This window comes from Nymphaea colorata, chromosome 9 (assembly GCF_008831285.2).
Source record: "Nymphaea colorata isolate Beijing-Zhang1983 chromosome 9, ASM883128v2, whole genome shotgun sequence".
Lineage (NCBI taxonomy): Eukaryota > Viridiplantae > Streptophyta > Magnoliopsida > Nymphaeales > Nymphaeaceae > Nymphaea > Nymphaea colorata.
The window spans coordinates 19,819,770-20,062,025 of record NC_045146.1 but is presented as its reverse complement, the minus strand read 5'-3'; the positions used below and the strand labels follow the sequence as shown (position 1 = coordinate 20,062,025).

The window sequence follows — 242,256 nt, the reverse complement described above, 5'->3', positions numbered from 1 at the left end:
GATCATAAATTTCTCTTTTTTCCATATAATCACACGATATGTTGAGCAACCGTGAGCTTTGCAGGAGACTTGGTCGTCCGTTAAGAAATTGGTTAATTGTTTTACGTTTACTATGCACGCAAAGAAATTGATCGTGCTTGCAGCGGGTGTCTTTAGGACCTTTGGACAGTCCCATCTGCAGAATGATGGCCTTACAACTTACAAGGATCTACGTCTTGAAGTTCCCTTAGCAAGCGGTTGATGGGCTGAAACCAAAAAGAAGCTGCTTCTGCAGTCACTGTATAGCAGGTAAAATTTTTGAACTAAAATAATTATAGTTTTTCTGGGAAGAAAACGGTGGAAATCGTACATTTTTTTATTAAACCAAAAAAAAAATCTTGAGATCCTTTTCCAGTATTGTTATGGTGTATGGTGAAGAACCTGAATGAAAAAGCTTTCACGCCCATCAAACGCCAACTTATGAAAAACTTGACATTTAGATTTGCCCGATAGACGCTTAATTTCTTTCACGTTTTAAGGGCCGGACAATGGAGTCCAACACCTTCCACTCTCTGTGCCGTAGATATGTAGGAAAACATAAAGCAATAATAAAAAAGAGCTCAAAGAATTAAGGTGGAGCACATTTTCTTTACCCAGGAAAGGCCGTTGGCCTTGAAATCCATAAAACAGGTCCCTCACATTTATGAGGGTTCTCTACAATGATTTCTAAACATTGCTCCTAAATAATAAGAGATGTTACATTTGAGATTTTTCTTTTTTTGTTTATTTGATGACTATGGCATCTCTTCTTTTGAAAACTGTCTTAATCTTCGTCGGTAGGAATGTCTCTACCTTGATCAAGGCTGCTGCATGGAAGTCATCTTTATCCATAATGCATGACCGTCTTTCAAAGTACTCATCTTTGTGTACAGGGTTATTTGTAAGGAAGGAGCCATCCTAAAAAAACCAAGAAAGGCACCTGGTCTTTGAACACAGAAGAGAGCGGTATGTGGTTAGATGTAAGGCGATCTTACATGTAAACGCGGGATCTGTTGTCGGTCCCTCGTCCGTGGGGTAGATTTACGTTTCGTTAGACAGTGGATCGTTCTAAGATGGAGGCTATAAAAAAAATAGTTGAACTTTAAACTGTATTTCCTTCCTGCAGCTTGGCGGGGTTTTTCCCCTTCTACGGAAGTGGCCTAGTTGGTCTGGTGCTGCTTCTTTACATTCGGTGTCATTCGTCTCCTCTGCGCATACAAGTAGGAGTGCTTGCTTGAAGAGGTCGACCAAATAAAAGAGGGCATTTTCTTTTCGGAGGCTGCGAGCAGGGGGGGGACGATTGTGTGCTTCTCTCTCCCAAAAGATCGATCAATTTTGTTTAAAGCTCCAGATGTTTGTTTGAAATGAGAAGATAATGCACTTTGGGTTCATTTGAAATCTGCACCACAACAATGTCTTGTATGTGCATCGACCGTGGAGAAAACATAAAAAATAAATACGAGAGAACGTGAATAGCGAAGTTTGTAACAATGAACGCCGGATGAAGTGCCGTGGCTTCTCCCCATGTTTTTATTTGAGTTGCCGTCTGAGGGAACGGCATCTAAACTCAGCGCAAGTGGGATTCTCATGGTTCGTCTGGTCCCCATCCTATCGGACTCATTTTCCTCGAATTCTTTTTCCTTTCTCTTTTGTGATTTTAATTACAGACTCACGTTTCCCCAAGCGAATGGTCCCCATCCCACTTGAATGTATTTTACCGTTTCCTCTTCCCCTAAAGAACGAAAGGGATAACCGGTTTCTGAGGGCCGCAGAACAAAAGAATGCCACAAGGCTCTTTGGGGTGTCTCGGTCTGATTAGAAGAAAGAATAGTAATATATTTATCTAGATAGATTCATAGAATACTGCATTCTAGTCATGTAGTAATATTACCAAACACCCACAATTAAGATGGCTTGAAGTAATAACCAGGGATCAAACATTGTCTGATGCCTTCTTTCTGTCGCCTGGCACAGCGTCTACTATATACGTATACGGACAAGATGATGAAGGACCACCTGGCTCACACGCTTTATGAACGCCGACAAATTTGTTGAAACCAATGGACATCAGTCATTCGATTGTGGATCGATCTGGTGATTCACTCTCCCTCTCTCTTCTTTTCCTTTTTTTATTTTTAATTTTTAAGAAGAGAAGGAGAGAAGTTTCTTTTCATTTACTTGGTTGGTAACGACGCACCTCATTCACATAGCCCATTACTTGCGGTTTAGTATCGGATCGGTAAAAGTACTGCACGCCTTCGTGAGGTTCAGCGACTGATCATCTGGTTATCACAAAGTTGCAGCTGCAGGAAATCAATCGCGTGCTTTGAGAATATGGCATTATATATTGTGGTTTTTCGTTTTCAGTCTCTTCGACGGTCATCCATGGCTGGGCCAGACAAACGCTCACCAGCAATAGCAGACAGTATTCTCACGATATTGGAATTTTGTACAACAACTAGTCAAATGCTCAGAATAATGAAATTTTGTTTTACATGCATATGTATTTTTCTTTAGCACATTCCTATGTTTAACCGCTTTCAAAACCTGAATATGTACAGATATTCTTCCATGCAACCTTTTCCGCAGAAGATATTTTCTTAAAAATCAAATATGTGGCTACATGCACGATAACGAGCTGTCGAAGAAATCTCTAAATCACAATAGCTTTTAGTTGTATACTCATTAATGGCGTCCTTGCAGTTCAGCTGCAAAGATCAACAAAACTTGGAAAAAAAATTGACGGTTGAATTTAATGAATACATATAAGTTGAACTCATAATTTTCTCAGCATTCCATCGATCAAACCAAGTTACATTAAACGCAAACTGTGAGCGGATTCTGACAAAGCGCTTTGAGTCGAGATCCATGCCTTTGAATTCTATTATCGTTAAAATCATTCGTTCTTGGATCGACTTAACGTGGGGGCCAGGGCTGTGTCGGTTCGTCTTCTATTTTTAAGATAAAGAAGCATCTGGTGCGAGTCACATGCCATGTCCCAGTCCCACCCCAACTATATATCGAGCTTTTACAGAACTCGAAAGTTTGTGGTGCTGAATCTGAGGTGCCGTCCAGTAGAGACATGTGTGGCCATTTTGTTCAAGCACCCACAAGGGAATATCCCGTCTTTAGGCTCTGGTTGCCGTCTCTATTTTACTGCGTTAATTGGTTTTCTCCCTCGGCCGCCAGCGTAGTGCTCACCTTCCCTGCTGCCTCTTGCATTTTGTCGCCAACTTCATGTAAACAAGAACAACAACCGGTTCAACACAGCATCTACAACTCTCTGACATCTGATCCAAAAACAACGTGGGCTCGACAATCGGTATACAGGCGGTACCTCGACTATCCACGACTCTTGTGGTAATTTTATTTTCTGCTCTTCCTATTTTAACAACTTGCCCTCAATAGATGAAGTTCGCCTTCCTTAATTTTTTTTTGAAACTTGTCCTCCCTACATGTGCAAATGATGGTCGCTTCTTTTAGTTAGTTAAATAATGATATGCATGTATTTGTTAGCTTGTGAGTTTTCATCAGATTTTTGGCCCACCTTCGGTTTTGCATTTTTAAATGGGTGATATATATCGATCTGGTGAGCGGGAACGGAAGACCAAACTAAATCTGTATTTGTGCCCTGAGATGCTCGGGCGTTACTGCAATTAGCTGCACCTCCGACCAACATAATTGATTTACTCAGGATTCTTCTTTACAGGATTATACCCACCCGCGCTTCTACTGCAATTCTGTTTTATCAGTTTACTAGCGGTTTTCTTTCCCCTTTCTCGCGTTAGAACTCTTACCAATCTCCTCAGTTACATTTACGTACCAAAGGCTTCCGAACAATTCTTTCAATAACCCCTTTCGTTCCTTCGGCCAACACTTTGAACCGTACAGGGTGGCTGCTATGTGTGCATATGAGTGAGTATTCATTTGTGCAATCGTTGTGTACTGCATTAAAGTGGAAGGCAGGAATAAGAACAGTGTTTCGTAACTAGCTAAATATAAACCGACTGAAAAATGACGTTCTTTTTCTTCCTTTTATTCCCATTTCCATCTATTTGTTTCTTATAGCAATGTGTTGGAAGATTCAAGTGCGGGAAAAAAAAAAAGGCTGCGCGTAGTGCGTGCGTATAGCCATTAATTTGGAAGTCTCTGACACGTGGTCCGTTAAGCACTCCATTCCAAATAGCCGGAGTTTGACCGATTGTAGTGATCCAAAAATTTCTTTGAGAATGAACGAAACGGCCGACTGCAGTCCTAGAGATTTCCTCCCCAAAACAAGAAGAAGAAGAAGAAGACCATCTGTTCAAGAACTCGTTCCAAATGGGATCTTGATGCAGACAATTGTAAATTAGGTCTTTCACATCTGTACCCTCGGCAGCATGGAATGCTTGTAGAGTTGAGTGAGGGGAAGAGACAAGATAAGAAATTTGAGTTGCTCGAGTTCTTCCCCAGTAGAAATTCGGAGTAGTGAGGTGAGACAGACAGAAGAAAGATCCCACCATCTGCTAAATCGCCACAATTCTCTGTGCTTTAGAGATGGCCACTGACCATTCATACAGCCACACAAAACACCACCATATTTTCCTGAAGCAATGTAAACTAAGAAAATTCTACTGTAATCTCAAAGAAAACAACATACAGTACTCCAGATGAAGATTCAATCTTGTGAAGTGGACACGATAATCAGATATATGCAATTTAAGCAATAATTATTTAGTTATTGCTATATATACCCTACAAGGAGAACAAGCACATGCAAAGTAGCAAATTTAAAAGTAACTGTACTAAAATAGTAAGAAGTCCCTCGAGACAACATTTGAATGAAAATAAATAATGCCTCTATGAACTGAACAGTCAACAGGTAACATCATTTATTCCTTTACTTCAAAGCAGTAGTGAGATTGCCTAATCTTTACCTCCACTTTCTCAAATAAAGTGGCTAAAGTAGTTTGCACTAGTCCTCCTTGTTTACTCTTGGAACTTCCTCTTGATCTCTCAGCAGTCAAAGGCGACTGCTTAGCTTTAACTGAAGGAACACCCTTTCAATATGTAAGTGCGTGCATGGGCTGTAGTAAACATTTTAAACAAGCTAACCCCTTTATATATAGCACACTCAGATATTGAGGTTGTTAGGGCTATCTCACAAGATGAAGCGAGCTGTCAGTGAGCACACTTCAAACTCAGCCACTCGAAAACATAAAAGACGATGGAGAGGAATTGCAAAACAAAGAGAGAGAGGGTAGAGGAGGAGGGGATGCTCATTCCCTTGCCCTGCCTTTCTCTTTAATTTTTTGGCAGACGTGAAGGGTGACAAGGATTCCACGAGTACTCCGCTTACCGTGCGCATGCGGTCCATCACGGGAACTCAACTAATTGCTTCATTCTGTACTGATATCTACTGCGCCCTCTCGTTTGAATCAAATTGATTACCAAATTTGCCTTCCCTTCCCTTGCAAATTGAAGCCCAATTGCTATCTACATACAATTGGGGGATCCTTTAGTTTTTGGTTACCAATAACACATGGATTGCATCTCATCGTCCTCCAACCAACTAGTGTTTTTTGGACTAATATCCACATGCTACAGAATGACAACCTGAAACATTATAAATGAAGTTTTCGTGATATACTAATATTTCTTCTTCCATTCTACATGCATGACCTGCTGGCCAGGCCTGCTATGTCCAAGCCTTTTCTTTAGCTAACAAGTTTATTTTGAAATCACAAAAAGGAGATAACAACTTGTCTGGCAACAGTTTTTTTTGCGCCAGAATAAGGATGAAATTCCTATCACTTCCCTATGAGGTCAATTTGTTTGTTGGAAATTTTTTTCCAGCTACCCACCTAACTTCATCTTTCCTCCTCATACTATATCGAATAGTTCAGAAGGCCCAACTCGGTGGCATTTGTTTCAGTAAAAGTACATCTACGTTTTCTTCTTAATACCTGTTACTTGTAATAGGCAAAAAAAAAATTATCCTCTAGACACAAAGGTACGACTGCCCGTGCCGTTTACCTGGCAGCTTTTACTGTTTGGAGATTAAGAAACTCCAGGAATAGGATTGCACGGGGCTCCTTCCTTTGGCATCCGTTTTGTATGGCCGGAAAATTCGATGCCACTTTTTTTTTTTTTAATTGTTTTGTAAGTTCTTTACTGGAGAGGTTTTGCCAGAGAGATGCAGCCGTACGTGAGCGATGAGGAAAGAACGGCTCCGGTGCTGCCGGACGGCAAAGCAGCAGCTTCCAACACTGCAGAAGGCGGTTGCAGTTGTTTATCGAAACATGCATGCAGCTTTGTCCTTCCCCTTCTCCTTCTTTTTGCCTTTTGTCTTTCATCCCTGTTGCTGTGCTCTCCTGTTACGCAACTACTGGCACTCACATCACATGTCTACCCCGACTTGTCCCCTCGCCTTAACCGCGGCGTCCTTCAATAGTCTCTATCATCTACCGCTAGCTACGGCCCCCCAGCGTCCCCTTCTTCACCGCATCCCCCTCCCCTGGGTAATTACTCTTCATATACGTACATATAACGTGAAAGGCTGCATACTCTTTGTAAAATCTTCATTTAAGCTAACGTTTTACGACAGAACTTGCAAATTATGTAACCTAGCTATTCAACCATTTCAATTCCGTCATGTATTCTTGAATTCTTAGTCAAAAAACCGATTCATAGGTGATCATCATGTGGCATTGATGAACAAATTTACCAAAGGTTTTTATGACTGAGCGGTTTAAAGTTGGCAATCTAAAAAGGCGACTGCAGATTTATATACATATGCACTCGCAGAGCCAACCAATTATGGGGAACCTGGTTCGCGTGGTTAACCCTTGCACATAGCAAGGATGAGAGGATGCGAAGTGAAGTTTCGGAATGGAAAGCTGCACTCCTTTTTCACACGTTCGCTGAAGTGCGAGACAGAGTCAACGGAGAGTCCGCCTTGACGGTCCATGGGGTCGCGGACGCAGGAGAGGCCCCAGAGCTAAGCGCCTAACTCCAGGGGGCAGGACGGTCTGCAACTCTGCCTTCATCATCACTTCAACTCGTGATACCATTACAGCTTCGAATTTCAAAAAATAAACTAATAAAATAAGCGATCTATGGACAGCTCCTCCGCTTTAATAATTCAAAGCCCGCCACACTTTTCGGGTTTAGCACATAAGCAGTCTCAGACCGGTACTAGGGAGCAGAAGCGGCTGCCTCTCTCTCTCTCTCTCTCTCTCGCCGGGCCGCCCTCTGTTCAGTTCGTCTGTGCGCTCAGAAGAAAAATCAGGAAACAGAGGGAGCAGATGTTAAATGGAGGCTCCTCACACCCATCGTGAGCAGCAACACCACCACCACCAGCCATGGAAATCCGACGCCCACGGCGAAGACCAGACCTTTCTGCTCGCCACCAAAGTTCCTCGTCTCGCTTCGCCGCGAGATGCGGTTCGTCCCTCTCCAGGTACTAATCACTTGCGCCTTTCTCTTTCTTCTTCCTCTACCTACCATCACCATCCGAGAGCCGGGTTTATTGAGCAAGCGATAGCTATGCCAGTCCCTCAGCCGATAATTTCGCGTTGTTGTCTCTCTTTCTGTGTTTCTCTACCGATCGACATTCTTCTTTCGTTGCCGGCCATTGAAACCCGCTGCATTGCTTCTTACTCCGTCTGTCTCTCCAGGGATGGCTTCTCCAGTTGGACTCGGGCTCGGGCTCGGGCTCGGGCTGGGGTCCGCGCAGTCTTCCTTCACTTTCATGCAACTGCAGGAGCTAGAGCACCAGGCTCTCATCTTCAAGTACATGGCGGCCGGTGTTCCCGTGCCGCTTCATCTCGTGCTTCCCATTTGGAAGAGCGTGGTCAGCTCGCCGATGGGCATGGTTCAGCCCTCAAGCAGTAAGTCCCTCCCTCTCTCTCTCTCTCTCTTATTTTTTGACGAAAACTATGTCTTCTCAGGATTTACTTGTAATGAAAGTATTTTTACACACCCGTTTGTCATGATAACTAAGCAAGAGTAAGGAAATTCGATTTGAACGAACATGTGCAGATTAACCCTTTCACAAAATTTAAGCCTTCGCTTTATTAATTTCAATATGATGTTTGTGTTGGTGTCCAGTTCATGGTTTATTAATCAAGTAACTCGGTCACCGTCTATCATAGGCTAGTCAAACGACTAAATCACGTTGCGTGTAGGAAGCAGTCGTATGAATGGCAGCAGGTTTTCTTGGCCATCTGTGGTTTAGGTTAGGTTGCCCAGAAACCGGTGATAGGTCAAATGGGCGTGGGGGAGGGTATGCCTGGTTTCTTGTATTCGGTGCAGACGACTCAGATTCCGATTGGTGAGTTAGCTGACCAGCTGATGAAAGATTTCGGGGTTTTTGTTTCCGCTTCCAGTGTCAGGTGGTGGTCTGTGTTTCGACTTCCGGAACGGTATGGAGCCAGAGCCGGGAAGGTGCAGGAGGACGGATGGCAAGAAATGGAGGTGCTCGAAAGAGGTTGTTCCGGACCACAAGTACTGTGAGAAGCACATGCACAGAGGGAGAAACCGTTCAAGAAAGCCTGTGGAAAGGCAGACAGTACCGGAGCCGTCCAAATCGACGACGACGACGACGACGGCCACCACCACCACCGTAGCGGCTGCCGCTGTCGCTAACCCCACCACCACCAACAGCAGCACCATCACCACCGTCGCCTCCGGCATCCCCGATTCGAGCACGCAGCTCTCCATTTCCATCTCTGATGGTCTTAGTTTGGTGAGCAATCATAAGCAGGTGGCCGGCAACACCAGCGCCTCCGTGTCCAGCTCTCCGAGGTTGGAGTTCTCACCAACGAGCGTGCTTCACAAGGTGTATTACGGGGGTTGCATCTCCGAGACTAGCAGCGGTAGCACCTCCAGAACCGAGTCTAATTTCGGTGAGTTAGTTTAGTGGAATGCTTAACTGAGAGGTGGGCGCGTTTCATTAGGTCTTGCATGCTTTCATACCGTGTTAAGGTACATGATGGATGGGGGAACTATGGTATGGTGCCTCCACTGGGGCCTATTAATACGCCATGATATGCATGCATGCCCTTACTAATTGAGCTAAGCATCATGTATGAGTATGAACCCCACCTTTCTCTTGCTTTCTATGTTGTTCTATCATGTCTTTGATATGTGTCCCGCTCTTCTGACCGTCCACTTGTTTGCGACTCAGCAAAGACTGGGACAACTTGGAGTGTTGTTAATTTTTTCCAGCTATATATTTAGTTTCCTCAACCCCTCCAAGGAGATGCGTCTCCGACATTGATGCGCACTTAAAACCCGCCCACCATCGGATCTGTCATGGACATCATGGTGGGCTGTGCTGTAGTTAAGATTCAAATTCAAACGGAAAAGTGATGTGTTAGGCGAGTTTCGTGTATGATACATGTGAGGAAGTTTTGCACTTACTTGAAGCGGGCTAGCCCAAGACTGACCGGTCAACTGTCTCGTCGGTCATCAAAGCAAAGCTGGTCCGAGATTCGGCATTACTTGGTTAATTTCAATGGATCTTATATGCATTGGTTCCTTTTCAAGATTCTAGAACGTCCAACACCCCAAGGGCATGCATGTGAACCGCGTCCCTGCCTGCGGGATGCCGCTCCTCAGCTGGTTTGACTTGGAGAGTCAACCGCCTCTCTAGATGTCGACGCAGACGTAGACGTAGAAGCTAAGCGGCGACCGGGGCGGCGCATCACCGTCCAGCTGCCGGACGCAGTCCTCCGATATGCTTGGTAGCTGCTGGAACGCCGGTTCTCCGTTCTTTTCCTTCCCCTCCTTGTCAAAGAACCGGGGGGGGGGGTCCCATGGTCAGGTCAGCTGCCTGGTTGGACATATCCTTGTTATTGGATACCAGAGAGAAGAGCGGGGCACGTGATTTTGGCAGCCTTTGTCGGTCCCAGTTTTCACCTAAAACCGTGGCATGTTTTATAGCTGGTAGTGCTAGTACGCTAGGTGAAAGAAGAAGTATACAACCCAACCCGGCCCTTTAATTTGGCCCTCCCCCGACCTTTAACTTGGATTGGAGCTTTTATATTTTTATGCGACTGACTTAACTGTAAAGTGTGCGGGGGCGTCAAGGCTATGTAATGTATAATGTATGTATGTATGGTTTGATGGTGGAAAAGGGGTTGGCGTGGGCGACGGTGGGGGCTCTTCTTCTTCACTCACAGAGCTCAATAGGTTAATCACTGGGGCGAGGAGATGAAAAGACGAGAAAGTAAATGGAAGGATGGTACAACCGAGAAATGGGCTTGTCGTATCCGCCCGTTGATGTCACTCCCTACGTTTTACTCCTCGGTTTCTCAACTTTTTGTATTCTTTTTGGTGGCTTCGAGTTTGCAAAATGGTTGTTTTTTTCCTTCTGCAGGGGTTTCTTTTCTCTACTCTTTTCGTTGTTTTTGCTTTACTGTCTACTGGGGGCGCGGTTACTTTTTTGTCCTGTGAGGAGAAAAGGGTAGTCTTCGGTGCGAGCTAAAGCCAAAACTGGTCTTACACTTTCTTTCGCGAGGAGGCCCTTAATAATTGCTCATCCCGGACGCTACGTTAAAATAAAAAGAATGGTCGGGCAGAGCTAGTGCGTCCGGGTTGCAAGGAGACACCCATGAATGCCGTAGGCCAACGTGATCCCTGCGATCGAACGCATTCGCCTGCCATCATCTCTGAACACCTTTTCGTGAAAGATTCGGGATCTCCTTGAGTTTCTCACAAATTAATTAAAATCCAACCATGTGTCTAACTATGTATCCATTGTTTGATTGCTTCGATGATGTGATTTGGAATCTTTTTCTATCTGATTTTGCAAGGAGTTTACTATTATTCGCACAGAGCAAAAAGAATTAGTTTGATGCTTTGGTTTGCCATTTATGCTGGCCACCAATGTCGGTCAACACACAAATAAAACAAATGGCTTCATTACCACCACGAAAGTCGTAATGCAGAATTCCATCTCAAGTTGTCATTTGGACAATTTCAATCATAAACTATCCAAATTCCAAAATCTTGCGTGAAACAATTGCTTCTGTAATTCTCATGCAAAAGGATTAATATTGAACTCCAATGAAAACAGCGCTGGGAGGTAAAAAGTATTGTGGATCTTTTGACTTGGCAAAATGGAAAATATGGTTCAAATACATCCTGCAATTTAAGCTCCTTTCTGCTTTGGCACACCCTTCCTGCAAATACATCCTGCAATTCGAGCTCTTCCAGGGCCATGACCTTTTAGGACTTTAGATGGTAAGATGGGCGTGGCCTCTTCTCTTGTATCCATCCGCCTTCACACTGGCAATCACTCCTAGCTAGTCCATCAACGTCCACAAGCTTGCAGTCGGCCATCGATCCACCTCTGCCTCCACGCATGACCCTCTCGACTCTACCCTTCTTCTTTTCCTGCAATCTAATATCACCACCATTTGATCTCCCTTGCATGCAACTATTCAAAGGTCGCACCTCTTTCAAGTTGATGTCAATAATGTCTTTCTTCCGTTCGACTTAAAAGTAAATCTTGATATGGTCTCAAACAATCTTTTCGCAACTGGTTCACAAACTCGCTGAAAAATTGAACCAACTAGGATTCAATCAGTTTGTGGCAGCATATTTAAGTCTGTGGAAGACTATGAGAGATCGACAAATACGGTTCCATATATTCATCATTAATGTGTACATAGATGACATTATCATTGCTGGATATAATCGAGGCGCCATCGACAAATTGAAAGGCATCATCAATGGAAAGTTTCGCTTGAAGGACTTGAGAGACTTGATCCGAAAGGAGAATTTTTCTATCCCCAAACAGAAATACATGGTGGACATTCTAACATATAATCTGGATATAATTAGTCACAAGGCTAGTATATTTAACAATTACACGGTCCAACTTCTTTCATGATACACATGCATGGGAGGAGCTGGAACTTTTTGGCTAAAATTTTTTAAAGGGTACTAGTCTTTTTTTTTTTTTAAGTGGCCAAAAATATCAATATAAAAAACAAGAAAGATGCATGTGGACAATCGCCCACATGCTGGCCACACTTCAGACTGTTCATGGCTATATCAAAGCTATGCGAAGCAAATAGAGTCATACTACCATAAAATAATTGTAAAAGGCTTTTGTGATTCAGACTGGGCATAGTAACCAATAAAAAGAAGGTCAATTTTTGGTTTTTGCATTTTTATCGGCGACAACCCAATATCGTGGAAAGCTAAGAAGGACCGTATCTAAGTTACAGCAGAAGCTGAATATAAATTAATCGCCTTTGTGACACGCATTAGAAAAGGTACTTTCTTAATGCTCTTGCCATTATTCATAGTCAAACCATGGAGCTGTATTGTGACAATCATTCGGCCATCCACATACCTGCAAATCCTGTTTTCTGTGAGAGATCCAAACAGACAGAGATTGCCATGTTGTTGGCTAGAAGATCCAAACAAGGAAAGGTGTAGTAGGTGTGTGGACACAAAGGGTCGAGGTGCTAATATTTTCAACAAAGGCATGTGGAAACGATTCCTTCTTACACCCGAGAAACAAGTTAGGCCTGATCGATCCAGGAGTTTGAACTTGAGGGAGACTGTAGAACCTTAGAGATCTTCACAACATTGCACCAGAGATGTGATGCAGCAAATATTCCTTCATTTACCTTTTCTGTTTGATAAAGTTTTTGTTGTATTTGGTTTATTATAGATATCAACGTTGCAGTCGTATCCATCTCTTTGGTTGTACGTATCCCATCGCTTGTACAGTATTCGGTAATACACGCGAATTCCTTTTGCTCCTTTATTCTCTGCTCATTTTTTCATGCTCTGACTGCCATGCAACTGAATTTTATGTTTTCATTTAAATAGCCGCAAGCAATGGGAAAATTGCTCACCTTTCAAGCATGTCTGACTAGTAATAAAATTAGGATACAGAAATGGCGCGCCATCAGATGTGCAAGATCCAACGATGAAAAAGATAAAGATGAAAGAAACTCCTATAAAATTTTGATGGTAACTGGTCTTTTACAAAGACGGGGGCAAATATTTTGATGGGAATTAGAGACGTGATTATCAGACATATATGGAGCAAATAAATTGCTCGGAGATATTGAGTGGACTTACTGATCCAGAACCGAGCTTGATTGTGGCGGCAATATTGCATGCAGATCTGAATGTGGGCCAGAATATTCAGGTTCGGAGCCCAAGCAGATTCATCATCTGTAGGCAAGATGAGGTTACTGGGGCTATTTCCTGCATTCAGATCACACGCACACACACTCATGTATGTATATGAAAGACATAACCGGATTCAACCACTCTTTATTTTCAATAGTTATCACTCTGTTTTCTAGAACCTATATTACAAAAATGTAGCCTTTGTGGATCATGATTCTATGAGAAAATATTCCTTTACATGATGTGTCACTAACGAACGTGTAGATAAGTTTATATATGACAGTATGATTATTTTGTTTCTTACGTATCCTAATTCAAATTGATTTTTCTGTCGACAAGTACGCTTTAAAGCATGCAAATCACATTTGTGTAAAAAATTAGTATATTAATTTAAAAAGGTAACAACTGCAATATATATATATATATATATATATATCTCTATATATATATATATCTCTCTATACATATATATATATATAGAGAGAGAGAGAGAGAGTGATTGGTAGAAACTAGACCAATAGGTCAGAGACAAAATCCAAACCTTTCAAACGTGATATTTAAAGTGTTTTTTCTTCCTGAAATCTAAGATTGCTAATACATGTGAAGGATAGGTTGATGCAATATATATATGTTAAGTTTATCATTTTTTGAGTTTTAATAATAAGCAAAAAAGGATGGCTCACATAGCATCAACATTTTGATAATAGAAAAAGCAACATTTTTTATATAAAAAAAAACAACTTGGTGCAAAGCATGTCTTATATCAAAATAGTTTATGTAAATATATTAGGATGTTTATATTTTATTAAAAATAATTTTTAGCAAAAAATTAAAGGGCCTATTTTTGGTTTTTACCTCTCTCTCTCTCTCTCTCTCTTTCTATATATATATATATATAGAAATACACACACATGCCACACAAAGCTAAATGGTTTAGATTTGTTGACTCATAACTCATAAATTTTGACTTATACGTTGTGTTTTTCTTTTTTCAGTTCTATGGCATGGGGAATTCGAATCATCCTTCGTCTGATTGGAATTACCGAAGACAACCTTTGCTGGAGAAATCAGACGACTCCCACAGGACATTCTAACACTTTTGAAGTTATTCCGTCTATATGATAAACCTTTAAAATTGAGCTTACATCCTTCCCCGGGAAATCAAGCATAGCTATAACAGGTTAAGCCAGCTTCGGTTCGTCTACCAATTCAGGATGGATTGTTTGTTGTGAGGGACTAATTTAATTTGTCATGCTGGTTATTACAGTGATTGTAAATCACGTTGTCTCTTGTACTACTGTTAACTATGTTAGCCTCTAATCATTGATCTTATTCTCGTATTAAAGTAGGATTTGTTAACCTTGTCACAAAAAAAATTGTTCTTTAGCTTAAACATTCCTTGCTGATCCAAAAATCTAGTCAAGTACGTTCTATCAGAAGATGCGCCCTCTGATGCTTCTGAATGTCAATTAGTGCACATCAACCTCTAACAAACCCGTGCTTTAATTGCACATCAATTGTTTTGTTTTTTAATGTCAAACTGCTTTTTTTCATTTTGTAACTTTTGCTTGTTGCTTATTTTTATGTTGTCTTATTAGTTTCTCTTCCATTCAAATTTTCTCCAATTTTTAGATTTTTAAATTTGTAAAATATTTGCCAAAATTTTCTCCTTTTTTCAAGTTCACGCCCTAAAAAAATCTGAAATGGGACGGTTTTCCTCTTTGTCAGGGTCGTCCTTCCCTCGCAGTTATGTTCTTGGAAAGTGATGCCCTTTTGAAAGCTGACAACACCCTTATGGATGCTTACTTGCTACTTATATCATATGAACGAGTGCGGGACAGGACTCCGCGCCCACTCACCCTTTCTTTTCTTTCCAAGCTGCGTACTAACGTCAGAAAGCTCCGCCCCAAGTCGCCGGCCAAGGGCGAGTGAGCTACGTTGGTCGCACCAAGTCCAGCGGCAGCGTGAGGTCTAAGCCTCGGACCTAACCGGCCTGTTTATGATTATTGCGCCTCATCCGGAGGGAGATGAATGAAACCGAACCATGGTTGTTTTCTCACTTTGTGGGGTGATTCTGAGATTGAAAAGCTGAGGCAGGTGGTGTGGACTCGAAGAGTTTGATATTCAAGTAATAAGGGGTTGGACTGTGAGGGTTGATGGAAGGCAGGCCCAACCGTAAGCAGCAGCTTACCCCGAAAAGTGATGATCAAACCACAAAAGTAGCCAATATGGGGATTCCTACACGCTTATGATTAAATCCTATAGGGACGCATGCAGATTACAGACGTGAATTATTTGGTTAGTGGAAGGCTTTTGTCCTGCCCTCGTGTTTTTCGGGATTCCTTTTGCTGCGAGAATGGAATGGCTGTGTTCTGCCATTGGTTTTGCTCCTGCGTCTGACGCAAGGCATCCCCTTCCTTACTATGTATAGTGTTTTCTTTTTCTTTTTTCTTGTACATAATATTATTTGTTGTTTCTCAATAAAAGGCAGGCGGGGAGCCCAACTCGCAGCACCTCTCTTCACTGGAATGAAACTTATTCGCATAAGGCGCTGACAGTTGAAGATGACATCCCAGTTAGTCGGTCATGATCGACCAACTGATCATATTAGGGAAGAAATACGAATTGCCATCTCAAATTACCATCTCCCGGCAATAGTTTCCAACGAAAAGCTGCGGTGCGATCTCCTGGTAATAGTTTTTGTCTTTTGAGTGCAAATACTGCTAAAAAAAAACAAACGAACAAACAAACCAAGAAGAAAAGAGTTAACCTACCTCGCATAATGTCCTGCCAACCGGACGAAAATGGAAGCTAGCCTCTGTAGCTTCTTCACGGTTGAAAGAGCGATAGGAGTATGGAAGGAGCCAGCAATTAATGACGGAGGGCCACCTTCAACCAATTTTCTATATTTTCGCAGACGGGGAGATGGGAGTCATCTCACTTTCAGGCGTTCGATGACAACATTTGTGCCCAAGCCGCAAATGGTTCACGCAAAGGAAGAGAGGGGCTCGGCGTCACGGGAACTATTAGTGGTGGCTGGACACCTTAATTTATTGCAGGCAACGACGCCCAACAAATCTTTCGGCCCCATGCGAACAAATTTAAGGAGGACATGTGGGTGAAAATTTTAATGAATTAGAAGAGTGAAATGCAGCTGCGCTCTCGAGGGTCGTCTCGTCCCCTTCACCACGAGACGCAAAAAAATTCATGGACCAAGCATGGACTGAAATTGGACCCCGCCTTCTCCTGTCCTAACCACACGATCTACACAAATTTGATCAGAAAGGGGACTGCATGAGCAATGGTGGACCATCTGCTCTTCGGCATCAGCCGTCTCCTTCTACCCATAAAATTTTTCATGTCTTTGACTCAGGAAAAGAATTTTGGGGCTCTCAGTCACACTAGATAATTTAAAATTAAGTGCGTGATTGCCCCGAAAGAGAGGGAGGTTTACGGCATCGAAGAGGTCACGGAAAACAGTACTCCCTGCTAGCTCAGTTCCTCATTGTCTTTGCCTTGGCCACCGACAAGAACGTGCTGCACTCCTGATGAATTCGCAGCTCTTTGTCCTTTCCTCTTTGTTGGGCAAATCTTGAATCTTCCACGTTGCACAGAGAAAACACATTCAATGCGGATTCCGATCGAGCGGTGATTCTGTCCCCATTGATGGTGGCCTCCCCGACCCACCACTCACCTGAAGGAAGATAAATGCCCCGACCCCTATTCCGAAGCCCTTTCTGCAACACCCCCTCCTCTCTCTCTCTCTCCCTTTGAGTTGCCCGCCGGCCTTCTCAGCAGCTTTCCTCGGCGACAGTCTGTAAAGAAAAGAATGGTGAGTGAATGCCGGTAACTTTTCCTTGAGCCTCAAACAGCTTTAGTATGTTTTGTGCGCGTCGAATAGTTGAGTACTTAAATCTCAGGTCGGTTTATCCAATTTTCCCAATCGTTAAATCTTATGCGCGAGCTTACTTCTCCCGGTCGGAGGAGCATATCTTTTGCATGTCCACAGTCTGGACGACTCGGGCCTCTAACTACATTAGTTTGGGAAGGCGCATTGGGTTCTCTCCGTTGCTTACGTTTCTTCATATGTATATACCAAGTATATGCGAACCAGAAATTTCTGGTCCTGGGGTGTTTTCTAAGAAGCTTTGCCTTGCGAGGAGACTGGAGAGGCATTTAGCTTCCTGGTAGAACTCCATAATGTTCACCAGCACATCTTGATCTACATGCGGTTGAGATAGACCGTCATCCTGCTTGCGTCTAATTTCATGGCGGCACATCGATGGAGGTGACACCACCCATGTTTCTTTGACACAAGCTTCAAACCGTTACACGGTTGCACTGTTTCGATTTTCAGGCAACGGAGAGTCAGCGGTGGTGGAGTGAGGAGACTGTGGCAGTGGTGACAGGGGCAAACCGGGGGATTGGACTGGAGATCACCAGGCAGCTCGCAGATAAGGGTATCACCGTGATCATGACTGCTCGTAAGCCGCAGGAAGAGTTGTCAAGCGCTGCTGGAACGTTCCTGCAAGAGGGGAGGAGAAACGTCGTCTTCCACACCCTTGATATTGATCAGCCACAAAGCGTGTTAGAGTTCGTCCAGTGGTTGAAGACGAAGGCGGGATTTGTGGATATTCTGGTAATAATGTCCTTTGCTTGCGATGCATTCATATTTATTTTCTTCGTTTAGATGAAATTTGTCATGTACAGTCGACGACTGAAGTATACAAAGAGATCCATGTATATCCATTATTACTTATAGAAGAAATGTAGTAGCAAAGTTGGATGGTAGGTGCATGATGAGTTGGGGCTTCCTGTTGGTTGGTCCTCAGCATAAAGTGGAGTTTGCTAGCTTGTTCACGAGCTCCTTAATTTTGCAACCCACGCACATGACAGGGCGTTAATGCAAACATGTGCAGACTGACCCTATAATAAAAGAAAGGACATGAAAAGGGTTGCAAAAAAAAGAATTAAATGGAGCCTTCTTGTTATGAAGCAAGGTTACTTCAGCTATGGTGGGAAGCTCCCCCGCTAGCGTACGTTAGGCCTCCAGAGGTTATAATTAAAGAGAGCCTTCTTGTTTTAGCGTAGCCTAATTAATTTATTGCTTACTTTGGATATGTTATGTACACACATGCTTCTCAGAATGCCAATCGATTAGTTTGCTTTCCAATGCATAGTTTCATACGCCTGCCAAATTTTAAAGCATGTATGATGGAACTAACATAGGTAAATAATGCCGGAGTTGCCAAGTCAGAGGTCGATTGGGAGTTCGTGCAAAAGAACAACGTGGACAGTGCAACCATCATAGTGCGCGTTCTCTGTTCTCTCTCCTTGTCAGTTTTTTGTTTTGTTTCTAAAGTTAATTATTTACGATGATGGCGATGGGGATGAAGGGGGACATTAGGTGGATGGATGGAATCTCGGAGAAATACGAATCAGCAAAAGAGTGCATCGGGACCAACTACTACGGGACGAAGAGGGTGACGGAAGCATTGGTGCCGCTGCTTCGACCTTCTTCCTACCAGCCCAGAATTGTGAACATCTCGTCCCTCCTGGGACTGCTCTCCGTGAGTCTCTCTCTGCTAATGTATAGACCCTGACTTCCCCTCCCCCCCACATTCTCATATATGATGTCATGTGCAGTTTCTAAGGGACGAGGAGGTGAGGAAGGAGTTGGGAGATGTGGAGACGTTGTCGGAGGAGAAGATCGAGCGTGTGTTGGAGGCGTTCCTGGAGGATGTGAAGCGGGAGAGGAAGCTGAGCAGGTGGCCGCACAAGTTCCCCTCTTACGCGCTCTCCAAGGTGGCGTTGAATGCCTACACCAGGGTGTTGGCGCGACGATTGGAGGGCAAGGCGTGCGTCAACAGCGTGCACCCTGGGTACGTGAAGACGGACATGACGCTGGGCACCGGCGACCTCTCTCCCTCCCAAGGCGCCCACCATGTAGTGAGCCTTGCTCTTTCCCCTCCCCCTTCCCCTTCAGCCCACAACTTCCTTCAACACCACCAATCCTCCTTCTGATCCATAACTCCAACAAATAAATTAGACGCGTCTCCTGCAGCGTAGCTCTCCTATCATCCTCTATCCATCTATTTGGCCCCGCTTCCTTTTAATTTCATTCTCAACTCTTAGCTGGTGTGTGCGCACGTCTCCTTGTGTTTGTGTAAAATTACATCTGATCTTGCATATCACCATGTTTGTGTTGCCTTGATTTCCTTTCTCGCCTTACATAGTATACGTGTTAAGATCGATGCACCCTTTCCCTCTATATTTTTCATTTTTCGGGGGCTACTCCTCTTGCCCCACTTTTTCCTTTTCAATGGTGTTCTTATGATACAAAAATGGAAAGCGGCCACAACATGATAAAGAAAAAATCATCATTTTCTATTCAAACGGCTATACTCTTTATAAATAATGAAGATGCTTATATTGTATGTAAAATAGCTTTTGACAAAAAATAATGGGTCTGGTTATCCGTTCTCCTTATGTTTCAATATCATATTTATGCAGTTTATATCTATATATATACGGGTGTGTTTGATAGCCTCCAAAGATCTGAAGCTGAATTTTATCTTGAAATCAGTAAACTTCAGATTTGAGATCTGTGGTTTTGAGATCACATATTCTCATGAGAAGCACGATCACCTCACCTCCCCTGCGCAGAGAAAAGAGAGAAAGAAGAACAGAGGCCCGACCGCCATGGCAGTCGAGGGCACGGAGAGAGAAACAAACTTGGAAGGGAGAAAACCCTTCACCATCGGCTTAGGGTTACACACAAACACCGATAACCCTCCACCACCAGGCACCAGCTGAGGCCTGAGGGTTATAAAAAAAAAAAAAACAAAAACAAAACCTTTCACCAATCACCATCGGCTGAGGGTTATAAAAAAACCAAAACCCTCCACCGTTGGCTGAGGGCTTGATACACAGAGTGAGAGAGATGGAGAGTGAGTGAAAGGGAAACTCACCATGAGAATCTACCATGGCCTTGTTATTGGGTGGTAGAGAAGAGAGAAAAAGAAAAAAAAAAAAAAAAAAACCGTCTATCATCAGCGGAGGGCTGAACAAAATAGACAAACCCTCCACCACCGGATGACGGCTTGATACAAAGAGAGAGAGTGTGTGTGAGAAAGACTCATCGTGAGATGATCTTCCATCACCTCACCTTGTTCTTCGGTGGTAGAGAAGAGGACAAAGAAATGAAAACCATCCCCTACCGCTATGGTAGAGAGAAACAGAAAACCTGTGAAAAATATCAAACGACGTTTTTTAACGAACGACGTTTCGTAAAACCTCAGTTCTCAACACCCTTGCTGGGATCTGAAGTCAGCCTCAAGAGCTAAGATCTGGGGCTATCAAACGATGGTAGGTATCAAACCAAGGGATAAGAACCAAACCTGTAAGTTTATGTTAAACAACACTTTAAGCCAAATACGAACATTTTAATATGTTTGGAAACACTAATTGAATATAAATAATGCTTTAGTTGAAGTCATTTTTGTAAAAAAAAAAATTGATCTTTGTACTACTAAATTTTGATGTTATAGTAATAGTTTATCTTTTTTACTATTAAGAAATTATGTTAAGTAAGTAAACAACATGCTTAATATATGTTTATCATCAAATCACTCTTTGCCATCATATCTATAAGGTTAGATTTCAAAAAAATATTTGAATAATTAATTTCAACAGGTTCCCTTTTTGTTTGTTATATATATATATATATATATATATATATATATATATATATATATATATATATATATATATATATATATATATATATATATATATATTCATGGTAAAATTTAATTCATAATTGTCCCGATCTTTTATTTATGACCAAAATAATCTTGAGGTGAGACTGTCTTGCAAGTTGATCGAATTGTACAATTTCGAGTAACGAAGAAGGATTTGAATTGGTTAAAGGCAAAGCGGAGATAAGCAACGATGTGAGGACCTCCTGCAGATTTGCATTGAAAAGATGGGAGGACCATCCCCAAATTAAGGAAGAAAGGTTTCGAGACTACTAGCCAAGCCCAGTTCTCGTTGGCCTTTTTCTGTAGTGATCCTGTGATTGGCATGTCATCCTCAACCAGCTGTAACTCGGACAGCGGACAAAGGTTGGATCGGCTCGTGACAGAAGCACTGCGGTTCATTCTTGGAAACTTGGACGTGCCACCATGCCCCGCCTTGGCCTTGAAACCGTTGTCCTCAAGGTTGACGAGCTCACCTCCCACTTCGGCCCTTGGTGTAAATTGATCGTGTCTTCATTCGTTAAATTTTGGCTTAAAAATTTAAGTAATATCAAGCAACAAAAGTTAGTTAGTTTACATTTTGAGTTAATTTGATTTGGTTTTTAATTAGATCATGAACTTTATATTTGACAAGCAAACATGTTCAGGTACCTAAGTTTTTGAGGTTTGGACAGAAACCTTTAATTTGTGAATTCCCGAGCTTAAACCAGTTCTATTTTGTCTCAAAAATCTAAGTACCAAGCAATTGAGAAGATACTAATTCATAAAACGAGTATAATGTAAATGCCACGTTTGGTGATGTAACATGCAATAAATAATACTCTTAGGTGCCATGATTCGGTCCAACCTAGAACCATGCCTAGGCCAGCCAAGAAGGAGGCCGAGAGCAGCCGAGGACGACAGGGGCAGCCAGCTATGCGGCTGATGCAGGCTGGTCAAGGGCGTGATGACCCAAGTTTAGGTATTGTGGGAGGAGTGGGTGGCGCACACAATGAAGAAATGAGCCTATGTGAGGCTAACGTGGGTGAGTGGGACAATCAAACGGCTAAGCAAGACCAAGGATATAACACCCCATAAGTTTAGTCTCATATCGAAGATTGTGAGTAATCTTCAAGGGTTTATAGAAATCTTCAAAGGTTTATAAGGGGGGGTCGTTGATGAGAAAATTGTCTTGGTTTCTAACCTTTTTAGGTTTGGAGCCAAAACTGCTAAGGGGCGGGTTGGGATCCGTCAAACCAGGGACCCTAGCCCAGGAGTGGGTCGGGTTGTTACAGTGGTATCAGAGTCTGTTCAACACTCGGACCTAAGGTCCCACACGCGCGGACGCGTGTGCCTTAAGGGGGTGGATTGTAACACCCCATAAGTTTAGTCCCGTATCGAAAATTGTGAGAAATATTCAAGGGTTTATAAGGAGGGGGGGGGTCGTTGATGAGAAGATTGTCTTAGTTTCTAACCTTTTTAGGATTGGAGCCAAAACTGCTAGGGGGCGGGTTGGGATCCGTCAAACCAGGGACCCGAGCCCAGGAGTAGGTCAGGTTGTTACAAAGGAGATACATCTAGACCCGGTTTAGGTCAAACCCACCCAAGTGTCGAGTCTAAAACCGAGCACATTGGGCAACCTAGGACGAAGCTAGGTGACTTCCCGACCTAAACCCAGTGCCTACACTCATCTAGGTAGGGGAGGTTGACTCACGCACATGCAAGACCGAGTCTGGGCAGCACCCAAACAAGTTCCCCTCAGGCTCACAAGGCCTGAGACTCTGAAGACTCGAGACAAGACGTCTCATTCTTTTATTTCTACACTTTGCTTTGGTTTTGATGTGTTGCGTTTCGGTTCAGAGTGTTGTGAACAGGGACAAGTTTTTTGAAGACCATATAAGCTTTTGTAATTAGGTTTTTGATTATGCTTTGATTAATGAAGATTTGATTTCTTACCTATCTCTCTCTCTTTTCCTTCTTCTTCCCCTTCGTCTTCCTCCCTCACAGGCGGCACCAGAATCTTTTTCTTCTCGGACCTATCTCTCTTGCAAATCCCGAAGGTTTTCCTCTTCTCTTCCCCGAGTTCTCTTCTTCTCTTCTCATCCAATCGGCCATCAGATTTACGTTTGAAGATGCCAAGGAGGCCACCAGCGACCAGCAGCATCTTCATCCATGTTCTACCCCATCCGCACGTCAAGGAGTCGCACGGTGCATTCCTCCTACACCATGGAGGTTGTAGACCCCGTAGCCGGCAGATCCAAAAGAGTTTGAAGGCCCGACTCCTACCGTTGTCATCATCCAGACCTCAGCAACCTTTGCAGCTCGATCCGACTAAATACGAAAGAGATTCAAAGTGTTGGACGGACACATCTCATGTGCGGCTTGGGGCCAATTGCAACGTTGTGGCCAACCGGTGAAAGCGTCACCCTTTTTCGTCACAAGGTTTTTTAGCAATTCGATAAAGTGACTAGAATACCCCTGCTCGTTTAATTATTTCATTTAATTCGGGTTTAGTTTCATGGCTCTTTTGGTTATTTGGCTAGAGGACGCGCGCGGTAACCATCTCTTCAAACCCCAGTCACGGCCGACGTGCTCGTCTCCTCGTCGATATTTTTGAAAGTTGTTTCGCGCGCCCTAGCCTCATCATCAAGTGCCATCTTAGTCGTCCACGTGTCCGCCATCCGACGAAGAAGAATTGGGCCCAACATGCCAGCACGTCCCTTTCCAATTCGGCCCTACACGTGGAGCTCATCTAGGGTCTGCGCCAACAAGGGGACTTGTTAAGGAAAGTGTTGCCGATCCTCTTGCGTCACCTTCCCAAACCAAAACAGTAAGAACGGATTTGAAGGAAGGACGCGTGGAGCTTCCGCGCCAAACAAGGAAAGTCCGGCCACCGTTTAAGGAGGAGCTCTATTTGGAAGGCACCGCACCTCCCCAACCCTAACCCTAGGGTGCTGACATGGCCATATCTGAGGGCAGCTTGCTGCCGGCCTTCACTCGGATTACCCCTGCTGCCTTAAGGTCGAGCTAGATTGGGCCGGCAAGACACTAACCCCTGTATAGACACATGGACTTTCGTTAGTTTTTGCATGTTTTTGTTTTGACCCTTGCTAAGGCCTTTGCTTTTGTTGCGGTAGCTCTTAGGCTCAAGAGCCGAAAACACGACCGTGCGGGCACTAGACCACCTACTTGGGATTGGGTCTGGTTTGGCCACTTCCTAGGCATAAATTTCAGGATGGTTAGTTATGGTTTGTGAGTGAGATGAGAGTGATTCTATGTATCATTTGCGCTTGTAAGTCATCGCATACCCCATCAACCTTGTAGTAGGCTAAGACCTTCAGGTAACCTTACTTATATTCTTTATCTATTGGGATTTTTGCGTTCTGTGTGTCTGTTCGGCCAGGTAATGTCATGTATTAACTTGTTTTACGATTTATGCTACGGCTGGCCCGAGTGATCTTGAAGATAGAACCGATGGTTGGACAGTGACTTTGGTCGTCACTGGGTTAGGTTCTATCGGACCATTTGGTATGAAAACATTGTGAGTGATTTATGAATTTGTCCTAAACGATGAGGGTAGATTCATTAATCACTTAAATAAGTGTTTCATGAATTTTCCTAACATTTGAAGTAGATTCATGGAACAGCCACAAAAAGGTCATTTGGAAACAGTTTGACATTAGAAACAAAATGTAAATGTTTTAGGAACATAACTATAAATTAAAATAAATTGATGAAACACTTGAATAAGTGTACCTAAATTTTATAGTAGATTCATGAATTGGTCATATGCTATTCTTAATGCCAAAACGGCTCCTTAGGTATAATTGATTGAAAATTTTGAGTTTGTTTTTAATAAGGATGAGAAATAGTTTGCTTGAGAGATGCACGGATTGCATCAGAGGGTTCATAACGCTTGCCTCTAAAAATTCATGCATTTCAAAGCAGTCCCCGTCTGCTCTTAAGTGAAAGTCATAAATAAATTTGAAGGAGGAACAGTTGTCAAATTATCAGAACCTCAAATCTAATATCCGCGGTAATAAGTAGTCGGTCCGGCCCCTCATTGCCCTGGAGCAAGCCAGCGTTCTTTTTTTCTTTTAAGTTAGACTTCCCGACCGTGTCTTCGTATTATGAGCAGACGTAGAAAAATGAAGATGTTCGCCTCTCTGTCCCGTTTGTCGTTAGGAAAGTAAAATTAGCAGAAAGTATTGCATTTCCCAAAGAGTCACTGCCAGTCGGTCTTCCGCCCCTTAAGTAAGTGGGATGGTTGGATGTGATTAACTAGGAGGGAGAAATCAAAGGGGTTATTAGTTTACATGGCCCGTGCGGCGCGGCAAGAACCTGATTGCCGCAAGCCTTCAAACCACCGAACAGGGCGCAAAAGTAGTTTGAGGAAAACAAGTGTATAAAGAATGTTTGTGAATAAAGAAATCTCGCAATGTATTCGCTTGAAGAATTAGTACATCACGAGAAAGATAAGTAAGGAGAATGATCTCGACTTTACTTATGTAGGATGGCTGAGGCCGCTTACAGGATTCCCATGCCGACCATCCAAAACAAGAAATCTCAATACTTGACACTTAGACCGGTGGGAGGGTACTCCCTTACAAGTAAACATGCATAAGCAAATGACTCAACATAAGCAAAGGAAGTACAATGCAAAACAAAGCAAAGGACTGTACAGACTCCCAGACACAGGGGAACAGGCTCCCCCCTTCAAGTTATGCGCCGTCCTTGGCGCCAGCAGTTTCATGATAGGCCTTGACTTCCAGCGGGTAGCGCTGCTTCATACGGAATGCATACTCCCAGGTGGGGTTGTGTTCGCCTATCCACTTCACTTGGTACTTCTTCGGCTCCCCCAAATAGTTTGTCTTGTGCCGAAGAATTTCTTCCATCCGACGGTCCGCCGCTCGCTTGGTCGGCGGGGCTCGCTGCAGGATCGGGTCTCGTTCTGGAACGCTTCGCTCAGGGTTTTCCTCATCGACATAGAAGGGCTTCAGGTTACAAACATGGAACACTGAATGCACCTTAAAGTCTGGCGGCAAGTCTAGCTTGTAGGCTAGCTTTCCGATTCTCTTCAGCACTGTGAAGGGTCCCTCATACTTGCGGATCAAGGACCGGTGTCGACCACGGAAAATGCCCGTGCGATCAGGGTAGAGCTTTACGAGGACTTGATCACCCACCCGGAATTCCATTGGCCTTCGATTCCGATCTGCAAACTTTTTCATCTTTTTGGCGGCCTTGTGTAAGAACGCCTTAGCCATTTTCGTCTGGTCCTGCCAATCACGAACGAACTGGTAGGTAAAAGTGGGTCTTCCCTTTTCTTGGGCTGCAAGGGTATGTGGCATCAACGGTTGTTGTCCAGTGGCTATTTCGAATGGACTATGTCCAGAAGACTCGCTCTTCTGCAAATTGTAGCAAAATTGAGCTACATCCAACAATTTCACCCAATCTTTTTGATTCGCACTGACATAGTGTCGAAGGTATTGTTCCAACAATCCGTTAATTCGTTCAGTTTGGCCGTCCGTTTGAGGGTGGAAACTTGTTGAGAATAATAAATCCGAACCCAACAAACGAAATACTTCGCGCCAAAATTTCCCTGTGAAGCGAGCATCCCGATCACTAACAATGCTTTTCGGCACGCCCCAATGCTTGACAATATGCTTCACGAACAACTCGGCCGTCTTTTCCGCGGGACATTCTTTAGAGGCTGGGATAAATGTGGCATACTTTGAAAATCTATCCACAACCACAAGGATGGAGCTGAAGCCGTCAACTTTGGGCAAGTTGACGATGAAGTCCATGGAGAGGCATTCCCATGGACGTTCTGGAATAGGAAGAGGTTCCAGGAGACCGGCAGGCTTCTGGTTTGTTCCCTTGTCCTGCTGACAGATCAAGCATGTTTTCACATATGCTTCAGCGTCGTCGCGCATCTGTGGCCAGTAGTAGCCACGTTCGAGTAGTGCCAGTGTCCGCTCCTGGCCAGGATGGCCAGCCCACAATGAGTCATGACACTCCTTTAGCAACTCTCGTCGGAGATTGCCCCATCTGGGCACGAACACTCGTCCGCCCTTTGCCATCAAAAGTCCATCTTGTAGCCAAAATCGTCGCGTCTTTCCCGCCTCCGTTGTTTCGACCAAGTGCTTGGCCACTGGGTCCTGCTTCATGCCTTCTCGAATCCGCCCAAGAAGAGCACCCTCGAGTTGCGCTTCGGATGATGCTATCCAGGTAGCTGCCAACTCTGCCTTCCGACTCAGTGCATCGGCTACGACGTTTGCCTTCCCTGCCTTGTACTCCAAGGCGAAATTGAATTCCGCAAGGAATTCCTGCCATCGAGCTTGCTTCGGACTCAACTTCTTTTGAGTCTGGAAGTAGCTTGTGGCTACGTTATCAGTCTTTACCACGAATTGGGACCCCAATAAGTAATGCCTCCATGTGCGAAGACAATGAATAACGGCTGTCATTTCCCTTTCATGCACGGAGTACCGTCGCTCCGCGTCTTTCAGCTTCCGACTCTCATAGGCGACTGGATGACCTTCCTGCATCAAAACTCCGCCAATGGCAAAGTCTGATGCGTCTGTGTGGACTTCGAATTTCCTGGTGTGGTCGGGCAACCTGAGCACAGGCTCCTGCGTCAGGGCCCTTTTCAACTTCTCAAAGGCATCTTCTTCGAGCTCTTCCCAAGCCCAAGTTCGGTTTTTCTTTAACAAATCAGTGAGAGGCGCAGTTATCAAAGAATACCCCTCAATGAATCGTCGATAGTAATTTGCCAAACCAAGAAAAGAACGTAGTTCTGGTACATTAGTTGGCGGTTTCCAGTCTTGAATTGCCCTCACCTTTTCGGTGTCCATTCGCAGCTGACTTTTTCCCACAATGTGACCGAGAAAACTGATTTCCGGTTGGCCGAATAGGCACTTCTCGCGCTTCACATAGAGTTCGTTTTCCTCCAATACCTTGAACACTGTCCGCAAGTGTTCCACATGTTCCCTCATGGATTTGCTATACACTACAATGTCATCAAGATAGACTACCACGAACTTATCTAAGTACGGATAGAATATCTTATTCATTAGAGTCGAAAAAGTGGCTGGGGCATTCGTCAACCCGAACGGCATTACCAAGAATTCAAAGGCACCGTAACGAGTGACGCAAGTGGTCTTTGGCTCGTCGCCATCAACAATCCGAACTTGCCAATATCCTGATCTGAGGTCTAACTTGGAAAACACTTGAGCTTTGCCCAGTTGATCAAACAGATCTGCAATCAAAGGTAAAGGGTACTTGTTCTTCACCGTTACCTTGTTCAACGCTCGATAATCCACACATAGCCTTTTGGAGCCATCATGCTTCGCTTGGAATAACACTGGTGCACCGAAAGGAGCTTTGGAGGGTCTGATTATACCTCCAGCTAGCATCTCATCCAACTGTCGCCAGAGTTCTCTTAATTCTGCAGGGGCCATTCGATATGGTGCCATTGTCGGGGGTTTGGCACCAGGGATGAGTTCGATGGCATGATCCACCTCGCGTCGAGGTGGCAGCTGTCTAGGGAGCTCCACAGGCATTGTTCCTGCGAATTCCGCTAAGACAGGCGCAAGCGCCTCTGGGACCAAACCAGGGGAGTCATTAGTTACTTCCCTGATTGCCACCAAGTACGTGTCTTCGCCGTGCTTGAGGCCTTTCTTCAACTGAAGGGCAGATATCATTGCGGCTTTGCCCTTATCCCTCTTTATCGATGTTACTGGAACCATACAAGGGGACTTTTCATCCATGATACTGATACTGCGTAGGTGCGGCATTGGTACCATTTTCGTTGTACTGAGGAGCTCCATGCCTAAGATCATCCGGAAATCATCCATCGGGACCACCGAGAAGTTGGCCCTTCCTAACCAACTCTCAATCTTCACAACCGCATCCCGGGCCACTCCGTGGATGGGTTTGGCCTCTGAGTTCACCGCCTTCATGCGTAACTCTCCCCTCTCAAGGGTTAGGCCCAGTCTCCTCGCCTCCTCAACTGAGACGAAGTTATGCGTGGCTCCCGTGTCTACCATAGCCAAGGTAGGCCTTCCATTTACCAGGATTTCCAAGTACATGAGCTCGTTAGAAGGTGTCGCTGTCACCTTCACTTTTTCCTCCCTTTTTATGGTGTTCAGAAGTTGAAGTGCACCCATCTTTGGTCCTTCCCCTTCTTCACCTTGTGCCGCATTAGCAGATTGCCTTGAAGAGCTTGCCTGATTGTCCCTATTTACACGCTTTGGACATTGCCTTCCTAAGTGATTACCATCGCAAAACCAACATTTCAACACTCTATTCTGAGAGTTGTCGTTTCTGTGAAAGAAAGTTCTTCTTTCGACTTGGCGCTGAGTTGATGGTTCATCTTTCCGTTCCCTTCGATCATCTTTCTTTCCTCCATGGTCAGGCTTCCTCGACGGCTTGAAGGCGTTAGTGTAGCTCTTGCGCTGAGTATCAGCCAAACGTTCTGCTACTACATAAGCGTCCTCCAAGGTCTCTGGATTACTCCTTTCCACTTCGGATTGCGCCCATGACTGCAGTCCCAAAATAAACCAGTTCAATTTATCTTGTTCTTGCATATCTGGCACATCTAACATCAGCCTTTGATAAGCCCTCACGTAATCTCGCAAGGATCCGGTATGTTTTAATTCACCAACCATCCGATAGGCATGGCGTGTCGCATTCGGGGGCATGAAGTAAGTTCTTAACTCTCGTTGAAAATCATCGAAAGTGTCTATTGTGCAGATCCCCTTTTGAATGTCGAGCTTTTTCCTTCTCCACCATGCCACAGCATCGCCCTCTAGCAACATAGCCGCAGTCTTGACTTGAAGGTCGTCCCCCATAATGCCTTGCAAGTCCAGGTAATATTCCACTTGGAATAAAAAGTTGTCGATAACTCGACTATCCCGAGTTCCATTGTATTTAGCTGGTCTCTGAACGTCGACCTTCGCTGGCCGATCGTTACCTCCACCTACAGAGATTTGTCGCTGTAGTGTGCGGTTCTTGACCTGAAGTTCCTTGACTTCAGCCTGTAACGTGGTCACTGTGTCTGTCAGTGCCCGATTCATGGCCAGTAGGTCGGCCATTTGTTCCCGCAGTACCTTCATCTCGTCCTTCATTTCCCCGAAGGACTCAGCTGCATTACCCAACGCTTCTTCATGAGCAGTTACGTCGGTAGCCAGCTGCATTACCCAACGCTTCTTCATGAGCAGTTACGTCGGTAGCCAGCTTGTTCACCATCTCGGTCAGGTCTTCCTGACCCTGGGATGTACCCATCTCGTCAGAATGGGCTACTCCCTTGCCCTTGGCACTTCGCAGATTGTATTGAGTCGCCAGGGCTTCCTCCTCTTCGATCAACGATCGTCGGAGGTCTCTTTCGATCAACGATCGTCGGCGTGTAGTTCTACACCGACTATCCAACCGCTTCCCCAAATTGCTGAACCTGGGCTCTGATACCAGTTGTCACGGGCTGACAACTTCGGCCCGTGCGGCGCGGCAAGAACCTGATTGCCGCAAGCCTTCAAACCACCGAACAGGGCGCAAAAGTAGTTTGAGGAAAATAAGTGTATAAAGAATGTTTGTGAATAAAGAAATCTCGCAATGTATTCGCTTGAAGAATTAGTACATCACGAGAAAGATAAGTAAGGAGAATGATCTCGACTTTACTTATGTAGGATGGCCGAGGCCGCTTACAGGATTCCCATGCCGACCATCCAAAACAAGAAATCCCAATACTTGACACTTAGACCGGTGGGAGGGTACTCCCTTACAAGTAAACATGCATAAGCAAATGACTCAACATAAGCAAAGGAAGTACAATGCAAAACAAAGCAAAGGACTGTACAGACTCCCAGACACAGGGGAACAGCCCGCTTCTTTTGTTTTATTTTATCGCCAATGCAAGGGAAAAAGGGTGTGTATTTCTTTCTTTTGCAGTAGTTGTTGCATGCCCAAGCAACAAGTTTCCAATCGTCTACACCCGACTCCCTCTCCCTCTCCCTCCCTGTTTTGTTCTGCCTTGAAACCCGTGCCTTTCTTGCGTCACTCTCTTTCTTTGTTGTTGTTGGGGGTCGGCTTTTTGGAGTCATCTGATATTAATTAATCATAGACTGCCATCACCCCTTTCATTCATTAAAAATTAACAATATCGCCTTGCCCTTTTCTTTACATGCAAAAGCATGCAATCATTTCTTTTATACATATATATATATTACAACGAGGTCGTCGATATCCCTACGGTCTAGCTGAATCGGTTTATTACAAAAAAAAATGAAAAATGAAAACAACAAAGTCGTGGAATGGGAGCTGAATCTAGCCAATTTGGGTAGCGCATTGAAATGGGCAAAGGTATGCGATGATGCATTCGACTTTTTTCCATGCCCTATGATACGAAGAAGCCCATTCCCCTTATTCCTTTTCCATCTTTCCCCTTTGCTTCCCTAGGCGGATGATTCGTCCCCGTCTCCAACTTGGCAGTCGTAAGATATGACCAACTCCAACTTTGGTCGTCGATGGGCCGACCAACTTTTTTGTTTTTGAGGGATGTGAAATGTTGGTCACCTCTAATTCAAAAGTGCATGTTAATACAAGGTTCACGTTGAACTTCAAAGTAAAACCAAGCATACGCCATTGGCCTAAACCCTGCTGTGTAATTGATCCAAGCGCTTGTTGTGGATAAGGAATCATGTAAGTTTTATCTACAGTTTAAATATTGATAGGATTCGAAACATATAAATATAATGGGGGGGGGGGCGTAGGGGCCTCGTCCCTTCTCAATTTCTTTTTTAATTTATATCTAAGTTTTAGAAAATTTCACTTATTTTATATAAAAATTTTGAATATTGATATTTCTGCTTTTGTCAACCTTTTAAAACTATAATTCAATCCTTCACATGTAAAGTTTCCTACTTAAATACAGTATCTAAAATTACGTTTCCAAACCGAGTGAATAACATGGTCCCATGTTACTAAAAAATATATAGTTTTTGTCTTGTCGTTCAGATACACACAAACCATGTTTTGATGACACCATCGGAAAAAAAGCTGTTTTAAAACAGTTGGTTTTCGTGAAACATTATTCTTTATTCATTTTGTAAAAATTGTGTTGAGTTTTGGATGACACATCTAAACCTCGTTTTTTGTTTTTTTTGTTTGAATAACCTAAGATGACAAGGTTATAAATGGTTTTAAAAAAATAGGTTTTCTTAAAATATCCTTTTTTTTTTTTTAGAAAACTTGGTTTCCATGTCATCCAAAAAAAAAAAAAAAAACTGTTTTGAGAGAGAAAAAAAGAAGTTGTTTCGCTGTTTTGGAAAGACTTCCCTAAAATTTTTTAAAAAAACATCCTACCTATAAACATACCCCTGAAGCTTTAGAAAGACAAATATGATCCATCTCGTTTGTTAAGTTAAGCGTTAGGTTACAAACATCGATGTGATGTGCTTGGGGAGGAGGCGTGCAGAGGGAGGGAGCGGTAGTGAAGGTGTGGCTAACAGGGTTTTTCCGTTGGAGGACGGAGAGGAAAGGAAGAGATCAAGACAACCCCTTTCCTTCACTTCTTTTGGCATTACAAACTGCCCAATCATAGTTTTCTTTCATTGTCTGGGGCCCTTTCATTATTCCCCTCTACGCTTCTAGCAGAACAGCGGTTGAAAAATACTTCATAAATAATAATAGAGCACTCCATGAATTGAAAGGGTGGCAACGTTGTTTGCGGAAGAGGAGGAGGAAGATGGAGGGAAGCCTCGTAAGTCGTAACCCGTCTCTTCGAGGTTCACATATTTTCCACCAGCTCAGCTAGAGCTAGGGGATGTGAAACTTGAAAGGCAGGATCAAACATTAGTTGGAACGGGCGCTGGGGAGTAGAGCAGGAGAGTTTGTTGTGATTTTGCAAGTAGCCAGACCCTCAAAGTCAAGACCGCTCGCAGTGCCCAGTTCTCTCCTTTTCACCACAGTAATGGCACCACGGCGACGGCCCCCTGCTCCTCCCCCGGGTAGCAGACGGCGCTAGGGCCCACATCCAAAGAGAAGGGGGGCCCACCGTCTCTGCCAACCCGAATCCGGACAAGAACATTCACGCCACCCTCGCGTTGCTTTCCGGGCGGCGCCGGCAGTGACTGACGAGACGCCCGCACCCTCTTTCCTCTGCTCTGCCGGTGGCGGTGATGGTCGGACATCCGACGGAGCGTGCGTGGATGTGGAGGACCTTTCGCTTTTGGTGGCGAGACGAGAGCGGTCATGGGTCTGCCTCAAATGTCACCTCAAAGCAGCCACGCGTCGCTCTCAGGGATACCCTCGGCGACCACGCATCGCTGCTTCCCCTGCCTGAAAAAGGAGAGTTGGGAGCCAGAGGTGGTCAGCTGCGCCGGACCGCCAGCACTCATTGCGAAAATATTTCCTCGGATCCGATGGTCAAGGACCGATACCAACCACCCTCATCTCCCCCGGCCTCTTCCTTGCCGCGACAGAAAATGACCATAACATCTTCGCCTCGAGTCCGAAAGCAAACGAGATTGCGAACCAAGGTTTGGGGGCAGTTTGGTCATACTTGCACTGATTCACGGCAGAGCAGGATCACGACCTTCAAGGAGGAGTGACAGCGCCACCTCATAAAACCATCGTATGGATAGAGGCGGAGAGGGGGGGCATGCAGCCTTTTCCCGTGATGGGCCCACACATAGCCTTTCTTTTTTGATCCTCCATGTAACTTGAATTCTTCCTCCTCCTTTATGTTTTGCTGCTGCTACTGCGGCTTCTCTCTCGAATCTGTGCAATGAATATTTTAATCAATGGCTTCCCGTCTGTTCGTGGCTTTCCGTAGATATCTTATTATATTGAGGGAAGGAGGGGCCGACTGCCGAGGGAGGCGGAGAGGAGAGGAGGGCTCATTCTCATTCATGGTCGTGGAGGCCCTTCCGGTTGCCTGTGGGTGGTGGTCCCTTGTTCCATACCGTACGACGAAGCAGGGCATGGTGGTGGTGACGAGGACGACGTCGGAGTGAGGAACGGGAGGAGGGAGGTGCGTGCTATTGACACCATCTTCGCAGGACCGGGAGGGGGAGAGGGCGAGAGAAAGAGTGAGATAGAGAGATCACGCGCCAAGTGAACAGGTTTGAAGGCAACAGCAGTCAAGCCAACAGTTGGTCCTCTGTTCACTCTTCCCGCTCCCTCATCTCTTCCTTCTCCTCCTTCCCCGTCCCTACGGCTCCTCTGCTAGATTACTTTCTGCTTCTTTTATCATACATTTCCCTGACCTCTTCGTCCCGCATGACACTCGTTTTTCTTCGGTCTTGCACCATCTCTCTCTCTCTACCTTCCCCCGTGATGGTCGTGTCTTAGGCCTCTCTACATTTGTAAATAACTTACCATTTGTAACTCTCTCTCTCTCTCTCGTATTTCTGCTCGTTCGTTGAGTTGATCTCCATTTTCTACTGTGCAGGAGCCGTTAGTGATTCAACTGAAGCACAGCTCACTTCTCTGCTTCGGGTTCCTTTCTCACGTGACGAAATAACTGCTGACGCCTGATGGAGAAGGTTTCTTCAGGATTGGACAAGTTTATGTTGCTAGCTTTGATTCTGGTGCTTTCATCTGCTGTTACCCTCGATGCTTCAGCTAATGCTGAGGAAGGTAAGCCAGTGCTCAAGTTTCATTCTGTGGGCCTCTTTTGTTTTTCTCTTTAACTCTTTTTGGCTTTGATTGTGGTATTCTCTTCCAAGATCGAGCTTTAGCGACCATTGCCAATTTTTTTTCCTCATACTTGAGAGAACCTCCCTTGCGAGTTATCATTGCAGAGCGTGCAACAACTGGACCTAAAATCTGACCTGTAAGTTTGTGGGATGTCGTTTTCAAAATGCTAAGAATTTGCTCTCTGTTAGGTCGATCCTTCTTGCTTGTGTGATTTTCAGTTTTTGGAGCTTGACATTATTTTTGGACGTAGAAGACACGATTCTTGAAAAAACTGAGACACTTAGCTCTGAAAATTGCTGTCGTATCGAGGCCGTCCTTCGCGTGAGTTTACGCAACGGAGACCTTGTCTTGGTTCGACTTTTAGGCGCTCCTCTTTACAAAAGCAGACAAGCTGGAATGGAAAAGAGTGACAAAGTCAGATATTCTTATCTTTCCTTCTCGTCTGCTTTGTGAAGCGCATTAGAAGGGGAGGAGGTTTAGGTTCCAGGTCGTTTCCTCTCTGTCCGTAGTTACGTCATCCCCTTGACTTGAAGCCACAGTTTCCGGAAATAGGCCATGGAACCGCTAGCGGAAAGTCGAGAATGGACTCGCGTTTCTCAGAAAGGAGTTGTGTCCAGTTTATATTTAAACTCGCCGTGAATGTGTAAGATGTGAAACTGTTCATACCTTGTGTGCAGAACACTCTATGGCTCTTTTCGAATATCTTATATAAAAGGAAAGTGGCCGAAACCATAATGTGTCAAACTGACGATTTTGAATCGAGAGGTGGAGTGTAATATAACTTTTCTAGCTGGTGCATTTTAATCTATTTCCTTTTTCTTCTCTTTGTACCGACTGGGTGTTTGACTCGTAAAGGAACTTGGAGGGACTTGCTTTTTCTGGTAGCCCTCTCTCGGTATCTCTGTCATCACTTTCTTTCTTCCTTGAGAAATATTCATGTCTGGCTGTTAAAGGAGCGGAACCTAGTTGCAGTTTTTTTCTGGCACTCAATACATTTGCTTCAAATGGTTAAAATTGTCAAACCATTTTGATCTAATGGTTAATCATTAATGGACGCACTACGTAGCTTATTTTATCACAAAATTCTTGCTAATTTTTAGTGATTCTTTTTCAATTTTTGTGTGAAAAGGAAAGGAAACTTGTCATTTAGGTGAACCTGTTATTTACCATTCACTTTCATGTTTCTTGATTTTAGGCAGTTGGTGTGAGAAAGGCTTGTTTTAGTATTAACTATTTGTTCTGCCTAAATGTAAAGCAGTGAATGCGTTGGAATCTCTCAAGGCATGTTTCAGCAATTCTATTGATGTTCTGCCGGACTGGAATAATGCTAACGGAGATCACTGTTCATGGCATGGAGTCTATTGCAATAATGCGACTTTCAATGTGGTTACCCTGTATGTCTAGCTACCTCTTCTGCTGTTTCAAGTTCATACTTGATTATCTTCCTTTCCTGGGTTTGTTGATGTGGTGTGCATTATGGTGGTTTGCTGCAGGAACCTATCAAATTTGAATATAGTTGGTGAAATTTCCCCTGCCATTGGTGACCTGAAATATTTGGAATACATGTGAATATGGCTACCTTGTTTTTTTCCATGATTCATGTTCACTATTTCTTCCTCTGGTACATAATGCTGATGTTGTGTTGTCTTTGGGGTGCTGCAGAGATTTCAAGGGCAACCACCTTAGTGGGCAGATACCTGATGAGATTGGCAACTGTGTTTCCTTGAAGTACCTGTAAGCTTTTCATGACAATTGCTGGTCAAATTCCTTTGCTGCTGTGGATTTTGTTGCTTCCATCCTTGACCTTTTACTTTGCGGGTTGCTTTCGTTTCTTGTAACTGAACTGCATGTTGTTCATTTGTTAATTCAGGGACCTATCAGCTAATTCTTTGTATGGAGATATTCCCTTCTCCATATCGAAGCTGAAGCAGCTAGAGGAACTGTGAGTTGCTTCTTTTCTTTGTTTTCTTCACATGAGATCTTCCATGGTGGGATTCTTCCTATGCTGTTGTGCTTAAATGTTATCTTTCTTCTGCTGTGAACATCTTATTAGCTGTTGCTTATGTCATCTTCAGAATCTTGAAGTATAACCAACTCAGTGGTCCAATCCCATCAACCTTGTCTCAGATTCCGAATCTTAAAGTCCTGTAAGTTTGTAGAACAGACTTTTCTAGTGATCAAGTTTCCATTGTGTGAGGAATTGTAATTGTTTAGTGGCCCTGCATAACATGGTATTCCTAGATTTCTTTTTCTGGATGCTAGAAAGACAATGCAGTGTTGATGGCCTATTATGATCTTGAGCGGCTTGCATGATTTCTAAAGTGCTGGTGTTCCCTGTTTGAACTGAATGATTTGCAAAAATACTAACTGATACGTTTTGAAGAAATACTTAAGGAATGTTATCAGTTCGATATTGGTGTCCACAATTTGTTGAGTGTTTTCATTCAGTGCTGTGGGAATGCTTCATACAGATTGTTTTAAATCTTCATTCCCACTGAGTGAATTTCGCAGTGTCCTTGCTACTGCCTTTAGATTGTTATCGCTTGTAACTGTTTGAGTCCTAGAGGCTAGATCTTTTTTCATCCTGCAAGTTTTAATAAAAATGCTGCCTATTCTACATTATGCATTTTTCAAAAGGGATCTTGCTCAGAATCAGCTGACTGGTGAAATACCAAGGCTCTTGTATTGGAATGAAGTATTGCAGTACTTGTAAGGACCATCTATAATTTTCTTCTTTTCTTATTTTGCTGTTGATTGATATCTAATTGTGCTTACTTTTCATTGCCCCTTTCTCTTTCCCCAGAGGATTGAGAGGAAATGCTTTGACTGGGACACTTTCTCCTGACATGTGCCAATTAACTGGACTTTGGTACTTGTACGTAGTCATCATTTGGTTTAATAGTAACTCTTTTTGGGTTATTCAAGACTTTTTTTTGGGGTTATTCGAGACCTTCATATTTATTTGGGATGTATTTTTTGTGCTAATGTCTATCATTTAAATGGGTTACCTTACTCCACACAGTGATGTCAGAGGGAATAACTTAACGGGGACCATTCCTGAAAATATTGGAAATTGTACAAGTTTTGAAATTCTGTACGTAGACTTTAGTCGTTTGTCTTTCCTTTACAGTTTACACCAACTTTGTGCTCATTTTAAGTGATTTAATCTTTTAACTGTATGACCAGGGATATTTCTTACAACCAAATTTCGGGAGAAATTCCTTACAATATTGGCTTTCTGCAAGTTGCCACACTGTATGTGTCTTTGGAATTTTACAATTTTTTAAGTGCCAATTTAAGATTAATGTTGATTGGTTGCTTCTTGCTTGTGATTCTTGATTGTTTATGTTTATACTGGAACCTTTCTCTTTTGCAGGTCCCTTCAAGGGAACAAGCTGTCTGGAAAGATTCCAGAAGTAATTGGCTTGATGCAGGCTCTTGCTGTCCTGTAAGAAATTTTACTCATTATAGAAGGGAAATCTTCTAGGACGTGTTATTTTCATAACGATATTTATTCCAATGTTTACTTTGATCCTTATATTTGGGGAAAGAGGAATACTACTTAGACTAGTTTGGCTCCACCCTCTTCATTTGCATCCACATCCAAGGTCATGTAGATGATCAACATCATTATTCATCTGGAATCAATTTGTAATAATTTTGTTTTAAGTCCGACATTTAACATGTTACTGGAATTTGTGTTGTTGTTTGTTTGTATGTTTTGATCATGCTGGATGATATTTATCTGTTTGCAAGGTTTGTATTTCATGTGAGTTAATCTGTTAAAGATTTTTTACTATTCAGGGATCTAAGTGAAAATGAGCTTGTTGGTCCGTTACCCCCCATTCTGGGGAACCTTTCTTATACGGGGAAACTGTAAGCTAGCTTTGACATCTTAGTGGGCATTTCCGTCCATTGCACTTTTTTACATGGTTTTTCCGTTTTGGTCAAGTAATGTCAACAGCTAATGTCCCACAGGTATCTGCATAGTAATAAGCTTACTGGACCCATACCTCCAGAATTTGGTAACATGACGAAGCTCAGCTATCTGTAAGGGCTGTTTGTCTATTGAATAAAATGTTGATTTTAGTGGTTCATACTAGTCAAAATGTCTGTTGATGCCTTTTTCAGGCAACTCAATAATAATCAGCTTGTTGGTAGCATTCCTTCTGAACTTGGAAAGCTGGTAGATCTTTTTGAATTGTAAGTGTGCTTGATCATTAAAAGTGGATGCAGGTAGCTGTTAATTGGTTCCTGATTTCTCTTCTTTGTTGCTTACTGCTCTTAGAAACTTAGCAAACAACAATCTTGAAGGTCCTATTCCTGAGAACATCAGCTCCTGCACTGCTCTTAATCAGTTGTGAGTTTTCTTTTTCTAACCTTCCCATGGTTTTATCTCATTTAAGTTTAAATCATATCAAACTGCTGTTTCAGTAATGTGCACGGCAATTCTTTGAATCAATCCATCCCACTCAAGTTTGAAAAGCTTGGAAGCCTTACTTACTTGTAAGAACCTGCTTATATTCCTAGTTTGTCTGTTTTAATTGAACAATTCTTTGTGCACTGGTTGTTGATGTCAGTCTGGGTCCTGGATTTCGTTCTTATGTGCTCTGTTGCCAGTATTATTTTGACTATTCCCCTTTTACTAGGCTATTGAGATATCCTTTCCTGTAGTTAGCATCTTATATATATTGTTGGTGACATTAAACTTTACCGGTTTATAATTGGCCATATCCTTTGTGGATGTATTTTGTTGTGTCCAGGAATTTATCGTCCAATAAGTTCAGTGGTAGAATTCCAGTCCAATTGGGGCGCATTATCAATCTGGATACGCTGTATGTAATTTTTTTTTTTGGTATTTGTTATCTTTGATTCTATTTATTCCTTAATCTAGCCTATTGAATGTGTTTTGTGCTCAGAGATCTGTCTGATAACGAGTTTTCTGGAAAAATACCAGCTTCAATTGGTGGACTTGAGCATCTCCTGCAACTGTTACGTACATTTTGCTACTGATTTTTCTATTATGGGTTCTTATCTTTTATTGTCCTTCCTCACTTGGTTGATCGTCGTTGTGCTGCAGAAACTTGAGCAAGAACCATCTCCGTGGACCCATCCCACCAGAATTTGGGAATCTTAGAAGTGTTCAAGTTGTGTAAGTTATATATTTGTTCTCACACTGTTTTTCGTTAATTTATTTGTTGTTTTAACATTGAAGGGTGTCTTGGACATTATCTAACTGAAAATTCCAAATTTTATAGTGATCTTTCCAAGAACAATCTGGAAGGTGTAATCCCCTCTGAAATTGGTCAGTTGCAGAATATAGCTTCCTTGTAAGAGCATTTGCACTTCATCTGTTCAATACTCGATTTTCTGTTTCAAAAGATTCTTTTTCTCTATCACTGTCTCTTGCTTTCTCAGGATCTTGAGCAACAACAGTTTTCAAGGAGAAATACCACCACAAATAACAAACTGCTTCAGCCTTGTAAATCTGTGAGTATTTCCATTTGAATTTCTTGCTTTTGTGGCTCTTCTAATGTCATTTGTTGCAAATTTGGTGCAGAAATGTTTCATATAATAACCTCTCTGGAATGGTTCCACTGGCTAAAAATTTTTCAAGATTTCCTCCAGAAAGGTATTCTCATGGTACATGCGCTTTTCTGTTTGTCTGATGCTTTGACCGTATAAACTTAGTAATTAGTATCCTGTACTCTTATTCCAGCTTCCTGGGGAATCCCTTTCTTTGCGGAAGCTGGTTAGGTGCAGGCTGTGGATTTTATGGTCAACCATCGAAAGGTAAAATTTGTAGTCGTACTAGTGTTATTTTTTGTCTGGTTTCATCACAGTTCCTAAGCTAAGCTTGTTTCTATCAGCCATAATTTCAAGAGCTGCTGTCGTTTGTATAACCTTGGGCTGCATCACGTTGCTATCTATGGTTGTCGTAGCCATTTACAGATCCAAGCAGCCACAGCAATTTGCCAAAGGATCTGACACTGCTGTTCAAGGTATCATGCATATTCTATGTTGTCTATGCATTGTTTCGACCTCAATCTCTTTAACTGGCAGTTTGCTTGTAGGTCCTCCCAAGCTGGTCATATTACACATGAACATGGCAATTCATACTTACGAGGATATCATGAGGATCACTGAGAATTTGAATGAGAAGTACATTATTGGGTATGGTGCCACCAGTACTGTATACAAGTGCATCCTTAAGAACTCAAAGCCTATTGCCATCAAGAGACTCTACAGTCGGTATCCACATAATCTTCGAGAGTTTGAAAATGAATTGGCAACTATTGGGAGCATCAAGCACAGGAACCTTGTCTGCTTGCATGGTTATTCACTCACACCTCATGGTAACCTTTTGTTCTACGATTACATGGAAAATGGGTCCTTATGGGATCTTCTCCATGGTAAGGCACAGTTGATACTTTCATGTTTAAGTACCATTCTCAGTCTTATTAAATTCGATTTTGAATCTTGATTGATGGCGAAAGGCATTATGAATTTGTTGACAATTTTCTCTCCCTGTTTGTGGTGATTTAGGGCCATCCAGAAAGGTCAAATTGGATTGGGACACCAGACTGCGAATTGCTGTTGGTGCAGCTCAGGGGCTTGCCTATCTTCACCACGATTGCGACCCAAGAATTATACACCGAGATGTAAAGACGTCCAACATCCTACTAGACGAGAACTTTGAAGCCCATCTTTCTGACTTTGGGATAGCAAAGTGCATTTCGTCGACTAAAACTCATTCTTCGACGTATGTTATGGGAACCATTGGATACATCGACCCAGAATATGCAAGGACTTCTCGGCTTAACGAGAAATCTGATGTCTACAGCTTTGGTATAGTTCTTCTGGAGTTGCTTACAGGAAAGAAGGCTGTCGATGACGAGTCCAATTTGCATCAGCTGGTAGGTTCATCCTATGCCTATTCTCTTTCGTATCAATGTGCTTTTATCCTATTTTTGTTCCTCTAATGGTGGGCTTGCCTTGTCATTTAGTAATAATTTGTATGTTTGCTGTCAATTTTGTCAGATTCTCTCCAAAGCTGATGACAATACCGTCATGGAGGCGGTTGACTCAGAGGTGTCAGTGACCTGTACTGACATGAGGCTGGTTCGGAAGATGTTCCAGCTTGCCCTACTCTGCACGAGGAGGCATCCATGCGAGAGGCCAGCCATGCATGAAGTAGCAAGAGTGTTGGTGTCTCTGTTGCCTGTTAGTTCAACTAAATCAGTTTCGTCAATGAATTATGAACGTTATATGGATGAATATTCCGAGGAAAAGCTTCACGAGACTGTTGCAGCAACCGGCAGTGAAAATTGCTCCGACGCTCAGTGGTTCTTGAGGTTCGGGGAGGTCATTTCGAAGAATGCCTTTTGATGGGATGGATCCCACTGCCTTAAATGCTTCTAGCATACCCTCTTATTTTGTTGCTGCCGAATCCTTGCTTCCCGCTTCTGTTTGTCGGGGTATCGATGTTGATTTGATTGTCGATTTTGCGTCTCCTTCCGATGGTGGTGTAAGATTGTTGGATGGATTGGGCCCGCAAAACGGCTTATCCCAATTTTCCTGATCCAGGAGCAATTAAAGTAACTACCGCCTTTTACAGAATGCTGATTTTATGTATTCAAACAATCAAAGCAAGAAAAGAAATATGTATAAAGTTTGTGGATCCCACTATATACTACTGTAAGCTTTGTTGGCCGAAACATAACCTGGTTTGCAGGTAATAAGACCTTACGTGCCCACGAGCGTGTGCGTCCATGAAACATCACCAAGCTAAGATCGTGATTTTGGCCTTCCGAGCAACACCCAAAAAGTGGTTATAAGGCCAAACTGAGGGGGTTCTCAACCGGTGAAGTCGTTTTCAGGCGAGTTCGGGAGAGTACGTTCGTTGGATGGCTCTCACGAAAAGCCCATCAACAAGTGCATGCGGGCTCTTTCTACTGGCGATCAGGAGTGGAAGAGAGCCTTCTTCCCGTGAGGCTTTTCCTAAAGTCTGCCTGCCAACCACTCGTTCCGAAAGGACGACAAACTGGCATAGCCAACTTTTCTTAAATAAAAGCGTCTGCCCTTTCGGCTTCTCCGCAGTTCGTCGTCCTCAACTCTGGAGAAAAATGAGGAACAAAATTTTGGAGAATTCAGTTCTAGAGGGCTATGAAGAAGATGATGCCGTGGATATTCATCAGGTGTTCCCGCAAGACCTGTCCGACGAGGACAAGCCCATGAATTTCCGCGAGATCCCTGGAAGGGACACTAAGAAGCAGATGGGGAGGAGTTTCAGTCGACAGGTCTCGCTCGAGACGGGGTTCGCAGCTTTGAAGAGGGATAGATCCCGGGCTCGAGATGGAAGAGTTCTGTTGAGGAATGGGAGGAGTTTTGGAGGGTTTGGGGTCAACCACAGCGGGAAGCTAAGCTCCCATGAGCATAGGAAAGGAGACTTCAGCATGTTCAGAACAAAAGGCGGCCTCCATAGGCAGAACACGCTTCTCCCGGTCAAGAGAGAAAATGAGCAGGACTCTAGGAAGCTCTTTTCCGGACAGCAAGAAGAAGGCATGAACATGAACCTGCCCACGGGCAGGTATTTTGCAGCCTTGAGAGGTCCAGAGCTCGACGAAGTCAAGGTAAATGATCCACGCATCTTTCATTTTTCCTAGTTAGTCCGATGCAATATTTCGCTTGGTTGATGGTCATTTCTCAAAGCATAAGCTTTTGGTGCGAGACCCTAAAGTCATGCCACATTATTCAGTGAATTGCGGCATGATTAGATGACCATAACGATGATGGCCATATATGCATGGCTGCGGCATAATCCTTTCGTCTCTACATGCATACATACGCCACGTGCAAGCTTTGGCCGCCTTTCCGCGCACTATTCCTAATGCTCTCTTTCTGTACCCACATCGGCTCACCATTCTGGAGACTTTCAATAAAAGGCGAGTGTTCTAGGAATGGTGATAGCATGGCTGATCTTCTGTTAAGCCGGCCGCTCAAATGCGTTTTCTTCAACAAAAGAACTGGGTTTTATGTTTTAGAATAATTACAGCACTCCATCATTTCACCTGCCAAAAATTTATTCCTTGCTGGTTTAAAACCATGGGTCTTTTGGAACTCGCCTTACACGCCACGTGCAGGGTTCATTAGTTAATGGAAATGGCTGGGACGGTTTGATTTCCATCTTAAAAGAGGGCACGAAGTGTATATGAGAGGAGGAGAATAATAGAATCAGGGGACCATGCAAGCGATGTTAGTTTTTTATTTTCTTATTGCCATCACCAGAAAACAGCCCACGAACTGCTGAACCATCAAATGTACCTCATCAAGTAGATCACGCTCCCCACTTTTGCAGGTAACGTACAGTCACTAGCTTTCAATATCATTAGGCAAAGAAAAGGACTAACAATGGATTTTCGACCATCCATCTCAAGCAAAAGGATTTAAACCAGGCGGAACATACGTGCATGTGTGTGTAGGGGGCGGCTGTAGATCAATTACTTTTAATATGACACAAAATCGACTTCTTTTTATATTTTTTTCATTTTCTCCACATGCCCAGATCTACTTTGATCTGTATGTAGTAACAATAAGATCTTGAATCATTGGAAGCCAGTGCATGTCAAAGTTTATTTGATGCAAAAGAAATCAAGAAAGAGAAAAACACCAATAGAAAATAGTAGATAATCGCTTTGTAGGAATTCAAACATAAGCACATGTATGCCATTGAATTGGGTTAAAGTTAATCACCTTAGGATGGGAAGATAAGTTACTGAAGTCAGGGAGAGTATGCTATCAACAATGGGCGTTCCCGGTGTGTACACACACATACTCGAATCATTACTGTTTCGACGTGGAAAATAAGATATTTAACTTATTGTGGCATGTCAACGTCAACATCGTCTCGCATAAATTACGTAACTACTTGAAATTTCAGTTATCAGCATTTGGAAGGTAATTTGAGATGAACGAATTGGGTTGCACCAAGAACTTCAATGGAAAAGTTGAAATGTCCCTCTGTCACATCATTTCAAATGTTTATAACTAGCTGAGTCGTCCTGAATGATTATGCATTTTCATTCTTGTGGTCGTGAACGGCAATGCAGGATTCCGAAGACATATTGCTGCCGATTGATGAGAAGTGGCCGTTCCTTCTCCGCTTCCCCATCGGCTGCTTTGGCATCTGCCTCGGACTCAGTAGCCAGTCCATCCTGTGGTACGCCATTTCTACCAGTCCCGCCACCCGCTTCCTCCATGCCACCCCTCTCATAAATGTGGCCCTCTGGTTCCTCGCTGCCATTTCCCTCCTTCTCGTCTTCTCTACCTACACACTCAAGTGTATCTTCTACTTCGAGGCCATCAGGAGGGAGTTCAATCACCCCGTGCGGACCAACTTCTTCTTTGCGCCGTGGATTGTATGCATGTTCCTTGCCATCGGGGTGCCTCCGGCGCTTTGTTCCCAAGTCCCGCCCTCGCTCTGGTGCGCCTTCATGGCTCCCATCCTGGCGTTAGAGCTCAAGATCTATGGCCAGTGGCTGTCCGGTGGGAAGCGCCGCCTCTGCAAGGTAGTGAACCCCTCCTCGCACCTCTCCGTTATCGGCAACTTCGTCGGGGCTATTCTGGCAGCCAAGGTTGGGTGGAAGGAGGCAGGCAAGTTCTTCTGGTCGGTGGGGATCAGCCACTACCTCGTAGTGTTTGTGACGCTGTACCAGAGGCTCCCCACCAGCGAGACACTGCCCAAGGAGCTTCATCCTGTCTACTCGATGTTCATCGCCACCCCCTGCGCCGCCAGCATCGCTTGGGAGGCCATTTACGGGGCGTTCGATGGCTTCTCCCGGATCTGCTACTTCCTTGCTCTCTTTCTCTACGCCTCTTTGGTGGTTCGCATCAATTTCTTCAGGGGCTTCAGGTGGGTCCTCTACCACTCTTCTCTTGTCAACCCTGCCCTAAAAACACAAAAATCGGTTCCATTTGAGGCCTCGAATTTTTCACGAATTTAGGCAGCCAAGCAAAATCACGCCCTACTCAATCTGAGCCTTGCACGTGCACGAGCGCACACACACCTACCATCGACACTATCGACAAGTTCACGTGGAGAAACGTGTCAGAATGGCTATAGAGAGAGAATACCTCCGTCTTTCAGAATTGCCCAGAGCTGTCAAGAGGGGACTTGCAATGTATTCGAGTTAGGAACTTGGATTGACATCAGATAGACGCCTAAATGCAAATCAACATGGAACTACTATACTGGAGATGGGACTTTAGTTTAACATCAGGTAAAAAGCCTTTGTAACTATTCAATGGGTACAAAGAATTGAATGGTCTTTGACCTCACATAAGCAACTCGACAATCGAAGTTTACATGGCATGATGACCTCGTTGGACGCAAGATGGAGAAATTCTTTATCTTCCTTACAATGGGCAAGCTGAAGCCACGTTTAAATTTATGGGGGAGAAAATAATAATTGTAATAATAATTTGCTATGCGTCAAATTAAGATGTCAATTGTTCTCCCTCTGTGCAGGTTTTCTGTCGCTTGGTGGTCTTACACGTTTCCCATGACCACAGCGTCTTTGGCCACCATAAAGTATGCAGAGCAGGTACCGAGTCCGATAAGCAAAGGATTAGCAGTGACCCTGTCTCTGCTGTCGTCTGCTATGGTATCAGCGTTGCTTGTCCTGACTCTTCTACATGCTTTCCTCTGGAGATCTTTGTTCCCCAATGATGTTGCGATCGCCATCACCAAGAAGAGGAGCAATGCACTCAAAAGTGGAAAGCTAAAGCGCAGGCCATATGACATCAGACAATGGACGAGGCAAACTCCTTTTGCATTGGTCACTTCGTCAATGAACAGGAACTCTAAACAACAACAAGATCAAGGATCAGTTTTTCCTTACGTGGGAAAGAATGCTCAGCAGCGCGACCAAAAAATCTCAGTTAATTAGCTCATCAAATGTACCAAAAAGTGAATTATGAACCTCATGGAACAAATAACGTGTAGAAGTAATATACCGCACCTACTATGATATCAATGACATTCAAAAGTTTCATGAATTAAAATCATACATGGTTCCACAACTATCAGCAAGTCAGTATGACGTATACATCTCATAGACTGAATTGTGAACCTCATGGAATAAATAACGTGTAGAAGGAATATACCATGCCTACTATGATATCTATGCCCATTCAAAATTTTCGTGAATTAAGAGCATACATTGTTCCACAACTATCAGCAAGTCCGTATGACGCATAATCTCAGACATGCAAACTTCCTGAATATGGAAATTGAGCAGCCCATACATCAGGAGACCACATTCTAGAAAAGAGCGAGGGCTAAACATTCTTCTGCCATAACCAAAGAACCATCTAGTATACTACGGAAGTCGATAGATAATTCCAAGATATGTTTGAAAAACAAATTCCCTGATTCAGTAGAATGGGCTCCAATTCCACCTCTTCAAACATGCTGTGAATTGACATGCACTAAATAAGGCCGCTCATATGCTGCAGGCTAAAAATTGTCGGAATGTAATCTATATAAGCTTACAGCTGAGGAAATACTTATTTAGAACGTCAAGCTACATAACAGCATGCAGTCAGTATGTTCTTTCAGATCAACTAATCTGAAAGAAAGACGGGGAGGGGGTATCTCAAAACGAGCTCAAAAGGAAAGTATTATACGTTTCTCAAGCACATGCGAGCGTCAACATTCATACCTGGAACATATGCAATCTTCCATTTTCAGATACACCAGCCACTAGGAAAGCACGTCTCTTACAGGAAGACCTTTTACCACCAAATAGATCTTCACTGCTTATGGCAATGGCATGAACATACAGCGATAGAAGAAAACAAAATGATTACAGTAATAAACATATCATCACTTGCAAAATGCACATCACAGATGAAGTATGATGTCCATTACCTGTTAGAGGAAGGTATAGCAACTGCATTCAGGCAACCACAAACAAATGACCTTAATTAGCACAGATTTAACGAATATAATATAAATTTTAAAAAATCCATGTGTTATGGAAAATTATTTTCACCAATTTTTTGTAGGAAAATGACCAGTCAACATGTGAAAATGAACATTCACATCCACGCATTAGATGAACAATCAGGGTCTGTCGTTGATTCTACCAGTCAGACATCTATCAACGCACTCATGCCTTGACCATCCAAGAAAAGCTTCTCACCACTTGTTACAACACTAACATTTCACTTTGCCCAACATCACAAGGAATTTGCTTGAAAATAATGGTTAGATAGCTGAGAAACTTTAGCTAGAGAATGAGCTACGAGATCAGACACTCAGGCATGTCTATCTTTGTTTCTCTCCGGTCCAGCATGCTTATGTTGTAACATGAAGGACTTCTGGTGAGGACAAAAAAAATGTTTGCTGGGACCCAACCACAATGATTAGAACATAATAGAACAGTATGGATCAGGTAGTTCTCGGATGGGAACTAAAATGTCCAGTTTTTCATGCTTGTGTGCTATTCAATCAACCTGAAGCAAAAGAATGAAGCTCATAAATGCATGGTAGAACATATTGTAAGTTTCATTGGAGTTCTATGCAATATGCAGGAGTCTTCACAACTACCAGTATCTGTTTCTAAACTAGGTGAACTAGGTAGATACCTAGATGCCCTAGCATATTCACATAATGGATCTAAAATGGAACTCCACTTTTAAGGACGAAGATGCCTAAGGTATTTGAAGAATATAAATGCTGAGATATCAATCAATTTTCTGCCACTTTGTGAAGTTAGATTCCTTTAATGACAATTTCACTTGCTTTGTCAATGTATAACCATCCTATTAAAGAATGGAAGAAACTTAATTTCACAAACTATTTGTAAAGGCTTCAGTGAAACAAAAATAAGATAAAACATGATAGGAAACAGATAAATGTGAAACATGAACTACTAATTGAGAAAAGCAAACTAAGGGTGGGCGCGGGGCAAGGCCGCCGATGGGGGCTCGGGTCCAGGTCGAAAAATCCCGGCCCGATCTGGCCCGTTAACATTTAAAAAATATATTTGATATTAAAAATATTTTATAATTTAAAAAATATTTTTTTATTATAAACGGGCCAGAACGGGTCAAGCCTGGGCCCGTTGGGCAGACCCGGACCCAGTTTTACCGGGCTGACCCAGCCCGGTCCGGCCCAATGCGCACCCATGAAGCAAATTACTGAAACAAAAATTATACTGTTGAGTCATTTGTTAGGGATTTTACGTCCAAAATCACCAAGATGTCATTTTTATGGCTATGTTACCAGGACTCCTAAAGGAGGTTGCCACACCTGCGTTAATGCAGGTCTGAAGCTGCACTAAGAAATTGAATCATCAGCCATATCAACGGCAGACAAGTAGACCTAAAATGATCAGACTTGACCTTCACTCAACCTGGAAGTCTTTAATTGAGCTCACGGATGGAGTAGCTTAGACCCATAAAACACTATTCTATGCTTTTGCTATGAAAGATTTTTAGTTCTTACTTCACTTTTGATATTTTATATACACACTATAGTGCATTAGCTACAGGCATACATACATGTATATATACAAATGCATGAATATAAACACACAAGAACCCTCAATTTCTTGAGAATGGCTTAATCACCAATATCCACAACTTACACCATAAAAAAGTTTGCAAGTTATCTGTTTCAAGAAACAGGTCGTGCTGATTATGCATCCATATAATGCAAGCAAGCACCTAATTTCCTCGTATTACTATAAAATCATCCAAAAACAGGCTTTACTGATAGCACAACAAGATGATATTAATACAATGCCAAACAATAGAAAAGGGCACAGACCTCATTTCAGCTACACCTACATCTCCAGTGGCTTGACTTGGTTCAATTTTCAAGGTTTGTCTTCTCTCTTCACGTGCAGACAAAACCTAGGATAGAAACAAATTTTAAGGAATGAGGGAGTAGGAAAAGTAAGACAAAAATTCTGTAGAATCCCTGACTAAAGGAAACCAAGGAAAAAAAAAACTCAGCCAACTGCTTCTACAGATTGGTGAACGTCCCTAACATTGTTGACTGGCATGCTACCCACCATATGCTCTCGACAGAGTAAAGTTCTCTCATTTTCTTTTGTGTTTTTGCACATCTGCAAATTACTTAACAACAAGACAAAAGACTAAGCACTCTTGCAAACATAAGGGAAAACAAAGATAATAAACTTTTTTTAATTCAAAGTGTGAAGAAGAAACCTTGAAAGACAAATCATTTGAATTGTGCATGATCGTCTGAGATGCATAATGGGCCTGAACTTCAGATTTGAGGGACAGCTTAAATCAACCAAAAGAATAAACAGATTTTAGAAAAATAAGTGAGAAAAGAAAAAGTCAGCCAACAGCAGAAAAAAGATATGGCATGTCAGATGAAGCTGAGAAGTCTACCTTGTTGAACAACTCAGTAGGTGGATTGGTCGGATGAGACCGTTTGTCTGTTGAAAAGTTAAACCCCTAAGACACATACAACTATTAAGACATACATGAAAACTATAGTTCAGATGATAGCAAAAACACACTGATGGACATACCATAGGTTTTGTGGCTTCCCGCTTGGAGCTCTGGTAGATACTGAAATCCCCTTCACTTAGAAGTATCTGCAGTCAAAAAGAGTACAAATAAGTGAGGCTCTTCAATGACGTTAACATGCTGGCAAAAGTATAAAAATACTACCTTCTTATTGAATAGTGTGGCTTTGAACACGTGACCTTGCCCATTGATGACATGCTTGGTAGTACCAAGCACTTTTGACCTGCAAAAGCAGCATACCCAACTGCTTAATATAATGAAATCTACATCCTCATGCGATAAGAGTCAGATAAAAGCATGCCATGAATCTGCTGAGCAAATACATGGAGAGAACAGAATGAAACTTAAGCAGATTGCAGTTAAATCCTAAAGGCATTTAGCATCAAGTATAGACAGAGAAACCGAACTGTCGATGGATAGGAAACAAAGAACTCATAATGAACGGTCTGTACAATCCAGAAATCAAGACCAGTCACAGGTGGAAACACAATTTTTTCCTACAAGTGGCATGGGAGAGGTCAACAAGGACACAATATATAAAGTTAAATCTCAATGTGCTGAACAACTCAAGAAAAATTTATTTTTTCTTTTCCTTTCTTACTTAAAAGTTCTCCCCTCCAATCTAGTCTAACTTTTAAAGCCATTAATCGGCTAACATAAACAACTAGAAGCGGTGACCTGATAGCAAAAGTAACCATCAGTGGCACTTATGATTGCTTCAATCCCTGCTAAGTCACATGGGTATGGGTACAGTTTGGGTATGAGTACAGACACGACAACTTAAAAAAACGTGGGTATGGGGTACGGCAAGATATATGTATGTTATATGCAAAATAATACAAAAAAAAATTAAAATGAAAGCAACATTTTAATAAACAAGTGATATAAATAAAAACATTATATGTTATTAGTAAGGTGGAAAAAATTAAATCAAAGAAAAATTAAGCAGTTTGGATCTAAAGGTACCCAAGTGTGTCCAAGTACTCATTTTGCGCACGGGTACGATGACACGGGTACGTGGACCTTACTGAAGTACCCATGTGACTTAGCTTCCCTGAACACAAGCAACTAGGTATAACAGAATCTAGATGTTCAGATTAAGAGGTGGTAGTAGTATCCATCAAGGTTTGCTTACTTTGGATGAAGATCATTTGAAGGACAGTGTGATGATCTGGTATCAACACAGGCACTTGTGGTGGTTCCAGTAGACATCTTAGAGACCTGAATATATCACAAAATTAACTCATTCTCCAATGCTTGACCAATAAAACAGGCAAACACTGCCACGCATGACTTACATACTATTATGGAGAAAAGAAAAAAATGGTATTTCATCAAAGTTATGAACCAACTGCCAGAAAAAAAAAAAATCTACATTATCTGTACTGAAGCAAGACATTGTTGATGAATCACCCATGGGGTGTTGCAAAGCTCTCTCTGATGTCCTCAGGTGAAATTCCTGAAAAGATAAAAAAGAAAGTCCATGAAGGGTACATGATGAAAGACTCTAAAGTATAAATACCTCACTATATAGTAAAATCATATAAAAAATTTGAGGAAAATTCCATTAAGAAGAGGTTAGTTTACAAAGACATACCTCAAACACGGGTAACCTGGGTTGACTTTTTTTAAGTAAGGGCAAAGAAGGAGCCTCAAGTATCTACATAATATAAGATATCAAGGCAAATTCAGCATTAAAATATAAAACAAAAATTAGTGAACTCAGAAAAGCCAACAAAGTGCAGACCTTTCTGTTCAATGGTCGAGCCTTGAACAAAGGAGCTTTTGCATGCATTTGCTCATCATGCTCTACTGAATTCTTGGCCCTGAAAATTTGAATATTGGACAAGCATCCTCTTAGACAGCATTATGAAGCAAGGAATCATGCAATAGCATTCCTCAACTCATTTTATAAACAGAAAACTCCTTTCAAATACAAGGAAAAGCACCTAATTCTCCTAGCCCTTTGTGCTGTTTCTAATTTAGGCTCTCTGGGCACAGTCAATCTCAACGCCGTTGCTTGATTAGTGTTCTCAGTGCATCCATTCTGCAGATAAGAAGGTGAATATAAAAATTCTACAAATGATAATCACTTGCCACTAGAACCATTGATGTGTGCCCCAAAGCAAGTGGAAAGGTGCTTCCCCACAATACCTTTTTGGAGGACTTGTGAAGTAATGTAGCTTGTTGCTTCCTATCATGCAACTGTTGCACCTGCTTTGCCGAAAGAGTAACAACTTTTCAGCATACAAAATGAGCAAACTGGAGAAGTATTTGCATGTACCAAATAACTTCATGAGCATTTGAAAATGTATGACAACTTTCTTGATACTTAAACAATTTAAGATTGTAAAATAACAAAATCACATATTTGTGCATATCATATGAAGGCAAAAAATAACTCCATATTAAAAACTTTCGAAGTACAAATTCATATGCCATGTAAATAATTAAACTATATTATTTAGCAGTTTCATGCCTTTCGCAAGTGACCGCCTTCTAGCTTTTGTCTTTTTGAAGCTTGAAATTCATTGCAAGATGTTTTCTCCACTCCCGTTTCATGTGTGTTTATATCCCTGATGAGAAAAGGCAAGAAATGAAAGTGGAACACATTGAACAAGTTAAACCTAAGTAGCTAAAAGCATGATAAGCTACTTGGTCAGGATCTGGCAACTGTAAGAGCAGGGTAGGTCAAGTATGTCAGGTAAATCATACAGATACTGCCAGAACACAAACTATAGCTGCAGACCACATGTGACTCCAGCTTCCACGAAAACCTAATTCACATAAAAGATTTCAACATCTCTTGTTCTAAAGAATCATATACATGGATCAAACAGCAAGTGTGAAGCATCAGTTGCTAGTATTAGATTGAGAGACCAGCTTGTGATGCATCTTCATCAGAAAACACCTGAACGCTTCCAAAAATTGAGTTTCCAATTCATGTTAAGAAAGATGGAAAGGTTTCTAAAATTATAAAACACTCACCAGGAAGAATCACAAGTAAGAGCCATGGAATAGATTGTAAATTGCATGATGTACGAACTTAAAAAAAAAAAAAAAAAAAACCTGAAATTCATCCATGAAGGAAATAGCAACTATTGCTTTTCATAAAATACATTTCAAACTTTTCTGCTTGATAACAGCCAGTATACAAGCTAGACGCCAGATCATAAGATAGTAATAGTCTTCACGAGTGATTATCACAACCAAAGGCATTACCAAGTACTAAAACTTAAAAGACAAAATCAAAGAAAAAGAACATATAATAGAAAACAGTTACATCGACATGCCTAAGTTTACACAAAATCCCAGTTTTTCAGTGAAATCTAATGAAAAAAATTTCCAACAGATACGAGATTGGTACCTCCCAGAAATTTTGTTGAAGCATTTCACTTCTCTTGAGAAATTTGAAGCAGGCGCTTTCTGTTTTGCTAATTGGCTTGCAGTAGGTTTCATCAGCGTTGAGATTCTAGAAGGAGCACTTGACAAAGCCTTTTGCCTATTTCCAGGAGGATCTGGTGCATTACCAGTGTCACAAACCATTCCTAGAGCAAAGGATACAAAATAATGAAGATTGCTGAAAATCAAGAAGGTAAGCTATAAGAACATCACTCTCAAGCAGATACAACTTGAGGTATGTAAGCTGGAACTTAATAAGGAAACATAAGCAAAATGAGACTCGGAAACTTAAACATAAAAGCAGAATTCATGAGGATGCGTTCAAGAACCTTATTCAGATTAAGGTAGTTTCAGAATCTCCAAAGAAAAGAAGCCTGCAAGGAAGTACATAATACAAACCTCTAGAGACTGCAGCTGCTTTAGAAGCATCTACACTGTCAGGATCACTGATAAGATTGTTTGGACCAGTTGAACTGCATGATCTTTGCGGAAAACTGAGCATGTAGTCAAATCCAGTAGACTGCTTTCCGTTCCTAATTTCTGATGAATGTTCTGATTAGACAACAGCAAAATGACCATTGAACTTGCAAAAGCAAAAGAATATAAACTATAAGGCTGTGTTTGTTTCATTGTGGATCTAAGACCCGCGGTGATCTAAGATCCTTAGGATCTCAAATCCATGGACTTAAGATCAGACCTCACCCCCATTCTGACCTTAAGTCCACGATTTTTAATATGTAGGATGGATTTAAAATTCATGCTATTGAGATCCTTAGTTTGTTTAAACTAGGATCTCCCAAAATACACCTTTTTATGCATCCTTCGATATAAGACTGAGGCTATCAAATGCAACCTAAGAGAATGAGATGTGAAGCATTAGATGGCATTCTGTGAACCAGTGAAAAGTGAAAAATTATTGACAAAGAACACGCGATTTAGCACATAGACGTAATTAGTTTAACAACCAAATTCTAAACCTATGTGGAATTTAGCAAATAGCTGTTTTTGGGCATTTCACTTGAATGCTTACAGGCATAAGTAGGTAGAAACTCTTTGATTGTAATTGTCAAAAAAAAAAAAAAAAAAAAAAACAGAACAGCATAATTTTTAAGAACATCATCAGATTGCCTTGAGTAACTCATCATCATGTAATGCTAGCAGAAAAAGAAAGGCAAGTTGACTCAAGTACAAAAGGTTAATTGCACGACTTACAATGCATCTATGTCATGTCATCAAAATAAAGCATGAAAATAAGTAATGATGAAATAATATACGAGCAGCTAGCAATTCGTTAGATTCCCTTAGCAGGTTAGAAGAAACATGTCACTTCTTGTAACATCCTACGTGGGGTTACTTGAAAAAGGCTCCTGTATTGAAGATTTTGGAAAACAAAAAAACTTGAGGGGGCTATATGCCTTTTGGATGCAATCCAAACCAAATAGGAGGTCAATTATATTTGTCACATAAGCATATGAACCAGTTGTGAATCCGGTTGTCATGGTTAGTATAAAAGTCCAGTTTAACATACAGACTTGGAATACAATATGCAAGTATGTGGTGTTCCTTAAGGTACTGTTTGTTTGAATGCTTGGACACTTTCACTGTTGACAACGTTTCATTGTTATTAACGGTCAGTTTGGTGGGGGTATCCTTGGTACACCATGGATGAAATGATTTATGTTCGAACAGAGAGGATAAAATATACTAGATAGTTTCTTTTCTCTTTGAAGTCATAAACAGATATGGTAGATGAATGGGTCAATGATGTTTATGTTTATCGTGAAAGGTTCTGTTTTTCACATGCTTATGTTTATAATGAAAACCCTATGAGGCCAATCGTAAAGTTATTCATGACCGCAGTTATTTAATTTGTTTTTTAAACAATCCTTTTAGTTTAGGATAATAATATTTATTGTAATGTTTAAGTTTTTTTCGTTCACAAAGTATTTGTGTCCCTCAGCCAAAACATTCCTGGCTCCATCATGGGACAAGATCGTTACCTTTCCAAAGAGAAGAAAAGTCACAGAACTGCAAAATATTTTAGAAACGTAGTGTTCTCACTTCCCATGCAAACAATAAGTAACGAGAAAGACTGCGAGTTACCATTTGTCTCCTCATCCATTGGGGATAACTCAGTGCGCATGCTTGTCATGGAATGAGCAGCCAAAATGTGAACGGAGTCATTATGTTCAGTACGATTAACTTCTCGAAGGTTTGCTCTCATGTGTAATTTTAACAAGTAAGCTGCAATAAGCAATAGAAAATATTCAGTCGTTAATGTCAACTTTAACTGAACGAATGGCAGACAATTCATAACCACAAATTTTCAAAAATTAGAATAAACATGCATCAAAATTGTACGGGGAATCTTGTTTTATTGTTACGATGAATCTAATCACAAGGAAACAATTACCGCAGTTGCTGCTGCAATAGGATATGTTAAAATATGGATCGCTAGTATAATTCAAAGCTCTCGTTCTTCAGAAATATAAGGTTACCATTTCCTTGACTTACCCATAGAGGAACAAACAAGTAGAGGTTCAGAAACAGTGGATGTTAAGTGGTGAACGTATAGAACAAAGCTAGTGTACTAACATGTGCCAGTAATAAGGACTGGTTGGAATGGTGAAGGAAACTGAGCAAACGGTTTGAGACAGACAATTTGCCTCCTTGGACCAACCCAACCCGAATGCATGACACCCTTCAGGACAAAAAACCATTGAAGTTGTACGGATTCTTCACTTTTTCCGTTGCACCCCTGAGGGTGGAACAGAAAACGAGGGATAGAGGACGTCTTGCAAACGGAGGAGTGAGGGTCGTGAGGCGGGATATCACCGCTCCTCTTCTCACACACACCTTAAAAGAAGAAATTATGGAGAAAGAGCAAATTCCCAATGCATATCGACGAAACGGACCAAACCTCCAACAGTACCCCTCTAAACGAGTAGCACGAACAAGCCTACCTTGCCAAGAGAATGCCTCAGCACCAGAACGGTAAATGTAACTGAAGTACATAACCCAACGAGAATTACGAAAGCAACAAGTGGTGAAGCACCTTCTCCACGATTGAATGGAACAGAAAAAAGAAAAGGGGGAGCTGAGAACTCGTAGTTCAAGTCACGTTTTCAAATCAACCGGTATGAACTAAACGACTAAAAATCCATCAGCCTATGTTCAGGCACGCTTTCTTGTGAAAGAGCAAACAAATTTTATCAACCATACCGTACAAAACAGAATTCTACGCAGAAAAGACACGAAACATGGACGAGAAAAGGGGATACGAGACTTAAAAAAAGAAAAAAGAAAACAATTTCTATGCAGAGACCCTCACTATTAATTGATTAGCACGTTAAGATGAATAAACTGAAAGTCTCCTTAAACACACAAGAGAGAGGGAAAGAGAAGCACCAAAAGGAGAAGGCAAAGGTTGGAAAAGCCCTCCGACCAAAAGAGAGAGGACAAGGGGAGCATGAATCTTACGCGAAGGAGGGTAGCTATCAGCGGTTTCGAACCACGCCTCTGCTTCTCGTGATTCGTCGCGCGTCTCCAACCTCGTGAAATCGTAGAAACGGGGAGCTGAGAACTCGTAGTCCAGGTCGACCTCCCAACACGGAGAGCTAAAGCATTCGTCTCGTTCGTCTATTGTGGTGTCCATCACCCCTTCCTCCTCCTCCTCCTCCTCCTCTTCTTCCATTCCCCTCGCCTTGGGAAGCTAAGACAAGACAGGTCACGAGAACGAGAGAGACTAATAACGAGGCATCTTCCCGACGCTAAATTCTGAACGAGCCCTCTCTTCCTTCATCATCCTCTTCTTGTTCTTGTTATTCTTCTTCTTATTCCTCCTCTGCTGTGAGAAGCACCGAGGAATACGGTCAGGAGCTGTAAACTAAAACAGAGAGAAGAGAAGTAGGTTGAAATGTAGTGCGGAGGAGAGGAAGGGGTGGGAAGGCTGGATGTGAACGCCTCCTCCCCTGTCGTCCGAGAGAGCCTGCACGTATTTCGGCAATAAACGGAGAGAGACGGTTGCCTCGGAGGCGCTGCCTATTTTACTTAAAACAACTCTCCCCCTGTTGTGAAAGTTATCATTTTTTGCCTTTTCTATTCTTTTGGGTGATTGGGACTTTCTGTCTATGGACACCGGAATCCTCCACCGTCCATCTGGAGGGGACCGATGATCAAGCACCGTCAAAGTCGCTCGTTCTTCCTTCCACGTGAAGTGGGGCCTATCCAAATCTATTTGGGTGCGTTGACGGGTCGAAGGAAGGAATTTGGAGTCGTACCAACACCAATCGCCGTCTTTCCTCCACATCGCTACTGCAAGGGTCGGAAGTGGCGGAGCATTCGCTTTGTGTATGGTTCGTGCTTTTCTGAGTTGAGTGCAATTGTGTTGGCGTGAATTGCCTCCGATCTTCTTGCCTTCCTTCCATGGGTGAGTCAAACAGACTCGCTTGATTGGTTTCCGTTTTTAACTTGTGCTTCTCTGTTGTCCGCAAATATCGCCGGCAGCCCCAGCAGAGAGACGACTTTCCCAGCCAGCCGTCCATCAAAATAAGCGCTTGGAGATTACAGAAAAGAAAAGGGGTAGGCGAGGCGAACAGTCTCTGAGCTGGGAATATCGTTTCTTCGAGGCGACATGGCGATTCGAATTGTGGGAAGGAAAGGTAGGGGTATCAAGGTCCTTTGGGAGAAACCACTTTTTTCAAACGTTCAAAAAAGGAAAAGGGCGGGGGAGGGATGAAGCTGCTCCTTTTCCAATTACGAGGCAATGGGTTCATGTGAGGAACAGAGGAAATTCCTTTGTCTTGTGCGCAGAGCCATAAATTCGGCGGCAGCGGCAGCAGCAGCAGCAGCAGCGTCTTCCGTAATAAAGAGGAGGACCGCTGCGACCCAAGGAAGGAAGGGGGAAGAGGGTATCCGATGCGGTAACGCATGTGAGGGAGAGTCGACGTATCTGCTGCGGCTTGGATCCGTCTCGAGCTCATCGTGGTCGTCCCAAGCGGAGAATTGAAAGTGAGGGTGACGTGAGAGGGAGGGGGGACCGCCATGGCCATGGCCATGGCCATGGGAGTTTCCCCCTTTGTCTTGGTCACGTCGGAGAGGCGCAGAGCGGCAGTCACCAGCCGTACCTATTATACTCGCAGACATCGATACCTCAAGGACGGGAAGGGGATTTTCTCATTGTTGACAGATTTGGTGGACGGAGGGGCCGGCCCTAGCTTCGACGGGGAGGGGAAGCCAACTAGCCACGCCCCCAACCAGCTCCTCCCTCTGCTGTGGTCGACGGCCATTTTCATTCTTAATACAACTTTGCGTCGTCTTTGACGTTGACCATACTTGCCCAATGACCAACGCCCTCGGTTGGGTTGGGGATCATTCAACTCGTTTACAGCAACATTATTCCCCGTTTAAAGAAGGAAAATTGAACATGCCCCGTACCTCGCTGCAATCGTTGATGCTACGTTGCACTCGTGCTTTCATCCAAATCTGTCCCATCCGACTGCGGCAAAGGGGACGAAAGTAACTCCATGGGATCGGACCCAATCCATTACCCTAAAACAGTGTGCAAGGCCTTCAATTTTGAAAACCAAATTTTAACAAAATCTCACACTTTTTCTATTTTTGTCATGTCTTCTAAGCCTGATTAAAGTCCTCGGAATGTTTGCAATGAGCAATGTTGTTTGGTTGATCAATTAAACAAGCTAACATGACCAATAATGACATGGAATCTGAATCGAATCCGGACACTGTGAATGGCCTTAAAAATCAGAGGAGGAATTCAGATATTGTTGCTCTTCTTATCAGACACGAATTTGAAATGCATCTCTCTCGTATTGTAAGGGTGACATGTACACGTTTCCGATTGAAATGTCAATGTTAATTTGATTGTCCAAGAGTCTAGTTTTTGCCAAGGATTACCATGTAGAACGTACAAGACTATGCCCAAAATTCGTTTAAAATGATTTGACCATTCAAATTCAGTGGCTTTCCACACAAAACTAGACTGAGATGTACAGTAAACAGCGGTACCATGTATTTTACCCAAATAATTAGTCCAAATTCAACTTCTTTTTTCCAGATCTGAAGAAGTTAAAATGTATCGTTTTGGACCAAAATCAAGATTTCCTTTGGCCTAGATCCGTTTTGGTTGACATTTCGATCTGCATTTTATATTCAAGAATTTGAATTTTGCGGTAAAGTGAAATGCAACCAATCAAATTTTGTTTGCAATTTGGATCCAGAACCTAACCTGAATCTCTAACTTAGATCCAATAAAGTGCTAATGGATCAAATTGGGGTCTATATCCAGAATGTTTGGACTCATACCTCCTTCCATCTAAAGTGGATTCCAGTTCAGATCCAAATAAAGAATTAAGGGTCAAATATGAGTTGGAATCTCTTTCTCTTGCGACTCAAGTCCATTTGGCCTAAAACGGGTCTAGAACAAAGACTTTGGAAGAGGAATAAATTAAGTTAATTTCGACAATGGGTTGTGAGAACCACATCAGGATCAAAATGGTGGCGACCAGATCCAATAAGGCAATAAAGATCGGTTTTCAAGTGCTTCTGGATACCGATCATTGACTTACAATTAGGATCTGTTTAGTTGAAAGTTAATCCTTGATCCATAACTTAGATTTAGATCTATTATTGAGATTTGACATGGAGCATTAAAATTGAATCCGGATTTGAGTCTGGGTTTCACGTTCAGCCCTTGATTAGAGCTTCAACTAAATTGATTCAACAAAGTAAAGTAAATCATGGTTGGGCCATATACGATCTTATTCTACTCCGAATTCATTTAAGGACCAGATCCGCATAAAGGTTCTTCTAGACCCATTCTGCAATCTAAATCCAATGAGAGATAATGGATAAGATTTGGTTCTGAATTCAGTTTTTTGTTCTTGACATCAAGATCCATTTGGTGAAAACTCAAGGATGTTGGATTTTTGCATGTGGATCCATGTTTGTTTTTTATCCAGCTATCCATTTTTTTTTATCCATACTGGAATATGTTTAGGGTCCATTCCGCATAATTGAGTTTGGATCATAAATTTTGGATCTAACATCTTTAGAGTCCATTTAATGCTGATGAACCAATACAGCGAAATCGATCCATTGCATTTTGGAATGGTTCCTGGTTCATCAAAACTGGATTGTTTTAATTCATAAATTGGATCATATAGTCTTTGAACAATTCATAAGGGCTTGGAACTGGTTCAAGATATTTTAGGAGTAGATCACAGTATGCACGACTTGGGTCAGTATTTGCCCATATTCATATATTAATGCATTCAACAAAGTAAAGCGGATCAAGTTTTGACTATTATGGATATGGATCTAGGTTATATGTTTTATGTCTGGATTAAAGTTGGTCTTCCCAATTGGATTTTTGGGTAGAACCGTGCCGGCTTGGCCAAATTGTGTTCATAAAGTTAATAAATTGGATAATTTGACTGATTCTGCTTTTTTTTTTTTAAGGACTGGTTCGTATTGTTGTGAAATTATTTTAGATCATTTGCTTTTCGTTATACGAGGTTTGGAACCGGTGCAGGACGCTTTAGACCAGGTCATCTGAGCACTGGATTTGGTCTTCGCCAATCTAAGGATGATTTATATGGTTTGTTAGAAGTTTTGGTCTATTTCAGACCATTCCGTAAAGGTTTCAGGCCAATTCATCCTACTGGACAAATTATTTCACCAATACATGAGTTTTTGAACTGATTCATCAAGATTGGTTTATGACATGCTTAAGTCAGTTCGTAAGGTTTTGAACTGATTTCTTATCAATTGTGATGTCACCAGATTTAAGACCGGTTCATAAAGTTTTCTACTGATTTATTAATATCTTTGCCAGTTTTGAACCATTTTATCGAGTGGTAAACCAGTTTGAACAGTATTTGAATTAGTTCATAAAGTAAAAGCATTGTTTTTATGCAATGTTGCATTGGTTCATAAGGTACCAAACCATTTTTTTTTATTTTTATTAACCAGTTCATGAAATTTCAAGATTGGCTTCACACCAACTAGTTTATACTTGGAAAACTTGTTTACGTGGTTTTCTAGCTGGTTAATTGTAGAGAATTAGTTGTGATATTTGTATTCATGCCTGTAATGGTCTTTTTCCTCTCATGTACATTCTTGCCTCATCGTTTATGTGGTTCGCCCGCACAAGTCCGCAACGGCTACGGACAGTTAGATACGCCGTATGCGTGCCTGTTTTTGCCTTACGTTGCAGGATGACTTTGTAAGACGTGCATTGACTGCTGCAATTCCAGATATATTCCAAATAAATAGTAAAGTCGGCATAGCAAGAAAAAACATTTGAAACGACATGAAATGGTTAAATGTATTCATATACAATTTTGATAGGAAGGGCGTTCCGCTTGCCTTCTCCGTTCAACCTAAGGATGTTTTGTCTTGTTTCTTTTCCCTGCTTCCAGATCCACCAGTCCTGAACGGGCAGCATACCGCTTTGTGCTTTCTCTGAAATCAAATTAACAAATCAACTTGCCTTTGTCAATAAGAGGAAACGACTGAGGCAACACATTCACCTGCCCACCAGGTTGGAGACTTGATTTGCATTAAAATGCATGCCAAGGTGAATCCTTACATGTAAAATTGGTGTTTGTGTTAGTGCCATCTATATGTACAAGTACCCTTAAAGGTTCGTCTAGCAACGGTAACATATTGTTAATGTTCTATAAATTTAATAGAATACTTGTTACCATGTCCTATAAATTTACTTCATTTTTTTGGGGGCAAGTTCACCAGACGGTAACAGAATGATTACGTGCTTTAAAAAATTATTAAAACTCTGGTTATGATTGCAGGACCACCTACGCCAATAGGCAAACCTTCAGACCATTGGCATTTGCCGCAACTCCTTACAAGAAGGCAATATCAAAATGGGGCTCCATGATTTTTCAAGAAAATACTCCACCTACCAGAAATCAAGACCACCTAACAGCTAACCACGTTTGCTCATTTATAATTGTGATATTGAACGTGCAACTTCGACCAGATGGTCAAAAGGAAGCTGGCCGGAGCCTCCGAAATTCTTTAGAGAGGAAAAAGTCATGTCTTTCACAAGTTTTAAGGGCTCCCTCCATAGTTTCTTCGATTTTAAGCAACGGTCAAGAGGCTTTTTTTTTTTCAGCGGAGCCAAAAATATTAGCTGAAGGGGCGGTGATTTAGAAATAATATATAGGGGGGCATTTATATACGTATAAAGTAAATATTTAGAGATTAAACAACCAAAAGAAAGAGGCTCCGCCCAGGTGCATCAGAGTTGTAGTCCAGGGGCTGATCAATGCCATGGAAGCCAAGGCAAAGAAGGATGAGTTACATGGTGATCAGTCATGACCTGCACCTTCTCGGTGCAATAACCATAACTGAACCGAACTCAATCAACACGGTTATAACTTAAAGGAGAGTAGAAAGAGATCAGACTGTACCGGCGATGGAACGTGGCTGTTTCTGTGATTGGCAGTCGCCTTCCTTTTGGACCTTCCCACCCTCCGACTCACAAACATCAAAACTCGAACGATTGGACGCTTCCTTTTCACCTTCATGCAACAACAAGTCTAAGCAATCTCGTCAAGGGAGACAAGAAATAAAACTACACATCCATGCAGATGTGATTCTGATTTAGTTACGGGACTTTTCCAGAGGTGACAATCTGAGGCCTTAGATTCACAAAGGAGCAGGATGTGTTTGAATTTGTCGACATGCATGGTGACATAGCTAATCACAATACGTTGACAGTATAACTGTCAAACAAGCTGGGCCAGGTTAAAATTTTTCAAAGAAAAAATCATAGGCACTGATACAAACTTTTTCGGGGGTGCATATCTAACAAATTAAACATAACACCAGGAGTGCAAAATGTCGTCAAGTTGTGATGACGAAGCTTCACCTAATTAAGGACGCCAATGCACCAGGGACCTCTCGCTGTCTTAAATTGCGCGTAAGAGGTTGGCTTGCTTCTAAGTGAAGATCTTGCGAAATTATCTAAAGAATAAACCAAAGCACGATTACATATGGGAAGAAGATAGAGTATGAAGGTGTACCAGGGCAGAAGCGTGGTCCCTGCGCTCAACGTTAGTAGACTTTATTTTGGGTTTTCTTCTCCTGCAGCTCGTGAACTTCAAATGCCCAAGAGTGGGGGGCATCCTATTCACGTGTACGCAGGTGACCCTGCAGCAGCTGTGCCTTCGGGATCCATGTCCGGAGACATCAGAGAGGCGATTCTCAGCAGTAAAGGCCTCTTGCAGAAAACCAGGGTGAGGAGAAGCAAGGGGGAAAATGAATTCTATGTAAGAACTATCGCCTTCGCTGCTGCTTGCCTCTTCATCCGTTTCTGATGGCAGAAGGTCTGTGGGGGTCGCGTTAGATATCCCGGACAGGGTTGACATACAGTTAGCCAGGAAGGCCGTAGTGGACCCAGAGAAGGTCCTTAGGGGGAGATCATTCTCGTCGAAAGCGAAAGCCTCCAGATCCAGTTCGAACAGGTCGTCCTCATCATCTCTTTCACCACCATCCTCCTCTTCCCAATCTTCATCACATCTTTCCCCTGATGCTTCTCTTATAGAAGTGATAGGGCTGCAAGACAGAACGGAATCCAGCCTTGGTGGTGAGAAAGATCTCGGTTTTCCTGGTTTTTCTTCCCATTCAAAAGGAATTGATATCTGAAAATTGACTGGAGGTACGGGTGGATCCAAGATAGGTGATGTTTGGATGCTAAAAGCTTCCTCGGGCTGTCTTGCTTTCTCCTTCCATACCAAAGGAACACATAGGTTCTTTGCTACTTGCTCTCTGTGAGGGGTTTTCGAGGACTTCGTGTTTATCGGCATTGACAGCTTGGATCACCATGCTCATTTCCATGGCAGCAGGGCTCAACAAGGTACTGGAAAGCAGGAAAACGAACGGAACATCTGGCGATATGGTAATGGCACATAACTTGTCGTGTTAGCTGATGGATTCTGCAGAAGCATATTCGTACCTCCTGCGGAGATCGTGACCACGACCATCCACCCACACGGGGAGAGAGAGAGAGAGAGAGAGAGAGAGAGAGGATATAACACTGCAGAAAAAAACCCTGGACTAATGACAGTTGGCGGTTGGCAAATACCAAAGCAAAACATCATCGCAATGTCAGCAAACATTTACTAGGTATAAACTTCATAGATGCTCACAACACCTATTTCTGGAGTTCACCTCTAAATTTATTTCTTCTCTCACGACTTAATTCCCATATCAGTGTCATCAGGCGGTTTGACAAATGACTACGTCTACGTTAGTTCTAGGGCCACACCACCACCCTTAATTCCCGAAACGTTTGCAAGAAAGGTGCCTATCTTTTAGTCGAATAACAAAGACGCTCAAATTTTTATGTTTTTCATTTGACCGGCTCAATTTTGCGAGCTTACCAACGTTAAACGAGGGTTGCTCTCTCTCTCTCTCTCTATATATATATATATATATATATATAAATGGTTTGTGGACTCTCACCCACAGTCCCTCTTCGCCAAAGAACCCATTGTCAGAGATAATATCACTAAACCTTTTTGCGTTGCTTAATCCTTTACTCAAAACCAAAACCATCGATATTGCCCTTTCCCGTATAAGCGAGGAAGCAGCAAAAACATTCATTCTATATATTGGGGACAAAACAACTGCCACTAGAAAAATGATGTTGGCGATACCACAAATAACATAAAGAATTGTTTGAATCAATCCTCTGGCATAAAAATTCCATATCTTCATAACTAACTTGCTAATCATTGTCCACATAAATGTTGGCTTACCTAAAGGAAGAAAACCCCAACGAAACAATCCAAATATCAGCTTTTTCCGGAATGGACATGTGTGTGTGTGTGTGAGAGAGAGAGATAGAGAGTTATTAAACACAGAATGAGATCCGAATAAATGGAAGTATTATTTAGAAGTTAGTGGTTCCTTTGGGTACCTTGGGAACAGGTCTTCTGTGATCAACTCCTCAACCCCAATTGATGAATGAAAATAACGAAAAGGTGAGCGCTTAGAATTTGGAAAAAGGGCAATCAGCATGCATGCAGCCGCCTTGCACCGTCTTCATCGCAGTATCGCCTTTCACCGCCTCTATCGCAGTGCCGGTTATTGGAAAATACTAAATACTACTAAGAGAGATAAGGGAGACATCCTTCTATTCTACACCAAAGGAAAGAATAGCGTCCATGAAAATTGAAGGAAACCCATCTCATCTTTTTGGCCCCTTCTGCACCCGCGAAGCTACGCTGCATGGGAGAAGGGAGAGAGCTACTAGATTTATTTCTCCAGAAACAAGCAACTATAACAATCAATAAAGGAATTATATATACAGTCCTTGCAACCCCTCCATGGTTTTCCACACCTGCGGAAGGTTAGTCATTAGCGACATGTCTGACCTGGCCATACATGAGATATCCGGCCACGTCTCTTTCTTGGGGTATTTGATCCATTTTGCTGTATATCTCACTGGAGGACGTCCATGTCTTCTTCAGGCTGAAGTGTTTGAAGTGCCCGCCTCGAGTATATGGTCACGGTAACGGTGGCAGCCATTGCGGCACAGAGCCCAAGACAGTTGTAAATTATCTGCTGCAGGGAGAGGAAATACCGCTCGTTGGACGCATCTGCAACGGTTCTGATCAGAATCCCGCTGCATTTAACACACACTCAAATTAATCAGATGAAAGGCAGCACAACCAATTTGCAACTTTCTAGGCTGCAAACAGTGGGGCCGCTTGTTTCAGCTCAAAGCCATCTCGATCTGTCAAATCCCATTTTATACAAACGAGCCAGTCAGTTCATGATAAAGGTAATGTACTCCCCAGTTCATGATAAAGGTAATGTACTCCTCATTTCATTAGTCACTTCTTATCTTTTTCCGGAAATTCTTCAGGAAGGCATAAGGAAATTTAGCAACAAAAAATAAATACTTTAACTTTTGAATCTTGTGGAAACAAAACTAATTTTTCCTTGGTTAACTAAAAGAAATCCATGTCCTTTTGTGAAGCCAAATGCCAAATTAGTGATTATCTCTTATCTTGCCCTTTAAAAGTGATAGAAATATATTTTTGTAGCATAACTTTCTAGCATTAAAGAAAATAACACATTCACCTTACTAACTTAGATATTCGTCAAAAGAAGCTCTCTCATTTTAGTTAAACATGTACAAACGTTATTGAATCTAGTTAAAGAAGCCGACACAAACTAATGAGCATAAGAATTATTAATGATGAAGGTACTCTAGCCATTTTATTTTATAAAGCCAACTTAAATTAGTGAAAGACAAGTTTAATTGATGGAAATTCGCTTTTATTGATATCGCATAGTATCAGGTGTGCTAAACAACACCAAATTTGTTGTATAAGCCACATTACATCTCACATATTTCATGAATTTTCATGAAACTAACATCGGAGCCTTTTTGTGCTGCTATCTATTACATCTCACATATTTCAATAGTTAAAGGTCCTGAGAACGATAGCACTATAAAATTAGAAAGATCAGAAATCATGTTAACTGGAACACAATTAGGAGCCAGACAATATCTGTCAAAAGAGACTACAACAAAGGGATGTTCTAGTTGACATTTTAATTGACTGAGTGAAGAAGTGAAAGATCTCCGCAACGAGGGCTTAGCAGTGAAGTTACTTGATCTATGGTTTAAATTCAAAAAAAGCTTGTTGAAGGCAATTTTTCCTCAGTGCTTCTCATTTAATGAGTCACAGTAACATTATTACTACCATAACAGATTTTTCACGTATTGTGGTAGCATTGTAGCCTATCTTCACAAACTTTGATATATGCAAGGGAATAGCACATCATTTAAATGCAGATGGATAAAAATGACCTTTGTTGCAAGTAAAAGTAAAGACTAGTTTTCAATTGGCAGGCCTCAAGAATTTTCGTCTAGAATTGCTGTATAAAATAAAGAGTGTAATAAGAGTTGGAAAAGCAGAAAAAGGAAACCACATTTTTTAAGTGCAGGAGATTTTGAGCACAGCAGCAAGTTGTGTTTAATTAAGTGAAGTTAGCCTTCAAACTGACAGACCTAAACAATTTTCTCTATGAAATGCTGCAGAAAATAAAAGAGTGTGATAAGAGATGGAAAGACAGAAAAGGAAGCAACAACACCATTTGAATACAGGAACAATTGAGCTAGTTACAAATTGTGTTTACTTAGACAAGGGTTTGTCTTCAATTGACAGTCCTTAAAATTTTCTTCCATAAAATGTTGCACAAAATAAAAAGCACAATAAGGGACGGCAAAGCAGAAAGAGGAAGAAACGGTTCATTACTTGAGTGAAGGAACACTTGAGCAAGTTGCGAGTTTGTGTTTTGATTAAGGTCAGTATTTGATTGACATGCCTAAAGAATTTTCCTCTATAAATTTCCACAGAAACAAAATAGCGTAATAAGAGATGGAAAAACAGAAACAGGAAACAACACATCATTTGCACACAGGAAAAACTTGAGATATTTGCAAGTTGCATTAAAGTAAATAACAGTTAGTTTTCGATTGACAGACATAAGGACTTCTGTTATCTAAAATGTTGTAGAAACCAAAAGAGCATGATAAGAGATGGAAAAAAACAAACCGGAGCCACTTCCTCAAGATGGCATCAGATAATTGGTTCAGGATGTTGGAGTTGGACAGCTTGTCCATCATCCATAATTTAATATGAAAAATTGCGTTTAAAGGCCAAAATGTACAACATACATATAAATGCTGCTCTCACTTGGGGTCTCATGATGAAGCCTACTCAAGCTGGTACCTGAGCCACTCTCCCTCAAGGCAGTCACTCAGTAATGAAAATTTTGCCCACTCACATAAGGTTATGGTTCAAATTCTCTGATGTATTTCTTTTTTAGAAACTAGCGCATAATAGGGAGGAAGTCCATGTAGCTAAAAGGAAAACTCAAGGCATGAAGGCACCTTATTCACAAGTGTAAAAGCCACATGGAAAGAAAAAACAGAAAAAATAAAAAGTCCGGAGAGCAATCACTAAAATTAAACATATAGTGAGCAGATCTTCGGAAACGCCTGTCAGGCATAAGATGCGTCAAGCTTAAAACATGACTAAATTACATCCCTAAAAGGAAGAAAATTTTCAACAAAGGCATATAATAAACGCTAGCAAGAAAAAATCATTAACTGATTCCCATTTCTGAGGCCTGATTTATCCATAGCACCACTAACCTGTAGATTGTGAGAAAAACTTCTAGGATGATCCCAACCAGAGATCCACATATATATGGACAGTATTTCACATTTGTTGCAACAACGGCATAATTGAAGATGATGTAGGGAAAAGGAGAGATTCTAAGCAAAGTGACAGCTCGAAATTGATCAAACCAGCTTCCTTCACCTGCTAGTCTAACAAGTGCAGCTCTCTTAGGCCATCTCTCAAGCCATCTCTATAGTGATAACAAGCAAAATTTCAGATCAGGTCTTAAAAGTTAATTATGTGAAGGACATTCACTAATTCAATAACTGAAACAGGGAATAAAAACTCACATGTATGTTTTCACGAAACAGAGAACCAATGAAGTATGGCAAAGACATGCCAATGCTCGCCCCTGCCATGATTAGCAAAAATCCATATCCATAACCAAAAGTTATCCCCGCTAGCCACATGCAAGGAGATGATGGCAACAAGAGAGCCGGACATATTGCTATAGAAGCAAAAAGCAGAAGCCCTAGGGTAGGTGCACGAAATGTGGCAGTCTCCCAGTTCAAGATTGGTATAACCACCTACTCATTAGATGGTGAAAAAGAATTTCAGAGAAACAATACGTGAACAAATAAATAACAGCTTTCATATCATAATACTTGTGGATAAAGGAGAAAAAGAAAACAAAATTAGCAAGGATAAGGGATATAGTGGAGCCTATGTGAAAGGAGATGAACTATTATGCTAATTTTGCTTTAGGTATCATTACCTATTCGTGACGGAAAATTCTCACATAACTAAAACGAAACTAGTCTAATCTCCTAGCCTTCTAGGCTTATCTTAAAAGTAGTAAACTGAGTTTCAGTATATAGAGACTAGAGAGTGTTCTAACCGGCGGTTCACTGGTTAATAAACTTTATTTCGAATTGAACTTGGCCCTTTCTAAGTTCTTCTGTCCTTTACTGTCCTACATCATTTACCAAAATTAAAAATACTCCACAGCCACTTCCAATCAAGCCAACTAAACTACCAAATCAACTCTTAAGCCAAGTAGTTCATATTTTACTGAAAAGAAAAAAGAAAAAAAAAAAGACAGCAAAAGAAGGAAAAGAACAGGCGCCAATCATGTTTGACAAAAAATCACACAGCATTCTCAAGAAACTAGGCGCACATTTAAGATTGCCTTTTAGAAGTTGCACAAATTCTTAAAAATACTCCAAACATGGCAACAAAGCAGCGGAAAAAATAAACTATTTTGCAAAAAGGAAGGCGCCAAAGGCAGGTTATGACTTATAAAAGCAACATTCATGCCTCGTAGTCTCAGAGGTCATAACTTATTCTGAAACTGAAGGACAGGAAAACACTTGTATGTGCCCTCGAAATAAATAAGACACAATATACAAGGTCCACAAGAGATCATAAATTCTCAAAATACAGGTGAAACAAAGGGGCAGAAATAAATGAAATTCTAAGGTGAGGTGAGATGCTACATTTCGATAATTCGATCATTCTCCACAAAAATATTGAAAAAAACAAGACTATAGAGCTAATCAATAACGCAGAACAGAGCGTAGGATTTCACATTGCATGATGAAGCTAACGCTAAAGCAACACTTTCCAAATAAGTGAAGAAGGAAAGAATTATTTATTAACAGAAAGCCTGCCGCCAAAGTTATCAGAAATGTTTGTCTTGCTTTTCTGGAAAAGCCAAATGGTAAGTTAAAACTGCAGAAGATCGACAGCGAAATACGAGATAAATCGCAACGAAATTCTGTGCGAGAACCGAAGGCATCGAAACTGATTGCATCTAACTCAATATGCATCCTAGCCACGGAAGGAGGAGGAGAAACCAATGAGAAATGAGAAATAATACTGAAGAGAGGATTACCTTCTGAATGAGTAAAGGCGCAGCCCAAATGATGAAGGCACCAAACAGGAGTAACAGACAAAGGCAAATGGAAACCACCTTAATCCACCAGCACATTGCGCATGCCTTCTTCACAGGAGACGGACTCTGCAGTCTGCCAAATTCTTGCGACTCAGGATCGCTCATGTAACCCAGTCTAATATACGGTCCGTTTCCGTCTTCCATCTGCAACTTGTAAACCAACACCTCTGCGTCTATACTCTCAATGCGACAAGTCATGGCCGATTCACGGAAGAAACCACAGGGCCGTTACGAACGCAAACGGAACGAACGGCAAAAGAAATCGTCCATTAATCCCATGCAGTGGGCGGGAGGAGAAAACCAGCAAATACCTCCGCGCATAACAAAATCAAGCATTCAAGGATCATAAATCTCGTCATTAATGATCAAGGCTTGGACACACATGAAACGCCTGAGATACATTTTTCACAAGGTACAAGGCCTCACAAAAGATGCTAACTTTTTTTGTTGTGCTCCATCCCTCCTGCAGACCAAAGAACTAGTACGCCACAATTCGAGCAACTTGAGAGAGAGAGAGAGAGAGGCCTACTTTCTCGTGTTGGAGTTCAAATGTAGCCAATCAAACAAGAAGGTACGTGAAAAGAGAGACGCAGAAAGTGGGACCGGAACGTCAAAATGGACAGAGAAAAGGGGAAGCCCGTAGCTGAAAGAGTCATAAAATAAACGTCCTTTTCATCGTTTGAGAATAAGATGGATGGAGGAAACGAGGGAAGGAAGAAGAGTCGTCAGGACAGGAGTGGGATTGATGGATTCACGCCTCCTTCAGGCGGAACCGTGTCGTCCTGAACGCCCCTCCTCACTGCCCCTTCAATGCTGAGACCTCCATTTCGATTTCGGAGCAGGGGAAGGGAGGATACTCTTTCTCTCTCGATCGATCGAATGGAGGGCAGCGCAGCGCAGCGCATCGTAAGAAAAGCCAACAAGAGTCGACGGCCCCTGGTTTGGTCCGTCTGCTTTTGGCGCGTTCACGTGGCGCGAACCGGGAGCACATCATGTGGGCTGTTTGCGTGTTCTTAATTTGTTTAGATTGACCGCAAAGCGGCGCCCCAGGTCAGCCCATCGCGGCCAACCATACCATCCAACTCAAGGAAAGGAAGAAGATTTGCCAATGGCCAACCGCCTCCAGCGCCGCAGTATTATAGCATGGCGTCGCCCTTACCTATCTCTGTGGGCTTTAGGTTTTTACAGGCACAACTTTTGTGCTCAAATGGCATCGTGGGCTTTAGGTTTTCACAGGCACAACTTTTGTGCTCATCGTAAATACAAGTGACGATGGATGTGGGTCATTTTCTCGAGACGAACAGCCTCCAGCCCAACCTGCGGCCACCTCGAGATCGTGGGCCTCAACTTTATGATTTTATAAATATATGCCAAGTTAGAATTATTGAACTAAAGTTGAGCTTGCTTATGCAGGCGTTAATAAACTTTTGGAAGAAAGAACATTACTTCAAGTCAAGGAATGTTGTAGCCTTGATATTGTTCTCTCTACATTAATTAAAAGTGAAACAGAACGTAAGTTTGCCCACTAGTCGAACCGACGGGGTACAAACCTAACCCAGCTGACCAGAAGGCCCTATAACATACCTTTTCTCTACTTCGATGGAAATTTCTTTTAGAAATCAAAAATGAAACTATATTGTTGACTTGTGACGCATGGTTTTGCTCTTGCTCTCATATTTCACTGAACTGACATATGGTTCTGTGGGCTACATATGATTCGGTCGGAGGTCTTGCGGAGATGCGCTTTCTCTCCCTCTCTCTTTTTAATTTTTGGTGCGGTTGATAAAGAAGATCCAGGCAAACATGCACAGCAAAAGCGTATTTTCCAGTTATGGGAGGGAGGGAGGGAGCTCGCGGAACGGAACATGTTGGGCCGATCAAATTGCAGTGCTGGCCGCAGTTGTCGTTGTGCCTCCGCACCCTCCACAAGCGGCCCTCATCCACAGCCCACTGGAAAAAAAAAAAAAAGATAAATTTGTACAGCCTTTTCCCGTAGGAAGAGAAAAAGGCTAACGTAATCCAGATATCTATTAGAACCTCATCGCCATCTTTTTTTTTTGGGAGACAAATCAAACTATTGGGTTTCGTTTTTCTTTTTTTCATTATTACTAAGTTTATCACAATTGAGCGTTCCATATAAAAAAGAAAGTGATAAAATCCAACTGCCAAATGGAAGGCTAGCGGCCAATAACTTCTTACTATATTTCAGCTTTTTTTTTCTTTTTCTTTTTTTTTTTAAAAAAAAAGAGGTGGTGGTATTTTGTGAGATTCTAAGTCTTAATGGGCAACTCCATTTATATATCTGTATCGCCTGGTAATCGGTCTGATAGACAGAGGTGTCTGTCGCAATTCTGCTGGCCAAAAACCAACAGCCAACACTTACAAATGTCTTGATAGACAGAAGCGTCTGTCGCAATCCTGCTGCCCAAAAACCAACAGCCAACACTTATAAAGCACATGATTGGGGGCATTGCCATCCACCGATGGAGGCGTCTGCAGAGGGTTAATTTTCACTGACGCATCTCTTTTATATATATATACATATATATTATCATCCTTAATTATTAAGATGTCCGAAAGCACTTGCCATCCACAATAACAAAAGATTAACTGTGTCATTAACTGTAATATCATAATCAACACATGTTGATGCCGTTTTATTGATTGGAGTAGGGGATTGTTTACGACATGTCTTTAGTTTGATTTTTGTGAGTGTCATGTGTATGTGTTTTAAGTGATGAGGCACAATATCCAATTTGTAAGGTATATTGTTGCTATCACATGGTGTAAGACTCCAAAGGTAAGGAAATAAAGGGGGCCTACGAGCCTTTATATCATCTTCATATTTATTCAGTTTAAATGCATTTTTGTCTTTAAACCAAATTTTTGGTTTGTCATCTAAATATCCAAACTAATTTAACAAAGTTTTTACAAAACCAAAATCTTTTGAAAGCCATCCAAATGCTCCCTCACATTTTTTTTTAAATGTTAGACAGCCCTTTTTTAAAAAAAAAATGTTAGACAGCCTTTTTTTAAAAAAAAAAAATGTTAGACAGCTTTTTTTTTAATGTTAGATAACATAGAAAAACCCAATTTTAACAAAACGTGATGATGACAATGAGAAACTATTAAATGGCTAGCTAGGTCGTCATCATTTTTTTTAAAACCGGAATAAAATAACGAGTCACCTTTTCTTTCATGCTTGTTGAGAGAAGACAGTTCGCGGTATACCATGTCACATCTTATTGCAAGTCCAATTACATAAACATGCACTGAAGAACTCTGCTCAAGATGCTTATGAGTTACGACAACAGAGGAGTTGGCCCATCTTAATCAGGCATCTTGCCGTGATGCATATAAAGGAACAGCAGGATGAAAATCACCGCATGCTCGGGAAAGTAACAAGCAGTCTTTCAAATTTCTCTTAATGGTGATCAAGAGTAGAGAGAAAATACTCTTATATATCCGTTTATCTTATCAAGTACTCAGCAATATGATGCACTAGTTTGAAACAAGATTTTATTGTAACATCTCAAAATAATTGGCCTAGTGATCATTATCGTTACGTGAATGACATTCAAAACTCATGAAGGATTCAGAGACCCATGTCTCATACCACCAGTCGTATACATTTGGAGTCCAAACTGAAACTAACTATGAGGTGAGGTGAGCATATAAATTTCTGGTATGTCTAGCTGATTTTCCAATTACTGAGACAAGTTTTCAACAATGTTGTAGGCACTACACACAATTCCCAGTCGGTCCGTTTACGTGAAGCGTATATAGGGTCCGAAAGAGAATACCATGGGCACAAAATTAGACGTTCATGAATACCAACATTAAGATGCCCTAACTTCACCCATGCGGGTCGAATTAGCATGAATCATGCATGGAGCTCTTTCGTAAAATGATTGCAGCCAACTTCAAAAACCAAACTCTCCGACTATTGTGGACATTAGGCGGCGGACGTATCTCTCTCTTTTTCAACGAGTCAAATAAATTCGTTCATGTGATTAACATCTTTATCACAGCAAGAAACTTAAATGTATTTGCTTTGTGTCTGCCAATTGTACTTCCGACGATAAATGTTGCGACCGTCTTATATATATTAACACGATCGCCTCATCTGGGAATACTTTGATTAGCTGCTTATAGTTGATTGGGACCAAAGGTCCAAAAGTTTGAGACCGGTGTACGCTCACTGCGATGAAGGTTGATTTCTCTAGTTGAGGAGATTATCGGAAAATTCCCTATTTTCTAAGTAACCTTAGAAATAAAAAAAAAAAAAAGTTGGTGCAAATTTTACTTGATGTATCTAATTGAACCCGCTACTGGACTATGGGGAACCACAAAGAAAGATGAAGACATGCACGAGCACAATTTTGTGTTGAGATTTGAACTTGGGAAAATTATAAGGTTGTGAGACGTATATATTACTAACGAAAATAAACTGGGTTTCTTTTCTTTTCTTTTTTTTAATAGTAAGCAGCAACCAAAGAAATTTTTTCCAGTTTGATTTAAGATGTACGGGTGGGTGAAGTTTCAGCCGTCCCTTCCACCTGAAAAATTAGGAATTCGCAGCTCCCGCCGTGAATGGTTGTAAAGCAGCAGCAGAAACTGTAACAACAGTGCTAAATGGGTTAGACAGTAATACTATGTGATGCGTAGATAGTGGCCAAACTGAGAAAAAGTGAAAGATTTGTTCAAGTCAGCAACTCCTTGTTCATGTATACATGTCATGTATTTTTAGGGTTGGTGGAGGCCCCAGATCGTAGCACAATGAAATTACAAATCAATCATGTAAGAAGCATATATAATAAGAAAAACAAAAACCAACTTAGAGTAACGTGTATCGTGACGTCTTCTTTTTGTGCGATGGTATTTTCTGGTGCATTGCACGTCCTTTTGCTAGATGGAGCTGGTGAGCAGAAGCTATGTTTGTACAGCTGTTCAGCCCGTTATTAATGAAGGTTGGAAGGCCTAACGTTCAAGCTTGCATCGGAACTTAGAGTCTGATATTTCCCTCGAAGATGGACCTATTATCTAAGCATGCGCGGGTGAAAACAAGGCAACGTAACTGGTGTTGTTAAGTGAACTCCCTGGATTAAGTTCCAACTTGTTCTTGCCATTTTCTTGACCGAGTTTTTCATCTGGCCTGATTTCGGCAAAGACTTATATGTATCTATTAACCTTAATAAGGAAAAACAATTATTTATTTAACTCTATGATCACAGATGGTGTACCACTGCCACATGGAGAGGCTATCCTTGGTACTTTTGCAGCTTGAGCTTTCCTCAACCCTGAGGGGTTTAGTTAACCTCCTAAAGGGGAAGTGTGGAAAGGAGAGAAAATCACACACACAAGCCTGCTTATTCGTTTCATGGAACTACTCCTTGCAGTAACATAAATTGCCACGGAGGTTTGCTTGATTTATAATACGCAGGAGTAACAACTAAGGGTGATTGGTGAAGGCAAATCCTTTCCTTTAAACGAAGCCTTGTCTTCTAAATGAAACGAAAGTAAAGTCAAACCCGAGAAGCAAAACAAGACACCGAGATACCGACGTACGTCCGCCAAAAATGCAGCCCCTCTCCTTCCTCCGCCGGAAAAGGGCAGAAAAGATCCGCCACGTCGGAGGATAGGGCGCCCCTGAATAAACGAGTTATGTTCCCTGCCCGTGGCGCTTTTCTTCTTCTTTCTGCATCTTTCTCAGTTTGGTTGCGGATGGGTATCGCCGCTTGTCTCGGGAATCCGATTTCGCATTGGGCGACGCCGTCGTCTCCAATCCGATCTCCACGACCTACTTCCTTCCTCTCCACTGCCCGCCCATGCCGCAAGCCTTTCCTCTCCTCATTAGGTTGTTAAAATACAACTGCTACTGTTATCATGTTATATGTTAATTGCTCTCTCGCTTTTTCTCTGCATGTTTACTAATACCCTATTTTTCTGTTTCCATTTCTTCTTCTTTCCTGAAGGCGATGCTGCGTCTCCCTTCCTGTCTCAATTTCGTAAGTTGTTCTTCTAAATTCTGTTCCGTTTGCTTTTGCTTCCTCCCTTTTCTCCGTGTAGGGCGAAATGATGATTGGGGATCTACGGATTAAAGGTCGGCTTGGATTGTAGGGAAGGGGGTTGGGCTGTCCATGAGATGTCGACCAGAGAAGGGGTTCGATTTTTCTCCAACGTCGGATGGGATGCCGATGCCGGCGGAACCTTCTCTCCCTTCTCAGGTAAAAACTGCCCACCCCGCCTGTTTCTTTCCGTGACCTTCTTTCTGGCTCCACGAAACAGGTTCTCAAGCCCCCAAAGCCTGTCTCGGCAGCATGCCGCGACCATGCTGGTAAATAGCATATACTGGCAATAATCTACAGAAAGAGCCAGATTTACATACAAACAGCCGTCTGAGTTAGAAAGTCCACTCATCGCCTGCTCCGCTAGGTTAATGAGGTAATTTGCAGACGGCTTCATTGCCAAATGCAAAAAAAAAAAAAAAAAAAGTTTTTAATTTAGATTTCTTCGGAAGCTATCCTAGGTTTTCATGGCAGAAAGGAAAGCCTTTCTGTCAAGAAAGCGGTACGGGAGGGGGCGGACTTTCGTGAGGGGCAATTTCACCATTGTATGGATTATGATCAACAATAAAGCCATTCAAGTTAGGAGATCTGGAGATGCAGTTGCATGTGAATTAGTTATTTACATCAGGCGCCTCCTTGTAAATTTAAACAATAGGAAGTTTTCTGAATTTAAGTCAAAATATTAGCTGTTTTTGTAAATTATGATTACAAAATTTCACGAGATCGTTCTTATTATATAAAAAAGATTTAATTTTTTACTTTTTGTCCATTCTGCTGCACGAGTAGGATTTTGTACTTAATGCCGCTTTTCTCTGACTCCTGCTGGACAAGTTCTGTTTTTTTTTTTTTTTCAATTCCACTGGAAGGTCTATGAATCATTTTCCAAGTCAACGAGTGGGAAATTTCACTCGCAAACGCTTTCTTGTGCGACCAAGCACTTGTCTTTTTACTACGATTTATGCTGTTGCCAGACCAATGAGAGGCTGCAATTTCCTTCTGGTCATGGAACGTTCTGTCAAGAAGATGGCCCCTTGTACTTATATTGGGGCACCCAAGTAGAAAATGATGCACGACAAAGAAATCTCAAGTTTCAGATACATACTTGTTGCCTTTTTGTACTTGTTCCGTCGAGTTATTTTCTCTACACGTACTTTGCGGATTTGTGCAGTGCCTTTCTTCCCCAGTCAAAATGTGGAATTGTCATTAAGTCGGTTACCAGTATAATCTCTGTAAACTTGAATGATAACGTATGAACATTATATACCACTTACTTTTTTGCCGCAGATCGATAAAAGCGAGCTTCATGTTCTAGAAGTCTTAAAAACTGCGAATTCCTATCTGCCTCATGCTGTTGTAGCGAGCACATTTTTGGCACTTGTGTATCCACCTTCTTTCACATGGTTTACCACCAGGTAATGGTCAGTCAGACATCCGTTTGCGGGTTTTCCTCTTATGTTCACGTCCTTATCTTTGGCTTTTTGTCTAACCATCTACAGTCAAATTACAACATTATGTGATCGGTTGGAGTGACATGCTGTAACCGTGTTACGAAGATATCTCTTGTTAGTTGCTTCGTGACCTTGTTGCTAACGATGCTTCTTGCCCTCGAGAGGATCTTATTTTTTATTTGTATGTCAGTCTTGGTCTTCATTATGACTTACGCATAATTGGCTCGCAACTTTCTACTGTTGTTAGAATTCTGTGAAATGGCCATCTAATACCAAATGGTACGTTGTTTGGAAGGATGCACCACTTGTTTTGGTACAATTTATCACATTTGATTATGGCATTTAACATAACACAGGGGTTTGCACTCTGAAAGCATTTGGAGCAAATAGCAAACTTCTCAACATGTAGGATACCAAGTTGTACCCTTTGTGAAAATTATTGTCAACTTTAATGCTGAAATATCATAATTTTAACTCTAGACTTTAGAAACGGTTGACAAAGCATTCTTTACTGATTTACTATATTTAATCATGGGTTGTGAATCATGCATTGCACAGGGCACCGACTTGAAGAATTATTTTCATTATCACCACATAAACTTTCTACTTGGAGTTTTAATAGCACTATCTAAAAGTGAAGATTTTGTACTTTAGGATGAGAATTAAAACATAGATGCATGGTCATGATTAAACTGCTTTTATGTTAAATGGGGTAACAAATCATGATAATGATAAACTATTTCATAGGAGAAGTCTCTCCTTCTATTAGATATATAAAGAATAGAAAGAACATGTCATGTTTACCTAGCTTGAAATTACTTACGTTAAATCTCTCTTAAGTCGTATGTATTTTGTATCTACACAAAGATGTGAACTGTCAATGCTCAATTTGTTGATTAGTCCTGTATACCAACGTTTAGATACTATGCTCCAGCTCTGGGATTTTTGATGTTTGCCGTTGGAGTCAATTCTAGTGCAAAGGATTTCATTGATGCAATTGCAAGGCCAGCTGCTATTGCAGCTGGATATGCTGGACAGTTTATTGTCAAACCTACTCTTGGTTACCTTTTTGGGACCATGGCAGTCGGCATTTTCCATCTCCCAGACCCCATAGGTGATTATACTCAGATTATCATATTTGTTTCCATCTTTGGAATTTGTAGAACCTAAACAGTTGTGTTGATATATTGCAGGTGCAGGAATTATGTTAGTATCTTGTGTTAGTGGTGCACAACTTTCTAATTATGCTACATTTCTTACAGACCCATCTATGGCTCCCTTAAGCATAGTTATGACATCTATCTCAACTGCTACCGCGGTTCTCATCACCCCAATTTTATCCCTGTTACTTATAGGGAAGCGGTTGCCAGTGGATGTAAAAGGAATGATGTCCAGTATTATCCAAATTGTGGTTGCACCTATCGCGGCAGGGCTACTTTTAAATAGGTAATTTCTTCAACCTTACTTCCATGGCCATTGCAATCATCTTTTTCATTGTTTGTGGTGTGAGAGAGAATAGATTGATAGCGTCGCAAAAGTCCAATAGATTGTTGGAACATAAGCCTGACTACAAAAGAACAAAGGAAAAGGGTAAGCAAGCAAAAACCAGCGCTGTTAAGGGGGTTTTGTAGCGGGGTGTGGGGTGGGGTAAGTAAGGAGCTGCCTCAAATCAGTACTCGAGCACAGACCTCAAAAATATTTACAAGAGAAGCATACTTCATTTTGCAAATCATTCATTGTTTGTGGTGTGATTTTGGATCTTTCAATTTTGTCTAGAAAAACTTCCTCATAACAGGAGCGGGGCCGAACATATTTTCTAATGAGATTCCTCTTTCTTCATTTGGTTGCAAGGTTCATTCCGGGGGTCTGTTCTACAATTCGGCCATTTCTGCCTTTTCTTTCCGTCCTTGTAACAGCTCTCTGTGTTGGTTCACCCTTGGCCATAAATATAAAGTCCATTCTTTCTCCTTTCGGGATGGTGGTTTTATTGCTTATAGTTGGATTTCACGCTTCAGCTTTCATTTCTGGGTATGTTCTAACCGATTTAGCATTCCATAAAGCACCAGACGTGGCAGCACTTCGAAGAACCATGTCATTTGAGACAGGTTAGCAAATTCTTGTGTTGCTTATGTGCTAGGTATCTAAGAGTTAAATTTGATTAATCTTTCCTTTACAGGGATGCAGAGCAGCCTACTTGCCCTTGCATTAGCCAACAAATTTTTCCAGGATCCTCTTGTGGGGGTGCCACCAGCAATATCAGTATAAAATCTCTCTCCCTCTCTCTCTTGTCCAATATCGGCATGTCAAAGTAGTGACATAAATCTTTGGTACGCTTGGCAGAAAGGGGCTAGCTTACCTTCGAAGAGGATAACCTTGCTAATTAGAAAGTTATGAAAGAATGATCATGTTCAGAATGCATTGAGGGAAACGTGTAAACCTTGGGGAAATCCTTAAGGTTGCAGCAGACCGTGCCAAGCCCTGGAGATATAAATGGGTTAGGTTTTGGGCCAGTTAAATACACCTGGAAATAGGTCAGTGCTGAAAAAATACCATAACTGAAGAACCACATTTCAACTATATGCATCGCTATGTCAAGAAGGTGTACCCCTGCGTCAAATTTTTGGGCTCCTTCTATTGGACTCAAGTCTGACTCTCTCAGGCTTGGCGGATGCACTTCTTCAGAAACTTAAGTCGAAACGTGATTATGTCGAGTTCCCTCTAACCGAAACTTCAATTATTGGAGTTTGGTCTACATAACTTGCCATACCACAAGAGAGAGAGAGAGAGAGAGAGAGAGAGACTGCTTAGGGTGTGAAAATGAGGACTCTCAACCAAGGCTGCCATCTCATAGGGTTTGCCTTGCTAGGCATGGTGATGAGGGTTCACCTGGTTTCACTCTCGGTCCCGTTTAGTGGTCTGGTTCTTGAAGTCTCTTGTTCATTAAAAAGTTTGACGCAGTGTGTTAATTACAGGTTGTTATCATGTCTTTGATGGGATTTTTGCTGGTCACTGTTTGGGCTAAGAAAAGACAGCGACCTTCTTAGACATATTGCTCCAATGCTTTGGAATCATCGTCTGGGCTTGTGCGGAGATCTACTTGGCTACTGCTGCTTGCTTCCTTGTTGGGTCTTATACATTGATTTTCCTGTCTCTAAGGGTCACCTGCAGTTGCATCGGAGACTAAAGGCATGGTCCCCGCTGTCTTTTCTCCATCTGTATGACATCCTCCTCAATCCTCAGTCTCACATTATATATATATATATATATATATATATATATATATATATGTGCACCTTATGGATATTCTGTCTTTGTAGTTTATTCCACTTCGTTTATCTTGTTTTTACCTAAATAATGTTCGACACTAAGCAGTAACATTGAAGGGCAACCCACAGTGCCCATTTGTTAAATGCTGCTTCAGCCGGTGTAGCATTATTGGGTATTTTTGTCAACAACTTTTCTTTTTCTATTCTTACCATCTTGGTTGCTGGAAGACATTACCATCTAGAACTAACCTTGAAAGGATGTCGTGTGTTTCCGTAAGTGCATTTAGTACAAACGTTTACGTGATTGCCAGAATCTTCAGCTTTGGATCACCACGGTCGGAGGACTATCGTCTGATAATTTTAGGCACCTATCGGCCCTTCAAAGCAATTTAATAAGCGATAAAAGTTGATGGACGTTGTTACTGGCTTCTTGCCTAATCACGAGGGGTATGAAGGATTCGCATTAACGATCTCCATGGTGCTTTATTGTATTAAAGGAATTCTCACTTGCCAATAAACATATTAGGTATTCATCTCATAATAGCTGTGTATGTGACCTAGTTTTTCTACTTCTCTAAGCCACACGAGCATTCAGACCAAAACCTCAGAAGTGGAAAGCTTTATGCATATAGAATGTATTCTTCCTCATCAAGGCCTATGGAATCCCGTCCATTCTTTGTTCCAAGAATTGTGCCCATTATTTGAACCAAGGCAACGGTTGTAGGCCAAGCCAGATGAGTCGTGCATCATGGCAAGAGTAGACATAAGAACCTTCCAAGAGAAGAATACCACTGCTTCTAGTATGGCTCAAAAATACGCTGGGTTGCACGTAGATATATGAAGTGATCAAACAGTCCGATATCTGATTTTAGTATATTATATTCAAGTGAGATCTATATATAATTTCGATATATTATATTCAAGTGAGATCTATATATAAATTTCAATGAGTTTTCTTGCTTGGCTTGGTAGTGTATCCTAGTCAAGGAATGATTCAATTAATTTTTTATCGGAAGTAAAATAGTTGGCTTGAAATTCTTCTTTTCCTGGTACAAATGATGCTACCATGTACATTTCAGGTCCACGTTCAAGTCCAATTTACACATTCTACGACGAGAGGCTAAACGAAAACCCAATTCTGTAGTCTTTCTTGAGTGAAGAAGAGTCTCTCTTTTATAGCGAGCAAAACGCACCATGGTGTTCTACGTGGTAGATCCACCAACCAGGCAAAGCTATAATGAGGTCTATTTGGTGATGCACTTTTATGTAACATTTCTGAAGGAGCAGAAGGATTGATTTGTCCTAAAAGTGTAAATTTAACAAAATCAACGAACATAATAACTGGAGAAGGCGAAACAAATTACGTGGAATGATTTCATGTCTAGTGAGCCACAAGAAAATGCAGCCAATAGTCGAGAAAGTCAGCAGTGCTTACCATCGTCATTTGGAGGCAGCACTCATGTTGATGATGACATTGATTCACAACTAACCCTGCCAAATCAAGCCACCGACATGCTGGTTTAATATTCCCTCTTCCTTTTCATCTCCGAGCTCTGCCGTTACCTTCAATTGATCATTTCTAGTAAAAGCACTGATCATTGTTTCGAAATCTTGCCTCTCTCTCTTCTCTCTCTCTCTCTTTTTGTGTGTGACTGTGTGTGTGTTCAATTCCTTACCCGATCGAGGAAACAATGGCACTGGCCCATTCTCACGTCAATCAATATATGCGCAGAAAAATTTCAGCACAATTTCAAACTGTGGCTGCACAACCTGGTGGGTCGTACATGGATATTGGAAAACTCAAAAGGCGTGTGTTTGGGTGACGAGTATGTAGTTCGTAGAAATGTAGAGTCCATGCGGCTGAGAATTTGCTGATGTGGCTAGAAAATCATGTCAAAAGTCTATGGTTCCCACCACCCATATAGACATAAGGCAACGTGAGATTTCGTGGCTTCTACCCTTCTCCTTATAAGGTCAGACTGTCTGCTTGAGTCCCACGAGAATTGAATTATATTTGCTTATCTTTAATTATTCTTTCTTTTCTCCATTGTTCAAAGGCCTTATTTAATACAATAAGAGAGAGAAGGGTCTGATGTTGCAAGGATAAACATGCCTGCTTGACCACCCACTCCTTCAGATTTTACCTTAGCTTTCCAAGCTTTACATGCAGATCTACCTTCTTTTATGTCAAGTTAAAGCCCCACCAGATACTGTTGGGGCATCAAGATTTAGCAGTAACCGAGGTTCCATATCTTTGGAGTAAATTCATGAAGTACTCATATAAAAAATGGCCATGTTGGAAGATGGCCCCCCACCTTTATTAACCAAAGTTATGTGGCCAGAGCTAGCTTTACAACAACAAGAAAAACAAAAAACAGGTGAGTGAGTTGCGTGCACCATGGTGGTGCACACAAGAAATATGCACAAAAAAAAGGAGGAAGTCGGGGTATTTTGAGGATTTTTTTTCAAATAAAATGTTTTTTTTGGACACTGCCTTTTTGTTGTCCTTCTAGTTGCAGGAAGAGCTTATGTTTTTAATAATTAGGAGTATCTTGGTCAGATTATACCACTCACTTACAATTTTTTTGTACACCATATAACCAGCTTCCAAAAAATAGAGCCATATAAGGGAAAACCAGCTAGAGCAATCTAAAACCTAAAAAAGAAAAGAAAACAACAAGAAAGCTTACACCACTCGATAATTGGCTGGGGATGTCCAGCACAGGGGTTTCTTGTTAACAATAAGGAAGAAATCAAATATGTGGAAAGTATTAATGATAATGAAGTTGCCAAAATCACCACCGAGCATGCTGGCATAGATGAAACGGCTGTTGCTGAAATCACTCATGATACTGTAATCTCCAATGCTAGAATCAAGGAGATTAATGTTGTAACCTCCAAGGCTACTGTAACCTCCAAGGCTGAAATCAAAGAGATAAACGTTAATTGTAAATCTCATTGTCATACAACTTATATTTTACAAGACCACATGCCAGGAAGAAGAAAGAAAAGAGAGAGAGAAAAGAAGAAGACGACAAGGATTTTAACGTGGTTCGACCTTTGGTCTACGTCCACAATGGAAGGTGTCTCTTGCTTGTTGATTTTACAAGACAAGAGACTCTCTTTTATAGTCAATTTACATGTCTATCAATCTCATATTTGTTGGGATTAGATTTGATTACAGAATCACTAATCCCATATTTGTTGGGATTAGATTTGATTATAGAATCGCACTTTTCCTCTTGATCCTCATCTTTTGTAGCATCCTTAACAACCTGGGCGTGATTTGTGGATCTGATATGGGCGAGATCTTCTCCAGCTGTAGACGTGTGATGCAGTGGTTTAATATCCCCCCTCAAGATGAACGCTCGGGAAAGAGCGTTAAGCTTGAATCTAAGATTGTCAAAAGTAGATTGAGCAAGTGGCTTGGTGAGGATGTCCGCGAGCTGATCAGCACTAGGTATATAGTGGACTTGAAGATGATTCTTGGCAATATGATCGCGAACAAAGTGAACATCAATCTCAATATGCTTGCTTCTATTATGAAAAACCGGATTAGCGGAGAGAGAGGCAACACTGATGTTGTCACACCATAGACGAAGAACGTGTGGCATATTAATATGTAATTCCTTGAGTAAAAACGTGAGCCATAAAACCTCAGAAGAACAGGAAGCTAGAGCACGATATTCAGCTTCGGTGCTAGATCGAGCAACAGTAGGCTGTTTGCGGGCAGACCAAGAAACAAGAGATGATCCTATGAAGATAGCAAAACTGCCAGTGGACTTACGATCATCAATGTTGCCAGCCCAGTCTGCATCAGTGTAAGCATCAATGTGAAAAGTGGTGGCCAGCTTTAGCAGAAGACCGCAAGATAGGGTAGCCTTGACATAACGTAAAATGCGCTTGACAGCAGTCATGTGAATAGTAGTCGGCTGTTGCATGTATTGACACACTTTGTTGACAGCAAATGAGAGATCAGGCCGTGTGAGCGTAAGATATTGTAGTGCACCAACAAGTTGCTGATATGGAGTGGGATCGAAAAGAGGCTCCCCAGCGTGTTTTGACAGTTTTAAAGTGGTCGACATAGGCATGCAGTGAGGTTTTGCATCAATCATATTTGCTTTATGCAGAAGATCAAACATATACTTTTCTTGAGAAAGAAATAAACCATTGGAGGAGAAAGTCGCTTGAATGCCCAAAAAATAGTGCAGAGGCCAAGATCTTTAATGCCAAATTCTTGATCTAGAGTATGCATGATGGACTTGATCATAGTATCATTATTTCCTGTAATAATAATGTCATCAACATAGATCAAGATATATAAAGTTGAATCAGATCGCACCCGCAGAAAAAGAGATGAATCCACTTTTGAGCCGACGAACCCCAATGTGACCAAGAAATTAGTAAGTCATTGGAACCAAGCACGGGGAGACTGTTTTAAACCATATATAGCCTTATGCAGTTGACAAACATGATGAGGAAAACGATCATCGATGAAACCCGGTGGTTGAGCCATATATACCTTCTCAGTAAGAACACCATGAAGGAAAGTATTGTGAACATCAAGTTGCCGAACAGTCCAGCCAAAAGTAATGGCAATAGTGAGAAGAACACGTATAGAAGTGTGTTTGACGACGGGACTGAAGGTTTCAAAGTAGTCAATACCATGTTCTTGAGTGTAGCCCTTACCCACTAAGCGAGCCTTGTATCTTTCTAGAGTGCCATCAGCCTTTCTTTTGATACAAAAAACTCATTTCGAGCCAATGATATTAGTAGAGGGAGGCGGTGATACAAGAGTCCATGTGTGATTCTTGTGTAGAGCTGCAAGTTCATCTTTCATGGCTTGAACCCAATAAGTGTGCTTCAAGGCATGAGACGCAGTACGAGGTTCGGTTTCGGAGCTTAGATGGGTGAGATGAACTGCAAGAAGAGGATATTTGGAGATGGTGTAGGTTTTTGGCTTAAGAGAACCAGTTTGAGACTGAGTGAGCATGTGGTGAGAGCGATGTGGTCTAGGGGGTGGTGAAGGGTTTGGCGGTGAAGGATGAGGTAGTGAATGGGTAAGTGAGGGTGTAGGTTCAGATTGTACATCCTGAACGATGTTGGACGGTGAATGAATGGGAGGGAGTGGTGGTGGAGACGATGTAGTATTTGGTGAATGGAGCACGGGTGTGAGAGTGGAACGGTTGAAGAGAGGTAGTACGTTTGGGGAGGGCATAGTAATGACTAGAGGCAGTGGAGGTTTACTTGGTGTAGGTGGTTTTGAAAGGATATACACTTTCATCAAAAACCACATGTCTGCTGATAAGAAGTTTGCTCATATCTCGATCAAAGCAAATGTATCCTTTGTGCATGCTATTATATCCAAAAAAGACATGTTGTTTGCTGCGAAACTGCAGTTTATGAGTATTGAAATCACGTAGACAAAGATAGCAGGCACATCCAAAAACCTTTAGAAACTTATAATCAGGAGATTGTTTGAACAAAACTTGATATGGTGACTTCATTTTGAGAACCCGTGTTGGCATTCTATTGATCAAGAAAACAACAGCTCTAAAAGCAAAGTCCTAATACTTATAAGACAAATTTGCATGTGCAAGTAGAGTTAATCCAATGTCAACAATATGCATGTGTTTGCTTTCTATACTGCCATTTTGCTTGTGAGCATGTGGGCACGCAACTCTGTGAACAATACCAATTTGTTTGAGATAGGTGGAAACTGTGTGATATTCTCCTCCCCAATCGCTTTGAACAGCCTTGATTTTTCGATCAAATTGACGTTCTACCATAACTTGAAACGTTTTGAAGATGGAAAGAACATATGATATACTTTTGATAATATATGTCCAAGAAAAACGAGAGAAGGCATCCATGAAATTAACATAATAGCTATAACCATGCATAGATGTGGTAGCAGCTGGTCCCCAAACATCAGTAAAAATCAAATCAAGTGGAACATTAACCTTATGTAATGTCTGAGTAAAAGGAAGAGCATGACTTTTCCCTCTTTGGCATGCATCGCATATTTGATTATGTGATTTGCCATCAATAGGTAAGTCAAATTTATTTAAAACATGCATCACAATTCTAAAATCAGGATGTCCCAAACGACTATGCCAATCACCAACCGAGACCCGTTCTCCTACAAGTGCTGTTTTCTGGCAGGCTCCATGTTGTTGTAACTTCAGCTGATACAATCCTCCTTTATTTTCTCCCTCCAGAAGTTTCTCCCATGTTGTCTGATTCTTAACATAGCAACGATTTGCATCAAATTCAAAGACAACGTTATTGTCACGGGCAAATTTATGCACAAATAGAAGTTTTTTGGAGATGGTGGGAACATGCAGCACATTGTTTATAAAAATTTTTGAGGCTGGGCTGTAGAGGGAGACATTACCAACATTCTTAATTTGAAGACCAACACCATTTCCAACTCTCAACTGATCTTGCCCACGATATTCTGAGTGAACGGAGAGTTTGTTTAAGTCACCCGTCACATGATGAGTAGCATCGGTGTCGGGATACCAAAATCCATCATCTGTTTGAGGTATGGTTTCCATATGATAAGCTTCTAGGGATGAAGATCCTTTTTGGAACTTGTATAACTTGCAGCTCAATGCACCATGTCCGGATTTCCTGCAAGCTTGACATACGGTTCGACATTGAGAAGCAAAGTGGCCACGATTTTCGCAGGCATGGCAACTGACATTTTTATCCTGAGGACAGATTCCTGAACGCCCTTTTTGCTGCTCATTCCTTCCACGGTAATTGGGATTCTTGAAGCTTTGTCAGTGGGCTACATAGGCTGAAGGATCCTCAACGTTTCCCAACTTTGAAATTTCAGATTCTTGAACAAGAAGCAAAGAATATAATTCTTCCAAGTTTATGGGATCGACGCGAGTGCGCAACGAAACTTTCAGGGTGCCATATTCATCAGTAGGAAGACCAGAAATAATATTCATGACAAGATCCTCCTCAACTACTGGTTTGGAAGCCATGGCTAGCTGATGAGCTACGTCTTTAGCTTTGTGAAAATATGTTGTTATGGATTCATTTCCCTTTTTCAGGTTTTGCAGGGCAGATTTAAGTTGTTGCACCTTTGCTCTAGATTGAGCAGCATAGATGCGTTTTATGGTAGTCCAAACTTTGTATGACGAGTCAAGACCTACAACTTGACTATGGACGACTTCACTAAGCGACGAAATGATCCAACTTAACAATAGTTGGTCACCTCGATGCCATTCCAAGAAGGCTGGATTTAAGATAGTTATTTTGCCATCTTCACTAGGCAAGAACTCATCTGGACATTTGAACGACCCATCAATATATCTCATCATATTATAACTCTTAAGCATAGGAATGAATTGAGATTCCCAAAGCAAGTAGTTGTGAGAAGACAGTTTGATGGATAAAAAATGTTGAAGACTAGTAGGGGCAAGTATGACAGAGGAGATCTGACCTGAAAATGGCAGATTCAAGTTGTCGAAACTAGACTTTGTTGATGCTGTAGTTGTGCTGTAGGAGTCTCCTTCTGGAATTGCTTGTTGATTCGCCATAACCTGTCTCTCATACCATACAAGACCACATGCCAGGAAGAAGAAAGAAAAGAGAGAGAGAAAAGAAGAAGACGACAAGGATTTTAACGTGGTTCGACCTTTGGTCTACATCCACAATGGAAGGTGTCTCTTGCTTGTTGATTTTACAAGACAAGAGACTCTCTTTTATAGTCAATTTACATGTCTATCAATCCCATATTTGTTGGGATTAGATTTGATTACAGAATCACTAATTCCATATTTGTTGGGATTAGATTTGATTTCAGAATCGCTAATCCCATATTTGTTGGGATTAGATTTGATTACAGAATCGCACTTTTCCTCTTGATCCTCATCTTTTGTAGCAGTCTTAACAACCTGGGCGTGATTTGTGGATCTGATATGGGCGAGATCTTCTCCAGTTGTAGACGTGTGATGCAGTGGTTTAATATATTTAAACAATCCACATAGTGTGTCTCTCATACTTTTGAGAGCTACCATGGATGTAGGTACAGAGTACTGAACCACGTTAAAATTGAGTTCCATCTCTTTTGTTTTCATGGTATCAGAGCTTCTTTGAAGTATGCGTGAAACATAAGAAGAAATAGAGCACATTCCATTTGTTCATGGCAATGACTTCCGCTGAAGATTATCAAAGTTGATCTATATAGCTGTCAAGCAAGAGCAAACGACTCCTAAACGTCTGGAGATTTTTCCAGAATCTTTGCAGAAATTTTGAAGTATCAAGGAGGGAACACTTGAATTTTTGAGTGCCCCGGTCAAGAAGAGAAGGAACAGGGAACGTTGTTGTCGCCCTTCACTTCATTGACCAGCGTTTTCAGCACAGACAAACTTTCAAACAGAGCTTTTCCAGGGAGTATGTTCTCTGTGTTACCGATCCAACGGCTCTAAGATCGACCAATTTGGTGATCGAAGTCGTGCAAAATCTAAAATTTTGGAAGCACGTCTGAACCTGTTCTGTTTCTGTCTGTTGTGACAGTCCAGCCAGTTCCGACAACTCGCCGGTCATCTGAGGATGGGACATATTCCGTTTGGTTCATATAGATTTGGGCTTCATTGTATCCAAGTTTCACTTGATTTGGAAGTGATTTGCTTATTCAACAAGCAACAAATGGAAGTTTTGCCTCAACTTCAGCCTTCTCAGTCGACGACAAAACCAGAATCTACCTCAACTTCTGGACGCGGGCATTGATTACTCCGGCCACCATTTTGGTCGAGCAAAGATCCGTCTAAATCGTCTTCTTCTTGGCAATCTTCCTTCCAAATTTCAAAATTTTTGGAGTTGGTACCAGGGCGCTACGATTTTTTGAGTACCAACTATTCTGGGGAGTTTTGTGCAACTGGTCTTCTGATGCAGGGCATTACAGGTTTTTGTCCCTGTGTTCGATCATCTGCCCTGGTCTTCACGATTGTTCTTTTTGTGTGAAAATTTACAAAGAGGATCGTTGATCTGTTACCAATTCAATGACTATAAGCTCGATGACTATAAGCTCGATTGGATTGGTGACTTGAGCCAACCACTATCACCTGATTTTTGTTCGTCTCTTCTGCTGCAAGCTCCACCATCTACAGAAACCAAGTTCTGGTTTTAAGGGCGGACATGTTATCAGTTTGATGGGAAGATTAAAATCTTTCAAACAGATGGAGGGGAATTTAATGGTGCAAACTTAGCATCATACTTGAAGGTCAATGACATTACTCGTTATAAAGCATGCCCAAAAACGCCTGAACAAAATGGGATGGCAGAAAGACGTCATCATTCTATTACTGAACTTGGCCTCACTCTTTTGTTTCATAGTTCTCTTCCTATGCAATTTTGGGTAGAAGCGTTCTCTACCGCAGCTTGGTTAATAAACAGACTTCCCTCGCCTACACTTGACATGGCCTCTCCTTATGAGAAATTATTTCACAAACAGGTTCATTATTCCATATTTCGTAGCTTTGGATGCAAGTGTTTTCCTTTTCTTGGTAGATATGCCAAGAACAAGTTTGAACCAAAAAGCTTACCATGTATTTTTCTTGGTTACTCGGAGCAACACAATGGATATTGGTGCCTATACCCACCAACTCGAAGAATCTTCATCTCACATCATGTTGTATTTGATGAGAAAATTTTTCCATACAAAAGGCCAAGCAAACTTTTTCATCCCATGGATTCGACTCAAGAGGTAACAAGTTTTACTGAAAGTGCAGGTGAACAAACCATGTGCTCAGAGTTCAATAACGATCCATGACGGCTCACATCCTATGCCAATCATAACTCTCATGATTCTTTTTTGCTAAATGCTCCTACTAATGCAACACTACCTTAGCTGGACAGAATGATCATCTCACTCATGTTCACACAGAAGAAAACATGTCAAACAATAATGACACCAATGCTGTAAATATCAATGCAGCTACAACTAGCGCACATACATTACAGGGGCTGAATGATGTTACAACCCATGATCAAGGAGAAGAAAATATGTCAAACAGTGATGACACTTTTGATAGAGCTGAAGATATGAATATGCAAGTTCATCATGATGACATCACCACCAGTGGAGCAACCAACTCTCATTCCATGGTAACTCATTCTAAGGATGTGATCGTGAAACCTAATCCTAAATATCTCCTTGCTTGCTTGATTCCTCAAGAGCCTCGTACAATCAAAGAGGCTCTCAAAGATCCTAACTGGACGACAACTATGCAAGAAGAAATAAAAGTTCTTCATGATAATAACACATGAGATCTAGTTCCATATTCCAAGGACATGCATGTTATAGGCAGCAAGTGGGTCTTCAAAACTAAACTCCGAAGTGATGGAACAGTCGAACGCCTCAAGGCTCGACTTGTTGCTAAAGGATTCTCTCAAATTCCTGGAATAGATTTTCTTGAGACGTTTTCACCAGTGGTAAAACTCGCTACTATCAGAATTGTATTATCTATTGCTCTTCATTATGCTTGGGATATTCGTCAACTTGACGTCAAAAATGCCTTTTTACATGGTCTTTTACAAGAACCAGTTTATATAGACAACCTCCTGGATTCTGAAATTCTCTCAAGCCAGATTATGTATGTAAGCTCAGGCGAGCTCTTTATGGTTTAAAACAAACTCCTCGAGCTTGGTATGATCGACTTGGTACATTTCTTCTCTCATTGGGATTCTTTGCAAGTGTTGCTGATCCATCTCTTTTTGTGTGCCAAAACAAACATGGAATTCTTATTTTACTATTATATGTTGATGACATCATTCTTACCGGGAATAACACAAAGCAGATGCAAGAATTTATTTCACAAGTAAGCTAAGAGTTCGCCATGAAGGATTTAGGATTTCTTCATTATTTCCTTGGAATAGAGGCTCATTTTCATGATCAATATCTTGTTCTCAGTCACAGAAAATATGCCTACGAGCTACTTGATAAGGCCCATTTATTGAATGCCAAAGATGTTCCCACGCCCATGGTCACAAACTTTCGCCCATCTTCAGCTCAAGAATCAACAGAACTTGATGCCACCATATATAGAAGTTTGGTAGAGGGTTTGCAATATCTCACTATAACGAGGCCTCATATGAGGATTTATGAGGATTAATTGGCAATCCATGTCGTAGCATCCACCGGAGCTCAAAAATGATTTATGAGGATTTTCATGCAGGAACATGTGATGGCTGTTGTGATTTAAAAATAGTTCCAATTCCGAGTCCAATTGGATTAAGTTGAGTTTTGATAAGGGTTGGATTGAAATGTATGTAGTTGGAAACATAGTCTCGTAAATTGATTGATAAATATGACGATTTGAGTTCAAAATATAACAATCCAAGCTTATACTTGAAATTGTAAGTGTGGAACGAACAACGAAAAAATCAAATGACGATAATGATTTAACCTTGAAATCTCAGGTTAATGTTTGCTCATAAGTTTATGAAAAAAATCTAAGTAAATTTAGAATTGCAAGTGAGCAAAAAAATGAGTTGACTTTATAATAATGGCCAACATGTCACCGCTGAGTTGCAAACAGACACATGATTTTACATGCATGCATACACACACGAATAGAGCAGTTCTGATATGACGGACTGACTTCACGTGCTTAAAAATTTCAACTCGCGCAACCTTGGCTAATCTTAAGAAGCTGAACATTCATAACCACCCAGGTAGGTCATCCATTGGGAAAGGAGGTGCGATAGAGCTTTTCTTCTGGTTATGGCTGAAAGTTTTGGCACTAAGAAAGAAACCTAATATTTATAGTTTATGGGAAAGCAGCAGCACGTAGCGACCCGTCGGAACTGTCCTTTTCGTCCTGCTAGAAATCAAACGGAATGGATGGGCCACCGATCGAAACCGAACCAACCTGTAAGACGTGGTTACTAGGGAAGTAGTGTCAGTTTCTTTATTTTTTTTATACGCGAAGAGTGTGGACGCACGTAGCTAGGGAGGGGGAACCCCCTTAACATCCGCCGCTGTTAACCCAAAAGTTCTATATTTCTTCCTTCACAGTAATCAGGCCACGATTACATAAACAGTCCATTTAAGATACAAAAGTTTATTTACGTTGAAAATTTTCCCTCGAGTTGGTGGCTTTTCTTTGCATTATTTTCTTTCCATCTGTTGGCTCTATTTTTCTTTTCCATCGGCGCTTATTAGGAAGAAAAGAAAGCCTGCGGAGCAACGGAACTGGTACCGAAATTAGGGCACGTATATAGCGAGGGAGGGGAGAGGGTCTGTGGCTTTGTTTCGAGGGCGTGGTCGGTCCCGCCTGCAGGGCGGGGCTCTCCGTTTGCTTGCTTGTGTTATATGTATGTAAAATAATTTACCGCCATCCATCCTTCCTTCTCCTCTTTCGTCTGTCTCCCTCGTCCCCTGCCCTTTTCTTCTTCTTCTTCTTCTTCTTTTGCTTCTTCCAGGCAAAGACAGGAGTTGCTCCCCCGTAATTCATACCTTCCCCTTCCACCGCTTGAGGTTCGTCACTTTCTTCGTCTCGGCAGAGGATCCGCGTCGGTTTCGACGCTCCCGACGCCATTGTCATTTTCTCTTCTCCATTCTTTCCTTCATTCATTCGTCTTCTCATTCTTCTCCTGCTTGGTGGTGCTCAGTAAGAAAGCGACAGATAGAGAGGCGCAGGCAGCCACAACGGCATGGATGGCCCTTCGAGAAGCGTTGAGGACGTCTTCAAAGATTACAAAAGCAGGAGAGCTGGGCTCATTAAGGCTCTAACAACTGGTTTTTTTCTCTTCTTCTCTCCTTTCCCTATCTCTTCTCGTGCCTTTCGCTTCTACTTCTTCAGCTATTGGACGATTCGTTGTCTCCATCTATTGTTTACTATCGTTAACGTTAACCTTCTTCTTTTTCCTTCTTCGTATTTGACCGTGAGCCCTTTTCAGGAATATCTGAGAACTTCTTAGTTCCCTAATTTATTGAATTCTTTAAAACTTAAACATTGACACCCTTGTCCTTTCTTCTGTTTTTTGCTGTAGACGTTCGAGAATTCTATCGGCAGTGTGATCCAGGTAAGCGCTCTTCATTTCTTCTCAATTTTCCCCAATTCCTCATTCTCTTCCTTTATCTCTTTGTGCAACCCCTCTCTTTCCGTGTTGTGTGGTCCTATGTTTCTCTCTTGCTTTTCGTATTCTGAAGTTTGAGCTGCTCTGTTTGATGTATAATGGCTGGTGGACTGAGGGCTCCGGAACAATGCTGTTTGTGTTTAATTTCTAATCGATACGCTTTTCTTTTCGCATTTTCCAATGTTTTGACTTCGATTTTGTCATTAATCTTCTTTAGATACCTTCGTTTCGTTTTTGTTTTTGGTTTTTCTGGAACAGTTTGCTTACGGTAACCTCATCTGGGTGGCCTCCAACATTGACATGTTTGGGACCAGATAGAGCGTCTTCAATATGTCCATATTTGGGCTAGGTGGACGGCAGTGAATGTGTTCGCTACTTTACGTCACAGCCATCTTGCAGCGCTTGAAACTCCGTGTACTTTAAGCTGCTCTAGGAGCTCCTCTTATGTAATTGACACGTCTTAGACAAGTTTACGCTATTGCTTCGTTTGTCCAGAATAGGCGTTTTTACATTCCTACATGTCTGAGTTACTCTTTTTTGTGTATAATGAATTTTCATTTTTTACGATGACATGGGAGTGATGTCAGGTTTGTATTTCATGTTCATCACTATCTATTTGACTACTGTTATCCAGTGCGCATTATGTACTTCGTTATTTAGAAAAAGGTGGAATTTGCCTCGCAAAGAAAGAAAATAAGAGTGTGTGTATGTGTGTGTGTATATATATATATATATATATTCACTAAGGGCACTTTTTTTTTCCTTTTTTACTTCAGTAAGGGCCGTTTTGTTGGTATCGAATATACTGCAGCAGACAAAATAGCCTATGGGCTTTCGTCGTGCATGCTCAAAGAAGAAGAAATTACTGATGATAGGGTTTTTCTGTATGTGCAAGAGGAAAAAAATAATGCAACAACATGTCTGTACTACCATCGATTGCACTGCATTTTCTCGAGTTTTAAAATGATGAACTTGAACTCGAGTTCATGAATGAGATTGTGATGACCTGCGCCCATGTCCTGTGCCTCAATAACACTGATGATCTGTTCCGATTAGCATCTTGAGCAAATATTTTCACATGTTGCATGCTGTAAGTTTTGAAGTTATTGACATTTGAGCTTGCACATGAACGGTTTTTTATGACACTTTTAGTACAAAATATACATTTTACATGAAACTAAATTAATAAAGTCAGTCATATTTCTTGACGTAGCTTCCAAAAGGAAATTTTTAAGATTGAGATATCACAGCATTTTTTCCCAGTTAACGAATAATATCTTGTTTGCGTCATTTTTTTTCTATTATTATCTTATATGCGAAGTATCTCTTCTTTGTATCAACCATAGAATGGGTATTGGATGGGCTCTACATGAAATTAGAAAGGTGATATAGCTTACTTTGTCATGCCACTAGAACCCAAGAAAGCACAAGCCTCCATTGGAAAAAGGACACCTGATTTCTTCTACGAAACCATGTGGAACATTTCCTAGAAAAAGGGCCATCTGATACAGTAAGTTATTTCCTTTGGTGTTAGTTTTTATCCTGAGAATTGTGGACATGCCCTAGTGTCATATTTTCTTGTGCTTGCATCACCTAGTAATCAAAACTCAAAAATGCACCTAGGCGCCTACCTAGATGCATCTAGGCTCTAGGTGCTCACCTTTTTTACTAGTGTAGGCCATCTAAGCACCTAAGTCAAAAACAGAGTTCTAATTTTTTATCTCCTATTTTCTTCTTCTTCTTTTACTACTACTGCTACTGATGTTGCTTCCCCTTTTTCTCCTTCTTCTTTTTCTTCTTCTCTGCCTTCTTCTTGGCTGTATAAAAGAACAGTATAAACAATGTAAACAGTGTTAACGGGCTGGATTTGTTTGAGCCCATATTAAAGCAAGCATATTTTTTACCCGCTTCACTGTATGACATGGCTCAGGCTTGTACTTGGCCTTGTCAATGGATTTTGTAAACTCATTCAACCCCAAGGGCCTCAACCTATCTCTAATTTATTTATATCTAACTCGGTTAAGTGTTAACTCTTTGCATTAAAGCTACTGTTTGCAGGCATTTCTAGATGCGACTTCCACTTACGATTTCATAATGGGACCTTTAAAGTTTAAATACTAGTAAAGAAGGCACAGACACTCTTGGCCAACAAGCTTTTTATTTAACATTCCTTGCTAAATAAAATTCAGTTGTGGCATTCTAATTTGGCCTTTTCCATTTCTTCATGAAACTTATGTTGCTCGTAATCTCTGTTTCAGTTTTTATTTTCTGCTTTGTCTTGGAGGCTTTTAATTGTTTGTGAAACTCGTTATGAATTTTCTTTGTTTTCTTTGGGATTTTATTCTGGATACTGATGTTTATGTTAACAATATCTTGACAGAGAAGGAGAATTTATGCTTATATGGATATCCAAATGAATCCTGGGAAGTTAATCTCCCTTCAGAAGAAGTGCCGCCTGAACTACCAGAACCAGTTCTGGGAATCAACTTTTCCAGGGATGGCATGTTGGAAGAGGATTGGCTTAAACTTGTGGCTGTTCATAGTGACTCTTGGCTCATAGCTCTTGCCTTTTATTTTGGGCTACGATTTGGGTTTGATAAAAACGATAGGTATCCTTCTCTATTTTTTGCTTTAGGTTTGTTCTCTAATGGAGAAGGATGGAAAATTACTGCTTTCAAATATTCCGTCTAGTGTATCCTACCTTTTCCCAAGTGTATTTTCTGCCTTCACCAATTTTTTGATTCATGTTTTAAGCAATGTAGAGGATAGTTATTGTCATGCTTGCAGCAGAATTTTGACTTCTAGTTTGCTTGTTTGATTACTTGAAATCTTTGAGGCACTATTGCAAATGTGAATGTGACTGGGTTATTCTCTTGAATATTTGTGATGAGATTTACTGTGTTGTCAAAGTCGCCAGGTGCAGCCTAGGTAAGACATTTATGGCTCCCACGTAAATACGTAGCTGCGCAGCAGCTACAAAATAAGAACTGTTTCAAAGACCCAACATGTATTTTTGTGCATTGGGCTCTTTCATCTGAATGTTTTATATAACTTAATATGTATGTTCAATGTGTGGAAAACAACTATTATATATATATATATATATAATTACATATATATATATATTATAAATGTATATATTAATAATTTAATATATATAGTGACTGTAGTCATGTAACAACAGTAAACAAAATCCATGACAGTCAACTTGCAAACAACAAATTGTAAATTAATATCATTGAAGATTCAAAAAATAAGAAACTTAAAGTTAAAATCATTACAATACGTTGCTACCCTCAAATGTCCACTTTAATTCATAAACCTTAATATAAAAAAAAGAGTAGTGATCTGAAGAAGAAGATGCAAATTCATCATCATCTGAATCATCGTCTAAATGAACCAATACGTCATCTTCTTCTGTGTCTTCAAATATTTCCTCCTCTTTCTCTTCTTCTTCTATTTCAATCAACGTCCTCTTCTCTTTGGTTGCACACTTTTGCTTTTCCTTTTGTTTATCTCCATTTTTTACTTGAGAAGCTCCACTTGCCTTGTCAATAAGATTCCATGTGAGGGAAGGATTATCATCATAAATATTCTCATCTTTCGGCATTCGGCATTTTCGTCTACTCCTGCAATACAGGTGGACCAATTTGTGCTCAATTTCTTTCCCTTTCTTTTTATCTTTCTCTTAACTGCTGATTGTAGGCTACATATACTAAGCCATTCACTTTTTGTCTTGCAGCCTATTTCCCTTCTTTGTATGAAGCTACATAAATCAAGTTAAAGTACATATATGAGACATAAGTCATGCATCATGATGATAGTTACTGGTTGCATTTTTTGTTTAAATTTAAATGAATTGAAAATAATGAAACGTATTTAGCTTCGATACCCATTCAAAACTGCTCCAATTATGTTCACAGTTAGAAGCACTGCATGTAATGCCTAGCACTAATGTAGCAAATCTTTGGAGTTCAGGACATCCTATGCCATAAAAAGTTCACTAATCAATTAATGAAATAAAAAAAATTATCCAATGATATGAATTATTAAACAACCAAAAGCTGGGAGCTTACTGACCCACGAGTGAAATTTTAATCGTAAAACAGTTTTAGTTCTACATTCATGTGTCTGTGCTCATCTAAAGGAAGTGAACACTGCTTACTTGAAATGGTTCCTTTTCTGCGTGTGGTGTGACTGCAGGAGGAGACTATTTAATATGATCAATGGTCTTCCATCAATTTATGAGGTTGTCTCTGGCAAAAAGGAGGCTCAGGAAGTATCGAGTGTTACAAATAACGGAAACAGTAAGAACAAGGTAAGCACTGACAAGCTATCTCTGCTGTGTTCAATCCTTCTACCGCTCTTGTGTTCATCATAGATAAATTTCAAGTATCAAATGTGCTGCGTTATCCTTTGTTGGGCTTTGCTGCATACAGAGAGAGAACATCACAAGGGCAACAAGGGAACAGGTAAGCCAGGATGATGTGGACGAAGAAGAGGAAGGCGATGATGTAGATGAGCACAAGGATGCCCTCTGTGGTGCGTGTGGCATGAATAATACGTCAGATCAATTCTGGATCTGTTGTGACATTTGTGAGAGATGGTTCCATGGCAAGTGTGTAAAAATAACTCCTGCGAAAGCCCAGCATATAAAGCAGTATAAGTGTCCTGGTTGCTCGAACAAAAAGGCTCGGGCGCAATTTTAGGCATCGAAGAAGCGCAATAGGTTATAGCTTTTGCTTTCTTACATTTAAAGTAGCCATATTAATTCGAAATTTTCGTGTCCTGAATTTTAATGTTATTTGGACAGTTACCTTCTGAAGCACCTCTCCCTCTACCTGTGTCTCTCTCTTCCATCCATGTGCATGTGCTATCTTCTCCCGTAATTTCGCAGAGCGCTTTTTTTGTGCTTGAAACATTCTCCCCAGCATCTTAACGCGTCCTGTTTCTTGCACATGGTTGTGAAAAAGTGTTAACCTGGGACCATGTGTTTATTTCATGTGCTTGTGAGTTATGCCCGTCTCAGGTGCTGATCGCGTGGGGCCCTGCCTGGATGGTTCCATGGCGGTAGCTGTCCGGGGAGACGGGTGACCGATCCCTTGAGGCGGTCGTCTCACACGCGATGTTGCATCCTACGGTTTCGTGGGGCAACTGGGTCCGCGCATGACGGGGCTCTCACCTTCTCCGGTGTCTCGTCCGTCACCTTTATGCCATGGTTGACAGTCTATAATTCTGGAGGTAGAGCATGGCAGGGTCTCCTAATCCTCTGAAAGAACGAAAATAAAGGTTAAGGTTCACCATCTCCAACACTTTCCACTGTAGCGCAACCGGTTGAAGATTGGATGGACTTTTATGCATAGCTCGGAAACAACAGAAGTCTGTCGTGCGCGCATTCCTCTTAACACAATTTTGCGAAACAAATTCTTGAACAAAATCAGTCTGCAAAAAAGATCAGGGAATATTCTCTGACCGAGTAGAATCACAATCTGTCTGTGAATCAGAACAAAGTTGGAATTTACATCTTTGATTCTCAAAAATTAAAAAGGCAGCTACGAAAAAATAGTCAAGGAATGTAATTCTTTTAAAAGAAAATAATAGAAGACTTGCCACGTGCACCGTTGAACCTGACCGGCAGATCCTGTATCGAACGGGAAAGAGTTGAATGAAATCTGATTTTAACAGCTAAAATCTTATCCAAGTGTGAACGGCGCCTGTTTTCTGTCGGCGGCTAGGCCTGTGTGATGGCAGCTGTCATCCGCACCTGCTACCATAACATTCAAATGCTACATAATCTTGCTATCCTGGAGCATTTTTCTTCCTAAAATTGTTTAGTATGATGTTCCTAGTTCATTATACAAAATCCTTTTCTCCATACCATTCCTTGGCGATTGGGCGTATCCTTGCTTAATTGCTCATGAAAAACCCATTCACCCCTAGGATTTTTATGTCCATATATTTATAATATTTTCACCAGGGGGACCGAATCGTCCTTTGTTAGTTCTTTTCTTCTTTGGTTCCTTTCTGTTTGCCGCTTTTCGTATGTTTTTTGTTAACTCGTGGTGGCCCATTGACACCCATTTTGCTAATGATATTTCCATTTCTTCCTTCTCCAAAGGAAGAGCCGCTTGATATCAATAACGTGGAGCGGGCAGTTCTCTTTGATGTTCCGAACATTTGCTACAATCAAATGGGGCCATAAACGGTGGTGGTTTTTTGCTCAAAACTGATAACGCTTGAAACTCCTGCCACTGGACATGAAGTACCAGTTTATTTTGGAACCTGCCTGGTAGTAGTGTTATTAGGGCCCGGAAGGCGGGGGCTAGCAGATATGAGTAGTGCTCCTTGAGTGTGCAGTAATCGCCATGAAAGCAGGACGAAAGGAGGAGAGAGAGATGTATAATGACACTGTAAAATGATCCAACGAAAAGGAAAGGAGGAAGAGGTGGAGAAGAAATTTTGTGGGAAGAACCATGGCTGCCCAGGCGAATAGTTAGTTGGATTGGGAGAGGAAAGGGAAGTCCATATCTAACCTATAGCAATGCTGTACGTACGTCGTGTTGATGAAAAAGGAAGTACTTATGTTCAAGAGCAATTTGGAATATAGATTTCCACCTGCTTCAAGCTGGTAGGCTGGAGGTCTGAGTTGCACATGAGATTAGCATATTTACCCACGAAGGAAATCCGTCAGTAAAGCTAAAGATGCTTTATTAATTTGGGGAGTTCTTCAGACTAAGACTTGGTGTGTCTGGGATGGTGACAACCAAATATTCAAACAACATTGATTATAAAGCGAAAAAGTTGGGGTCGACGCGCCAGACCGACCAAGAAGGATGTTGACTGGATCGGGGGTGAATTATATCCGGGTGCATGGGGACCATAGTATACAGTGGCCACCAATACCATCTCAGCTTCCCCAGTTGTTCAAAGTGGCCCGGGCCAGGTAGTCCCGATGATCAGCTCAAAGTAGCTTTCATCCTAGTATTATCCTCCCGGGCATAGTTATCAGAAAATATTTATAAAAAAAAAACACGGAAAGTGACACCATGAGGTAGCGGATTCTTTGAATGTCGATATTACGTTAAAAGGTAGGAGATGAGATTCAAGAGAAATAATGTACACCGCAGCAGGTTGAGGTTGAACTTTACGAGCAAAACTGAGAAACTTTTGGTGATCATGATGTGATCTTAGTCCTCCCTAGTCCTCCTTCCACAAGCACACAGACTTAGACGCAGAAGAATAGGGCGGGCTTGGACACCCATCGTCGTCCTTCTTCCGTCACTGGGCCGAGAGAGAGAGAGAGGGCTTCTCGGCCATATACGGAGTCATGAACGGAACGAAAGAAAGGCCCGGCATTAAATTGTAACTTTACGCAAGGTGGCTCTAATAAAAAATATCGGCTTCCGCTCAATGATCGACTACCTTAAGCCCTTGGAGGACGTTCCTCACCAGCAACTCTTTTATTCCCTCGTTCGATTAAGTGGATTATGGGGACCTCAGCGAGGGTTGGAAGGGATGCTTTTCACCAACCGATGCAGCCGACTTAGTTTTGTTTTCGACCGGCATATAGATACCTCGCTCCTCCCATCAAATTAAAAATCCCGCCGCCCCACGTCCTCTCTCAACTTTACTCGATTTCTTGGGGACAACCGAAGACCAGCTAGGTATCTTCTTGATCGCTACGATGTAACTTTTATTAATATTTCTCGACATTCAAATCCATTTTTATCCAAGTTTTTGGAGGATTAATTTTGCATAGTCACCCGCGACTTCGATCAGTCGGTTTCCTCGACCCTCCTTTCCTCTATGTATTTAATTTTCTGGCCACAAAAAATGGTGCGCTCAATTGCCTGCCTGAAGGCGATCTCATTCTTCTAGTGCAAAAAGCTTTTGGAAGGAAATCTTCCAGTGAATTGACTATGATGAAAGGAAACATAAAAATTTTGAAGGAAGAAAAATTATAGTGTTGTTCAAAGAAATTTTAACAATCCCATTCACGAGGGTTGGAAAGGAGAATGCAGAAGAAAGAAGAGCAAGCAGAAGGAAGAATCTTGCTTTCAAACATTCTAAATCTGACAACCAGATCCATGTCAATTACGGATGAGAAGCTTTTCTTTGGGGGGAATGGGACATGGGCTTTGGTTTATTTATTATAACAAGGGATTCGACCGCCCTTAAAAAGGCCATCGTTCCAGTGTGCTTTCTCTTTTGGGTTCACAAAACATGTTGGTCAGTTCCAAACCATTCCTCCACACCTTTTTTTTTTGGTCAGTTCCAAACCATTCCTCCACACCTTTTTTTTTCCAGCAAGGTTTGTGCTAAGCTGAAGAAGCACTAATATTGATACCGCTGGTCCTCAGAATGAGTGTCAATCGTTCCAATCGTGCCGTTGTTTCTTGAATGCTTTCCAGCTAATAAAAGACTGCGGCGCGCCAAGGAAATGGAGATGTAAGCAAGGCGTAGGCGGCCCTACCTCCGCTTCATTCATTTTAAATTCGAGAGGTTGGAGCGAGAAAAACAGCGGGGTGTACAGATGGCTCTCCCTTGAGAAAAATATTGGCTTGAGCTACGCTTGTTCACCACACAAATAATGAAGTTTTGTTGTTGTCATAATAAGCTTTAATATATGCTAGCTCGCAGTGTGATAACAAAAAACAGTGACATCGTACGGCTTTTATTCTTTAATTCTTCCCCTTTTCTTTTTATTTGGTCTTACAATCTTACTTGCAAATGTTCTACAAACAGAGAGAGAGAGAGAGAGAACTTAAATAATAATAGCATAAGAAAGAACATACAGAACCCATGAGAACAAGGCGGAGAACTTCATTCTTTGTTCAAAACCTGGGGAAATCATACGGGCGGGCGTCTCTCAACGGGCAAGAACGTGGATGGAAGAGGCGTTTTATCTATGTACAAAGCTGGTTATATAGGTGGCAAATTTTCATACATTATTTTTAATAACAACAAAAAAATGATTTTAAGATTCCATAAAGATAAAACTTATTAGTTTGCATATACATATGGTTATTACCAATATACTATTTTCAATGATAAACAAATGTCCTTATTTTTTTTGTCCTTGTATCTCTTTTGTTATCTCATACACATTATTTTTACTTATTTTTTATTTTACATTATCTCATATTTTTATCATTATCTTATCTCGTTTGTTATGTCACGTACATTGTCTCGTAATTTTGTTTAGGTTTTATAATTCATTTATTATTAATTCATATTTATAGATAATGACAGATACTACGAGTATTAAAGTAAATATGCATTTCAAAAATATCGTACGCAATACGACTTACTTAACTTCATCTCGTAATGCACCCGTTGTGCGTGGGCTGAACTTACCCCATATTATTATCATAATAGGAACGCTGTGATGCTTGGACGGGACGGGAAATTACGATCATCGTCTTCTTGCGCAAGCAATGTCGGGGCCCATGGCGGCGGCTCTCCTCCTCCTCCAAACGTCGACCATGACGACACGATGGCGGAAAGCATCGTAGGAAGAGAAAGCTACATACATGACATAACGTTGATAATGACATGGGCGGGGACGCAAGCAAGGGCATCATGTTGCGGTTTCCCGGCGAGGAAAGAGATGGGGCGCCTCTTTGGCTGGCTCCGCAACGTCGACAAGCCGACGACGCAATGTTTTTAATTGTGCATGCCTCCTCCTTAGGTAGGCCCCCGCCCCGCTCGTCCACCTCCGGCAAACGATATAAATGATAGCTGCTCCGTGCGGAGATTTGCGGCTGACTGAGATTTTTGCTCGTTGCTCTGCGATCTTCTGTCAGAGTAATCCGAATTGTTTCCCCCGTTCTCTCTAGCAGGCCGAGTAAACCTCGGTTTCCCTTGCTGCCTTTTTTCTTGCTAATCAGAATCGGTGTCTCCTCGGCAGCGGTGCTCCAGGTTTAGATTTTCGCCATTCACGAGAGGAGGAGCAGCAGCTACGAAGCCTCACTCACCACCAAAAGAAAGGTAAATTCATTTTTGTTCCCATTCTTCGTTTGGTTTCTAGTCCATGTATCCGATGGTTTCTTCTTTGCTTTGGACTTCTTGCTCTCCGTTTTAATGCCCTCTCTTTCTCCTGTTCATGAAAAAAAAAAAAGGATTTCTGGTCGGCTTATGTCTTTATTTCTTTCTTTTTTGCCTTTTTGATCTCGAGGCAATGCCAAATTTGACGCTTGAACCTTGGCGATTCAATTCCTTTTTCGCTCTTTTTTTTTTATTTTCATTTTCAACTGGCACTCGGTTTTCTTGAATTGGATTTGTGTATCAATATTCTCTGATTTTACACCTCGGTCTCCCGTTTCCTTGGTAGTCCTTCCTGTGCGTATGTTTTCGTGGGTGTTCTAAAAGATTGGTGACTACCGTAGATAGATCTAAGTTTGAACTTTGGATTGATGCATTCGATCTTGCTCTTGCTCTATCGACAGAAACCAGGTATTCTAATGCCTCAAGAAAGCATAGGACAATCGTAATCTGATATTCAAAGATTCCACTGGTTCTGGCCGCGTTTGTTTAGCAAGAAACTTTGTGAAGTCCGTTATTTCTTGCCATCCCCAGAAATGGTCGAAGAGGGCTGGAACAGAGGAAGGGACGGCACGGGTTGCGAAGCCCCAGGAAATCACCGCCTCTGCGCCAACAATTGTGGGTTCTTCGGCAGACTCGCTACGATGAACCTCTGCTCTAAGTGCTACAGAGGCTTGCAACTGAAGGGAGCCCAGGAGTCATTGCTAAAATCCTCTTTGGAGAAGCCGCTCAGCGTCGTGGGAGAATCCGCTGCAGCTGCCGTCGAATCAAAAGATGCCGCTCCGTCTTTTGAGACTGCTGTCACCTTCGTTTCCTCGTCTTCCTCCTCTCTGACCGTTCACCCCACGTCTGCTTTGCGGGAATCCGGCAAGTCGCACCGCTGCTCGAGCTGCAAGAAGCGGGTGGGACTCATTGAGTTCAAGTGCAGATGCGGAAGCACGTTCTGCGCGTCGCACCGTCTGCCCGAGAAGCACGCCTGCGATTTCAACTACAAGGGCGCCGGTCGAGAAGCCATCGCAAAGGCGAACCCTGTCATCCGAGCGCCGAAGTTGGAGAAGATTTGAACGGTCTGGAAGAGCAGAAAGAAAGCAACAAAAACGAAGAGGTTGCTGGGATTCATCTCGTAATTCCTCATTTTCTTTTTGTTTGTTGTTTTCTTTATCATAGTGGTCTTAGGGATTTTCACCTCTTCCATGGTGCGTTTCTTACTGTGGCCCAAGCTGCCAGTCAGGAAGGGTTTCCTTGTTGCGTTGCCAGTTTCTTTGTGGTACCGGCCTTCTTCCTTTTCGAAGGAACTGAAGAGAGTTTTTGGGAAAAAAAAGCAAAAAAGAACGCCAGAAGACGAATAGAAAGGAACATGGGGTGGTGTGGGGAGAGAATGATACTTGTGAATGATGATGGCATTTTTCAGGAATAAGGTTATCTTGTCTGTTACATGTCGTATCATTCGTTGAGTAGATTGATTTCTGTGCTCCTTACCTGGCGTGTTTAGGAAACCCTGTTTCAACCTGTTTCTTCTCTTTGACAGTGGAGAATAGAAAGCTATAAACTGGCCTGGTACAGATGATCGACGTGAAGGAGACGCTTCTTCTCTTCGCGTAGCTTTGCCACATTCCGACCCCACTTGGATTCATAAAAGATTCAGTGTCATGGCAACCTTTTGACCTTGCAGATTGTGGCATTGCTTGGTTTGGTCTTTTTTTTCCGTTCAATGTACTTGAAGGGAGAACAAAAAAAATACCTCTGCATATTCCAAAGCAGAATTGCTCGTCGCTGCCGAATGCCGATGTTCCCTTTCTCAAGGGCTGGTACAGCAACTCGCAGACTGGGCGAGAAAGAACGATTTGGAAATATTTGTGGACCCTGCAGATTCTGCAAGGTGCAAACTGGAGTTATGACAGGAGGCCATTCTTTTAATTCTTTGGGGGAAATGGTAATCCGGTGGTTGAGGTTTTCTCATTCACGGGTGTTCCGTGCATGCGAGAGGTATTAATAAACGCCCACGGGTGTTGAATAGGAAAGCTTAGAAAAAGGAAGAAATAACTTTTCACTTATGGGACATTTCCTCGAGGCAATGTCGATCGGGTTGGATGGGAATCGGCAAACCGCATTAAAAAATGCTCCTGTGAATGTGATGAATCGACGTGAGACGACTATTAAGTTGGATTGACTGATAATATCCGTTTGGAGGGTTTTGTCAGATTTCAACATTTAATTTGACCCATGATTTGATGTACTGTGGGTTTCGCGTGGTTAAGTTGAGCAATCCACGCCTTCCTACTTTGAAGCCCATAGCCGCCTCATGACGACGACGTCTTGCAACTCGACCAAGGATGTCTCGATTCAATGGTAGCCGGTCTCCCATTTGACCGGACATCTGGAGTTCGTTTTTTAATCCAGTGACAGTCCGGCATACCCATGCACGAAAACAACGTTCATTTTCCATCCTTTTCACATACAGGAAAACGTTACATGTTTCTGTTCCTCTTTCTTCTTTAAACAATTCGGCACCCCATCGGTCGACTGTTTTCTGCGAGGGTAAAGCCAAATGAACAACATTCTAAAGGAACACTCAAAACCAGCAGCCAACATAGAGGCTTTATGCCATAGCAAAAAAACCGGTGCTTCGGGTCCTGGCCCAAGGTCGTAGCTTAAAGCACCTATGACCAAGTCCTGTCTGACGTAGCTGCCAGAATAGCATTTTTTAGCCCTTTTTTCTTTCCCATTCACATCAATTCACATTTACACAACAGATAACAGTCCAAATCCTTTTGATGAATGATACAATACAAAGTGAAATTTTTCTAAAGGTTTTGCCAGATGCCCGTTGCAGGCCCAATGAAGTCAGATGGCCACGCATCTTGTACAGGTTTCAATGAAGATGTGGTTGGGCTCTCTTTGGCACTGAAACTGAGCAGTGTTCGAAAATTGAATTCAACCCTCCCTCAATGACACTGACCACAATAACATTGAACAGTCACAATCATCCACAGAAGTTGTAAAGCTTGCACCTTGAAGATTGGAACAACCTCTCCTGGGACTCATGAGAAATTACTAGATGTGGTATGCCTCAGTCTGCAACGTGGCTGATTTTTTGTCTCGCACAAAAAACTGCTTGAATTCACTTGATGAGATACAATGTCAGCTTGGCAAGAAGACTGACATTTCGCTCGACTAGCTACAGGAGGTTGCCTACCCAGTTCATTCTTGCATGACTGAACCAAAGAAGCTATAAGAAACTCGTACTAAGATTAAGATCATTCAAATTAGTCAGGATCTGAGAACGAGTCGTTCCAACTAATTGTGCAATCTCCAACTGCCGCTCCAAGGGCAGCATCTCATAGCTGGATGGAAAAAGACAAATGTCATACATAATAGTTCCCGCAACATCATTTGTGCACAAAAGACTCAACAAAAATCACACTGTATACCACATATCACCACAGTGCACTTACCCATGTTACAGCTAGTCATCCTACCAAACCAATTATTTAGTCATTAAATAATAGAAATATTTCATCATCATTTGTTCACAAGGACTAAATACTCGACAAAAACTGAAGTGTTGTTTGTACCACATATCAACTAAGTGTTTGTATTATCGTATTTATTTAATCTTCTCAATCAATGAATCAGTCATCTAACAGCATAGAACATTTGTCCAGCGCATTTACTCAGAAGGGAACGAAAGTTCAGACAAGAATGCCAAAACTGTGAAAACCAGTCTTGTTTCTGAGGATATCACTATTGTTTAAGCCACCAATTTGTGTTACAAATAGTTGTGTGCTCTGTACTGTTGTTGCTGCTGTTGTTATTTTTGTTGCTTTGGCATGACTGTATGATGCAATTATACCAATATGATTTTGTCCAAAATGAGTGCTTAGGCTAATAAAAAGGCCGACTCCTATGCTATCTACATCCATCATAATTAGAAGTTGCACGGACTACATGCTTCCTAATAATGGATTCGGCTGATCCTAATTTGTACAGTATCTATAATTAAACAAACTAGAAGAAGAAACAGAAAGCAAACAAAAATTGCCAACAATTGGCACTATTACTTCAAGAGCCTGTCCCACTATTACACAAGACATAAAGTGTCGTTAACAAGAGACCATCCTGGGTACTTGGTCAAACTTAAGACTAAGTAAACAAGTTAAAAATTTTGACACTCAAGAGAAATAGAAATCAAAGAAAACTAATAACAGTAGTGAACACATCAGAAGAAATAATATAAGTTTTCTCTTGTCACAAGCCCACTTCGCCAAGCCAGCAACTAGTCCCTCGCATTCAATGCACCAGGGACTAGTGTCATTGACTAGTGAACTGATTAGCGCAACTAGTCAATTTCGAGCCACTATGCTTCTTAAGTAGCTACTGTAGGAAATTGTTTACATCTGGTGTTACGCGTGTTTTTCAATTAGTTTTTTGTTTTTCTCTCCGTGCATGTGTGTATGTGTGCACTACATATTGTACCTTCTCTTTTGTGTCTCATGCGCATACCCCTTTTAAACCATCTATAGCTCCATAGCAGGCCCACAATCCTACCCAGCTAAACAGAGGCTAGGGCATGTAGAAGGCACAACTTGTGTATATAGTATATGCACACAAACATATATAATGTGTGTGTGTGTGTATATATACATATATATGTCATACTGTTCCTTATTATTTTTATTCGACGTGATTTTATATCTGAACTCCTGAGGAACCTTAGATACCTTACATATGGAATCGGTAAACTACATGGATTACCTTACATACTGTGTCTATGTTCCTCATTAAATTAATTTTGGCCAGCCGACTTGGACTACTCAAACCAACTAATCATTTTTGGCCCTCAACAGACCTGAGTCCAACTTCTGATTTTGAAAACTAAGCTATTCCATCACAAATTTGAAACATCTATATGTTGGAGATGTTCCATAGACATCAACTCATCATAACCCCCACCCCAGTCGCGAAACAAAAGGCCAAACATATTTGGTAAAAAAATTTTGCCAAACACCTGCTTTTTGCCTTAATCAAGGCAAAACTTTTGCCATCAAACAAACAGCCAGTAAAGCAAACAGACTATGTATAAGCAATAAGTGCTTTCTCATCACTATAAATCTTAGAAGCCCCAACATATTGCATTGGATCCCGGAACGAGAAACAAAGCAACAGACATAACCAGCACAAACACTGATTCCACATGGCTACATAAATATAATCAGCTGTGCTTCCTCAGCAACCCCCCAACCAGTAGGACAACACATTATTTTAAAATAATAAAACAAATTAACTTACTGGCAAAGAAGCTCGCAGTCCACAATGTTATCAGGGCCAGGTCGATGAGCCTTTCCATTATGTTGGAATTGCCGGAACGATCTCGGGTTCAACCCACACAAATGAGGAACAGCGTCTACTAGCTTTTTCTGTAGCATATGAAGCCTGCGGAATGTGCTTTCTTCAAGTGGTGCAATACAACCAAGACTGCCATCCAATGTACCAAAAAGCAAAGCAAATCGATTAGGTTTATCAGCACCAGAAACTACAGGTCGGTCCGCAGAGGTCGGTAGCATCTGCAACCGCAGAAACTTTGTCACATGGGCACCAACATGAAACTCAGCTCTTGGGAGAAGCTTCTGCCCTTTCCAACTCTCAACCATTTTTGGAGCGTAGTAGAAGATCTAAATACAAGGAACAACCGTTAAAATAAAAAAAAATAAGACATTTAATGTGCTATTGAGAAAAACAGCAGAAGAAAGAATGAAACAACAGTACAACATAGACTTAAATAGCATAATGTCAACACAAGCACTTGACCGGGGATGGGGGTTTGGTGAGGATGTTGGGGGCCATGACGCCTGCCAGCCCCTATCTCCACCCTTTTCAAACCCCTCAACATCATCAATATTACAAAGAAAAACATAATCTTTTCAAACTTGCAAACAGATGATTCCAAACTTTCAAATTTCTATTCACCCTCAGATACAACAAGAAGTTTTGTTAGTATATACCTACGTTGTCAAGGTGCGGAGCCAGGCAGCACTTAGCGCCTAGGCGCACCTAGCCAAAAAAGGCAACCATTTTTTTTTAATCTTTTTTGCCATGTGAAAGTATAATACCTATTACTCATTGCAGTATATAACAGTATACATATTACATATTACTACAGCAGTATATAACAGTACACATTACCAAAACAGTACATAACAATATAGTACATATCACATAGAACAGTATGTAACCGCATCATAAACAGAAAACATATAACAGTCTAAACAGTAATACTGACTTTATTATACAGTAAAACAGAATACATATAACAGTCTACTAATATACAAATCATAAATAGAATACACAACAGAAAGCAGAAACAGTATATATACTACTAGAAACAGCCATAACATATTACAGTATACATAGTACTAGAAAAAGCTATAACATATAACAGTATACTACAATATACATGTTACTAGAAAACTAGAAATCAGAAAACAGCCACATATACTACTAGTACATAACACAAATCACTTCACAGAGAGTCTTATAACAGAACGAGAAACATAACAAAGTAACAATTCAAATTGAAATCAGAAAACAGAAACAGAAACACATATAGAACAGATAAAACTATTTTACATATAACTGGTATACAGATATACAGGATTTACTTAAAGAAGGTGTAACAGGTATAGCCTATAACGTATATAAGTTATATAATATCCCAAGTATGCAGGCATATTCACTTTCCCATGGACTAGGTGTGCAGGTGCCTAGGTGCCAGCACATAACCCGTCGCCTAAATGGCGGACTTAGGCAACAGGTGCGGACTCATGCTTAGTCCTCACCTAGGCAATGCCTAGGCAAGACCTTGACAACATACCATGCGATACCCTGTATTCCATACTTTTAAAATTTCTGTACTAGCTATAAAGGGAACACATGGACAACAAGTAGTTCAAAAAGAAATTTGTCAACTGTTAAGAGAAAACAAAAAAGAACGGATTACCAAAAGAGAGACAGAGGAACCAGATGTCTCTCTCTCTCTCTCTCTCTCTCTCTCTGTCACACACACTCACTTTTTCATGATCTTTAATATTCCTTTTATTGTGCCACACAACCAGCTCTTGAGAATATGAGAAACAGAGGTTTGTCGCATTTTGAGGTAGGAGAACTTTGACATCTACCTTTGGAACTATAAATACTTCTACAAACACGAGGGTTTCTGTGTCTGGTACTTCTACACTCCCACAACTGAGACTCCATCAACACATCGAGATGTTTTCATGCTTTGGATAGAATAGATTAAAAAAGTAATTTCTTTTCTGACAGCTGACAAGCTTATGACACGATATAAACAAATCAACAATTAATCTTTTCCTTGCTCAAAAATCACATGCAACTATAAAAACAGTATTTTCTCCACTAGATGAATCCAAGGATTGGGTTTAGAACGTGAAATGAATAGAAAAAACATGCAAAGATGATAGAAAATATCTGAAACCTGCCTGATATATTACATATATAGTTATCAGCATTGTATTACACAGAAACATCTTGTATTGCATTGTATAGGTCGAAAAGACCTATACTATATATGCTTGATACACATTTTGGATGTGTCTTACACATGCATCTGCCGTATGGTACAGTTTTTAGAAAAGTGGTCCGACGCCCCTTTTGGTCGACTTCTCTTTTAAAATAGTCTATTCTTCTTCATTTTTAACATTTCTAAGAGCTTTGGGAGGGGGGCATTTCTGCCGGTTTTAGAGAAAAATTGCAAAGAAATTGTCAATTTGAGGGCAGCCGGTTTGAAGGAAACTTTGCTCGCGAGAAACTCATTGATGTTTGGAGACTTCTGTGTTTCGTCATATTGATTGACGATAATCATGATATGATTTAAAAGACTTCAAACTTTATTTTCTTAAATATTTTGGCTTATGAATGATGACTCATGAATATTCATCTTCTCCTTTTTTATGAATTTTCCTATTTTTATGAAGCAAAAAATAATTTTACGTCGCACTATGATACCTTGCAATACAAAATGTAGGTCGACCCAAGGATATACATTACAATATCCTGTTTAAGACATTGAATAATTATTATTATTATACATTTATATATATAAAAGGAAGGGGCCAAGGTGCTACTGTGGAAGTACTTATAGTGAAAAGTGGAACCATGAGGATCAAAATACCCCTGGTTGATTAAAATTTAAAGACAGTACCCACTCAATTCAGTTTCCAATCAAAATACTCACTCCCACAAGAAATTGATGTTGGACTTGGGACTAAATCTTCTTTTTGGACGAAGTCAAGTAGGAGGTCAGGAAAAGTCAAACTGAATTGACTTGCTACAAGGAAACCCCTAAGCTCTGCCTCTGTGTGACAACTTCTCTACTCAGAAGATGGAACAAAAGATCTACTTAGACAACAATACTTCTGTTTGTATTAGAATGCTCTGGGTTTCAAAGATGACGCTGCTACTTATTCCTCTAGGCACTAATTATGAAGTTCAGACAATTTTGTGCGTATGATTCTCTGAGAACCACATTGTAAGCAAGCATCGTCACCTAGTAAACTACGCTTGGAGCTGACAACTTCTGCAGTCATAAGCGAAGAAACTGCTTTAGACAACAACCACGAAGAGCGAGGACTTAGTTTATTCTGACTCCTTGAAAGTTGAAACCTTGAAGTTGTGGACAGCAGTAATCATCTCCACAATATTGACCATTCTGACCTCATAAAAAACAAGAGAACACGGCAATCCTAAATTCATATAATGTCCTCCCATAAATAACATTGTTTTTCTTATGCCATGATGAAAAAATAATATTTTCCTAAAATGCTGTAGAATCCTCTGGCCTCACACACACACATATTTCAGATGTGCACTTAGCATGGTTAAGATGCTATCAAACAATACAAAATGATGAAACAAAATTAATAAATCAGACAAAAGGAAGGAAGTGAACCTTTTACCTGAATATTTTTCTGATCATCCGAAACAACAAGGCTGAGTGTAGTTCCATCTATTAAAAACTCAGTTGCAAAACAATTAAGAGATCCAAAATCCTTTGCAAGCAAGCTAAGCTGAGCTCCCTGTTCCTTCCAACTGAGAAAGTATATGCTTTTGTGGATATCACCCAAAAGGATAAAATTCTTTACCTAACAAATATAAGGAAATGAATACTGATTATTGCAAGGAATCGATTCAGTGGACCAAATTGGGCAAACAAGAATTTGAACCAGAAAAAACATATACTTTTTTGATAAATTTTTAAAAGGAAACAAAAACAACCATCTGAAAAGAAAATGCCATAAGGGAAAAAAAAACATAGTAACAAAATAGTTGGCAGTTGCATATGGATGAAAAGAACATTTCTTGAGTGAGACTCCCCAGAATAGGAAGACAAAAATGATGATTAAAGGATTTACATTCACATGGTCCCTCATGTCAGGAGTTTCCCATTGGAAGACAAATTCACATGCTTGCAAAATCACCCAAATAAAAACAGAAACCTCAAGAATTAGGTGAAAGCTACTGGTGTTTCGTGCAAAGCATGCATATTCAAAGCAAACTGCCAAACAGAACACACAACATTATCTAGTCTAGTACTATATAGTTTATTCTCTCGGCACCAAATTGTGCATTACATATAAGGCCATTGACAAAAGCTTTAGTATTCCCTCATGAAAGGAGGATGAAGACCAAATATCAAAAAGATAATATTTTAAAGTTTAAAAAACAACATACAAGTTGAATTTCCAGGTTATATCATTTCATTTTACTAGTTTCTTTGTATTTTTTATTCTCTTGGGCTCAAACATAAACCACAAAGCAAACCTAGGTAATTACACAAATGATCTACCCGGCCGGACAGGACCCCGGCGCAAAACCCACTAGGTGGTATTTTAGAATATTTAAGAGTTTAGGAACAGCTCTTTATAGATAAGGGTTTTATTTATGGACCTCTTTTGTAATTTGTTACTTTACCCTAATTCTCATTTAACTTGAGATTAGGGCAGCTTTAGTGAATACGATAGAAAGTTCTCTCTCTCTCTCTCTCTCTCTCTCTCTCCTATCCTCTCCCTTGGCTGCACGTAACATGGTATCAGAGCCCAACTTTCCTTGGGACTGAAACCTCTCTCACCGTGCTCATCCCCTGTCTCTTCCCCTTCTTCTATTCTCGTGGATAGGTCTGAGAGCACGACAGGCTGAACATGCATATTAGGCTCGATCTAGGGTTTTCTTAAGCATAAGATTAAAAACCCTAGATCGATGCCCTGTTGAAGTGGACGCGGATGGACGTTGCAGGTGTCTCCCTCACGTGGCAGAAGTTTCCTTTGTGGTCGGTGGTCACTACTTGGTGAATGGAAGTCGCTGCAGCCGTGGATATTACAACCTTTTTTTTATCAGCCGTAGATCTGCCCTAGGGTTCTGTCAGCCGTGGATATGTCCTTCCTCTTGTTGGATGTTGCTGCCGTCGATTTGCTCTAAATTTCAGTCAGCCGTGGATCTGCCCTAGGTGATATATGTCCTTCCTTTTTGTTGGATATTGCATACGTGAATATGAATTCCTTCTATATCGTGGATCTGCCCTAGCTGGTGTTGGATGTTGCAATAGTCGACCTGCTCTAAGTTTCAGTCAGCCGTGGATCTGCCTTACGTGTGATCTGCTCTAAGTTTCAGTCAGCCACGGATTTAAATTCCTTTATCATTTGCATACTTTATCGTCCCTTTCTGCGGTATATATATTAGTGCTATTCTCTTTTTGTGGGAGTTGTGATGGAGCCTGAACAGCCGTCTAATATGGGAGACAATTCTAAGATCGAGTCTCCTTTCTTCTATGGTTCTACCGTGAAATTAGATGGTCACAACTATGAAATCTGGTCACGAATGTTTATGACGTCTGTAGTAGGACATCGGAAAGACCATATCATTGATGAAGATGAACCGAGTGTTAAAACTGGGAAATATGCCACATGGAAAGAAGATAATAGTATTGTTATGTCTTGGATCATGAACAGTGTGCAGACGGATATAGCTCCTACTCTTGCCTACTATATGACTGCCAAACATATATGGACGTTCTTGAGACAAACTTATTCTCATGACAAGAATGTCTCAAAAATTTAACAAGTTGAGGAAGAGTTACTTAAACTGCAGCAAGGTGAATTAGAACTATCTCAATACTTTGCTTTAGTTAAAGCTGCGTATGAACGATTGAAGGCTCTTCGACCTCCATGTCAGGCATGTTACAAGACGCATTTTGAGCAGACTATGGTGGCTAAGTTCTTGGCTGGTTTGTCCCCTAAGTATGAGGTAGCAAAAGTTCAAATGCTTACTGGAGCATAAATTCCAGATCTTGCTGAGGCATGTAATAGACTCAGTAGATTGGTTGTATCTCTCTCTCAGTCCCAGAGTGAGTCTCCTTCTGCAGCCTTAACTGTGTCTGGAGGGCATGGGCAAGCCACTAGGGGAAGAGGCTCAGGTCGTGGTGTAGGGGGCAGAGGAAGATTTCAATGTACATTCTGTGGAAAATTGGGACATTTGGAAGATAGATGTTGGGACAAACATGGTAGACCGACTTCTACTTTCCATGGCAGGGGTGGTAATACTTCAAGGGGCAGAGGGACCTTCTCTTCTCATATTCATGTAGGGTCTGCCCGAGTTGCTACATCACTGGCAGAGACTCCTTCCTCGATGAATTCGGAGAACTCCACAGTGACTATGAGTAAGGCAGAGTATGATCAGCTTATGGCTCAGCGACCTCTTCCTATCATGATGTCTATTGTCTACAGCTGCCTCCTCGGTCATGGTGGATTCTGTTGCTAGTACTTCTTCCCATGAACCAGGTACCATGTGGATTATTGATTCTGGGGCTTCGAAACACTTTCGCAGTCAGCCTCACGTATTTACTTCATTGCATCGGTTTCCACAGCCTCAACATGTTAGGCTTGCCAATGGAAAGCTTTCTCCTATTATGGGAATTGGGGATGTTAAACTTCCTGGTTCTATCCTTCTTTCCCATGTTTTATATGCTCCAGAGTTTCCTGCTAACCTTCTATCTGTTACTCAGTTGACGAAAGATTGCGTTGTAGAGCCATATTTGATCTTGGTTCATGTGTTTTTCAGGACTTGCAAAATGGGAAGACGATTGGTGGCGACCATGAGCACAGGGAAGTTTACCTACTGTCGAAACCAGTGGAGGTGGCATCTATGGCTCTATCTAAGCCAACTTCATATCAGTGGCATCTCCGACTAGGCCATCCTTCATTATCCAAGCTTCGTGGTGTTCTCCCTAATATTTCTGTGTATGAGTCATTCCAGTGTGAGGCCTGTCAATTGGGCAAACACACTAGAAGTAGTTTTCCATCCAGCAGTAGTCTGTCGAGTCATGCAACTTTTGATCTTATTCATGTTGATGTTTGGGGGCCTAGCCGGGTTGTAAGCCGGGCCAAATTTAGGTATTACCTTGTTATTGTTGATGATTTTTCTCGTCTTAGTTGGGTGTTCTTGTTAAAAGAGAGGTCTGAAGTTATTTGTATTCTTCAAAATTTCATTATTGAAATAAAGACTCGGTTTGATTCCATTGTCAAAAACATTCGCACTGATAATGCTTGTGAGTTCAAATCCAATACCTTGCTACAGTTTTACACAAAATATGGAATATGTCCTCAATTCACTTGCCCCCACACTTCTCAACAAAATGGTGTTGTCGAACGTAAACATCGTCAACTACTTAACATGGCTCGCACTCTCATGATACATGGTTGTGTTCTGGCGCAATTTTGGGGCGATGCCATACTCACTGCATATTACCTAATTAACCGCCTTCCATCCTCGTCTATCGGCAATCAAATCCCCATTCAAGTTCTCTATCCAGATAGACCCCTATTTTCCCTTCCACCCAAAGTCTTTGGGTGCACTTGCTTTGTTCAAATCCTTGGTCCTAATAAAAACAAACTTGGTGCACAATCAATTAAATGCATTTTCATTGGTTATCCAAAACACCAAAAGGGTTATATCTGCTTTGACTCCCACACTCTTAGTGCGGATGTTACATTCTTTGAGTCAAGTCCTTATTTTCACTCTACTCCATCAGTATCTGACAGGTCGTCGTCTATGCCTTTACCTATCCCACCGGTTCCCCTGCAGTCTGTTCCGTATGATTCTTTTCCAAATGCTAGCAGATTCCATGATCCTCCACTGGTCTACAACCGCCGACACACTCCTGCTAAGGATTGTCCACCAGTCGCTTCTCAGGATGTAAGTATTTCTGATATTACTACCCCTACCAAGGATGCTCCTGACATGTCTTTGGACTTACCCATTGCTTTACGCAAAGGCAAAAGACAATATACTTTTCATCCTATATCTCAGTTTGTTTCTACTATTGGTTTTGGTGGGCGTCTACAGAAATTTGTGTCAGCATTGTCAGTACATTCTATTCCCTCCAGCCACCAACTTGCGTTACTTGATCCTAAGTGGCGGCAGGCTATGCAGGATGAAATGGAGACTCTAATGCAAAGGGGCACATGGGAATTGGTTGATCCTCCATCTGGTTGTGAAGTTGTGGGCTCCAAATGGGTATTTACCATCAAGTACCTATCTGATGGCTCAGTGGAGCGCTACAAAGCTCGTCTTGTAGCAAAAGGTTATACCCAAACCTATGGGGTGGATTTCTTTGAGACCTTTTCTCCTGTGGCGAGGATGGGCACCATACGTCTTATTGTTTCTGTTGCAGTACATTATGATTGGCCCTTATATCAGCTGGATGTTTAAAATGCCTTCTTATATGGGGATCTTGATGAGACCGTGTATATGCAGCAGCCTCCTGGTTTTGAACGTCAGGGGGAGTGTGGTAAAGTGTGCAGGCTAAAGAAAGCTATATATGGCTTGAAACAAAGTCCTCATGCTTGGTTTCATAAATTTTCAAAAGTTGTATTAAAATGTGGTTTCAAGAGATCTCAGCTGGACCATTCATTATTCATCAAGAAAGGATCTAGAGGTATTGTGGTGTGAGTGGTGTATGTTGATGATATTGTGTTGACAGGTGAATGTGAGCAGGAGGTAGCTCATAAAAAGAAATTTTTACAACAACACTTTGTTACCAAAGATCTTGGCCAGCTACGATACTTCCTTGGCATTGAAGTTGCTCGTAGTAAGGAAGGAGTGGTGTTATCACAAAGGAAGTATGTTCTTGATCTGTTACAGGACACAGGAATGTTGGGTGCTAAACCTGCAACTCTTCCTATGAACCCACGGATACACCTATTTGACGATGAATCGGAAGAGGTAGCTTCTCGTGCATACAAATCATTGATTGGTAAGCTTCTCTATGTGACAGTAACTCGACCAGACATTAGTTTTGTTGTGGAATAATTAAGCCAATTCATGGAAAAACCAAGAAAATCACATTGGGATGCAGCTATGTTGATTGTCAAGTACTTGAAGTCCTCCCCTAGCAAAGGACTTTTCTTTAAAAAGGGTATATCTTTTGATGTCAAAGCTTATAGCGACACAGATTATGCAGGCTCAGTTGATGATAGGAAGTCCACTACAGGGTTTTGTGTGTTTATGGGAGAAAATCTCATCTCTTGGAGAAGTAAGAAACAAAATGTTGTTTCTAGATCAAGTGCAGAGTCTGAATATCGTGCTATGGCTCAAACGGTTGCTGAAATGACATGGTCTAGATCTTTACTTGAGAGTCTTGGTATTTCAACTTCTACACCTATGAAGATGTTTTGTGATAACAAAGCGGCTACCTATATTGCCAATAATCCAGTATTTCATGAATGGACAAAGCACATCGAAGTAGATTGCCACTATATTCGCGATATGGTTCAAGAGGGAATTATCTCAACTATACATGTAGCCTCTGAAGATCAAGTTGTTGATATCTTCACCAAAGCCTTGCCTATTGCAGAATTTTCTAGATGTTGTGACAAGCTGAGAATGATTAACATCTATGCTCCAGCTTGAGGGGACTGGGGAGTGTTGAATAATATGTGTTAGGTGGTATTTTAGAATATTTAAGAGTTTAGGAACAGCTCTTTATAAATAAGGGTGTTATTTATGGACCTCTTTTGTAATTTGTTACTTTACCCTAATTCTCATTTAACTTGAGATTAGGGCAGCTTTAGTGAATACGATAGAAAGTTCTCTCTCTCTCTCTCTCGTTCTCTTCTCTCCTCTCCCTTGGCTGCACGTAACACAATCTATGGCACCATTTGCCAGACAAACTTAGGTGCAGATCTGGCAAGGATACACATGCATATACAGGGTCTTCAGAGCTCCAAGAAATACGAGCATATATAGGGTTTTCATAAATATTCACCAAGAAATACGAGCGTGTGGAGAAATATGAGCAAAACAACAATGCAAGGGTTCACCGCACATATATAGGGTTTTCAGAAAATGAGCACAAAGAAATATGAAAACTAATGTGCACTAACATGAATCATCCAATTGATTTGGTGGCTCGCACCAGAATAGATGTATTTGTGGGTGACAACTCAACCATGTAACCGTTTACTTTCTCTTTTGATCTATTTAATATAGACAGTCCATTCGCGAGCTATCAAAGCATGTTTACTAGATAGATCATAGTGGTGACCAATTGATACTTTTAATCTAAAAGCCATAAATGTGTGTGTGTGTGTGTGTGCAAGCATGTTTATTGGATGGATCATAGTGGTGACCAATTGATACTCTTGATCTAAAAGCCATAGTGAGTGTGTGTTGTGTGCGTGTGTAATATATATATATATATATATATATATATATATATATATATATATATATATATATAATACATGTGAGTTAGAGCAAAAATCATAATAGCCATCCATTACCTAATAGATAAGAGAACCTGCCACCTGGTCCACACCCAACTCAGGTGCGGCCAATTCCCTACAGCTACATGACAGGTCTCTTGTCCTCATGTGTTGAAGATACAAAAATCAAACATAAAACAATCGGATAGCCACCATAAAAGCTCATGGATTAGCAGTCAAGAGGTTGACTATTTTCATGATGCCAAAGGTCATGCTAAATCCAAATGAAGCTTATAAATTTACCTTATCATGTCATGTGTTGAAGATACAAAAATCAAACATAAAACAATCGGATAGCCACCATAAAAGCTCATGGATTAGCAGTCAAGAGGTTGACTATTTTCATGATGCCAAAGGTCATGCTAAATCCAAATGAAGCTTATACATTTACCTTATCATGTGAGCCGTCAAATAAAGAACCAAAAGCAACAAAAAGATAAGTGGCAGGAAACTGAAGAATCAGCGCAAGAGTAAAATGACATAGACAAAGACAAACGACAGAGCATATCAGAGATTAATGTCAACAGATTGCAAACAACAACACTTGGCGAGGCAACACAAATAAATAACTAAAAAGGCAACCCAATGAAAGCGCAAAATTGACAGCCAGCAAGCTTCCAAGTTAAACATAAGTTCTCCAGAAACACACACCAAGACATTAACATGACAAGAACTTCAAACTGAACTCTAGAAAGAAAAACAGCTGCTTGAGATTTTTAAAGGCAAAAAGCCACTGAACGATCAGTTACCAACTGATAATGACCAAAGAAATACATATTGTTCTTACCATTAGAGAACAAAACGAGAGCCAAGTTGAATATACTCACAATGTTTAAGCTCATAACGTACAGAGGGGCATCAAAGAAAGCAACACCATTCAATTCTGTACCACTCCACGTGTGCAATATAATTTTTGGACCAGAAGCTATCAGCAAATGACCTTGAAGGGAAGCTAAAGCAGAAATTGCTCCTTTTAACTCTTTTGAGTAGACCTCCACAGCCTGGAAATAAATGTGATGCATGAAGAAGGTAGCACTAAAAACATGTAGACGGTTTTAGTTTGGTAGCTTCATGCCCTTACCCAGTTCTGATTATTGTCATTACTTTTCCCCATAGTGAACAACAATATACGTCCTCTTGCTGCCACATCTTCCCCTTGTACGTAAGCTGTCCCAATTGCCAAAAGTGTTTCATTTTCTTTTGTGGAAGTATTCTGGAAGAAAACAAAAATCAAGTCACAAGGAGGTGCTGGATAGCAGCATGAACAACCTGAATATTGAACGAGAACACCAAAGAGCCAACACATGAAAGAACAAGAAAAAATAGATGTGAGTCGACTTACAAATAATGACACCATGCGTACAGTCAGTGCATTTTCATAACTTTGCATATGAATCACACCCCTTGTTTCCCAAGGTCCTCCAGACTTTTCTGGTTCCAAAATGCGCACCTCAAATTCATCTACTGCATAAGATCTATGCATCTCTTCAGAACTTAGGTTATCATGCTCTAATTGTTGGCTAGCTTCTTGATCAACCAAACAAGAAAGAACATTCTTTAGTGGCTTCAAAATCTGAAAAGCAAGCAAATAATGAATTTAAGATCAAGCATCAGCAATGTTGCATAGGCATGTGAAATCAACAGCAGCTTCAGAAAAAAAAAATCCATTAATGACCCCATTCAAGTTCACCAATCATGATAAAACATAAAAACCGTGACAGGAATGAAGATATTTAGCATTTTACATATTGAACTACTGGCCATCCCGAAAACATTAAACTTTTCATTGAAAAACAGAAACAGGTGCATCAAAGGTTGACCACCGATAAGATACAAGGCCCCATCCACTACATGACCACATATAAACTGCAATACATTTTCATGTACCACTTGTTTGATCCAGTTCAGTAACAATATAATCAACACAAAATAGAATAAAAATACATTTTAAATCTTTATAAAAATTTTATAGAAAATTAACAATTACCGTAACCCATTGTAGATTCCTCAAACCATGTCAAAGGGGCTTGTTTCAGAGGTACATTTATCAATACAGATAGTTCTTAATCTTGTAGCCTACTTCAGTTTTCTACATCAATCATCCAGAAAAAAGGCATGCCATCTTTGAAGATAACCTTTTTTTATACTATCAACAATATCACCCCCCCCCCCTGGCAGCTCTGCTATAGGTAATGGCTCTTTTAATTTGCAGTTTCACAGTCACATGACTAAAATTCCACTGAAATACTTTCATATCGTATAAGATAGGGCAATAGACCCTCATACATCTCCTACTTGTTCAGTTTACCCTCTTTAAACTACCTGTACCTGCTTTCCCACATAATGTAGCTTCCAAAGTGTGAACGAAATATGGAAGCATGTTACTGGACATTGTCTCCAAAACCTTACCACTGTCATCTTAAATGAATAAAATTTTCACCCAGGTTACCAAGATTACCAGCTATATCTTCTCTCCAGTTTGGACTTGCACAATGTACATATCAGATTAACAGTTTCCTTGTCGCACAGTTATTGTTCTGCATGATGCCCCAGTAAGTTGAGAGTGACATGAAAACTAACATATAATCTAACAGGTAGCATCCACAATCTCTTGCCCATACTCAGGGCAAATGTAGTCATTCTGTAGGGTGTCACCTTCATAGATAGAATTGTAAAATGTAAATTCACTTTTATGTTCACAATGTTCTGTGGTCTCTTTTGACTTATTTCCAATTAAACATGGATTGATGAATTAGAATATACAGTTTTCAACATGATATTAGGGTACAGCTGGACCAGGAAATGTGGCATTGGGAAGAGCAAAAATCCAAGTCTTTCATAACGTCTTCAAGCACTCAGCTGATCGAGGTCATCAGTCTAAAAAACACCAACACCAAGATGAGAACCAGCACTAGGAAGTTAGATGATGCTTTTGGCTACATAGGCAACCGAGATATTTAAGCAACACACAAAGGACCACTTTTCCAGAAATTCACACACTAGAAAGCAACCATATCCAAAAAGACATAGACAAAGTTCTAAATGGCAAATATTAAAAGACAGAAAATAAGGTAGTGGAACTTACAGGAACAGATATTATAAGTGCATAAAGATTCTTCTCTGCAAAGTAAGTGACTTGATGAGGTGTGCCTTTCAAAGGGATCTGATTATTTTACAGCAATATCAACATTATGTGGCAAAAAAAGTTCAAAGGTCAAAAGAATTTGAAGGTTTGACTGCTACCTTCTGAACTGGCCAATAATTATCATAGTTAAGTGCAGATGGTAGCTGGCATATTTTAAGGAAGCCCTAGTAAAATATAATGTGTTAATGTCAAGTTCAATATTTAACAAGGAGAACACAGAAAAAAAACAAAGGATAAAATTTAAAAAAAACTCACCTGTGAGGTGACATATATAAGCCCATGGTTGCAATTTACATTATGAAGAACAGTGAATGCCACAATTGCCCCATCGCAGAGCTATACTTGTCAGTAAGTAGGAAATCAGCACAAAAGCAGAAATTCAAGCTACATCAGGAGATTATACAAATCATTCACTATTAAGCAGTTATAGGAGCTTTTATCACACTTTGCTGTAGATGGCATTGTTTGCAACACAAGGTTCGAAACAAAAGCAGAAAAATGTAGAAAAGAGAAAATCAGCATCGATTTGAAAGTTCATGCTAGAATAGACACACTGCTTGTAGAAGTCTCCTTCAAACTCAGAAATCAAGTCCAAATCACTTGATAAAGGGCCACGTGCAACAGACACAGCGTATAATGCAAAGTCTTACAAAGAAGCCAAGAAGAATTATAACCACAAGGAAAACCCTAGTTAAGGCACATGAAATAAATAAAATGAATCTTCTTGAATAAAGCACCAAATATCCACCAAGGGATATCATACAAGAGGGAAGAAATCCCCAATTTATAAACCAAGGAAGAAGATGGCTGCCTCTAGCCATTGGACTAGCTCCGATGTCTCTATTTAGCCAATGCTAGCTCATATATACATTAATATACACATATATGCATTACTATATATGTATACATAAAAATTTGAATAAACATATACGAAAGAAAGATGTGCATATATATATATATATATATATATATATATATATATATATATATATATATATATATATGCATGTATAGGTATATATTTACATGATTTTATAACACCCCCATCAAACTTGCACATATAAAGAATCAACCTGTAATGTTCAAATGTACAGCTTTATTTGGAGACACCACTCAATTACAATCCTGAGCATTAAGTTTGTTTCTCTGAACCATAGACACCAACACCATTTTCAGCAACTTCTCCGGAAGGTTTTCACTAGAAATTCTCCAAAAATCATTTTTTAGGAAAATTTTAGAAAACCCTAGAAATTTCAAAGTATTAAAATCTTATAAAAAAGTTATAGGATAACATCTTCTTTGGTTTATTACTTGCAAAACTCGCATATAAACAATACAAAGGTTATCAAGACATAAAATGGACAAGGAAGAAACACTGCCCAAGACGTGTGAAAATATTTTTTAAAAGTTAAAAGAAAATTTGGTATAAATATCATGATAATATCAGAATGTATCTTTTCTAATGGTCACATAAACGTGCCTATAAAGCACCACATACATGTCATACTTCAAGATATGGGTGCAACTTGGTCATTGATAGGATACAGTCAAAACCATATCTATTGTGGACAACTCACCCAGTGCCATTTTCTATCCACCTTTTGTAATGATCCGACCCACATCGGGGGAGCTGCAAATATGCTAGAGCGCGGGTTTCTATCACCAACCCACATCCTCTAACACAAAGGTGTCCAAACGTAAGCATGTTTTTGTTATACCACCAAAACTTGAGTGTATTTCTATAAAATGTTATATAAATATCATTATCTCCCTTCTTCCTCACCCTAACTGCTACCTGCTGCTGCCTCGCCTTGCTTAAGTTACTTTTCTTCAATTTTTTGCCACATCCAAGGAGCAGCAGCATCCACATTATGAAGACCAGGGTGCAGCAGGCTACATGAGCAGCCACGCTATAGATGCAAACAGGAAGTTCAATAAACATAACTTTTTGTATTAAAGAAGAGAAAAAAACATTTAATCAACCCAGCTCATGCATGCAAATACACAGAAGCATGTAGGCGGTCACACATGTTATCCACAGACTCCACATCCAAACTACAAGGACACACATTTGAAGCCAAAACACCCATAGTTGTGAATTGGGCACCTACATATATACTCACACAATGGCATAAAATGAAAGACTTTTCTTTTTCGAGAAAATAAGAAGAAGATCACAGTAGCAGCTCTTTCATGGTTCCCTTCGTCTGAAGAATATGTAAAAGTTGTACACTTTGAAAGGAAACTTTGAGCTAACATGCAGTTCCATCAATGAAACAATGTTTAAAAACAAGCATAAACACAAAAACCAAGATATACCTGGGGATGTATTCGAAGGCGTTCCCTGCATACCATAAACCATGCGGGTCTTGATCCAGCAAGAAATAAGCCTTGACAACCACCAATATTTTTAAAAACAGTAATACGTTGGGAAAACTTTCCTCCAGATGATTCTTCCCTTGTCAAAGATTCCAGGAAAACACGAACAAACCTTAAATTCCTTAGCCTTGAAGTACTTATACTACCAACATCAACTTCGATGTCAGTAGAGAATTGCCCATCAGTTTTACGTGTATTTTCATGACCTTCATAGAGGTAAGCGTGATAGCAGAGAACGGTACCATCAGTAAGTATAGCAAATAAAAAAGGACAAGCATGCTGCCCCGCCCATTTGTGCATAGACAATTCCATAACCTTAATGTTCTGCACAGTCTCCTTAACCTGTTCATCACCATCTTTAACATTCTGAAGATTATGTGTTGTTTCACGAACACATGCATCAACCAAATGGCTGATCCCAGAGGCAAACTTATCCACTGTAAAGACACACTTGAAACCCGGGACCTCATAAAATTCAAGAGTTCCACTTTCATAACATATGATGCAGTATATATCTCCTTGATCATGAAGTGGACCATCACTTCCAACAACTGCTTCAGACACACCAGTAGAAAGCCATGCATCTGTACTAGTCTTCCGAAGCCAAGGCTCAGGGCCCTTGTCATGATAAAGAGTGCAAGATGAAACCAAACCCACAGGTTTCTCAAATATCATAGGGACATTTTTTGACACGGTGCATGTCTCAGGGTCTGAAAAGCAAAAAGTAAGCAAGTCAAAATACCAATGAAATGCAAAGAAAGGCAGACAGATTATATATATATATATATATATATATATATATATATATAATCTGTCTGTTGGGTCTGCCTCAGGTAATTATCAGAAAGCTTTTCTTTTCAAGAAAATCACAGGAATTCAAAAAATTGGAAAAAAAATAAAATTTGGTTTTTAGGAAAATTTTCAAAAATAAATTGCCAAATAGTTATCACATTATTAAAAGAAACAAAAAATCTTAAAATGCATTAAAAGACTTTTTTCTGAAGAAAAGAAAAAAAAAGCAACAACAAGACATTATTTTCATTTTTGGCATTTTTTCCAAATCTAATCATTTTTCCTTTTTTTTTTTTTTTGCTTTAGAAAAACACCAAAAGTCGTGACAATGAAATACATATATGCATACACACATAATTTATCCACAGATATTGTGGCTTTTTACAAAAGAAAAAAGATATTAACAGTGAAAAAGATAAAAATGAAAAGCAACATACTTTTCTTTAAAAATGTGAAAATAAATTTAACAATATATTGCATTTTTCGTCATTTTTTTTTTAAGATTAACATCATCATGGATTAATCCTTAAACTTAAAGTAAATTCTTTATTTTTCCTTAAAACATTTTTTATCATTTTATCTAGTTATTTTTTATGTTTTCTAATTAGTTTCTCATCGATTTGTTTTTACCTCAACTTTTGGATTTTTCCAATTTTTTAAAAAATGCCAAAACTTCTCTCAAAGAAACATGCAAAAAAAATACTCAAAAGACATTGCCACTGAACCCAAGAACAATAATTGTGGCTATATATATATATATATGTGTGTGTGTGTGTGTGTGTGTGTGTGTGAAAGTCAATGCAACTTAAAAAAATTCATTGTTGAAAGAACCATAGATCGTTGCTAAAGGCTAAAGCCACTATAATGCATCGCCGCACCATAAACTGTGGTTAATGTCAATTTACTAACTGTTTTTCAGCAACAAATTTTTCAATGATAACTATCTGGCAGCATCCCGTACACCGCAGCATTAGACTCTCAAATCTATTTGTATCTATCTATCTATCTATCTATCTATCTATCTATCTATCTATCAAGAAAGAGACTCAGCACCAGTCCTAGACATTAGACAAAAACAAAACACCAGAAAGTATGCCCGTTCAGAAGGAACATTTCCTAGGGCCAGGCACCAAAAACCTGATGCATTTTTAATCACCTAAAAGACAAAGTATGCGAGTAAACTAATTGTCCTATTAACAGCCAATAAATGCATGATATGTTTGTTCTAATGCACCTTAAGTTTAGAATGACTTGTGTAATAAACTATTTGAGGAAAAAAGAAGACTGTATATGTGATGTTGCTTTAGAACAACAAAAGTCCTTATGGAAGTGCAAACTCAACAATCTGAAAATGCCACTTGTAGGAAAGACATTCACAAGGTAACCAAGCCTTGATTAGTCAAAAGAGCTTAACAGGGATCTCTAGACTTGGACAAGCTTTCACTATTGTTACAATGCCAAGTCAACAAGTGTGAAAAGATGCCTAGCTTTCAAGTAACAAAATCAGAATCGTGCTCGCAAACAATTACCTCCAATAAGAAGCTGGATACTTCCATCGGTCATCCTCAATAAAACGTATGGATCTGCTATAGAAACTGAACAAACGGCTGGATTATCAAGAGTAGCATTAGAATCTGAATTAGCCCCAAAGCTCACCTCTTGGGTCATATAAGCCCCATCAAGAATTCTAGCACCACGTGCATAAATTTGAACAACTCGGCGCCTTTAAAAAAAAAAAAAGAAAACATATCAGGCCCCAACAGTCACTTTTAAGATACAAAATGCTAAAATTGGCAAAGTCTTATTTCCATGGAAAGGCAGAAGATATGGAGTCAACAAGGACATAACATTACTACAAGTACAACAAAGCATTTTATGCACATAAGAAGAAGAGAACCAAGCTAACCAAACAGGAATAATAAAATCCAGGAAGACATGCTAGACTATACTGAAGAAAATAACCAAATGCATCCCCCTTTCAACGTGAAGTAACTGTCTCGCCAGCAATACATCTAAAATGTCAAACAACTGTCACCAATAATGGTAACATATAAGGGAATCCTCAGGACATTCCAATTACCATGACAAATGTAGAAAACATTACAAACAAAAATCAAGAACAATCAAGATTCAAATATAAAAGATTATCTCAAGCCCATTGCCAGAATTTTTATAACAAAAACCAACAAGAAGATGTAAAATTCATTAAAACATTAAAATATCAAGAAAGTAAAAACTAAAAAACCTACAACATTCACTTTTGAAATTAAAAATAACCAAAAACTTAAGACAAAGACAAGTCGACCTTTATTATCCACCAGTATGCCGCTAAAATTATATAAACAGGCCTCAACCTTGCAATCATTTCCACAGTTCCACCTCATTTAGCACCTATCTTTTTATATCCTAAAACACTGTCGACAAGAACTAATTCTCCAAAAAGAAGTACAATGTCATAACTCTTAAATAAAAAATGAAATGGTCAAAGCAACTTCCGTACATTAACCTCACATATCTACCTCCAATGATATTTGCATAAAATTGAGACAATATTCAATGTGAGTGAAATGCATTACTTAAATGTATGCCCACTTCACATGTAACAAATTTTTCATGGTCTTAACATCAAGAAGCCCACCATGCCTGTCACTGATTTTAAGAAGAAAAAAAATTAACAATGATATTTTCTAAAACACATTCCCTTTCCCTTCCAAGCAATATTTGTGCAAGGTAGTCATCTTAGCCGTAAACCAGAATTCATGCAACAAAAAGGTGTACATTAAAAGATAATGCACACCAAAAAAGGATAAATATAAGCTCAAAATACATTAAGAAAAGAAAAGAAATAGCTATGTTACCTTCCGAAAAGGTTACCAGCAGCTATTGTACTGCCTTGTACATAGTAGTCCACATTTTCTGTCACTTCTCCCAACAGATCAGCTGTCTCAAGAACCTGCATAGCATTAATAAAGGGGACAAATGGAAAGGACAATCAACGATCTTTGAAACTGTCAGACTATGTCACATAGGTGCGGGGTGCAGGTGCAGATGCCGGAGCGGCACATCCCAAAAAAAATTTAGGTGCAGTGGTGCGGCAAGAATATTTTTTATTATTATTATCAATTTATTATATATATATATCGTAAGTTTGTCTATAAACAACAAAATTATCAAATAACAAATTCGAAATTGCAAATCAACAATTCAACGAGTGTTTGAGTTATTAATGTATACAACATAATGCATATGACCATATTAGAAGTTTAGAACAGCATATATTATATATAGTAAATACAGTAACTTTGTAATATGACATACTAACATATATACAAAAGCAGAAATTGAAATTAACATTTAAAAAGTAGAACACGGCTGCACCTATAATACAAGTAACAAAACTTGTATATTAATATACTATAACCAATAGCCAATAATGTATACCACGATATGAAACAGCAGTAAAAGTGTAAAACAAAATGTTAAAACGGCAAGTTACAACACAACTGTATATCGTATACTATGAAAACAGCAATAAAACAATAGCATATTTCAGACAATAATTATAAAATCCTAAAAAAAGGTATATCACAAATAAGAACTGAAAAACACACAGCAAATAAAAAACAGGGTTGCAGCAGGAGTAAACAATTATGCATAAGTCATCACACACTTTAAAAAAAAAACTAGAAAAAAAAACCTGGAAAACAGTGAAAAAATGAACATAAAAGGGTGATAGTTGATAGAATAATAAAACGCAAGAGAGAAAGTCAGAGGACTGGAAGACAGCCCACAAGTTGTTATCGCCTGTCACGGAAGGACTGAAAACTGATAAAAGAAAAACACTGGCTGCTAGAGGACTGAATGCCGGCTGCCTTGTGCCAGAAAAGGGCTGAAGGTCGCCGCTGGAAGACAGTCTGCCAGTCTCAGGTCGCCGTCGCACCGATGGCCGCTGGAAGATCATCGTCTATCAAGTCTCTCCACACACACACAGAAGGCCGAACTCCAAAGGGATCGGGCAGCCGACTGACTTCAGTTGAAGCCCTAACCCCTTTTTCAATACTTATAATGAAATAATTTAAAAAAAAAAAACAAAAACAAAAAAAGGACACATATAGACTCGACACGGATTGACCACACCAGACTCAAGTCAAACGCGAGTCGGGTGCATGTTGAAAATGGACAGAAATGGTCGGTGCGGCTGACAGCACCCGACTCTTCTTTGACCGATTGTGCGTAAGAGTCGAAGCTGCACCCGAGTCATGTCGACGTGGGTGCGGCGTCAAAGAAATAGTGTTCGTGTGACTTAGCTGTCAGATGCTCCACTATATACTGTTTCAATTTTATAACCATTACAGAGAGGTAGAGAGAGCAGTAACAACCAAGAGTAAGGAGCCTCCTTCTAGAAGGCTGGACATCTGAAAATAAGTTGTGCTTGATGAGCTACAGAAGATTTCAAGCATACGTACAAAACAAGCTGAAGGTTACTCAATTCACAGGTGCAGATCAATTGGACTTCTTCTGACACTAGAGGAATGATTCAACTGAATAAATTATCATCCAAACATGTGCTTGTGTCCTGTGAATACTGGACAACTATTCTCGTGCTTTCACATCCTGATTTTAGGACGTGTTAGAATATATTGTATTGGGAACCGGGTCCATATATGGACCCGGTCCTATGGGCACGGATACCGAGGCGGACTCGGTACCCTAGGCGGCACTCTTTCTCTCCCTCCTATATATTCTTCACTTACATGTACTTGTTGAGTTAAGTGAATATTATTTTTCTCTCTCCTAGGGTTGCGGTTTGCCCCTAGGTCAGAGCTTCCCCGTGGTTTTTCACCTCTTTCTGAGGTTTTCCACGTATATTGTGTGTTCTTTCTCTGCTCTCTCCTTGTGGTTCGTGTTTCTACATGGTATCAGAGCCACCGCGTGTGAGATCGTTGGTGTGCAAGTAGTGTTTTTTCCGCCGTTCACGTGCCGCCTCCGTTGCCGTTTCCAGCACCGCCGCCGACACTGTTCCCAGCGCCGCTGCTGTTGCTGTTTGCAGTGCTGACGCCGTCTGACGCCGTCCAGGAACGCCGCCGCCGTCCATCGTTCCCAGCGCCGCCGTCGTTTTTCCGCCGACCAGGAACGCCGCCGCCGTGGTTCCCAGCGCTGCCCTGCCCGGCCGCCGTCGCTGCTCCCAGCACCGCCGTCGCCTGGGTTATCGTCGCTGTTCCCAGTGCTGCCCTGCCGCCGTCGCCTGGGTTAGCTGCGCCGCCGCCGGGTGTCTTGTTTCCGCCGCCGTGGGTTGCGCCCTCTCTGCCGCCGGTTGTGACCTTTGGGGATTGCGATGGCTGATGCAGCGATGCCCAAGCTTGATGATGCCCTCGACACGGGCAGCAATACCAAGGGTGAGAACTTGCCTGTTCATGTCACCTCCATTCGGCTGAATAAGGATAACTATCTCTCGTGGTCTGCTGCCCTAGAAATCGGAATTACTAGTCGTGGTCGCCTGCACTATATCACTGGGGAGAAGCCTGCACCTTCTAAAACTGATTCGCAATGGCCGACCTGGGCGTTGGAGGATAGTCAGGTAAAAGTATGGATTATTAGTTCGGTTTCCGCAGATATTCAGCCTTTGATCTTGCGTAAATCGACGGCGTATGATATGTGGACTGTTCTTGCCCGTATGTATGGTCGTAAGAAGCGTGTTTTACGTGCCTATCAAATCAAACGTAGCATATATGCTCTTAAACAGGGAGATTTATCTGTTGCCTCCTTCTATGCCGCCCTGAAGACCAAATGGGAGGAACTTGACTATCATGTGAATGATGACTGGAAATGTGGTGTAGATCATGCCCTGTATTGGGAAAAGGAATGGATGGACCGCACCTTTATCTTCCTTGGAGGCTTGCGTGATGAGTTTGAAACCATTCGAAGCCAGATTCTTAACTGTGATGAGATTCCTGGAATCGAAGAGGTGTATGCCCGTATTGAGTCTGAGGAGCAACGGCGCCAGATTATGCATATTGACTCCCATCAGGGGAGTTCTCCAGCAGCCTTTGTGAGCCATACTTCTGGGACGGGGCAGCGTCCTACTCGACGATGCAGCCATTGCAACAAAGTGGGTCATTCTGTTGATTTTTGTTGGGATCTTCATCCTGAGAAGCGTCTCGTCCGCGGTCGTCCTCCTCCTCATCGCCGAGCCTCTTCTGTGCCAGAGCCTAGCCCGGGGTCGTCCAATGTTGCCAAATCCAAGCTCTCCTCAGATCAACTCAGAGAGTTGCAAGCCTACATTAGTCGGTTGTCCACCCAGGATGATGCTTCTACTTCTGAGGGTGCTAAGTTAGCCCAGGCTCTGGTTGCTACTAGTGATCAAGGTAATTCTTCTCTCGGTGATTGGATTGTTGACAGTGGGGCTACTCATCATATGACAGGGGACCCTACGATGTTTCAAGAGTACAAGTTGACCTCTGGGCAGCAGCGTGTGTCTATGGCTGATGGTTCTTCTATCTCTGTGGCTGGAAAAGGGAGTTTATCACTACTGAACAAATATTGTCTTCATAATGCCCTGCATGTTCCCAATATTCCCGTAAATTTGTTATCTGTCAGCAGTATTACCAAAGAGCTAAACTGTAATCTAATTTTCTCTGCTGATTGTTGTTTCCTGCAGGACTTGGGGACGGGGCAGAAGATTGGGATTGGTTCGGCTATTGATGGGCTCTACAGACTGCCCGTTCGAGTTGCTTCTGCTTTGATTTCAGCCACCAGTGGTCAGTTGCCTGGCGTGGAGGCCAGATCCGTCATTATGCGTTGGCACGAGAGACTTGGTCATCTTCCCTTCCAGTTGCTTAGAAAGTTGTTTCCTAGGATGTTTCATTATGTTTCTTTGGACACCTTCGCCTGTGAAGTGTGTCAGTTGTCTAAGCATGTTAGGGCCTCGTACCCTATTTCGTTCAATAAAGCCAACCGTCCTTTTGCTTTGGTTCACTCTGATGTTTGGGGTCCTTCGGGAGTACCCACTTGTCGTGGCTTTCACTATTTTATGACTCTTATTGATGACTACTCCCGGTGTACGTTCGTGTATCTGTTGAAAGAACGTAGTGAAGTTCCCGACATTGTCAAAAACTTTGTGGCATTTGTCGAAACTCAATTCCAGACCACTGTTCAAGCCTTCCGCACTGACAATGCCCGAGAATATGTCTCCCAATCCCTTGATGACTTCTTGCGAAGCAAGGGTATTATTCATGAAACATCCTGTAGCTACACCCCTCCTCAGAATGGCGTGGCTGAAAGAAAAAACCGTCATTTGTTGAATGTTACCCGGGCAATTATGTTTCAACGTCATGTCCCTAAGAGGTACTGGGGGGACGCACTTCTCACTAGTGCCCACCTTATCAACCGTATGCCTACTCGTGTGTTGGATGGTCATTCCCCTTATTCTGTGTTGTGGCCCACTCAGAATCCCTGGCCTCTAACCCCTCGAGTGTTTGGGTGTGTTTGTTTTGTCCATGATCATAGTCCCACTCTCAAGAAACTTGATCCTCGGTCCATCAAAGCAGTCTTCTTGGGATATTCCTCCACCCAGAAGGGATACAGGTGTGTTGACCCTAGCACTTCCAGAGTATATGTCTCCAAGGATATGACCTTTCATGAACATGAGGCATACTTTCCTGCGAATCCTCTTCAGGGGGAGTGTTTAGGTGACAGAAGGGAAGAGTATTCTTCGCATCAGTTGATTCAGTTCATGGATTTCTTGGATTATACGGTGAGTTCTCCAAGTGTGGAAAACGTTGTCAGTGAGGACAGAGACAGTCAGATGGAGGGGGGCCCTGTGGAAGAACAGTCTCGAGATCACCTATTTGGTCAGGTTTACAGCAAGAAGAAGAAGGATGTGATGGAAGATGTTGATGTTACCAATCCCAATCTTCCCAATCTTGTGACCTCCCCGGATGATCCAAGTCCAATGAATGAAGAACTTCCCATAGCTCTGCGCAAGGGCACCAGGTCATGTACTTCTCATCCTATTCAGAGATTTGTTTCATATGCAAAACTCAGTAAAGACTACAAGTGCTTTGTTACCTCTTTATCTATGGCTGTTATTCCCAGGTCAGTGGAAGATGCAAGGAAGGATCGTAAATGGCTACAGGCCATGACAGAAGAGATGGACGCCCTGGAAAAGAACAATACGTGGGAGGTTGTTGATATCCCCAAGGGAACTCACTTAGTTGGCTCCAAGTGGGTGTTTAATGTGAAGTACAAACCTGATGGCACTGTAGAACGCTATAAAGCTCGTCTTGTTGCTAAAGGGTTTAGCCAGAAATATGGGATTGACTATCTTGAGACGTTTGCTCCCGTGGCGAAACTGAAGACCGTAAGGGTCATCTTAGCTCTTGCAGTGCAAAAGAAGTGGAGAATGGACCAACTTGATGTAAAGAACGCCTTCTTGAATGGTCACCTTGAGGAAGAAGTCTATATGAGCATGCCGCCTGGGTATGCTCGGAACGGGAAGTGTTGCTATCTCAAGAAAGCTTTGTATGGTCTCAAGCAATCCCCTAGAGCTTGGTTTGAAAGACTAAGGGTTGTAATGAAGACTAATGGGTATAAACAGGGAAATGGTGATCACACCCTCTTCATCAAGCAGAGAAATGGTCTGGTGAGCCTTTTACTTGTATATGTTGATGATATGATTGTCACAGGCGACGACGAGGGGGAGAAAAGGAAGATGAAAGAAACGTTAGCTGCAGAATTCGATCTCAAAGATCTGGGTAAACTAAGGTATTTCTTGGGGATTGAGATCGCGCGATCTGAGACTGGGCTTGTTATGAGCCAAAGAAAATACACGTTGGATCTTCTAAAAGAGACAGGTAAACTGGGATGCAGGCCCTTTCTTACCCCAATGGAGTCTGGCACAAGGATAAGTATCAAAACTGGGACTATCTTGGATGAGGAAGGAAAAGGGAGGTATCAGCGTCTGGTTGGTAAACTTATTTATCTCACTCTTACTCGCCCAGATATTACGTATGCTGTGGGTGTGTTAAGTCAGTTTATGCATGCTCCTACTGATTGTCATTGGAAAAGTGCTGAAAGAGTATTGGGATACTTAAAGAATGACCCAGGGAAAGGACTACTCTACACTCGGCAAGATCAACTAAGCATTGAAGGATACTCTGACGCCGACTGGGCAGGATGCACAGATACTAGGAGGTCTACCACAGGATACTGCATATTTCTTGGAGGTAACCTTGTGGTATGGAGAAGTAAACGTCAAGAAGTTTGTTCCAGGTCCAGTGCTGAGGCTGAATACAGGGCGGTTGCTATGGGGGTTACAGAGATGTTATGGCTCAAAATTCTTTTAGCAGATATTGGGGTTAAAATGGAAGAGAAGATGAGGATGTATTGTGACAACAAGTCTGCGATTAACTTGGCAAACAATCCGGTCATGCACGACAGGACCAAACATGTGGAGATCGATCGTCACTTCATACGGGAACGCATAGATTCAAAGGAGTTGATTCTGCCCTATATGAAGTCTGAAGATCAAGTTGCAGATGTCTTAACTAAGTCTTTATGTACATCTCAATTTGAGAAAAATGTTAGCAAGCTTGGCATGTTTGACATGTATGCCAAGCTTGAGGGGGAGTGTTAGAATATATTGTATTGGGAACCGGGTCCATATATGGACCCGGTCCTATGGGCACGGATACCGAGGCGGACTCGGTACCCTAGGCGGCACTCTTTCTCTCCCTCCTATATATTCTTCACTTACATGTACTTGTTGAGTTAAGTGAATATTATTTTTCTCTCTCCTAGGGTTGCGGTTTGCCCCTAGGTCAGAGCTTCCCCGTGGTTTTTCACCTCTTTCTGAGGTTTTCCACGTATATTGTGTGTTCTTTCTCTGCTCTCTCCTTGTGGTTCGTGTTTCTACAGGACGAATAACTGATGATCAAGTAGGATCTACTATCTACTGTTGCTTACTATGTGATTTAATCCCTTCCTCATTACTGAGCTCCTGAATGGTGAGATACAGGCTACACAAGATGCTGTTTTCATGTCCAGCAACGGACGGAGAAGGATATATTAGAACATTTTATAGTCAACATTAAAGAAATACCATGAGTAAAAAAAAATCCTGCAATTTTTAATAACAAAAACTATACAAAATGATGAAGTTACAGAATAATAATTTTTAGTATTTTTCTCACAAAATGTAAAGACACGTGCAACAAGACCTTTAAACAAAAAAAAAACAGAAAACACAATAAAATATAAACCACATGTTTGAAGAATGAGAAAAGTTAACTTCTCAAAATACGAGGATTATTGCAGGAAAATATCATCACATTTTCATTTCTAATGGTTTACCATCATATAGCTTCAGAATGAAAATAATATTGTAAGATTTTAGACATAGGATATGTAGGTAACTGTGGGAAAGAATAATCAGGCTGAAACAAAGGACAAGATGCAGAACAATATTTTGACTAATTTACTCAAAAAATTCTCTTAACTAACATTCATCCTCACATGCAAACAAGACATTGTTCATCCAATCAAACAACCACTCACAATTTTTAAATTCTAAGCACAAAATACATAGCATTAGTCATTTTCAAGTGGACAACCTCATTTTCCAATAGAAAAGGCCCCAGCTTCTTCAGAACAAACACTAGAAACAAATAAAAAAGAACTTTTAAAATTTTAATATAATTTATGCAGCCAAATTCAGTGGACAATAAAATTTGCAAGCCAGAGATGACACATTCACTGAACAGGCAGCATGTTCTGAACACATGAACCAACCATCGTTCGATTCTCCAGGCTGATAATGAGGTATGCGTGAAACTCGTCGTCTTCCACCACAGTTTTTGATGAGTCCATGCTGTGTGATCGAGTACTTTTGTGGTACACAGTCCAAATGCCTTTGCAACCCGGCAGCTCAACCTGCAAATGATCAGTATAGTCTCAAACAGACCTATCAACTGCCATTCACATTTCACTAAAAAAGCAAGCACAAAGTAGAAACATAACATCATTTTGTGGGAAAAGCAGAAAAAAAAAACTTAAAAGTTAATTGCAAAAGAGAACACCAGGCATATTTGGAAGAAATAGTTGCCAAAAATAAAATCATTGAATCACATCATTAGAGATGTGCACTTGTCACAAGAAAAGGGCAATTGTGTGGCTAAAACTATATGCAACCAGAAAAGAAATTCCAAAACCAATCAAAACAGATACTCAGCAAACCTCAGTTATCAGTTCCGGGCGTATTGACTGCTGAAGTACACAAAGAGCACCATTTTTTCCATGACCAGAGCAGCAAACCTGAAATGTAAAAGGTTCACATCTTACATAACAGCACCAACATGCAGAAGATTACATTACAAAAGAATAGGTGCACATATGTACATATGCAGAGGATGAAATGATGCAAGTGCACAATGTGGATTTGAAGAGATGCCAAAGAATAAGGCTAGATAAACCAACCAATTCATAGTTACTTTGTTTTGCACTTCCACTGGCATTTGGATCAGCATTAGCCCTCAGTCCATATGAGAAATCTTTTATTGGACCAACATTTATCAGTGAATCCCTCACTGCAAAAGAAAAGTTTTTTGCCTGTAAAAGAACAAAATAATGTTAGCTATAGTGAAAAAAATGAGGGGGAATAGAGGAAGAGAGAAAGTCTTAGGTTGCATGTATAACCACCATAAATAGCTAGAGATGATACTACTTAGTTTGTGGAGAAGAAATATATATCATCACATGATACCTAAGTCTATCTTAACTACTCGACGAGAAAATTCTGAATTATAAAATGGCTTTTAGACAATAGATACAAATCCAACTTCAGGAACACTATGGTTTGGCACAGCCAAACGATCCAAAGTAAAACAGTCACAAATACCATTTATGGGTTTTAAACAATGAGGTTTTTCTTGGGTATAATATGGCAAAGTTGTTGTCCTCGAAAAAATCTAGACAAATTTTAAAACAATGAAAAAAATAAGTTCTTAGATGTAAAATATAAAAATAAAAATGGGGTAATAAAAAATGTAAAAAAAATGTGAAAAAAAATCGCAAAATGTGAAAAAAATACAAAAAACACAAACAAAGAAAAAAAGAAAAAAGTGTTTTTTCCGTCTTTATTTTGGCGTTTTTTTCAAAAAGATACATTTCCTTCCTGTTTCTTCCGGGCCGATCTACGGTTTTTTTCCCGTTTTTCAGAAGAAGAAAAAAAGCACACACACACACACACAACATTTATGACTATGATATATATGTATATTTTATGGCATTATTATATGGTGCATAAGCATATAATGCAGAATTTATACGCACTTGCAGACTGCATCTGTGTAATCAATTAGTTCCTTAATACATCAATCTGTCTCATATTACATCGGTTAGTTGTTCACAAAAAACATAGGATAGATTTAAAGCCTCCATTTACCAAAACAGAAGAAACATCAGGAAGACTGCACCAGTAAACCATGCATATATTCATCTAAACAACATCCAAGTGAACATGAAACACCCATAATACATTGATAACATCACAATAACACCACAATTTACTTTTCCACAAGTAATCACCAGCCTTTTTCTCCCATTTTGCTTTTGATGTGCATGTGCCAAGAAGGATATATAAAGAACTCTTTTATTGTCAAGAAAAAAACGACATTTGAATTATTTTAAAAGCAACTATGTTTTCCATACAAAATGAACCTAACTAAACAAAATGATCCAGAATATGAAGGCACAAATGACTAACATTTAGTAACAAGACAAACAATTTTTAACATTAACATAAATAACACTTATGCAACAAGATAGTTGCAATATAAACAAATATAAGAATATTAGAGAAATTGGAACATCAGCATATCAAGTAAGGTTAATGAGCATGTATATATATCACAGCTACACAGGAATCACTGTAGGAGCCAATCAACAAAAAAGCCAAGAGACCAAACAACAATGGGACTTGAATTCTCCTCAGATATAGAAACAGGTCTCTTACGAGTGTGCATACCACAGTAGTTGGTAATAGTAATACTAGTAAGCAACAGCAAAGATAAATTTCGACCCAAAAAGGAGTATTATATCCTAAACTAATTATCACCCATATGTTCGTGATGGAATTCTTCAAACAATTAAGAAACAACAAACGAAGAAAAGATGTCTGCCTTACTGTATTCAAAAGCAGAGACAATTAAAAACATAACACCAATCCACGAGGAAGATTGAAATTCCAAAATTGGTAAATACCATTTGCTGCGACACACAGTCACGTCAAAATGGGCCGTGTATCTGTGTCGACACTCCGTCACGTGGACACGGCCGGATACGTTTTGGATCGGGTCTGGGTCAGACCCGATCCAAACCACTTTTCTAAACCAACACTATAACCCTCGACTTTCTTTTTCATGCTTACCTTCACACCAGTGACGACTGTGTGCTTATAACCGGCGACAACAGAGGACAATGGCGGGCAACAGCAACGAGGTCCGGCAATCGACAGCGACTTCCGGTGGTTTTCAGTGGAAGCCGGCGACAGGGAGGTAACTGTTTTAGTAGGTTTATGAAGTTAGGGTTTGCATTGGAGGCACATTTGGGGTTTTTTTTTTTTTGCTTTCTTTCTTCGGCGGACGACGGCAACAATGACTCCCCTCTTTCTTCTTGCTCTGTGCTGGTGGCGTAGAGGAGAAAGAGAAATTATCGCATGGATAGATTTATGATTCTTTTCAAGATTTGGGAGCTTATTTAAATTGTTGTTTACTGTCATTTTTTTGGCATTTTCATCCCTTTGAAATTTCAGTCATGATGATATTGATCAACAATGTTTTGTTTGTGACTTTAAGTGAATTATTAATTTAATGTTTTTTTAATTTATTATTGTTTAGAATATTCTATTTGTCGTGTCTGCGTATCCCACAATTGTGAAAATTGCGGTGTCCGCACCCGTGTGACTTAGACCATTTGTTAAATGTAAGGATGTCTGTGTGTGTGTGCGCGCGCGCGAGAGAGAGAGAGAGAGAGAGAGAGAGAGAGAATAGAGAAAAAAATCATTTACTTCATTAACCCTAATCACTTTATAAATGAGGACTAGTGGCACGTCTTAGAACATTACAAAACCAGTCCTCCAGAGAAAATAAATTTATTAAAGAAGGACCCACAAAATATTTCTCATCTACCCATGACAACTAGACTAAATTATAAAAAAGCCCTCACAATAATGACTCTCAAATTCTCCATACTCCCCCTCAAGCTGGAACATAAATGTCAATCATGCTCAACTTGTTACAACATCTAGTTAAATCAACAATGGGAAGTGACTTTGTGAAAACATCACCCACTTGATCTTCTAATGCCACATGGACTATAGACGTAATTCACGCATGATGATCCTGGAAGCTCTACATATTCCCCTATAGTGGAAGATGACTTGCCTATTGCTCTATGGAAAAGAAAGAGACAATGCACTTTACATTTTATTTCTAAGTTCGCGTCTACAGATAGACTTGGTGAGAAGAGCTTTATATCTGCCTTGTCTGTGGTTTCCATTCCCATAAATTATCAACAGGCACTTCTAGATCTGAAGTGGAAACAAGCTCTGCAAGACAAAATAGATGCTTTGATGCCACATGCAAGGCATGGTTCTCTCACAATAAAAATGTGCACTTGATCTGTTGCAGGAAATGAGGATGTTAGGTGCTAACAAGGTACCATCCAAATGAATCCAAAATTACATTTTCATGATGATCAGTTTGAATCTATGGATAGCAAATTCTATACACCATTGATTGGGATACTCCTTTATAAGGCTATGACCAGGCCAAATATATCCCTTGATGTGGCTAAATTAAGTCAGCTTATGGACAAGCCTAAGAAGGAACATTGAGACAATGTTGTAAAAAGCGTATCGTAAGCCGTATCGGTCTGACTCTAAGATATGTTGTATCGTAAAATATCGTAATGTATCGTAACCGTATCATTTTTTTAAATAAATCAGAAAAAATAGAATTAGGAGGAGAGAGAGAGAGAGAGCAAAAGAAAGAAATCATCTATTTCATCAACGCTAATCCTTCTATAAATAAGGATTAGGAGGACAGCCAGAAGATTAGAAATCAGTCTTCAACAAAATATTCCTCATCTACCCACAACAACTAACCTAAATTACTAAAAGGCCCTCACATAATGACTCTCAACAACATTGATTACACATATACACCATACCAAGAAAATGCAAACCCAACTTATGACAAGCCACTAGTAATAAGGAGAAAAAGGTTCAAAGCATAAGTCGAACCTGATTTGACTCTGTGCTGGTTGGTGCCAATGTATAAAAGGAGAGCTCCTCTCCACTCCCATCATGCAAACCATCAGAAGAAGATCTACGCAAACGCTTTGCAAAAGGAGCATCTCCCTCAATATCTGTACCCTGTTAATGAAATAAATATAAAAAATTATGTCATGGATGTGCCCAAGAGCAAACAGATGGTAGTAATTCACAAACGCCACATACCTAGATGGCAAAATATCAACATCTGAACATGCCCAAGAAGGACAAGGAATAAGATGGTAATAAAAGATCTACATAAACCTTTTCCCTTGAGGGTGTATGTTACAATTCCTTAGAAATGACTTGTTAGTCATGTTAGTTATTAAGAAATAATCAAGTTAAAGTTACAGATGTGAGTGGCAGGGTAGGCTGATAAAAGAAAAAGAATTACTTGGCATGGAATCCCCAATAATCTAAAACACACAAGTACAAGAGAATGACCCAGCTACCCACATTTGTGCGTGGGTATGCTGCTACAGGCACACTGTATCCAACACATAAAACTTTAAGTGCAATTGGTGAACTATGTGATTGACGTGATTCGTAATAATACTGTCTTTCATTACTTTTCCCACTTGAAATGTTATGTCTAATTGTCACCCTATTAATTTTTTGTTAAATCAACAGTCTCAACCGAGCAGGTTTTCTAGCGGTTTGACCAACCTAAGTCTGTTCCCAAGTTGGACAACCAAGTTCATCAGAACAACAACGCACAGACAATCGCAAAGAGAAACAGCAAAGACCAAATTATCAACACAGGACTTCTAGCACTAAATTTAGACTTTAGAACCATGAAAACTGTAAGAAAACCTAAGGGAACAAAGTATGCACCTCATCCTTTCCATTCGCAGAAGTTGAACCTGAGGAAGCAACATCCGAACTGTATTGCACAAGCAAGCTGTCTCCTAACCGGCTTCCAAGGAAAAAGAACAAAGTCCCAATCGTTGTGATGGCCTTCAAGTTTAACCATAAAAAGTTGGGAAAAGCTTGTTAGAGACATATCTAAAGTATATGTTCAACAATTTTTAACATTATACTAGGGGCATAGAACAGAAATGGTAAAAGCAGCATCAGATTTACAAGTGCAGCTAACCGATGTCAAAACAGAGGCTCTAGACTTGGAAAGCTCAAGTCTCCGCACAATCCTATGTATAAGAAAATGAAAACTCATAAATGGATGTCAAAAGATGTGGAATACATTGTTAACAAAAATAATCATATACAAGAATAGAATTTTAAGTACGGGAAGATTACAAGGGCCACAAGAAGCAACCTGCCATCATATACCAATGTCACTAAGAGCAATTCTCCTGTCTTTGTCGAAAACATTGCAACATCATTAGATAGCCATGTAGCATTTGCAGCATCAAGCTCTACTTTAATATGTGACTTTGGCATATCATGGCTGAAACAGAAAGAAGCAGAAAATAATTACAATTTTAGCACAACAGAATTATCAAAACAATTCCCAGAACAAATATTGCACCAATCTGGCAGTGTAGGTCAAGTCATAGCCTGTCAATGTAAAAAACCAACACACCGCTGCATTTCCTTACACCGCAGCATTTCCTTATTATTGTACTATTATCAGAAAAATAAATCACCAACGGGCATACACGTGGTCCCAGGTGCAGGTCATATGAAACACCGGTTGACCTGACCTCACTTTCAACAATGTGCCATGAAAATGACCAGCACTCGGAAAGTTCCATGTTTCCAGATCTTCACATCAAAAAGGGATAAAATTGAACAAATGCAGAGAAGAGAACCTGCTTTCATCCATCACAAATAAATCATTGAGGCCAAGCGCACAAGATACAGACTGCAAATTTAGAATAAATTTTCATAAGGGGTCAGATACAGGCAACATGATTAATCAAATGCTTACTAATGCAAAGGAAGAAAGAAAAAGCGAACAAAAAGGAAGCACATGTTAAAAATAATGACAATGAAAAAGCAAAAGATCACCAGTACCTGGCTGTGATAATGAATACTATTTGCACAGATCACAAGCACACCACCAATGGGAGAAGGTACAGCAAGAAGCTTGTATGCATCATGAGGTAGATTCTGGTTATAAAGAGAAAAGGGTTCAGAATAACACATCAATTTTGTTGCGAGAAGGGCTGACTAACATAACATAAAAAGATGTATACTGTTAGGTGCAATAAGGCATGCAAAAAAAAAATAATGTATTTCACAAACACTAAAGAGTTTAAAACTCTAATAAAAAAGAACGTGTAAAGTTTATAACATATGAATTTTCTTTTATCTTCATAAATCCTATTAATACTAGTGACTTATAGGGTCCCCTGATTTGTGACGTAATCAGCAACTAGCAAGCAAGACAATCACATTGAACACAAACCCATGAAGACATCACTGCTCTCTAAAGATGTCTGTGCCTTACAAGGAAGCAAAGCCCTCACCGTAGATAACCTTACACAATCATTGTAGAGGACTTGTTTGAACAGAAAAAGAAGAATCAGCAGCCATTAGTTTTTCCCATCATCTGATGGCAAAGTTTGCCTTGGATCAGCTGAACCCCTAGTCTGTCATTTCCTCAAAAGAAGGAAATGCAATCAGGTTAGCACATTAAAATTTCAGCATTTTCCTGGAGGGGTAAACAGGACATACTTAAGTTAAATGCAGACATTACCAGTCTCAGCTAATCAGGTTTGAACTGTCACCATTTCATTTTGAATTTGAACTTGGATGAAGAATCTAAAACTGGATCTAAATCTTTTGAGGAAATGACAGACTAAGGGTTCAGCTGATGGCAAAGTTTGCCTTGGATCAGCTGAACCCCTAGTCTGTCATTTCCTCAAAAGAAGGAAATGCAATCAGGTTAGCACATTAAAATTTCAGCATTTTCCTGGAGAGGTAAACAGGACATACTTAAGTTAAATGCAGACATTACCAGTCTCAGCTAATCAGGTTTGAACTGTCACCATTTCATTTTGAATTTGAACTTGGATGAAGAATCTAAAACTGGATCTAAATCTTATTTGCTTAATATTCACATTTATTCAGAGCCCCATCTGGTTAGCATTTGGATTCAGGAGTCGATCTCATCCAAATAGATTATTAGAAGTTTAGAACCATTTACTACCAAAATCAACAAAAAAACAATCTAGGTATCCTCCATGAACACTGGTACCAAAGATGGAAACCACAGAGCATAATCAATCTAGGTATTCACCACAGACACTGATGCCATAGATTGGAAACCACAGAGTATCAAACAGAATTTCCAATTAGAGCTTAGAAGGGCTCTGGTCCAGTTACATAAGCAGCTCAAATCCAAGCAATTCACATCCACAATATATTTTAATGGACCCAAAAAGTCAAAAGGAACAATTGAGGGCAATAACGCCAGATCCACCATCTTGCTCTCAACACATAATAATGACTAAAGAGCTGCATAATGCAGCAAAGGTTCACAGATCAATGCAACTCATTGACATGCATGAGACTAGAAACAAACCTTGGAGTCTCCTACTTTTTTATGACACAAGATTCAGCAAAGCAATCAATGTTACTGTAGAGAGTAGTGCTCTTTAAATCGCAATAACAGTAGAAATGGTATACAGAAAACACTCCATCTTGATGAGGCTCCTATATTGCACAACAATTTCATTGATATTTCAGGAAAATTCATGTTCTTTTTAAATGGAACAACAGCATGCATTCTTTCATCTATATATTATTCATCAAACCCAAGATTGAAAGCAATTAGAGCACATCGCATTTTATTACCAGACAATCTATCTAAGAGTCGAATATTCTCAACATAACTTTTAGAGAGGAACAACATATATGGTAGAGAATGCATGACAGCCTAAGTCAGTATAGATCAAAATTATGGTCATGCCAATGTCTTGAAGGCAGTTTTATTGACAACACTTAAGTTTTGTGTTATTGGGATTGAAAAAATCCCAATGTTCTCACCAAGTAAGTAATGCCACATGTAAGTATTACTGTTTGCGGATTAATCATTGCAATAATTTCTCTACTGCAAACAAAATGTTATCAAAACCGCCACCATTTAACAGTGCAGTAGTTGCATTGTATGTGTTAGAGAAATAGCATAAAAAACTTCCATATACAAATAAAAGAGGTGATTATACATTCACAAGAAGAGGTTCAACCAGATAAATAACTAATGAAATTCAAAGGGAAAAGACTTACAAAAGCAGACCATATAAGAGGGTGTTGTTTCAATGTTGTATTTATGCTGAGTGCTGATATCATACAAGTGTGATGCTTCCAGGAGATACTTCCAGCCCAAGTCAATTCCTTCTCGTGAAGAATAACCATTACAGGCTCTATATAACCTACACAAGACAAGTATAGTAGACCAACCAGAGAAAATACGTAACTAAGATTCTTCTTGGATTATGAAATCATATCATATAGTCTCATCAATGTAGTACATCTGGATAAGGGAGAGAAACATAAAAAGTATGCCAGCAACTTTCTGAAATACCTCTTCCAAAAAGAGGTGTCATTTGAAGTTTGAAACCTACATTGGTTTGTTACTGCCTACAGTACATGCTGAGAAATTACAGCAATGATTCTCAACATTGTACTAAAACAGTATTATGCTCAATAAATCAACTTAAATGATAGCAAGAAATGAGCACAGCTAATTTTCATAACTTCTGTTAATGGGGGTGACTCTTTATACTTCAACAAAAAGATGTGTCAATGTTATTCAAGGCTTTTGTTGATGATGAGGAAGGTTTTTGAATATTAAAGAACCTGACAAATATTTTTAAATATTTTCCTGGTTTACATTGTAATTCTATTGATTACTCTAATTTTTCCTTAAGGGTTAGGGTAAAAGATCAATAATGAATTTCACGTGTTTTTCTTCTCTCTCTTTCTCTCACGAAAACATGCTATCAGAGCCGGCAGCATGATCCCTTCAATCTGCCAGCGACTGGCAGACTTCCGGCGACTCTCTTTCCGGTGACTGTCAGACCTCTTTCTCTCCTCTCTTGTCTTCTTCTTCTTCCTCTTTCCTCTCGTCTACTTCTTCTTCCTCTTCTCTATTGATCGCTAGTTCGTGGAGTCTGATCACACCTATGTGGAACGTGTGATCAGACCATTGGTGGAACGTGTACAGCAGTTTTTCTGATCATGGTGAAGGCTGACGCTGCTACAGAGGGGTGTCTGACACTGCTGTTGGTGTAACAGCAACTGCTGGAGATGGCTGGAAGCTGTTTGATATTTGTAGAGAGTCTAGAGACCTGTTGCTGATCGTGGAAATGGTTTGTTGATACTAATGAGTGTGGAACAGCAAGATGTCGACTTGCTGTTGGAGAAGTTAATGTGGAAACAGCAAAAGCAGCGGCAGTCTTGAGGCAGTCATCGTCTGTAAGTTTTTTTTTTGGCAGCAGTCATTGTCAGCAATATTTCTGTTAATTGGTAGAGACCTGCAGCTGATCGTGGAAATGGTATGTTGATACTAAATTACTAATGAGTGTGGAACAGCAAGATGTCGACTTGCTGTTGGAGAAGTTGATGTGGAAACAGCAGAAGCAGCGGCAGGCACACATCACTCCTACAATTGCTTATCATACCTCTGTCAAACAAATGTGGGATTTTTTGAAGCAAACGTACTCCCAAGATAAGAAAGATAAGAATATGAGCAAAATTTTGCAGGTTGAAGAAGAACTTCTTAAGTTCAAACAAGGTGACTCAGATCTGGCCCAATACTTTGCATCAGTTAAATCAGCCTATGAGCGACTCAAAGTTCTACGTCCCCCTTGTCAATCATGGTACAAAACTCACTTTGAGAAGCACATAGTGGAATGTTGACTGGGGCTGAAATTCCAGATCTTGCTGAGGCCTATAACAGACTTAGTCGTCTGGCTGTGACCCTTCATCCTCAACTGATGCACCCACTTCAGCATTAGCTGTCCCAGGAGGCCATGGGCAGGCCTTCAGTAGAGGGAGAGGGTTCGTGGTGCAGGAGGTGGACACGGTAGATGCAGGTTCTGTTGAAGATAGAAAATCTACTACTGGGTTTTGTGTTTTTGTAGGAGGGAATCTTATATCCTGAAGGAGCAAGAAACAGAATGTGGTCTCACGGTCTAGTGTTGAGTCAAAATATAGGGCCATGGCCCAAACGGCAGCAGAATTGACGTGGGTTAATTCCATTCTTGAAAGCCTAAAAATTCCAGTTCAACTACTTATGACTATGTTTTGTGATAATAGGGCAGCCACCTATATTGCAAACAACCTGGTTTCAACGAAAGAACTAAACACATTGAAGTAGACTTTTATTACATTCGTGATTTAGTTCAAGGAGGAGTAATCACTACAACTCACGTGGTCTCTGAATAACAAATTGCCGATATCTTTACTAACACTATTGCAATTAGTGAGTTTTCAAAGTGTTGTAACAAGCTGAGCATGGTAGATATCTATGCTCCAGCTTGAGAGAGAGCATTGATGATGAGGAAGGTTTTGGAATATTAAAGAACCTGACAACTCTTTAATATTTTTAAATATTTTCCTGGTTTACATTGTAATTCTATTGTTTACCTTAGTTCTCCCTTAAGTAAGGGTTAGGGTAAGAGATCAATAATGAATTTCACGTGTTTTTCTTCTCTCTCTTTCTCTTACTAAAACAGCTTTCATACTTGAACAGACAAAAACATCTATCCTCTGGTATCGTAAAGCAAAAGGAAAAAAATAAAACATAACCAAATTATGGATCTCAAGGTGCAAAAAGAAATAGATTTTAATCATTTAATAACTAGCAATCTGCTATAGTAGATGTGACTCCTCTACAATTGTTCACAGGAAACTTTACCTTAAGCACTAGCATCTACTCCCTCGATTTTCTCCAATATTTTTTGTTACGTAGATAAACAAAACCCTAACTATACAAACACTTTTTCTATTTTTTGTCTCACTATATAATAATTTGTCGATTTTATTGTTTTCTGATTCCTAATTTGAAACAAAAAAGTTAAAGAGTATCAAATTATATCACACAACAATAGTTCACAATCTACTATGTCATTCTGGTGATATGCTATAATAAAATTAGTTAAAGGTGTCACAATTAAATTTGAAAGTCAAGTGCAAAGGTATGTCAAGGAGGACATGTAAGCAGGAGCCTCTCTCTATCTCGTCAAACACTGGTCTCTCTCTCTCTTGCCAGAAACCCTCTTCCCCCAAGTCAGATGCAGAGGCTCATCGTTTTTTTCTCTTAAATTTTCAATTGTTTTATGGTTTGGAATCTTTGGATCGGATCAGCCTACATCAGATGCAAGCCATACCTAAACCTGGGCATCGGGTCGGGCCGGCCTGATGCTCAAAACCCGAGCCCAGGCCAGACCCGGTTTACAATAAAAAAACATTTCTTTAAATATAAAATATATTTTTAAAAATTAAAAATACATTTTTAATAAAATAAAAAAATTATTTGGTATCGAGCTGAACCGGGCCCCTGTCGGGCCGGTTCTTTTGGGCCCGGGACCAGGCCCGATGCCCAGGTCTACCCATACCCATGTCAGAGAACCCCGTATTGACATGTGACATAGGTACAACGCTACTTAAAATGGTACCACCTCCATTTTCATTGAAATCATAAAGGAAGTAAGTTCATTTTCATGCACTTGGATGGAGAAAGGAACTGCATCCAACCATATGCTTAACGTAAAAAACCATTTCCCACACATTTAAGGGACATGAATCTGCCATACTGAAATGTGAAGAATATCTCTTGTTTTTCTTATTGCTGCACAGATAAAATAGCATATTAAGAAAAAAAAAATCATTCTCTACTTGTAATACAAATCTAAGAGTCTAACAAAGTGAATACCATTAATAAATATGAAATCCTTTATGTGCTTCATGTCTAAATCACGCAAGCCAATTACATAAGATGACTCAACTCGGACAGCGATAGCAGAACCAGAACCATGTATCTCTTCATCTGCAACCAGGCCATAACCAGCCTTCAAAAAGTAAAATACAAACACGTAAGATTTCATTGATCAGTAGCAAATTCATCATATATGTTTTTGCACCAACAGTTTACTCTAACAAGAACTGCTCGTTCAATGAACATCAAGTAATAAAAGTACAACACCTCAGACCCAATACAACGTTATCTGCCCCTGCACAATTCTCAGGACCTTATCTATGCAACAGGGTACAGCAGAAATGAAAATATGTTTAAACTTAAAAATACAAACAAATATTAGGCCTAATTACGCCCAACATATTATTATTTAACAGCACGCTGTATAAAAATGTCCAGATTGTGATCTATATAGAACCAAATGAACCTTATTTTAGACTTAAGTAGATTATGAGGAAAACACATCATTAAGCTAAAACTACCATATGTAACTAAGAACGAGTAGATGCAAGAACAACTACTACAAATGCAGTTAAATGAACTGGAAAATACATCAAGCTCAAACTATTTTACATATTGAGGAATTATTAAATGTCACAAAACAACTGCTACACTGTGCTTTTATGAACATCCCTCTACATATACGAATTTGCATATTCCTGACTTAATATTTAAGCACATAAATAAGAAGTAATAGCACCTGTGCAGCTTTAAGTATAAGCATCTGACAATCGTACAGAAGAACACCTCCACATCTTCCAAGTGGATCAACATGGACAAGAGGACCCCTTGCAAATATTTCACGGCCTCGCTTGAGATGCTGCCATTCAGGCCCCTCAAAGCAGTGCATGGAGCTAGAGCAGTTCAAAAGTAAATAAAGCAAAATAAGATGTAAAACAACTTTTCAACAGCACGATAAGCATAGAATAATCATAAATTATCCGAAGCCAAGATTAAATTGCACGCGACAAAACACCCACTCTCTCTCTCTCCCCCTCTCTCTTTACACTCCCTCTCCAAAAAAAAAAACAAAACAAAAAGCCACCTCCTCCTACACACACACATATATAGCCAATTGAGATCAACCTAGAGATACCACTGTAAGAGGCATCAGCGACAACCAACAAGGTTTAAGAGCCAATATGGATCCACTTAATGTTAGGGTTTGTTAATTCATTATTTGATGTGTTCATCCACCTATATTGCATGTTAAAGTTAGGGCGTTCTAAATTTTGCTATAAATACTTGCTAAGAAACTTATGGATTGATTATATTATTAAAATATTTCAATTATGCTCTTAACTTTTATTTTAATTTCAAATTTCAGTTTATCACTGATGATTTGCAGACTACAGAATTCATGTAGATTTTTTCTGTTAATTTTCTTATATTTCAGGTTGTTTGTTTAGTAAAACTATAAATGTCAGTTGTCGCATAAACCTACCATTCTGGTAATGGATTTGTATTCATACTGCTCCATTAGATGAAAAAAGGAATTTTATTCTCAAAATTTCTAGAACCAACAATTGTTTCTATTCTTCAGTTCTATTTGATCCTGCATAATTACCAAAAATAAGATAAAATTCAAATAAACATGCTTTTAACTGTCAATACCATTCAAAACTACTTGATCAAGACAATAACGATGCTTTACATTTCATACTATGTCAAAGCAAAAACGCGTCCACTTTGAAAAGACGCAACCTGGGAAAGATAAGCCCAATAACTTTAAAGATAAACAGCCGTATCCTGACCTTGTGCGGAGCCCATGAATTGAATCGTCATACTCCAGCACAGAAAGCTTGGCATCTTGAAATGCAACAATGATGGAATCTCTTCTCCGATGACCACCATCGTTACCAAGTGACAGAATCGCCATGCTAATCACATTACCATGCAATCTAGGAAAAGTTTAAGCGGGGTAAAAAATGAAGTCAGCAACCCTAAACATGTATCTTTTTTCTATAATATCCATAGAGTATCAAATGTGTGTCGCTGACTACAGGCAAATTATGATATGTCCTCCAAAGAGGTGCAGATAGAAAAGATTGTCCATAATTTTTGGTGTTCCAGTACATGCAGTGGAACGGGCAAGACCACTAAAAATACTCGTGGCTGCAGAAGATCGACAGCTTCCCCAAAAAAAAACAAAAAAAGTTTTTAGTTTTCAGAAACGCAAGAACAAACATCGAGTGAGGAACGAGGAATGGTCAATAAAGTATAAAAGCCGACTAACACTTTAACCACAATCGACGCAATCAAAAATTGGAAGACCAGCATGTCTTCATCTAAAAATAAATGCAGCAGACTCTTAAGTGCATGATGATTAAATAAATAAAATCCATCGTCGATCAAGCAAAAAAGAAACTGTTGCTGAAGGCTCGGACACGAATTGTTACAGCATCGTCTCGAGTTCGTGGAGACGATAGAAAAGAAAGGAAGGATCAGAATAACCTTACCTGTAATGGCAAATGAGTTCCAAACATGCGCCAGAGATTCCGTCCATGACACCGCCACGTTTGGAGTCCGAAGGAGGATCACCAGAAAGGCGGGAGGACCGGCTGTCCTCTTCTTGTATCCTAACAGCGTAAAGTTCGAGCACATTGCCCGCCGTCAAGACAAGGTCGGGAAGGGGAGCAAAAACTTTGCTAGGGGGCGGCTGCGGCCACTCGGAGTCGGGATCGTCACCGTGTATCGGAGCGGCGGGAAGCAGGGAGTCGGAGGAGGGATGGGTGATGAAGCCGGTGGCACAGTGCTCCACTCCGGTGGCCCAATGCATCATCTTGAGGGCCGCGAAACTCATGGTTCCGGGTGAGGCCCCCACGAAGGAATGGATGGATGAGAGTAGTAGCAAAAGGAATAAGAGAATGCAAACCCTAGGGGTGGCTGTGGGCCGAGAAGACGGAGCTGTGCAGGAACAAATGAAGGGGCTCTTCAAACCTCTCAGCAGATAGATGGAACTTGAACGCCCCGTGGGGAAGGAGGCAGAGCGATGAGGGAGCAAGGTTCGAGACTTCTTCCTCCCGTATCGTCTTAAGGGGGAACTGGGGAAGAAGAAGAGAAGCAAACTCTTGCTCCGGAAACCCCTTTGCCCTTAAACCCCTCTCTCTCTCTCTCTCTCTCTCTCTGTGCGAGCGCGTCTCCGTGTCGTGTCTGATACCCTACTCCCTGGCTCGGAGGTAGTCGACCGCAGCAGGCTAGGAATCACAGGGACGTTTCGGGAGGATAAAATTTTATTTACCCGCTTTCTAAATACGCCAAAGCCACCCTTCTTTCTTTCCATCTGCTTCTACTATCCAATTTTGCTTTAAGATCTAGGCAGTCTTATAGTACAATCTTGAACGTGAGTGTTTGAGTATAGTGCATATCACCTTTTCCAATCCAAATAAGCAGCACGTACAAGAATTAAATTGAGGGTGTGCCGTCTGTGCATCCCTCAAACTGACCAGCAACTCTACTCCCCTCGAGACATCGGAGAAGAGTTTTTTTTTGTGTGGAGGCTTGGCCGATGTTTGCCTGTAAGAGAATAAGAGGGGCTAGGGTGAACTGAGGGGGGAACAGCGTGGGAGTCTTCGGCTAAGCTGAACTTGTGAGTCAAAGAGACTGACGTCCATTGTATGTCTGCCACTCGCTTGGCTTATTCAGGATGTCTTGTGTTTGGTAATATGAGTATTAGCAAAATATTCTATGAATCTTGCCCAAATATTGGAACATACATATAGTATTAAGTAAATTTATTAAACCGTGTGTTTTAATGTTTTCTAATGTCTAAACAAGTTCATAGGATGTTGTGATAGTATTTCCTGTTGTCAAACTTTATATCCATGAGTTGAGAGAAAAAGGGTCGTCCTCTCAGCCAAGCACTACCCTCATATGACAAGGGCCCCCAAATCAATGGTGATTTTCCGAGATCCTGCTGTATTTTGACCATTGGGCTTTGTTCTCACATGTACATAGTTCATCACCTCTGGCTTACTTATTGCACGTATAGTCCAGCTATTTTTCCAAGCCATATCCGGACTTTTGCCAAGCAACATGACCAGGAGTTCCACCACATTGCGGTAAAGCCTTGAGATCTTGGGATTCAATAAGGCCCATCAGTTGTCTTCCATAAGAGGTAATTGGAATCAGACAACTTGAAGGAAATAAAATTATCAAAATTAAGGGTTGTTTGGTAATAGTAACACATTGTAGCTATCTTATAAACTTTTTTCAAAAAACAAGGAAAATTTGTGAAATACTATAATACGTTGTTTTGTAAATATCTAATATTTTAGATCAGATTCATGGTACAATAACAATGTGTTATTATTGTCAATAGATCAAGCCCTTAAAGGTCGTTTGATTGTCAGTTCCATAGACAAGAGGAACTGGACATCATGTTCTAACACACCACTCTATTTTTGTCCCAAAGGACAGTAGTGTGAATTGTCTGCCGTTTGATATAGTTTAGGCATAGAAATATGTCTCTGACGTTTGATTTGCACGACAGATTGTCCAAATTCTTATATTTCAGAAACAAATTGAACCACACGATTTATACAAGAGTGCATGTCATGCAAACAATCAACAAACTATTGCATGCAAGTCTGCGCCATTCACAAAACTATGTTAGTTCATGAGGGAGAAACAGAGAGAAGTAAGAGCAAAACAAACAGCTACTAACAAGGCCAATCACTCATTCGAATGCCATGGACTCCTGAAAAATTTAAAGATCTTCAACTTCAAAATGATTAGCTGAATGAGGCATTTCATCGAACAATTTATCTTTAGTTAAATGAAGCACCATTGCAAGGTCACGGGGCATTAAACAGCCATAAAAAAGGCCCAACCCCTCATTCGAATGCCATGGACTCAAGAAAAGATTACAGATCTTCAATTTCAAAATGGTCACATGAATGAGGCAGTTCATCGAATAGTTTGTCTTTCAGTTGAATGAAGCATGATTGCAGAGTCGGGAGGGATTATGTCGAACAGTTTTAGTTGAAAGGTGTGCCACTTTCCCTATCTGTGTCCAATTATGTATTTGCAATCTCTGATGAGGCAGCGAAGGCCAATGCAGCAATCAAAAGCTCTTCTACTTTCTGATGCATAGAATGGTTAATAATTAATATCTTTGCTTGCCGAGTTAAGGCAGAAGCCGAGACAGAAGGTTGTTACGCTACTACTGTAGCAGTTGCTTCCATTATCGAACCTACCGCCCTCTTCCTCATTTTTCCGGGTGCCAGCAACCATTCTCAAAGCTATTCAATGTTACACTGCCGCTAAAGCTCGCCAGCAGGCTGGAAGCCCCCCTCAGCAATTGCCTATCCGAAGAGGGAAGTACTGGTGCCGGCCTTGATGCATTTACCTGGTGACATTGAGTTCCTCTGCCTCGGTAGAAGCCACTCACAGGAGCTCAATGTGCTGACTGCCTTGAGCATCATCGCTTCCTTGCCTTAGTGTACCGTCGAGCAAAGGGAGAGGGAGAGCAGAGTGGAGGGAGAGAGAGCAGCCGGGAATCGAGACGCGAGTGTTGTTCCACGCTATTCGGTGTAAAACCAACTAACCGATGAACAACCCATAACCCCAAAAAACACGGTACGTATAATGGCATCTGTGCATCTGTTTTTTCATCAGTTCCTTGTCCGATGTTTATGTCAGATTTTGAAAAACAGGAACGTGCACCCAAATCAAATGGCTTCCCAGGAGCCATTTAAGACTGGATTTGTTATAATCTTTTAAGGTAGATTTAAAAGTCTTTGATAGTTGTCTAATACGGATATAAACAGAATCATGTACATCACACTACTATCATGTTCTTATAGACAATAATGTTTTTGTCCATCGATTGATAATTTTAATACAAAAAAACTACAATCATCTTGTCTAGCGTTTGTTTTGCATATGTCTATTTAGTTTATTCTGTTCGTATTGTCTGGCATTTGTTTATGTCCTGTCTAATTTATCTGTTCTGCCATTTCTGCTTTTCAGAAGTAAAATGGTATTCCTGCCCCTCCCCCGGCACTGGATGCAACTCTATCTGGTTCGCCATTGCCTTATAGTCCCCACCTTCCTTTTTGTATGGATAGCGCAAGACGCGATGGGGCACAGGCAGATGGACTCAATAAATGGAGGAGAAGGAGAGAAAGATAAAGGGAGAGGGAAGTTCCGAGGCATAAACAAATGAAAAGGACAGAAAAGGTGAAAGGCGGCTTGGAGGCAGAGAAAGATAAGAAGAAAAGAAAGAGAACGGGCAAGGGAAGCTCGGGGGCAGAGACCGAGGAGAAGGAGAGAAAGGGAAAGGGTGACGACAACTCGGGGGTGTAGACAGATGAGAAGGAGATAAAGAGAAAGGGCGACAACAGCTCGGGGGCAGAAACGAAAGAGAAGGAGGGAAAGAGAAAATGTGAGGGCAGCTCGAGAGCGGGAAGCCTGTTATGTTCCACGGTCTTATGTCGGTTAGCTTGAAACAGAATGAAACAGAAGATAATTTATAATCAATGTTCAATCGTCCGTCATGTCCATCTTGTACTGTAGATGGTGTTTGATAAAAAAATGATTAAACAAGACAATCGTGTTCCATTTCACATGTCTTGTGGCCATCAAACGCCCTCTTATGGAACACCCACAAAGTGTTCCATTACTAACTAATCCCTCAACGGTAAATTGGACCTCTAATACAGTAGGAAGAAACTTATAAAGAAGTTTAACGTATACGGGTTTATCTTCTCGCCTATGCCTATGGAGCGAAGGATCTTGTCTTGTTCTTCAACATTCATGCAATACACAACGTTACACTATTTATGCCTTTCACTCTTCCTAGAGATTTATTTCCATCGTTACAATTATCACCGGCTGTAATCAAGGATTCATCTAATCTTCCATCAGTACGATTGCACCCATTTTATTGTTAGAATGTCATCACAGTTGCCTTTCATGTCGTGCTGTATTTTATCTTTATGGACGGAGACGATATCCGCTCGTCCTGCAGGATCGATAGTGGCAATTTCTTATGGCTCGCTTTAAAAAGTGGCTTGATTTAGTAATCTCACAAGCCCAAAGTTGATCTAGCATAGTTTTCTCAGCTTTCATCCAAATAACAGCCTTCATTAGTCCTTTTTCTCTCGGAAGCTTCAGTCTTCATTTAAAAGGGACACGACATTCAAGCTGTTTTTGGGACCTACTTTTCTTACAATGCGAGATGAAAATGGCTTTACTTCTACTTTTTCCTGTTCGAGGCTTTGATTTGAACGAATACAATTTGATTCGCGGCGACACCAGTTTTGGTAAACTCCACTATGCGACGGGATTGAGCTCAGTCAGGTTAAGAACCAACCAAGTAATGAAAAGCGTTATCTTTGAAAGCAAGATGCCTGTCGACATGGACGCTGCAGTCTTATCGGCTTTGCTTCGCTTCGCCCTCCTCTTCTCTCCCCCTGCTCTGCTGATCACCCACCTCAGGAAGCTCGTTTTTCAGCTGTCCTGCAAGCAAAATTAGAACTCCATGTTGAACGTTTTTAAATACTTGATCTAAAAGTATCTTTTTTCCTTTTCCGCTCGACACTGTTGCTTTTGCCTGGGATTAAGGTGCAGGACACTATGGGCCCGCCAGGCAGGTGCCGTGGAGTGGCACCTGAATCACCTCAGCCCGCTTCGGCGGTGATTGCTCCGAGCGAGGGCGACAGGTCATAAATTATAACGTGGACAATCATGACGGAGGGCCCCGCAGCCCTCTCACATGGCCAGCAAGGCAGGCTGGTCCCCCAAAAGTTGAGGTTCCACCAGCAGCCTGAAATTCGTTTTTTCATTGATCCCGCGCCTTCGGGAAGACGGACAGACGGGGAGGGGGAGGGGGAGGGGGCAGAGATGGACGGACACTGAACAAAGAGGTCACGATGAACATGGAAGGAAGCAAGCAACTCATCCATCATCGCTCCCCCACGGAGCTCTCTCCGGCGCCGCTTTCCCTTTACCCTTTCTTTCCCGTTATTTTTCTCTCTTGAAAGATGTTGCAGCCAGGAACACGATGATCCATCCACCACCAAATTAAGCAACCAGATTGCGCCTCATCACTCTCTTTCTCTTTATTTTTTGTTTGTCTATTGAGTGGCTCGTCTAGCCGCCTTGAACAGCCAAGGAGAACACGAATGCAACCTCTGAATTTTCAAAAGGTTAGAAAGAGATGAGGGACGCTGAAGCGACTCCTCCTTCACCTACCATGGACTGGCACCGAAAACATAACAGAAGAATGAAAACCTGTTTATTCAAACTTCGGAAAAACCGGTAAAAAGGGAAACAGGAGGGAGAGGGCAGAAAGGAAAAGGAGGAGTAGAAAAGCAGTCCGGTTGCTTTCTCTCATATTTGTCGGCCACACCGCCGACACCTCGAGCGCGATGATCGATGGGAGGCAGGTAGAAGCCAGAACGTCTGGTCTGTCCTTATACGTGGAGATAGAGAGATGGAAGGAGAGGGGTGTGCGCCGGAACTTCTGTTTTTTATGCGAGGAAATGTGCCGACCTGGCGCGCAAGACACTGATCGAGCGATAGGAAAAGAAATAGAGAACACTAATTTAATTTGGCAAACGAGCAGATAAGAAGCCACTGCGTACTATACATAGCCACTTAAACAAGCAATTTCTTTTATCCTTGGGAAGCATGAAAGGAAGCGGGAAAATGGAGTTCAAGTTCAAAGGACAGTAGTGCCAAAAAGCAACCATTGGTCCCTTTGATTACCTCCATCCATTCACACATATCTATCAGAACAAGAAAGACGTAATAAGTTGCACGCGACTGCGTATGGACTTAGAAAGGGATGGAAGAGGAGAGTACACTAAACAGACAGAAAAAAGGAGGGAATGAGAAGTCAGTCTCAAACCTCCTCCTCAATTTTCCTGTGCGTAGTGGAACGGAGAAAGCAACTGCAGCAGGAGATATCGGCGATGGACCTAACGGTATTGGCAGGTAACAGCTTCCATGATCATCTCCCTCCCTCTCCCTCTCTCTCTCTCTTCCCGCGAGTGGGAAAGAAGAAACGCCGTCTTCTTTACTTGTCCAAGGCATTTGGACCAAAACAGTAGTTAAGCACAGGGTTCCAAACCCACTGGACCAAAAACCTCCTCCTTCCTCCGTTCATGTTGTACGTAGCTCCCGTCTTGTCGACAGACAGCTGGCCGGTGTAGGAGCCACCACCACCTGTGCCATAGATCCCTTCGCACAAATCAGCAATCTCCGTGGGGAAGGATGGGTCCTGTCCAGCATACCAAGCGTTCACCAAGGGGTTGGTGGAGAGCTCGGCGATCTCGTGAGCGATGACGCTGATCATCCCGTCGACGCCGGCATCGCCGTTGGGGGGATTCAAGGGCTTGAGGCCGGGAATGTAGGAGGGCACGGCGAACGGGTAGGCGCACACGCCCGGGCACTGGGCTGCCGAGTTGCCCACCCACGCGTAAGGGAGTGTGGTGCCGACGATGGAGGGGAAGGTGAAGTAGTGGAAGCCGCACACCTGACCGCAGAAATCCTGCATATGCACATCGGGGGAGGTAAGGACGAGGTAGAGGCCGTTCCGAGAGTCGATGGGGAGGGGCCTGGTGGACGCGGTGATGGCCCCCTTTATGACGCTCTGAATCGACAGGCGGGTGAGGGACTTGCCATGGGAATACCTATCGTTCTTCTCCGATCCCAGCAAGACATTGCTGCTGATGTTGGATCCCGTTTGGTCGGTGTAGAGCTGCACCGTGCTCCACCACTCGGAGACTGAAGGAGATTGAGCGTCCCGGGAAGAGATGGAGCGGAGAAACCCCTTGATTATCCTCTTCTGGCTGGGCTGCCAGGACCCATACCAGATGGTGTGTATGGTGATGTTGGAAGTGAGCACCGGACCCATGTGGTACTGAAGGTGAACGAACTCGGAAGAGCCCTCGTACCTCTTGGAGCTCCCGAAAACGGGATCTGGGTAACTGGTGCTGTCGTTGAACAATCTGGGCCACGGCCTCCATGCCTGCACGCGGATGACGGGAACGGAGGCGAGTACCAGCAGCATCAGAAGGCTGATCATTTCAAGCCAAACGGACAAAGAAGGGAAGAAGAGAGGCTTCTGTCTGCCCATTCTCACTCTTTTGGTTCCGCCTCTCTCTCTCTCTCTCTCTTTAACTCCCACACTTTCCCAGGACAAAGCGTGTGGATTTGTATGTCACGAGAGACGCAGAAACAAGCACAGGTAGCTACAGAGGAAGAGGAGGAAGAGAAAGGAGGGGGAGGAGAATGAACAGGAATATGGTTTGTTTGATTTGGCTCGTGGTTGTATATAAATGACAAAGCGCAAAAAGATGTGTGAAGGAAAAAGTGAGGCCCGTTTTCTCAAGAGCGCGCCATTGATTTCCGGTTATTGGGATACAGGTAGATTCTTAAAGTCTAGCTGTCAGAGGGCCCCTCCCCTCTTCTCTTGGGACTGAACGCAGGCGGTCGCCACTTTGTTCTCGCCTTCGCCTTCTGTTGGCCTGGGGTCCATACCACTGCCTACTTCTCTTCCCTCTTTGTCTCCTTCCCTGCCCACCCACACCCTCAACGCCCTTTCCCTGCTTCTTTCTTTATATATTAGCTCGTTTACTTCTTGTTTATTTTTCATGACCCTTGTTCTTCTTCTTTTGCCCCACCTTGGAACGGGCAATTTTCAGCAACATCATCAATAAGTTTCCGTTAAACGCTACCGACTCCGTTGCACATCCACCTCCGTTTCATCTTCCTTCTTTCAAATGTATAAGTTGTGCTCTTATTGACCCTCATGGCGTGTCGGTAGATTATGGATTTACATCAATCAACCGTCCGTTCATCCCTGCGTTTCCACTAAAATGACGAAACTAGGGTGTGGTAATTTTTTTCAATATTTTCTCACAACTAACTTTTTTTTTTCTAATTTCTTTAAATCGTTCGCCTATTGGACCTTGGCATTGGCTTATATATTATATCAACTGATGGAACTTCCAATAGAGATACATAATAAACAACGAACAGATATAGATCTACTAAACGTCATGATCTTGCTTTTTTCCATGTGTGCATATATAAAAGAAAATCAAATGTTAACTTACACAAAGATTGCCACTCTCTAATTCATAGTTCTTTATTTATTAACTGTTCTCCTTTTTAGCATTGAAAAATCAATTGCTATATATATATATATATAGAAAATCAAATGTAAACTTACACAAAGATTAATGTATACATATACATATATATATATACACACACATTAATCAATGATTAATGCTATCTGAGGCAGAATAGTTATTGGATCGTTAAACTTTGGAAATTTTTGCCAAAAACACTATAAAACATTGTTCAAGCCACCATAAACCATTGCAAGTCATAAACCATGGCTAATGTCATTTTAGTGTGACTATTTTTTGTAGCAAATATATAAGGTAATTATGAGAATGTATGTCAAACTCGATGAAAACTTTTTACCTATTGATTTTTAAAAAATCGGCAATGAAAATTAAAATAAAAACTAGTAACCCACTTGTATTTGTAAGGGGCTGAAATACCTCATAAAAGAAGCAAGGGGTCTCAATTAAGGAAACTTATTTGTATTTGCTTTTTCTTTTGAGTGAATTTTAGTTATATATATATATATACACACTCTCTCTCTTTTAAGTCGCATACTTTTAAGACTCGTTTCCACTCTTCTTTGGTCTCTCTTCAGTTTTTCTCTTTTTCTTTTTTTGTTTCTCTTCTTTTAATCACTCTCTTCACTCTAGAATTGGAAGATCACAGTGTTAAAAGAGAAAATTGTATGTATATATATATATATACATACATAGTGACTATTTCTCTTTGTATTCGATATTCATTATAAACTATTGAACGAAGAGATGAACGTCTATTTTCTCGTGCGTACACAATCATTTACACTCTTTACTAAATTTTGCAAACATCCGGTTTGCTATCTCTCTCCCTCTCCTCCCTTTTGATGTTTAAGAATGTTAGAGGGAGTATTTCCTCAATGAAGCGGGAAATAGAGAGAATAGTCATTTGCCAGGATGTTAGAGGGAGCTTATCATAATGAAAGAGGGCATAGAGAGAATAGTCATTTGCCATGTCTGCAACATCCATCGAAAAGAGATTTGCATCCTCCTACAGCCCATTAACATATGGATTTGGAATTTTCGTTCTTAAAATTCATCTTCTGTGTGCCATCTAATAATTTTTGTTGTTCCACAATTTCAGTGAGTTAGATGAACCTATATGTCAAAGAATTAAAAAACCATGAATTCTGCAATTGATATAATTTTAACAAATTCAATTTAGACATAGAAAATATTACTAAGTTGAGTTTTTCTTTGCTTTTTGTTGTATTTTCCAATCTTTTTATTAGATTTGTTGCATTAGACAAACAATCAAATTTACAAACATACACATATAACTGGAGTCGAATGACTACAAATTAAAATTATTATTGATGCTCTTGAAATGATTGCATATCATCAACAAGTTCTTTTAGTTTTTAGCTATGACAGCATCCAGCGTTTAGTAGACTTGATATATATATATATATTATTTGCACGAGACTGGGCACGACACTAATTTTTTTGGGTATGAAGTGAAATTCTTCTTATTTAGATGAATGGTTCATAACTGTCCTGTGCAAAACTAATTTTCTAAAAAGATGAATGATAACTCTACTCTACTTTAGTTTTGAAAAGGTAATTTTATAAATTAAAATATAAGTAATCGCTCACTATGTTAGAAACTAATATTATACTTGATATCTCGATTTCTTATAAAAAATCGATCAAATTGACAGCTAAGCTCATAATTAGTTTTTTACTGATATAACAATGGTCGCAAATTAAATCGTTTTTTTTTCATTCCTTCCTCTTTCACCATCTCACTTACCTTTTTTTTCTCACTGTACAGTATCCTCCCCCCATGAAAACTGATGGATTAGAAGAATGAATCCATGTATATATATATATATATATATATATATATATATCTTTTATATCGTCAAAAATTGTGGCAAAAGACGTATGTGGATGATACATATATAGTTATAGTTTTTAAAAATATAAAATAAAAAAGCATTTTTTTTTCCTGTGGAGTGTGGAGATGGGAGATGTATTGGATAGATGAGAGAGAGAGAGAGAGAGAGAGAGAGAGAGAGAGAGAGAGAGGAGGCGTGCTGCGAGTCAAGGTGGAGCAATTATTCCCGCGGGAAATTTCTACCACAATTAGCGGAGCGAACTCCGCTGCCTGAATGACTGATTGAATTGAAAGTATAGCGCGTGAGCTGAGGGCCAACGGTGACATCATCTTCTTAAACAATAAACAAATACATGAAACATCATGGGTATATCCTTGTCACCCAGCCAATACCGAAAGCGACGTCCGTCCGCCCCTTCCTTTCCCACCCCCTACTTCTCTCATCCCATATCTCCTCTCTCATTCTTTTTTTTTCTCTTGCATGTAATGCTTGTATGTCTAATAGCATTTATTATATTAGAAATGAATATTAATCACCCTTTATTTAAGCTTGGAATTTCTCAGGACGCTGAACCCACCTTTGAATAAACGGAGGTCCACAATCCATTGAGATGAAAAATACTAGCTTTTGAATAATCGTTAAGTATTTCCATCTGCTTCGACGCATCAATGCTTGATATAGATGACTGTGAGATGGATTTAAAGTCTCTTAACTACTTGATTACGTATTGTAAGGCTATCCAATGGTTGATTCCTACTGAACGAAATGGTTGGCATCATGACCATGTGCTCAAATTCAAAAAGAGAAGAAAAAATCAACTTATATTTAAGATAATCCGTCCTCCACAATCCTTAGCAAAAACCCACGCATAGAATCAAGTTCTTTCATGCCCTAAAGCAGAAAAAAACTCTCGACCGATGCACGCAAGATCGATTCAATACCAATATATATTTAAAAACATGATCTTGTTTATGTTTTTTTGTATTCTCAAAAGGTGTTTGGCAACAGAAATACTAACACAATATTATATAGTGTTCCATGAATGTGCTTCAATCAGATTCATAAAACAATGTGCTAGTCTTCATGTTGCCAAACGCCCCTCACCCCTCAAGGAACTTTTTTTGTGCAAAGCAACCACAAACAGGAGTCCTCAAGGTACTTCGTGCAAAACAACCCACCTGTGTTGGGCAGCATCATCACTTGGTCAACCTTGTGCAAAGCCACCGTATATCGCAGTCATGAGTTAAAAGGGGGGAAAACACATAAGAAGGTGCCTTTATGGTTTACGTAGTAAGAATAACACCATCATTCAATGACTAGCTATCCACAAGAAACTCCCTTTGATCTGACACATGCCTAAAACAAGTATCCTGTCAATCATGTGTGTATTCCATTTGACCTGCACAGAAATCACGCTCTCTTGCACAAGACCCCAAATGTCAAACCAGGCGGACTTTAACAGCCAAGGTGCTAATATCGTGAAGTCAGGTAATAGCGTAAGACAGTGGCCTCGCTAGTCCAGCTGCAGAATAGCTGCTTTGGGAAAGAGAGAGGGTGTCATAGCTCTTGACCGTCCAGATCGGGTTTTGATGGATATTCGAGTCCCTGAAGAGCAGGCATCCTACGCAAATCATCTTCTGAGTAGGCAGGAAGGAACCAATACCCCTTATCTGTCCCAAAAACCTGCATTTAGAATTTCACTTACATCACCTTTTTCAGAATACGTGGACATGCATTGCTAGTTTCTAGACAGCAGACCTGCCTTATGATCAAATTTATTATATTTCATTGCCTATAAACCCACTTCCAGAATGTCCTTACTAACCATGTGATAGACTATCAGAGACGATTTAATTTCTGAAAAAAGTAGAAATAAAAGGTTAAAAAACCTAATACTGCACATTCATTTTTTTGTGTTCCACCACAAGTCAATTTTACCAAGTTTCTTGATTAAACAACATCCATGTTTGACCAGTGAAGGTTGTGAATATATACGGAAAAAAAGGATTCAAATAAATTGGTAGGACTAAAAAGAATGTGGGAAAAAATAACAACTACACATGATCATCTAATAACATGGAAGAAAAAAGAATACCAACCTGTTCAAAATTCCTTCTTCGACCTAGATCATACCGCCATTTTGGAGAACTCTTCTTTTCATATGCCTGAATATAAGAACATAAATTGAGAAATTTCAGGCACATTTGTTTTTGGTCACTGAGAAAACACAGGTGTTATTCCCCAACCTTCGAGACATTGCCAACAAACATCAAAGTTATGATTAAGAATCAGAGGTTTAGAGGGCATCAACTTTGACAAGGACTACTAAAGGATCATTAATTTTCTCTGTTTGTAATAGAGAACCAAAATAACCACGAAAGGAAATGCAGCCTTAGAGGCTAAACCAGTTCCAGTCTATTTACCTCAATGGTTGTTGTATTGGCAGAGACCAGAGATATATGCATGATCAGAAAACCCAGAACACTTAGAGCAAAAGCCAGGTTCAACACTACATACAGCAAACCAGTAAGCAACAAACACAAGCTGCAGCAGGACAAGACTACTAAGAAAGAAAATGAAAGAATCATACCAAATGCCAGGAAGGTGGTAGCAAGAGTTCCAGGTGTACCAGGGATCTCTCGATCACTAAAGAATGCCACAAACTGTGGCAGCAAAGCTAATGTAACAAGCGTTGTCTCAAGGAAAGTATAGAACTGCATTTAGAGATATATTTACATGTATATAAGTCAGAATAGTTTTTCACCAGATGACAAAATAACAAAGATCAACAGCTGTATGAAAATGAAAAAAAAAAAAACATCTAAAGTATTCAGCACAATAAGGAGACTAGTTTTAGACCTGTGGAGAGGAATATGGTGTGTCATCACTAACAAAAATTGTCAAAATTGTAGAGAGAAAAGATTCACATCCATTTTGACATTAGCTCATTAAAAGGTTACCACGTAGGAAAGATTCCAAAATTTAAGCCAGAGATGAACCTAAATATTCAAGAATGCCAACTCCACTAATCAGTTTCTTTTTTTTTTTGGAATACAAAATGAAACAGGAAAAAACAATGAAAAAGAGAACTTGCCCATGCCTAGCTGCAGCTTTTGCCCAAGCATCAACGTGTTTGACAAATTCCTAGGTGATGCTTCAGTGCAGCTATTGACTAGGTGAAATAAAACAAGCTTAAGGCCTGAGGACCATGTAGACACTCAGGACCATGTGAATCTGCATTAGTTCAAGAATTTAAGTGTATGACGAGTTTGAATCCTATCAACCATTTAATATAGCGTGATACAATAAACAAAACTATGTCAAGATGAAACACCTAACACTCCAAAACTACCAACCATTTACATGGGTATACTTCTATCAAGCTGCCATACCCATGATGTGTCCAGGTTACACCTGCAATAGCCCTAGTTACCACATGGCTACGACTGTACGAGTCAAACAGCTTTCAAACTTAAACCAATAGCTATGGTTCTGCAACAAGTACTAGCTATTGAAGATTGGCCGAATATATTTTCCAAACATTGTAATACAAAGCTACAAAATTAGGTAAGCAATTTAAACAATACTACATCATAGGTTGAAATTTGAAAACATCTTGTATTATATGTAATGCAATCGGAAAAAAAGGGTCTAGCAATAGGTCGATAACCTCGTGGCAAGGTTACAGAAATTCCAAGTTTGAGGTAAAATCCTTCTTAGCTATGAGGGAAATCCTGAGACCAAAAAATTGCTGAACATTTACGCCATCATTGTGTTTTATACCACATTAGAGCTTCTTTGTATAAAAAATATGCTTCATATTCTTTATCAGGACCTCTTTTTGCAAGCCCCTTCATATTAATTTAGTATAAAGGTGCTATTTCAGAACATTATACAAGTGCTACTCCAGATTGTAATAAATAAATAAACATATACATGTCATTCACCAAGAAACAACATCAGTGTACAACTATTGACATGTACCCATACAACGTTAAAAAATATACTTACTCATAAGAGGTGCATTACCCACCTTTTCGAAGTTCCAAACCACAGTCACAAGTAATGGCAATATTTTGAAAAATTGTTGCCAAAACAACCATTGCTAAAGGGGATAATCTTGTAATCTTTTCAAATTATTGCAAAAAATGCCTGTGATAGTATCATGATACCATCGTGAAACTTTCCATCCTTTTATGAAAAATCTTTTTAACATATTTCCATTGTATGTTTCCATTTTTGTTTATCAAAAAATTTTAAATCCATCTTGAACCTTTATCAATATGACTTTAAGATAAAACTCTAAGTATCATAAATTCTATCCGTTATCTTTTGTACAATTTTAAATTTTCTGAGTTTCAGAGGTTTTTCTTAAAAAAATTGCCGAACAAACCAAAAATGCTTGCTGATAGAAACCCGAGAACTGTATTTGTAACTGTTTTCCAGATGTAGAAATAATGAATAGACAATAACTGGAGTGTAGTGCAGACACCTTACCAGGAAAAGAAGGAAAAATTTATAATTTAGTGCACCAACACAGTTAACCACCCATACACAGTGATGGTCCATTTTCAGAACACACCTCCCACCTACCAAACACACAACAAGATCCAGCGTCAGTACCTAAACATAAGTCATACATCATAAAGGTAACTAAAACCGAAAAAACCATATAATATACTGCGAATAAATGATCAAACTGACACAAAACCATAAATATGTCGATGTTTCTCGCAAATAACTAAAAGGATAATTACAAAGTGAAATCATAACTTACAAACAGAGCAATGGTGGCAGCGAGGTGGCTTCAACTGGTTGCACTTCCTGCAGTAACGAACTCTGGAATTTGACGGATCAACAACAACTGGAGACAGTTGTGAACCCACAACTTGATTAACAAACTCAGAGCTAGCTAATGGAATAGTGTCACCACTCTCTTCATCCACTGTAGGCCTCCAACTTGGCGGAACACTGCCTGGATCCGTGAAAACCACAGAAAAGTAGCTCCATAGTAGCATCACCAGCTACAAAAATAGAAGATTAAGACTTCAGGAAAGTGTTTCTGCATTTGAAAGCAGGAAAAAGAAATTGAAACATTAAAGTAAACTACAACAGCGGTGAAGAAAAAGGATGTGGTGGGGCAGGTTCAGAGGAGAATGGTAAGGAGTTTTATTTCTGATAAATAGAAGGAAAGAGAAGCTGAGAATAGCTTTGAATAAGAATAACAATTTCAAGGTACCAACATTGATGAAACAACAAGAGAAGTCCATTAATTTGGATTTTCATTTCCTTGTAGGTTCAAAATAAGCATTGGTCAAATCCAATTTGCAAAAAGTATAGCCATGGTCAGTCACCTGCGTTATCAAATGACACTCAAACTGAATCAATCCGGCAAAAATTAAGATTAAATCAATAAATAATTCAAAAGAAAAGAAGGGCTGCATGACATTATCAATTATTATATGGGAAGGCCTGCTAAATTTCAAATAACCATTTACACTGCCCAACCATTAACCCGGTACATTCATTTACACATACGGTTTTATCTTTTACCATCCTCATGAACAATAATTCATAGAACGAGAGAGTTTCATCACCGATTCACCTCTCTGGCTTGTATAGCAACTTAGAAAATGTAATCAACTGGATGGGTCAAACGGAATTATTACACTAATGAATCCAGAAAGAACATAATCTATTGCACAACAGCAATGGTTTATATGAGTCATCTAAATTCTGAATGGCAAACTTACAGTTTGGTGATATTTGCATTACAATTTGATGCATCAAATGACAAATGCAGCAGTTTCCATAGTATGTAGATACCAAATGGAAAGGATATTTTGTGCGGAAATCAGTAAATTCGGAATAAAACTATCTGAGCCAAGTTACTCGAAAATGCTTGGATATACTTGATCATGCATTAATATAATTATGCATAGTTAAAGAAGCCAATGCAAATGATTGAACATGATTTCTTCATATTCGGGGCATTCTAGTCATTGATTTCACTAACTCAACTTTGGTTGGTGTTAACTAGGTTACATTGACAGCAGATCATTTAACAATGTAGAACATAGGTGTGTTTTTAACAAAAAATAAGAGAATGTTTACCAGATGTTAGGTATGCACTTTCCCTTATTAACATTTTTTATGAGTTAAAAGGGAACTCCAACCTAATATTTTAGACCATTTTTAGAGTGATAATTATCATCACAAAATTGTTAGCCATTGATTTACCAAATCATTCCAAACATGCATCTTGTGACATGTGAGACACGAGAAAACCCTCTTAACATGGTATATAAATTTACATATATATATATATAGGGGAATTCTATGCTGCTATGTACCAGATGTTGCTGGATAGTTAAAAATTAAAAATCTATCACTGAAAAACAATTGACACATGAGTATTAGCGATGGTTTGTGATGCAGGAACATTTCACAGTGTTTCTAAAAACAATTCATGGTGCTTTTAATGACAAATTTTCAATTCTTAGGTATCTGGCAATATTTGGTACACAACATCATAGAAATTTCCTATATATATATATATATCGTAGCCACAAAAAGCATTCTTGCATTTCAAAAGGTGAGGTTTTTCTCGGGTATAATACGATGGGATTGAAAAAAAGGGAAAAAACAAAGAAAAACTTTTAAAAATAAAAAATAAATAAAAGTAAGGGAAAAATAAAATAAATGAGAAACTAATAATAAAAATTGAAAACATGACAAAATAAGTAGACTTACAATAAATAAAAATAGAAAATGAAAAAAAAAAATTGGCATTGAAAAAATATGAAAAAAAAACATGAAAACTACACAAAAAAGCAGTTTTTTTTTCTCTTTTTTCATTTTAACGTTTTCTTAAAAAAAATGCATTTTTTAAAGTTTTAAACAGCTATTTTATTTATCACATTTTGTCACATTTTTAGAAAAAATGTGTTTTTTGTGACTATGATATATACATATATATGTGTGTGTGTGTGTACATATATAGGATTTGTGGATTTCTCCTTCCAGGTTTTGGCCTCTCATAGCACACTGCCCAATGCATTGCATCCCGCAGCCTTTATTAGATGAAGCTCTGGACCGTCGGAGGATTTCAGCTCCTAAATATGTATACACACATGTATACATATATAGGATTTGTGGATTTCTCCGTCTAGGTTTGGAGGAAAGAATCCTCCGACCTTTCATAGCAAACTGCCTAATGCAATGCACCAGACGGCGTGTTTAATAATGCCCCACTCCGTGCAAAACATCTAGTGGCAAGCAGCCGTGATTGGATGAAGCTCACAATGGCCAGAGGATGGATACATTGCTGGTTTGAAATACTAGCCAGTCGATAAATGACTTATCATACTAGTTGGACTAGTTGGGATATATACATATATATATATATATCCCAACTAGTCCAACTAGTCAGATAAGTCATTTATCGACTGACTAGTATTTCAAACCAGCAACTAATTGGTTAGACTAGTCAATTACTCGTATTGGTCAGCCAATTAATTCCTCACCTATAAATATATATGTTCTTTACGTAAATTTATATATTTAGGCATTTATTTCTGTATAAATATATGTGTTACTTTTTTTGTAGTCAATTGACATGGATCGGGTCAGACAGACGAATCCCCATTAGTCTTTACCGTAAAACAGTCTTGAACAACTTATGTTTAGCTTCTGATTGAAAATTATAAAATGCATAATTTTTTTTCTGTGAATATGGCATGATAGACACTCGTCATTCATTTGCCAATAGATTATAGAAATTGTAAGTTATTGATTTTGAATCAACATAAAAACTTACAAATGCATTACAATGAACTGTGAGATGATCTATTGAATTTTTGACAACAGAGACACACACACACACATATGGGCGGTTTCATGCCAAAAATGAACTTCTACACTTGAAATCTATTGGACAAGCAGATTCACATCAGTTATTTGTTCTTGGTGCAAAAGTGCTTTGTTTACCTTCTCAACATATTATGTCTAAGTCAGCAGGACAAACTCGGATGCAATGGATACACCTTGCACTTGTAGCGTAAATCTTTATTGACTTTGACATAGGATCGATTGACTTTTTTGTGATGCCAAAAATTTTCACTTTGGTAGCTTCGCTAAATGATTTAACCTTTGAACTACATGTCATAACCCAACCCACCCCACACTGGATTTGGGTTCCTAGTTTTGTAGATTGCAACCCGCCCCCTAATGGTTTAAGTTCCAGTAACAAAAAGGCTAGGAACTAGTTCAACAATCACTTAACCAACCCTCCCATAAGCCCTTGAAGATTTTCAAGAATCTTTGAAGTGAAACTAGACTTTTCATATTGGAGTGTTACAATTCAACCCCCTTAAAGCAAATACATTCTTGCATGTGACACTCCAAGTCCAAGTGTTGAACTTCGCTGTGATTCCAACTGCAACAAACCCAGCTCGCTCCCACAACTAGAAGTTCAAACCACCCCTTACCGTCTTTTGTTTCAATCCAAAAAGGCTAAGAACCAGGACAACTAATCATTTAGTCAACTTGTTTATAGGCCCTTGAAGATTTTTCAACAAATTTCAATACATGAGTAAACTTTTCACAATGAGGTGGTATACCACAAAAAGAGTGATTCGATCCATAGGTTTTGCTAGGAATCTATTTCCGATTTGTTTATGAGGAAGACCAAAATTGAGTCTATTTCTCCTCATCAAATGCATTTTTTTTCACATATTTATTTAACTGGGTGGATTCTATCTGTCCAAATACTATTTCGGTGTTTTCAAATGCCAATGGCCAGGTCTCTGATTCTAAATTTCTAAAACTAAAGTCTTAAAACAAGAACCAAATTAATAATTCAATTAGAAAAAAGAAGGGAATAAAAGTATTTTATAATCACATCTTTTATGTTTACCTTGCTCACTGTAAAACTGTCTTCTATTATAATTTTAATAAAACAGAAAAATACTAAGAAGATAACACATATATATGCAATGTACAGTTCAAAAGCTAAAATAACAGACAAAATATACAAATTATAATAGTATACAACTTGCAATTATAATTATAACAATCTCTATAACTGTGCATGCACACATATATTTTTAGTACACAATCACATGCAAGAACAAAGAAGTGAAAAGAAAAGTGCACGAAAACAGAAAAAAATTGTTGCAGAAAAAAGAAAAAAATAATAAGAGAAAAAAGGAGAATTTTTGTTGTCAAATAAAAAAGCTAGAGCTATTGAGTGTGCAGATAAACATAGGCATACTTCAAGTAGCAGGTTGGCTGGAACCAACTAGCCTAAGCAACCGGCTACGCCTGTATCTAACACAAAATAGATAATGTTCTGATGTACACATCTTCAACATAATATTTTAATTTCTAAGTTCTGAAAGTATAGATGGTGTCTGTGTCAGTCCAAAACATGGGCTTCCTGCATTTCATGAAGCACATATTTGTGGATGTTAGGACCTACATGCATTCCTAGACATATATGCTGTCAAATGCAATTTGCTATGAAGATTTTAACCTGTCTAGAGATTCAAACTCAAGCCCTTCAAAATAAAGAAACTGAACCACTCAGTACCCTGGGTGCATATTTTATTCGCCCAATTTGGTAGGATGCCTGCCTAACCTAGCTTGCCTATTAAAAAATACCCGTTACGATGATCAAGTTTGCCCATGAAAATGAGCATCACAGGTTTGACGGATGTTTACTTTCATTCATAGAATCCGGTACTTCCCTTCCAAGAAACATTAAGGCAGAGTGGCAGACCAACCAGGCAAAGATTATACACTTTAAGACTAGGCAAACAATGACTAGGTTCAAAGTCATTTACTAGAGTTACCAAAGTAGAGGACTGCTCCAAAGGTAAATGCTCAAAGTGCAGAAGGAACAACCGCATTCCACCGATCAAACCCTACAGAACCGTAGTTATTACATCCCAAGTACAAGAATGGCTTGGAAATAGTCTCACGTCTAAGATTCTAAAAAATATATACTCGAGTTCCATTACTACCTTGCGTCCTGCATCATGCCAAAATCAAGTTAGGTGGCAAGGTTGATTCGCCAGAATGTATGCGCAGGATACTTTGAGTCATACTGTTACATTAGTTTAGAGCAATTTTTTGTATTCATCTAATGCAAGTAAAACAGATAATGTCTTAAACATATCTATGAAATTGCCAGTGCGAATGAAAATGGTTTCCCTGCCACAGTGAACCCTTTAGGCATCTGATTCTCAAACATTTGTGACCTGGTCGCCAGGGCTGCCTGTGTCCTCGCTTCTTAATCATAAGTTCCCTACAAGAGGAAACCTAGTCGCAGTTACAGAAACAACGTGAACGAATTTTTCCTCCCTTCATTTCACCCAAAAGGTGGGCAAGGAAATACAACATTTTGTAGGCGCCAGGCGTTCCCCATATAAGCACTAAAAGGAGCAAAATAGCGTGTGACGTACCAGAACGTGGAAGAATAGCAGGATCAGGAGAGCGAGTAGGGATTCGAGACCGCCGTGATACAAGGCAGGGCCATAGTTGGTGATGACGACCGCATAGTATGTAACACCGACGACGCCAAGAACTAGAAGAATCATGATAGAGCCCAGGCCTCTGAGAGCCGTGCAGAATCTAAAAACGTTCCACGCCATCACCGCGCCCGATCTGTACATGATGGGGAGGAGAAGGGATGAACGAGAATGATTAGTCCTCCCACCCTCCTCTTTCTTTTTCAAAAAGGGACAGCTAGCATCTGCAGAAATGGAGGATTGGGAAAGCGAGGAGATTGCTGGAATGCACAGATGACCGCCGTTTACCCCAAATGGAGAAGGGTTTCATTTCCTCCTCTTTTGGGAGACGAGAAAGGAGTGTCGTCACAACCTATTCTGGAGAGAGACTGAAGCTCGCAAGAGAAGAGGAGCAGAATGGGGAGGGGGATCTTGTGGGCGAAGGGCGAGGAAAGTCAAGCAATTGGATCTGAGGAAAATTGTTTGAAAATGTTCTTAATAGGAATACAACAAAACAGGTTGTTTTTTCCCCCACCAAATTCGTCCCTGCATCTTATAGGTTAGCAAGAAACCCATTGCCGTATTATCAATTGACAATTCAGACATCGAACTTGAAATTTTAAGCGCCGAGAACTCTGGTTAAATAAGAAAAAACATGCACAATCTTAGAAAGAAAAATAATCAACCGCCTTTTCATAAAGCATGTATTGAAAAGTTAGCTGTGTTTTTTAGTGAGTTTGCCAATAAGAATTTACAAACGACCTGTCATCTAATGAGCGAATAACAAATAAACACTTATAATTTAAGAAACATCAAACAGGCGGTGAACTTTCGTTTCTCGAACAGCTGCCCTTCGTTATTCATTCAAATGACAAATTTGCCCACTGGACTTTTCTTTAAAAACACGCTGTCGCCGTCCGGCGAGAGTCGACGACGAGATCGACCATCTACTGGAGAATGATAAGGGCCGATGGTGGTGGGGGAGGCGAAGAGGTCAGCACCCGACGCCCTTTTTCACGAAGACTTACCATTTGGCCGTCAAAGACAAGTTAGATTACAGAGGAGATGATCCTGTAACGAGGAAAGCGGCGGCACCTTCGTGGTGTGGAAGCCTGAGTTTGGGAGAGACTCTCTAGCTTTGTTTGACAGCTCGATACATACGCTAAGCTAAGTCATCTTCCTTCCTTTTTATGATAGAAAAATATTTAAAGAGATACTGTTCTTCCTTTTTCAGAGTGACTGGTTCATCTCCACCGTCCCTAAAAGATTAACTGCCTTCCCTTGTGTGACTTGTGTCCTCACCATTCACAAAGTTTGCATCAGAACCTCCCCTTTGAAGTGGACTGCCTTGCCACTTATTAATGCATTGCAATCCCGTAGGTATTTAAGAGATACTGTTGCCTCCATTTGTTTTGCCTTGAGATTTTCAATCATGGATTATTACTTTTGAAAATGCCATAGATCCTCAATTAGTGATGATTGTAGTTTCTCAATCATGGAGCCTAGCTAGTAAAATTTATATAATTTCTCAATGATTGATAATGGTTTTGTTTATACCTGGAAAATGATCGTGAATTGTTTCATCCTTTTATTTCGTTCATTTTCGATTCTAGGGATGAGGAACTATTGAGGTCCTTTTTTTTTTTCTTTTCATTTACTTCAGCAATATCTAATTCTTTAGAACCCGCAGTATAGGGATTTAATAAGTTCGTTTTGGATGGGTGGTACTTACGAACTGCAATTACCGACGAGGAGATACGACGTCCTTTCGCAAGCAAGTGGCTTGCATAATCTCTACCAACAATAGAAATGCGTTTAGAATCTCCTAACCCAACTATAATACAATAAATGCGGTTTCTTCTTTGTTCACAGTAACTCCCATCATCCAAAGAGCTCGATGTAATGTTTCCCTTGAATCCTTCCTTATTCAACTTTAGCCACAAGTTCTACTAATTTCCTCCCCAAGGTATGTTTTTCTTAACCATGTTGCCCCTTCAAATTTGAGCCACCAAATAATATTGTCCTCCACTCGATCTAATTTCATAGAGTACCCCAATGATTAATTGCAAAGTTTCTCAGTCCTAATGTTCCAGCCTTCTGCGATTAGCTGGATTTAAGCACCAACAATTGTGGAAACTGAAGCCACAATTGTGGAAACTGAAGCAACTCTTACTCATTGGTTGCTATTGGATTATTAAAGTTGCAAAATAATGGGATTGAAGATGAAAACTAGTCTAGAGAAGACCAAAATTAATTTGACATTTTATAAATGTGTCTATGCATGCCTAATTAGCAAAAAACATATCAAATTTACACTCAACATGGCTAGTAGGCTCTTTCTTGCTGCTTCATGTGTAAGGGTGATTTACTTCATGTATGTCCACAAATTTGCAGTCCAATATGAAGAATTAAGAGCAAAATAGGAGCCGGTATAGATGCAGATTTATTTAGTTTTACACTTGGAGTTCCAAGGCAGTTCAAATCCCCAAGTAATGCAAGAGGTCATGGTTTGGACAGAAAACTCTTTGTATGTCTGGTAGTAGCAACTCTCCAATAGAAAAATGAAGTGCAGATAAACTCCCATTTCCATTTCAATAGGATTGTAAAAATAATAATTCCATTCTGCAGCATAGATCTACCTATGTTGAAGAGAAATGTTTCCACATTTTCATCAACTTTTCTCTATTAAACAAAGTGCAGTATAACGTACATATCTAGCCTTTGTACTTGAAGGGAGAGTGATCTCTGGGCTGCCTAATTATGCATAAATTGAATCGTATATTACATTATAATCCATGCATTTTGATCATGATTTTATCATTTAAACCTCGTGTTTATGTTGCTTCAAGTGTTAACGAGCTATCGTTCGAATTTGTTGCTTTTGGAGTTAAAGTCGGAGATTTATATGCAATTTTGTGCATTAGAGCAATTTTTCAAGAAGATTTAGATCTAGATCCATCCAAAAGGGTTTAGATTGGATTATACTAGATGTAAGCATGGGATCCAAAATACTATGTCCTCAATTATTTGAAATTACAACAGAAGGCTCCATAGATGATGCCTAGAATGTTTGAGAATTTTGCAATAGTTTGAGTAATTATGAACAATTGCTAATTTTAAGCCTCGATTTGGAACAGGTGTCACGTATAAAGTATAAATAGAAAAAAGTGCAGCAACATAGGTTGTCCTTGTACCTGAGAGATCCAATTTTTGTCTTCATTTTCTTTAGTCTAACACCAATTTCATTGTGCTAAGATAACATGTTTCGTCGACCCCTGTGAGTACAATGCGCGAAATACCAGGGCGAACTGCACTGTAGGGACTGCTCTGTCCATGCAGTCTTGAGTTCTGTACCGGCCGTTTGGCTACACACTGCCGTCCGCTTGGCGCCGTCGGCAGCATGCTCGACCACAGCGGTGGAGCCAGGCCTTCAACATAATGGAGGCGGAATGTGCGCCTGCTACCGTGTGCCTTCCTGGTGCCTCAGTAGCCGGTCTCGCCCTCAGCACTGTCCTTTGACAGGGCCTGGAAGCCGCGCCCACCTGGTGCCTCGCAACTCACTTGGGGCTCAACCGCCGGTCCTAACTGTGCCCTCGATAACAGCCTATCCAGTCCTAACGAGAACAATCCCTGTCCTCAACTTGCTGTCCTAGAGAATCTGTACGGTGCTGGGTCCCAACATGCAACCGTCGTTCGGAACACTGATGATCCAAGCTGTGCCGCTGGTCTGCTCTTACTCACTGATCAATATGCTGTGGAGTGAACAACTGCGCACAGGGTTGGACGCCTCCTGGCAGGTTGCACGTTGGCAACTCACTCTAAGTCTCTTCTATCCTTTGCTTGTCAGGAGACCAGTGTAGTAGTAAATATGCCTTTTCATCCCTCTTTAGAATACAGTCTGCACAATTTTCATTTTTTTTCTTTGTGACCAACGCAGGTTTCATTTCCAGCAAGTTTAGGACTATTTTTGATGCAAGTTTTTGTTGCTTTTCATTGTTTTGAATTGATAGAATTAGGCTCTAGAATCGTCGTTGTTAGAGGGCCAAGTAGAGAGTGTGATCTAGGGTCGGCCATAGGTTAGATTTTGTCTATTGAAATTGTGCATTTGGAACGTCGGGACTCGTTTTCATTGATTGTCTTTGTTCCTTCCAGCAAAACACCTTAGGGAAGAACTCGTCTGCCTTAGATTGACCCAGGTAGGAGGGCCCAGTGGAGCATGGTCAACTTGGGTCAAAGAGTTGACTTTTTAAACATTACTTCAATCACCGTTGGTCCATGCTTCATCTTTTGCCGCCTTTGGCTATGCTTACCACCACTCACTTCTCTCTCTCTCTTTCTCACCATCGTTCACTTTGTTCCTCCATCAAAGTTAACCCTAACCGTGAATAGGCCGTTCACTGAGGTTAGCCACATTCCAGCCATTTCAAACCAGGCGCCATATCAGCATCATCGACCGTGTAGGCTTAGTTCAGTCATTTTCTTAGCGGCCAATAACTGAAACGAAGGTCTGCATTTTTCTCAACCACCCATTTTTCGGCAATCAAGCGGTTGAGAAAGGCCGAACGCATCGGCCAGTGTCCAATACCTGCCATCCCCCACTTGGTAGAATGGCGCAGAATGTCCAGCTACCGATCAAGCAGAAAATGGTTGGCTAGATTCGCCAATTTTCCAGTTGGTGGATTAGGGAGACTACTTATTGTTCTCTTTTTAAGTTGCTCGTTTTTTTCCCAGTGATTCTTCGACTTATCGGTGCATTATCTGCTTATAAAAATGGCGCTTTATGACATCTTCTTTTATGACATTTTCAACATTTAGACACTCTCGTGGCCAAATGTATTGTCTGTGAATGAAGCCAATGTGTTCTGTATACGTTTATCATTTAACTATAAAAATAGATTTTTTCCATAAATTATCCGCCATTAGTCTGCATAAAAATTGTTGGACTCTAGTCGACCCATTTCCCAGCTTGTGGGCCACCAAAAAGTTTTGGCTTTTGAATAGAAAAGGTAAACCTAACTTTCAGAAGACTCGAGATAAGATTTTCTCAAAGCAAGTTTTTACCATATCTAGAGCAGTGCATTGGCCCCGTTCAGTATTTTGCCAAACCCTACCATTCGAGTTTTAGATATAATCGGCGTCCAACCCAAACCTTGATGGTCGATGGTTGACACTCTCTAAATCCGGCATATAAGAATCAAGTCGCCTTTGTCCGTTATTGATTGTTTGCACATTTAAATCAATGGCAACTTATAAATCCATACTTTCTAACAACCTCTTCAGCGTAAACACGACAAAGGTAACGAGATGCATGAGTCTTAGCGATAGGACAAGCCTGTGAATTCAGATAGATGCTTCAGGGGGCTGAGAGCCGAAAGAACACCACGCGTGGCTGCGGTGAGAGAATTTCTTGGTTGGGGCGTTTGGTACTGCAAGTTAAGTCGAAACTCCCTTTCGTTTACTGATAAAATACCCTTCCCATCTTCGATCTAGATCTTTTCACACACACCGCAAAGGTCTGAAAAAAGTGCACCGACATCATTTTGCAGAAGGTGTCTTAGTATATCAACCACATCTACACCATTGAAGGCCGATCACAGAAGGTTTATCTAAGGCCGGTCAGACAGCCTTCGTGGAAACAGCGCGGCAGGGAAGTCATTTCACAGAATAAGAGTTAAATTTTGGCGAAGGCCCCAACCTGTTTCTCCAGTTGTGTGACTCCACGCAGAGCACCCGCAACCAAACGTTCGCTGTTACGGTACGAGAGGACGTTATTGGTAAATGACACCCAAGAACATCAAGAACAAGATTGCATCACGTGATCCAAGACCTCCCGTGACAGTCGGCTGAAAAATAGACGGACATGAAAGTTTGCCTTAGAAAATCGCCAGAACCAGAAACAACGACTTTATGACGTTTGGTGCACCAAATGAAGTCAATAATTATGCAAACGGTATAACCATACTTTTAACATATACAAGTTTTACTTGTACGAAATGGTTGAGCCGCTCAAGTACCTGAATCCCGATGACTCATCTAGAACAAGAAAACAGGCGATGTATCCTGCGTGGGTGTTCACGCACCCTTTGGAGTAAAGTAGCCCCAAAGCAGCATTGACTCTGGCCTTCTAGTATCTATACCCTTCCCAGTTTACCACCATTCTGAAAAGTTAGCAACTCAGAGCTTCTCATATCAGAAGAGAGGGCATCAAAGTCCGCCAAATAGTATAAAATCAATATCAGTGTGTTAAAATTGAAGAGCGCCCAAAGAAAGCTCTTGAGCAGATAGCAACTTCAACTTCTGCAAGTATAGATGAAGAAAGAATAAATAAAAAAAAACATCGCAGGTCAGAAACATATTCATCACGTATCCTCTCTTTCTCTCTCCATTTAAATATGACATTTAAGATATTTTTTTTAAGAAAACTAACCTTATTGATATGATTTTAAGAATATGTTGATGCAAAACATATATTAAGTTGATCAATTTTTTAGCTTTAATAGTGTTTTTGTATAGAAAAAATGAATCGCTCCCATAGCATCAACATTTTGATAATAAAAAAATCAACATTATTTATAAAAACAACTCTAGTCAAAACATGTTTTATATCAAAATAATTTTTATAAATATATTAAGATGTTTATATTTTATTTAAAATAAATTGTTAACAAAAAGTTTAAAAGGTCTGGTTTTTGTCCCTGACCTAATGGTCTGGTTTCTACCAATTTCTCTCTCTCTCTCTCTCTATATATATATATATATATATATATATATATACATGCCAACCACTATTTATAGCTGCCCAGCGCCCTGTAGCCGGTTTGATTGGATTCCAGCCAATTTTGTTCATTTTGACTTCACAAATGAGCTTGGACAGCCAATGTTTATAGGTTAATAAAAACTGCTAAAACCGAATGCAAAGATTGAATTTCATGGTCCATAAAATTTTTAGTCAACCTAAAATTGTTGATCTTAAATCCCTCATAACTGGTTTGCGCATAGGGATTTTTTTTCAATTCCATCTATTTGAGCTGGCTCTGCTCATTTAGGAAGTTGGACAAAATTGGCTAGAATCCGGCAAATCTGCTGCGCCATATATCAACAAAGATTGGTTTCCTGTCTACTATCTATAATAATTTAGGTCCATTATTCACCAGTTTATGCAAAGAGAACGGCTAAGCATGGAACGAAACTGCTGAGTGGACTTGAACTCATCGTATCAAAGTTCCTAAGAAACCAAGAAACTGAAATCCTTACTGTGACGAACTGTGGAGGATCATCAAGGTGGGATGAACCAAGGATTATCTCCCGATTGAGCTCATTGGTTAGCTTGTGGGCAGCACGTAGCTGATGAAGACACCATAGAGAAGCATATATCATAGATATGCAGAATATATGTGTGCATGTATGTACATATTAGAGAGAGTACCTCGGAGCGAGTAGCTCCACCAATGATGAACACAAAAATACGCTGTCCCATCCTTTTAAAATCAGTTGATGCATGGCGAAGAATAGAATCACTAAAAACACCAACAAATAACAAATCAGAAGGCATAAAAGTGTTCCAAATAAAAAAGTGAAGGAGCAGGGAGGGATCGTGATGGTTTTATGCCCACATGCCAGGTTACCCTCCTATTCCATTAAAAACACATGTTTAAAAAATATTTTCTAACAAGACTAACAGCACAAATGTAATGCTCATGGTACAAAAATCAGAATGGTTTTTAAACCACAGCATGTTGGTGCACCGATCTATTCAAGGATTCAGCACTTACAAAATTCATAATGTTGTACATAGATGAGAGGCTGCTTCTTGGGGAGATACAGCTTTTAAAAGCATCTACTGTTTTTATTGTGTGTATCCTAGATTTTAGAAGACTTGCAATTTTGAATATTTTTACACTTCCACATCATGGAATTGATAATTCTTTATTTTTATATTATACTTTTTCTTCACAACCAAATGGTCGATCTAGTAGTCCAGCTTTATAAAAGATTTGTATGGTTCAAGAACGTTAGAGACAAGATTTCTATTGAGAAGCCATATATATGTCTGTGTGTGTGTGTGTGTGAATTGAAATCTGCTGGCTGTCGGATGGCTAAATATTTAAAACCTATCATTAAGGACACCATATTGCCAATGCTCCCGTGGCATGATGCTTTTAGTAATGGTTTTTAAATCTCTCTCTCTCTCTCTCTTTCTCTCCCCCCTCTCTCTCTGTGCATGTGTGTGTGCATTTCAAATATAAGAAGCTAGAAAATATGAGAATGATAAGGACAACTTGTGAGCCGTTGCCTCAACGTGATTAGATTGCTCAATCCAATCCGATGGATCGTCTTTATAGTCTTGTCATTTTCTAGTCATTATGTGTGTGCGTGTCAGAGAGAGAGAGAGAAAGAGAAAGATGTCAAGTTACCTTGAATAGCCATCATCAGAAAGACGGGGTTTTGCCCAAGTTGCAGTTCTTCTTGACTTTATGGACTGGCCAGGTTGAGCTTGAGTGGTCCGCGTTGGTGCAACATGAGACCCTTGATTAGTTTGATTAGGATCGTTCATGCATGGAAATTCATTCTTTGGCAGTTCACCTTTGCTAAGTTGTCTAATCAACTCCTAGAAAACCCAACATGTGTATCAGTCTATCAGCAAATTTAGATGCATGATACCATTACTAGTAGTACATGGAATAAATCATGAGTTTGACTTTCAGGTGGTAATTTTAAGTAACTTCAGATGTAATTGTCACACGTGTGGCATGAAAAATTCATGGGTCTGAACTAATTTCAAATAGTTAAAATGTGAGAGAAAACGTTATGCTGATACATGTCTTCCAGATTCAGTTAGATGCAGTTATGAATTGCCTTTGTTTATCAGTAAATACTAAAAGCACAACCCACTTATTTGCTTTTAGTGTTTCTCAATAGATAAAAGCAACCAATTACTGCATTATTTACTTCAACCAATTACAGCATTAATTTGTCTTCTAGATTCAGTTAGATGCAGTTATCAACTGCTTTTGTTTATCAGTAAGTACTAAAAGCACAACCCATTTATTTGCTTTTAGTGTTTATTGATAGATAAAAGTAACCAATTACTGCATTAATTAAATATAGAAATGATATACAGAAAAGCTATTACTCACATTTCATAACTATGACAGATACATAACAGTGCACAAACAAGTAGAATAACAAAGGGAGTCCAACTATGTTCATAGACTAGGATAGGATACCAAGATGACTTTAAATGCTTTTGTTTTCAATTTTTTGAACTAAACATAACTTTCCAAATTTACAATTTCCAGTTTTAGATTAAAACGAAAGTAGGTGCGTTGATTGCTCCAACCCTTGACTAGTCATGTATAACCATGTCTAAAGTTGTGCAATTGTTCACCTTCTTTAGACAAAGCTGTGACACCCAATAAGAGTGTCGATATGACATAGACAACTATCAGGTCCATCAGAGGGTACTTGGTGGTTTTGCTACTTTTTCTTATGTCCTTTTGTTATCTTTCTATAGATCTGAGTTGCTGGTTATATATGTCAATGCATCTGCTGTTCATTTACATAAGTTATTACTTAGCCCCCAAAAGTTGGCTCTCATGATATAGACAAATCAAGAGGTCCTATAAACAATGCCAGCATGACAAACAGGGAGAGAAAAGGAGATCCTGAAATTAGTAAACAATGACTACTACTCTTGAATTATATGATGAAACTAAAAAACAGTCATGTAATATGTAGGGTAGTTTTGCAACTATAAGCATCCTATCTAACTGCAAATCAAGGTGCAGGTTGTGTCAAAACTGGTCTGACCCAGCAGATATGATCAATGTAGCATGGTTGCTGAAGCTTGCACCGTAATTTCTTATTTCTAACTTAATTTTTTTTTTCATGCAAAACAATTTATGTTTGTGCTTTGAAATTCATTGAAGACCTACTTACCTGTAATAATCATGTGACCAGTAATCAGTTCTCTGAGAAATAGACAATTTTGAATCATCCAACTCAACCATAGCTAGGAAAAAGAAAATGACACTTTTTGCTAGATCCAAAAATACCAGAAAATATTTCAAATATATCTAAAACTAGAAGCCATTATCTGTAATAATCCAACCCACTCCCACACCAGTCTCAGGTCCCTAGTCTAATGGATCCCATCCCACCCCTAGCAACTTTGGTTCCGACCCAAAAAGTCTAAGAACCAGGACAACCAAACACCTAACAACCTCCTTTATAAGCTCTTGAAGATCTCTCATAATTTTCAATATGGGACTAGACTTCTCAAAGCAAACATTATGATCTACCTCCCGGCACATGCATCCGCACATGTGGAACCCTAGGTCCAAGTGTTGAACTCTGCTTTGATACTACTGTAATGACCCAACCCAGCCCCACATCAGGCCTGGACCCCTAGTTTGATAGATTCCAACCCACCCCCTAATAACTTAGTTCCGACCTAAAAAGACTGGGAATTAGGACAACCAACCACTTAGCAACTCCTTTTATAAGCCTTTAAAGATCTCTTACAATCTTCAATACAAGAGTACTGCACAAAGTTGGTTGTTACATTATCAGAAGTCATCATTGTACCAACTTCATTAGTTTGGAAGAGAAACCTTGGTCTGGTACACATAGAATGTCAAAAGCTAGGGCCATAAAAGTAGCTAAATGGTACTACAGAAAACCAGTGGATGAGAATTGTCTAGACTCGGTTGCAAGATATGTGAGTGCAGAGGTTTGAATAGTTGCAACCATGGGAGGAGGAGCTATCTATTTTAGAACAAGCAGTCTCATCCCTACAGAACCTACCTGAAGCACAAAAACAAAATCAGTTGGTCATGGAATTGAAGATCCCTACTAATTTGGTGAATGGCAGGCAAAAGATGAGATGAAGTGGACATTGGAGATGGTAATGATTCACCAGTTGGCTTCCAAAAGACACTGAGAAAGCCACAACCATTTTCTCTCCACAGGTGAGCTGGAACATCACGAAGAACAGAATGCTGATACCAAGCTGACTCAATTGGGAGGCAAGGCATTCTTATCTTAACATCTGCACAGGCTAGGATGTTGCAAATGCCCTCTACAGTTCAGGAGAGTAAAGCAGCAATAAACTACTTTTTGGGCCTAGAAGCACCCACCCAGATTGAATGGTCAGAAAACAGATGTTTCAGGTGGTAGCAGAATATTATTGAACAAGATGCTGAATTTCTTGAGGAGTTCTATAGAAATTCCATCCTCCCACTCATGCATCACTTCATCATAACTTTGATGACTAAAAAAAAGAGATGCAAGGGGACATTTCTTGTTTTATGCACGTTGTCCTTTGCTGCAGCACTTAACATTTTAAGAAGTTCTCGCAATAAGGATCAGATTTGCTATCTTATCAAACAACTTCAAGTTGCTTAGTGACTAGTGTTAATTCCACAAAGGAGCATCATGCAGCATGCATGGATTGATGGTTATTACAGAATTAGCGCATCCTATGGAGCGATCAAAGCAACATCTTTTCATGTTGAAAATAAATTCTTGATAAGCCTTCAATTCAAGCTTTTGGAATTACAATTCAAAGTGATTTAAGGCAATGGGTTTTGGGCTGGACCAAAGAATGCATTGAATTCAGAAGATATCCTGACAACAAACGGGAAAAAACACACCAACCTCGGGTGAGCCAAGGGTGCATCAAGGTTATCTTTATCTCCTACCCACTAGTGTCTATTTATGGCAGCCTCACCTACCCTCTTTTCTTCATGGTTTTTTCAAAACCCTACGCAATTATCAAGGAGAATTCTATTCAGCAAATGACAGCTATCACCTTATTTTAAGGGTTTTATCCACCATCTCTAGCCTAGCAACTAACAACAAGAACAGTCTTACCTATTTAGTCAATGTGGATGGTGACACCCAAAATGTGGCATCTGGCCACAATCAGCACTGCTGACAGGAAATTCTCTATAGCTAAAGTTTGTGCAGCTTACAGCCCCCATGCATAATTGCTTTCCAAAGAATCAGTTGTGGGCTGCCGGTCTTATCAAAGATCTAAAATTCTGGTTTTGTGCAGCTTGCAGCCCTCATGCATAACTGCTTTCCAAAAGAATCAGTTGTGAGCTGCCGGTCTCATCCAAGATCTAAAATTCTGGCTTTGTTATGGCTTCTTGACCATCTGCAAATTCAGCTCATGCTGAAGAATGGGGTTACCATCCCCCACATTAAGCACATCCTATGCAACTTCAACGAGAAGCCCACTGGTTACCTATTTTGGTACTGCCTAGCTACACAAGAATGGGTGCAGAAAACATAGAAGGCACCTGCGCAGTTACTCCCAGAGCTCAATCCCTCATAAGAGACCTCATTCAAAGGCCAGGCTAACTGAGACATAACAGCATCTAGTTCCTCATTTGGAGAAGCTGGTTCTGCACTTTGTGGAGAAAAATATGGACTCTGCATAAGGAGGTCATGTATGTAAGAGAAGGATGGAGCTGATTTTGGTTACCAGGAGGGTGCAATCAGATGTTTTCAATACAGTTAGATCAAATGGGGAGATGAGCAGACAGTCAGGTGTTTGAGGCACTTAACTCCATGTGCCTTTACATGTTTACATGTTGTATGGTATCTGGCCTTGCTTCCAACTTTCATTGGTTACAGACCTGGGTAACGTTATTCAAACCACCCACTCTCAGTGCAAACCCCCACCTTCCTTTTTTTTTTTTTTTCTTCAACCTCTCTCTCCATATAATCAGCCCTCACTCAGACTGGTTAAGCTGTTTTTAACTGCATAGTTCAGAGTCGCATGAGTTTTGACTCATGTTGCATAGAGAAATACTCATGCATGCGCACATAATCGCTTCAATGAATTTTAAAAAACTAAAACCCACAAAAATAAGAACAAATTCTGAATTCATTATACCTCAATCATGGGATAGAACTTTGATAACTGCCATGTTTCCTGCTCGGTTGCTTTCTCTTTCCTTACAGCATGTTTCTTACAAAGAATAGAACAAAATGTCAGGCAAAAATCAATGAAAGACTGTAGATGTAATACAGTTGATCACAAGAGTGCTGGAGGATTTTCCAGTTGCATACAAATATCGCCAAGTTTTATAGCAGAATCAACTGAATTATGTAAATATGGTAACACAAGCTAGGAAATTCCTCAAAAGAACTTATATTGAGCTAGTTGATGTCTATTAAGGTCTCCACAAAAAAGGAGTTGTATTACTGAGGCCATCGATGGTATGTCAATTTGTTCTCCTCTGCAATTTCTCAATTTTCTCTTAATCCCAAGTCTTCCCAAGGTTTTTCATCCAAGAAAAACACTACCAGACCAAAAGTACCATCAATAAGACCACTATATTTACCTTATTAACGTCAAATTTCAGAGAGAATGCTCCTGACATTTTCTTTGCATCTGGGCCTCCTAATAATCTCATGTTTGTTACTGCCTTCATATCTTCAGTTGAGAGCCGTGCTAACTTTCAAATAAAGCAAAAGATCGTCTTAAATTTAGAAGTCAAAACTAGGATATTTATGAAGCACATTTTAAATTCAGAAAGGAAAAGAAAAGATCATCAGCCTGATAAAAAGAAATGTTAGCTTGACTCCTACCACAACCAAGATTTCCTGTTGGAATACAAATAGCACACATGTAGAAAATAGGGAACCATCATGGCTTGAAGACAGCTTTTCATACAAACAACACAGAAATTTTGTAAACAAATACTGCATTGAGTCATAGCCCCGATGCAAGGACATAATAGGTTCAGTCCTATGATACCAACATTTCTTGTTGGAATAAAATGTCAATTGCCATGGTTGAAGTACAGTTTTTCTTTTGACAAAAATAGAAACCTACAATGTGGTCCTTAAGTTGGACATTTTAAGTCCCTTGATCAGGTGCATAAACCCCTTGTGGGCTGACTAACACCGATTAGAACAGTCATAACAGGCAAAAACAAAAGGAAGACCGTTAAAAGCCGTACACTTGTTACAATAGAAGAAAAGGTTGGCGCTATTAAAAATCAAGCTTATACATGCAATAAAGACATTAAGCGACTGGTGAAAAAAAAAAAGTAGTCAAAATTTCAAAGGAAATATAAGCATAATGCCCCACTTCTATATATCTACCTGTCTTTCTAAAAACTGTTTTGGAGACTCCTTTGTAGACTATTTTTCAAAGATTTCTTTATGCAGCCTTCAGAAAGGAAAAAGTTTTCCCCATTAAAATAAGCCATGAGAAGAGTCAAAGAGATGCTATTAACAGAAAAATTTTGAAAAGTATAATTCAAAAAGACAGTTGTCCTTCTTTATAGAAATATCATGAGACAGAGTTATCCGTAATTTGTATCACACGATATGGGCCATACCATGCGATACGTATCCTATACGATACGCAACACGCTGGTGTATTGTAGGCAGATCACCTGTACTATGGGCTATAGGGCCGTATCATACACTATGGCTGATACATCCCTGTATTGCACGATACGGTGATAAAATGAATTTTTCATGGTTTTTCTTTAAGAACTCTTCCCTCCTTCCCTCTTTCTAAACATATCTAAGAGCTGTGGAAGGGGGAAGTTCTGCTAGTTTTCTAGAAAAAACACCCATTTGAGCAATAAATCGTTGATTTAAGGGAGAATTTGCTGGTGGAGGAGAAGGTTTGTTTAAGGACCCGTGAAGAGGATGATACCTTGATTGATGATAATCAAGATACATGTTGTCATCTTGTAATGAAATCTAAAACACTTTAAAGTTGTGATGGATGTTTATTATGTTATTATGATTCTTTGAATTCTCATTTCTAAATGTGTTAATGTATTATAGTTTATGAATGATGTGATGAGTTGTTTATATGGAATACATTTTTCCTGATTTTTTTCTAAATTTTTCTTTATTTTTCTTGAACTTGGTGATTTTTTCTAACTTTTCTGATTTTAAAATTTTAAGTTTAAAAAAAATAATTTACGATACGTTGTGATACAGTGTATAGGTTGGCGTCACCAATACGCGTTACGATATGCCTTTTACAACATTGTCATTTGACAAATGCAAGTAGGAAAAGAACTTCCATAATGGAACAATCTCTAAACTATGGGATCTAATGCATTTGTTAATGGTCATTTAATAACAAAATATCAACATCAAGAGCAAGAAACTTATTAATGAAACTTGGACAATGTTAGGGTATCTCTCTCAATTCTCAGAGGAAATTATGAGAAAAATGACAAAAGATATTGCAATGTCAAGGTTGGAATTTATCAAGGCATGCAGCAGCAACTTTACCAAGAGATCTCCTTTTTTGAAACTTCAAATAAGTCAATGCACATCATCATCCTTCCTGCCCTCTCCCATGACAATTTGGAGCTCAGATAACAAGAATTATCAAAAGTTTAAGAAAAAAAATATCAAGAGGCAATCCTTGAGAATTTACTTCCATGGAGAATCTTTCCAGCAAAAGGGCATAAAAAGGAAAGAGTTAGGAATTCAATTGGACCACATTTCTTCCAACAGATAACAATAAAATGAAATGGGCTGAAAAAGAGGAACCGGGTATGGTGTACAACAAGTTCATAGATTTTGATATCTTTGTGCGTAAACCCAAAGCAACCAAGAGAAATCAGAAGAAGAAGATTTGCGATGGTCCTCTACTGTAATTTCCATCCTTTGTTGTTTTTCTTCTCTACTGATACTCCGACAAGAGGAAACAATAGACAATAATACCAAGAAAAAGATAACAATTAACAAAAAATATAATTGAATGAAATTGCATGGGAACCTAGGTCTCACTTGGCAATCTACTCCTTAGACTGCTCAAGTTTTACCTAAATTTCACAGTAGGCGTAGACAACTTCATAAACAAAATGACAACTATGAGGTATCAAATATAAATTTGGAGAAGCAGATAATCTCAATCATTTCCTGGACTAATTAGTAACACCCCAAGTGCTTGACCCAGCAGATTGAAACCTGCTTCCTAGCTGCCTTATGTAGAGGATTGGAATAAAAAATACATTTGGTTTTGGATATCAAGTTTCAGTCTGGATAGTTTTCAGGTCTGGATGTCCAAACCCAAACTTGATCCAGTTGGCGGGCAAAGGCTAGGATCAGACCTCAGGACCCAAACCAGGTCTTCTTCAGGTCTCAACCATTTAAACGGATGAATAGAGTTATAGAAGTGCGCCCCACATGTCCAGATCGGTTCGTAGTGTTCACCTCAACAGGGACTATTCTCAAGTTCTTCCCCAGACATGGGATGTCACAAAATTCAATGCATTTTATGTCATTTATATAGGCCTCAAACTCATGAAGCATTATCATATCACAATCAGATTGAAGATCACTCGGTCAACTGTAGTCTGGAGATTTGGTTTTCATCAACATTTATCACAGTATAGGCAACAATTAGGTTCAATGCTCTGCATTTGCTGCATTATCTGGATTTGTGCAATCCCATAGGTCTTTAACTTCATGCAGATAAAGGTTCATCGAAATTTGACATAACTTATATCAATATGAGGTTGAAAGATACATGGTCCTGATTATTCAGTGCCTACAAGATTGCAAACCGTGTGTGCTGTCAAACCCCATTTCCAACTAGTAGAAATACAGAACATATACCTGCATCAGTTGAACACCTTTATCTCCTTCAAACTTCTCTGGGTATATAACAGCATAAATCATTAGTAACCGCAATTTGATTTCTGGATTAATGTCCTGTTCAGGAAAAGCAATTCATGTTAAACTCCATAGAAATTTTAATAATTTCCACAAAATAAATCAAAATTAAGGGTACCTGCTTTGTTCTGAGAAATTGGATCACCTCCTTAGGTCCTGCCTGTCCAAAGACGAGATCTTCTTCCAACTGTCCAACTTCTTGAAGTCCAAGTTCTCGGACCTTCTCATTGAGTTTCTTAGCTATCTGCAAAAGGAAAAGTGATTAAATGGAAAAGCAATAACAGCATCAACATCTTTGTGAACCGAAACAGATCAAGTATAGCATATTTTTCTTTTGTGATTAGCATTTTCCACTTTCCTTAGTTTTTCATGGCCTGACGGAAGAAATGTAGGAATTCATGGAGAACATAAACAAGACATATTATAAGCAAGGTCAGAGAATGCAGACTACAACAAGGTGTAACGCTGCCAAGTTAGAAGGAACTATGAGAAGAACTGGATGTTGAAGTATGTAAAATGAGCATCAAGTTTGGCATTTCAAAGTTTCCTTTTTTGTGTTTTATGTTGGTATCTTGGCAGCATCTACTGACTGCATTCATTCATAGAACACAGCATAAGAAACATAGTTAGAAATCAGATGGTTGTCCCCTCGTGGAACAGTCATGGATGTTACATCTTCTAAGAAAAAAAAGGAATGCATGGAAAACATAAAAAGACACACCTTATGAGCAAGCAAGAGAATCCAGACCACAACACGGTGTTAGGCTGCCAACATAGATGGAACTATGAGAAGGAAGAACTGGATGTTGAAGTATGTAAAATGAACATAAGTTTTGGCATTTCATAGATTATTTTAACGTGTTTTATACTTGTCTTGGCAGCATCCACTGATCTCATTCAGCATTCATCGAAAGAAGCAGAAAAAGTGTAGTTAGACATCAAACAAAATTTCCACATCTTCTAAGTGGGTCTTTTGATTAAATTTAGCAAAACCCAATCTCTCCTGGAAGACTCCACAACCTTGAGTAGCTAGTAAAGTAAATGAAAATGCAAGAAGCTTTAAGAAGACATGCTGTTGAATAAAGTGAGAAAGAAGCACTTGACAACAGCACCAAACATTAGAGCATGTTGATGCATGAAAGAACAGCAAGAGATGATCATGCTATTGAATAAAGTGAGAAAGAAGCACTTGACAACAGCACCAAACATTAGAGCATGTTGATGCATGAAAGAACAGCAAGAGATGATGAACAAAAGTAAGTGCTCTCCACAGACAGGGAGCTGTTAGACACAACACCCACCATTTTACATGAAAGGGTAAAAGAAATCGAACTAACAAAAGAACAAATGATGTTCAAGCTTGCGGGAACATATAAGAAGCAGTCCAAATCACGTCCTTTATAAGTTTTTCGGCCTTCTGTTCAACTTTATACATAAAAAGTGGAAAATAAGGGCCGAGGAAATAAACCATGGAGTCACAGTCCCAGACCTGGAGAAAAAAAATTCTGAGGATAAACAGCCATTAGTTTGGACATTTGGATATGGTCAAGAGGTGCCACCTTGACTGTGGCTTGGTTCAGCAAATATTTGGTGCAAAGACTATTAGGGTTAACCTTCCCCTGTACACCAGGAAGTCACTCCCATCACTCGTGTACAGGAGATATTTTTTTGCAACTAAAACTGTATGAAGTGAAAAGGCAAGAAGAAAAAAAAAGTTACACAACAGTAATGCCTATATTCTCTGAAGAAACTAACATCAACATGAGCAGTTAACTTGTCCATCTGCTCAGTGTACTGTGGCAAAGCCTGAACCATCTTCTGCAGATCCCTCGTTGATATGTCGCTTCCATCTCTGCAATTCACTGTACCCAGTCAATAATGCCTCCATTCAAAATCACCATCCATCAGGCAAAGACCCATAGCATGCAAACCAGAAACTTAACACACAAAAAATGCGCTGCAAGATTAAACTCAGAAAGTTGAAATTCAAACAATTAGAAATTTAGACCTTTCAATGACAAAGCAAATTAATCTAGTAAAACCATTTGAAAAATTGTCATAGATACTGTTCCTGGATTTTTAGCAGTGAGGTTTTACACAGGTGTTAATCAGGAAGTTTGTTTCTGATGGGAAAATCTCAGGAATTCAAACATAGAAAACTTTTTTAAAAATATATATAAGAATCATAAATACTTAGATTTTTCTGGTTTTCTAATAAAAACATTGATAAGAATCCAAAATAATAGACATCAAAAGGTTTAAGAATATACTGCACACAACTTTTCTGATAAAGGGGGGAAAGTGTGATATTTCCATTTTGGCACTTCTTTTTCAAATATCACGAATTTTCTCTTTTTTGTGAAAAACTAAAAATTTGTGAAGTACAAATTGATGCAATAGAAAGAAATCATCATATCAACCTAAAACCAGTGTTACAACAGAAATTTAACCAGCATGTATGAAACCATTCCTGAGAAACTGTGATGGACTTAAACTTGGTTGCATAATTAAGTGGCATGATGTCCAAACAAATTATATCTCAAATCTGCCTGTACATACATTACTTCAGATGAGGTTAGGTCAGGTAGCGTTTCCATAAGAATATTTCACGACCATATAAAGTATTTTACATTTGGTTCAGATTGACAGGCTATACAAATACAGTACCATACATGTACTATACTCAACATACCTTGAGCTATGACGAATTTGAGCAGCCTTGTTCTTTGAAAGAAAATTTTGCATCTTTACATGGAGTCGCTCACTAGCCTAAAAATACAGAAAAATCAAAAAGAGATGTGAAGGTATATCAAAATGAAAGCTTGCCAGAGAATAAAAATGCATCTTACCTCGGCAAAATGCAAGTCCCGCAGCTCAAGCCATATAGGATCATGATCTTCCAAAAGAACTTCCTTTTTCTCTGTTTTCCCTTGTGCCATTACCTATATTAAAGCATATCAGACTATAATCCAGTATGCAGCCAAAAGCACATAGGTATACACATAAATTCCTTAATAAGCTAAAATAACTTGGCTGCCTAGGCTTAGTTGTCCTGACCAACCAGAACAACTGGCTGACAGGCACTCATACAGTGTGGTTTGGCCAACTCATGTACGTAATTTTTCCTTTTTTTATCTTTTACAACAGAAAATGTGGTCAAAAGCCCTTCTCTTCTTCTTCTTCTTTTTCACTCTCATTCTTTCCTTTCAGTTCACCAAGCCCCCCTAATGTCCTTTTCCATTTGATTTTAACTTCTTACCTCCCTTCTTTTGTCACCTTTATTTTGTTTCACTTCTTCACTCTTTTTTCCCTTTACCTTTTTTGTTTTCTTTTCCTTTCGTCTTTTTTTGTTATGATCCCCTTCTTATTTTTCTTTTTTATAATTTTTAGTTGGTGTTGTTTTCTTTTTTAGTCATTACACTTTTTCCTCTTTCACTGGTAGCACCTGTCAAGCTAGGAATGTTTTATCATTTACTAATAATAGGAAATTATAGTTGTTAACTAATCATGTACCATGATAAGGCCTTGAATTTACAGTCAATTTTTTAAACTAATTATCATTAATTCACTTGACTTGCTTATTGTCAATGAGTTGTTAAATGCCTATGTCCAATCTTGTAATAGCATTGCTACAACTTACAAGATTTATGATATGTAATATGCATGTTTTACTTTTCTGCTTTATGTTATTTCAATGTATGTGTGTTTATATATTTCAGTGTTCAACTTTCATTGCTTTTCCCTACATTACTCCACAATGTGCTATATCGTTGGATCATCTCTTGCGTTTGTTCAATTGGCTGTGTTTTGTAAGCATGGTATATAGTTATGACATACCTCATATACATATTTATTTCCATCCATGTTTAACAGATCATGGCACATAGCGTCATAGGTCCACTCATGTATCACCGGTGCAATCTGCAAGTATAAAAGCATTTCGCACAAGCATAATTTTAACCAATAATTTCAGATTTATAAATTACCATTTTAAGGTTTCTGTAAAAAATCGAACCTGATCCACCGATCTGTCAACAATCAACAACTCACAAGTCTCTGACTTGGGGAACTGAGGAATGCTAGACTTGTACTTCTCCAGGCAGTTCCACAGAGCATTGGCAAACTTGGTAGGAATTAGATCACGAACTGTCGTTGACGTTTCTGCTGATGAGTTAGCCGCACGATAGCGAACACGAGGAAGTTCCTTTTAAATCAAAGGAAGCAGAATAAGAATGTGACAAATATATAAGAAAAGACTAAGATAAGAAAATTGCTATTACATTTTAGGGAGAAATGAAGCCAAATTTCAAAAAATCAAATAGAGTAACTATGAAAATCCCCACTCTCTAGCATCACTAATGGGCCTAGAGTGATGGGCTGCAAACTGCATGAGACCTTGAGAACAGCATGTTGGGAGCTACTGCCAAAAGAATCTCATGATAGTGTTTCATGATGGGTAAGAATGTGCATTTCCAGGATCTGCTCTAAAAAAGAGTGAACCATAATGCTTGTCTTTGTAATATGAAACAACTTGAAAATTCATTCACATTTCCATAGAAGTCCACATTAATCCGTGTACCATTCTTATCTTGATCGGGTCTACTTCATCATTCTTCTTTGCAGCCATTAGAACCACACAGCCAAAGAGACCTCAATTCTACGTAATTAAGCAACTAGAAGTAGTCCCAAATCACCACCAATATACAGAATTCTTTTCAGTTTGAAGTATAAAACAGAACTGCTAAACAAAACCATCCCCTCCACCCTCCTCCCCCCCCAAAAAAAACAGAAAAAATTTGCTGCACTAAATCCAAGAAGAAATACCACAAACTAAGGCGATTACGCTAAAAGGATATGTAAAATTTCAGACTGCAGACAGAACTCAGAGATTCTAATCTGATATCATAGTAGAAGAATATGAAAAAATCATCGTCAACCATAACTGCCAACGAACCACCAATATCAGCCATCAACAGTGCAGTCAATAGGCCATCAATGTCATAATTATACCACATAAATTACTACTAGAGATAGAAGACGTCAAACCCTAGCATCCATAGCATAAACTTCAGAAGACATCAAATCAGTCATCCACAGACCATCATATCAAAGAAAAAAAAAAAATCACAGCAGTTTGTCTTGACTCCAGCGACGTTCCTACAGCAGCAGCATCATCACGCCCAACTGAATATGATCTTCATATCATCGACAATCTTCAGATCATACAATGACCAGATCTAGGCATCTAATCATCACTGTGACGTGATCAGTAGTGAATAGATCCCTTATCTCCCACATGTCATAGCCCCTTAGGGAATGCTCCGACATACGGTCAGATTTGAACAGAATAATAGAGATGAAGAGGAAGAGGAAGAGGAAGAGAAGAAGATGCAAGAGAGGGGCGGCATCAGGCAGATCCAGGAGGGACCAGCTTTGATACCATGTTGAAAATGGCTGAGAGAGAGAGACAGAAAATCTAATTTCACATTAACCCTAATCTCACGTTATAAGAGATTGGGTAGTAGCTACAAGATTACAAAAACAGTCCAGGACTAAAACAGAAATTATTAAAGAAGGCCTGAACTAAAAATGATAAAAAAAACATAAGAATATAACTAACTTCTAGAAATTGCTAATAACCACCTAACCGATTTGTTAACATATCTTGTGTAGGGAACCGGGTCTGGATCAAGACCCGGTCCCATGGGCACGGGTACCGATAGTGGCTCGGTACCCTAGGCGTTTTTCCCTCTCATTTAATCCCACTTATAGTGTAATAGTTGATTAAGTGGAATAATATTTTCTCTCTCCTAGGGTTGCGGTTGTGCACCTAGGTTAGAGCTTCTCCGTAGTTTTTCACCTCTCTTTGAGGTTTTCCACGTATATTGTGTGTTCCTTCTCTTTCTCTCCATCTTGGTGTGTGTTTCTACATGGTATCAGAGCCAACGCGTGAGAGATCGTTGGTGTGATAGTCGTGTTTCCGCCGTTTTTTGCCGCTGCTGTTTTCGCCGGTTTTTTTTTCTCTGCCGCTGCTGCGCCGTCGCTCTCTGCTGCGCCGCCGCCGTCCAGCGCTGCCAGCTGTGCCGCCATCGTCCAGCGCGGTTGTTCTCTACTGCGTTCGCTGTCCACCGCCGCCGTCCTGCGCCGGCCGCTGCCTCTTGTTTGTCGTCTCTGGTGCTGGGTATTCTTTTCCCTTGGTGATTGTGATGGCCGAGGAGATGTCCCTCAAGATCGATGATGCCCTAGACTCGGGCAGCAATACCAAGAGCGAGATCTTGCCTGTTCAAGTCACCTCCATCCGGCTGAACAAGGATAACTATCTCTCTTGGTCGGCTGCCCTAGAAATTGGGATAACCAGTCGTGGTCGCCTACCCTACATTACTGGGGAGAAGCCTGCACCTTCAAAAACCGATCCGCGATGGGCTACTTGGACGTTGGAAGATAGTCAGGTTAAAGTATGGATTATTAGTTCTGTTTCTGCAGATATTCAGCCTTTGATTTTGCGTAAATCGACTGCCTACGACATGTGGACTGTGCTTGCACGGATGTATGGCCGTAAGAAGAGAGTATTGCGTACGTACCAAATCAAACGTAGCATATACTCTCTTAAACAGGGTGACTTGTCTGTAGCCGCTTTCTTTGCAGCCCTAAAGACTAAGTGGGAGGAACTTGACTACCATGTGAATGATGACTGGCACTGTGGGTCTGATCATGCCTTGTACTGGGACAAAGAATGGATGGATCAGACGTTTCTTTTCCTCGGAGGCTTACGCGATGAATTTGAATCCATTAGGAGCCAAATTCTCAATTGTGACGAGGTCCCCGGAATTGAAGAGGTGTATGCCCGTGTGGAATCTGAGGAACAGCGTCGACAGGTGATGCATATTGACAACAGTCAGGGGAGTTCTCCTTCAGCCTTTGTTAGTCGTGCTTCTGGGATTGGACAGCGTCCTGTTCGGCGGTGTAGCCATTGCAACAAATCTGGACATTCTGTTGATTTTTGTTGGGATCTTCATCCTGAGAGGCGGCTTGTCCGGGGTCGTCCTCCTTCTAGCCGCCGGAGTCCTTCTGTGCCTGAGCCTAGTCAGAGTAGTCCTTCAAATGTTGCCAAATCTAAGCTTTCCTCCGATCAAATCAAAGAACTGCAAGCGTATATCAGCCGGCTGTCTACTACTCAGGAGGATACTTCCACGTCTGAGGGGGCCAAGTTAGCCCAAGCTCTCGTGGCCACTAGTGACCAAGGTAATTCCTCACATGGTGATTGGATTGTTGACAGTGGTGCTACGCATCATATGACAGGGGACCCTAAGATGTTCCAAGAATACAAATTGTCTTCGGGGCAGCAACGTGTATCTATGGCTGATGGTTCTTCTATCTCTGTGGCTGGAAAAGGGAGTTTGTCCTTGTTAAATAAATACTGTCTTCATAATGCTCTTCATGTTCCCAATATTCCTGTGAATTTGTTATCTGTCAGTAGTATTACTAAAGAGCTCAACTGTAATATGATCTTTTCTGCTGATCGGTGTTTTCTGCAGGACTTGGTGACGGGGCAGAAGATTGGGATTGGTTCGGCTATTGATGGACTCTACAGACTGCCTGTGCAGGTTGCGTCCGCTCTTATTTCAGCCACTAGTGGACAGTTGTCAGGCATGGAAGACAGATCTACTATTATGCGATGGCACGAGCGGCTTGGTCATCTTCCGTTTCCATTGATTAAGAAGTTGTTTCCTAGTTTGTTTCATTCTGTTTCCATGGACTCCTTCACCTGTGAAGTGTGTCAGTTGGCTAAACATGTTAGGGCCTCGTACCCTATTTCATTCAATAAAACCACTCGTCCATTTGCTTTGGTTCATTCTGATGTTTGGGGTCCTTCGGGAGTACCCACTTGTCGTGGTTTTCATTACTTTATGACCCTTATTGATGATTACTCCCGTTGTACGTTCGTGTATCTGTTGAAAGAACGTAGTGAAGTTCCCGTTATTGTCAAAAATTTTGTGGCCTTTGTTGAGACTCAGTTTCAGACGTCTGTCCAAGCTTTTCGCACCGATAATGCTAGAGAGTATGTCTCTCAATCCCTAGATGATTTCTTGAAGAGCAAGGGTATTGTCCATGAAACGTCATGTAGTTACACACCTCCCCAAAATGGCGTGGCTGAACAGAAGAATCGCCATTTGCTTGATGTTACCCGGGCTCTTCTGTTCCATCGACAGGTTCCCAAGCGCTACTGGGGTGATGCGCTTCTCACTAGTGCCCACCTTATCAACCGTATGCCTACCCGTGTGTTGCAGGGCCATTCCCCGTACTCTATGCTTTGGCCTACTCAGAATCCCTGGCCTCTTACTCCTCGGGTGTTCGGGTGTGTCTGTTTTGTTCATGACCATAGTCCCACCCTCAAGAAACTTGATCCTCGGTCTGTCAAGGCTGTCTTCCTGGGGTATTCCTCCACTCAAAAGGGATACAAATGTGTTGATCCTACCACCTCTAAAGTCTATGTTTCCCGGGACGTCACCTTCCATGAACATGAGGCATACTTTCATGTGAATCCTCTTCAGGGGGAGTATCTAGGACACAGTAGTGAAGAGTATTCCTCAAATCAGTTGATTCAGTTTACGGATTTCTTGGATTACAAGGCCAGTGACAGTGTGGCAGACACAGTCAGAGATGATAGAGACCGTCACATGGACGAGGGTCTTGTTGATAATCAGCCTACAGCCCGTGATCATTTGTTTGGCCAGATGTACAGAAGGAAGAAGACAGATGTGATTGAAAATGTTGATGTAACCAATCCCAATCCTGTGAGCTCCCCGGATGACCCAAGTCTAATCAATGAAGAGCTTCCTATAGCCCTGCGCAAGAGCACCAGGTCTTGCACTTCTCATCCTATTCAGAGATTTGTCTCTTATGCGAAATTGAGTAAGAATTACAAATGCTTTATAACATCATTGTCTAAGTCTGTTATTCCCAGGTGTGTGGAAGATGCTAAAGAGGATCCTAAATGGCTACAGGCCATGACAGAGGAGATGAATGCCTTTGCAAAGAATGACACTTGGGAAGTTGTGGATATTCCCAAAGGGATTCATTTAGTTGGTTCAAAGTGGGTGTTCAATGTGAAGTACAAACCAGATGGTACTGTGGAAAGGTATAAGGCTCGGCTTGTTGCAAAGGGGTTCAGCCAGAAATATGGTATTGATTATCTTGAAACCTTTGCCCCTGTTGCCAAACTGAAAACTGTGAGGGTCATATTAGCACTTGCCGTGAAAAAGGGGTGGAGCATGGATCAACTTGATGTTAAGAACGCATTCTTGAATGGCAATCTAGAAGAAGAGGTCTATATGAGTATGCCTCCTGGATATGTTCAAAGCGGAAAATGCTGTCATCTTAAGAAAGCCTTGTATGGATTAAAGACAAATGGATACAAACAGGGAAATGGTGATCACACCCTATTCATTAAGCAGAGAGATGGCCTGGTGAGTCTTCTTCTTGTGTATGTTGATGATATGAGATGAAGAAGAGAAAAAGAAGATGAAGGAGAGGTTAGCTGCTGAATTTGATCTTAAAGAATTGGGTAAACTAAGGTACTTTCTGGGGATAGAGATTGCTCGGTCAGAGACAGGGCTGGTTATGAGCCAAAGGAAATACACTCTGGATCTTCTAAAGGAGACAGGCAAACTTGGATGCAGACCCTTTCAAACTCCAATGGAGTCTGGTACAAAGATAAGCATCAAAACTGACAACATCCTAGATGAGGAAGGAAAAGGGCGGTATCAGAGGCTGGTTGGTAAGCTTATCTATCTTACTCTTACTCGCCCTGATATTACTTATGCTGTGAATGTGTTGAGTCAGTTTATGCATGCTCCTACTGATTGTCACTGGAAGAGTGCAGAAAGAGTGTTGGGGTACCTAAAGAATGACCCAGGAAAAGGATTACTCTATACTCAGCAAGACCAACTTAATATTGAAGGATACTCTGACGCAGATTGGGCCGGATGTACTGATACTAGGAGGTCTACCACAGGGTACTGCATCTTTCTGGGAGGTAACCTGGTTGTATGGAGAAGTAAGAGGCAGGAAGTTTGCTCTAGATCCAGTGCTGAGGCTGAATACAGGGCTGTGGCTATGGGAGTTACAGAAATGTTATGGTTAAAGATTCTCCTAGCAGATATTGGTGTTGAAACAGAAGAGAAGATGAGGATGTACTGCGACAACAAGTCTGCAATTAATCTTGCGAATAATCCCGTTTTGCATGACAGAACTAAACATGTGGAGATTGATCGCCACTTCATACGGGAACGCATAAATTCAAAGGAGTTGATCCTACCTTATATGAAGTCTGAAGATCAAATTGCAGATGTTCTAACCAAAGCCTTATGTACATCTCAATTCGAGAAAAATGTAAGCAAGCTAGGCATGTTTGACATGTATGCCAAGCTTGAGGGGGAGTGTTAACATATCTTGTGTAGGGAACCGGGTCTGGATCCAGACCCGGTCCCATGGGCACGGGTACCGATAGTGGCTCGGTACCCTAGGCGTTTTTCCCTCTCATTTAATCCCACTTATAGTGTAATAGTTGATTAAGTGGAATAATATTTTCTCTCTCCTAGGGTTGCGGTTGTGCACCTAGGTTAGAGCTTCTCCGTGGTTTTTCACCTCTCTTTGAGGTTTTCCACGTATATTGTGTGTTCCTTCTCTTTCTCTCCATCTTGGTGTGTGTTTCTACACGATTAAAACTTATTTTCCAACAAGCTCCAAGGACAACCTCTAGACCAACCATGTAACTCAATTCCCATCTAGAAGTTGGAAGAACCCCAAGCTGAGACCCTCCACGGCTCCACCTATTCTGCTGCATAATCACCTTCATGATCTCTTTACTATGGCATCGATTAGAAATAATCCTTTGACAAACCAAAAAACAAGATGCTTGGAAGATGTGACCGTAGCTTCCAAAGGAAGGAAAGGATAAAAGTATATCCCAAGCCTTTAGTGTTTCTATTTGTAGCCAAAGCCCCTACCAGGGACTTTTTAACATTCCATGCTACATTACAGCTGGGATGACCAGGTGGTGTTTGTATCCTTTTTCTACGTAAATTGGAGGCAAATTTTCCTTCCTCTGCTGGACCAGGATTTAACATTACCAGAAGCAAAAAAGGGCCTGCAAAGGGTACCTGGTTTTTCCCCTTCACACAATCCAAGTCATCAACACCTCCTCCCTATACACAACACAATCCTTAGATTGAGTAACATCCATGCTCCCTTGGCTTCTGTCTGCCATTGGTTGGTCACTGATATCCTTTGATCAACTGAGGTTGTGCATTCTCACCTTCAAAACACGATTTGATGGAGGGAGAAAGGAAAGGCAAGGGAAACCCTCCAGCTTTGCTAAAAAAGAAAATCTAGCCCAATGTGACATCAGGAGGAGCAAGGCGAGCTATTGATCTTCAGATTTCAAAAGGTTGGCCAGCCCCAGAGGTTTTACATCTTATTCACGGTTTTTCAGGGAACTTGTTAAGTAAATTTTGGAATGTTCAGGAAGGGACTTGGAACCTTTTCGAGGAGCCTATCAGTCTAGAATAGAGACCATTCGGTTCCCAATTTTTTGGAAATGTACATATGTAATTATAATCTCATTTCTTGAAATAAAGGTTGGAGGCCTACCGCCCATGCAGACATTCTCCGGACATCAGGGGGAGTAAGACAGCCAGAGGTGAAAGCCCTTAAAAAGAAGCATGGAACCTTGGCTAGTGGTCAGTGGTAGTCTTAATTGAGAACCAAAGTAGCTCACAACATTAGTCAACCTAGTGGTGGAATGGTGTAACACCATAGTTAAGGGTGATACCAATGTGCAAAGTTAGCCCTAATGATCTTTTAATCGCATCAGGCAAAACAACCTTCATCTTTTGAAGACATACAATAGCTTGATGTCTTTGTTCTCATCATTTTTACAAATATTGTTGATAAGTTTATATCAGTGAGGATTTTTCCTAATATGGATTGAGGGGACTTTCTTTAAGGAATTCAAAAAAATTGAAAAATATAACAAATAATAGAAAGCCATGAAAAATTGAGTTTTCTACTAATTTTCTTACAAAGATAATTGATAAAATTCAAGTTAACTATGAAAATTGTAAAGAAGCATCAAAAGATCAAAATATATTAAAGCCTGATTTTCTAGAAAAGTGAAAAACGGCAAAGAAAGCACAACCATTTTCATTTTGGCACTTTTCTTCAAAATTTTGGAATTTGTTCACTTTTTCTTTTTTTCCTTTTTTTTCTTTTTCATTTTCCCATTTGTTCTCATTTTATAAAGCATTGATATTAGTGATAATGGTTCTTTCAAGGCTTGGTGATTTGGAGCCTCAGGGCTCACCCCCATCTTAAGGGGAAAAGAACTCGATGTCCTTGTTAGTGAGTTGTTTTCTCATGGCTTCTGCATCATTAACCAAATCTTATACGTCAAATACCTGAGGATACAGTCTTAACCTTGTTCTAAAGGGCCAAAAGGAGGATCAATGGTTGGTCTGGAAACACTAGGACTGAGACCTGGCCAAAGAAATTAGCTAGGAGCCCCAAGATTGACCTTTTGATTATTTAGGCCATTTGATGCACAGGAAAAATCTTGTGCATCGGTTGAAAACGGTACAGGCGGGTAAACTTTCACCCGTTCATCTCATGACGAATCAAACACCGTGAAATTTCACCCAAAAAACTCGTATGATCGGGTGAAATTTCACGCGGAAAAAAGTCTGACCTGTTGAGGTCAGACTTTTTCGCGGAGACAAAATTGAGAACCGTTAGGGCTCTCAATTTTTTCCCCCTTTTCCCAGTCAACGCCCTTCTTCTCCTCTCCTCTCTCGCTGCATCACGCTCACTCTCTCTCTCTGTGTTGCTCTTTTTTTTGTTGTTCACTCGGCAAGACTAGGTAGCAGGGCACCTCCGCCTTAGAGCAGCTTCCCAACAGCCAAGTCCTCCCCCCCCCTCTCTCTTCCTTCTGTTGTTGTTCCATTGTCAATCTCCCTGATTTTGGCATTTTTGTTTGTTTCTGTCGTAGCGTTTATGCAATCAGATGTTGGTTTTGGCGTCGATCAAATCTATGTGTTGTTTTTTCTTTTTTGGTTTTTGTTTTGGGCATGGCAGAAGAGTATTTAGGTTTCGGTTCAGCTGCAATTTAGCTTGAAGGTGCGAAAATGTTTTACGGTACTTAACAGAACCATTTCATCTGAAGCTTTTACAGATCCTTCGAACATAAATGTTGTAATAAATTCCCTTTATGGAGTAGTAAACATAGTAGACGATGAGTTGCTTCCCTTTTTCTTTCTGATGGTCGGTTTTCCCTTTAATTTGATTAACATATTCTGCTTGCACTCCGGAGCTCGAGAGCAGAGCGTCGGCTCTCACTCTTCTTTTTCTTTTTGGAAGAAAGTTCCTCTCGCTTTTATCAAAGCGGCCTTTCCACATTCCCTTCCCCACCGATGTCCATTGTGTTGCAGGAGAGGAAAGGGAAAGGATTTCACTGAGAATGTCTTTCTCTGAATCCCTTCCAAGAGATCATACCACTTAGTCTCATTCAGCTTCCAGCTTAGCTGCTCCACTTAGTCTGATGGCCATTGCTACTGTGGAGGTCAAGTGAGGGAAAGAGCCGGAGAGAGAGAGAGAGAAAGAAGGGGGAGAGGTTTGTGTGGCTTCCTTTTGCAAATCATTCTTCTTGCATAAAACCCTACAATCCTAGCTTCTATCTCCATCATAACCACTTTGCTAGTGATTGCTATCACTTAGGCCACGTTTGATGGCCTGGATTTTTTTGAAGGAGAATTTTTTCAAGAAAAAATCTCCACGGTAAATTGAAAAGGGGGTAAATTTTCCTTTTTCTTGTTTCATGCCATGTTTGATAGTCTGGAATTTTTTTGATGGGTAAAAAATGCATAGTTTGATAGACAAGAAAATTTTTTCATGAAAAAATTTGAAACCCAAACATCCTGCTTATTCATTCATCTTCTGGGTTAAGCAGCAACATACTTTCTGCAGCATAATACCTTCCAATTTTTCCAAATTCTGCAGCATCTCCCAGAGAAAGGAAGAATTTAACCAAAAAATCAAATGCCGATTACAAAGTTCATCATTCCTATTGGAACTTTCAGAAACTTGGGTTCCTTGCCCAAAAGTTTGAACAACAATTCTCCCTGCTCAAGTGGTGTTAATGCCATTCCTGGTCCACCAATTGGGAGAATCTTGTTAATTTTATCTTCACAAGAGATGCAGTCAGCAATGAAAGAGGCCAAATCCTCTTCGCTGATGGGTTTACAGGCGCATAGTTTGCCATCTCCGAACATTACATATGGCTTCCCATCCTTTACCAACTCAACCTGCCCACCTAAACTCATGAAGAAAGCCGTCGGCCTCACAATGCTGTAGGTGAAATCCCCATTTTCTGCTTCCTGCTGCAATTCTGCCTCAAACTTCAGCTTCGCTCTTTGAAATTCAATGAGGGGCTTCTGAACACATATTGCAGGCAACAGAACAAAATGAACAGCCCCGAATTTTTTACCCGCAACGAGACTATTTTTGGTCGCTTCATAGTCGATCTTCCAGGAGTCCTTAACACCACCAGATCGGCTGGCAAAGCACGAGACGACTACATCGATTCTGGTGTCCAAGCCCTCCAGAGATCTCTGAAGAGCACTCAATTCAGTTACATCAGAAAAGCAAACGTTGGATCCCCTCAGCTGAGCAGTGAAGGGCGACGGTGGTGGCGACAACGCCAGCGAGTGGCGATGGCAGCAGCAGCCGCAAGCAGTCAAGGAACCATTGAATCAGGGGAGGGAAATTTTAGGGGAGGGCAGAGGCAGCACCGACTAGTGGCGACGACAGTGATGGGTCGGCAGGCAAGAGGCAAGAGCTTCGGCAGCAGCGAAGGGCGACATTTGCCTGTGTGGAAGCGGTGGCGAGGGAGAGGAGCGCTGGAAGAAGCCCTAACGGGCAAAAAAATTATCTCCAAAAAAAAGTCGGACCCGTGAGGGTCCGACTTTTTTCCAGGGTAAATTTACCCTGGAAACGAGTTTTGAGCAGGGGGATTTTCGCCCCGTTTGATGGCGCTCGTTGAAATCGGTTGAAACCGTACAAAAAAGAAAAAAAACCCTCGATGAACAGTATTTTTGCTGGCCATCAAACGTGGCCTTAGGTTGAGAGAGAGATAGAGTGAGAGATGGTTTTAGGTACTACTGAGGGGTGCAGGTAAAACAGAACTGGTAGGGTAGGGAAGAATGGCAGAGAAAGTAGAGGGATACCAAACTTTGTTCCTTCTCTTGTTGTTGGTGAGCAACAGCTTAGTGGTGGCTCAATGACAAGAATTACACACGATTGCAGCTTCTAGTTTTGAAAGTTTAACTGAGTTTATTTCGTATGTTTGCAAGATTCTGTCATCAATTTTATAAAGGTTTTGTGCTGGATTTTGGTCAGCGTTTGGTATTCATACAAAACCAACTACTTAATGATGTTTTTTAATTCATGATTAGTATGTTCATAGATCTGATATCTTTGGTCTTTATCAGCCAAGGCTTTCAATGAATTTGGGGAAGTTTTGTTGAAATGTCGTTAATTTACAACAACTACTAACGGTTCTAAAAAAAGTCTCTCATATATTTTACCATGTGCATCAAACAGGGTTAATTTTACCCTGCAAAAATCTACCTTGCGCAACAAACAGGGTTGAATTTACCATGCAAAAAACTACCCTGTCATCAAACAGGGCCTCAGATTGGAAGAGGGAAAAATTTCATCCTGTATTTTTTTCTAGCATTTTTTTTCATGATAAATTTACCACGTTAAATTCTTCCCTGCCATCAAACGGGGCATTTTTGCCTGTGGAAAAAGCATTTGGAGCTGACTAATCATCCTAATATAGGGGATTGTTTTTCTCCTTTTTTGCTTTCTAGAAAAAATGAAGACCTTCTACAACAACCATTCGAGCCAAAGGAAACAAACAATAATATTATCTGTGAACATGCTTAATGAACTAAATTTTCTACAAAGTCTCTAATTAAAATTTCAGAATGAAAAATTCATATTCATCACCAAAAATTTGACGCCCAGAACACAGAAGTCATGTTCAATTAATAGCACTGGTAGAAAGAATCTTCAAGATAAATAAGCAAAAGGAAATATCAGGGCAAAAGTTTAGCATGCCAATTGATTAATATCACCTTCATGGAAGCAAATACTGTAGCAACACGAATGGCCATTGCGGTGAGGAAGACATCGAACTTACGAGAAGCCTCCAAATTCTCTCCAAAAAGCACCTCAAGTGCCCATTCATTATCAGTAATATACCCCTGCAAAGGATAATTATCCTAAGAAAATCTAAAAATGTACAGGAGAAGTTTGCAGAGAATAGTCAACCAAATATCCAATTAAGTTACAACAATCCCACATTTAACTTGAGTCCGCCCCATTCACAAATATACCAAGTGCCTACAACTCTAGAGAATATATGAGAAACAACATCCTGGTTATAAGGAACAAAGCCTAGAATGTGATGCTTGGGAAAAACTTGGACAAGTATATCAACTAAAGGTATGTTTAAGTCCTGTTCCTGGAACATCAGGAACAGGATGCCCTGTTACTAGATTTCTAGGAATAGGAGCGCACAATGTGGCCTGCCCATGAGCCACATTTGCATCTCATGCAATGGGTTGTCCATGCAAAGGCGAAACAACAAATCACAGGTTTTTGGAAGTCTTGCATTCTGTCCACCATTTGCACAGAAGGGCCTCATGCACTGCACAGTACATGATAGTTCAGGACAATCAAACATATTCTAAAAATAAGATAGAGAAGAAAGATATTTACCAGATTATCTATAGGAAAGTATTCTAAGTTCATCTGCAAAATTTAAACAAGAACTATATTACTGCCACATGAATTGCACGAAAAATAAGCTGCCCCCAAGATCAAATTCATGAAAATCAGAGAATACGAGAAACTAACAAGTTAAGAATCTAGGTGAAATATGACAACATTTCACTTAAAATAGCTTCACCAACAACATCCAGAAAATTGCTTCTTAGACCAAATAGTGCATCAACAATCACCTCTCTTAGAGCACCAATGCGAGGCAAAACACTTGTATCATTCTTTATGTTAGAAACAAAATCTTTTGAAACTGGTGAACTGAAAAACACATATGCCCTGCAATGAAAATTTAAAACTCAATGAACCTTGGAAAATAAGAAAGAACAGAGAGAAAAAGAGAGAGAGAAGACCATCTGTGCAGATTTACGTGGACACACATGCACATCCAAGCATCAATCATAGTTTTCTCACTTTTCAAATATTTATGATAAACACCTGTCATTTAGGAGAAATTGCTCTGCTAAGGGCCTTTCAATTGCATATGGTATTATAATGTCATCATCTAACCCTTGGCAACCATTTAACAGGATCCTTTTAACTTTTGTTTTCCTAAATAAATTTTGTGGTTAGCATTGTAAATATCAGCTGCCTGAATTATCTGAATTGAATCAGTGTCATACATCATTTTCAATTATTTATAAATTTTTTTCTTAGTTTAATATATTTTGAATTTATCCAAAAAAAAAAGAACATAACAATATTAAGCTAGCTGAATTGACCATGTAATGGCCCACTTAAAGAAATTTAGCTCCATATTGAAGTTTGTGAAAGATCTTCAAAGTCTTATGAAGGGGGTTCTTAAGTGGTTTGTTGTCCTAGTTTCCAGCCTTTTTCAGACTGAAACGAAAACTACTAGGGGGTGAGTTGAAATCTGTTGCACCAGGGATCCGAGCCTGGTATGGGTTGGATCGTTATAGTGGTACCAGAGCAAGGTTCAACACTCAGACTTGGGGCCCCATACGCGCAGACGCGTGTGTCTTAAAGAGGGTGGATTGAAACGCCCACTTTAAGAAGTTTAGTCCCATATTGAAGAATGTGAGAGATCTTCAAGGTTTATAAAAGAGATTGTTATGTGGCACTTGAGGATAGTGGTACCAGAGCAAGGTGTGGTTGGTTGTCCTAATTTCTATCATTTTTTGGGCTGGAACCAAAACTGCTATGGACAGGTGGGGATTCGTCGGACCAGAGGCCCGAGCCCAGTGTCGACTAGGTCCTTATAGTTTATTGTAACACCCACTCCAAAGTTTAGTCTCGTATTAAAAATTGTAAGGAATACTCAAGAGCTTATAAAGGAGGTTGTTAGGCGATTGATTTCTGATTCTTAGTCTTTTTGGGGGCTGAAACCAAAGTTCCTAGGGGGCAGGTCGTGACATTTGTATTAAAGCGGGTTCAACACTCGAACCTAGGGTTAACAGGGTGGATTGTAACACCCCACTTTCAGAGTTTAGTCTCGTATTGAAAATTGTGAGGAATCTTTAAGAGTTTATAAAGGGGGTTGTTAAGCGATTGGTTGTCATAGTTCTTAGCCTTTTTGTGACTGAAATAGAAGTTGTTAGGAGGTAGGTTAAGATCTGCCAAACCAGTTCATGACAGACTGATTGACATTTATTGAATTGGCTATGCCAATTCTATGCAATTTCTCATTTCTCGACAATAATTCCTTTTTATCTAGCAAACTAGTATCAAACAAGTAATTTTAGAGAGAAGAAAACATAGGTCAATCATGTAAGCATTTCTTCATGAAGGAAGGACTTAAATAATATTAAAGAAATGATGCCCAAACACACATTTGCATATGCTATATGCCTAAATAAATGACAAATGTTAATCAGATGAAAGTTTAAAGTGATAAAAAAAAATGCTTTACGTACTTCTTATACAATGGGCATCTTCCCGACATATCTGAAAGGAACATGACTATGCTGCATAGAGAATATCAAATGTCAATGATCATTCCCTTACAGCAAAAGAGGGGATGGTGTGATGTTGATTGCCTCACCTTAAGACTCATGGAAGTCAGTTTAACCACGAAAATAAGTAGCTAAAAACAGCCACAAGAAGGAAAACATTCTTTGCACTTTCTGTCACTAATTAAACATGCCAAGACACTAGTATTTAACGAAGATTTAGTAATGTACCCGGTGATATTTGCTTGAGACCCTCGAATCTAATTAGTCATTCTACCTGCTTAATGCTAGCATTCAGACCATCACAGTAAAAGACCCAACATTTTTTACTGACCATTAGTGTAGCGTTATGCAATGATGATTGTTAAACATGAGCTGAAGATATAGCACACAGATCTAGGAAAAGACAAAGGCATACTTTTCCTTCAAGGGCTGAATAAAGTACACAGCTTCCATAGATGGCAATGGCTGCCTGCGCTTAAATAAGTCTTCCACCACTGCATTAGAAGGAGCAAAGGACTAAATAAAGCCTAATCTTCAACCAACATGAGAGCAGCAAGAAATAGTCTGTGCCACTTATGTTCCCTTTGCTAAGAAAAAACTCATTAGCCATTATCCAAAGAAACTCAAACAGGAAAATCATGTGGCAGATATGCTGAAATGGCAGCTAAAACAAATTGGTCAATTATTTTTTTCTTCCTAGAAAGAAAAATAGGAAAAAGCTAATGCTTTGCACAAATAGCACAGATGAACTTTTCACCCACATACTTTTCTTTCTTCCAACTATAGTAAGAAAAATAAAAAGTTCTCGATAAATCAAAACTAGCAGCTAGAACATCATCTTGATTACCTGAGATATTATCAAACAGGAATGACCAAAGATTACATAGAAGAACATAATTTTAGATGTTGTCATACAAAGAATTCTCAAAGCTAGCATTCTGTCAACAGACAGCGATAAATCCAGTCAATCAAATGGATCCTATGGAAAGTCCATCGGTGCCAAGGTGCCAAGTCTCTGGTGAAATCAAAAAGATTTATCCAGTTAAACCCTTCCTCAGCCTGACTTGAACAAATCAACGTTTCCCATGGTTCAATCATTTCAAGTACATTGACACCAAAAAAAAAGGGGGGGCAAATTAAACACCAAACAAGCTTGACATCTATTAAATTGAATCATCAATATCTAAACTCTCACAGCACTCTTACTGAAACTTGGAGTTCCCTATTTTGGATGCAGTCTAACTTTTTCACCAAAAGCAGAGACATATGGCAGAAACTCCTAGATCAACAGGGTATCAACAGAAAAAAAAAACTATTTATTTTTGAGAAACTTAATTTTCAATTACCATCACACATAGAACTTGTAGTTAATTCTGCAGTCAATAAAAGATAAAACAGATCCACACATTCAGGAAAGGACAACAAGAAGCTCGACTTGCTGCTTCTAAAGGGGCTCCTAGTCCAACGACAAGTTGCTAAGAATTATAGTAAAGTTCAAATGCACTAAATGAGTAATTTGTCATGCTCTTAATTGTTTCTTTCAAATTCCAGTAGTATCCACAAAAGTTGCTGGATAAGAGGGACCATGATTCTCTTAAAGAGCATCCAGTAACCCACTGGCAGGTTGTCGCTTCACCATAATTCAGCATTTATGAAACAATACTAATGAAGCAGACCAAAACCTCCCCAGTTCAAGTCACTTTGGCAGGTCATTCTAGCAGATAGCTATTCAATTTGTTTACCAATTTGATTGCTGATCTGCAGTGCTAAAATAGACTACCAACTTTGACCAAACCAGAAAACAAAGAAAGAATGAAATCTTTGTTAAGAAATAATAAGAAATAAAAGATCTTATTATGTAAAAAGCGAAAGATATGCAGAAGGATGCGCATTCTATAACCAAAAACAATTAATGTTCACCGCATCAGGCAATAGCACATTTTCTTCTTACAAGAAATGCCAGCATCCGTAATATCTGCCATCTTGCAAGAATAAGAAATAATCTTGACGGTCACTTTGTCCATTATCAGCACCTGCAAAACAGTAAATTCAAGTCGACGAAGTCTTCAAATTCAGGTTCTTACGCATTCTATGCCACAATTATTATAGCAAGTTTCGTAATTACATTGAGAGGAAATAACACGTGTTGATAAGAGCACTGGGAGACGACCAGTGTCACCAGTTTTGGGGATGCATTGGAATACCTTGATATGGCAATTCGAAACCTTCCCTATAATAACTTTAAATAGTGTAATATTGTGACAAATATGTCTCCTGGTATTATCATGAATAAAATCCGATAATAACATGGTATTCGTGCTACATTTTGTCAAATAACGCGTAAGTTCTCTCCCTCTCATATCGCACTATCCTCGTGCCGCTTCTGTCCGCTATCCCCGGCCATTTTCAGATGGAGTTGACATCGGGCCGTCATCTGCACAGCGTTGTCTTCCTTATGACAAAGGAGAAGCAGCATTAACGGCAGATATAAGAAGAACAAACTGAGACCGTTGCCGGCGGAGAGATTGTGATCGCTACCCATTGCCTCTCTCTTTCTTGGGCATAAGTAGTGAGCAACCACGATGGAAGCGAAAGAAAAGAAGATGCTTTTCTCTCTAGAGCACCGCCTCTCTAGGTGGACTGTCCTGGACTCCGCCGCCCCTACACCTGCTCTTGCCCGATCCCTCCGAGTCCTCAACCTTTCTCAAGGCCGTTCACCTCCTCCTCGGCACCATCCGCAGCTAGGAATCCCCCCTCTCCCATGACGGTGCCTCCCCGACCTTTGTCTCCTGTCTCGACTGCGCCCACAACCTCCTCCAGGCTGCCGTCTTCCGCCTCTCCAACGAATCAATCTCCCTCGCCTCTGCCGGAGAGCTGCAACCCCCCGACGACTTCAGCGACCATGGCGACAATGAAACGAAGAGGATACTCCGGCTGCCTAGTGCCTACCCACTTTCTGATTTCCACATATCTAGGGGCCCTCTTATTTCTACACTGCCATTCTGATCTTTCCGCTGGCGGGGAAGAGGGACGGGAGGAAAAGAGGGCGAGGGAGAGCGGCAAAACAGGCGAAGCGTCGTCTGAGAGGGAGACGTCTTCAATCCGCGATCACGGGAGGACATTTGCATTCCGGAAGCAAGCTTGTGTCTAAACTTGTGTCTGCGCGTCCGTCGGGCCAGGTTCGGGGAAGGCTTGGGCCACAGTTACGAGCTGTAACCGGCTCTCATCTCATCCGGCTCGGTTCGATTAAAATAAAAAAAAATATTTTTAAAATATAAAATAATACATAAATATAATAAATCATGATTGATAAAGTACATATCATTAAAAAAATAAAAATAATATTAAAAACATATCAGGTCCAATCGAGTCGGTCTTATATGTTTTTTTAAGCATGAACCCAGGTTCGATCGACCTGAGTACTCGTTGGGTACCGGCTCCAACCTTAATTATGTCCCGAAATCAAAACTAGGTGTTTGATATGCCATTATGGCATCCGTTCACCCCTGTTCATTCAACAGTTGATTAGGAAGACCTATTTTCATGTTATCATATTGTATTGTTTATAAATCAGGCCATGAGTCAAGGTTTGGGTTGACTCATTCTTGACTCGGCTTGCTTCTGACTCACCCAAAATTGCTTGATTCTGCTGTAGTAAAAATACATTATGCTATTTGAATACTTGACCGAGTCTACAAGTCAATTTGCTGACGACCCAATCATCTACATATCCGACTTTGAATCACGAGTTTGCTAATTATACCTCATATGTAGTTAGACGAATCGTGGAGTCAGCAAATAAACATGTGAACAGTACTCATGTACACTAGGTGGGAGGATACCAGCCCCCTCCTCATAATAGATGAAATTATAAAAATTTTAAAATGAAAATGACACATCGACCACTTAATTTTGATATTTCAAATTATTGAAATGGAAATTGACATATCAAACACTTGATTTTGATTCTAAAGTTTGGCCCACGATTAGGTTGATTTTAAATTTGATGCTACATTAAACTGGAAATCTCAATACATTGATTTTAAATGTATGCTACACATTAAAAATCATGAATTTAAGTTCTAAAGAGAGGGTCTGACCGTGAATTCATGAATGAGACTTGTGCGATGAAACAAGCATAACCATAATTTCGTAGCAAATAAAGAGCACTATATGAAACGCGCACATTCCGTTTAGACAAAGTACGACGCAAACAACATCCGCAGAACCAACAGGCCGAATAGGGCATACGGTAAGACAGATGCTATAGAAATCTCCCCCAACCTTCCTGGGCTGTTCCGGGTTACCCACGGAACTGCTGTGTAGACACTGGACAGGACGCCCCTCTCTCGCGAATCGCGAACCCTACCTTCGCCGTGTGCCCCCTCTCTTGAATAGTTCTCTAACCCCCTCTCTCCCACTGCTATCGCTCCACTTCATTCTTTCTCCATCTCAGCCCTCTATTGGTTCATTCCGATCCAATTCCAACGTTCCGGCGTTCCGATGTTCTCTGTTGTTCAGTGGCTCATCGGTGTTCCGGCATTGTCTGCTGATTCCCACCAGCTCATCTGTGTTGCTTCCTGGCGTTTCCGGCATCACCTTTTTTATGCTCAAGCGCCTTTTGTCTCATTCTATTTGGGGCTTTTCTGCACCAATTTGGAGCTTCACGTCACTGATTGGGTTTTATTCACATACGTCGGCTGAAAATCCCTCTCGTGCTGATCTTTCTTTTTATATATTTTTTTCTTGTATCTACATATGTTCCATTTCACATACAATGTTGATGTAATGCCATAAAAGGCTGCAAGAAAAACTAAAATAATGCTCTCTTTTGTTGGTTCTAGTACCGTCGTATAATGAACAGGACTATTGGTAGCAGAATTTGTCTATGTCCAACTCATTACTGTTGGATCTAGTGGAGTTTCTATCCAAAAAGAGGGTTCTGGCCGCAAAAAATGTGGACAGAAGGGAGAAGCAGCATGCCTTATCATTAGCCCTCTTATTGTCTCAAGAGCTTCACCTTAAGCTTATCGTTTGCTTGTACCACATGGGAAAGGACAAGTGCATCAGAGAAATTTAAACAATTTTTTGTGGATTGTTACTAAAAAGCCATCTTTTGAGTTTCTTTTAGCTAACAGAAACAACCTAACCGGGTGGATGGACTTTTCACGTGGTCCCTATATTTAATCACATTTTAACGCACCATTTATTTATATTTTTCGCTTTTAAATAAAAAAGTTAGCAGTTAAATTTGCTAGACTTATCTTCGAATTCCTGTTACTTATCTCAAATTATTTTTGGTATCCCAATTTATCTTCTTATCACACATAAAGAAGAAAAGATGCAAGCTGGAAGACAACACACACATATACATATATAACGAGAAAGAGAGAGAGAGATAAGCATCAACTAAATATTGTAAAATTAGAAACACAGTGCGTGTAGTTGTTCTAACACAGTGCGTGTAGTTGTTCTATGTAAAATTTTGAAGCAAGCAAAAGATCGTTTGCAACCAAATACAAAGTAAGTTTTTATCATTTTAATTATAGCTAACAACAGTATATGATAGTTTTGGTTACTCATGCTCATCATTGCACCTTGGTATCCAAGCAACAGAAAGAAGAGTAGCCAAGCCACATGGATCCTCAACTTTTGCAGAAGAGGGTTTCAGTTGTAAGAACTGTTAAGTTTGAAGCAGCCGCAGGAATTGTTTCCTATGTTGTTTTTCCTTGGGAGAAAGGTCGTGATTTATATTATTTTTGTTGCTCATCAACAACGAGCGATTGAGATGAAGTACATTTCTTAACTCGTCATTAATTTATGTTGCCAAAGTTCCTTTTCTAATTCATAGAGACCACTGGTGGTACCGTTTATTCTTTTCGTTTTGTTGCTGTGAAATTGCTCCTAGCGATTGCGCTCTCTTGGAATGTATATTTACATGCACCCATACACGTGTGTGTTGGAACTTGGAAATGCACTTATATGCCGATGCTTGTGTTGGGGTTAAGCATATTCATATCACATTATGTTCAAGAAAATGCCAAGCTGAAAGATTTTTTGTGAACTTGTGACGATTGCACAGAGTCAAATACTGTGTTTAGTTTTTGGCTGCGAGGTGACTGGTTAAAGACTCATCCTTGGCTAGTCATCGTAACACGTCACGATGGTATAATTTGGAATGTGTTAAAAAGTTGAATGTGGCATGTTTATTTAATGCTCCTCTTAAAAATGGATTCTTATTTGTCTAGTCCTTTTATGTGAGGCCGGTATAAGGCAATTTTTAAGTTTCTTATATTTATTTGTTTGCTCCTATTACAGTCGTATGGTGGACATGAGGTTTTGTCCAGCAAGACAACGATCAAACGACCTTTATGGGGTCATACTCAATTTATAATCAGGTTTAAGTATAGAATATCGTCACAAAAAGGTACTTCGCTTGGAGTTTTTTGGAAGACACTCAAAGCTAAACTTTTCAAACTCTGTTTTAGAATAACTTAGTTTCCAAATGAAAAATAAAAAGTTTCTTCGCCAAGTTTTTCTTGATCGAACTTCAGTTTTCAAAAATTTCAATTTATGAAATTTTCGTACGATTGGTTATTGTCATTTAAAACCAAGGTCTATAAAGTAAAAAACTAGTTTTTACCTTATCCAGACCCCAAACAAGAAGCTAGGTTTTTACGCAATCGAGTTTTATGATTAACCTAATTTAAGGTGGGTCATGCAAACGGGTAGTGTCGTGCACTACTTAAAACCTATGTTTGTTTCCATCCCTAAAAGAAGGAAAACAGATTCATGTACTGAATAGCGACGGGATAGTACTGCAGTCCGATTGCATCGTATCAAACCTCAGAACGTGCTTAAAGGACCAAGCAATTAACACAAGTTTAAACTGCAATACCTTCCACGTTGATCGTGAATCCCCTGTCTTAGTTGAACCAAGCATTTCATTCAGTAATCCTACAGTAAGAACTAAGATTAGTAAAACTATATATCACAAATTTAAACAAAGTATCTCCAGTATTTCTAACAGTTTACAACATTGTTATGAAATGAATATGTCCCATATCAACTAAATTTGCATGAAGGACGAAGGAATCTCTGAACCCAACAACAGATTTCTGTACCATTAAATCAATAGGAAGAAGATAAAAAGCTAATTTGTCTTCTCAAACAATAAATTTTCAGATAATTTACGATAGAATCTAATCAAAGTGCTTCACGGATGTTGCACATGGACAAGTGGGAAAAGATTGAGATATGAAACTTTTATTAAGAATCCATTACTAGATTATTGATGTATATGGGCAGAACTTTTCCAATACTGTACAACTCAAACGTTTTTTATACCATATTAGCTTGTCCAATAGCAAAATCCTATTATTCACTTTACAAGTTTCATGTATAGCTCTTTATATACCATATTGTTGAGAAAAGAAAAACTTTTGCTAATTTTGCTGTTATCGAAAACAGGATTATCAAATTTTAAATTAGGTAAGAAATAGCAAACTTTATTTTTGAAAACACATATTAAGTAAAGTCTTGAAAAGCTAGATAGCTGCCGCCTCAATTTATAATTTTCTTGTCTGACAAATTTTTAGAAGAAAACGAAATACACAATATAAGAGTCAGTAACACAAAGACAAAAACCAGTCATAACGGTATCTCAAAATTTGTGATATTTGCAGAGAATTTTGTAACATTTAATGTCATAACATAAAACTTATATTTTGTTATTGGCAAGTCCACGAAATTAAGATGTGTTTGCAACGGTATCTCAAAATTTGTGATATTTGCAAGGAACTTTGTAACATTTGATGTCATAACATAAAACTTATATTTTGTTATTGGCAAGTCCACGAAATTAAGATGTCTTTGCTTCTATCGTATAAATTTGGACGAAGAAGAACAAGGAGGAGCGGCAAAGAACAAGCATACGTACACGGAGGAGCTAAAACTAAGAGGTTAAAGGGAGGAGTGGAGAAAAGTGCATACTGTCCCTGCTGATTTGGCGGAAGGATTTGTAGTCAGCGGTGCTGTGGGAAGAATCGACGTCCGACATGATTGCTGTTGTGACGTCCCTTCTCTACGATCTCTGAAATTATGGTCAGTTTGACAGTTTCCAAAGCCCCACGGTCCCCACTCCGCTCCGAAAGGTGCTGGCCTTCGATGCCTACATATCCAATGAAATCAGGCGGCAAGGAGCTGTCTGCGCTGCATCCCAGCCGATGAGGATAATCAATATAAAAGCAATTCAAACGGGCCTTTTCTGTTTGGGCCTCCGCTTTCATTCACATGGTTCGGTTTGATGGAGAGGAAAAGTGATCGAGAAGAAGAAGAGAGGGAAAAGGGTGCTTGCCACCCTGCCGGGCCTCCAACAACGGAAAACAGAGAACGGTTGTACCGGCTTTTCTTAAACACCCTTTGAGGACATACCATCCGACGCTCAGGGCTGGCCATGTCATCCGATGCTCCTAACGACACTCTAGAGATCCGTTCAAACCGGAGGGGAGTAGGAGGGGCATCGGCATCCGTCTGCCATTTTCCACCTTGGTTTTCGTTTGGTTTTGTTATCGACAAATTTGCAGGTAGCTGCTGAATGTTTAATGTATTTGCGAATAACACTTGACATGCTACGAAATTATAATAACCGATTTGACTTTATAAAATAACTCAAAAACGAAACGAGTCGTCATGAATGGAAAATGCTTTTTTATCCTCAATATATAAGATACTTTATTCTAAAAAATTCACACGTCGAATTTGAGCCGAATTCCCTATAATTTCACATGTAACACTTATTTTTTTGCCCATAATCACACAAAAAATAAACGAAACCATAGAGAGACTGCCAAAAATTTATAAACTATAAAGAACTTTTATAAAAAATAATTATTATGAAGCGTAAATGTGTCTTTAAATTCATGAAGCGTCTGTTTAAAAAATTACGTGACAAAGTTAAGCAGGTATGTATTATTTCTCCAACGTCAAGTGCTATCCGTAAAATACGTCACCTGTTGACACGCAACCGCAGGCCCGGGGCTCCCGCTTCGACTAATGCACGCGAATGATCCAGCCCGCGCACCCAACGGTCTTCTAGTCTTCATTGAATTGTCATGCCGCCTTCTTCTCCCCTCTCGGCTCTCACCCCCCTTCCTGCAGCGACGGAATAAAAATTCAAAATTTAAAAAAATTTCCGGTTTATCAAACGCGGAATTAATTTTGGTGCCGTTAAACCCGTCTCGCGGTGGAAACATATTTCCTGGATTAATTTTTTGCCCGTTAGGGCTCGCGTCTTCCTCCTACCGCAGCCTCTCGAGTCTTCCTCCTGCCGCAGCCTCTCGCATCTTCCTTCTGCCGTTGCCTCATCCGCTGCCTCTCACGTCTTGCTCCTGCCGCTGCTTCATCCTACTGCTGCGTTGCTGCTGCTTCATTCCCCTGGTTCAATCCCCTGGTAGTCTCTCTCGCTCTCTCACTCTCTTCAGCCTTCTCTTTCTTTCTCTCTCTGTCTCGCTTTCTCTTTCTTTTCGTCCTCACGCCACTCGCCTCTCGCAGCTTCCGCCCTGTTCATCCTCACGCAGCCGCAGGTCCAGCTTCCGCTTCTGACGTTCTTTGCACAGTTTTTTGTTCCTCTTTCATTTGTAATAGAGCCTAGAGCCGATTTTTGTCGTGCCAGTGATCTATAGTCTAGAGAATCGACAAAATCACCAGAAAATCACTTTTTGAACCTTCTTCTTGCCGGTTTCTTCAACGAAATTGCCATGGGCATTACTGCCGTTGTTCTGTTCTGTTTGGGTTAAAATCCAGTATTATTCTCTGAATCAGCAGCTAGGTATCTAGTTGAGGACAAATTTGCGATAAATTTAGTGCTTTTGCAAGCAGAGCAAGAGGGAGTTTTGGGCAGAAGGATCAGTTTGCAGCTGGAATCTCCGTTGGTTTCTTAAACCATCGCCCCACCAGTACCTTAGCAAGGATTCTGGCGAATTTAGAGCATCCGGCTGCTAGGGGTTGTAATTGTATTACCTTAGCTTAGGAAATTTCTGATCTCGGATGGGGCAATGGAGGGATCTGTCAAGTGCTTTAAGTCATCATCTCTACCTGGTCCGAATCGAGCATGATTTTAGTTAGGCAATAGTAGTTTTTAACGTGGTTTCTTCGTAGTTTTTACACTGGTGCTCATTTTTAACAAGGTCGGTGTTAAAATACCTATTGCAGTTTCCATTTCACCAGGTGATTAGTTCAGTAGATAATGCCCATTAAAGTTTCCTATCGAAATAGTACCAAACCAATTTCCCTTTTTACTGGATCATTAGCTCAGATACTGATTGAAGGCTGTGCAACAGATATTTTGGCTTCACATGTATATATTCTCTATTATCTCTTAAGTATTTATTTTATGTTATACTGTGTTTTCCAACACAGATCATACACATGCAACCTGTATAGCGTATGGAAGTTTGGTTTAAGACTTTAAGGAATTGATGCTCATATCCTTTTTTTTTTCACATTAGCTTTTTTGTTATGTTTTTGCATTGTGTGTTCTCGGAGACCTTTTTGTTTCCATTACAACAAAAATCACCAAGTCATTGAAATAGATCCATGTGTACTATCCAAGTTGTCTTCCAAGTCATATAAGCAGTGTATGCACAAACTGTCCCAGCTTACAGCAATCAACAACGGACATGTTGAACAACATGTCTCTGTAACAGTAAAATTAAAACAACGGACAGTTGGCGGGTGGGTTGTTGGCGAAGTCCAAATTTCATCCAAGGACAGGTGTTCTCGGAAAACCTGTTCCTTAAATCAAACATGCTCATAATATCGTGAAATTGTGTTCGCTCGTCTTCTCCTCTTCCATTTAGTCCTGTGAATAATGCAGGTATGCATTTTGGACAAGATGTTCCTTTGTTTTTGTGTTTTCCTTATGCTAAGTTTTGTTTTTTTGGGTTGTGACAAGAATTCATTGTGTTTAACTGTTTATTGATGGTCTGAATGTTCCATAAGTTGTCCTACTTGATATGACATGTAAATGGTGAGAAAAATATCAAAATGCTTTTCCTTGATTCATCAGGAATTCATTTTGTTTATTGATGGTCTGAAATGTTCCGTAAGTTGTCCTACTTGATGTGACATTTAAATAGTGAGAAAAGTATCAAAATGCTTTTCTCAGATTCATCAGAATTCAGAAGCACCTATGGGTTTCAGAGTTTGCTTGCAGTCAGAGAGATTGCCAGTGTGACTAAAATATCAGATGGAAGCATCAGCACATGTTGATGTACAATCTTGATGTACAGACCTAGCATCAGCACTAGGTCTGCTCTTGATCTTGCGTTAATTTTCTCACATAACATTCGTCATATTGACTAATTAAAAGTTCACATTATTCCTTACTGGATTCATTATTCAGTAATAAGCAATTTTTGAATTTGGTGAGAAAGTGCATTAAGAAAAGCCGTTATAGCTTCATCGCCGGGCTTTAAAGCTACAGTCCTATTAGGGAAGATTGTTGGTTTCATATTTCTGGTATGATCTTGACTATATCAGTTTATTTAAAGTTCTCTAGTTATTATTGTGGTAAAGAAAATATGGAATGAAACTACTGTTCTAAAAGCTATATGTCTTTATTGGTATGTAATTGGTTGCATATTCCATTTGTTGTCTTTCTTGTCCATTCATGAATGCCTTAAAAACAATGGTGGCTGTTGGCAAAATATAAAGCTACTGCTACTACTTGCTAAGTAGTTTGCTACTACTTGCTAAGTAGTTTTGCCAAATCTGTTTAGTTTTCACACTTTTCTGTGCTTAGTACTATTTGATTTTACTCATTAAATAAGATTTCTTCCTTGAAAATATTTTAATGTGTTGTGGACAATTGTGTTTATGGGTTTATGCATTCTTGTTTGTTGATTTGAGGGGGTGACACTCAGGGGAAGACTCTGTCAATCTCCATCAGCAATTGGTGTTCAGTGTGAGTGAGATGGCTATACACAGAAAATGCCATGTACTAGTGCCCCACAGCCAAAAATTTCTGGCTCCGCCACTGGGAACAAATATAGGTTGAGTGTGTTGTTCCATTTTCTTCATTGGGTTTTTGAAAAAATGAGTGGCTGTTTTGCAAAATGCAAATAAAGGTTAGGAGCCGCTATCAGAAAATTTGCAGAGGATTAATTATGTAGCACCTTCTAGAATACTAGAACCGTGAGGGCACGGTGAAATCCCAAGTCCTAACTATGAAGTCCTGAATTGTTGGTTACAACGGACGGTTGGAGATGGGCGTGGAGTAAATTGGAGATTACTGAAAATAGGAGACGGACAGACGGTATCCCTGCCAGCTTCTTCCCGGCGCTACGTTTTGGTCGTCCGCCTTCATCTCCGCCTCCCTCTGGCAGCCACTTTGCTCCAATCTGTTCATGGTAAAATCTCTCTCTCGTGTGTGTGTGTATCTGTGTTGGCTTTCACTCTGTCTGATGGCCACCATAAACGAAGGCCATAGATGAGGCTGGAAGAGCTACCCTTGGCATTTGGTCTTATGACTGGCCAAGATGAAATCACCAAATAGGCAAGGGATAAATGATTTGTCTGGACAGTGAAAGCTATATGTGTGACTAGTAAATTATGTGTTACAGCATTGGTTAGGTTGATAATAAAAGATGGGAGGCGAACGAATCTTCTGTATATTGTGCTTTTCATGGCGATGATGAGGACGGTGAAGTTGCAAGCGTACTGTTTGCTGAAATGCGTCAAAGAGATTACACCCTCTGGACTGCATGATGTTTGTCGCTCTTTTGAATCACCTTTTATTTTTAAAATTTGATTGCTATTACAAGAGATCTGAAATCAATATTTTCTGGTAACTGACCAAAGAATATGCAATTAAGACCTGGATGCTTGCTTCCATGTTTTGATATACGCTGCTTTTTGGAAGCTAAAAGATCAACGTTCTTACCTGGTCAAGCCAGGCAAATAATTTGGTTCATCCAGATATATGATGACCAGGATAACTCATTTGGGTAATTCCGTATCACGCTAGGAAGAAGAAAAATAAAGAGAAAAGAAAAAAAAAAAGAAATGTCAAACGGAAGACTGAAGTGGCTGAAGACAGTAATGAAGATCTTATGGCTTCTCCTTTGTAGGTAGTACCTGTCCGAAGCAATGTCAATTCTGGATTCGTGCAAACAAGTTCTCAAGATCCAGAAATTCCGGAGGCTTGTCTCATATAGTGTATTCTACTGCTTCGTGGCCACTCTAAGCTATGCTTACACAAGTAACACGTACGAGACTTTCCTTGCCTTGTCCTGTCGTCTTGATTATGATTTTCTTGTTTCCGTTTATTAATCTCTGAGTTTATTTTGACTTTTTTTCGGATAAACTTGAAGTACAAGGGCAGGAATTTCCAGAGGAGATCAATTCTATGCTTCTTTTCCTGCTGGAACAGAACTGTTGACTGACACTGCAAAGGTTGGCATGCTTTTCACGTCATTCTTTGCAAACTTTTTCAAGCTTTTCTTTGATGGGAGCCCTTGGATGCACTACAATTACTGTTTGCTTGCCTTTGTTATCTCTTAGCTGTACAAAGCTGCTCTCGGCTACGTGTTTGAAGAGGAGGAATGGGGTCCCATAGAGTTCTCTGTCATGGCGAAACATTTTGATCGACAAGGGAAGTCACCATATGCATATCATGCTGTATGGGTTCTCTTCCTGCTTGGTTTTCACTATTCATTTACTATGGTGCATCATTCATTATTCCTTTCTCTTTGTGAAAAGACTGTCATTCATCTGCAATAGATGGAAAAGACTGTTCATTCATCCACTATAGCTGGTTCTCGCTGATACAATCAAAACTGCGATAGTCATCCATTCTTTGCATTAGAGCTTATAGGTTTTATTGAGATGGCTTGCACAGTGCAAATAATTTTTGCAACGAAGAATTGGTGTTATTGTCATTTATGAACACAATTTAGGATTTAGTTTCACAGACATGCATACCTTTCTGCTTTGTACTTATGATAAACAGGATCTGCTCTTTGGAGCCCATGGTACATAATTTTGTCTGGGTCCTTTCTTTATAAACCCTCTCTGACTTTGTGTTTTTTTTTCCCAGCAATACTTGGCGCATCTTCTTTCTCATGGACAACTTGATGGAAGCGGTTCATAATGCTCTTGATAACACACAAGTTGAATTCAATGCTGCAGACTGTTGCCGCTTTCTTGTACTATTTACAGTTGCAAAAGTTATAAAGAGTTGCTAGTGAGAAACTATTGTCCTTCTGAGACAATTATATGCAGCAGTTCAGGATGTAGCTGGTAGTGGTTTTCTGTAAACTATGCTTACTGATAAATTAGGAGAAGATTATACTTTGATTAACCTCGAAATCTGCCCTAACTCCTCTTTATATAGACTAGAGGAGAGAGAGAGAGAAGATACAAGAGAACCATCTAAAGGAAAAGTTATTTACAAAAGTACCCTCTTAAACCTAAAACTGAATATAAACACATCTTAACACTCCCCCTCAAGTTGGAGCGTATATGTCAAATAGGCTCAACTTGGAACAGCAGCTTTGGAATGGTCCCCTTGCAAGAGCCTTAGTAAAGATATCAGCCGTTTGCCCTGTAGTTGAAATGTGTGAGGTACTTACAAACCCCTTTTGAATCATGTCTCTGGTGTAGTGACAATCTACTTCAACATGCTTGGTTCTTTCATGAAAAGCCGGATTATTAGCAATAAACAGTGCAACTTTGTTATCACATAACAATTGCATAGGAAGAGGCACTTCGACAGTAAGATCCACCATCAGGGATCTAACCCACATAACTTCAGCAGTACCCTGAGCCATAGCTCTATACTCAGATTCTGCACTTGATCTGGCAACCACAGTTTGCTTTTTACTCTTCCATGTAACCAAGTTGGATCCAATAAACACACAAAATCTAGTGGTGGATTTTCTGTCTGAGGGGCATCCCGCATAGTCGGCATCAACATACACAGATATAGTGAGTGAGGTACCATTCTGAAAGAAGAGTCCCGTTCCTGGTGAATTCTTTAGATACCTAAGAATCATCATAGCAGCATCCCAATGAACTTTCTTGGGCTTATCCATAAATTGACTCACTCTGCTAACAGCATATGCAATTTCAGGTCGAGTAACAGTGATGTATAGGAGCTTCCCAACAATCCCTCTATACTGTTTCGCATCAACATCTTCAGTATCATCATCATATAAGCGGGTATTGATATCCATAGGCGTGGATGCAGGTCGACACCCCAGCATCCCTATCTCTTGCAAAACATCAGTAACGTATTTCCTCTGGCACATGATAAGACCCTTTCGATTTCTGGCAAACTCAATACCGAGGAAATAACGTAGTTCACCAAGGTCTTTGGTGACAAAGTGTTGTCCAAGGACATCCTTGATGTTGGAAATCCCCTGATCATCATCCCCTGTAACAATGATATCATCAACATAGACAAGAACTATCACCGTACCTGTAGAAGTCTTCTTGACAAAGAGGGAATGATCGACCGAAGAACGTCTAAAGCCCTCATTCTCAATATTCTCTGACAATTTCTGAAACGAAGCTCGAGGACTCTGTTTCAGACCATAAATCGCCTTTCGCAATCTGCACACTTTCTGACACTCCCCCTCAGCAACAAACCCTGGTGGTTGCTGCATATACACTTTTTCATGTAAGTCACCATAGAGAAAGGCATTTTTGACATCAAGCTGTGATAAGGACCAATTCTTGCTGACAGCCACAGTAAGGAGAATCCGTAAAGAAGCATGTCGTGCCACAGGAGAGAAGGTATCATAATAATCAACCCCATAAGTTTGGGTATAGCCTTTAGCAACCAGACGAGCCTTATATCTGTCAAGGCTGCCATCCGCTCTGTATTTGATAGTAAAGACCCATCTGCAATCAACAATGGCGGCATCAGCTGAAGGAGTAACAAGGGTCCAGGTGCCTCTAGACTGAAGAGCATCCATCTCTTCTTGCATAGCTGCAACCCATTTTGGATCAGAGAGAGCATCCATGGGATTCTGTGGAAGAGCAATAGCCGACAGCCCCTTGACAAACTGTCGGTACATAGGAGTGAGTCTATCCATGGATAAGTGACCAGAGATAGGATGCAAAGTGCAACTGCGTTTGCCTTTCCTTTGAGCAATGGGCATATCAAGTTCATTAGGAGCATGAACCTGCTCGTGACATTCTCCTATGTCATCATTACATAAAAAATTGTCAGCAGAGTTTGTGTCAGGAATGACCTTGGGCGTGTTGGGTGAAGGCACAGGTGCACAGTGAGCAGGCGCAACAGGTTTAGTACGACGTTGGTAGACAGCCCCAAAGCGTGAATCAACTGGTTTTGGACAACTCATGAGAGGTAGAGGAAAATGGACTTCATCATTCACTTCAGGCGCCCTTAATTGAGTTCCATTTGGGGAGAAGAAAGAGGTTGACTCAAAGAATGTAACATCAGCACTCACATAATATCGACGAGTAGAAGGATCATAACATCGATATCCCTTTTGAGTGCGGGAATAACCAACAAAGATCATTTTGATGGCCCGAGGAGACAACTTATCTCTCCCAGGACCAAGCAACTGAACAAAGGCAACACATCCAAAAACACGAGGTGGAACAGAAAACAAGTCTCTGTCAGGAAAGAGGACAGAGATAGGAATAAGGTCTCCCAACACAGATGACGGCATACGATTAATAAGATAGCATGCTGTGAGAACAGCATCTCCCCAGTAGGAATGAGGAACATGGCTATGTATGATAATGGTTCTGGCAACATCAAGAATATGACGGTGTTTCCTTTCAGCAACCCCATTTTGTTGGGAGGTATAGGCACAAGAGGTTTGGTGGATGATACCCTTATCCCTGAAAAATTGTTCTAAAGAGGAAGCACAGAACTCAAGAGCATTGTCAGAGCGCACAATTTTGACACAAGTATCAAACTGAGTCAGAATTTCATTGATAAAATTTTTGATTACATGACCCACTTCAGATTTATTCTTCATAAGAAAAACCCAACTAACACGACTATGGTCATCGACAGCAACAAGATAATATCGATGACCTTGAAGATCAGGTGTACGACTCGGGCCCCAAACATCAAAATGAAGTAACTCAAACACAGACTGGCTACTTCTACTGGGCCGCGGAGGAAAGGATGACCGATGGTGTTTGCCCAACTGACAAGACTCACATTGAAAAGAAGACTTAGGAGACAGCTGAGGAAGAACATGCAGCAATTTCTGAAACGGTAGATGTCCAAAACGTAAATGCCAAGTATAAGCCGAGGATGAGGATGACCCTGAAGAGGTAGACCCAGCAAAAGGAAAGGGATGCACTAGCCTGTAAAGACCTCCATGTTCACGGCCACAGCCAATCACCCTGCCCGTCAGTATATCCTGAAACACAAGAGAAGAGGAGTCAAATATCGCACGACAGTTTAAATCTCTGGTAATCTGACTGATAGACAGTAGGCTATGTGGGAATTCTGGTGCATGAAGAACATGTTGCAACGGCAATGATGAAGTAAGTTGGACCTCTCCATGTCCAACAACTGGAGAATATTTGCCATCTGCTAGAATAACCGAGCGACCAGGTGGAGTAGGGACATAAGAAGTAAACTGGGCCTTGTCTCCACAGAGATGTGTCGATGCACCCGAATCGATGAGCCAATCTGTCAGTAGCAGGAGTATAGTCAGAATACATACCAGATGAAGACGCACTGGCAGCAGTAGTGATAGTAGAGGTGGTCGGATCAGGTGCTTGTTGAGTTCTATCACCAATCAAGTTTCTCAACTGAGAGATAATATCATCTGCACGTATCTCACTGGAGGAAACAGTATGCTGAGTTTTAGGCTGCTCTGGAGGATCAGTAAATACAGTCTGATTTGCAACAGCTGGACGACCATGTTTCTGCCAACACTTATCCACAGTGTGACCAATGCGATGACAAAACTGACATACTGGCGAGAAGTGGTATTGCCACGACCACGGTATCCTCGTCCTCTGGCAAAGAAGGACCCACCTCTGCCACGAGTAGCAAGCATAGCAGAAGTGGTATCAAGAACAGTCGACGCAGGGATTGGAATTCTGCTTAGCCTACTATAAGCCTCATCAATAGGAGGAATCGAGGGACTAGTGAGCATCTGATTCTTTGCTGATTCATAAACAGAGTCTAATCCAGAAAGAAATACACCTACCATAAGCATATCTCTATATGCCTTTTGTTGTTCACACTTACATGCAGGAAAGTAGCTATTTAGTCTCTCAAACATGGACTTGAGACTAGAATAATAAGTATGAAGAGGTCGACCATCTTGTCGCATCTGATGAATATCATGATGAAGTTGCATAATTCTTGTTTCATTCCTTGCTTGGGAATAGGTGGCTGCAAGGGAATCCCACATATCCTTTGCACTTTCCTTATGCAAGACTTCATTTGCAATGTCGTGAGAAAGAGTACCAACAATCCATACCATAACCAACGAATTATCTTTAAACCAAGTAGTATATTTTCCTACCTTCTGTACAGGCTCGGGCTCCAATATGAGATGTTCCTTCTCATGAGCGATCAAGGTTCTTTTTACTTGCATGGCCCACATCTCGTAATTTCCCCCATCCATTTTGGTGATAATGCTGGAAAATGGGGAACTCTTCATCTCTCTCGACGATGCAAAGGAAGAGGTATTAGCTCCACTGCTAATTTCAGACATCTTTCAACACAAAGGAGGACACCGAGCCACAGAATAAGAAGTGCAGGCAACAAGGAATATAGTCACATATGTAAAGACAACATGCTGATCATCGAACAATAGCAGTCAAACGCACGAAGTAATCCATAAGTCTGATCGGCTGGAAGAGGAGGTAATAACAAAGCTGACAACGCTGATCAGACACAAGCCGACGAAGAAGAACGAAGAGAGATACCAGAGACGACAGCGAAGCAGTGGTGGGAAGCAGCAGCGGAGCAGCGATGGTGCAGGGTAGCAGCGAAGCAGGCAGAAACGACGGGCGAAGATGGCAGCAACGGGCGGAGATGCTGCGAAACGCGAGCAGGCAGCGGCGGGCGATGCTGCGTGGAGACGCGATCAGACGGCGACGGGCGATGACGGTCGTGGGCAGGCGGCGACGGACGGAGAAGCAACGATGCAAGCGGCGGGTGACGGGCGGAGATGGGCGGACACGAGCGACGGGCGGAAGAGCAACGACGGTCGTGATCAGGCAGCGGCTGGCGCCGCTCAATCAGCGACGACGCGCTGAGGAGGAGGCGGCTGGAGCTCTGATACCATGATAAATTAGGAGAAGATTATACTTTGATTAAGCTCGAAATCTGCCCTAACTCCTCTTTATATAGACTAGAGGAGAGAGAGAAAGAAGATACAAGAGAACCATCTAAAGGAAAAGTTATTTACAAAAGTACCCTCTTAAACCTAAAACTGAATATAAACACATCTTAACACTTACATTATCTGAAATGGATATACAAGATGTTTATGGAGACTTTTGAAGCAGTGTAGATCACAGTCTGCTTTTAGATACAGTCTGGATGCTTGCAGGAAGACAATTTTTTCTTGGTTTGTTCATTTCCTTTTTCTAATATTTTCTTGTATTCATGGATGTTAAAGAAAAAGATAATCTAAGTATGTTACTATAATGCCACCAGCTGCAATTATATAAGGTAATTTAGTTGATTATTGTATCATGTTTGTTTGAAATTTGTTTTTTTATTTTCAATGTGATGCTAATGGAGAGGTAAATTGATTGTATAGTATCTTATGATACATTGTCATGGTTATGCTATGATGGTTGAGTTTTCTTTCTTTGCCTCTAGTGAAACATTTGTTTTTCCATTATTTAAATGTTGAGATCATATTCTGTATTAAATATTTGAAGTGCTTTTATGTTTTGATGAAGTAAAACAAGCTTCTTTTGGCTGACTAAATATCTTCCTATTGTCGAAGACTGTTTAGGTGGCTAGAATATGCCATGAGCCTCCTATATTAAGTGTTATGTGTATCTCAAGCAATTATTGTTATTTTTAATAATGTTCTTTATTTGACCCAACAGTTTCATCTGTCATTCCAATTTATGTGTGAAAAAGTGAAAGGGTAAATTACAAATAGCTTGCTCTATATGTAATTGGTTAATGTTGCACAATAAGTCAACTTTGATAGTAATTGTTGGATTTCTTTAAACTCTCTGAAAAAAAAGTCAGTTGTATTTGGCTATTCTTGATAACTATTTTGCTACATTGGATTGATATAGACTAGTTGAAGTTTGTCAGTTTACTATTTGTTATAGAAATTTGATGGGAAAACTAAACATTGGAAATTGAATTGTTCAATCTTGTGTGGAAGATGCTAAGGCGAAGCATAAGTCCCATTCTCAAATTAAGTTGGAAAAGCATTGAAAAGGACCACGATTGAACTTGCTTACCATTGTCAATCCATCTCATGTCCTAACACAGAAAATCCTCCAAGCTGAAAAAGGTTCCTATATAGATATTTTCGGATTGATCAGTTTGCCTTTATAATACAACAATGCCTAGAGGTTGCCTTCTTTTGAAGGAGAGGTTGCCTCTATGAAAAGGCAAACGAAGACCAATGAAGGGGATTATCGGCTGTCCTCCCTCTCTCCTTTTTTCTCCATCATCTTTTGCTTTTTTCTTTATTCTTCCTCTCTATTATTTGGAGTAATCAAATTTGTTCATGGAAAACCTTCATTAATCTATATGGATGGTCATTATCATTGAAGACTGAAGAGGGAAGTAAAAAAGAAATACTAAGATGGTTAGAAACGTTGATTATGCTAGATAAACCATCTCAGACCAAAGCAATCAAAAGACCATTAATGAGAACCAAGAATCACACCCCCTCAAACTCAAACCTATTTAGAAACTATCCAAAAAGAAAAAACTGAAAGCCAGTCTATAATAGTTAATAACTACCTTGATAGAGAGTAGATAATCTGGTTGTTCCTTACTTCGTACATCCATACATTCGGTTCTTGGTATTGGTGCAGAAGTTCTTCGAATATTATCTCTAGGTCTTTTCTTAGAAAAGAATTCTCTCATTTTTGGTAATAATATTTCTTTTTGTTGTTGGACTTCTGGATTTACCATTTCTTTGGTTAGGTCTATCTTTATCACATAAATAGCTGGTATTATTCGTTCTTAGAATATTTTTGCCTGGGCAGCGTATATTCTTAGAAAAATAAGTGGAGCTTTTGTTATCTCTAGATAACGTTTAGCTGCTTTGCATAGTTCTGGAATCTCTTTCAGTTTTTTAGCATTGCTGGTATATACAGTATGGAGTAATCCATAACTATGTATCATTTTTACTAGATTTGGGTCTGTGTTAGGATAAGCTATCATTTTATTTATTCATGGGTATGGGATAGTAGTATAACCTTTCCCTGATATTGTATTATTTTCTCTCGGATTTTAATTTAGGAAGTCACACACTCCCTGATACTGTAAGGTAGTCACACACTGTATCCTAGAAAACTGTAATTTTTTCTTAGTGTCTAATTGTTCTGTTTGTGCTATTTTTTGGATAATGTGTGTTTGCATTTTTATTCCGGCTTTATCTATTTCTATTCTTAGAAAGTCTATTTGTTTTTTACAAATAACCGCTTTATTTTTGCTTATTGCTACTCCTGCTTTGGTTGCATAGTCTATGAATTCATTTAATAAATCATAATGATCTTCTTGGGTATGGCTGAACAATAATATATCATCTATATAAATCACACAATTTCTTAATCCTTTAAATTGTTATCCATAAAATTTTGAAATCTTCTTGGTGCATTTTTATATCCAAATGGTAATACATTCCATTCATAGAATCTATTAGGTACTGTGAATGCTGTTAATTTTTTGCTTTCTTTATCAAGTTTTAGGTGGTAAAATCCACTTTTACAATCGAATTTACTAAAGTACTGATATCCTGATATTTGTTTTAATTTTAATATTTTATTTGGGATAAGATAATTATATGTTTTTACTTTAGCATTTAAATTTCTGTAGTCTATGACCATCCTAGTTTTTCCTCTTTTTTGTTCGCTATGTTTGTTAACAATAAACACTGGATTACTATGTTTTGAGTTTGTTTTCTGAATATAATTACCTTTTAGTAGTTCATTTACATGTAAATCAACTTCTCTAAGGTCATCTGATATATATTTTAATGGTGGTTGGGTTATTATACTATCCTCTTTTATTAGTTCTATTTTTACTGTTGTTTTGTGCTTTTCCCAATATTGTAATGGGTTTTTAGAATATAATTTTTTCAGTCTTTGTTTTATGTTTTCCAGCTCATTTATTTCATACACATTTATCGTTATTGTATTTATTCTTTCTCGTGTCAATTTTTGTGTTATTTTACTGTCTCCTTTGATCCATGCAGTTTGCTTCCGTTTGTTATTTTTTACTATGAGGGCATTTATTTTTTCTCCACAAGGTGTTGTTACGAAACAAGCAAAAGATGATGGGGACTAAATGAATGATTCGAAATACCAAGTGGCAGACAGAATAAAGGAATGAATAGACAAAAAGAGAAAGGCAAAATATTCCAGTATTTATTGAGAATATTTTGCAATCGGTTTTTGGTATTGGTGCAGAAGTTCTTTGAATATTACTTGTAGATCTCTAGGTCTTTTCTTAGAAAAGAATTCTCTCATTTCTGGTAATAATATTTCTTCTTGTTGTTGGACTTCTGGATTTACCATTTCTTTGGTTAGGCCTATCTTTATCAGTAAATATTATTATCAATCAAGCATAACCACTGAAGAAAATGGGGGAGGGGTCTTTAAGACAGTGACTTTTAATTCCTTTCTTACTAAATTAATTCATTTTTTCTATCATCTAAATATTTGAGATGGCTTTTATATTTACCTCACAGCTTCAACTTCTCTAGAAATTGAAGTGTACTTTTGGCAAATAAACCACATTCATGAAGTAAAACCCACAAGTTGGACTGGCTACTGGCTGCTCAAAATCAAACCAACTGAAAGATTTGGAGATCAACCCAACCATTTCAAAGACCCGCATTTTTTGCTGGTTTTTGATCGTTGTTGATGGCTCAATGCAAGTGCTATTTGGAATGTCGCTGCTTCCGTGAACAAATCATGTTTCTTGCAACTTGTAGTGCGTATCTAAACTCAAAGCAGTGTATGATGCCTTCATGCATCACCATGGAACTTTTCAACTCGTTTTCATTTCTTTTATTCTTAAATGGTAATTATATAGAAACAATATTCTTATAGATAATGCCTTCATGCATCACCATGGAACTTTTCAGCTCGTTTTCATTTCTTTTATTCATAAATGGTAAATATATAGTTACGATATCTTATAGATAATATTTAAAGCATGTAGTTTTTAAATGCAAATAGAAAATTATTTTTTGTCATCCAACCAAAAAACTAGGTTTAAAAAGTGAAAACTTGGTTTTTGTCATCTCATCCAAACACATAAACCAGGTTTTCAAAATTCACTAAAAAACAATTGGTCCATACAAACCAAGTTTTTCTGGAAACCATTTTTTCAAGACATTCTCAAATTGTTGCTATCACGCCTCGGCATTCAGGAAAAAGAATATTTATATAAAGGCACTCTCTATGTCACAAGCCGACTTTTTCAAGCCTTATTTGCCCCGCGCGGCACCAAATGTTTCCCAAATCCTTCGGCCTGCCTGACTCAATTCTCAATATAGCGGAAGCGTTCATCAATCTTCTGGGACTGTGGAATAGACGAGGAGTGCTATGCACTTAGCACACAATCACTCAGGTTTATCTCATATTAGACCATCGGCAAATCGTGACGATGAGGCTCTGTCAGAACATCGTCATTCCTCCAAGTGTCTATCTACTTCCATGCGAAATCAGGGTGGGGGTAGATTTCCTTTGAGAGGAAGTCCTCAGCCGAAGCTATTTGTCGACTATATGTCATTAAGCAAGGCGGCCGACCATCGCCTTACTCGACGACGAGTATTCACTTACTCGCCCCCGCGTGACTCTACGCGGTTGTGGACGCAGCATATGCGTCAATTGAGAGAATTGCTCCTAACCCACGCGCACCCCCTTACGCATCCAAACGCTACGCGTGGGGAACCTACTTGATTCCTCAACGACAGACTTGCACTTCCAAAGGGACTAATGACCATGATGCATTTATACGCTTCGTCGTTGCACCATTGCGCTGCACATTCCACGTGCATTGCTTTCTGCTTGACTCAACGTCCGATTGAATCCCACATGCTTTCTGAGCTATGCATAAGTTGGCCAAACAACATATCCTTTTACTGGCTTGGTCGGGCCAAACACGGTCGGCTGGCAACACTCTAGATCATCAATTAACATTGGTTATATGCACACCCCCATATAGAAAAAATTGTGCAGAGGGACCAAAAGACTTATATCTAAGTAAAAAAAAAAAGCATTATAGAAGAAAAAATAAATTGAGAAAAAAAGTTAAAAGCCAAAAATATACATTTCCTTATAAAAAATTCGAAAAATACCCCAACCCCTTCCTTTTGCCATTTAGTAGATTGTGGATGCATACCCCACCCTTGTATATGCAACTCGATCTCATCATCAATCATCAGGCAAATAGTCGCAGTTGAAAGCTACAAAATCAACGTAATCAACTACTATTTTATTTTAGATATTCCCTGCTATTGTAAACGACAACTATGATATTTTCAAAATCTCAGCGTACCTCATTGCAATTGAGAAACTAAGGAGGTGTTTACCCTCGGATCTCATATTTGAGGCCGGACCCAACGGGAGGTCCAAGGGCATAACAAATGCCCAATCTGATACCTGAAGATTTAAGAACCGAAACGGTCTCAAATTTGTGGATCTCATGTCTGGGGAGGGTAAGGACTGTAGAATGCTGTGGCAGGAGGTCTCTCGACATGGTGCCGGAGTCCTTCGGCCGAGGGTTTCAATTGCAACTGGCAAAACTGGCAAAACCGAAGAAATTCCACTCGTACAACGGAACAAGCAAAAACAAAGCGGCTGAAACAGAGGGTGTAGACCCCACAGCCTTGAAGATTCTGCCAATCCACTAGGTTTCTGGCGTAAAATTCACTCTCAAGACAAAAGCTTTTTTAAGGTTTCCTTTACAATGATGAACAGCCTACCATAGTTCCCTAGTTAGAAAACGATGTATCTAATATTTATATTTAGCTAATCTCCTGTTTACCCTTAAACCTTTGGAAAGAAACACTTCTTGCTAACAAATTTAACGTCAATCTGATTCTGACATGTCCATAGGGATGAATTTCAATAAAGGTAAGGACATGTCAATGACCCATTAAATAGGAATAAATGCGAGGAATTAAACGCAAAACTAGGCCTCCTTTGTCCCCCTCACCGACAAAACTAAGGTGGGATTTTCCCCTACATGGTTTTGGGCAATGAGAGGGAAATAAAAAAAAGGAAAAAGTAAGGTAGAAAAAGAAGGATAATAGAGGGTATAGGCAACCGCTGATATGATAATTGATAAAGAGCAAAGGCTTCAATGCACAAACCCAGCATTCCTTCTTTACCAGAGAGATAGCAAGTTCCAAAACCTTATACAAAAGAAAACTTGAGCATGTATAGCAGCGACGCAACACTCATCAGCAGAAGCCGTCCACATTTCTCTTTCTCCATAATAAACATGCGAATGTGAAATTTGAGATTAGATCAATTATAGAAACAAGTGTTGGAAGCTGTATGATACGACTCTGGAGTTGCATCAGCCAATATTTACATCCGTGACGCTTGCAGCCTCCAGCAAACCATTGCGTATCTGATCGCTTATGTCTCTCACATGTCCTGGGCCATGTGGGATAAAGACTGTGGTGTTCTTTGACGAATTGCCGAGATCTTTAATTGTATCGAAGTACTGAGTTATCATAATCAGGTCCATCACCTCCCTTGCAGATGTTCCCGGGACCGTATGGGAAAAATCCAGCACATTTTCCCGTAGGCCTTGGGTAATTGCCTGCCGTTGGCGTGCTACCCCAACTCCCCCAAGGTACTTCGCCTCTGCCTCGGCTTCTGCCTTTTTCACCTGAAGTACCTTGTCCGCCTCTCCTTTGTACACACTGGCAAGCTGCAGCCTTTGAGCTAGAGGAACAAATATCAAGAAACCATCAAGAATGGAATGTCACTCGCGGGTCAAAGGCAATAGAGAAGAAATGAAACGGATCAACAGCGGAAGAGATCAATATAAAGTCACAATCAGGATTGAAATGCTCAAAGTAATGTTGCTTTAAAAGGTTAAGACAGCATCAGAGCAGGGCCATCCTTCATATGTACACGCTAAATATTATTTACGCGAGGTTGCAGAAAAAATTCCTCAACATTGTAGAAGAAAGGCACCTACCTGCGTTGATCTCATTCATCGCTCTACGCACAGAAGCATCTGGAATGATGTCAACCATCAGTATCTGCTCTATGTTATATCCATAAGCTCCCATTACCTGATCCACAGTCCAACTTAACAACAAAATTAAATGCAGAATAATTTTGCAAGGCCACGTGAAACTGCAGTTGTCTAGTCAAAGCTATTCACAAGTATACACCAACAGATCCACAACTTGTCCCCTTTATATGCTACTGAAAATTGTCCAAAACTAAGTCCTTGTCACCGAATCAAAACATAAAAGTTGCGGTACTGCAAAAGACCATGAATCAGCAGAGCAATGGGATATGTGTGAACAACAGTACGTCGAAGTTAACTATTTGATACCTAAACGCGCTTGTAGCACTCAGAGACGATAGTCACCAAAGTCAATTATGAAATATACTGCTCTAATCGAAATCTATGCCGTTGTGAAACTGGGGAGAGGATTTTGTGAAGACAAAAAAAACTATCGAGACGTCCTTACCTATTATCTTTTAGTCTTCCACAACCATATGCAATTTCACATAGAAACCGAGAAGCATGGTGCAGTATCACAAAAGAGAGCAGAACATAAATTTCGTGTGACTAACCAAGTTACTTCACTTCGGTTAACCAACGAAAAAAAGGAACTTTTGTGGGCTGTCAAAATATAGCCAGCATACGATGTCACTCTACTTTCCTTTGGAGAGAACATTCTAAATGTCAATTGGCGAATGCTTAATGCCGCAAGATAAGCAATTATGCCACTTACCGACTTTGTTCGGAAAACGAGATACAGTAAAAGTGTTTCTGGAAAACTTATATAGCTTTTTATCTTTTCTTAACTGTTTTGCACTCACATCCTAGACTACTTCTAAGTGCTTTGAACTCATAATCCAACAGGAACTTTTGTGGGCTGTCAAAATATAGCCAGCATACGATGTCACTCTACTTTCCTTTGGAATGAACATTCAAAATGTCAATTGGCGAATGCTTAATGCCGCAAGATAAGCAATTATGCCACTTACCGACTTTGTTCGGAAAACGAGACACAGTAAAAGTGTTTGTGGGAAACTTATATAGCTTTTTATCTTTTCTTAACTGTTTTGCACTCACACCCTAGACTACTCCTAAGTGCTTTGAACTCATCATCCTAGATTATTCTCACAATAGCTCTAGAAAGGTTAGCGTGACAGATTAGTAGATTACAGAGTCAAGATTGATGAACGGGTGGCCGAACAAACTTAAATGTGAAAAGCAACTTTTGCACTATATATAAATCAACTGATATTTTCCTAATAAACAACATCGTAGATAAAAGACAGAAATCTGTGCCTCCAAATAACTACTAAAAATTTGATCATTTCGCCCAAAAAAGCTATTCATGGAAAGATTGGCCACGACCATTACCTTTTCCAGTTCATCCAGCACGGCCTTGCCGACATCATCCTTTTGTTCAAACAACTCATCCAGCGACATCCTTGGCACATGTGCTCTCACAACTAGCATTTGAAGGTAACATATGCGATAGTGAGTGCATATTGCACGATTACGCGTTATATACTAAGGTAGGTCTGCTAACAGCTGAAAAAATAGAATTGCTCTACCATCAAAAACATAGGCTTGAATTTGTTCTTTGGGGTTTTGCAGCTCATAGAATGCATCGTCCGCATTAACCCTGACAATACGGTACTGAATAGAGCATAGAATTTGTACGAACACGTTATCCTGCATAAACAGAGAAACCGCGACACAATTCATCATATGAAAAAAAGGAAAGCCCTTGATCAGCTTAAATATTTCAGCTATCGACGTATACACACAGTCGCACGCACACACACACATTCCTCTACCCATTCCCTACATTATATTCCCATTCAACTAGATTATATGACCTTTCAAAGAAAGGCGTGAGAAAAACTAGTTGAGAGGAAGAGGAAACGGTGGATAGAAGAATAGCCTGTGTCTTTGTTGATTGAAGTAGGAGAGGAGGACGAGGTGGTGGCGATGGTGGAAGAAGCAGATGAACCCTACTTGGAACAAGATAGGGAAGAGAAAACATCATTCGCTCCAATAGGTTTTTGTCAAATTTATGCAAACAACATGAATTTCGGATAGTTGATTGCCAAACGAGGAAAAAGAGGGGCTGGCAACACGGTTCCAAGCGAGGCCGCGGAAGTTAAAGGTCTGGATCACGGGACACATAAGGAATTTCACAGGGGTAGGTGAGAAATCGGAAATTACCGCGGGGAAGGTCCGACGAAATTGCCGCCCGGAGGGTGATGTATGGCAACAACGAAGGCAATTTCTCCATGGAAACGACATCACGGAGGCAAACCAAATTTTCAACAATTTTAAGGATGGGTTTCTGAATAACCAGAAACATATGAAGAAGTACAAAGAGGAAGGGGTTCAGGCCTTCAGGGGGCCATAGCCAAGGGAAACAGAGAGAAGCTGGACCGTAGGGAAGAAGAAAGAACAATTACTTCTCAGGATGCGATATATGTAGGATCGCCTTAATCTGGCTATTGTATGGAACACGGCATGGCATCGACCGTGAGCACGCTATTTGCCGAAAAGAAGAGTAGATAGAAAGATAAAGAGAAGCGGTGATCATCCACGGGATGGGATGGAAACGTGGTGTTTGAAAGGAGAGGAGAGGACCTTGGTCTTCGTCTCGATACGGACGTCGATGTAGGAAAGCCTGGTGGAGAGGACGCCTGCAAGGCACTGGCCGATGAAAGGGTTGACGAAGTGCAAGCCTGGCTCCGCCAATCTCTCGAAACGCCCCCATCTCTCAATGATGCCCACGCTTGCCTGGTCGATACAGATACAGCCGAACGAGTTTCCCATCTCCCCTTCGCTCCCTCACCCTCTCTCCTTGCCGCCGGTCTGGAAGAATGCAACGCTCTCCTTTCGAGAATCACACAAGCTGAGAGGGGTTTTCTTCAAATTCGTTCGGCCGTGCCTCGTTTACCGTGACCGATAAAATTGGCCTGATCTAATTTCAACAATCGAAAGGGCATCCAAAATTCATGACCTATCATGTTTAAGACTTGGTTGACTGAATTTAAACGCTCCTTTTCACGTTATGCATAAAAAATAACATGTAGGGGGCCTTTGGACGATAGCATGGTCTTGTTATTAAATCGCCATTCAACGGCGAATGGATTCAGAATTACCAAAACTCGTTTTGATAAAACCTATTTTGTGTACTTCAGGCAAACCTGATTTTTACTTCCTTCCTAAAGATTTTGTAATGTCGCCCAAACATTTAACCCGGGTTAGAATATGGGATTTTACCATTAAGTCAATCTATGTCGTGTCTTGCTTCTTGACAAGTCTCTCTTGCTTTGCCTTTGTCGGAGGCAAATGCGACGCTGGTTCGTCAACCGCCATCCCTATAGAGTTTCAGAGCATTAATGATCCTTGCCGTTCATTCACCGGCTTGCGCATTTCATCCAGTTCACTGTTGCGAAGAAGTCACAAACTAGTGCTCCCTCTCTCTCTCCCTCCTTGTCTGTCTCTCTGTGTCGCTAATGGTCTGGAACCTTGATTGCTGCAAGCATAATTTAGTAATGGTAAACGATACTCTAGTTAAGACTGGAGGCATGATAAACCAAACGGTATAAAGTCGGTCTAAAGAAAATGAAACTCACCAGTTGCCGAAGGGTTATCCACAAAAAAATATTAAATTTAATATATTGAAGAAAAATTTAGCCTTGACCTTGAAAGGAATCAATTGAAAAAGTAAAACTAAGTCCAAATCTAGATATTTAGATTGAAAAGTTTTCGTCAGCATATAATAACAGTAATATCACTATTGAGACAAGCTAGGCATTTCATCTTCGCGCAAACTGCTTTACAAGGTGAAAAGTTAAAAGCAAACGGGTCAGCCAAACTGCATCAGTGACCAGACCATGAAGACATTTAGCTCACTTTGTGTCATAAAGCAATTTGCTTATAAATTCAAAGGTAACAATTCAGCTCTCTGCATTATAACTTAATCGTTCCTTGATAGCTGTCAATCAGTTAAATCATTGGCAGATGATTCTCAAGAGCAACACGGATCTTGGCAGCCTCCTACATATATTAGGAAGGAGGCCATGCTAGTTCTATGCGTCAACCTTACATCCCCTACAACCGGTGGAGTGACTACAACCGGTGGAGTGACAGCCAGTTTCATTATGTTGGGAGATGTTATCGCTATTGTGAACAGTGTATGAGGATTCACAAGTAATGGAGTCTGTACTCAATAAGGGTTTATTTGAGTCGGTGATACCTCGTAATCTTTTAAAAGAATTTCAAGCGAGTTATTTCAGTTCCATATATGGTTTCCTTTCCCTGCCCTTGATCTTGAACTAAAGAAATTCAAGTAAAAAAGTAAAACTATTAGTATAACACTCCACGATGAGAGGTTTAGCTCCATAGTGAAAATTGTGATAAACTTTCGAGGGTCCTTAAAAGGGGTTTGTTAAACAATTAATTGCTTAGTTTCTAGTTTTTTGAGGTTGGAACAGAAGCGGCTAGAGGGTCACTAAGTTACACTGAACCAGGAGTCCAAGTCCAGTATGAGAGTGGATTGAGTTGTCCGGTTCACCATTCAAACTTAAGACCCCACACTTGCAAACGAGTGTGCCTCAACAGAGTGAATTGTAGTACTCTATTATAAGAAGATTAATGTCAGATTCAAGACTGGATAAACTTGAAAGGCCTATAAAAGGAGTTATTACGTGATTTATTATCTTGGTTATTAAGTGATTTATTATCTTGGTTCATAACCCTTTTGGAGTTAGAATCAAACATACTGGGGGCAGGTTGGGGTTCATGCGGGAGTTGATGGGGTTAGTAGAGTGACAAATTTAGTTATTTGTAGGCAAAAAGGTAGTTTATTTCTCTAACACATCAACATTTCCATTAAGCAGCATTCATAAATGGGTCTCCCTACCATCTACCATGGCTAAATGTTTCTTTGCAGTACTTGCCCCAGCTTCAAATGCTCATAGTTACATAACAGGTATTGCCTTAGAAAACCAACAATAATCCGCGTCCAATTATCTAGACGGATGAGACAAAGAAAGAGAGAGATCACTGACTCTCTTATTCATCTTCCTTAATCCTGCTTGAGTATGGTTAAAGGGCACCCGAGATCCGATGCTTGGGGAGAAGAACAATATAAGTGCTTTCTTTGTTATCAGATCTGATGCAAAGAAGGACCAGACCAGTCATGTACTCCCTCTAGTTCCACGCCTTAGGTCTCACCTTTGCGTTTCAGTGCAAACAATGAGACCTCAGCATTGGAATCCGCCATTGATTTATTATTTTGGATTGCACATTGTTTTGGATTCAGATCTGGGTTATGCGTTCAGGATTTGACCCAATACTTTCATTCATCCGTATAAATGGACGACAAACTTATTTGTTGAGTTTCTTGTTTACTTCTCTTATCGTTTACTGCACTTTCCTTTTACAACAAGTGGTAGCTGTAAGAAGGTTCAAAATTGCCGTTGATGCAAACAGATCCCACCTCTTAATCATAGTCACAAATTTAATGTTTAAAGTCTTGTCTAATCAAACATATATGTTCTTTCCTGTTTACGGAGGGAAAAAATGGTTTCGACTCATTAGCTTTTCCTGTCCTCTGCAAACGTTAAATAATTTTTTTTGCAAACTTTTGCCACCTTTTTATGCCATTTCTCGTAGGAAAAATTTTTGACCTGACAATAGGAAAATGTTTTGCCTTATGTTAAAATTGTACTTGTTAGTGGGGTCTAACATAAACCCACATAAAGAGAAGGAGCAAAATAACGAATCAAGAGGAACCAATGGAGGTCAAGAGCACCCACAGTGGTGAAAGATAACGCGGTTTACCAAAACCAACTGAACATCAGAAGGAGCTCGCATATAGCTTGCAAGTTTTGCAGCTTCATAGATTTAAAATAAAAAAAAAACCATATTTAAAACTTAAAAAAATTCTGAACGAACTGAAAATAACCATAATTTTGTAAGGTCAATTACCCTCCTTTTTATCATCTATGGACAAATATGCACCTGCTTTACATATAACTTACAAATTTTGCTGCATTGTTCGTCTCTTGACTGTGTAGTAGATTGTTTTTATCTATAAAACAGAACGAAGTTGATCCAATCAAAACCTGTTGACACTTACATGATCGAACTAGATAATCCTGGGGCTGATTTTTGCAATGCATGGTTAGACCCAATCTGCGTTTAGGATTAATATCTAATATATAAGAGGCTGGCACTATATACAAGATATGTATACCAAGCGATTAAACCATTTAATCCTGAATTAAAACCTAAGTCAATGCAAACCCAATAAATAGGTTCATTATGCCAGTCAGAAACTAAATTTAAATGTATTGATAAATTCAATTTCAAGTTCACAATAGAAAAGTTCTAATGCGATCTTCATAGGGCACGTGAACAAATATTTGTAGAAATGGTACCCCCAAGGTTCATTGGAAACTACAGGCATGCGATGTGGAAAAAGAATTGCACTATGCTGTGGTCTACAGTTGATGGGTAGGTTATGGTATAGGGATCGAATTGGCTAATTACATGACTATGTTCATACATGCATGATATAAGGGCCGTCAATGAGACCTGCAACTCAGCTCTGCACACACTGTAAGCGTGTATATCTAAGCTGTATTGTTGAGGATGAAGTGACGAGACAAGATATTCTTGCAAAATACCAGGCATGCAGTACCTTCATCAAATTTATACTTGACATTCTGGTGCTCTATAACAGACCATCCAGTACGTTCTTTTAATATGCTTGACATTTCTTAGGTGACTGAGAGTTTCTGCTCATCCAAAAATGGAAAATGCTTAAGTGGAAAACCAGGTCCTTTATGTGATTGACGACGGTTTGTCAGCCATCA

At 40.3% G+C, this 242,256-nt stretch overlaps 17 protein-coding genes and 1 pseudogene across 48 annotated transcripts in view; 8 read left to right on the top strand and 10 right to left on the bottom strand.

The window, feature by feature from the left end:
* The first annotated feature begins 7,161 nt into the window (after window positions 1-7,161).
* On the top strand, window positions 7,162-9,249 carry LOC116261007 (growth-regulating factor 10-like). The gene is made up of 3 exons (XM_031639579.2): window positions 7,162-7,459; window positions 7,677-7,889; window positions 8,388-9,249. The coding sequence occupies exons 1-3, from the start codon at window positions 7,312-7,314 to the stop codon at window positions 8,918-8,920; spliced, it is 894 nt and encodes a 297-aa protein (XP_031495439.1). The 5' UTR covers window positions 7,162-7,311; the 3' UTR covers window positions 8,921-9,249.
* A 7,475-nt stretch (window positions 9,250-16,724) lies between these two features.
* Window positions 16,725-19,355, top strand: LOC116260105 (short-chain dehydrogenase/reductase 2b-like). Its single transcript, XM_031638197.2, has 5 exons — window positions 16,725-16,993; window positions 17,519-17,800; window positions 18,391-18,471; window positions 18,558-18,731; window positions 18,808-19,355. The coding sequence occupies exons 1-5, from the start codon at window positions 16,991-16,993 to the stop codon at window positions 19,183-19,185; spliced, it is 918 nt and encodes a 305-aa protein (XP_031494057.1). The 5' UTR covers window positions 16,725-16,990; the 3' UTR covers window positions 19,186-19,355.
* A 13,385-nt stretch (window positions 19,356-32,740) lies between these two features.
* LOC116260150 (LRR receptor-like serine/threonine-protein kinase SIK1) lies at window positions 32,741-42,281 on the top strand. 4 transcript variants are annotated; one of them, XM_031638261.2, is made up of 29 exons: window positions 32,741-33,608; window positions 33,727-34,044; window positions 34,345-34,532; window positions 35,851-35,986; window positions 36,086-36,157; window positions 36,255-36,326; window positions 36,463-36,534; window positions 36,668-36,739; window positions 37,230-37,301; window positions 37,396-37,467; window positions 37,615-37,686; window positions 37,779-37,847; window positions 37,969-38,040; window positions 38,397-38,468; window positions 38,571-38,642; window positions 38,724-38,795; window positions 38,881-38,952; window positions 39,027-39,098; window positions 39,356-39,427; window positions 39,512-39,583; window positions 39,673-39,744; window positions 39,851-39,922; window positions 40,011-40,082; window positions 40,153-40,224; window positions 40,312-40,385; window positions 40,463-40,594; window positions 40,667-41,005; window positions 41,139-41,509; window positions 41,634-42,281. In XM_031638261.2, the coding sequence occupies exons 3-29, from the start codon at window positions 34,430-34,432 to the stop codon at window positions 41,979-41,981; spliced, it is 2,940 nt and encodes a 979-aa protein (XP_031494121.1). In that variant the 5' UTR covers window positions 32,741-33,608; window positions 33,727-34,044; window positions 34,345-34,429; the 3' UTR covers window positions 41,982-42,281. The 4 variants fall into 4 exon arrangements, with proteins under 4 accessions (XP_031494121.1, XP_031494122.1, XP_031494119.1 ...); XM_031638262.2 differs by having other exon boundaries at window positions 32,741-33,924; XM_031638259.2 differs by having other exon boundaries at window positions 32,741-34,015.
* A 79-nt stretch (window positions 42,282-42,360) lies between these two features.
* LOC116260151 (guard cell S-type anion channel SLAC1) lies at window positions 42,361-46,622 on the top strand. Its single transcript, XM_031638265.2, has 3 exons — window positions 42,361-43,225; window positions 44,702-45,504; window positions 46,120-46,622. Exons 1-3 carry the CDS (start codon window positions 42,500-42,502, stop codon window positions 46,538-46,540), a joined length of 1,950 nt encoding a protein of 649 aa, XP_031494125.1. The 5' UTR covers window positions 42,361-42,499; the 3' UTR covers window positions 46,541-46,622.
* Window positions 46,316-57,640, bottom strand: LOC116260152 (protein TPX2-like). Of its 10 annotated transcripts, none has more exons than XM_050079450.1 (20): window positions 57,045-57,640; window positions 55,668-55,808; window positions 53,964-54,116; window positions 53,530-53,710; window positions 52,642-52,738; window positions 52,317-52,376; window positions 52,112-52,209; window positions 51,910-51,988; window positions 51,760-51,822; window positions 51,538-51,621; window positions 51,298-51,383; window positions 50,307-50,385; window positions 50,165-50,230; window positions 50,022-50,087; window positions 49,833-49,910; window positions 49,652-49,729; window positions 49,429-49,514; window positions 47,524-47,545; window positions 47,315-47,408; window positions 46,316-46,454 (listed from the first exon to the last, which is right to left on the bottom strand). In XM_050079450.1, the coding sequence occupies exons 1-18, from the start codon at window positions 57,256-57,258 to the stop codon at window positions 47,527-47,529; spliced, it is 1,728 nt and encodes a 575-aa protein (XP_049935407.1). In that variant the 5' UTR covers window positions 57,259-57,640; the 3' UTR covers window positions 46,316-46,454; window positions 47,315-47,408; window positions 47,524-47,526. The 10 variants fall into 10 exon arrangements, with proteins under 10 accessions (XP_049935407.1, XP_031494131.1, XP_049935408.1 ...); XM_031638271.2 differs by having other exon boundaries at window positions 49,676-49,729; XM_050079451.1 differs by having other exon boundaries at window positions 49,652-49,739; window positions 50,022-50,068.
* Window positions 57,641-61,874: 4,234 nt separating this feature from the next.
* On the bottom strand, window positions 61,875-64,819 carry LOC116261282 (uncharacterized). 2 transcript variants are annotated; one of them, XM_031639970.2, is made up of 3 exons: window positions 63,635-64,819; window positions 63,020-63,130; window positions 61,875-62,048 (listed from the first exon to the last, which is right to left on the bottom strand). In XM_031639970.2, the coding sequence occupies exons 1-3, from the start codon at window positions 64,415-64,417 to the stop codon at window positions 61,962-61,964; spliced, it is 981 nt and encodes a 326-aa protein (XP_031495830.1). In that variant the 5' UTR covers window positions 64,418-64,819; the 3' UTR covers window positions 61,875-61,961. The 2 variants fall into 2 exon arrangements, with proteins under 2 accessions (XP_031495830.1, XP_031495831.1); XM_031639971.2 differs by lacking the exon at window positions 63,020-63,130.
* A 490-nt stretch (window positions 64,820-65,309) lies between these two features.
* Window positions 65,310-71,700, bottom strand: LOC116260158 (uncharacterized). Of its 4 annotated transcripts, none has more exons than XR_004174047.2 (5): window positions 70,650-71,699; window positions 69,106-69,342; window positions 68,788-69,005; window positions 65,956-66,240; window positions 65,310-65,839 (listed from the first exon to the last, which is right to left on the bottom strand). XR_004174047.2 is itself a non-coding variant. In XM_031638283.2 (4 exons), exons 1-4 carry the CDS (start codon window positions 70,905-70,907, stop codon window positions 66,057-66,059), a joined length of 897 nt encoding a protein of 298 aa, XP_031494143.1. In that variant the 5' UTR covers window positions 70,908-71,699; the 3' UTR covers window positions 65,310-66,056. The 4 variants fall into 4 exon arrangements, 2 of the variants coding, with proteins under 2 accessions (XP_031494143.1, XP_049935617.1); XR_004174049.2 differs by having other exon boundaries at window positions 65,990-66,240; XM_031638283.2 differs by having other exon boundaries at window positions 65,310-66,240.
* Window positions 71,701-76,183: 4,483 nt separating this feature from the next.
* Window positions 76,184-81,768, top strand: LOC116260927 (probable sodium/metabolite cotransporter BASS5, chloroplastic). 5 transcript variants are annotated; one of them, XM_031639464.2, is made up of 9 exons: window positions 76,184-76,566; window positions 76,685-76,717; window positions 76,830-76,936; window positions 78,062-78,189; window positions 79,146-79,339; window positions 79,488-79,671; window positions 80,077-80,330; window positions 80,402-80,484; window positions 81,198-81,768. In XM_031639464.2, exons 1-9 carry the CDS (start codon window positions 76,374-76,376, stop codon window positions 81,267-81,269), a joined length of 1,248 nt encoding a protein of 415 aa, XP_031495324.1. In that variant the 5' UTR covers window positions 76,184-76,373; the 3' UTR covers window positions 81,270-81,768. The 5 variants fall into 5 exon arrangements, with proteins under 5 accessions (XP_031495324.1, XP_031495325.1, XP_031495323.1 ...); XM_031639465.2 differs by having other exon boundaries at window positions 76,186-76,566; window positions 76,813-76,936; window positions 79,419-79,671; XM_031639463.2 differs by having other exon boundaries at window positions 76,188-76,566; window positions 79,419-79,671.
* Window positions 81,769-93,525: 11,757 nt separating this feature from the next.
* On the top strand, window positions 93,526-99,420 carry LOC116260795 (PHD finger protein ALFIN-LIKE 4-like). Its single transcript, XM_031639290.2, has 6 exons — window positions 93,526-93,990; window positions 94,125-94,251; window positions 94,506-94,538; window positions 96,973-97,201; window positions 98,796-98,910; window positions 99,032-99,420. Exons 2-6 carry the CDS (start codon window positions 94,167-94,169, stop codon window positions 99,299-99,301), a joined length of 732 nt encoding a protein of 243 aa, XP_031495150.1. The 5' UTR covers window positions 93,526-93,990; window positions 94,125-94,166; the 3' UTR covers window positions 99,302-99,420.
* Window positions 99,421-104,151: 4,731 nt separating this feature from the next.
* On the top strand, window positions 104,152-106,114 carry LOC116260416 (zinc finger A20 and AN1 domain-containing stress-associated protein 4-like). Of its 2 annotated transcripts, none has more exons than XM_050079591.1 (3): window positions 104,152-104,399; window positions 104,503-104,582; window positions 105,171-106,114. In XM_050079591.1, the coding sequence occupies exon 3, from the start codon at window positions 105,173-105,175 to the stop codon at window positions 105,698-105,700; it is 528 nt and encodes a 175-aa protein (XP_049935548.1). In that variant the 5' UTR covers window positions 104,152-104,399; window positions 104,503-104,582; window positions 105,171-105,172; the 3' UTR covers window positions 105,701-106,114. The 2 variants fall into 2 exon arrangements, with proteins under 2 accessions (XP_049935548.1, XP_031494611.1); XM_031638751.2 differs by having other exon boundaries at window positions 104,157-104,399; window positions 105,041-106,114.
* A 946-nt stretch (window positions 106,115-107,060) lies between these two features.
* On the bottom strand, window positions 107,061-153,210 carry LOC116260415 (cleavage and polyadenylation specificity factor subunit 1). Its single transcript, XM_031638749.2, has 26 exons — window positions 152,461-153,210; window positions 151,756-151,902; window positions 150,702-150,855; window positions 149,960-150,095; window positions 146,308-146,453; window positions 144,091-144,186; window positions 143,886-143,938; window positions 143,390-143,521; window positions 143,210-143,261; window positions 142,948-143,070; window positions 142,084-142,215; window positions 138,258-138,389; window positions 138,018-138,095; window positions 137,574-137,714; window positions 129,644-129,738; window positions 128,315-128,508; window positions 125,934-126,703; window positions 123,870-123,950; window positions 123,713-123,778; window positions 123,555-123,632; window positions 121,812-122,042; window positions 121,551-121,682; window positions 121,297-121,470; window positions 113,609-113,794; window positions 109,926-110,308; window positions 107,061-107,980 (listed from the first exon to the last, which is right to left on the bottom strand). The coding sequence occupies exons 1-26, from the start codon at window positions 152,802-152,804 to the stop codon at window positions 107,866-107,868; spliced, it is 4,371 nt and encodes a 1,456-aa protein (XP_031494609.1). The 5' UTR covers window positions 152,805-153,210; the 3' UTR covers window positions 107,061-107,865.
* A 5,388-nt stretch (window positions 153,211-158,598) lies between these two features.
* LOC116259799 (protein EXORDIUM-like 3) lies at window positions 158,599-160,314 on the bottom strand. Its single transcript, XM_031637722.2, has one exon. It carries the CDS (start codon window positions 160,086-160,088, stop codon window positions 159,027-159,029), a length of 1,062 nt encoding a protein of 353 aa, XP_031493582.1. The 5' UTR covers window positions 160,089-160,314; the 3' UTR covers window positions 158,599-159,026.
* A 3,894-nt stretch (window positions 160,315-164,208) lies between these two features.
* On the bottom strand, window positions 164,209-174,639 carry LOC116260249 (probable protein S-acyltransferase 14). Of its 3 annotated transcripts, XM_050079493.1 has the most exons (8): window positions 174,505-174,639; window positions 173,432-173,633; window positions 167,743-167,989; window positions 167,463-167,554; window positions 165,556-165,679; window positions 165,389-165,474; window positions 165,065-165,130; window positions 164,209-164,648 (listed from the first exon to the last, which is right to left on the bottom strand). In XM_050079493.1, the coding sequence occupies exons 2-8, from the start codon at window positions 173,618-173,620 to the stop codon at window positions 164,523-164,525; spliced, it is 930 nt and encodes a 309-aa protein (XP_049935450.1). In that variant the 5' UTR covers window positions 173,621-173,633; window positions 174,505-174,639; the 3' UTR covers window positions 164,209-164,522. The 3 variants fall into 3 exon arrangements, with proteins under 3 accessions (XP_049935450.1, XP_031494288.1, XP_031494289.1); XM_031638428.2 differs by lacking the exon at window positions 174,505-174,639 and having other exon boundaries at window positions 173,432-174,164; XM_031638429.2 differs by lacking the exons at window positions 173,432-173,633; window positions 174,505-174,639 and adding an exon at window positions 168,209-169,677.
* Window positions 174,640-178,706: 4,067 nt separating this feature from the next.
* On the bottom strand, window positions 178,707-217,449 carry LOC116259847 (SNARE-interacting protein KEULE-like). 7 transcript variants are annotated; one of them, XM_031637799.2, is made up of 22 exons: window positions 216,952-217,449; window positions 215,858-215,916; window positions 210,911-210,992; window positions 209,375-209,453; window positions 208,921-208,971; window positions 207,229-207,325; window positions 206,987-207,019; window positions 206,341-206,469; window positions 194,163-194,351; window positions 193,985-194,068; window positions 192,997-193,089; window positions 192,840-192,916; window positions 191,903-191,999; window positions 190,266-190,391; window positions 190,091-190,186; window positions 186,832-186,945; window positions 186,381-186,455; window positions 181,891-182,084; window positions 180,903-180,993; window positions 180,731-180,820; window positions 179,491-179,773; window positions 178,707-179,319 (listed from the first exon to the last, which is right to left on the bottom strand). In XM_031637799.2, the coding sequence occupies exons 1-21, from the start codon at window positions 217,016-217,018 to the stop codon at window positions 179,720-179,722; spliced, it is 1,977 nt and encodes a 658-aa protein (XP_031493659.1). In that variant the 5' UTR covers window positions 217,019-217,449; the 3' UTR covers window positions 178,707-179,319; window positions 179,491-179,719. The 7 variants fall into 7 exon arrangements, with proteins under 7 accessions (XP_031493659.1, XP_031493661.1, XP_049935348.1 ...); XM_031637801.2 differs by lacking the exons at window positions 215,858-215,916; window positions 216,952-217,449 and adding an exon at window positions 211,085-212,105; XM_050079391.1 differs by lacking the exons at window positions 215,858-215,916; window positions 216,952-217,449 and adding an exon at window positions 211,164-212,105.
* On the bottom strand, window positions 203,795-204,951 carry LOC116261130 (divinyl chlorophyllide a 8-vinyl-reductase, chloroplastic-like; annotated as a pseudogene).
* Window positions 217,450-218,118: 669 nt separating the features above from the next.
* On the top strand, window positions 218,119-223,321 carry LOC116261069 (uncharacterized). Of its 2 annotated transcripts, XM_050079712.1 has the most exons (6): window positions 218,129-218,410; window positions 220,870-221,369; window positions 222,090-222,227; window positions 222,333-222,414; window positions 222,523-222,639; window positions 223,058-223,321. In XM_050079712.1, exons 3-6 carry the CDS (start codon window positions 222,109-222,111, stop codon window positions 223,109-223,111), a joined length of 372 nt encoding a protein of 123 aa, XP_049935669.1. In that variant the 5' UTR covers window positions 218,129-218,410; window positions 220,870-221,369; window positions 222,090-222,108; the 3' UTR covers window positions 223,112-223,321. The 2 variants fall into 2 exon arrangements, with proteins under 2 accessions (XP_031495536.1, XP_049935669.1); XM_031639676.2 differs by lacking the exon at window positions 220,870-221,369 and having other exon boundaries at window positions 218,119-218,410.
* Window positions 223,322-234,497: 11,176 nt separating this feature from the next.
* LOC116261085 (hypersensitive-induced response protein 4) lies at window positions 234,498-238,370 on the bottom strand. The gene is made up of 5 exons (XM_031639692.2): window positions 238,013-238,370; window positions 236,956-237,076; window positions 236,759-236,850; window positions 235,349-235,445; window positions 234,498-235,089 (listed from the first exon to the last, which is right to left on the bottom strand). Exons 1-5 carry the CDS (start codon window positions 238,199-238,201, stop codon window positions 234,716-234,718), a joined length of 873 nt encoding a protein of 290 aa, XP_031495552.1. The 5' UTR covers window positions 238,202-238,370; the 3' UTR covers window positions 234,498-234,715.
* A 3,437-nt stretch (window positions 238,371-241,807) lies between these two features.
* LOC116260436 (uncharacterized) overlaps window positions 241,808-242,256 on the bottom strand; it is a 14,789-nt gene continuing 14,340 nt past the window's right edge. For both annotated transcript variants that reach the window (XM_031638776.2, XM_031638777.2), the window contains exon 10: window positions 241,808-242,256. This exon is cut by the window's right edge. The gene's annotated coding sequence lies outside the window, so the exon portion shown is untranslated.

Excerpts from the sequence above, each read along its gene's own strand:
- LOC116261007 (XM_031639579.2), top strand. The coding sequence starts at position 7,312 with ATGGAGGCTCCTCACACCCATCGTGAGCAGCAACACCACCACCACCAG. Across the intron at positions 7,460-7,676 it reads TGCGGTTCGTCCCTCTCCAG|GGATGGCTTCTCCAGTTGGA; the intron begins GTACTAATCACT and ends CTGTCTCTCCAG. Across the intron at positions 7,890-8,387 it reads CATGGTTCAGCCCTCAAGCA|TGTCAGGTGGTGGTCTGTGT; the intron begins GTAAGTCCCTCC and ends TTCCGCTTCCAG.
- LOC116260105 (XM_031638197.2), top strand. Across the intron at positions 18,472-18,557 it reads TGGACAGTGCAACCATCATA|GGGGACATTAGGTGGATGGA; the intron begins GTGCGCGTTCTC and ends ATGGGGATGAAG. Across the intron at positions 18,732-18,807 it reads CCCTCCTGGGACTGCTCTCC|TTTCTAAGGGACGAGGAGGT; the intron begins GTGAGTCTCTCT and ends TGTCATGTGCAG.
- LOC116260150 (XM_031638261.2), top strand. The coding sequence starts at position 34,430 with ATGGAGAAGGTTTCTTCAGGATTGGACAAGTTTATGTTGCTAGCTTTG. Across the intron at positions 37,302-37,395 it reads AATGAAGTATTGCAGTACTT|AGGATTGAGAGGAAATGCTT; the intron begins GTAAGGACCATC and ends CTCTTTCCCCAG. Across the intron at positions 40,595-40,666 it reads ATCTGACACTGCTGTTCAAG|GTCCTCCCAAGCTGGTCATA; the intron begins GTATCATGCATA and ends GTTTGCTTGTAG.
- LOC116260151 (XM_031638265.2), top strand. The coding sequence starts at position 42,500 with ATGGCTCTCACGAAAAGCCCATCAACAAGTGCATGCGGGCTCTTTCTA. Across the intron at positions 43,226-44,701 it reads CAGAGCTCGACGAAGTCAAG|GATTCCGAAGACATATTGCT; the intron begins GTAAATGATCCA and ends ACGGCAATGCAG. Across the intron at positions 45,505-46,119 it reads AATTTCTTCAGGGGCTTCAG|GTTTTCTGTCGCTTGGTGGT; the intron begins GTGGGTCCTCTA and ends CCCTCTGTGCAG.
- LOC116260152 (XM_050079450.1), bottom strand. The coding sequence starts at position 57,258 with ATGGAAGAAGAGGAGGAGGAGGAGGAGGAGGAAGGGGTGATGGACACC. Across the intron at positions 51,384-51,537 it reads CTTGCTTCAGTACAGATAAT|GTCTCTAAGATGTCTACTGG; the intron begins GTAGATTTTTTT and ends TGATATATTCAG. Across the intron at positions 49,730-49,832 it reads CAAATGATTTGTCTTTCAAG|ATGTGCAAAAACACAAAAGA; the intron begins GTTTCTTCTTCA and ends AGTAATTTGCAG.
- LOC116261282 (XM_031639970.2), bottom strand. The coding sequence starts at position 64,417 with ATGCCGATAAACACGAAGTCCTCGAAAACCCCTCACAGAGAGCAAGTA. Across the intron at positions 63,131-63,634 it reads GGGACCACGCTTCTGCCCTG|GTGAAAAGGAAGCGTCCAAT; the intron begins GTACACCTTCAT and ends TGTTGCATGAAG. Across the intron at positions 62,049-63,019 it reads ACAGCCACGTTCCATCGCCG|AGAAAGCACAAAGCGGTATG; the intron begins GTACAGTCTGAT and ends ATTTGATTTCAG.
- LOC116260158 (XM_031638283.2), bottom strand. The coding sequence starts at position 70,907 with ATGACTTGTCGCATTGAGAGTATAGACGCAGAGGTGTTGGTTTACAAG. Across the intron at positions 69,006-69,105 it reads TGTTTCGTGAAAACATACAT|AGATGGCTTGAGAGATGGCC; the intron begins GTGAGTTTTTAT and ends TTATCACTATAG. Across the intron at positions 66,241-68,787 it reads GTTTTTCTCACAATCTACAG|CGGGATTCTGATCAGAACCG; the intron begins GTTAGTGGTGCT and ends TGTTAAATGCAG.
- LOC116260927 (XM_031639463.2), top strand. The coding sequence starts at position 76,374 with ATGTTCCCTGCCCGTGGCGCTTTTCTTCTTCTTTCTGCATCTTTCTCA. Across the intron at positions 78,190-79,145 it reads TTCACATGGTTTACCACCAG|ATACTATGCTCCAGCTCTGG; the intron begins GTAATGGTCAGT and ends ACCAACGTTTAG. Across the intron at positions 79,672-80,076 it reads GCAGGGCTACTTTTAAATAG|GTTCATTCCGGGGGTCTGTT; the intron begins GTAATTTCTTCA and ends TTTGGTTGCAAG.
- LOC116260795 (XM_031639290.2), top strand. The coding sequence starts at position 94,167 with ATGGATGGCCCTTCGAGAAGCGTTGAGGACGTCTTCAAAGATTACAAA. Across the intron at positions 94,252-94,505 it reads CATTAAGGCTCTAACAACTG|ACGTTCGAGAATTCTATCGG; the intron begins GTTTTTTTCTCT and ends TTTTTGCTGTAG. Across the intron at positions 97,202-98,795 it reads GGGTTTGATAAAAACGATAG|GAGGAGACTATTTAATATGA; the intron begins GTATCCTTCTCT and ends GTGTGACTGCAG.
- LOC116260416 (XM_050079591.1), top strand. The coding sequence starts at position 105,173 with ATGGTCGAAGAGGGCTGGAACAGAGGAAGGGACGGCACGGGTTGCGAA.
- LOC116260415 (XM_031638749.2), bottom strand. The coding sequence starts at position 152,804 with ATGAGTTTCGCGGCCCTCAAGATGATGCATTGGGCCACCGGAGTGGAG. Across the intron at positions 129,739-137,573 it reads GCCTGGAGAATCGAACGATG|GTTCTTGAGACAGCTGATCT; the intron begins GTTGGTTCATGT and ends AATGCTATGCAG. Across the intron at positions 128,509-129,643 it reads GCTGGTAACCTTTTCGGAAG|GCGCCGAGTTGTTCAAATTT; the intron begins GTAACATAGCTA and ends TTTTTTTTAAAG.
- LOC116259799 (XM_031637722.2), bottom strand. The coding sequence starts at position 160,088 with ATGGGCAGACAGAAGCCTCTCTTCTTCCCTTCTTTGTCCGTTTGGCTT.
- LOC116260249 (XM_031638428.2), bottom strand. The coding sequence starts at position 173,641 with ATGTACAGATCGGGCGCGGTGATGGCGTGGAACGTTTTTAGATTCTGC. Across the intron at positions 165,680-167,462 it reads AATTTTTCCTTCTTTTCCTG|TTCTATACTTTCCTTGAGAC; the intron begins GTAAGGTGTCTG and ends CTCTAAATGCAG. Across the intron at positions 165,131-165,388 it reads CCAATACAACAACCATTGAG|GCATATGAAAAGAAGAGTTC; the intron begins GTAAATAGACTG and ends TCTTATATTCAG.
- LOC116259847 (XM_050079391.1), bottom strand. The coding sequence starts at position 211,319 with ATGAGAGGGAGAGAACTTACGCGTTATTTGACAAAATGTAGCACGAAT. Across the intron at positions 208,972-209,374 it reads ATTCAGCCCTTGAAGGAAAA|CATAGTCATGTTCCTTTCAG; the intron begins GTATGCCTTTGT and ends TTCTCTATGCAG. Across the intron at positions 207,020-207,228 it reads GCATTGGTGCTCTAAGAGAG|ATGAACTTAGAATACTTTCC; the intron begins GTGATTGTTGAT and ends TAAATTTTGCAG.
- LOC116261069 (XM_031639676.2), top strand. The coding sequence starts at position 222,109 with ATGTCAATTCTGGATTCGTGCAAACAAGTTCTCAAGATCCAGAAATTC. Across the intron at positions 222,415-222,522 it reads TGTTGACTGACACTGCAAAG|CTGTACAAAGCTGCTCTCGG; the intron begins GTTGGCATGCTT and ends GTTATCTCTTAG. Across the intron at positions 222,640-223,057 it reads CACCATATGCATATCATGCT|CAATACTTGGCGCATCTTCT; the intron begins GTATGGGTTCTC and ends TTTTTTTCCCAG.
- LOC116261085 (XM_031639692.2), bottom strand. The coding sequence starts at position 238,201 with ATGGGAAACTCGTTCGGCTGTATCTGTATCGACCAGGCAAGCGTGGGC. Across the intron at positions 235,446-236,758 it reads TGCTGGATGAACTGGAAAAG|GTAATGGGAGCTTATGGATA; the intron begins GTAATGGTCGTG and ends ACTGTGGATCAG. Across the intron at positions 235,090-235,348 it reads GATGAATGAGATCAACGCAG|CTCAAAGGCTGCAGCTTGCC; the intron begins GTAGGTGCCTTT and ends TTGTTCCTCTAG.